This window comes from Euleptes europaea, chromosome 12 (genome assembly GCF_029931775.1).
Source record: "Euleptes europaea isolate rEulEur1 chromosome 12, rEulEur1.hap1, whole genome shotgun sequence".
Lineage (NCBI taxonomy): Eukaryota > Metazoa > Chordata > Lepidosauria > Squamata > Sphaerodactylidae > Euleptes > Euleptes europaea.
This window is the reverse complement of record NC_079323.1, coordinates 57440413-57728770: the sequence shown is the minus strand read 5'-3', so window position 1 is coordinate 57728770 and position 288358 is coordinate 57440413. Positions and strand designations below refer to the sequence as shown.

Below are 288358 nucleotides of genomic sequence, written 5' to 3'. Positions count from 1 at the left end.
CGGGTGCCACCTTCCCAAAGCCCTCATGTGTGTGCACATGAATACATAGTGTTTCAAACCAGCTCTTATACTTTAGGCCTAGCATTTCCATAAGAGCAATTATGCAGACTGAACACAAAAGCATATATTCAAATAATAATAATGATTACAGGCATTACAACTCCAATGCCAGAGATTTAAAGAACACCACCAATAAAAGACCAGCGTTAACGTGGGAACTGCATACTAACGGCTGCAGCCACTTCTAAGTGTGTCAAAGCTCCAGATTGCTTTGTGACAACTGGTTTTCTAATTTTTGCCGTTTACCCCATTCATCTTCACCTTGCTTACTCATGCAGCTGCTCAATATAACAAAAGTAGGGCTGTCAAAAAAAAAAAAAATTCGGTACAGTTCGGATTCGGCCGAATTTGGCCCTTGTGGGTTCGGTACGTGCCGAAGTCCGAACTCCCCCACTTCGGATCCGTTCAATTCGGCGGGAATTCAAAGTTCGGAAAAAAAATTCGGCCGAATAAAGCCATTAAAAACACAACCGCGCCTTTCCGTGGCTCGGGGGGGGGCATTTTTGGGCTTAGAGGTCCCAAACTTTCAGCAGAGCTTCAAAGGACGTATATTGAAAGATTCCCCGAGTTTTGTAAAGATTGGGTCAGGGGGGGCTGAGATATGGGCCCTGAAAGGGGTCCCCCCCACCCTTAATGTGTATCTCAGCAGAGCTTGCCGCCCAAGCACAAAGCTCCGGGGCCCCGACAAACAGCTGATGAGAGCAAGGGCGGGGCAGGTGCTAAGAACTTTGCAAAGCAACACAACTGAAAAGCAACACCTTTGCAAACATGCAAAGGGCGGGGTAGGTGTGAAGAATTTTGCAAAACAATACAACTGCAAAGCAACACAAGCACGCAATGCAACACCTTTGCAACAGTGCAAAGCAACACCTGACACCTGGGAGTTTGCAAACCATGGAAAGGGACAGAGGCAGCTAGCTATGCATAATGAGCAGGAGGGGGTGGAATTTCTCCTTTTGCATTGGACTTGGGACCAGGCAGATGCATTCTTTAAGTCACCATTTGAAAACCAGTTTTGAGCAAGCATCAAAATAACCTAACTGATCTTATGAATGAGGAAAAACCTGAAGAATAAAAATGAAGCCCCCCCTCAAACCAGGGAGAGAGAGACTGGAGGGGGAACACACACCCCAGGCAGAACCGGCAAAAGCCCCCTTTGGCTCCCCCCCCACCCACAGAAACTGCTCCCTCCCCCCACACACACACAGAGACTCTGCTTCCCCCCCACACACACACACAGAAAAGAAAAATTATAGAATAAAGCCCCCAAAGGGGTCTTACTGTGGCTGTCTTCTGTTCCAGCAGGAGGGGCTGGGAGGCTGGGTAATCCAATATGATTCCATTTGTATCCAATATAAGATCCATATGTATGCATCTCTGGAGGGTGATCCATTCATCCCAATAGGGAAAAGGGGAAAGCCCATATCTCGGGGGCCCCTGACCCAATGTTTACAAAACTTGGGTGGTCTCTTAAAAAGCCCTGACTGAAGCTCCGCTGAAAGTCTGGGGTCGGCACACCCAAAAATGCGCCCCCTGCAGCCACGGAAAGAGAAAAGGGGGGGGAGCCGATATTTCAGCCCCCACTGAACCCATCTTTACAAAACTTGGGTGGTCTCTTAAGAGGGATTCTCTGAAGCTATGATAAAATTTTGGGGGCTGAACCCCCAAAAAAGCGCCCCCTGCAGCCACGAAAATGGAAAAGGGGGGAGAGGAAAAAGGGGTGGAGCCCATATCTCGGAACCCCCTGACCCAATGTTTACAAAACTTGGGGGGTATCTTAAGAAGCCTTGTCTGATGCTCCGCTGAAAGTTTGGGGTCGGCACACCCAAAAATGCGCCCTCTGCAGCCATGGAAAAAAAAAGGGGGGAGCCCATATCTCGGGACCCCCTGACCCAATGTTTACAAAACTTGGGTGGTCTCTTAAGAAAACCTGTCTGAATATCCCCTGAAAGTTTGGGGTTGGTACCCCAAAAAATGCGCCCCCTGCAGCCACGGAAAGGAGCGAATGTGCACAAGCACCCCCTCACACACACATGAGGATTTCCCTCTCTCTCTCTCTCTTTCCCCGGCCGGCCGCACATCAGCTGATTCCTCCAGTACTCAATCCTGACTGATTGGCCAGAAGAAGACCCAGCTTGGCCACCGATTGGCCGGGGGAGGAGAATGCTGCTTACTGAAGGTTATGCTGCTTACTGACGGCCCCGAATTGGCCGAATTTATTCGCGAACTCCCGAACTCGCTGAATTCGCCCCCCCCGGTTGCCCGCCAGTTTTCAGTTCGGTTCCTCCCGAACTAAAAACCGCCGAATCAAGGGAAATTCGGCTGATTTTCAGTTCGGGCCGAACCGAATTGACAGCCCTAAACAAAAGTCTTTTTGAAGTTAAAAAATGTGTGTGTGTTTAATAACTTTTTCTCCTCCTTCCAACTTCTTTAGGAGCAGGGGACGCTGATCATTGTGGGCACTTACTAAACAGGTGCCTTTGCTTAAGAGGATTTTCTTCTCAGAATTCCACTGCAATCAAACGTTTTATAGAAGTATGGACATTAGAAGAAGAGTTTTGCTGGTTTTCAAGTTTAGCAATTTCCTGGTATTTTAACTAGTCAGGCTTGAAGATAATGCAGACACAAGGACTGCAAAAAGGTGGGTAGCATTACAAACTGCAGAGAAGATTACAATCTTCAGCTGAGGGTGCTGGAATTTGCATGGGCAAATTTAAAAAAAAACTTTTAGTGCATTGCCTTTTTGCTCACTATTATGGTCATCCCTCCCCCTTTCAAACCCAACCTTCAACCAACAGTGTTACCCTACAAAATCACTCTATAGCTGCAATTGTGGACATGATTTAAATGTGAGGCTAGCAGGGCAATGGGGAGCTTGTTTAAACTATGGTCCTTTATGCATAGGTACTTTGACTCATGTTCGCCCCCAGACTGCCTTGGTTGTTCCTTGGAGTTATGCATGAGTTTTCCTTCCCTCAGAGTTGACCTCGTGCCCACCCTGCACTTTTCTCTGGTTTCACAATGCTGTTTTGGCATGGATTTAAAGTCTCCTCTGAGATCAACTCGGTTCAAATTGTAACTATTTGGGTGCATAAGGCATTGGGAGTTTCCCCCTCCAGCTGAGGGCTGGTGGCGAGGGTTTGCGTAATCAGGAAACAACTTAGCTGCACTTGCATGGGCTTCATTGAAATACATTACAGCACAAAAACAGTTGCAAAGAAAATGCGGAACGGATTTTCCATTAAGGTTACTTGCCGCGCATTCCTGAGCCATGCTGGCGACCAGGACAAAAGTCTTTAGGAGGCTGGTGAAGGCCTCCGCCGGCGCAAGGGCCCACAGCGCCACTGTCTGGGCGGCGCACGTCGGCGTTTGTAGCCCCAGCGCTGGCGTTTGTGGCCCCAGCACCAGCGTGCTGGGCCGGCCGCCTTTGCAGACTACAGCCAATTGCAAACCAGCGTTTTCAAGGGGCAGTGACTCAGATGCTCTGGATTTGTCCTGGTGATTCTGCAGCACAAAAACTTACTCCTGAAACTCCAGGACTTTCTTCAGGGCAAACAACCACCATGCATAGGATTTTGAGACTTCAGATCAGAAAAGTGTGGGTCAAGGGACTGTCAAACCTAAGGTAAAATTCCCATGCATGAAAGACCTATGTTAGCCCTGTGCAAAGTAGCTATGCATGCTTAATTTGCTTTCAAGAGATCCACAATCTTTGGTGATATAGTCCAGACATGTATATGAAGTATGCCTAGCTGTTTTGTGTGATTGTAACTAGGAGATGCATGGGTCAGGGTTGTTGTTTTTTGGGGGGGTATCGTGCAGACACCATGACATTACTTCTGGCCTGACCCAGAAGTGACATCATCATGCTGGGGGGACATTCTAGCAATCACCCAGAATTCTATGATTTAACCATAGTATTTTGGGCACATTCTACAGTGTCACCTAATCCAATTAAATCACTTCCAGGTTGTGCCAAAGTGAAATGGGAGCAATGGCAGTCGCCCTCAATTCACCCTGGTGTTTCCCCTTCTGGATGAGTGGTAGTGGGCAGAGCCAGTGGGGGTTTGGAGGGTTCTCATGGAAGCTGGAGACCTGATGTCCCTAGCTGCAACACTGTAAATAAGTATTGTCGAAGGCTTTCACGGTCAGAGTTCATTGGTTCTTGTAGGTTATCCGGGCTGTGTAACCGTGGTCTTGGAATTTTCTTTCCTGACGTTTCGCCAGCAACTGTGGCAGGCATCTTCAGAGTAGTAACACTGAAGGACAGTGTCTCTCAGTGTCAAGGGTGTAGGAAGAGTAATATATAGTCAGAAAGGGGTTGGGTTTGAGCTGAGTATTGTCCTGCAAAAGTATTGTCCTGTAAGTATCAAGATAATGTGCTAATGAGGGTATGGTATGTTAATATGGAACCATTGTATCCTGAAGTGATCTGTTAATGTGTGTAATCCAAAACTAATCTGTATGGCTATTGTTGAATGTTGTCTTTGTCTGGAGGTTTTTCAGGGCAGGAAGCCAAGCCTTATTCATTCTTAAACTCTCCTCTTTTCTGTTAAAGTTGTGCTGATGTTTATGAATTTCAATGGCTTCTCTGTGCAATCTGACAAAATAGTTGGTAGAATTGTCCAGTCTTTCAGTGTCTTGGAATAAGACCCTATGTCCTGTTTGTGTCAGTCCATGTTCAGCCACTGCTGATTTCTCAGGTTGGCCAAGTCTGCAGTATCTTTCATGTTCTTTTATCCTTGTTTGTATGCTGCGTTTTGTGGTCCCGATGTAAACTTCTCCACAGCTGCAAGGTATACGATATACGATTAACAGATCACTTCAGGATACAATGGTTCCATATTAACATACCATACCCTCATTAGCACATTATCTTGATACTTACAGGACAATACTTTTGCAGGACAATACTCAGCTCAAACCCAACCCCTTTCTGACTATATATTACTCTTCCTACACCCTTGACACTGAGAGACACTGTCCTTCAGTGTTACTACTCTGAAGATGCCTGCCACAGTTGCTGGCGAAACGTCAGGAAAGAAAATTCCAAGACCACGGTTACACAGCCCGGATAACCTACAAGAACCAACTGTAAATAAGGTTTATCCTAAGCAACTTTGCATGGGAAAGATGGCCTGCCTTGTCAGCCTCACTAAATTAAGGCCTACATATACAACAGAAGGAGGCAGTATTAAGAATGGACTGTACATTTTTTCAAAGATCCCCATCAATAATTCCCTGAAAATATCAGTTTGCCATAGGGTTGCCAATCTCCAGGTACTAGCTGGAGATCTCCCGCTATTACAGTTGATCTCCAGCCGATGGAGATCCATTCATCTGGAGAAAATGGCCGCTTTGGCAATTGGACTCTATGGCGTCAGAGTCCCGTCCCCAAACCCCACCCTCCTCAGGCTCCGCCTCAAAAACCTCCCGCAGGTGGCGAAGAGGGACCTGGCAACCCTAGTTTGCCACAGCAGGGGAAATCCCTTTGTATTAATTGCTACCTAAATAAATTAGACCCTTTCTCCCTGATATAATTTTTTTAATTTGCTACGGGCTTTTTACATGGAGAAGGAGAGCAAATGTGACCACACACAGGCTGAAGTGGTAGAGCCCACTCTAACACCTCAGACTGCAGCATCCCACTCTCTAGTATGCGTAGACCAGGCCTCAGTGGCCCTTACTTCCAAGTAAATACCCTTTGAACCAGGCTGCAGCTGTTTAGCCACGGCTACACCATTCTTGTCTCGCCTGTGCGCTTGCTGCCTGTGCTGTGCTGTCTTACTGTAGCCATCTGCTGCTCTCCCAGCTCTGTACCGGGACCTCACACCCTATAACAAGTTTCTAATGTCCTTTTTAAATTGCTTGTAAATTCCTCGTTGCATTTTCTCAGAAGAGCACCCGTTTCCAGCTTACACGGCGTCCTAATTTGCTGCCAAGAACTATTTCTTAATTAACCACTAGCTTATCTTCAGTTATATCCAAGAGAGAGGCAACCCTGAATACAGGGTCTTAAAAACCCGCTGTTTTCTACGTTGGTAATGTGCTAAACCCAACGTGTGTAGCCAATACAGGCAGTCTCTTTCATAAAACACAAGCTGGGGCCCTATGAGGAATCAGTGGGAAGACATTATTTGACAACCCCTCCCCGGGATTCTCTGAACTCAGCTTCAGCAAACTGATATCTTCCCTTGACAGACACCTTTTTTTCCATGGCTTCTCTTAACATTGCATCCCTTCTGGTGCATCTTTAGATCTCATCAGCCCATTTTTGAGGGTTTTCCCCTCTTGCTTACTTAACAAAACAATTTTTTTCTGCATATCTGAGGAGTTTACGTAGTACACAGAAACTCCTAGTTTGGAGTGGCCCTGTGGTGCTGCTTTTGTGGTTGACATAGAAAGCCAGCCACTGCCAGTTTACTGTTGGAGTAAGCAATGTCTCGTGTAAGAAAGAAGAACCCTGCAGGGGGCAGCAAGAGGAAAGGCCAGTTAGATAAGATTCCTTCGTGGCAAGTGTCATTCCTTGTCTGTCTCCAGATTGCGCTTAGGGCAATCTCCTGCTTCTTCTGAAAAGTCCCACAGCTCTCTCTCCCTCATCTAGGAACCTGTCTCTATCTCTGCTCTTCACTATCGAGTATGTTCATTCCCAAATAAAGCTTTCTCTACACTTTAATCAGTTTATGGAGCTCTGTTGCATAATCACTCAGCCAACATTTACTATCGGATGAATGGATGGGTATGAAACACAATATCTTTTTAGATCCCTACTTTTATTTCCTAAGTATTTACTGCAGAGGACGACAAAAATTGCATAGAAATTAGCAACATAAAAGATTGCAAAAGCATGTACCTTTCTTTACTGCTTGGCTTTGACATCATAAAAAGGGAACCTGTAAGGCAGTGGTTCCCAAAGTGGGCAGTACCACCCCCTGGGGGGCGGTGGGATTACCTAGGGGGTAACTAAGAGGCAAGGGGGGAGCAGGGGGGCACTAGAGGTGGGCCCCTTCCACTGTGTTGTTCACTAATTTACAATAGATCAAGCTATGGCACCATGCTGGCAAATTTGGTGGAAACTATCAGAATTGTTTTCCAGACTTTGAAGAGCTGGTACCACTGGATCAAGTTCATCAATTTTGTTGAATCAATTTCAACTAAAAAGTTTTAATTTTATTTTGAATAAATGTGTAATTAATTGTTACTGCTTTGAAATTTTATTATCTTTTTTAGTGCGCTATGCAAACCCCTATTTTGAATAATGCTTTTTACAGGATGGGGTAGGGGCGCTGGGGTTGGGTTTGTAGAACCAAGCGGGTGGTGGCCTGAAAAGGTTGGGGACCACTGCTTTAAGGATTGATGGGGGAGGAGAAATCCTAAGCCCCTTCTGTATCTCCCCAGCTCCAGCTTTCCCATCCACTCTTTGCTTCCTCCACCCCCACCAACATAGGGGGTTACCGCACTTTGCATTCCCAGCAATGTATTAAGAGTTTGAAAATGTTATAAAAAACATCACTTTAAAAGGGTTTTTGGATACCACGGCTAAAAATGGTTGGAAGATGTCTTCACAGCTAAAGGGGCCAAACAAAGTGCAAACAGTATTTTTTATAACGTTTTCAAACTCTTAATACATCGCTGGGAATACAAGTGCGGTAACCCCCTTAGTCTTCTCCTACAGCTCCACTCACTTCTGCTTTCCTCCTGGCAGAAGCAGGTGGAGGGAAGCATGCTGGAGCTGGTTCTAACTTCCTCATCTAGCCTGATCCTTTTCAGGTAGCATTAGCAGCCCAATGTGCCACCCAAACACCTCCCCTCCCATGCATGGACCTTACTGGTATTTTTTTTGGGGGGGTGTTACCCCACTTTTTAAACAATTCACAGACTTGAGGGTTCTTGTGGGTTTGTAGAATCCTAAACAATAGGTGAGGCTGGCAACTGGCCCCATTTTGTGGATATTTTAAGGACTCTCTTGGCTGTTAGATTTAAGAATGATCAAGTAGGACTCAAAAACAAAGCGGTTTATTCAGGTAATTTCACCAAGTCCAGGACAACACTGACTGCAGGATTTCTATACCACCCCAAGTGGAAGCAGCTCCTTTAACCATGTGTTTCTTACAAACATCAGATGTCGGTATAGCAAGAGGAAAAGTGAAAGAGCTACCCATCTCATTGATTTTAAAACCTAAAATGTCCCACCCTGGCATAGGTATTGAAACGCCATGCCTCCAGGGTCCAATTAGAGCTGGGCAAGTTGTGAATGACATCATCCATCAGAGCTGAACAACTACACTGGCTAGGTAAGAAAGTGCATTGAGAATTCCAGGAAGGAAAAGCAGTCTAGACAGAGCTGCCCTCATGTGACAAACAGGATTAAGAAATTTCACACACATCCCTGCCAGTTGGAATTGACTGCTTTGGAATCTGTGTTAACTCCCCAAATGCAGGGTGGCAGTAGCCACGTCAAGCAGGCTCGGTCATCACATACTTCTTTGCCAGGTATCCCAACCAAAACAGCTATTTGCAGATGAAGGGGGAAGGAAAAAACCTTTGCTTATGCCTTAAACATATCCAAGCTTTACCCTAATGATAGGGATCAGTTTAAACATGTAATGGTGTCAGTTAGAGCTGGCATATGGGAAGGAGAGCCACACACAAGAGGCATTGTTCAGAAGCACATTGTTGTATGTGTGGCTACCCCCTGCCAGTTACTCACAAAGGTGAACAGAACATGTGTGGGGAAAGCCATATCTTAGAATTATTTACACTGCCATTCTAAGCAAGTATATCCAGAATCCAACTTAGGTTTATTTAAGAAGAAGAAAACGAAGAGTTGGTTTTTATATGCCAATTATCTCTACCTTTTAAGGACAATCAAACCAGCTTGCAATCTCTTTCCTTTCCCCTCCCCACAACAGACACCTTGTGAGGTAGGTGAGGCTGAGAGAACTTGAGAACTGTGACTAGCTCAAGGTCACCCAGCTGGCTTCATGTGTAGGAGTGGGGAAACCAACCCAGTTCACCAGATTAGAGTCCACTGCTCATGTGGAGGAGTGGGGAATCAAACCCGATTCTCCAGATTAGAGTCTACCACTCTTAACTACTACACTACGCTGTTAGCATATAGAATTTACATAAAAACTTTACTACTATTTTGTTATATACTTATCATTTATCATTTTTATCCCACCCTTATTCCTGGGAGCTCAGGACCACAAACATAGTCCCTCCTTAATTTTATCCTCTTAATAACCCTTTGTAGCTGAGATAGTAGTGATTGGTGCAAGGTTACCCAGTGAACCTCATGATGGTGGTAGTAGGAATTTGATCTTGAACCTCCCTATTGCTAGTCCAAAACTAACCACTACATTTACCTGGAAAGAAATTCCATCAAAATCCATGCAGATAACAGCTGCCTCTACATAACAAGCCATTTCAGCAGAACAGCTCCTAGCCCCAAGCTGCGGCACATAAACATTTCACCATTCCAAGAGCTGCCACATGGAACAACTGGGGTGAACAGTGGTACTGCTGGCCATCTATTGGATAAGCAAGAGGTGCCTTTTACCAGCTGTGGCTGGTGATCCAGCTATGGCCTTTCCTGGACAAAAAGATCTTGCAAATGCCCTGGTAACATCTTGATTAGACTACTGCAATGCACTCTATACGGGGCTGCCCTTGAATAATGTGTGGAAGCTACTGCTGATAAAGAATGGTGCAGCCAGGATGTTGACTGGAGTGGGTTGTAGGGACCGTAACATTCCAGTCTTGTTTCTCCTATGCTGGCTTCCAAACAGCTTCTGGGCTAATTCAAGGTGTTGGTATTGACCTTTAAAGCCCTATATGGCTCAGGACCAACATACCTTAAGGACTGCCTACTCCCTTATGAAACTACCTGACCACTGTGGTCATCTTTAGCGGCTCTCTTTTGGTGTCATCTGATGATAGCAGTCTAAAAAAGTCTTCTTGGTCATGCCACCAAAATTATGGAATTCCTTCCCAGGGACATTCATCTGTCCCCCTTGATTATTGTCTTCTGCTAGTGGATGAAGACTTATCTGTTTTGTTTGGCATTCCCTCACTGACCCTCCTTCCTGTTTATGTGTTTTAATTGTTTACAAGTGGGAAACCTTCAAGGACCTGCAGGAATCACTTCATTTCCCCCGTATCCCCTTCCCCACACCACTGCTTCTTTCTCTCCTCCTTCGAGCAGCCATATCTTCTTCCCTTTACCTGATTCCGTCTATCCTTCCCAGTCACCAACCAATTTTTCTTTTATCTGCCCCAGCAGTCTTCAGCTGTATTTATTAGTTATCTTACTTCACTTATACCCTACGTCACTTATACCCAATGGGGCCCTAGGCTGCTTATATCATTCTCCATCTTTTTCCCATACAACAACCCTGTGAGGTAGATTAGGCTGACAGAGAATGACTTGCTCAAGGTCAACCAGCTAGCTTGCATGCCAGAGTAAGGATTTGAACCTGGGTGTCCCAGATCCTAGCCTGACTCTCTCCTTCCTTTCCTTCTCCTGGCATGTTAGCCTTTCCCTGGGAAAAGTCTGGCAAAGTTGCAAAAGTCACATGGTAACAAGTCACTCAGGTGAACTGAGTAGTGACCCCTGCAGGCCAGGCCTAGTTGTGCAGGTTGTATGGAGGCTGCCACTGGGCCTACGTGAGTTGTGTGGCACTGTCATAGTCACAGCCAGGAAAACTGTGCAAATTGCATGGTAGCAAGCAGCCTGGTAGTTGCTGATAGGCATGACCCCAATGGTTCTCCTTTCTGGGCAGGAGGTGGAGGAATAGCGGTGGCCTTAGAGGCCAGAATAGCCCAGGAAATGGCCATGCCCCCATTTGCCTTTTATTGATACGCACCAAGGTTTGAAGGCTGGCGATATTGTTGTGGTTGCTGGGCAACCACAATGGCCTTTGAAATCTCAGAGGACATCAATTTCTTATAGAAACAGGTGCTGCTTCTATTATTTTCAAAGGTTAAATCCACCATGGACCTTTTAGATTTCAGATTTTTCTGCAATCCTGGGACTTTTCTCAGGTTTGCAGAAAGATCTGTCTTGTTTGTTTATGGCTCCACATACTGGATTTAAACATCCACAGATGGAGGTCGTGTTGACAATTATATACATTGATGTGTTTTAAAAGCTGAGACCAAGGTTGGATCCTTAGCATCTTCAGTTAAAATTAATCAGATAGTAGATGATGTGAAAGATTTGTGCCAGAGATCCTGGACAGCTGCTGCTGGTCACAATAGAAAACACTGACCTCAACAGACCAATGGTCCATTTTGGTGTAAGGCAGGCTCATTTGCTCAAGTATAGTTCTGCTCCTCCTCTCCCTGCTGTAGTTATGCCATGAGTTGCCTTGGGAGCTGCGTTTCCTAAACCGATTCTAGGTTTGGTTACACATTTTTTTGCATATAACGCTCAGGACTTCCTTTTCCCGGTGTACAAAAGTCTTTTACAGAACTGTGAAAGTAAACAAAACCTCTAAGAGTTCGCTACAATAATGTCCAGATCCAGAGAAGTTGCTCTTTTTCCTATCAGATGCCAACCCTGATGTTTCCTGCAAAGTGTCACTCTTTGCTTTAGCAGCTAAAAAAATCCGATCTAAAGCTGGTTTTTATAATAATTTTTTTATTTTTCTTAGTTCTATCACATACATTTCATTAACATTGTTAACAAAATTCTCTTTGTATCTACAGTATATCTATATTATATAGATCACCTAAATTCTATTTTCTTAATATTGTCCAAGGCTTTCACGGTCAGAGTTCATTGGTTCTTGTAGGTTATCCGGGCTGTGTAACCGTGGTCTTGGAATTTTCTTTCCTGATGTTTCGCCAGCAACTGTGGCAGGCATCTTCAGAGTAGTAACACTGAAGGACAGTGTCTCTCAGTGTCAAGTGTGTAGGAAGAGTAATATATAGTCAGAAAGGGGTTGGGTTTGAGCTGAGTACTGTCCTGCAAAAGTAATGTGCTAATCATTGTCCTATAAGTATCAAGATAATGTGCTAATGAGGGTATGGTATGTTAATATGGAACCATTGTATCCTGAAGTGATCTGTTAATGTGTGAAATCCAAAGCTAATCTGCATGGCTATTGTGGACTGTTGCCTTTGTTCCTTGTCTGTGGCAGCAAGTTCTCTGCGGGTAGTGTGAATTCTCTCTTGTAAGAGAGCCCGTTCTAGATGGTCATAAATGCGGTTAGCTCGTGAAGTTTTAAAGATTCTTTTACTTATGAGAAAAGATGGAATGGTTCCTGTGTCTCTGCATCGCAGTAGAAAAGTTAAAGAACAAAGTAGATGTGCTTTCTTGTTCCGAAGTGTTTCCAATCTCCGGGTCTGTTGAAATATTTCCTCCCCGTAGAGGCGTTCAAAATATTTTCTTACTTCCCCATCACCCTCCTGATCTAAAGCTGTTTTTAACCAGGGAACGTAACATTTTTAAATACTAATTTATTTACGGCCCTTAGCCAGCTAAAACAAGATAAAAACAGAAAACATGGGCTAATGAATTCTTATTTTTAAATACTAGTTTCTTGTGGGTCAGACTGTTTTAAAGTTATTAATGTTATTTTAATGTTTTGCATGGTGGGTTCTGGTGTCCTTTGGCCGCAATCAACTTTATCACTAATTACAATATTGGCTTCTTTAAAGTGAATAGACACCGAATCGAAAAGCAAAGCAAACTCCAAGAGGGTTCCTCCTTTGTTGGAGCCATGGCGCTGTGCAGCACGCCCCCCGCCCGAAAGGCCCGCCGCACACCCGTCCCATCGCTCACTAGCGGCTGTCCTCAGGTTACACATTAGGCGCTTACGGGTGGCGCCCACCTCTGGAGGAGGCGGCACAGCCCCGCCCCCTCCCCGCAACCAACCAATCCCTTCAGAGTTCACCTCGGCGCGCGTTAATTTAACCCCAGGTATTGGCTCTGATTGGTTGGCGCTCCACCGGATTGGCAGGCAACCGACAGCGTCACCCGGCCCTCACGCGGAGAGCGGACGCGGCTTTTGTTGCACGCAGCCCCTCGCTAGGAGGGCCTTGGAGGCCCCGACGCCTCAGCTGCCCCCCGTCGCCTCAGCTGGCCCCCAGCTGCCCCCCCCGTCGCCTCAGCTCGCCCCCCCCGTCGCCTCAGCTCGCCCCCCCCGTCGCCTCAGCTCGCCCCCCCACCCCGCCTCAGCTCGCCCCCCCGTCGCCTCAGCTCGCCCCCCCACCCCGCCTCAGCTCGCCCCCCCACCCCGCCTCAGCTCGCCCCCCCACCCCGCCTCAGCTCGCCCCCCCCGTCGCCTCAGCTCGCCCCCCCCACCCCGCCTCAGCTCGCCCCCCCCACCCCGCCTCAGCTCGCCCCCCCCACCCCGCCTCAGCTCGCCCCCCCCACCCCGCCTCAGCTCGCCCCCCCCACCCCGCCTCAGCTCGCCCCCCCCACCCCGCCTCAGCTCGCCCCCCCCACCCCGCCTCAGCTCGCCCCCCCCACCCCGCCTCAGCTCGCCCCCTCACCCTCCCGGCTTCCCGCGTGCCGGCTGCTATTGTCACGCCGCGTTCCAACTCCAAACGCCCCGCTGTTCGCCGCCGGCTCCGCTCATTGGGCCGTGCGGCCTTGATTGGCCGCGGGCGCAGCCAATGGCGTTGGGTTTCCAAGGAGCCCGGAGGCCCCGCCTTTCCCGGGGCTTGCGGTAACAATATGGCAGCAGCTGCTATTGGCGGAGTGCGGTCTTGAGAGCGGCGGCTCTGCGGCGGGGAAGGAGCCATCGTGGGTCTGCCCTTCTCGAGAGATCTGCAATGCCCTGGCAGGGGGGAAGGAGAAGCGTTCCCGGCAGATGGGCAGCAGCAGGTATGGATGGATGGATGTCCCTGCTGGTTATTTGAATGAATGAATGAATGAATGAATGAATGAATGAATGAATGAGTAGCCGATGCGGAGAGAGATGCGGAGCGGGCGCTTCTTGTCTTCCCTGGCTCCCCGTCTTTTCTCTCCTCGAGGCACTAGTGCGGGCAAGAGCGTGAGTGGCCCTACGCTGTGCGTTGCACATTCCTCTCCGCACCCCCCACCCCCGTCAGCAAGATGAATGAATGACTAGATGGTCATCAGGATGGAGGATGCCTGGGTGGGGAGGAGGGACGCTGGCCAGGAAAGGTACCAGGTGGCGAAGAGGGAAGGGGAAAAGGCTGGCTGGAGCCCGCAACCTTGTGCGTATGTGTCTGAGGCAGCTGCAGCAGCTGGAGGAAGCCAGTTTCTTCCAATCTCTGCCTGGAGGGGCGATCGCTCTGCTGCTACCATCGACTACTGGGGGAGGTGGGTTGACTTTTTTTTTTTCCTTTTTCTTTTTGAGCTTCAGCATAATCTTCTGTGTTTGGATGGATCCGATGTTATATCCTGGCAGGCCGGGGATTAGGAAGCAGGATAAAGCTTTGGGCTAACCTCTGGCTGCTGTGCAAAGGCACGATGCCGCTGGTGTGTGCAGCTGCGAGGAAAAAAAATATTTGCACAATTGCAAGGAGATCTGGTGGAGGGATCGGGTAAGAAAGAAGAGATCACGGTTCTCCAAGGAGGATAGAATGACACAGATGGAGCGGAGGGAGTCCTGGTATTTCTGCCCCCCCCCCCACAAATCCCTTCTTCATCCTTCTCATTTGCATCTCAAATGCTGTTGAGATCAAAGCTAGGTTTGTGGCTGATTCTCCGATTTGCCCGTGTGTTTTGCATTTGGATGCTCCTAGATGATTTCTCCATTGAAACGACCCTGCCACACAAGATTGCCGCCTACTGCTGCATGCGGCTTCCTGTCCCGCTTGAGAAGGGTAGGGGGCAGTGGTTTTGTTTATCCACCACATCCTCCATCACAATCGGCCGAATAGTGTTTGTATCTAGATGCCCTTAACTCAGACTGGCAGAAGTGGGGGTCAAGGAGCTTCTCACACACAGCTCTTTCTTCCTAGGAGATTATTAGAGGGCATGCACATAGGTGCCTGTAAAGGGCTTTGATGTGCACCAGTGAGTCTTGAGAATGCTGCCTGGGCTGCATCTTTGCTAAACGAGTCACATCGCATTTTCATAACAACAAATATCCCGTGCTGCTGGTTTAGAAAGATCCCCTTGAGCCTGCAGTTGTAAGTCCCAAAAAGATGGAGAAATTACTTCTGAGTAAGCTCGTGTGAGATCATGTTGCACATAATATAAGGCATTTGTTGGAGTCACTGAAATCTATCAACAGGACATCTATTAATTATATGGAGGCTCCCCCTCTTAAAACAATGTCACTGTGTCAAATTTCTGCTTATAAATTCAGTTACACCATATCAAGGAATCCAGCCTAATGAAAGCTCTCCGAAGAGCTGTAGATGAATGCCATGGTAAGTAATAGGATTTAAAAATTAACATAAGTTGTCTGTCTTGCTTGAAAGAATTTTCCTCTCTGGAAATGTTCAAAGCTGCTAAGGCATGCTTTTAGTAATGCCAAATTACTTCATAGATGTTGAACCAAGTCATGATCTTTAGTGTCTTGCACAGGGGGATGGGAAGGTATGTAACCAGAGAACATAGAGCAGTTTCTCTACTGTCTGCAGAACTACATCTTGTGATTCCTCTGGATACTGTGTTCTGCCTTGTATACTCCCCCCTCCCAGAATGCTTTGTTTAAGTGATACATTGGTGCTTTGTTTAAGTGATACATTGGTGCAATTTTATATGCATAGAGTGTGCATTTTAAAAAGACCATTAAAAATACCATCGTTATATAAAAACAAGTTTCAGGGAGGAAACTGAAATGTGTCTGTTGAGATGTTATTGCAAATTAAAATATACCAGCCTACTCAATTCATTGAGTTTCAAACAAACCAACCCTTCCCCACACCTTCATTATAATCTAGTCCTGCAAATTCATACTTCATACCCTCAGTAAGCTCACTCTGTTCTGGAATGAATATCCATCCTACTTTTTAGAGTTCTTGTTTATGTATATGAGAAGGGAATTCAATCATTACTTTAATGTGGTGCCTTCAGCTTATGACTACTGTATACAAATAAATGTATCCCTACTTCCCTTCCGTTGCAAAGAGACTCTTGGTTGGGGAAGGCTGTGTTATCTGCTGCCAGCAGGGAAGAGAGCTCCTGTTGGTCTGAATTCTATGGTGTGCCGTAGGAAGGGGAGCTGCTTGACTTCCTTTCTTCTAATGCAGTGGTTCCCAACCTTTTTTTGACCAGGGACCACTAGGACTTTTTTGTTCAGTGCAAGGACCCCAAGGTTCAAAATAAAAATTTCGGGAATTTGAAAATAAACTTTAATCATAACTGTTAGTTAAACATTAAACTTAGAATTATATTTGAATATATATATTTTATAATAGAGAACTTTTAATTGAAAATATTAATTTATTATGGGTTTATAACTTTGTTTCGCTTACCTTAATTTAATTCTCACGGACCCCTGGGGGTCCATGGACCCCTGGTTGGGAACCAGTGCTCTAATGACAGATTGGAAGTCCATGCTTTATTCTCTGATCCTGCAAGATGTCTGGTCCTTCCTCACAATGGGAAGGCGGTTTGCAGAGCTTCCAATATACATTACAGCTTCTGTTGAGCTTTACAGATATGTATGTGAAGTTTCCCTTTATCCAGCTTGTAAGCAGGCATTCTTGTATGCGCTGTCATCATTTGAGCCTTATCCAAGTCCTTTTTGCCAGTTACAGTGAAAGCTTGTACGATACTTGTATATTAGATTTTTCTATAAACATGCATTGAATAATTCTCATGTTACATTCACCACATATTTATCTAGGTAGTGGTCCCTGGTTTTATATGTAAAGTGAATTTAAATTGGCTCTTCCTTACAAACAGGAGTATGCATGTACATGCAAGGTGTATGCACATTCACTGTAACTTGTGAACAGGCCTCAGATGAACAGCATCAGACCATTGGTCTGTCAAGGCTAATATTGTCTACTTTGACCAGCAGTAGTTCTCCAGCATCTTGTGTTGAGGTCCTTTTACATCACCTACTACCTGGTCGTCTTAACTAGTCATGCTGGGGATTGAACCTGGAACCTTGTGCATGCCAAGCAGATACTTAACCCCTGAATGGAGAGAACTCATTTCTTCAAATGTGAGTCAATGAGGGTTCAGGCATCACATGATGTACCGGGTTGCGGGAATTAACACCAATTTATAAAATATTAGTTTGTCTTCCATAAAAATATTACTTTTTAGTGATTACAAAATATAGGGGGCTGTCTGTGATTATATAGTTAGTGGCAATTTCAGAAGCAAAGTCGACTTTACAGAATAATTGCAAATGAAACAATGTCTGAAAGAGCAATTAAACAAGTTTTGTGGCTTAGTCTGTAACCTTATGCGCACTTCCTTGGGATTATACCCCTCAGTGAACACAGTAGAAGTTGCTTCAGAATAGGCCTGTTCTGCAAGCCTGGTACATGGGTTCAATTCCTGCTCTTGGCCTGGCAGTTCAAGAAAAGACGTCTTGCTCCTGCTGGAACGGAATTCCTGCTTTCCCAGCAGCAGTGTGGGGAGGGCATGGAATCCGGGATCCAAATGCATTGCAGATTATTGTTTTTAACTCCCACTAGTTTAGCATTCTTGTTCTTTATACGTTTAAAGTGTGTGTGATGGTAGAGTTTTTCATTTGCATTAGAGTTACGCCTGTTAACATGTCTATGAATGAGATTGGAGATAAGTTCTAGAATTTTGAAGGAGACTATGTAATAGTACCCATGTGGTTAAAATGATGACACTGTGACATCAGACCTAGCTGACAAGTGGATGTTTAGCTTTATTTTCATGAATTATCAAGTTGAAGGCAGGTAGGTGTTTTGCCAGAAGGTTCATTTGCTGCTTTAAAGTTTGCCTATACTAGCCTCTGATTAGATCTCTTCTGTGTGCTGGGAACTGAACGCAGCCTTTTCAGTAACATTTCAGGAAAAGTACATGGAATCAGCTGTCATTTTACTGCAACAGCCCCTAGTTCAGGAGCAAAAGCAGCCTTTGTGGAGTTCATCCCCAGTGAAACTGCTGCATGATTCCTAGCAGGAACCAAGTTGCTTCTTGCTGACAACCCTGTGAGAAACTCACTTCTAACAGCTAGATTTGAGACCAGTAGCACCTTAGAGACCAACAGATTTTCAGGGTGTACGCTCTCTAGAGTCAAAGCTTTGACTCTTGAAAGCTTACACCCTGAAAATTCTGTTGGTCTCTAAGGTGCTGCTGGATTCGGATCTAACTGTTCTACTGAAGACCAACATGGCTGCCCTCTGAAACTCGCTGTTTACATCCATAGCAAATGGATAATCGTCAGGCATGATGGATCAAGATATTTGGGATGGGTTTGTGTTTATCCATATCTTCTTTTTCCCTGTTTTGCCTCATCTTATTGGTTTGTGACATGAGAGTAAAATTTAATTGTGATGGGTGGCTATATTATCAGGAGAAAATGTGAACAACACCGGGCACTTTTGTGGCCGTGGGTGGGTGGTGGTATAAAAGGAAGCAAGTGCCTTAATGCTTCCTCCCTCAAAGAGGATGTTCCTTTACTAGAGAGGAAGCTATTTTTCTTCACATGGACATATTTTATGCCAATATGTACTTTGGATTTTACATCCCTTTGACAGGTATCTGTGAGTATCTGGAGAGAGGAGGGATCAGGTGCTGCTCTGTTAACAGATTCTTGAGATGTGGGGAAATCTAGTATCAAAAAAGCAATGCTGTCTTAAGTTCTTTTACCAAATGGGAGTTAAATCCTGTTAAGGGTTAAACAGTTAATATGCGATGCTTAGTGCAGAGGGGCCCTAAACCAGGTGGCTGGAGGAGGGAGAGTATAAGGAATTTCTTTTGCACACTGACAACTTCATATGCAGGCTTGAAACAGTCTCTGTCTAATCTGGTGATGGCTGAGGAAACTCCCAAGGGCAGCAAACAGAAGGCAGGTTAGGATGTAAAGTGTGTGGTGTACGGGAACGGTGGGGTTTCTGCTAATAACCTTGCAGCACAACTCTTACTACATAACTATATAACACTTACTACAGATTTTGGAGGCTGTTAAATGCCATGTTCTGAACCCCTGGTCCAGTTTTCCCCCTCTGTACCAACCCAAAATAATGTTATGTAAACAAAAATATTACTGGTTTGTAAAGGAAAAAGAGGGTTTCAGGTTTTGGCTCAGGGTACTGCCAGATATGGCTGGCCATGTGTTTTGTTTTGTCGTAAACCGAAAAGTCTCTTAGGATTTTTTTGATTAATCATGCTTAGATGGGTTCCTGGAAACCATGTATGCAGATTGATCTTTTCTTTATCAAGATTTAGAGCTAGAATATGAAATGTAATGGAAAACAAAAGCATGAAATAATGTTGCAGTTCAGTAACGCAGTCCCAGCTATGCTTAGTTGCTGCCTAAGCAGTATGTGTGGGGTGAGAATCTAAGGCGAAAGAAAGGGAGGAAGAGAAGAGTCCAATGTAATGTGGTTCAGGGCAGGAAAAAGAAAAGCCGGTCTGATATAGGGGTTCTCAAGGTGGAAAAAAACAACTGCAGGGTTGGGGCTTCTGGGACAGACAAGACACAAGGAGTAGATTTCAGCAAGGATGGAGGGAGGTCTGGGTCAGAGCCAACTTCCAGGAAGGTAGTCCTGCTGCAATGCTGGAAGGGCTGAGTTTCCCTGTTTATAGGTTTTAAAGTAACCAGGTGTTAACGAGAAACTGTATCGTTGGCCCAGTCATGTGCACACTTTAGGATCTCCAGCATGATTGGCTCAGAGGTGCCTGGTCTTGTTTTCTATTGGAGTGTTTGAATGTTGGTTGAGTGCGGATACAAGAACATTAAGGGTGGAAGTCCAAATATGGCCAGGCTGAGTGGGATGACAGGGGATAGTGGAATATTTAGGTGAGGTGACTGGGTTACCTGAGCTTGATGACATCCCTTTGGCTTATGAGGGAATTACTAGAGAAGGCTGTATTGTGGCGAAGGTTCGGTGGTCTCAGGCTTTTGTCCAGCAAACTCGAGTCAATTACTCCTGACCATGGGTGTGAGAAGCTCTTTAGGCAAAAGGCAAAATCAACGTGCTCCTTGGGGCGTAGTTGCGCTATTCTCATGTGAGAGTGCCCAAAGGAATCCCTGCCGTTTTCATGGGCCTCTGCTTTGCTATCAAACTGGATATTTTATTCAGGTCTCTGGGAGCCAAGTTGGAGGATCTCCGGGGGTGGGCAAATGCAGAGGTCCTTGTGGGGGCAGCTTTATAAATAACAGTGGTTTGAGATTTGGAGGCATGCAAAAGAGGATGACTTCTTGATGCATCCCGTAGTTCTGAACCCCGAAGTAACTATTGATTTCCCCCCCTTCTTTTCCATGTTTTGTGATGGGAGTGTTACCCTGTAATTTTGCTGCATATGCTTAAAGAAGCTGGGCTTGTATGCTTGGGTGAAGATATTAGTATATATTGCTTCTAGTTCTACTAAGGATAAGAATTCAGATACTGCTAAACAGCTCCTTCAAGCAGTGCATGGTTTGGAGTCCCTCTCTTCAAGATGATACCAATGAGCATAAATAACAGACTAAACTTTAGTTGCAGGATTCAAAGTTATGGTACCATGGCAACTGTTCCTGAAGCCTCTGTGGACGTATGTTGCATTTCCCCTTTTTAAAAGGCTAGGCTTTTCATGCTTTATCGCATCAACTCCTCCTCCCTGCCCACAGCTTACTTTCATGCCTCCTACTCTCCTTGCAGCTCCTCTCTCCTCTCTCCTTTTCCTTTTTTTTAAGTCGCCTTCTCATCCCCCTCTTGGCTTCATGCCTTCTTTTGTGCTGTCACCTACTCCTGGAACAGCTGAAAGATGCAAGGACTAGAAAATCACTACTTAAGGCTTCAAGTGTCTGTTGTCCTCTGTGGTCTTTGTTTGTTGGGAACAGTTTGCCATGACATTGTACAAAATAGATATGACCTTAATCACAATTAGATAAAGGGTTTCTTTACTGCTGATGAAATGTGCTCTAGAGCGATTTCGATGCATCTTGTTCTTGGCTTTACTTAATGCATTAATGGCGGGTGACTGTGCTAAAAGAAGGTGGGATAACTCCATGTTTATGCAACTTACTATCACATATTCAAGGTTATTCTAGCAATCATGAGGGTTAGACACTTAGGTTTGTTTTAAAAGCTAAGATTCAGACATGAGCCTGTTCTGCACCACCACCACCCTAAACAGCTCCTCAAAGGACTGCAAGGACCCACACAGTAAAAAGGATGTAATTTTTCCTATGGCCAATAGCATTTTTTAGATGTGTTCATCAGTGATGTATTACTCAATTTAAATGTTCAGAAAGGGTATGTAGATCATCTGGGCCAGAACACGTCATTTTTTTCAAGGCAGTTTGAAGTTATAGGTCCATGGGATGTGCCTCCTGGACTTCTGAGTTTACCCTTTGGGCCCAGTTCCAAATCCTGCTTACTGTGAAAGCAAATTGGACTAAGTGTGTATATTTAGGTCCGCAAATTCAGATTGTACTTGGTCAAGGAAGATATGACAACCACGCAGTAGCATTTGGTCAGCACTTGGTTTTTATGTCATAGGTGCTAAGAGGGAACTACACTTCTTATTATCTGATGGGAAGGGATTGAGTCCAAACTGGGGAAAGCCTTGGTAGCCTATTCTTGATATGCTGAATCCCCAAAATTGCACCATGCAAAAACAACTTTAAAATAATTAAGCAAAGCAGGTATTTATGGCATAACTTCAAAACAACCAGAACAGCAATAGTTTATTTATAATATGCATTGTGTGTCTTTAAGACTCAAGAGAGATTAAAAAGATATCTGAAACCATTAGATAACAAAATATTAAAACTCATGCACAACAATAAAATATTAAAACTCATGCACAACAATAAAATATTAAAACTCATGCACAACAATAAAACATCTGTAAAACATTAAAAACAGCAACTTGATTTACAAAGTCCATCTTAAAAAGTTCTGCCTTGCATAGTACGCAGAAGTATGGAAGAGCCTTCCTGTCTTTCTCTGGCAAGCAGTTAGTAGTAGTGAAGGCACCCTCCCTTGCTTCCAAAAGCACCCTCCCTGGCTTCCAAAATATTGAAGGCAAATCCAAGAGTAAATGGAGTTGGAGGGGCTGCCACTTCAGATAGTCCTACAAACTGACATAGAATCATAGGGATGGAAGAGACCGTACAGGCCAGCTATTCCAACACCCTGCTCAATGCAGGATCATCCTAAAACATACCTGACAAGTGTTTGTCCAGCCACTGCTTGAAGACTACCAGTCAGGGGGAGCTCACCATCTCCCTAGGAAGCCTATTCCACTGCTGAATTACTCTTACCATAAAATGTTTTTCCTCAAGTTCTGCTGGTACTCTTCTCTTTGCAATTTATATCCGTTGTTACAAGTCTTCTCTTGTGCTGCCAACAGGAACCGTTCCCTGCCCTCCTTTAAGTGACAGCCTTTCAAATACTTAAAGAGAGCAGTCATGTCCCCCCTCAACCTCCTCTTCTCCAGACTGAACATTCCCAGGTCCCTCAGCCTTTCCTCATACGGCTTGGTCTCCAGGCCTCAGGATCATTCTCGTCACTGTCCTTTGCGCCCTCTCTATTCTGTCCACATCCTTTTTAAAGTGAGGCCTCCAGAACTACACACAATACTCCAGGTGTGGCCTGACCAATGCAGTGTACATTTAGTGTATGATAGCTGCTGCTGCAGTTCCTGGGTTGTGATGTAAACCACAATGTATGCATTGTAGACACACTGTCCATTGATAGGTGTCCTGGAGTGAATCTGCCTGGACACCCTTAGCCTGAGGTTGGTGATTTTGAGTAGAACTATCTCATCTGTAGCTCAAGGTACTCCATGGCAGTTTTTTTTTAGCATGGATGTATGGTATTCCAAGACAATATTTTAATTCGCTGTAAAGGAGCTGTCTTATTTCATTATCTGCATGATGCTTTACCAGAGATTCAAGGTTAGTGCAGTCAGTAGTGATTCCATAAAGCCTGCAGTGTGTATAGGGGGATTATAGGCAGAATTTCTTAAGAGTGTTAGATAGTCTTGTATTGCCAATTAGAGAACCTTGGGAATTTGGCTTTTTCTTGTTAATAATCTTTTAGCTCAATATGTTTTCCTTTTTATGCACATTATATGAGGGATCTCGTACTGGTTCTAGTCAGCTTTCCAAAATAAATAGGTACAAAAAATCCTCTGAACTTTACCAAATAAACAAAGATGGATTTGTTACTTCTTTTACTTTTCCCTTGATCCTGTAGAGATTAACCAGTTGTCTGCTTTAAGGTCCCAACATAGAAAGAGTCTCTGAAGAGTATTCTGTCCATTGAAGTCTTTACTTTATTAAGGTTTAATAACCCATAAACCGTGTACCAAAGAATTTAAGAATCAGAAGTAACAGCAAAACTAAATTTAGCCACGTCAGCTGTGCAGTTTTTGCTATAGCCACTTAAAAATAACCTTAGTTTGTGAATATCTGCGGTAGCTGGATATTTTAGTAGCCACTTTGCAAGAAATTTCTCCCTGGCTGTGGCATGTTTTGGGCAATAAAAAAGACACATAAGAATGAATCCACCACCAGTAAGGGACAGTCACATCTCACTATAAACTCTTATCAGAATACGTGCAAGTGGAAAGACCTTTACGAGTTATGCATGCCTCTGTTTTGATGCTCATTCATTTATGTTTTTGTCCGTTGAAGTCAAACACACGAATGAATGGGCATCAGAACAGAGGTGTGCATAACTCAGAAGGGTCTTTTGCTTGCACATATTCTGATAAGGGTTTATAGCAAGATGCCAGTTCCAGCTTGTGCCCAAATAGATCTAGGAGGGGTTGGAAGACCACTGTAGTCATTATTAAGCTGACGCATGTTTATTTCTTCCACTAAAATCATAGACCTAAGAAGTATTTAAACTTGACTGGAAATCAGAGTATAAAGCGTTGCTCACAGAAGGTTGTGAGCAGTATGACTACCTTCAATTTCTTTTGAGAGGGTTCTGGCCCACAATTCCCCCCCTTCCCTGTGCCTTGCTTAAGGACAGCTCTGTTGGCCACCAAATAATTTAAGTTTAGTTGACAGAGAAGCAGACAGTTCATGGGTAGTTTTTATTTATAATTGATTAGTCATGGAAAACACACAAGCTGTTACTGCTTTTGAACAAGTGATGTATAGAGGTCTTTCTTTGTTTTCTTTAAATTCAAATTGTAGTTTGTTGTACCTCAAATGTGAAAGTGGTCACTGAGATGTTTCAAATTGGTATCCCAACCTTCCTGGAGAGTGGCTCAAGCCAGAGCAAGCATGAAATGAAGGAGAGTAACTCAGCCCTTGGCTCAAACAGGAGGTGTAAGCACACAAATTGATGTAGAACCTGCCAATAGTAATAGTAACGGACAACATTGTTTGTGTTGCTACGTAAGTGGCAGAAGTTCCTGTTGAAAACTGTCAAAGGTAATTATTATGCTGTATTCTGATGCCTATATGCTTGAGAAGACAAAATCAGTTTAATTAGACCCTGTTTTATTTAAAAGACTGTCTTAAACATATTGGAGGTTTTAAGGAGCCTCGTACATTTAAGGGTAGTCTTAAATATCCTTCTGGCCCCAAACATGTACAGCAGTGTTCCAAGCTGCTCCGTAAAAACCTCTGTAGCCCTCTCGCCCCCCTCTTCCATCACTTCTGGACTGGGCCATTGCTGTGTAACAGCTAGCCTGTACACTCCAAGGAAGGTCTTCTGGGCCACCCCATGACATCCAGTAGTTTGTCCATACACAGCTCTGTCTGTGCTCTTTCTAGGGGTGTTCAGGGAGGTGAAGACAGTGAACAGGATCTTGGGGGGGGATATACACTTTATCTTATGCCAATAAAGGCTACTTGACTTGAGGATCTTGGGGATGGGGATCAGTCGGCTGCCAGATTCTGCTGTGGGAGGAGTGTACAGACTGTTGTGTACCTTGCAACATGGTGATGGCCTGTTCCTCGGGCAGCCTGACAAAGAGGAAGGCTACACTAGCACCTGTGGTCCAGCTCCACACTTTATTCTGAGTGTACAGCTACATGATTAATATAACAAATATTTTACGTTCATTAATTTTCATTTTCTTATGAATAACTTTAGGAAAATAAAATGCTGATCAAGTTAACTTAGCAATGATTTTAAAGTATGTCTCTTGTGGGCATTCCACTGAACAAAGGTCTGTTGAAATTTCTGTTTGGTATCCCACCCCCACAATAACATTAAGTTTTAACTATATTTGACAACCTCTTAACATTAACTTGATGGAAAATTAAGCCAAGTAACTTGATGACTCAATGGGTATTTGAATACAAGAATTATTAATGTTTTAGAAAAAAAACCCATCAGTCCAGAAATGTATTGCCTGTAAAGATTCACTCAAGTTTAATGATTAAGACCTGGCAGCCTGCATGTGCCAAGAAATATCCCCCTGTGTTTTATCCCCTTAAATGTTGCTGTTAGTTAGCCTGGAGTCAGTCGTTTTATAATACCCTTAGGGTTCCCCAGGAACATCATAAATCAGTGTGAAAAATCAAGGAACTGAATGCACATTTTAAAATTATAATAAGTATTTATTTCTTAAAATATCAATAACCCACCTTTCCCTTGTGACTCAAAGTGACTAGCAATTCGAAAAATTAAAAGCGTGCAAAATTTAGTAAAACCACATTAATCCCCCCCCCCGATAATGCATGCAGCTGCACAATAAAATGGTCTTACAGAACCTCCTAAAAACTTCACCTCCTCAGGGAGTCCATTACACAAGGTGGAAGCCACTATGCTGCTGGCTCTGGTAAATTCTAAGTGGACCATCTTAAGCAGGGGAGCAACTAGAAGGTGGTGTTAACATTTTAACGTGGAAACTGTCTTCATGTCTAACAAATCATATCCAGACATGCCAAAAAAAGTAGCCATGGGCCACCTGAAGCAAATTAACTGCTGTAACCAAGGGAGGGAAATGCAGAAAACCTGTGTATTCCCACTGAAAACCTGTCTTCAGGAGGAAGTCTTACTGAGCTCATGAGTAGAATTATGTCTGTAGGGTTTGCTTTGGGTTTGTATCTTCATATGTTAGGCTAGATACTTGAAGTCCTGTTCATGTGTTGACATGAAAATGTTACATTCTGTACGTGCCTACATCTGTTTGTAAGAAAGAGCCAATATGCGTTCATTTTGCAACTGAAGCTAGGGACCAGTACCTGGATAAATGTGGTGCTTGTATTACACCAGGGATCTCCAATGTGGTCCATGGCACCCACTACCACCTTCCCTGGCACTAGGGTTGCCAGCCTCCTGGTGGTGGCTGGAGATCTCCCACTATTGCAATGGATCTCCAGGCGACAGAGATCAGTTCACCAGGAGAAAATGGCCACTTTGGAAGGTGGACTCTACCCCAAAAAATCTTAAGGTAATTTCAACTCTGAGCTGGCAACCTTAAAGCTGTCTGGGCTTGTGGCCACCACTACATTCTCTGGCAGCACATTTTAATTCCACATTTTAATTACTTGCTGTGTAAAGAAGTATTTCCTTTTGTCTGTGCTAGGGATGCCAGCCTCCAAGTGGGGCCTAGGGATCCCCTGGAATTACAGCTCATCTCAAGACTACAGTGGTCAGTTCCCCTGGAGCAAACGGATGCCTTGGAGGGTGGACTCTATGATATTGTACCCCACGGAGGTCCCTGTCCTTCCCAGGCTCCATCCCCAAATCTCCAGGAGTTTCCCAACCTGGAGCTGGCAATCCTACGCCACCTCGTCCCCTGCTGGTGGCTGGGGGGGACCTGGCAACCTTAGTCTGTGCTGAAACAACCACCCATCAGCTTCATTGGCTGCTCTCGAGTTCTAGTGTTTGGGGAGAGGGAGAAAAAGTTCTGTTTGTCAACTTTCTCTCCCATGTGCATAATTTCATAAACCTCTATCATGTCCTCCCTTAGTCATTCCTTTTCTAACTGAAAAGTCCCAGACTCTTCAGCCTTTCTTTATAGGGAAGGTGCTCTAACCCCCCCCCCAATAATCTTGGTTGTCCTCTGTTTTTTCCAGCTCTGTGATGTCCTTTTTGAGATATGGGCCATTTTTGCATGGGAATTAGCAGCGTATTCCAGGCTATATTGCCCCGCATATTTTTTTAAATTTTTCACGCTGAACCATCATTCCGGAAGTGACTGCGAAGCCGGCGCATACCTGCTTCACATTACTAAAGGGCCCATTTAACACGACCTTTGGTGTTTGCCGCAAAGAATCCCCCTGAAAGAACCAAGCAAAATAACAGCGGCGGGTTAGCTATGCACATGCCATACCCCCAAAATCTCTCTTCTTCTCAGAGCCAGTGAGTTCAGACCCCATTAGCCTGTACTTTAAATTGGGATTTTTTGTTCCAATGGGCATCACCTTACATTTACCAACAATTACCTGGTCCCAATACTGATCCTTGTGGGATGCCACTGTTTGCTGCCCTCCATTGTGAGAATGGTCAATTTATTCCTACTCTTTGCTTCCTGTCATTTAACCAACTTTTAATCCATAAGACAACCTGACCTCTTATCCCATGGCTGCTAAGTTTACTCAGGAGTCTTTGGTGAGGTATCTTTTGATAGTAAGTATATAATGTCTCCTTATCTACATTTTTGTTCCCTTTTACTTTGTAGTGCAAAAGAGAAGTTGGCCGCATGGCCAACAGCTTTTCAAGTCTGCTTTGTTTCACCGTAGTTTATAGAGCATCTAACAGATAAGTTAGATTTGAGTCCAGTAGCACCTTCGAAACCAACAAAAGTTTCAGGGTAAAAGCTTTTGAGGGTCAAAGCTCCCTTCATCAGGCACAGTAGAGTAGAAGTGGAGATCTGCTGTGTCTGACGAAGGGAGCTCTGACTCTCGAAAGGTTACACCCTGAAACTCTTGGTCGCTTATGTGCTACTGGACTCAAATTTAGCTGTTCTACTGCAGACCAACATGGCTACCCTCTGAAATGAATAGATAAGCAATCACTACTTTAAAAAGTAAATTGGAACCCTCTATGTTTTTACTAGTTAGCAACATACTTCTTACTCAGGGAGGAATGATGTAGCAGGAAACATGATTAAATCACTCAATCCTTTTTTTTTTTTTTTTTTTTTTGCCATCAAGTCACAGTTGACTTATGGAGACCCAATAAGATTTTCAAGGCAAGAAATGTTTTATTTATTTTATTTTTATAATATAAAATATAAAACAAAACAAACATATAAAATAATAAAAAAATACAAAAGAGTATCAATTATTTAAACTACTTAATACAACCAAAATTCAAAAATACCCTTTCAACCTTCCATCCACCATAAAAAGTGAACCATCACCAGACTTCCGGAGAAGTGTCTGAACAGTTTAAAGATTACAATGTTGACATTAACATAAAAGTATAAACCTCGTTTCTATAACTCATTAACTAAAATAGTAAAATCCATTTTCGCCAGTTTATCCCAATATGTGATGGCCTTCGCCCATGTTTTTTTAAATTCTTCCATATCTTTTCCATGTAGGAATTCTGTTAGTTTGGCCATCCTCATATACATCCATAATTTCTCTCTCCAGTCATTAATTGAAGGTTTATTTACTTGCTTCCAAACGTTTGCTATTATAATTCTTGCAGCAGCAAAACTGTATTGACATATGACCCTATCATTTTTGTCCATTTTATCTTGTGGAATCCCCAATAAACAGAATGCGGGATTCCTTTTTAGTTTCTCTTATTACTTTTTTCCAAATTTTAAATTTTTTTTTACATATCCACCATGCATGCATAAATGTTCCTCTTTCCTTACCACATTTCCAGCATAAATCCATATCTCCTTTTTCATTTTACTTATCATCACCGGGGTTATATACCATCTATAAAACATTTTATATAAGTGTTCTCTAATTTCATTAGTGATTGTAAAATTAAATTCTTCCATAAATTTTCCCATATCTCCAAATCAATATTATATCCTAGCTCTTTCATCCATTTCACCATTACTGGTTTAATCCTTTCTTGCTCTGTTTACTTCAGTTAATAATCTATATATCCTCCCTATCAGTCCTTTGTTTCCCCTAATTAATATATTTTCTAATTTAGATTTTTTTATTAAATCCAACTAACTTATCTTTATTAAATATATCTTTTAGTTTATAATACATAAACCAGTCTTAATTTTAAGTTCTTTTCTATTTCTTAGAACCCATTCTCCTTCTTTAAAGTCCATAATTTCTCTATAAATATCCATATCTAAATTTAATTGTGTCCCTCTCTTCATAAAAGCTTCCACTGGATTAATCCATCCCAGTGCTTTATTTTCCAAAAAACTTTTATATTTTTTCCATATTTGAAATAGACCAAATCTTATAATATGTAAATTAAAATCTTTGTTTACCTTATCTTTTTCATACCACAAATATGCATGCCATCCAAAACGTAAGTTAAAACCTATTTCTAATATTTTGGAATTTTCTAACAAAATCCAGGTCTTTAACCACACAAAACAGGATGCTTCATAATACATTCTCAGATCTGGTAACTCCAGACCTCCTGTTTCTTTTAATTCAATTAGATTATTATATGCTATTCTGTGTCTTTCTTTACCCCATAGAAAATTTAAAATATATTTTTTCCAAGTTTTAAATATTTGAACCCCCTTTATAATTGGTAAATTTTGAAACAAGAAAAGCATCTTAGGCAATACCATCATTTTGATTACCGAAATTCTACCCCATAACAATAGGGGTATTTCCCCCCCAATTTTTTAAGTCTATAACAATTTGTTGCCATAGCTTAATATAATTGTTTTTAAATAAATTAAGATTGTTTGAGGTTACCCATATACCCAAATATTTTATTTTATGTTCAATAGAAAAGCCAGTCTTTTTTGATAAGTCTTTCTGCTGCAAAAGAGTCATATTTTTAACCAATAATTTATTTTTATTTTTATTTATCTTAAATCCTGCCAGTTTTCCATAAACCTCCACCGTTTTATTCCAGTTATAAATTTGATTAATAGGAGCAGTCAAAAATCATACTAAATCATCTGCGTAAGCTTTAATATGATTTCTCCCAAATTGAAATCCTATTATATCTGGAGTATATCTAATCTTTTTCAATAAAACTTCTAACACTAAAATAAACAACAACGGTGAGAGAGGGCAACCTTGTCTGGTGCCCTTTTGAATTTCAAATTGTGATGTTAAAATACCATTGATCAACAACCTAGCTGATTGATAAGGCAAGAAATGTTAAAGGTGGTTTTTCATTGCCTGCCTCCGTGTCATGACTCTGGTATTCCTTGGAGTTCTCCCATCCAAATACTAGCCAGGATCAGGGCAGAGAGTATGTGACTGGCCTAGGGTCACCTTCAAGCTTCCGTGGCGCCAGTGGGGATTTGAACCTGGGTTTCTCAGGTCCTAGTCTGACACCTTAACCACGACACCATGCTGGCCAGAATATTATGGTTTATATGGTGTCCATTTCTCTCCTATGTTGGTTGTGTTAAGAAATCATTTCCATTTCCCCTTGGAGATGTCTTTTTTCAGTAAAACATAGAATCATAGAGTTGGAAGGGACCACCAGTGTCATCTAGTCCAACCCCCTGCACAATGCAGGACATTCACAACTACCTCCCCCATACCCCCAGTGACCCTTACTCTATGCCCAGAAGATGCCCTTCCTCTCGTGATCTGCCTAAGGTCATAGAATCAGCATTGCTGACAGATGGCCATCTAGCCTCTGCTTAAAAACCTCCAGGGAAGGAAAGCTTACCACCTCCCGAGGAAGCCTGTTCCACTGAGGAACCACTCTAACTGTTAGAAAATTCTTCCTAATGTCTAAACGGAAACTCTTTTGATTTAATATCAACCTGTTGGTTATGGTCTGACCTTCTGGGGCAACAGAAAACAACTCGGCACCATCCTCTATGTGACTGCCCTTTAAGTACTTGAAGATGGTTATCATATCACCTCTCAGTCTTCTCTTCAGGCTAAACATACCCAGCTCCTTCAACATACCCAGCTCCTTCAACCTATGTTTAGCCTGAAGAGGAGAAGACTGAGACATGATATGATAACCATCTTCAAGGACTTCAAGTACATCTGCATGAATGTTCTCTTTCAAATTTATTTCTATATATTTTTTTGGTTTTGCTTTAACAGTTTTTGCACCTTCCTATGCAGGCACAAAGTTGTCCTGTAAGTTATTGCAAGTAAACTGTTTCCCTAGATTCTGACACCTGTCTAGCTTTACGCGACTAAAACTTCTAAGTCTTGAATCTTCTCATCTTAGCCTCTCCCCTGTATCTCGCATATGTTTCACCTAGGTGTATTATTTTTCTTCCATTCAAAATGCTGCTCTCCGGAACCTGGCCGTTTCACAGTTTAGTTGTAGCTTAGCCTAATTCTTTTGTGTGTGTGTCCTGTTGAGCTTTTGGCCCAGCTTCATGGCATCTAGGTTCTCTCTAGCATGTTTTTCCTTGTCCTGTATTGCTGTGAGTTTGAAGATTCAATTGCAGTCCAGTGAGAGAATTGTAAAAGAACAGTATAAATGTAACATCGTGTTAATGTTTCACAGTGTGTATGTGGTGAGCAGTTTCCTATGTGTCCCTCAATGCAGAAGCCATGTAGAAGGGTGCTTATTTGTGTGTCATGAACATAATGGCCTGGAACTGATATAGCAACACCAGTATGGGAATGTTGGTTGGGCTGCAGGCACTCGTGTTTATACCTTTGCAAATTTCCTCCTTTCTCTGCATTAATCATGGGGTAGTGTTTAAGGTAAAGGAGGATGATATATTACCCACACAGATACAGATTGCATATTGTTAGCTCATTACACTGAGTTATTAAGACAGTTTATAAAGATTCCAGCCAATTTAGATTCCAGCCATTCTAGCTGGTGAGTCTTCCAGAAGCTTCCTCCATCAGTCAAATTAATCAACAAGATTTATTTAGAACATTTTATTCTGCCTCTTCATGAAACTGCCCAAGGAGGCTTGCAAAATGAAAACAGTAAAAATAAAACATTAAAATATATTAAATAAAATCTGGAAGTATTAATGACTCTTGTGGTACTTTCAAAGATAATGAGTGCTAATTTTATTGGTCTGTTTATACTTTGTATGAGTAGGGGATCTGCCCTCTTAAGAAATTTTATCCTTGTTAAGCATGAAGTATTATCCAATTACATTCTGAAGAGTTAATCACAAATTCCCAAAACATTACATGCAAGAAGGAAATACGATGGAGAAAGACAACAATATTGATATCATGTCTATTAGCTGAAGCTCGCTATATTGATCTATCTATACACAAAAGAGTATTTTTAGTTCAACATTTTTAATGTAGTAAACAATAAAAGGTTTTATTTTTGGACAAATGTAGTTTAGGTAAGTGTTTTATTTTCCCTCATCTGTCTATATATTGTAATTTTGTCCATCAGCATGATGAACCAGCATTCCCTAAGTCAGCTTTCTATTGAAGTTACTGTCCAAAGGCAGCTTTTTACCTTTGAGGGTATCCTTGCAATTTCTGGAAGTCTAAGGAATTAGTTGGTTTTGTAATCATGGCCTTTATTTTTATCAGTTAATTGGAGTCTATCTGTTTGTTCCATCCGCACCTTATTATTTCAAGTAATCAGTTGCAACACCAGGCAAAAGCTCTCTGATCTTTGAGGGGAGAAAATTGATTGCCCCCCCCCCCAGTGGTCCCTATAGTCTTGATAAGGTCAAGGCATTTTTTAAGCTCTTGCAAGCAGACTGGGGTAATGTATGGTTAGATTTTAACCTGGGTTTGAAGCTTTGTAAATCCCTTCGTTCTGAGTTTGGCCAAATGTCTCTTGAAGTGAGGGCATGGTTGTTTGCCTTTAAGCTATAATTTAGGCTTTTTTTTAAGCACTGAGGGATATCTAGTTTTTTTGAAACATGGCTCATATAGGTCCTCATGACAAAACATTTTTAATGCGAAGTTGTCATTGATGGACATATTGTGGGATATGATCAGAAATCATGGGAAATCAGACTTTCTCTGAAATAAAAAGTGTATTAAAGCATATTAAAGAGAGCAAGTTAACACGTTGATTCGTGCTCATTGCATTTGCTCGTCTCAGTTCTTTGGAATTCCTCCCCCTTCTTGCTTGCCTGCTTATAGCTATTTCTTGACAACTTGTTTTTTAAGAGCTTTTTTTCTTGCTAAACTAAATGCTAACCCTTCTATGGTTATGCAAGGTAGATACATGAGCCTACCATATTCAGAAAGGACCTCCAGTTTTCTTCTAGTTCTATTGATTCTTTAGCGCACGTGCTCCTGCAATGTCATTTTTACGAGGATCTAAGATCAAGTTGTTCCTCTTCTAACAGACTGGACTAGTACCCCTGTGTCTGAGTTAATACCCTATTTATCAGCCGTGGCAAAATTAATCTTAGTCTTTATATCTCTTAAACAATAGAGTTAGAATTATGCTGCTTGAGATTTATGAATGGAAGAACTTTTAAGGGGGAAAGGAATATACTGACTTTGATGTACTTTGTGTTCCTGATTATAACTGTTGGTGGACATATCCTTAATTTTAGGGCAGTGGTTTTCAAACAGTGTTCCACAGAAATCTGGGGTTCTGCAGAAACTTACTAGTAGTTTTACAGTTAGAAAAATGTTTAATGGCAAAGTTATCTGAAAGAAGTAATCTGCTGCTGTACAGTAGGATGCGCAGTCATTTTGCCAAGGGCAACATTTCTAAGGGTAGGAAGTTTTAATTTCACTATTATAGCTGTGATATCTGATGTTGAAGCGGATAGCTCATGCCCATCACAAAAGGAGCAAAATCAGGCCCCTCGCAGACCAGGTAGTGATTATTTGTACATAAGTAGTCGGTTCCCCAAATATGCAGAAAAATAAGACTTTGTAAGTTAACCCCTCCCCCAATACAGGCTGGTGAAGACTTAACATGCTCAAGCAGATACAGAATACTAGGAGTTGTTGAAGAGCCTAGATTCGAGCCCAGTAGCACCTTAAAGACCTACAAGATTTTCAAGGTATACACCTTTAAGAGGCAAAGCTCCCTTTGCCAGAGCTTTGACTCTCAAAAGCTTATACCCTGAAAATTTTGTGAGGCTCTAGGGTGCTACTGGACTCAAATCTAGCTCTTCTACTGAAGATCAACATGACTATCCTCTGAGAGCAGTTAGGAAAAGAAACAGAAGGATGAGGAAACTGGCCTGCTCAAGTCCTTGAGTGGTTATAGAATCCTGGAGTGGAAGACTGGATGTGTGGAAGAAAAGGTTGCAAATTGTTGTTTTGTCCATGAAGAACCATGGCGAAGAAACAATAAAAGTGATTTTCTTATTATCTTACCTCACCATTCAACCTGAGCTGTTTCCTGCCTTTCTCACAGCCTTCCTTCCTTTTATTAACATAATATTTCTTACCCCCAACTCCTCAGCAATCTAGCTTTTCTTTTAAGAAGCATCCATTAACTTGGGAAAAATAACTGGCCCTGTTTATATATGGGAGAAGGAAGCAAGCAAGGACAAATTAAAATGCAAGAAGCCTCTACCCTCATTTCTGGAATCTTCTCCACTGAGGTCTTATTGCTGGACAAGAGCTGATGGCTGAACAGCATCATGAAGACTGTCTGTCCTAGGCCCTAACTACTATTACTGCTCCTCCTCCTCTCTTCAGACATGTCTGTGGGAAGTGCAGCTTCTCCAAATATTTTATTTATTTAATTCATTTGTGCCCTGCCTTTTCCCCCAATGGGGACCCAAAGCAGCTTACAGCATTCTCCTGCGCTCCATTTTATCAACACAATAACCCTGTGTGGTAGATCGGTCTGAGAGTGAATGGATTGTTCAAGATCATCCAGTGGGGGTTTAAACTTGGTTCTTCTCTGTCCTAGTCCACCACTCTCCATTATAAACAATAAAATTAGGTTCATTTCCATGGCATTGATAGGGTTCTCAAACTGGAGCAACATGTGACTAAAATACTAAAAGTGATAACGATTGTAGCAATACATACATATGAAGATGAGGAAGTTATAAATACATGTACAGCTTTAGGATTAAGACACTTGGAAATAATATGATTTGGTATATAATGAACAAACACTTTGTCCCACACTCTTACTGAGGAAGGAATAAGACAATGGCTGATACCAAAGGAATGTTTGAAGAGGGAGATGATAATCCTCTTGAAAAAATGTAGAAGACTTTTGTAAGGTTCTGATCATTGTGACTCTAGTAGTTAGGTTACAAAAGGCAACAAACTTGTTTTGAAGAGGATAGATGGAAAGAGTGAATTTATTTTATTAGAAGACAGGTGTCTCAGGAAATGTCAAATGATGCTGATACCAAATGGGTGTGTGTGATATTTTGGAACAGTTGAGTGGTATGTCTTGTGATCAAAGCAAAGATTGAATTGCAGTGTGTGTTTCATGAACTTCGGAGCAATATGACTGAAACCCAACTAGAGGCTGAATGTCAAGTATGGGTATGTTGCTGTTGGATACAGCATTTGTAAATAAAGTCTTTGATGGAATCTAATACTGTAGTTGATTCTTGCCTGAATCACCTATACCCATCAGAGACTGATCTCTCTAATTTTAATCAAAAGTAAAAGGTTGTGAGCCAGTGTTATGCTGTGGCTAGAGTGTCAGAGTGGAAGGACCCAAGTTTAATACCATTTGGCTCCGAAGCTCACTGGATGACCTAGGGCCAGTAGATGTTTCTCTACTTAATCTGCCTCATGGGGCAATTGTGAGGAATAATGAGAGAAATCATGTTCACTGTCTTGAGCTCCTTGGTTGGAAGGGCAGGATAAAAATGTGATAGCTAATTAATTACTTATTCAATTATGTCTGGAGAGAGGTGAGCTTTGAAAGAAATTAATTGATGAGAATAACCTGAACAGGGGTAGAGGAGAAAAGGTTATGCACAGTCTTTATCTCCAACTTCACATGATCGGTGAGACAGTTCATTAATATTTCCACTTTACAGATGGGGGATTCAGGTTGAAAGATGATGTTTCAAGGGAAGGTCTGTATTTAGTACTATGTACTTTGTATTAAACTGCCTGTCTCTTTGAGGCAAAAGAGCATTCAGAGATTATATATAATGATATGGCATTAAAGATGTGGTTTTAAATGGAAAACTGCTCACCGATACTTCTGTTAATTTGTGATTTTTTGGTAACGTTTGTTCTATATATTTTACTTATTTTAGTAAGTAAGTACACCTTGTCTGTTCATAATTCCTTACCTTTAGAAAACCCATTATCTTTGTGACATCACCCTTTATGTCTACCCCCACTAGTATGGGAATGACAAGACTGACCTTATCACAAATGGGAGCTGTTTTTTAAAAAGTGTAATTGACAGAGGCTAAATGAAGACTGAGGTTAGACACAAGCACTCTTTTATATAAATGTGTTTTTGAGATTTGCTAATGTGAGAATGTATCTGCAAGTAAAGTATGCAATTAGTATTAATTGACTTTGTTTAATTGGGATGAATGTGTTTTGAATTGATTTCCTGGAATAGCAAGTGGAAGTGTGTGCATTTTGTTATATCGAAATGAAGTACTCTTTTGAACGGCTAATGAAGTATCAATACCTAATGATCAAAAATGGTTTTCATTAAATGTGCTTTAGATCTGAAGATTTTCCAGAGATCCTTCTGGGGATCTTTTTATACTTTGATCGAACCATATTCCCTGATGTAAGATAAATGCAACTTTTAAGCCTCCATTTAATATGCATCCTTTGTAGGGTGGCTCTATATGGTGAGACCTGAATATATATTTTCTCTGTAAGCAGTGGTTAAGGTATGTTGTTGTCCTTTCTAGCTCTAAATAAAGCTGTGCTGATTCGTCATAAGAATAAAGGCTTTTGGCATTCCAGTGCTGAAGGCATTTCATGATCAATATAATTTAGGCCTCCATTTAATATGCATCCTTTGTAGGGTAACACTATACAATGAGACCTACACACACATACACATATATGCATGCAGTGGTTAAGGCTTGTTGTCCTTTCCAGCTCTGAATACAGCTGTGCTGATTTGTCATATGAATAAAGTCTTTTGGCATTCTAGTTCTGAAGGCATTTCATGATCAGATGCCAAATTGCTCATATGATTGGGCATTTTTACTTCAATATTATTCTGCTAAATGTCCAGAACAGCTATCAGTCTTGGAGAAATACAGTTAGTACTGGTTTTGCTTGTGCAAATTGTTACCTGTTTCCGTCTTTTATACTTTGCCATTTTGTATGTAAGGTTAATAATTCTTATTTTACATGGGAGAAACTGGAAAGGGATGGAGAGAGATATGTTGAAGGCCCTTCTGAGCCTCCTAGCTAAGCAGTGATTTGAGATCTTTTGAATGACACTTAATCTTAAATGTTAATAGTTATCTTTTTTGGATTACAAGTTATTGACCATTTTTCTTTACAAAAGGATATTGAATAAAAGCTTTAAAATGTTAAGAAAAACATTAATAAAATAAATGCAAAACAAATATGTTCTCTTTGAATTCATTAAAATAACTAGTCCTTTAGAGATTAGTGAAGAAAGAAAGAAGCAGGGGAGTGAGCCAAGGGTGTACAGAAGAAAAGTTATAAGGTGCTACACATAGATTAAGTATGCACTACAGCACTACAGCATTTGACAGGGGTATGCTCATTGACTGGCAGGTAATCCATATATGAAATAAAGAGGAATCCAGCCTCTGTGGGAACCTTGACACGGCAGAGACTGCTTTGTTTAATATTAATTAATCACAGTTGTATTTGGTTTTAGAAGGAAGAGTTCCTATGGTCCTTGGTGCTCTCCTTTCATTATTAATTTCTCATCTCTGAGGAACATGACAATAAGCAAACATTCTCCCTTTCTGAAGTTTTTTTTGGGGCTGGGGCTGGCTGATAAACATGATGCTCTACATTTTGAGGATGTGGTACATCATCACCTTTATTAGGCATTTGTCACACCATGTTATAAAACAAAATTGCAAAAACCAAACAGTCTATAAAAGCATTAAAACAACAGTGTCAGTAATGTTATCTAGGAACATGTATAAGCTGTTCACGTATTCTTGGTGCAGCTAGCAGATATCTGGCTACTTGTTGAGTGATAAAATAATGTCTATCTGATAAAAGATATGCCACCAACTGATGGTCTGAGAAGCTGTGGGCACTAGACAGAGGTCTGATAAAAGCATTCCTCAGCCCCAAGTAAAATTTACAATGAAATAACACATGAATTAAGCATTCATGTACCCCAACCATTCATGGACAACACCTGTTGCTGAGAGGAATTCTCTTATGTCTACCATATAAAATGGCTGGTGGAAGAATATTAAATTTGGCAAGCATAAATGCTCTGCGGATGTCAGGTGATTCCAAATGAAATAAGCAGCTACAGTGCCATAATCCAGAGCAACACCATGAAACATTGGAGAACAACGTCTGTTCACTGAAGAGAATAAAGTTTGCCTTTCTATATCTAGAAGGCATTGACACAGCAATCTAAAGGCCTCTTTCCTGAGAAGCAAAATAGAGTTGAAGGAAATACCAATATTTATTATTTTCCTATTAATTAGCTTCGACCACATGTAGTAGGCTGAGAGCAAGGCAGAGCTGTAACTTGGGTATTCAGTTAGAAAATGCAAGCACAACCAAAACTTTATAACATGAAACATTGGTTTCCAAGAATCCTTGCCTGGTTTCTAGGCATATCCAACACAATTACAATGGCTAGAACAATGCCAGGTTTAAATTCCTGTCAAAAATAATTACAAAATTGAGAGGGACTGATATGTTTTCCAAAACAAGGGCTATCACGTTTTTTTGGGTTTGTAGTTTTCATAGGCTACATTCTACTTTGCCAGATACAACTTTTCATGGTAATGGAAAGGAGCTGTAATTAAGAGTAAACTAGTTACTTTTCACAAGGTCCCAAAATCAGTTTATTATTTCCTTTTAAATGTAGTCATTTCACATTGTAAAGGATATATGGTTGCCATGACAGCAACATCTTTGTCTCTCCCCAGTAGCATCCAGTAAAAGAAGACATTGTACTGTGTTTCCTTGTGCTTCCACCATCCAAATACTGTGGCTTCCATGGAGCTGCTGTTGGGTGGAGAAAGTCTGAAAATTATGTCTAGCTATCTGACATTACTGGCGAGATGGTACTGTTGTCTCGTTCTGGGCTCTCCAGGCATCTTGCAACTGTGGGTTTTACCATCACGTGCCCAGGGAGGCAGGACTAAAAACTTCACTTTCTGTCTTCCTGGGCGGGAGCTCCACCCATATCCAGTTTCTGTCCTGCCTTGTACAGGGAAGCAGCTTTGCCAACAGGCTCCGCCATTGGAGTACCCTTTTTACCCGGGATTTCCTCTATCTTCTGATCCTTTACCTTCTGATCCCTGGGCTTCTTCACTTCCTCATTCCTCCTCGGTCATTAAAAAAAGAGAGAGAGAGAGAGAGAGACAGTCTCCCTCCTGCTTCTTTTACCGTTCCCCCCCCCTTTTCCCACTCCTCCGTCTTCGCTCCGGAGAGCAAGGATGGGCGAACGGGGCGACTCGGACGAGGAGCTCCTCTCCGAGGGGGAGAACGACCGAGCCCTCGTCGCCTTGACAGGGCGGAGTCGCAAGAGGGATTCCAACGGTTCCGCGGAATCTGGCGCAGAGAGCCTAGGCGCCTCAAAAAAGGCGCGCGCCGCAGATTCAGGCGCAGAGGCTTCTGGCGCCAAGCGTGCTCGGCCAAGCTGCTTGAAAATGGCGCCCACGGAGTCCCGCGTGGCGGCAAGTCGAGCGGCGGCAAGCCAGATGTGAGTACTCAGCCAGGGGAAGGCGTGTTTTTCAAAAGCGGGGGGGGGGGGGCACATGCACGTTTACCCCAGACTCTCCGCTTTCCCGCGGGGAAGCCTTTAATTTGTTTACGGGGGTTATGGAAAAGCAGGAGCAGATGCTGCAGGCTTTTAGCGATTCCCTCTCCCCTCTGTTCAGGTCTTCGGGGAAATTATCCCAGGATAGTGCTGTGAATTCAGATTCTGGGGACCCTCAAGGCACATCTGGCGAGGGCCCCTTAGAGGCTGAGAGGTCGGGCTGGAACACAAAGGCGGCAAGGAAATCTTCCCGCGCATTTCAGACTTGGGCCTCCCTGGAGGATGACTCATCCATTATGGGTGATTCTGAAGGGGAAAGCAGAGAAGAAGGGGAATTTGATTCTGACGAAGACAATCCATTGGTTTGGGAGGAACAACAGCCTCGCCTCTTTGGGGCAGAGGATTTTCAGAGCCTACTAACAAAGGCCCTAGTTTCCCTAGATCTAAACGAAGAGCCAGATCTGGCTACAGTTGCTACGATCACTAAGAAAAAAGGTGATAAGGAATTTTCCCCCAGATCCCAGCCCTGGCAACATACCTTTCCTTTCCCAGAATACTTTGAAAACCAGGTCAAAGCAGAATTAGACAAACCCCTGGCCAACAGTTTCCAGCCAGCATCAAGAGGCTTTATGCCATGACACCTCAGGCTATGGAGCTTTTACAAGTACCTATCATTGATGGCCTAGTCACGGCAGTCCACTCCCCGGACCTACCTGCTGAGGACGGCATGGGCAACATAAGAGACCCCATGGACAGAAAGGCCGAGAATCTGGCCAGGAAAATTCATGACTCCTCGGCACTAGCCATTCAAGCCTCGGCAGCCACTTCAATCATGGCCAGAGCATCCATAGTTTGGATTAGAAAGATAGCTCAGCTGTATTCAGGCGAGAACCGCAGGGTTGTAGAGGGCCTTAATCGCCTCTCCAAAGCGGCTGCTTTCATGGCAGATGCGTCCTTTGACTCAATGACCTTCGCAGCCCGCGGCCTATCCTCCACCATAGCAGTGAGAAGGTCCCTGTGGTTGAGGCCTTGACAGAATGAGTTCAAAACCAAGTCACTTACCCTTTCCTATCCCTTCACAGGAGGGAAGCTGTTTGGGGATAGGCTTGAAAAGATCCTGGTCGAGGACAAGGACAAGAGGAAGGTACTACCAAAGTCAGCCAGAAAGGATAGGAGATCCACCACTTCCTACCCTGCCTTCAGGTCCTTCCACGCACTACCGCGTTTCAGGCCAGACCAGCATAGAGATAGCTGGAACAGCTCCAGGGGCTCCTTTCGCAAGGGGAGTGGAAAGTTTTTTCGTCCCCAACAGGGCCAACAGCATTTCCGCCCCAAGGGAGACAAGTTCTCCAAGGGCAATAAGCCACGACGCCGAACACCTGGCAGTGGGGGGGAGATTGCAGCACTTCAGCCACAAGTGGGTCCCTCCCGCACAGACATTTGGGTATCCCGAGTGGTGTCCGAGGGATATCGAATAGAGTTTGTGAACACACCAAAAAGCAGATTCCTGAGGTCCCCCAGATCACAAAAAAGGGAAAAGCACCAAAGAACCCTGGCAGCCATAACTCATCTCAGGTCCATGCAGGCTGTTCCCTCCATGGAGATTGGCAGCGGGACTTATTCAATCTTCTTTACAGTCCCAAAATGCAACGGGGACTGGAGGGCCAACCTGAACCTGAAGCCCCTGAACAGGGCTGTAAGGTACAGAAGGTTCAGGATGGAGATGTTGAAGTCCATCATAGAGGCCCTGCAGCCAGGGGACTTCATGACGCCCTTGGATCTGAAAGAAGCCTACCTGCATATCCTTATTCACCCACTGCACAGGAGGTTTCTTCGCTTTTACTACGCGGGACAACATTACCAATTCAGGGCCCTCCCCTTTGGATTGGGCTCCGCCTCTCGAGTGTTCACCAAGGTACTTATAACCCTGGTGGCCACGCTCAGACTGGAGGGGATAAGAGTTTTTTCCTACTTGGACGATTTGCTGACCTGCTTCAGGTCGGTGCCAGAAGCAGAGGCCCACACACATAAGGTAGTGCACTCTGTCAGAGCATGGCCTCCTGATAAATCTGGAGAAAAGCCAGTTGACACCCACTCAGCGCCTACGCCATCTAGGGGTCATTTTGGATACCAGCAGGAATTTAGTCTCCCTGCCTCCAGACAAGATACAAAAAATCAGATCCGTCATCCTAACACTGCTAAGGGCAAAATCGGGGAAAGTAATGTTTCTAACCAAGTTGATGGGACTAATGGTGTCTTGCCTGAGTTGCGTTCCCTGGGCCAGGTTCCACTCAAGACCACTGCAGAGTCTTCTACAGCCTCACCTGCAGCTGATCACCAAGAAGTTAAACAAAAGCCTACTTCTGGACCAGAGCTTCTGGTCCAGCCTACTGTGGTGGCACAACCCAAGGAATCTCAGCAAGGGATTGGCCTTCCTGATGGAGGATCAGATCCAGATCCACCCGGACGCCAGCATGGAAGGATGGGGAGCGACATGCCTATCTCACATATCCCAAGGAACGTGGTCAAGGTCAGAAAAAGGTCTTCACATAAACCTCCTCGAGCTCAGAGCCATTTGCCTAGCCCTGATCCAGTTTCAAGACACGCTTCGCCATCGTCACGTCCTCGTGAGAACAGACAATGTGTCAGCCAAGGCACACATAAACAAGCAAGGGGGCTCCAGGTCGTCAAGACATCACAAGGAAGCAGTCCTCATATTCACCTGGGCAGAACAGAACCTCCGGTCCATCTCGGCGGAACACGTCAGAGGAGCCCTAAATCTCCATCCAACTGGCTGAGTCACCAGACATTCGACGAAGGGGAATGGACCCTCAACAGATCCATCTTTCTCCAAATCTCAGAGAGATTCGGACAGCCGACAGTGGACCTGTTTGCTTAGGGCAAGAATCATCTCCCACGCTTCTTCACGAGGTACTTCCATCCACAAGCAGAGAAAATGGATGCCCTGGTGTCTCCATGGCCATCAGAGCTCCTCTTCGCCTTTCCACCTCTTCCCATTCTCCCGAAGGTACTCAGAAAGATCAGGAAGGAGGAGGCAACAGTCATCCTGGTTGCCCATTCTGGACAAGAAGGCCATGGTTTCCCAGTCTCAAGGAGCTGGCGATACAGCGGCCCTGGGAGCTGCCCCCGATACCAGATCTGCTACTTCAGGGGCCCTTGCGCCATCCAGACCCTCAATGGCTGCGCTTGACCGCCTGGAAGTTGAGCGGAACCGGCTCCTAGAACAGGGATACAGCACAGAGATTGTCAATACCATGATCTAGGCTAGAAAGCCATCCATTAGGAGAATATACGGCCTGTCATGGAAGGCCTTCGTTCTGTGGTGCAGAAGAAAAGATGTCGATCCTCTATTTCCTAGAGTTCCCAAGGTCCTGGAATTCTTGCAAGACGGGGTGGAACAGGGACTGAAAGCAGCTATACTACGCAGGCAGATAGCAGCTCTATCTTCAGTCATTCCTTCCATTAACGCAATTGCACTCTCCAGGCACCCACACATTCAGACCTTCCTGAAGGGAGTGATCCAGACCAGCCCTCCAGCCATCCACCGCTTTCCTACGTGGCGTCTCAACGTGGTGCTGGCTGCACTCACCAGACCTCCCTTTGAACCCATCAGGGAGATCCCGCTAAAGATGCTAAGAATGAAAGCAATTTTCTTAACGGCAGTTACCTCGGCCAGGAGGGTCTTGGAATTAGAAGCATTGTCAGTTAGGAAGGGCTTGTGTGTTTTTCACAGGGACAAGGTTGTCCTGCGACCGGACCCTACATTTGTTCCAAAAGTTAATTTGGTGTTTCACCGGGAGCAAGAAATCCACCTGCCGTCTTTCTGCCCCAACCCTAGCCATCCAAAGGAAAAGGAGTGGCACAACTTGGATCTGCGGAGAACACTCAGGGTCTACATTAAGCGTACTTCTCACCTGAGAAGGTCAGACTCTCTGTTCATCTCCTTAAACAACCCCAGCAAGGGTCTTAAGATGTCTAGGACGGCTATAGGCTACGCCATAAGACAGTGCATCGCTACGGCGTACCAAGCCAGTAAGGTCCCGGTCCCGGAAGGGATCACGGCTCATTCAGTGCGGAGGGCTGCTGCCTCGGCAGCCTTTGATAGACAAGCCTTGGTGGAGGAGATTTGTAAGGCAGCCACCTGGACGTCAGTGTCCACCTTCACCAGGCACTATAAGATTAATACTATGGCCTCTGCCGACGCAGCCTTCGGCAGGAGAGTTCTGTAACACGTCTTGGAAGCTCCTCATCCCACCCAAACAGGATAGCTCTTGGAGATCCCACAGTTGCAAGTTGCCTGGAGAACCCAGAACGAGAACAGAGCCTTGTTTACTTACGTGAGGGCCCCTTCTGTTTTGGGATCGAAGGCATCTTGCCCGCCCAGAGCTCACTTCCAAGACATAGTAGTAATTTAATGAAATCAGTTTCAGGTTTTTCATGGGGCACCCTGTAGGGGACCATACCGTCTCCTTCGCCCATCAACTTGCTCTCAACAAGAGCGTGTGTATCCTTAAGTGCTCATGTGGATATGTTTCCTCTCATTTCCTTCTCACACTCTAATAATCCCGGTAGCGTTGTTGCTGTTTTTTGCACTTACCTGTCTCCTTTAGCTCGGCGAGTCCGAAAACTGGATATGGGTGGAGATCCCGCCCAGGAAGACAGGAAGTGAAGCTTTTAGTCCTGTCTCCCTGGGCACGTGATGGTAAAACCCACAGTTGCAAGATGCCTTCGATCCCAGAACAGAAGGAGCCCTCACGTAAGTAAACAAGGCTCCGTTCTGTGCAGCTTGCCCAGACTTTTCACAGGGAGAGTCTGCAGGGATGGGGAACGAGGAAAATCTTGAAGATGAGGGGGAATGGGGAATGGAAAGGTAAGTTGGCTGGTGAGTGGGCAGGAGAGAATAAGATAGGATAAGGAAAGAGACTGTGGGGGCTTTCAGGGAAGAGAAAGAGGGAAATGAAATGCTCCCAACAAGTCCATGCAGGTCCCCCACTTGCAGCTGTTAATTTTCAAACAAATATAAAAACCAACTTGTTTTATGAGCAATGTGTTGGCACGTGTGATTTAATTTTAATGCACTGGGTTTTTTCTTCTGTGCATTGGGGAACATTAGACTATATTTTACACAATGACATTTTCTGAAGTTCTCAAAATCTGCATTTTAACATTGCACACTTTTATTTTTGTGAATGCAGATGCTCATTTAATAAATGTTGGACTACCTGCTGTTGCTGATTCCATATTTTTCATGGTAAGACTTGTACCATATAACCTTGGTATCAGCCAGATAACCTTGGTATCAGCCCCAGACTGCTATGCTGGACGCCAGCTTCAAGGTAATGAAAAGCATGGTGTCTGTGGAAAGTTTTTGCACCCCATGGTTGTGCTCTGTCCAGGATAAATTAAAACGATCTTGGTATTGATCATGTGGGGATTCTGCATGAATTTGGCTAGATATTTTCATGTGCAACAGCCCTGCTGTCTGAATGCATGCATACTGCTGATATAGAACAGAGGATAGATGAAGATAGTATTTGTCTGCTCAAAGTTATTGGGTTGGAACCTATGAATCCATTTCTCTGGCACATGGTGCCTTTGTCCCATTTGTGTGGATTTCCTCTGGTAGAAGAAGCACGTTCTTCTGCTTCTACCAGAGGAAGGCTCTTTGCAGCAGTAGTGGTGTCTGTTGTTTAGCCAAACTGATTAATAGTAAGATTCAACCCTTTAATATTTTAATATATTTGAGGTCTGACTTGTATAGCAGTGCTTTGAACACAATTTTAAATAAATGTATACTGAATCTGGCCCTGTGAACTATTATGGCAAGCTCAGTGAGCCCTAACATTTGGGGTTTGAGCACTGCAAGCCTCCAAGAAAATTTTAAAATTTGACTGATTACAGGGACATTTTGAGGCCATGAAATGGGTATTAGAGCATATTCTAAAGTCAGTGTTAACTACTTCAACCCATTGGTTTATGATTCTATCACTAAAAAACTCCATCGATTTTGTTGAGAAATTCACTCATTAAAAAAAAGTTGCTTCAGGGGACCCCTCCAGGATTAGGCGTCATTAGTTTCACAGTAGATCCACTTCTGCCACTGATTGGTTATAACTTGCATTTTGTGTGTTTATTTGGAGAATAAAGTAATCACTATGACTTTAACTCTATTGTTATACAACAGATGAAACATATACAAACAGTTTTTCAAAATTTTCTTCTCTTCTTTCTTTATGCTTCCACCCCCCCTTATTTTTATTCAACACCCCCCAATTGCCCCTGAGGCTACTACTGCCCCCCTGGATCGTTTCACTGCTCCCCAGGGGGCAATATTGCCCACGTTGGGAAACACTGCTCTAGAAGAAGATAATAAATCTGATATCACTTATCCCTAATGCAGTTATATTTTGTTAAGAGTTACCTTGTGACTTTGGGTCAGGGTAGACATAATGCTTTACTATGGTTAAGGGTCTCCTGCAAACCATAATATAAAACCATGTTTCGAGAATCATTTTTTGAGCTAAACATGGTTAGTAAAACATGGTTAGTAAAATTACATCTTCACATGGTTAGTAAAATTACATCTTCACTGAGCATATATTGCTCAGCAAAATCAAGGGTCATCTAGAGATGAGACTAATCTGAGGCCTTGTCTATATTTGGGGGTGTCCAAGATGGCTTATTTCATGTATGCTGTGATCATATAAAGAAGCTGATTATTAAGGAAGTATTCTAAAATTGGCTTCCAAACATATCATAATTGTTTATGTTCTAGTCTACTGAAAAGGTTCCCAGATCTGAAACTGTATTTTCTTGATACACCGGGTTAGCATGAATAATAGCATTGGTAATGGGAAGAATAGAACTGTTCTAGTAATTGGTTCTGAAATGTGGAATTTCTTGTTCTAGTCAGTAAAGAACACAACACTGTAGCTCTACCTCACTAGAGATGATTGAAAGAATGGAGAATCTGTATCAAAACACTTTGGTGAAGAAACCAATAGCGACAGATCAGATCTCCTACATTGCCATCAAGAAGAGGGGTCTTAATAGTGTATGCATATTCCCATATAGCTATTTAACCCTTTTTTATTACATCTTCCTTCGGCACCATTCCCTTGTTCTTTCAAAGTATTTGGAGGTATAACTGATCTATATACATTTGTACAGTAACTTATATAATTATATTGCTATGTGATCATTTGCAAGACCTTATATTGCTATGTGATCATTTGCAAGACCTGAGCAAGGCTGTCAAAGATAGGACATTTTGGAGGACATTGATTCATAGGGTAGCCATGAGATCTTAGGCCTGGTTTCTTTGACAGCCTTGCTCAGGTCTTGCAAATGATCACAAATGATCACATAGCAATATAAGGTCTTGCAAATGATCACATAGCTACTTGACGACACTTTACACACACATGTGATCGTTATTTGTAACACGAGGCTGATATCTTCAGGTTGTTTGTATACTAAATGTTTGTTTTTTATTTGTGATGTATATACTAATACAAATTTAAATTACAAAATCATTAAAGGTGATTTTTGAGTTCCTGTTCATGTACAGTGCAACCAGTGAGCACCAAAGTAAAATCAGGAATCTTTGAATAACCTGTGTACCCAACAGTTATGAAGTAGTGGATTCTTGAAGTGCTATACCAGTGTATTATAAAATTATATCATTTTAAGTTGTGTTGAAGTCTGGAATCTGGTATTCCATCTATTTTGATTCCTATACAAGCACTTTTTTTGCAAGTGTCTAAATTCTTATCTTGGATCACCATTTTGTAAACTAGTCAGTGTAGAAGTGGAATCTTGCTATTTTACCTCCATAATAGCAGAAATCACACGGGACTGTAACATTCATGAAGTCTGCAGCATTTGAGCAATATCATAACAATAACTGTTTGTTCTCTGAATATTCCTTACTTCTGGGGTTATTGAAGAGTCACTTCAGATATAATGAACTCAAAACTCTCTTGTACTGGTATTAGAACTACTTGGATCCTCTACAGCAAGTTGTGTTCCTTCAGATCTTAGGCCTGGTTTCTGTTAATTATAACACTGTGTAAAGTTCTGGGCTCTTGAAAAGGTGTAATTTTTAAACACACTTTTAATTAAGTGCGTCCTACAGCTCTGTAAAAGTTTTATGATGCCATCCAGTTTAGGAAAGAGGGGAAATGTCTAAAATATCCTTTTTATGTAAAGGAAGTTCTGTGTGGGAGAAAAATATAACTGTTGGTTTGTGTGGTAGATGGGTTTCTTGGAAGTCATGTGTGTATTAATATAAATAAAAATATACTGAAATGACAGTTGTTGTATTTTGGTTTCCATTAGGCTTGCCAGGCCCCGCAGTTCCACCGGCGGGAGCTCCGCAGGGCCGTGGCGTTAGCGCTCAATGGCGCACCTGTGTGCGATTCACCTACGTAATTTCCAGTTTAACCCGGAAGTGACGGGGACGCTCTAGCAATCCTGGCCAAAACTCTATGGTTTCCATAGAGTTTTAGCCAAGGGTGCTAGAGCGTCCGCGTCACTTTTGGGTTTACCCAAAACAGACTCGTGCGCCGCATCTGCACATGTGTGCCCACAGTGCCCGCTGGCCCTCAGCTGGCTGGTGGGCAGCCCAGGCAATTGCCACTACCAGGCAATTGGCAACCCTAGTTTCCATCCATATATTAAATTATAATAGAGGCTGTCTGGTTTACAAAGCAGACACTATTGAAACCACACTACTGAGCGTCTAAAGACCTTAAGGTAGAGTAAGCTGCCACTTAGACTTTCACTCCTATTAAATGCTTTCATTCAGTCTATGAGCTTTACAGAGTGATAGTGTATTTTATTGTAAACATAAAAAATCCTTTATTCTGACATGACTGAAGAGACGTGATGGCTAGTCTGTTTTATCTACGGTATGTCTCTAACAACGAGGAAGAGGGCTGCTATTGAAGTCCAAGTTCAGTTGTGAACTAGTTTGCTTAATCACACTGTGTGAGCTGCTATAATGGTAGCCAAACCAACATGTGATCACATTTATTTAAGAAAAAACCATTGTAAATGGCCTTTATAAACTGCAATTAAGACCATTTCCTTTAACCATAACATAGACAGGGCTGTTTGGGGGATAGGATTCAGCGTCTTAATAATTTCTCAAACCTTTGAGAAATGTTGAGATTAGGCCTGAAAGTATTTGTTCAGTGTTTGGAGAACACTGAGAGGGCAGAGATTCAGGAGTTTTCACTCCAGTTTTCACTCCACCTTCTTCTAAATCTAATACAGCTTTCCTGCATATAGACTGAAGAAGTAGTGAGATTAAAAAATCCTTGTGTGTTATCTTTGCCAATTGGAAACCATTCTGTTTCTCCATATTCTATCCTAACAGAAGCCTCTTGTCCAGAATACAGATTTTGCATCACAACAATCAAATGCTGTGCCTCACCCAATTCCTCTAAAACCGGCCATAGCTTTTCATGGTCCACACAGTCAAAAGCTTTGCTGTAATCTATGAAAATCTGTGATTTTCTTCTGAAACTTTCTCGTAAGCTCCAGTAACCACTGTAAATTTGCAATATGATTTCTAGTGTCTCATTCCTTTCTTAATCTAGCTTGAACAGCTGGCATGTCTTGTTCCATATATGGTAACAGTCTTTCTTGTAAGATTTTGAGCATCAGTGTCCTTGCGTGAGAAATTAATACAATGGTCCAATAGTTGCTGCAGCCTTTGACGTCTCCTTTTTTTAGAAATGGAATGTAGATTGAGCATTTCTGGTCTGTGGGCCATTGCTTTGTTTCCCATATTAGTTGGCATATTCTTGTTAAGATTTTGATAGACTCCGTTTCTGTGGCTTGGAATAGCACTATTGATATCCCATCTACTCTGTAGATGGTATGTAAGGGAAGTGAAGAGGGAGATGTGTGAGAGGATGGAGTTACAATCTGTATGTATGCGTAAAAGAGATGCCACTGTTGTGTGGGCAGGAAACCTAGGAATATGGCTGCATCTCTCATTAACTTCCTGCCTGGTTAACGTTCCCATGTATTCTATTCTTTCTTGGTGTGTATGTAGCATTTTCATGTTACCTCTAAGTAACAATGATTAGCCACCCCAGATTATCATTTTTGTTAGTGTTTCATTTGGTGTAGCTAGCTTTATTTTGTTCCCTCATGGTGTGTAGCAGCAGGCATAGCCTTAGTAAAGGCAGGAGTAGCAGAACTACTTACACCATCAAAATGCTGCAGATCTTAAATTCTCATGGTTTTATTAAAGCCACCTCTGAAATTTTGGGAGGAATTGTTACATGAGTCAGGAGACCTGTCTATAAGAGGAGGTGTCTGGACCTGTTTGTTCTTTCAAGGGCAGATATCCTACCTATTCTTATCTGTTAAAGTTCTTTTGTTTGCAGAAAGCAGTAGGCTTTTCCTTTCCTCTATCGCACTGCAGAAATGGAGAAGCAATTATTTCTGAGCTCCTTGGCTGGTAAATATCTTTAGTTGCTGGAAATGTCTATCCACCCAGCTCTTGACAGGATGTGGTAAAGGATAATTTGGTTTTGATAATCCCAATTTGTGTGAAATTGGATGATCGCATAACTTCCATGGAAGTGATCTGCCTTTCTGACTTCTATGCTTTTGCTGTGTTGTCTGCTGAGTTGGGTTGAAGGTACCAACTTGTGCCAGAAAATATTTATGGTTGAAAAGTGGCTGCCTTCTGTGCAGCTGCATGATGTTCATGATTGATTGTCTTACGTAATGGTTGTTCTTTCTTTGTTCAACTAATTTTATTTGGCCTCATAGAAAACATTTTTTTTGGTCTTCATTATTGCTTTTCAGACTTTTCCCTTGCCAACCTTGACACTAGATTCATTTTTCAACAGGAAGCAGTGTGATTTTTTTTTTTACTCTGTTAAATACAGATGGAAAGTTATAAAGAGGGGGTGCATTTCATAGTCTGAATGAATACAGTCTTCCCTTTTTTGGAAAAAAGAAAAACCAACTTTACTGGCCTACTGATAATAAAATGAAAATGAATTAAGTTTCATTTTATTAGGGGACTTTTGTTTTTTCTGATATTTCTTGACTGTTTTAAGTTTTTGTTCTCCCATTCCCAGAGTCTAAGGGTGGGAAACACTTTTAACACAAAGTATAATAAAAATAGATTACTGAAAAAATAGGGAGAAATACAGCTGCTTAGATAAAGGCGCACTATGCCCTTTTAGCCTATGCTTGTCATGCATCTTTTCAGCAGGTGACCTTTTACATCACTGCATCTCCACTCTGGGAGAAGGTTCAGTTACTAAATTTCTAAATGGCATGCAGCTGGTTATGGCACAGGAACGTTGCCCAAATGGGACAACCTTGGCAATAGGATATTTTCAAGATATGGGAAATAAGGGAGTCTCACCAAAGGTATACATGGGAGAAAAGATGAAAACATCTTTTGTTTCTGAACTTTTAACTGAATCTTCACCCTCTTTTATAACATTCTGATAGGTGATATTCTAGTATTCCAACTGGAAACCCAGATTCTGTGGTTTAGAGTACTATTATCGGCCTACTCATTTCCAGCCCTTGCCTTGGCTTGATTGAAATGTGTTTTCCAGTATTACGGTAGGTCCAAGTTCAGAATAGGGAGTAAGATACGGTAGTTAGAATGATAAGCAATTTGCCAACAGCGAGAATCTGTTGTTGCCTCTGCAGAACAAATGCTCTTCATTATGCTAGCAAGCAGTTTATTTCTTTAATCCTAAATTCTGTACCCATCTGCACGATTGCTTCTAATAGTTTTCAAGTGGCAAAGATATTAGAAATGCACCCTGTGAGAACTCCATTTGCAGAAGTATCCTCTTGAAATATTTCCCACTTCCTCACAGGAAGATCAAAACTAGTTCACTTCACTGTCTTTGCTGCCTGATGGAGGATCTTGTTAGGCCAGCTGTGCCTTGAGTTAGTTGAGATGCTGTAATCACCTTTTGGCACCCTCTCAGGCTCCAAAAATCCTGGGACTGGATATGTATTGAGTTAGATTCTGCATCTTTCCCTCACAAAGAGGGCATACTCTATTCAAGTGGCAATGATCCCTCAAAATAAATAGCTTCCATATCCCCCCCATGTTGTACAAATAAAGAGAATTTACAGACATTCAGGTTGTCATAATTCATGGGGTGGGGGAGTCCTATTCATAGCTATAGTACACAGGATTTTGACCCAAGGCTCTTAAATCAGATGTGTTTTCAGATGGTTTATTTCCCCTTTTGCTTTTAATGTGATAACCTTGTCGCTGTTGGAGCCTGAAAGTCTAATGTGGTAGTTTAGCTTGTTGCCTCAGGAATATACCCCCTCCCCACTTAAATCTGAAAGGCAGATGAAAACTGAAGGTCATGAGGAGGGGGGAAATAGATGCCTTTAAGACAAAACAGATTCCTGGGTGTTCTCCTACTCTGCATGTATTTCTACTTACGTTGAATTCAGTTCAAGTTTGGCCACTGACTTGAACTGAATAGTGGTGTAGTGGTCAAGAGCGATGGACTATAATCTGGAGAACTGGATGGATATCTGTGTTAGTCTGTCAATAGCAGTAGAAAAGAGCAAGAGTCCAGTAGCACCTTAAAGACTAACAAATTTTCTGGCAGGGTATGAGCTTCTGTGAGCTACAGCTGACTTGAATCTGAAGTGAGTTGTGGCTCATGAAAGCTCATACCCTGCCAGAAATTTTGTTAGTCTTTAAGGTGCTACTAGACTCTTGCTCTTTTCTACTGGAGAACTGGGTTTGATTCCCCACTTCTCCACCTGAGCGGCAGACTCTAATTTGGTGAACCAGGTTTGTTTCCTCACTCCTACATGTAAGTGTCACTTGGTCGGGCCAGGCCTTGTGTACCATCAAATTTAATGCCAGGTACTGGAGATACAAGCTTTATAGAAGACACAGGCAAAGCCAATTAATGATATTATTTTTACTTTATTTTTTACTTAAAATACAAACATGATTAAAACAATAACACTCTTACAGTGTTTTCTTTCATTTAACAGTCTTTGATAATTGACACCTTGGGGCCGGGTGGTGGTGGTTGCCTTGGTTGGTGAGCCTGGAGCAGGCTTATCATCCCAAATTGGGACTCGGGGGCTGGCTTCCTCGGCTGGTGAGCCCACAATGGGCTTGCCAGCCCAGACTGCCTCAGCTGGCTTGTGGGCCGGATAAGAACTCTCAAGGGCTGGATCTGGTCGACGGGCCGTATGTTTGACACCCATGATATAGATAATACCAGTATTCACTATATTATGTTTGTAACTAACTCAGAGCGCACCTTTAAGGACACTCTCTTCTAAGTGCCATTTTTAGCAAGTGAAGTGAAAAATGCTCTAACACTGTTTTTTGAGGGTGGGGTTAAACAGATGAAGCTTTCAGCTTGACTGGAGTCGAAGAGTTATCTCTGAAAATTTCTTGTTGCCTGAGGATAAGAGGACAAGCCGATTATATAGCATAATATTACATTGGTTTATAAGCTAAATCACAGATTCCACATCAGACTAAGAATCTGACAGCACTAAGGGGCAGTCTGTAAAGAAGGGCAGAACTAGATTAATGTAAACTTGTTCTCCTCTTATTGGTCTCACATAGGTTTTAAAAAACAGGATTCCAGCTTGAGAAGTTAGAATTGGTGGTCCTGACAAAAATGTAGATGTTCAGTGAAGATGGAATACAGCAGCCAGCACTTATTTTCTAGAAATATGCCATGTATCCTTATGTGTAGTAAAACATTTACCATGACAACGTGAAGTGTAGAGCTCTTTTTACTTTTTGTGGGATGTAATTCATAAAATATTTTTCATCTTTTTCATCTGCTTCACAGCTGAGCAGCATGATTTTACATAGAAGTAAAACACTGCTTGCAATTTAATTTGTTTCTGTCTTCTTCCTTGCTTGCCAGTTTCCAGTATCACTTTTTTTGAAGCTCTGTAGCACTGGTTTCAGTGCGGAATACTTAATGATGATGATCAGTTCTTAACAGCCCATTCCACAACTGTGCCAGCGGCCCCCACCGGCGCAGGGGCCCACACCGCTGGTGCTTGGACGGCGCATGCCGGTGTGAGTGGCCCCAGCGCCAGCGCCAGCCCCAGCTCCGGTGTGCAGGCCCAGACGCTGGTCCCCGGCCGCCGCCGCAGTGCGGGGCCCAGCCACCGCTGCAGCCTCCCGCCGACCTCTGGCTGCCACCACAGGCTGTGGCTGCAAGCTGGGAGGTGTTCCAGCACCCCGGGAGGTGTTCCCGGGGTGTTCTGGCGCCGGCCGGGGGGCGGGGCCGACGTTAGTTGGCCTCCTGAGCCATTTTGGCTCAAGAATGCCCCTTTTTTATTTTGTAGAGATATGCCAGCTTTTTGCTGGTGTATCTCCCATGCAACCGTATGAGGGTTTCACGGTTTTTTTGCGCCGGGTAGAGGTTTCGGCACTTCTTAGGAGGCAACACCACTGGGTTGCCCCCTAAGCCCGGTGCAGGCATTCCTTTCAGGAATCCCCTGTTAGAGGTTTAGAGAGAAGATGGGCCAGAGAGCGGGGAATGTTTGCTGGTTCTTATTCCTGGGTCCTTTCACACAATTCATATTTATGTGTATGTGAAAGATTAACAGTTTATTACGCATGGTTGTACCCTTCTAAGTCCACTGAAGTCCTTTTTGTTTAGGACTGCACTAAAAGTGTGCATTGAACCATTTAAGGTGGGAATATGACAAATGTGTGTATTATCCTTTAGGGAACCAGGACTGGCTGTGGATCCCATCATACTTGCTAAATCTGGGGATGTCCTCACACTGGTGGGTGCCAACTGCCAGGGACTTTGTAATGGCTCTTGACCTGTTAGCCCTCACTCACTCCCCCTTTTCTGTTGTGCTTTTACCTTGCAGTTAGAGGTATTTAGGTCACTAAATGGGTTAAGCTGGCATAAGTCCTAAAGTGGTGGTAGCTAACATCTTAAATTGTATTTTGTTTGTTTCTTAAGAAATGTAGTGTTGCACATCATGATTTGTCAATTTTTTTATTCAGTTCATTTATACCACACCTTTCTCCCCACTGGGGACCCAAAGCAGCTTACATCATTCTCCTCTCCTCCAACTTATCCTCAAAACATCCCTGGGAGGTAGGTTAGGCTGAGAATGTGTGACTGGCCCAAGGTCACCCAGCAAACTTCCATGGCATTAGTGGGGATGAACCCAGGTCTCCCAGATACTGGTCTGACACTCTTAACCATTACACCACACTGGCTGTCTACAATTTGTTTTATTTGCTTACTGCTGGCAGAAAATACAAAACAGCTGAACAACTTAAATATTACAATCAAATGGAAAAAACCCCAACACAGACCCCAGATAGGTCCTGATTGAAGAGGCTGCCTGACACAGTCCTTGGGCTGAGAGCCAAGGGGCAAGAGCCCTCTGATTCATGCCCCAGGGATCATGCTTCTGGACCCTGCCCAGGCTTTAAGTACTTGCAAGTTGAACAAGACCAAGACCAATCTATCAGTTGCTGCTAGTTTGCTGCAGGCCATATTGCAAATACATTTTCCTAAACATACTCCATTGAAATACAGTTTCCTCTCAGGCTGAACTTTTTAGTGGATTATGAGCTTATTTTCAGTTTTTTCCCTTGAACCTCTTATTTGAGTTTACTTGACAGCTCAGTGGGTTTGAGCCAAAAGAGGCTTCTCTTTGGAAGAGCTCATCTTCTGTTCCCTCAGTTAGCCTTAATGGAAGCAGAAAGGGCGCTTTGTATTTTGCAGGGTACAACCTGGTTGGTGACCTGTACCTCATGCATCTGTATTTTTAGCAGCATAGAAATAAAGGTCACATGTATTGGCCTTTTCTTCATTGCCAGATTTCAACATAATTATGATTGTCTGGTTGGATTTTGGGAGCTCATGACTTCATGTTCCTTTCATTTGTACAAATTAGTGCAACAGACGACAAGCAATTGAAATACCATTAATTTCTCCAGAAAAATGACAAACAGTGGGAAACTACTTTTTAAAACAAAAGGGAGGACCTCTTTTAACAACAGAGCCTAGCATGATAGCTGTTGCTCATGCAGAAAAGGTGGAGGTGGTTGTGTGAGGAATGACAACATACCTTTGAGCACACTGGGTTGTCTTCAACAACCTTTTCTATTAAGTGTCTGCCAATTCTCCTTGTTACAGGCCCTATCCCATACCACTTTTTTACATGAAGCTGCCTTATACTGAATCAGACCCTTGGTCCATCAAAGTCAATATTGTCTACTCAGACCAGCAGCAGCTCTCCATGGTCTTAGGTAGAGGTCTTTCACATCACCTATTTGCTTAGTCCCTTTAACTGGAGATGCCGGGGATTGAACCTGGGACCTTCTGCATGCCAAGCAGTTGCTCTACAACTGAGCCACAGCCCCTTCCCAAATGGGAGCTCCATAGTCCCACCTACCCCTTTTCACCAGTGGAAAAGCTGGTTGGATCTATCCGCTGGATTTTCTGCACGTCCCTGCAATCTTGCAGAACCAAGGACCAAACTAGACGATACCGTGTCCCCGAGTCCACTGTGGGGGTGGTGCCATTTAGAGCTTGGTTTTTAACTACTCAAAATGCTGCAGGGGGCTGACCCTGCAGGGGGCCACAACTTGGGCAGGCGAAGGGCTCCTGTCACCCTCCCTTCATACTGTTGTGAAGAGCTGTTTTGAAAGGTTAACCAAAAAAGCTCTAAAGTCACTCTGAATCCCATGGTGGACTTGAGGATGTGGTATCATTTAGTTTGGCCCTTGCTAGACTACGGATGGATTGCATGTGGAGTTCTGCTTGTGCCGTCGCCTCTCCTGTGACTACCTCCACTTGTGGTGGCACCGTCAGTGTAAGCAACGACTACCTTGCTGAGAGGTGATGATGAAAATTGGCCTGAATGTCCCCTTTTTGTCTGTATTTTTTTTTTCCGTTAAAGAGTGAACAAGTGCAACTCTTTCAGCATTGTATGTGCTTATGGGTTCTAGTTAAAATTGGCTGAGGCATGTGTTACAGCCTTCACAACAGAGAAGTAGTGTAAATACCTCAGCCTTGGTGTTGAGCTGTGGCTTCCTTTTCCTGCCTCTAGTTCTGTTCTTGGCACCTCAAATGAATTATGCCTTGTGCTTACTATGAGGCCATCTGCTTTCCTTTGCTCACTCTGCATTCTGATAGGACTGGAAAGGTGTGTTTAAAGGCTTGTAATGCAGTCTGACAAGTCCCTGATGTTTAAAAGAAACTCTGTTCTTTTTGCTGTCCCATAGTATGCTTAGAAGACAATAGTCAAGCTGAAAGTATCTGCTAGAAAACACCTAAAATAGTAACAAAGACTTCCCTGTCGGTTGCTAAATTCTAGTGTCGTGTTTGTTTAAATTTCAGCCCATTCCATATCTTGTGTGTGTTCTGCAATAATGCCTCCTATCATCAGGTGAAGAGTATTCATTTGGATAAATGTTGATGAATTGCAGCTCATGCTCATCCAGCATCCTCTTGCTTCTGAATAAGCTAGTACAAGGATTGGCAAGAGTCAACTCCCCTCCCCGCCATGCTGCATATAATGCTAGAGTAGTTTTATCTGTGTCCCCAAAGTCCTGTCAGGTTATGGTAAGCATTAGTGATGTAAAATGTTTAACATTTAAATAGCTATTAGTCGAACCATTTATATAATATTGTAAGCGTTTAAACAACGTTGGTAGATCACACCCAGACAACTTCTTGCGCGTGCCATCTTTCCTGCTCTGGAAAGGCAGTTAACAAACATCACGATAGCCTGCATTAACAGAATATATCATGAATTCCATACATCCCATATGCTGGCATTGAGGTGGTGGTTTTAATCAGCTTTGCAGTTGTATAGGCTCCCCACAGCATGATGTTCTCGATGCATATAGGGATGGACTGCACAGATCTTGATCCACCTGCCATTTAAGTAAGCCATGACATGACTCAGGCGGATTGGCATTTGCATGAATTGTGATCAGCCTGAGTAATGATACAGTTTAGTTGCATAGAAGGCAGGTTGTGATCTGTTAGATCTGTCCTTTACACAGCTAGGAGGTCACTCTTTATCAGCAAGAGTGTATTAATACCACTGCTGTGATGCCCGTAAATTGAACTCTATGGAGTTTATGTCATATGTTGGTAACTCAGGTTATCATGTTTTCTAACTGCATTTCCCAGTGGGAAACATGGCATGCACTTAAAGGAATGATGTATAGATTGTTTCTCACACTACTAATTTCTTACACAAGTGTACTTTCATGTAGCAAATATCATTAAAAATCAGGTGGACATTGTTTAATGTGACGATTGCACACATGTGTTTGACTGCCATAGGCTGGGAATCTGTGAGTGGCTATTAGGGATGGGCACCTGGATATATCCGGTCTGAATATATATATACGAGAAGTACCTTATTGGTATTTTCCCGATATTTTCAGATATCATCAAATGGTATCTGGGATTTTCCAGGATACTGGGAAATGGGTCCCGAAAAATCCCAGAAATAATCGTGATTAGCTGTGAATATCAGGAGCTATTTTGAAGGCTCTCAGGACTGTTTTTTTCCTTTCTTTTTTTCCTTCTGTGTGTCTTCCCAGGCTTGGTATTGGCTTGCCGTGTCGGTTTTGCTTTGAGTCTGTCCTTTTAAGTTGGTTTTGTTAGTCCTGCAACATTGTATTCTGTTCACAAGTTGGTTTGTGTCAGGTCGGGTTTATAGTTAATTCTTGGTTTTGACATTGCCTTTGATTCTCAAGTTGTATGTGGGCACAGATTCTCCAATTTTACATGTGTTAGGCTTGCAATGGTATTCCTACTCACTTTGGTTTGGATGATTCTCTAGTTTGACATTGAGTTGGGATTCTGCATTGGTTCTTTGGGCTTGTTGGTTCTTTCTGCTTTGAGAGGCTTTTGGCTGGGGGTTGCTTTGTTTGCTCTTGTGTCTTTCACTATTCTTTACCTTGGAGAAAATATGGAAATTCCTCCCCTGATAGCTACCAATGGAGGATGGCTGGGGGCACCTTTTTCAGGGGCCTACAGAATCGAACCTCTTGGTCCAATTCACTTGAAATTTGGTAGTTATTTGAAGGAGAAGTTCCACTGCAAATTTGGTATAATTTAACAAAAAAGAAGCTGAATAATATTGGAATCCTAAAAAAAACCCTAAATAATATCGGAATACTTAAAAAAATCAGGATCCAAATACCAAACGGATATTTGGAACCTGGAAAACTGGGAATACCAGTATTTTTCAGCTCCCTGATATTTGGATCTGAATTTTTTGAGCTGCACATATTTAATGGCTATAGCTTCTCAGTGTGCATACTGTGACATGTATTCTAGCATGTACCCTCTTCATGCATGTTAGTCTCCTCATGGCTTCCTATTACCTGTATGAAAGAGCCTTCTGCATAGAAATACACAGCATAAGAAAAAAAATGAGTAATCCATATGATTATAAATGCAGACAGTTTGGAGTGAACCTTTCTGTCCTTTGGGTTGAAGTACCTTGGGTATTTTTACCAGTTTATTTCAGTCATAATCTTGGGAGAAGTGGCAATGTGGGTGTTCTCACTGAACTAAAAATAAATGATACATGACAATGAAGATAGAATTTGACTCCTAGTATCAAATGTCCTTATTTTTTTTTTAAAAACCACTACGTTCACAAGATTGTTTATATTTTTCTTTCTTTGGTTATATGGCAAGAGCTGAGAACAGCATAATATTCTGGAGAAAGTCTAGTATAATCTTTTAAACCTAATAATGACATCGTAGAAATGTAGAGAAACCAGCTGTGTACCCAGTGATGGATGCCTTAGAAAGAGCAGGGGCCATGGAAACCTGCTACAAATTCATTTCTGTCAGAACCAGCTGTCACATTTTGTGCTAGGTTATCTAATACATGCAAGTACTCATTAGTACTTCTCACCCAGAATACTAAATAAATCTCAGCATGAACATTGTGTGTTTGATTATTGTACATTGTGAACATTGAACCCCGTTTCCGTCATCCTAACACCTGTGATTATATCTGCTGTTTAATTTTGGATTGCTTTATTTCAATTACTTCTGTAGTAAGCAGTAGGAAAACTCTTTGAAGACAATTTACCAGGAACTTGTAGTTTTCATCTTGCCCTTCCTGCAGAAGGCTTCTGTTTTGGCTTAGTTTTTACATGCTCTACATTGGATATTTTATTTTCCTGCTGTTGCCTTCTCTTCTGATTGTCTTAGAACGCTTTCACATACGCTGAATAATGCACTTTCAAGCCACTTCCAATATACTTTGCAGCTGGCAAAATCCACTTGCAAAGGATTGTTAAAGTGCATTTAACATGAATTGAAATAACATTATTCAGCATGTGTGAAAGCGTCTTTAGAGAAAAACCAGAACATAGACTGGATGGGTAATAATAAGCGCTGAGTCATATTTCTAGTAAAAATACCTTGGTGTGGATCCAGTGGTAACCTGCTAAACAAGGAGTCTTTCTAGTCAAGGAAGGAGACCATTTGATCCTAACCCTGTGTCGATGGTTTGGAACCCACAAATATCACAAGTGTTTCTTTATAATGTGTGTTTCAAGGCTTTTGGTGCTAGTATAACGTGTACATTATAATTATGTATACATTATAATGGGTATTTTCCCCTGCTGAGAGGATAAATTAAATTCTATCAGTACAATAGGAACTGAGAAGCAGGATATTCCCTTTTGTCCTCTGCAGGCAGGTGAGGAAATAAAGGCATTCTTCTCAGGAGCCTCGCTTATTGGGCAGTTATTGTGGAGCCCTGTAATGCTGTGGCCTAATGCGTGGGATTGTGGAAGCCTGTAGCAAAATTGTATTATTCGCACTGATGATATTTAGCCATGGAGCAGAGGCTGGCAGCTGGCAGGCCATTGGCTGTCTGAGCTGATGACCTCAGCATGGTCTTCTGAGACCACGTGCTAAAGAGGAAGCAATGGTTAAACTAACGGGAAGAATCTTGATATTTCTGGCCCACTCTGGCTTTGCTTGGTTTAGATCAGTGGTTCCCAAACTTTTCGGGCCACTGCCCCCTTGGTTCTACAAACTCAACCCCAGTGCACCCTACCCTATTCTATAAAAAGCATTATTCAAAATAGGGGCTTGCATGACTCACTAAGGTAAAAAGATAAAGGTCCCCTGTGCAAGCACTGGGTCATTCCTGACCCATGGGGTGACGTCACATCCTGATGTTTACTAGGCAGGCTTTGTTTACAGGGTGGTTTGCCAGTGCCTTCCCCAGTCATCTTCCCTTTACCCCCAGCAAGCTGGGTCCTCATTTTACCGACCTCGGAAGGATGGAAGGCTGAATCAACCTTGAACCGGCGACCTGAAACCAACTTCCGTCGAGATCAAACTCAGGTCGTGAGCAGAGCTTTTGACTGCAGTACTGCAGCTTACCACTCTGCGCCGTGGGGCTCATGCATGACTCACTAAAGAAGATAATAACAATACAATTTCAAAACAGTAACAATTAATTGCACATCTAATCAAAATCAAATTAAAACTATTTAGTTAAATTTATTCAACAAAACTGATGAATTTGATCCACTGGAAGGAACTGGGAAAGGAAAGAAGGAAGAAAGAAAGGGGGGAGGGATGGAGAAAGAAAGAGGAAGGAAGGAACTGGGAAAGGAAAGAGAAGGAAGGAACTGGGGAAGAAAGGATGAAAGGGAGGAAGGATGGAAGGAAGAGTGGGGGAGGAACAGAAAGAAAGGAAGGAACTGGGAAAGGAAAGAAGGAAGGAACTGGGGAAGAAAGGATGAAAGGGAGGAAGGATGGAAGGAAGGAAGAGTGGGGGAGGGACAGAGAGAAAGAAAGGAAGGAAGGGGGAAAGGAAAGAGAAGGAAGGAACCGGGGAAGAAAGGATGAAAGGGAGGAAGGATGGAAGGAAGGAAGAGTGGGGGAGGGACAGAAAGAAAGGAAGGAACTGGGAAAGGAAAGAGAAGGAAGGAACTGGGGAAGAAAGGCAGCCTGGAGCTGGACTTTTGGGAGCCGCCTGGGGGGGACGACGAGGAGGAAGGCGGCGAGGAGGAGAGTTTACCCCTTCCAAGTGGGCCGGTGATTAAGGTGTGAAATCCGCCCCCCGCCCTGGAAGTTCTCCCACAAGATCCCGCCCGGCTCCAAACTCTCAGTCTGAGGCTTGGGGAGGGCGAAGCGAGCTCAGTCCTGGCCCAGGGGCCAGGTGGAGCCAACAGGAGGAGGTGGAGGTGGGGGGGGTGAGAGGTTGCCCAGCTCCGGTCGCCCCTAGAGACAGAGGGAAGGCGGTGGCGGCCGAAACGAGGATCGGACAGCCACTCCTCACGGTGGAGAGAAGGAAGGGAGGAGGGAGGGAGGAGCCCCCTCTCTGCCAAACCAAGGTGCGCAGCCGGGTGGCAAGAAAAGACAGGGGTGGCAGCTGAGGGGCTCTTGTCGTTCTGCGGCCGCCGCCGCAATGGTGGGAGGCAGGGACGGCGCTGGGGCGAGAAGGAGGAATGGCCACTCCTTCCTCTCTTGGAGACCCTCCCGCTGCTTCGGCCGGCCTAGGGCGCTGCTTCCGCACGTGGGAAGAGCCACACTCAGGGGCCTAAAGAGCCACTTGTGGCTCGGGAGCCGTGCTTTTGTGACCCCGGTATAGACAGTTCAGGTGGCATTATCCCAAGTAGCAGGGCTTTGGGAGTCAGTTCAGATTTTTGCTGAAACATGTTTTGTAACTCACTGTGGATTGTTTTCCAATATTGTTGCATCTTCGAACAGGTCCACCAAATGTGAAAATAAGAACCATCAGTTTCTTGGCACTTCCAACAGGCTCCCTGTTTTTCTTTAGTGTTGCTCATCTTCTGTATCATATTGGGAGTCAGATACCACCTATAGAACATATTATACCAGTTTTCTCTGACTTCTTGACTGGCGGTGAACTTCAAGTCCGTTGTGCATTGTTGCTCCCAAGTATCTATTGTGACCATTTCTCCAAGGATCTGCATCCATTTAATCATGTTCGTCTTTACCTGTCCCATTTCGGTGTCATATCTTAGCAACAACTTGTAAATTTTTCCAAACAAATGATCATCATCCTTAGTTATTATTGTCTCAAAGTCCATAAGTGTTCTCATCGTGCCAGTCTTCAAACAATCCTCTTTAAGTTTTGACTTTAGTTGGAGGTAAGTTAGCCAGTTCAAATTTGATTTCTTTTTTGAGCATTTGCAAACTCTTGACTTCACCATCTTCATTAATCATATCCCAATATGAAAGATAAGAACCACTCTTCCAGGCAAGATCATCATAATATGCTTCAATCGGTGGCATTATAGATGGCGAAGAAGGACTGATTCTCGTCTTGTAGCTATCCCATACTTTTAATACTGCTGGTATAATATCGCAGTCTTCTTGGATTTGTCTGGGAGTCTTCAGTGTTTTAGAATTCCACAAAACTTTGTGAAACCCGGACCCAAGATTGGCTTTTTCTAAAACAAGATTCCTATTTTTTGGAAATTTGATCCATTCTGAGATCCAACTCAAACAAGATGCGTGGTAATACAGCTTGAAGTTAGGCAGCTCTAGGCCACCTCTTTTCTTATAGTCTTGTAGTGTTTTAAGTCGGACTCTAGGTTTCTTTCCGTTCCAGATGAATTGGTTTACCTTTCTTTGCCAACCATCTATCACTTTTTCATTTAGGGCAATTGGCAGAAATTGAAACAGAAAGTTTAATCTCGGAAGCACATTCATTTTTACCGTCGATATTCTGCCCAACCAAGAAATGTTAAGTCTCGACCAACAATTCAGGTCTTTTTCTATTTCTTTCCATACCCTTAGATATTTGGTTTAAAGAGTGTATTATTCTGTAACAATATAAAGATGCCTAAATATTTCACCGGCTCTTTGGTTACTAGGCATCTGGTTATCTCTTTGATTTGCGTTTGCTCTTCTTCCGTAAGATTAAAAGTTAAAATTTTAGTTTTGGCCTTATTGAGCTTGTAACTTGAATACTGTGCAAATCTTTCTATGTGAGCTTGTATATTAGATGCCGCTTCCACTGGATCTTGGCAGATTAATACCACATCGTCAGCATAACTTTTAATTTTGGGTTCTTCATTCTTGTATCTCATTCCTTTAATCCTCGAGTCCATTCTGATATAGTTTGCAAAGACTTCCATTGTCAAGTCAAATAGCATCGGAGACAAGTTGCCTTGTACCCTTGGCGATACCAAATTCTTCAGATAAACTTCCATTAATCAAAAGGGGTGCTTTTTGGGTGGAATAAATCGCTTGAAATATGGTATTAAAAACTGCACAGTTCATTTTCTTTAATGTTTCCGAGATAAATTTCCAAGAAACGTTATCAAACACTTTCTCAGCATCCAAAAATATAAGTGCGGCCTTCAATGAATTGGATTTTATGTATTTGATAGCACTAAGAACCAGTCTAACGTTGTCTTTCATCTGCCTTTTGATGATAAATCCGGACTGGTCTGGGTGCACCAGTTTGGCAATACATCTCTGCAATCTTTTGGTAAAAATGGAAACAAATAATTTGTAGTCCACATTTAGAAGGGAGATTGGTCTATATCCTTTTGGTAAATATAAATCTGTGCCTTCTTTGGGTATTAAAGAGATATGCGCTTCTTGCCACGAATTAGGGATTTTCCCAGTTTCAATCACATCATTGAACGTCTTGAGCAAATTAGTTGTTGTTCAAAAAGTTTATAAAATTTTGGAGTAATCCCATCTGGACCCGGCGCCTTGTCTTTTTTCAAGTCTCCGATTCTGTCTACGATTTCCTGTGTTGTAATTTTTTGATTGAGGCTTTCTTGGTCCTCCATCATTAATTTCAGCAGACCAGCCTGAGAAAGGTATGACATTAAATTCCTGCAGATTATCTTTGGCATAGAGTTGTTTAAAAAAGTCTTCAAATATTCTTTCAATTTCTTCTTGTTGTATGTTCTCCCATTCTTTTTGGCTCCCAAAATTTTCCTTTTCATTGTTTCTTGTCGTAGCTGATTTGCCAAATATCTTTCTGGTTTGTTAGCTTTTTCAAAATATCTTTGCTTGGCATATTTGATTTTTCTTTGTAGTTCTTCCCCTTCAGTGGTTTCAATCATATGTTTAATCCGTTTTATTCGCTGCTTTGTTCTCTTGTCCAAACGGATGTGATGCCTCTTCTCCCTGTTCCATTTGCAGTTGATTTTTTCTTTATATTTTTTTTATTTTGGCATTAAAAGAAATCATTCTGCCTCTTATAAAAGCCTTGCTGGTGTCCCAAACCATGAAACTTGAGATATTTGGTGTGCCAATAATTTTAAAGAACTCTTCTAAATCTCGTTCATATTGCTCCACTACCTTTTTTCTACGCAAAATTTGTCCGTTCAATTTCCACCTTCTCATGCTGGACCGTACCTGTATCCAAGATACCTCTCGTGGATTGTGGTCAGAAAGAGTTCTGGAAATGATGTCAACTTTTCCCAGTTTTGTCAACAAAGACTTGGAAATCCAGCACATATCAATTCTGGAATATGAATTGTGACATAAAATGTAAATTGTGAGTAAAATGTATAGTCTCTTTGGGTTCTTGATTTTCCATGCATCCACCAGATTCAGTTCTTTCATATATTGAAAAACCTATCTTAGTAGTCTTCCTTGGGAACTGTTATGATATTTGTCTATAATTGGGTTTATCACTGCGTTGAAGTCCCCGAGAACCACAATATCACCTTGATGCCAGTCTATGAGTTTTTTAAAAAAATGTTCAAAAAAAGGCCTCTTTAGCTGCATTTGGTGCGTATACATTAGCCAATATAAACAATTCACTGTTCTTCTCCTGTAGAATAAGCACTTGATATCGACCATCTGGATATGGATGATGAGTTTTAACTGTGAGAGTCCTTTCATTAACATAAGTGACTAGTCTTTTCTTCTCTTTCGCTGAAGCTATAAATAGAGTTCCAAGGTACTTTACCTGCAGAATTTTTGTGTGTTCCTTTTTGACATGTGTTTCTTGTAAACAAACAATATCTTTGCCTGATTTCTTTATATTGTGAAAAATTTTCTTTCTTTTGGCTGGAGAGTTTAACCCATTAATATTTAAGGATAATAGTTTGGTTGGCTCCATCTTACGGACTATAAGTGAGTATCTAGTGAGGCTGCTTGCCCTAGTTTATCTTTCTCCGAGGTGTTATCTTCCTTTTGCAGTTTCTCTTGCTCGGTGGGTGAATGCTTGAGTCAGCTGAAGACCACTGTTATTTTGTTGTTGTTGAGATGGCTGGCGTTCTGTTGCTTCGATTTCTTCAATTAAAGCAGCAGCCTCTTGTTGGTAAATGAACTATTCTTTTCCCTTTGGGTAACGAAATTTCCAGTGAATATGGAACTAACCAGCAGAATCTTATTTCTCTTCTGGTTAATACCTGTCTCAGCTCATTAAATTGCTTCCTTTTTGCAAGGACACTTCCGGGAAGATCTGTGAGTATCTGTACTGTATTCACTTCCCAAATCTAAGGGCCATCTCTTTGTACCTTCAAAAGTAAATCTTTTGTCCTTTTGTGAACAAACCGAACAAGTAGGTCTCTAGGTGTATTATTATTTTTTGCATAGGCTGGTTTATTCTGTAACAATACTCAACTTCAGTATATTCTTCATCAAATTCATATTGTTCATGTAAAAGCAATTTGAGATCTGCTTCTAAGTAAGATTTTCCAAACCGTTCTGGAATTCCACGTAGTTTAATGTTCTTATCTCTTAACTTAATCTTATGAGAGTCGATTTTGACATTAACGTCTGAAAGAAGCTTGGAATGTTCTTGGAGTTCCTGGGTATGTTGGCCGATAGTTGAGTGAACAAGCTTTTGCTTGATTTCCATAATCTCTTTTGAATTAGCGTCTTAACTTTTCATTAATCTGAGTAATACGCTGAAGAACTCTTTGTTCACTTTGGTGGATAGAGTCTTGTATTGACTTCTTCATCTCATTAATCATTTCTTGTGTTTTCATAAAAAATTCTTGAGCTTCCTTGGCCATATCTGTCGTCCCAGATGATGCTTTGGTCTTCTTTTCTTTAAATTTCGCCATATCTATCTCCTGCTGTTCTTCTTCCTATGCTTCTACAAAATCTCCAGTAGGTGGGTTTTTAACATTGCTTTCCCTTGATCCTTTGAGACAGTCATTGAGTTAGATTGTAAGGTCTTCTCCTCATAATAGGCCCAGTTGATTTGAAAATTAAGGTTGGGAGTGTATTGTTTAATTTATGCGATGTTCAAATACACTTAGGTAGATATTAATTACCATTATCAATTATTTATATTTGCAATTTAAATATAAAAAATATGAAAATGATTCTTCTTGATTATCTATTGCCCAAATCTATACCAAATTTTCCTTATCACTCACTAAAGTCAATTAATTCAGATAAAAAAATTAGTCAGTAATTGCAAGTTGATAATATCTACTCAACGTTTTAAACTTAAAAGCTCCTGAGAGAATTAATTAAAAGGAGATAATAGAACTATCGATTATCTTGTTAAATTCATCAATGTCAATGTCAATGCAATACATATTTAATTGAATTTTGGCAATTAATTTTCATCCACTGGATGGCAGGGCTGAGTTGATATGACATTGTGCAGTCTCCACAGTGAAAAACGAAACTGCCAGAGAAAGTTTTGTTTAGTCTAGATCAAACGGAGTCAGCAAATTAATTTACTTCAAGAATCAGAGGGTTAATTCATAAATTCATTTTAGTAGAGTCAGTTATAATCCAGGGGCATATGATCCCAATTTGTAGTTACTTCTATGCAGCCACAATCCGATAAATCCACCCAAAAATAGATCTCCTGGTCAAATTAATTCACAGGATGTTTGTATTTCAAAATCAAATGGTCTCAGGAAAAAAATAGGGTTTGGCACAGTTCTTTGCAACGAACTGTAACAAGGGGCTTCTGTGCTTATTTATATAAGGGAGGGGTATGGAGCTAAATTCCCAAGTGGTGTTGCGGGGAGTGATTTATACTGCAGTAAACGTTGGGGGGGGGGATGACTGCCATCTGGAATATCAAGCCGCGGTGGGATCACCTTGCTCAGCCAGACGCCATTGCTCCTGGAGTTTCATTTTCCGTGTCTCCTGTTAATTATGGTCCACCCTGGATCTGATGGGCCGGCCGTTGGCGGTTGGTCCACCAGACCGGGGATCTGACCTTGCTCCGGTATCAGAGTCTCAGCTTTCCCTCCCGGCGAAATCTACTCTGCGTAACAGTCCCAGCTCGCCTCTTCTTCCCCCCCCCCTCATTTCTCTGTTTCTTCGCTCTACGCAGCTCCTCTCCCAGTCCTAGTCACTCTGCCCGGTAAGTTCTTATTAATTATGCTCCAGATCTTAGTTAAAGAGGGAGGGGGGAGGAAAGTTTTGACCGGAGCCTCTGCCATCTCAGGAACTCACCCCCACATTTCTTCTTCACCACTCACCGGAAGGCGCTCTTTGGCTGGCTTTCAGACCCCCGTTTACCTTGTGTGTGTGTGTGTGTGTGTGTGTGTGTGTGGCTTTATGGAACAACTTGCCCCTCTTTGGCCTGCTTCCCCAGTCCTGGGTGGCCTCCTCGAAAGTAGTGGGATCCCACAGAACAGGACACGTCTGGTGGAGTTTTTCGAATCAGGTTTGGTCTTGAATGTTGTGAAAGTGAGGTGGAAATAGTATAGAATTGGTGCGCCTGTCTGAAATGCAACCCCTTTCCCCATTCTCTATCAAATTCCAAAACCGATTAAAGATCCTGTCTGAAAATGGTCCCTGGGGGAAGAAGAACCATGGGACTGGCATTTTGGTTTGCCAAGGAACCACTGTAGGTAAGTCAAAAGAATGGGCAATATTTTTCCTCCCATGTAGGTGGGGAATACCTTACTTCAGAACGATGCAAATACATAGATAAGACTATGTATTTGAATTTAAACATCTGAATTCTAAACAATCTCTGTGCTGTAGGTTGAGGCTGTGACCTTTCCTCATTTTCATTGATGGTTGTTTCAATGTAGGTTGCTTTCCCAAAGATGGGGGGCTGGGGTGGAATTGAATTGAATTGAGTGTGGAAGTCATGCAAAGAGGTGAAACTCTGTTCTTCTCCCTCTCCTGGCAGAAGTTTGTAGACTATCAAAGGAAAGGGAGGTTTGGGGGGAGATTTTGGGGGTGAAGGTGGGTGAATCCGTATGTCATTAAACGATGCTCTGAAATCAGCAGAGTGTTGCAAAGCCAAGTGATACAGCTTCAGATCACAAGAGTTTTGGCTGCCTTTGTGGGGTGGGTGGGAATCGTGATTAAATTTTTGCAAGCAATAGAATTGTTTGTCTTGTTCTATTGACTCCCCCCCCCCCACAAGTGTGTATTCAGTCATGGCGAAAGCATCTTCTTTGCAGTTTCCATGGTAAATACTCCCCCATAATTGAGTCACAGATGTAGGAGATTATATAAAAGAAGCACCTTTCTGGGTCCTAGCTAGTAAAGCCGTCTCTGTCAGCAGCATATGTACTTTGAGTTTTTCGCCAATAAGCACCACTTGGCGCACCAAACTGACAAAGCTGTCTGACACAATGGAGGTACATCTTTTGATTATCAGAGATTATGGAAATTGTTCTTGCCCTCCACTTCTGATAAAGTGATTCTGTTAAGGAAGGATGACTTTGAAAAATAGCAGAAGTTGGAACTGAAGATCTGTGGGAGAGAAAATTTGATTTATTTGGGTTTAGATTGGAGGAGAAGAGCTGCTGTGGATGCATTCATTATTTTCTATCTCTTTCCCCATTGTATAGCAGAGATTTCTTTTCTGAGTTTCTTGGTGAAGAAGTCTAACAGACCATTCCTGAAAATACGGCATGCGGAGACGGTGGGGAAGAGGTGCAGCAGCGCCTCTTCCTAAGCTGTTTCGTGTTCGCCAGAAAATGAAAAAGCTGTCTCGCAACTTTTTTTTGTTTAAACGGGGCCTTTTGCCCCATTGAAAACAGAGAGGCTGCACCTGCTCAAAAGCAGACGCAGCAACGCTGTTCTCGCCGGCGGCGGCCAGGGACGAAACAAGATAGGGAGCCGCCTCCCCCCTGAACGCCTCCTGAACGTCCACCTGCGCCGGTGCAGCCTCTCCATGCCGTGGCTTGCGCCATGGAGAGGCCACACTGGTGGAGGGGCAAGGCGCGGTCCTGCAGCGCTTGGCCACCGGCGGGACTGGCCTCGCCGCCAGCATAAGTGCATGTAATCACGCACTCCAGAAGGCTTTCAGCCCAATTCTCAGGAATTGGCTGTAAGTAATTTGAAAACCAAAAGATGCCAGCAGAGCAGATATTAATACAAGGTATTGGCTTACCCTATCCTTACAGTTTGTTTCAGATGAGAAGCAGTGACTCTGGACAAGTAGCTGGCTAAGCCACTGCCTGTTACCCCCCTGTTACCACCTGCATCGTACCTAGACAACCCACTGTTGTGGCTTGTTAAGTAGTTTACAGTTTGCGTGTTTTTACAGTCTCAAGCAGACACAAAATCAGGAGTTTAAGCCCCTAATGGGCCCTTGTCCAGCAATGATAGGGCTGCCTCTGTCCTACAAATGATGTGGCTTGTCATACTGAACACATCTTGTCTGAATATGAAATTTATAATCAAAACTGATAACATCATAGTGTTGGGCTCAGTGGGAGAAACTGCCTTCTGCTGAGACCACCTGTTATAGGAGAGAAATGTAAAAACAGAGCAGTGGATTGTGGTCCATTGGTACTATTTGGGTAGTATCTATTTTGTCCCAACACCTTACTCCAGCCGTTTTTGCATAAGGTATGTTTGTGCTTAAAAGACGTGTTCCCTCTAGCTTTATACAAGGCAGTAAAAGCATGAGAATTGTTCACAAGTACCAGTGAGTCTTAATGCTGTACAATATTGGCTTATGAAAGGGAAAAGCAGGAAAGGTTATGCCACCAAGACGACAGATCATTGTTCAGCAAATAGTCTAAATCAGGGGTGTCGAACTCATTGGTTAGGAGGGCTGTATATAACATAAATGTCACTTGGTCGGGCCGGGCCATGTGTGCATAAATAAATAAATACCATATGTAATGCCAGATACTGGAGATACAAACTTTACAAAAGACACAGGCAAAGTCAATTAATGATATTGTTTTTTACTTAAAACACAAACAAGTTTACAACAGTAAAGAGGAGACCAGAGCCGGCGGGACTCCACCCGAGGGGGCGGGCTGCAGGCCAGAGTGTCACACCCTGAGGGGTCGAGGCGGGGTATTTGCTGCCAGGACTTGTGCGAAGCTGCCCTTGGGGGCGGGGAAGGGTAGATTCATTCCTTACCCCCCACTAAAGGCGGGATAAATCGTAAAGGAAAGGGGCGCCCCTGGCCCACGTTGGAGGGTCTCCCGGATCTTTACCTGCCCTGTGGTGTCACACAGCTCCAGCCTGAGCAGGGCTCCGTCCACTTCGACCACAGCTGGAAAAGGAGGAAGGATTCTGCCCAGCGCATGGGGCTGGATCCGGCCCCAGGAAGCCCAGAAAAGGTTAGGGGAGGGAGGAAAGGGGGACTAGCTGCCTCAGCTCCGCGGGCCGGAGAAAACCCCTCCGGGGGCTGGATCCTGACCGTGGGCCGCATGTTTGACACCCCTGGTCTAAATGGTCTTTCACTGGATATATCTGTTAAAAGGAGAGTACTGGTCTGAAACACCTTCTTGGATACTATTTGGGAACATCATCTTCCTTATTATTATCCATGCTTGTACTGTATATTGCTGAGGGGAGAACTGTTCAGTTGTTGTACTGTAGTACATTTTGGCTGTCCTTGGGAGTTAGCCAGAACTTATAATCGCAATGCTTGAAAAAAGACCCAACCTTCATTCTAAATAGAGTGAGAAGTAAGGCCTCCTGTAGCTGCAAGTTGCTGTTATGTGAAGATGCACTAAAATAAAAAAAGACTTACTTGGAATCTTTTGTGTGCATGTTCAGAGGTTTTTGCATGCCTTGCTGAACCTATAGCTGGGAAGGCATTTCCCTCAGGGAAGACTGACTAGCCATCCTGATTTTCTTGTCTGTGTTTTGCCTTCTCTGACAGCATGTGTTAGTTTGAGTCCTTGGGAGCTACTTGCTTAATGAATACACCACTGGTCTCTGCTTGTAGTTCTTTTTGGTCTGCATTGACAGAGAATGGGGATGACCAATGGGTGGGTATCCTGTCTCACAGGGAGCCTGAATATATGTCTTTTTGATCTCTCTGTTTGTAATTTGAAAGACTGAAAGCAACTGAGGTTGACATGTGTAGGTCAACACTTTGTCTCACGTGTTCAGTGGGGAATACAAATTAGACCAAACATGAACAACTCAGAGGCTGCATTCGATCAACTTGATTTTGTGTCTTTCTCAAGTTACAGAGAATATTTTGGAAGAATAAAACAACCAGATTGTTTGAGCAAGAATCTTATTGCCCCTTCCACTCCAGTTTTTACATTGTCTCCTTTTTAAAGGATAATGCTTGTACTCACCAGATACTGTTGAATTGATAGGGGAGCTTCTCTGCACTCCCATTTCTTTCTGTTTATGGGTTCCAGTCAATAGTTCCAGGCTCACCTGGAGCCAGATTTGCTGGAGCCAGGCGGGAGGGTGGCTAGGAGGGCGAGGGTTGATGCCGCCCAGCTGGGTCATTTTGTGCTGAGTGGGCGGCTCAGTGGGCTGCTGTCTGGCAGCCAGTCAGCTCTCTCCCCGAGCAAAAAGGGGTGCCAATGAGAGCTCTTGGCCATTGGGGCAGGTGGGCCCCCGAGATAGAACGGATCGGCGATTGTTCCCTTTCCGGTCTGTCTGTCTTACATTTAAAGAGAAGCCGGCTCGGGGGTGGGGGGTCTTCAGCCCGTTGCCGGCTTTCTTCCCACTCTCCCTCCCAAAGTTAGGTGTTGATGTTAATTAATAATATATGTGTGCTATGTATTGATTTATTGTCACAGCTTATGCGGGGTGCGCATCGGGCAGGATCTATTTTATGAGGAAAGTGGTCTGCGAACCCCTTTCCTCTGCTGTGGGGAATCCCAATAAGGTATTTAGGGAGAGACATGGTGGTAAGGCAAGCCAGTTCTGGGGCGGCCAGAGTGGTTTCTCCCTAGGGTGGCGGAGGATTTTATCGAGTGGCTCTCACCCAGGTACTCAGCTTGCTGGGGGTAAAGTGTAGATGACTGGGGAAGGCAATGGCAAACCACCCCGTAAACAAAGTCTGCCTAGTAAAAGTCGGCATGTGGCGTCACCCCATGGGTCAGGAATGACCCGGTGCATGCACAGGGGACTACCTTTACCTTTATCACGGCCAGGTATGTCCATTTACTGCCATCCCCAGCTGTTCCAGCGGGACCACTGGAGTAGGAACAACATCAGCCCGCATTGAGATCGGCAGATGTTTGGGATCCTGCCCCAGATGCTGTGCCAATCCTTACAGCCGTTTATAGAGTTAAATAAATAAGTTGTGGCCGGTTAACACCAACTCTACTTCTTTTAAATAAAATTGTAGCATTTTCTTTGACTTCTGCTTATGGTTATTTAATATTAGCCAACCATCACAGATAGCCCTGAACCAGCAATAATATCATGGCTGAGGAGTTGCCAAAAAGACATGCAGGGATTTCCCTGATAATTGCTGCTCTGTAGCCAGTTTATTCGTTGCAATTTCTGAAGTGTCTTGAGGCGTCATGTTTGCTGAATCAGCTCTACCTCTTTGTGTTCGTTGGTGGGGAAGATGAATTGGCCCCCCAAGTAGCTGGTGTCTGTACTGAATTATTTGTGTGATATTCCTATCTACCAGATTTATAAATGCGGCATGACGTTAGCACTCTTTCAGACAAGAAAGCCAAATTAAATTCGGGCTTGTTTTATTATATCAGTTACTGTTAGGAAAACAGATGAGCAAGACCAGTACCTCGCATGGACTCCAGAACAGTCTCTTTTCTCCCTTTGTAAGCATTATTTTTTAAAATTTAGCAGTAGATTGATGGCAGGTGGTCTTCTCCTGGGAATGCTTTTCAACCTGCCATGAGTGACTGGAGTTTTCAGGCCCTGCTGGCCAGGAAGTTGTTAGTAAAAGCTGCAAGTAACTCTGTATTGTAGCAATTAATCATCCATCCCTAACATTTTCCGCTTGCAGCTAAACAAATTACCCTTCCTAGAAAAGATGGTACTTCTCCTTCATGAGTGACTGCAGTATTGGTACGGTATCTTAGCTAGCTGTTAGCTGAACATTTTTCTGTCCTTGTGCTTGGTAGAATACACTTTTCTTTTCTAGAAATAATAGATGATTCCTTCAATAACAATACAGTTGCCTCATCAGTCTTTGGATATTTGCTGCTTCCTTCAGTGTTCCTTAAAATGGTCCATAAAGGACTCGTTTCTTTTCATTAATGATGCTTGTCTAGTCATACATGTATAGAAACCTATGTGCCGTTAGGCAAACTTTTCTGGTGGATTTTTATGAAATTTCCAATGAAATCTCATAGTACCCAACTCAGAAACCTTCACCACTGGTCTTCTGTGTGTGAGGCTTTGAGGGGCTCCATCAATCCAGTGGACACAAATTTGTGGAGGCTTCCTTTCCTTTGTAGCATTTGCATCCCCCCTGATACAGCTTTTCGAATACAGTCTGTACAAATGAGTTTGAGAAATCTGACTCTTTCTGTTATATAACTGACTGGATATTCATTTTTATGTGTTTTCCTTATCTGTGGAATCACAATAGTTTTTCAAGAGGATTACTCAAGAGAGTGTGCTTTCAGTCAAAGGGAGGGAGGGAATACCAAAGGAACTAGCTGAGCTAGACAAGAGTCTTTGATATTATAGTGTCGTATAGAACTTTTGAGCATTAATAGAAAAATTCTGGAAGACTTATAAAAAGGCAGTCTAATGTAATGGTTTGGTGGAAATAATTAAATTACAACAATTTTATTGTGGCAACCAAAATTGTAATTTGTGACCAGTATGCACTCCTCATAAAATCATTGAGGCCCTGTGATGAGGTATGCGTCACCAGCCTTATGTGGGATTTATCTTTGTGAATGTGGTGTCTTTATTGTACATGCTACTGTGGAACTGTCTTGCTCCCCCCCTCTGATATTTGTGTGTGTTGGTTTAGTCTCATGGGGTGGAGTCCCTGCTAGTTAGGTCTGTTAGTTTGTTAGAATTGTAGACTGCATAAGCTCTCTTGTCCTGAAACCAGTTGCTGCCAAACCTACTTGCTAATATATGGATGTTGTTAAGAATGCACCCGTCTTTATTGTGTGAACCAAAGAGCAGGAACCTGAGTGAGTATCCTATTCCAGATTTGCAGGCAAAAGGCCCCATCAGATTTATCCTTTGTGGGGAATTTAGGGGAGAACTGGAGATGATAGGAACAGAAATTTAAACTTACCTGGCAATCGCAAAGGCTGATGAAGAGTCTGAGAATTATAAAATTGCAGGCTTGCTTCGCTGCATAGGAGAAAGAGCCCTTAACATATATAATAATATGCAAGGCATGATTGCAGACTCTGACAATAAAACCTTAGCAAAAGTTTTAACCGCTTTCAAAGGTTACTGTCAACTAGAGTTTGCCAGTCTCTGGGTTGAGTCCTTGAGATCTCCTGGAATTACAACTGATCTCCAAACTACTGGAGAAAATGTTTACTTTGGAGGGTGGAAACCATGGTATTATACCCCTCCACCCCCAGGCTCCACCCCCAAATCTCCAGGAATAAAGTTGGCAATCTTATTGTGAACCTGGGAAAAATCCTGTGTTTGAGAGATACCAGTTCTGGAAATCTCCAGATGACCTCACACAGTGGTTTCATGTAGATGTTAAAGAGTATAGGGTACAAGATGGAACCTTGTGGGACCCCATAGGCCAAAGGCCAAGCAGCAAACAGCAGTCCCCCAGCTAGGGTTGCCAGGTCCCCCCTGGCAACTGGCAGGGGATGGAGGGGTGGGGGGGACATTACCATCTGTAGAGGGAGAACGGTGCCGATGTGACGACGTCACTTCCAGAAGTGAGATAATTCTGAAGGGTCATTTATGCATGGGAGTTTTACCTGAGGTTTGTTGCTCGCTGGACCCACACTTTCCTGTTGGGAATCTATGCACCAGCAGTCTCCAAGATCAAATCGAGTCCCACCCCTTTAAATGCTGCTTTGTACTTGGTTTACTTTTAGTGCTTACTGTGAGAGAAAGTTCCCCCCACCAACCCAATTGCCACATACATTTTTTTACGAACAACAACATAAAAAACGGAACAATCTGAAAGGGGGGGGGGAGAAATCCAAGCCTCGGTTTTAAAAATATTTTCTTCTGCTCAGAAAGAGATCTGAGGAAGCAGGAAGTATTTCAATCCCCGCCTCTGGCCATGCTGCTTTGTAATTGGCTGTGAGCGAAGCCAAGCTTGCGTGCCTCACACTTTGCCTTATGCGTGGGGATTTCACCCGGGCTTTGCTCAGGGAAGATGGAGAAGTTGAGTTAACAGAGGAATGGGAAGACCCGGACATTGCGAGGGCTGGCAGCGAGGTCATCTCTAATGGAGGGAGAACTCATGCATAACTCCAAGGAACAACCGAGACAGACCGAGGGCGAACATGAATGAAAGTACCCTTGCATAAATGACCAAGGTTAACCATTTAATAATGTTTTATGTGCTGTATTTTGACAAGATCCGGAGGGTTAGAGAAACATACCCTTAAAGGTTTTAATTTTGTATTAAAATGTAACTTTTATTCACGATTGTCATCTGGTCTCGTGGTGTTTTATTTATTTATTTATTTATTATTTATTGTAACAGCCATTGGCCATATGCAATAAAAACTGAACTTCCGGAAGTGACGTCGTCATGTCGTCGAAGTTGTGGGAGACACTCTGGTATTTGGGCAAAAACTCTATGGTAGAAGCCATTTTTACTCTAGAGTTTTGCCGAAATACCACAGCATCTCCCACAATGTCACTTCCAGAAGTGGCATCATCATGTTGATGGGGACCAGGCTGAGGCCTAAATTTACCACTGGTAAGTCCCCTGCTGAATGGTGCCGAGGGAGGGAGCCCAAAGTGGGTATCCCCCGCCCCTGGTAGGGGCCTGGCAACCCTACCCCCAGCACTACCTTGCGAAATGTACCTTCCAGGTAGGACCCAAACTATTGTAGAATGGTGGCTCTCAATCCCAGTCCAGATAGGTGGTTCAGAAGGATACCATGGTTGATGTTATTGTAAGCTGCTGAGAAGTCCAGGGTAGTTATTACAGTCACACCCCCTCTGTCCATCTCCTGGTTCAAGACATTTACCAGGGCAACCAAGGCTGTTTCAGTCCCATAACCAGGGCTGAACCCAGTCATAAACAATTTGCTTCATTCAGGAAAGCTTGGAGTTGTCCAGCCACTTGGGCCAGTCATTCTGTCAGTATTTAACCTACCTCCCAGGGATGTTGTAAGGATACCACGGGAAAGGTAGAGCCTCGTATACGGCTTTGAGCTTCTTGGAAGAAAGGTAGGATAAGAATGCACCAGATATTTTCTGGAAAGTATGAGCTGTTTCCTTTTGTATGGGTCTCCAAGAATGAGCTCATTTAGTGAATTTGTATGTCTGCTGTTTCTTTTGAACTGGGTGCTCTATTGAGGATTTAATTACTGTATGACCAAAACTAGCAAAATGTGCAGGTTAGCACATGCTATGCATTGATAGCTTTTTTGTAATTTTGTTTTCCAGAGTTAAAGCTGTGAAGTGATGATTCCTACATTTTCTATTTCCCAGGCTGGTAGGTATAACTGCTCCCTATATCCTTTGTTTACATAGATCAAGCTAAATGAAAAGCTCTTTTTAAAATGAAGGTGCTTGTTAAGACTGGGTGTCTTTGTTTGCTTCTTCCAAATGCATCCCACCAAATGATCTTGCAGTATGAGGTATGAGATACAAAACATGTTGGGAGACATGGTGAATACCTCAGCAGCATGCATATCTCTGGACAAATCATGAGCATTTTGAAAAGGATTAACTAGTTAAAGGGCAAAGCCTTACCAAGATAAAAAGGCTGGCATGGTGGTCCTGCTGGCTAATGGCATATTATGTTATGTGAAGGCTAATGGCATATTATTTTAATAGTGAATTTCAGCAGCCATTATAAATGTGCATAACGGGATAGGCTCTTAACTTCAGAAATTCTTAACTGGCTCTCAGTCTGGATTGAAAACAGTCTTGCATTGCGGCCCCTTGGCCAAAGTGGCCCTGTTGTGAAAGGAAGGTCAATGAATACACATACAACGATATGTTGGGATAACAAGACCACAGCTTTATTGATTACAACAGATGGAGCATTTGGCAAGGCATAGGAAAGTAGATCCAAAACATCAAATGACCACCCTGTCATCCAATAGATCGATAGACCGATAGATCAATAGACCAACCCCAACCCGCCTGTTGGGGTAGCAACCAGAGTGGCGTATAGGTGGCTCCACCAGGACATAAATCTTTCAGTGGAACCTACACCACCTGGGAGTGGAGCTATGACCAGCCCCTAAGCTGGGCAACGATGATGTACTCCATTCCAAGACCCCTTATGGGGGTCCCCAAATGGGGGAAGACAGGCACGTGCATGGGGGAAGACAGGAAGGTGCATCTTCCCCCAATTGGATCCGTCCCAATGCCAAAAATCGCCTAAGTTGTGACTAAAAGAAAAGCAAGAACAAACAATAAACAGAGGGAGGGTGGGCAGGATTCGCCGTCGCCAAGCAAGAACAGGCTGGCGGCTGGGACACGCTACCCTTATATGGACAGAAAAGGGGGGGGCGACGTAGGGAGTACCTGCGTCATCTTCCCCTGACGCTGAACTCCTGATCCGCTTGCCCCAAGAGCAGCGATAGGCTGCATGCTGGAGGGGCGGGCAGGAACGCCTGGCCATGCGGTTGGGGCGAGAGCAGCAGCACTCCCGTGGAGTTGCGCCAGCTGGCCGCAACATGCAGCCAAGATGAGTCTTGGGCTGCATTCATTATGTTGGAGGAAAGATCCTTAAGCAGGAATTTGCCAAAATCTAGCATCCTACTTAAGAATTTTTTAAAAATGAAACCTCACGTGGTTTTTTTCAGATCTAGCCTGATTCCACAGGAATAGTTTGAAAAACCATCAAGTTTGTGTAAAATATTATATTTGAATAAGTATTTAAACTCTGGCTTAGAGTGGAATGTCTCCTGCAGTCTGTCATGTACTTGTGAAGGAATCACTTGAATTAAGTGAATCGGGTTGCTTGAAGCACAAGGGGAGAAAGCTCTCACTACTCATGGCCCCCTTCCTGAGCATGACATACATTTTCTTGCAGAACAGGGCTGGTTATCAATCTGCTCTTGTTTCCAAGGAAGGGGAAAGCTGACTACAGCACAGGTGTGAGAACTTCATTCTCAAACCTCCCTCAGATCCCTGGGAGGGCTCCTGGATACTATACTCTTGGAACATCAGTATTTTCTCTGTATGGCTTCAACCTAGTGGCCTAGCAATGCTGGGGTCACCAAGGTCTTGATCCTTTTAACCACCCCTTTCTTATTGGCTGTGCAAAGTCTGGGAATGTTTGAAAGTTGCATTGACCACATGGTGGCTGGATTTCATGTATTTATTAAACCCAGGTAGCCATGGCATTGCATCTCCCATAGACAAGTGGCTCCTTGGCAACAGTGGACAAGTTTCGTTACATGCATATTTTAAAGTCACAAAAAAAACCAGAATAATGATTTCCATTATTATAATTGAATGGTTAATGGCTGGCCCCACAAGTCTAATAGTTATGCCTTATATCGAGAGAGAAGAATGTTTAAAAGTAATAAATGATATGCATAATATGATAGAATGAGGAAAGATAAAGTGGAATGTCAGAGTAAGGAGAAGGTGACTGAGACTGTCACCCACTGTACGTGAGTCCTCTCAGATTCATTTATTTCACCTGGCTAGTCTTCACCGGTTTCTTTTTTTTTCCTTATCAAGAGTCATCCACATATCATCTTTGGCAACCATGATAACATTGTCCAAAAAATAGGCTGGTGGCATTCCTTTAAGTATGGGCTAAAGGTCACTCATGGAAATATCTGGTGGGTTTTCTCCCTGGCAGTTGTTTCTTACTTCCCCTCTTTGTTTTTGTTCCCTTTTCAGATAACATGGGACAGTCTTTTTTGTTTAAAAAAAATAGTGCTAGTGCACATATATAAGGTTGCTTGGATTCCCACCAATTCCCCCCTCCCTCTGCAGATCCCCATTAGACTGTTTCTGACCATCTGTTCTCTCTTTCTTTGGCAGAGAGGGGCAGGCCAGGGCAAGAGGTTCAGGACATGGGAGAGCCCCCCCCCCCCAAAGGTGACGGTACTCCTTACTAGTGAGCACTGTCACACAAAAAGCCCTGACGTGGGATGTGTATTCAAAGACCTTGAGCTTTTTTGTACAATGTACAGAGAATTGTTTTCCAGTCAGCCCTAAATTTTGGAAACACCCTTTCACCCATGTTCTTGATATAAGGTTTAAAGGCTCTGTTTTTGAGTTGTTAAATTACTTCATTTTGATGCTAGAATTTGCCTACTAGAAGACTCCCATTGCCCAGTGAAATGTGGTTTCTCCTTGTCCTTCATAGGCTTGGGGAAAAGGAATGTTGAACTGTTGCTCCAGCACTGAAGATTTCAGTGATTTTGCAAATAGGACATTTTAGGAGCTTATTGAGAAGGCCACATGTACTGTCTTGGGGGTCAGGCGCTAGCAACTCTAGTTAACTTTATTACTTGTTTGTCTCTTCAGTATCTTTTGATACTTCTATGTTTTATGGACTAAAAAAACAACAACACCAGAAGAGTTGGTGTACTTAACACAGAAGTTGTCCAGATGTGTCAGATCAGTTCAAATGTAGACACAACGGATGACTGTAAAATTGTAAAATGTTAAGAGATAACTTGAGCTTCTTGCACCTGTTTGTCCATCTTTCATGTCCCAGAGACTTCTGTGGTGTTCTGGCTAGATTCTTTAATCAAAGTCAAAACCTGCTAAGTTTAACCAGACTCCTGTCATATAAAGTAACCAGGGAGAAATACAAAATGTTATATGATTCTTTCAACCCTAATAGCGTATCACATAATTAATTCTCTTCTACTCTAAGCCAGAAGGGAACAATTATTTTAATTAATGAATCTTTCCTGTGCCATGGAAGGCATTCATCCAGAAAGAATAGTTTGACAAATTTTAAAAAATTGATTCACATATTATCTTAATGTTCTGCCTTGCTTAGCTATAATGTTGACCTTGTGGAAGAAGATCTGAGGAACAAATAGAAGTTGGTTTGGCAGGTGGTGATGACTTTTCTAGCTAAAGGTATTAGTAGCATTAGAATCTCCACTGTGACCCAAATATGAAATGGTTGGGTTTATGTTTGTGTGTTTAATTGAAGAAACAAAGCACAGTTCATGTACAAAATATAAAGGAAAAGGTTCCTGCAGCTTAAAACACAGAGGTGCTAGAAGAATAATTTTTATTTTTATTTATTTATTTCTGGATTAAATCCTGCTGTATCCTGGCCAAAGCCGGGCTCAGAATGGCTCACATCACAAAGCAATACATTACAACACGATTCCCAATCACACCAAGTACAATAAATATAACAAAAACCCCATTTTTAAAAAAATTACCTAAAATCAGATGGTGCCCATTACGTCAGCACAAAGGTCAGCAGCCAGACTGAAGGAGAGGTAATCGGGAACACCCAAATCACTCAAAGTAACACATAAGGTAGGAGAGGAAGGTAAGATAATGATAAAAACCATGGCTGCCCTCAACCATAGGCTTGGCGGAACATCTCAATTTTACAGGCCCTGTGGAACTGCACCAAATCCCTCAGGGCCTGGGTCTCACTGGATAGAGAGTTCCACCAGTCCAGGGCCAGAGCCGAAAAGGAGGCTGATCCTGATCTGGTACTCCACCTGGAGCCAATGCTGCTGGCGGAGCACTGCTTGAATATGTGCTGTCAACGGGGTCCCCATAAGGACCCTCCCCGCCACATTCTGAACCTTCTGGAGCTGTCTCAAGGGCAGACCTGAGTAGAGCGAGTTATAGTAGTCTAGCCTGGAGGCGACTGTTGCATAGATCACCTCGACTAAGTCAGGGCAAGACAGGTACAGCACCAGCTGCCTAGCCTGGTGGAGGTGGAAAAAAGGCACCTTGGCTACAGCTGTGATCTGTGCCTTCATTGACAAGGAGGCATCCATATGTTCCAGAATGTGACAGTTCCAATTTTTTTTTTGAAAAGTACATTTTTCTGAACCTCTTGAAATATTGTCTAGATGCCAAAGGAAAGTATTAGATGCAGTTCTGTGCAAGGGAGGCAGTTTTAGTCGTCTTCATTGGACTTGCTGTGAAGCACACAAAAATCATAACTAGTAAACCAATATTGCATAATATGGGGCAAATATTGTTTACACTATACCATAATAATTTTATTGTTATAGCAGCTTGTAATTGGTCTAACTGCTTTATGTAAAGGGGAGTTAAGTCCTGATATAGTTAAGATATAGTTATTTTTCTTTTAATAAAAAATAAAAGATGCAGTGTGTGTTTTGGCAGGTAGAGGTTAATGTTCCAGGACCCTTAGTTGTTTAGAACAAGTTTTCCTTCTCCTTTTCTTTCACATTTTTCTTTCTGCAAAGTGAGAGTCACACAGCTTGGGAGAGCTTTGCTTATGAGACTGTGCAGGTGTGCCCTGAATAAGTGCCCCAAGAGAATATGTTCTGATGGAGGAGCATATTTTACACTGAAATGCAGATGTAGAGGGTTCACGTGTTTTGTAACCTTTTCATAAACTATTTCCTTTCCTCTTCTTTTCTTTAAAAACTTCAGCTTTTTGATCCAGCCGTTAAAGGCATAATCCAGTTAAATGATGAATCCTGAAAAGAAACATAGGAATGCTCGCTTTGTAGTTGTCTGTTTCTTCTTGGCCATGCCTAGGAAATTATTTAGTTTACCTGTGGGTGGATTTAAATCTCAGCTTGACTACAGGCTAAGTAAGTCACCTCTAAGTGAGTCAAAATTACCAGGAGTCTTAAAAACTGACAAAAATTATTCCAATATAAGCTTTCATGGAGAAGAGCCCACTTCTTCAGATTCAGTGAGTAGACCCTTACTTTGCAACCATTTTATGTAAAAGTATGGGGGGGGAGAGGGAGATCTCTCTGTATGTCTCCCTCATATGGGTCACAAAATGCAAGACAGTATGGGGTGAAATGTAATTATATACAGTTCAAATCTGATCAAGAAAATGCAGAGACCATGCACTATAACAAGTTGGAAGTCCCAAGATTTAAGACAGCTAGGACCTGAAATGATTGAAAAATCTCAAGTGTTTGTACCTGGAATTGCGGGGTGTGGGGAGAGGAGGAGGGGAGGAGGTAGTGTGAAAACTCTTAAGGAATTCATGCTGGCATCTCCCTTTGAAGTTCTTCTGATGCAGAATTGTAATTTTCAGGTCAGAAACAGAGTATCCAGGGATACTGAAATGTTCTCCCTCTGGTTTCCAAATATTGGGATGCTTTAAATGTCATATTTGAGTCCATTTAATTTTTTATGTAGGGACTCAGATATTTGTCAGACTCACAAAAGCTCATGCTCGAATAACTGTTCTTTGCTTTTAAGGTTCCACTGGACTCCAGTTTTCTTTAGAAAGCAGAAAGGTATTATTGTTTGCCCATGATGGCGTATATCACATTAGAAGATGAGCAAGTCTATGAGCTCAAGCTGATGTGATTAAGTCCTACAATACGGTAGTTTCCCAGTCATATTAAAATATTGGTTGTGATGGTCTGTCTATGGGTGTTGCAGATGAACGAGAAGGATTGTGAAAAATACGCTGCATACTAATGGGTTGATCCTTTCATGTTTACTAAGGAGAAAGTCTCTCTTAGCGAAATAAGACTTAATTCTGCAGTAATCATGCACAAGATTGCAGCCTAAGAAGCACAAGAAAAGTAAAAGTCCATTCTTAAATACTTGTGTAGCATCAAAAGTATATTATTATAGTACTTTTGTTCTCTTTCATTTTCGTCCTTTATTCTTATCTATTCACAAAGTTATAGTTAGTCAACTGACAGTACAATCCTAAATACAGTTATACTCTTCTAAGCTCATTGATGTCAATGGATTTAGGAGGCTGTTAACTATGTTTAGGATTGGTACTGTGAATAGCTATTCCCTACACTCAAATGAAGGTTTCTTGCCATCCAGGCCATGGCCTACTGTGATACAGTAACCTTGCCTGTGTTTGGTAGTGTAATTGTTGTGCTCTGCTTGTGAGATCTTCTTCTGGCAGTTCTGAGTGCAGCTGTATTTCAGTTTTCTACTGATTTGCCTCTTCATAATTATAGGAAAGGACAACATGTATATTTCTTCCCAACCTTAATTTTAAGCCTCCCCACCCCCAATTTCTTTTGCAAATCAGATTTCTGCTTTGTGGCTGGTGCATGTCATTACCAAATCTTTCCCTAGCAACCCGATATTGCTAATAATAGCCCCAAGCCCAGTACCAAAAATATTTTAAATGTGGCACAGTATCTCTGAATGAGGATGCAACGCTGTGGTCTCCCTAGTACATCTTAAATAGAGCCTTCAGTAATTGAATCTAATGGCGCTTATTGTAAGTAAAACTGACTGTGTGACTAGGGTAAAGCTGTGTGAGCCATGAGAGAAATTCCTTCTGATTCTTTCCTAGTAAGAAGAAAATGCTAGTTAAAGCCAGAATCTTTTCTGATGTGTATCTATGTATATGATTCAATTTTCAGCTTGCAAACTGAACAATTATCTGCTTGTGAGCGCCTGATCTTAAGAGACATGTATTACCTTGAAAAGCCGTGCTGTGTTTTGATGTGATCTACATAAATTGTTGCAGTTGGACTTTGTATTTGTGTTACCTCGAGTATGATACGTTAGGGTTGAAATAAACCAAGAGCATTTAATTGTTTTTTTCTCATGGGTATCATGAAATTTTTTTGACTTGTCAGTCTATTGCAGTTTATATGCATGATGTCTAGCACTAAACAGCCTCTTCATTACAAGAGACTTCAAATAATACTGGAAGAGATTCTAAACATAATTTAATCCAACCTCTGCCCCAAATCTGTTTGTGCCTGAAAGCATTGTAGAAAAGTCTAACTACTCTCTGAAGTCATAATCAATTTAAATTTTTGTGCTTCAGCCAGGTTTCTACTTTGTCTACCTGGTGCTGCTGATTTGTTCCTTTAAAACAGTGATTCCAAAGTGGGAAGTACTACCCCCTGGGGGGCGGTGGGATTACCTAGGGGGGCACTAAGAGGCAAGGGGGCAGCAGGGGGGGTGTTAAAGCTGGCCCCTTCAACTGTAGTGTTCACTAATTTACAATAGATCAAGCTTCTGGCAGTTCTGAGTGCAGCTGTATTTCAGTTTTCTACTGATTTGCCTCTTCATAATTATAGGAAAGGACAACATGTATATTTCTTCCCAACCTTCCCAACACCATGCTGCCAAATTTGATGGAAACTATCAGCATTTTTTTCTAGACTTTGAAGAGCTGATACCACTGGATCAAGTTCATCAGTTTTGTTGAATAAATTTCAACTAAAATGTTGTAATTTGATTTTGAATAGATGTGCAATTAATTGTTGCTGTTTTAAAATTTCATTGTTATTATCTTTTTTAGTGCGTCATGCAAATCCCTATTTTGAATAATGCTCTTTATAAAATAGGGTAGGGGGCGCTGGGGTTGAGTTTTTGGAACCAAGTGGGTGGTGGCCCGAAAAGTTTGGGAACCACTGCTTTAAAACCAACCAGTAAATAAATAAATCATCTTAGTTTATATATTAATCCATCTTCAGAAATCTCAATAATCTCATTGTTCACCACAAAACTTACCTCACAGCAGTGAACCCAAAGCCTATACATTCGCTACCTGTAGAAGACCTGGAAACGGAGGGGAAGGTTTATAGTTCAAAATGAGCCTAGATCCCAAAAATCTTAGGAGGCTGTGTGCATCCCCTCAGTAGAAGGAAAAAAGGCTTGTCACATACCCATTTCTTTTAAAACCAACCATCGTTTTTCATTATCCACACAGTGTTGAGGATGACATAAATGCCATGCACTGTGGCTTACCAGGAAAAATATATACTATCTATGCTTCCTCTTGTGCAAACATCTTTCCATCTTCCATTGTGGTGCAGACAGCCTAAAGACCCTTTTCATTGCATTATTGCCAAATGGAAGTCGAATTTATATGCTGATGGTCACGACTGCCTGCTATCTCAACTGGCTGTGATCCCCTAGACCTTTCTGCCAACTTCAAATAAAGTACTGAAGAAATCCCTTTGTAGGTTATGTGGTTCTATTCTGCACCACACATAAAGTTGTTTGTCCCTGTATGGACACCAGCAAAAGGCTTATGTACCACCATTCTTTAAGCAAATTCCTATTCTGCTGCAGATACATAGTACATGTGTTCCTTTTGGACATGCAGAAATTTTGGGTTGATATGTTTCAGGAGCATTGATTTAGATAGCCCAGGCTAGCCTGACCTCGTGAGATCTTGGAATTTAAGCAAGGTTGACCCTGGTCAATATTTTGATGGGAGACCACCAAGGAATAACTGGGTCACTATGCAATGGCAAACCATCTCTGAACATCTCTTGCCTTGAAAATCTGATGAGGTTGCCCTAAGTCAACCGCGACTTGACGGTAAAAAAGTTTTTTCAGGGAACTTCTCTGAGAAGGTATGTGCTGTGTGGAAAAGTGATAACTATGCTGGTGTACTTTGTACCTCTGAGGTTCAGATAGCTTCACTTTTTGGAAGATAGTCCACATTTCTAGATTTCCCTATTAACATTTTATGTTATTCTATATGTATAGTTTCAGCACAGCTATTTCCACTTAGCGACGATTCTGTGTAGTTCTTGTTGCTGCAGCAAATGTAGAGGCATCTGCAGTGGCAATGGAATGCCCACGGGCCAGTTTTCCCTGTGCTTTCCTTGCTTCAGCTCCCTCTGGCTGCCATTCCCCACCCAAGCCACTGGTGGGTTACTCTCAGGCTAATTGCTAGATTATCATAGTGTTATAATTACCGGTTGGCATGACCTGCTACCTTCTCTGGATACCCAGCTTAATTTTTTAGGAAAATTATTGTGTCTAGCCCTTTTGGGTGGACCAAAAAAGACTTGAGATTAAAAAAGAAAGAAAGCAGGGAATTCAGAAGAACTAGTTGGTCATATCAATAGGTCATTTAAAGAGAGCCGGCGTGGTGTAGTGGTTAAGAGCCGTGGATGCTAATCTGGTGAACCGGGTTGGTTTTCCCCACTCCTCCACAAGAAGCCAGCTGGGTGACCTTGGGCCAGTCACAGTTCTCTCCGCACTCTCTCAGCCCCATCTACCTCACAAGGTGTCTGTTGTGGGCCGAGGAAGGGATTGTGATTGTAAATCGATTGGATTATTCTTAAAAGGTAGAGAAAGTCTGCATATTAAAAACTAACTTTTCTTCTTCTAGTGTTATGGCACTTCAGCAATTATCATTTTTTTTAAAAAAAGCTTGAAAATAGCCCTGTGTTGGTGCTGCAGGGAAAATGGCAGCCGTGAAGGTCTGAGAGAAAGAAAATGGCACTGATATGAGTAGGACTTTGGATACTGTGGATGTTCCTATACAGACTTCTTGATAACATGCTTGGGCTGAGTTCTTCCCAAAAAGGTAGGAGAAAAGCAGGTTTGAGAGAGATTTTACTGAGCATGGGGAATGAACACTTTTAGACCACATGATAGTGTGGAGGACCTCCCCCCCTTCTCCAAGTGCTGCCATTTGCTAGTCAAAGCAGAGGCAACCCGTAATCACTGGCTCTTTTCTGTCAGCATTTTGTGTCTGTACTAGCAGTGTTGTTTTTCCATCTCACATGTTAAACAAATATGTTCTGTTGTCATGCTGTAATGTAATATCCAATACTACCAAGCACCCCCTTGATTCATTTTTACCTTTTTACAGAAAAGCAATTCGTTAAAATTAGAACATGAATTTTCATTGGTGATAAAATGATTTTGCATTTTTTCTGCTCATCCATTGCTTTTACTTGGTCCATGCTAGCCTTACCAGATGCCAGTAGACCCAGACTTGGGTTGTTGCCATCACCTTATCAGTTTGGGCACACAAGGTAGGTTACAGGTCTACAAAGCCTCTGCTGGCTCACTACTTACCGTCATTGCGATGTGCGTTTCACAGAAGTTGTTGCTGTTTTTCTTCATTCTTCATTGCTTCAAAGAATCTTTTTATTTTTTATTTAGTGGGTCTCAGAGATAGGAGCAGAAAGCCCATAACAATGGCCTGAATTCTGTGTATCCAAGCATCCTTTAAGTACATTCCTACTAAATCCTATCCCTCTGTCTGCATTAGAAGCTCAAGCTCTTCTTTCTTATTGCCCAAGCTTTGGGCATGGGTACATAGACACCTGAAGCTTCTCACTTTTGGCTCCGTTTGACTGGTCTTCCCAAGTGGGTGTCTGTTGTTTGCTTTTCTTCATTGAAATGCCTGTGGTGACTGGAATGTAGAAGTGGATGGAGATGAGTTGTTCAAGAAAAACCAAAAGGATCGGAGAGGAGGTGGAGTGGCACTGTATGTGAGGAGAGGATTTGCTTGTCAGGAAATAACTGGAGGAGGCAGGTAACAGCCCAGTGGAAAGTATCTGGGTGAGGATAAGGGAAGGAAGGACAGACAGTATTGTGGTTGGAGTCTGCTACAGACCACCTGACCAAGTTGAGGAGGTGAATGCTGCCCTCCTTGAGCAGCTTGACAGCAACATGACTTTGTAGTTATGGGTGATTTCAACTTCCCTGATGTGCGCTGCTCTGCTATGCATCTAGAGTCATGCAATTTCCTGACCTGCCTAGCCAACAACGTCCTTTTTCAAATGGTGGAGGAAGCTACAAGGGCCATACTTGACTTGCCATTATCTGTAGGCAAGAGTTGGTAGATGAGGTGAAGGTGGTGGGGACCTTAGGAGGAAGTGGACTAGATGGCCTGTATTGCCCCTTCCAGTTCTATGATTCTATGATACTAATTGATAATTAAAGACATATTTCTCAGCATTTTTGTACCATATGCTTTTAGTGTCTAAGGTTTAACTATATACAACATCTGTTAGCTGTAAATAATAGATAATTTATAACTCAATATTAATCTACTTTCTTCCCAGTGCTATGAAAAGATTCAGAAGCTAGCTGGCTGTTTCTACATGAGCACCATTAAGCATTCTACGCCATATGTTCTGATTGAAAGAGGATAGTAATGTTTGTACTCCAGTTAAGCCACACTCGTAATGTCACTTCAAGAAACAAAATGGACACACTTCCTTTGTGGAAGGTTTTTTTTTTTAAAAAAAATTCTCGACTATTCATTCCACTGTTTTGTCTTTAGGTATCCAGAACTCTAACAGATGCATCAAATGCAAAAGGGATGTGACTGTCTTATACAATGTTTTTTTTTTATAATAAACAAAGCAGTAAATAATTTCTCATGTTAACATAACAACTCATTGCATCTGAACAAATGTTATATAGCTTACTGTTAACAATGACAAATGAGAAATCAGTCAGCATTATTCACTTACCTGAAATATTTTGAGACCATTCCGATGTTTGGATCTAGATGTGGTAGAGCCACAAAGAGTGAATCCACTCTAGCACCACATAGCAAATATTCTGTTGCTTTGAATCCTGTTCCCACTTTGGGAAATTAGGCTGCAATTCTATGCGCACTTACTCGGCAGTGACCTCAATAAGATTTTCTTCAGTTATGCATAGGATTAATGTACAAGTCCTAGAATGGAGTGTCAGTTCTATGAAGAAACTGCTTGTTCATTGCTTTTAAAAGCTCCCAGTAAACCAAGAATTAAAACCTGAGGGCCCTATTGCTAAAAATAAATATTTCTGAATTTTTCCAAACTTGCCTTCTTAATAGTACTGAATACTATGATGTGATTCTGTGTCCTATTTGCTGCTCTCTTGCAGATGGAGTGAATTTCTAGCCATAGGGACAGATTCACTTATACTGTCTTTGCTGTGGGAAAGATGTATGCTGGCTTTTCATTGTTTTGGGGGTGGGGAAGGAATATCTTGTAATTAATACTCATAAGCCTGCTCTAGTCTGGCACAGTTACCAGAGATGCTCTATGCTTATTGGTTGCAATGTTTGTGCTTTCAGCATTTCAGACTTAAAAACAATAACAAGACAAGCCTCAACACTTTACTGTTTTTATATAGGAACCGCACCCAAACCCTGAGTAAATCTATACATCTAATTCTCACATGTGCCTGTGGATAGCTAAATCCTCAGGGGGCACACCTCCCCCCAACAGGTTTTTCTGCAGATTCAGGTGACCCTAGGTCTGCAGAAAGATCCTTAAAGTTTTTTTTAAACAGGGGGTTTAAATCCCCCCCCCCCAAATAAGGAAGGTGGGCTTGGCGGCGGCTCCCGCTGAGAAAGTGAAAGAAAGGTGGCTCCTGTCAAAGAGAAATTGATGGGGGGGGGGGGGGGAAGCAGCTCCGCTGTGGCAATGGTGCCCAAGAGCCATTGGGAAGGTGAGCAGGGGGAAGGGGAGATGGGATCCCCCTGCGAGTTTCACAGGCCCCCATTTGCAATACACTGAAGTCCCTATTGGACTCCCTGCTTATTGAGAATACTTCCTGTGCCTTCTACTGCCAAAACCCAATTCTCCAACTACCCCTTTTTTGGGTTGGCCATTTATTTATTTATTTATTGGGCATTAAGCTGCCCCAGTTTTTTTCACTCTTTCCAACATTCCATTCATTCTGATTGGTCCGAGCTGAATGGAAGGGAGGAAAGAAAGAGGGCATTACAGTGGGTATTTTAACATGCATCTAGAATGGGATACTTTCTGGAATGCTTCAAAGAGGCCATGTGATGCAGTGATTGAAGTTCAGGACCAGAGAGACTCATGTTCAAAGTCCTACCTGCCATGAAACGTGCTGGTTAACCTTGGACCAGTCACTCTTATTCAGCCTTACCTACCTCGTAGGATTTTGTGAGGAGAAAATGGAGAATGGGAAAACTGTTGTTGGAGGAAGGGCAGGATAAACATACACTGAACAAATACACTTTCAGAACTAGAAACTGGGCAGACGTTCAATGCAAATTCATCCCACCTTACTTATCTGCATCTCAAGTCTCTGTCAAAAATAGCTTGCTGGTGTACTCAGAGTGCCATGTAATGCGATAGAGCCAGATATATGTAGACAGCGTACCAATAAAGAATTCAAAATAGGGATGTAAATGAACTGGGAAAAGGGAGCAGAACATAATAACTTGCACATCATCCTGATTCCCAAAACTGCATAACTTATTCCTGACATGGGAAAAGTTGGCTTATTTATACATGATAGATCAGTGGTTCCCAAAGTGGGTAGTACCACCCCCTGGATGTGTGTGTGGGATCACCTAGGGGGACACTAAGAGGCAAGGGGACAGCAGGGGGGGGCTAAAGGTGGGCCCCTTCATCTGTGTTGTTCACTAATTTACAGTAGATCAAGCTATGGCACCAGGCTGGCAAATTTGGTGGAAACCATCAGAATTTTTTCCCCAGCCTTTGAAAAGCTGGTACCACTGGATCAAGTTCATCAGTTTTGTTGAATAAATTTCACCTAAAAGGTTTTAATTTGATTTGGAATAGTTGTGCAATTAATGGTTACTTTTTTGAACTTTCATTGTTCTTCTTTCGTGAGTCACGCAAACCCCTATTTTGAATAATGCTTTTTATAGGATAGGGTAGGGGGTGGTGGGGTTGAGTTTGTGGAACCAAGGGGGCGGTGGCCCGAAAAGTTTGGGAACCACTGTGGTAGATGAACAGGAGAAGAACTTGTTTGGGTTGGTGCCTCAACTCTAGAGAAATATCACCCTCCCTGCTGAGTCTACTATCACTTTGCCTTTCATTGCCAAGGGAAGCTGCTTTGTTCTGCTAGATTGTAAATGGGTTTTCAACTGTTGTTTTGTTTCTTGCTTGGTTTAGTTACGTTTCTGCTGTTTTAGTAGTATTGCTCCTTTAGATCCTTATTTTCATATAGGATGTTGGTAAGGTGTTTGTAGTTGTCATGCTTATCTGTTCTTCCATATTTTTCTCTGTTGCCTTCTTTGAGCTACCATGTTTTCTCACACTCTTTGGGAAAGGCAATAACACTGTTACTAACTTTGTGAGTGGATAGAACCCTATAAACTATTTGAGTTAGAGGTTTATACTGTAGAAGCAACGCCAAATTTATTCCACTTGTCTGACAGGATGCTGGAAAAAGAAGACAATTCTGTATCTAATTAAAATTTGTTCTGTGCGCAAAGCAGTTCTGCAAAGGAGAAATGTTTAAAAATAAATAAATAAAACTGTACTGGTTGTGTAAGTGAGTAGAGTTCTGAGAAATGCACACCACATATGTACACGAAGGCTAAAACCTAGTACAGGAATTAGCATCTTTGCTTCTTATTCTTTTTCTCAAGCTTCTGGTACTGAGATTTGTTAAAGGAAAGAACATTTCACAGTTTGTGAAATATCAGCCATCTTCTTTTGACTTGAATAGTTTCAAATTCAGAAATCATGACAGGCAAGACACTCAGAATTGCCATTTCTTACTGAATGCCCAGTTCTAGTTTTATCATAGGTAACAAAACCCTTCAAGCAGATTTTAAAAAATACACATGCACGGAAAATGCTTTTAAAAATTTGCAATTCAAATGCAAACATCACTTGAGATTTTAATCCACATTTTTGTTCATTTTCAGGAGTTGAAGAGGAGTAAAAGCATAATGAGCAAAAAAAATGTTTCTGTGAGCACTTTCCATAATTGGGGAGGGGGAGAACATGGTACACTTTCTAAAAAGTGAAATGAACATGCCGCATCTGCTTTGTGTGGGAGTATAGTCTCAGGATTGTATCTGACAGCTGCAGTATCCAGCTAAAAATCACTGTTCTTTCTCTCCTACATTCTAAATACTCTACCCATAATCTCTCTTCTTTGAGTTTAGTTGAAATGCCTCCCTCCAACACACCCACACCTTGGGATTACTGAACCAGTTCTCTGTACAGCAGCATTTTCAACCATGATCAGGGCAAGAACTATGTGCTCCTGCAAGTCAGTTTTCTGGAAAGTATGACTACAAGAAGATACTGTTTTAATGATCCCACAGCTGTTGTAGCTTCTTTTCTACATTTGACTTTGTAAATAAATGCCAAGGGACATCTCATTTTAAGTTGGAGATGTGGGGGAACTTAAGGCAGGTTGAAATTTTCTAGAAGTTGTAATATGGGTGAATGTCACAACAGTCCCTAGAGTCTTTTGATGCCGCTTTTGAAGGTCAGTCTTAAACCCTGTACCATGGTCTCAGCAAGGCAGGATTAGGTAATTCAACAAAGAGTACTCATATGAATAGAACCACACATATGTATGAGGTATTGAAGAGCAGCAAATGGCTTCCATAGTTGGGCTATCCTGTTCAGATTGAAAAGTAGCAGTACATCAATTAGACAGTTATCAATCCTCTTGATTCTTTTCACCAGATTTTGCCACAGAATAAAGCATTGTCTAAACATGCATGAACACACATGGAGCTGGTTTATACTGAATCAGGCCATCAAGGTCAGTACTGTCTACTGAGACTGATGGCAGCTCTCCAGGGTCTCAGGCAGAGTTCTTTCACATCACCTAGCATCTGGCCCCTTTAATTGGAGGTGCCAAGGATCAAACCTGGGACCTTCCGTACGCAAAGCAAAGGCTCTTCCACTGAGCCACAGCCCTTTCTGCCACCATGCAAGAAGATATTCATGTTGTGCTGGGCAAGTAGCTAAACCAGGGTTGTCCAGGATGAAGATGAGCATACAGCAGGAAAGGGTTATTTTGATTCAGTGAAAATGGTGATACTCAAGTGCCATTTTAGACACACTACAAAGAATGTTTTAGACAGATAAAAATAAGGCATCTTTTGAATTTTTAAGGTGTCAAGATGTTTAATAATTGATGGTAAAGTGGAGACAGCAAGTAATTTACCCAGAGGAATGAAAGGAAGGAAATAGGGTATGATGAGGTCAAGGAGTTACAGTTTCAGCATGAAGAAGAAAAGAGTGAAGCAAAGCAGTTAATCCCAGCCATACCTGATTTAATGGCGGCAACAGAGGAATGACTTAAATGTGTTTTTTTTTAAAGAAAAACACGCTGGCCTGCACGCTGGTCACCATTTTTTCAGAACAGGAAGAACATTTTATTTATTTATTTACATTATTTATAGTCTGCTCAAGATGGACTCAAACTGGATTACACAGAGTGAGTCAATACAATCTACAGGATGGGATATCCAATAAATAATAGGATTAGGGTTATCGAACTAATCAGAAATCTCAAAACAGAACTGAAGCAAAGCATAAGTGTTAACATGACACGTTAAATGGTGCAAAAATTACATAGTAGGACCCTAGTTTCAGCAAGCTAAATACAGTATATGACCACATGTGTACAGTATATGACCACACCACAGTGTGGTGTAGTGGTTAAGAGCGGTGGTTTGGAGCGGTGGAGTCTGATCTGGAGAACTAGGTTTGATTCCCCACTCCTCCACATGAGTGGCGGAGGCTAATCTGGTGAACCGGGTTGGTTTCCCCACTCCTACACACGAAACCAGCTGGGTGACCTTGAGCAAGTCACATTCTCTCAGCTTCACCTACCTCACAGGGTGTCTGTTGTGGGGGGGGGGGGAAAGGAAGGTGATTGTAAGCCGGTTTGAGTCTCCCTTAAGTGGTAGAGAAAGTCGGCATATAAAAACCAACTCTTCTTCTTCTTCAACAATTATGATTGCAAGCGCTTTCACAAATGCTGAATAATGCACTTCCAATCCACTTTCAATGCACTTTAATGATCGTTTGCAAGTGGATTTTGCCGTTTCACACAGTAAAATCCAGTTGCAAAGTGTATTATTCAGCATGTGTGAAAGCGACCAAAGTGTCTGCAAAGACTCAACAGGCTTGCACCATTTTGACTATGAAAGCATGTATGGGTCCAGAAAATGAGTGCTTTGGAAAATGGTTTGTGTCTTTGATGTTTTTTAGAAGATATATTTGATGCCAGTAGGAAGTTAGGCTACTTACAATGCAATGCTAAAGCTATACCCTGTTAAGCCCATGGATTTGGAAGGATGTATCTCTATTCAGGATGTCACTGTTAGTGGCAGTATATAATGTATGTCATAGCCCGATACCACAAGAACCGATATCAATATTTGTTTGTTTTGAATTGCAAGCAACACAAATTTGCATATAGAACATTTATTTTATTTATTTACAAAATGTATATCTTTCTGCCCTCAAGGGCCACCAAGGCAACTAGCAATGTAGAACATACATGATAAAATCACATCTTAAAACCATTAAAATCAGCCCCTCCCAAAACATGCATCATTAAAGTAAATTAAAAGCAAAGTTAAAATACGTACAATGACTAAAAAAAGCGAGTAAAACATAAAGCAATTGTTTCAGACAAACCAAATCTGCAGAGCTGTTGCTTTGGTTGGGTTCTTCGAGTTGAACACATGAAGCTGCCTTATACTGAATCAGACCCTTGGTCCATCAAAGTCAGTATTGTCTACTCTGACCGGCAGCAGCTCTCCAGGGTCTCAGGCAGAGGTCTTTCACATCACCTACTTGCCTAGTCCCTTTAACTGGAGATGCTGGGGACTGAACCTGGGACCTTCTGCATGCCAAACAGATGCTCTACCACTGAGCCACAGCCCCTCCCCTGAATACTCATGAAACTGCCTTATACTGAATAAAACTATCAGTCCATCAAGATCCTTATTGTCTACTCAGACTGACAGTGGCTCTCCAGGGTCTCAGGCAGAGGTCTTTCACATCACCTACTGCCTATTCCTTTTAAACTGGAGATGCTAGGAATTGAACCAGGGACCTTCTGCATGCAAGGCATTGTCCCTTCCATTGAGCCACAGCATAGATGAAACAAACTGAGGAGTTTTTTACTACTCACTTTAAGCTGTGAGCTGCTAGTAGCCTTGATTGTGCAAGATGAAGAAATGGGATAATTGGGTAAGTACAGGCAGACAGGTGCAGCATTCAGCCAGGGAAGAAATCAAAATGATGGCATTCAGTTGTTGGTCTGTGGTGTACCATTGGTGCATCCCTTGTAGAACACAAGGAAGTTTTAAACATTACAGCTCCTTTGTGAGTAGGAGCTTTAATGACAGAGCTTCTGTGTGGCAGCGTTACAAGTGGAAGTAGTTTATGCTGGTAAGCTCCATGCAGTTGAGAGCTAGTTACATGAAGTATTCCTATGTCAGCACCGTCAGTAAAGTGCTGGAGTGGTGATGTTTCATGTGCTGAACCTCAGCTGTGTTCCCACCAATCTGTGCTATCCTGAGCTTCTTGTAGAAAGAAAGGTAGAATATAAAAAGGAAGGAGTGGGTGAACATGATGATTAGAAAAATACTTTTAACAGTTTCCACAGATTGATCACGATGGGTAGCCATGTTAGTTTGTTTGCAGCAGTAGAAAAGAGCAAGAGTCCAGTAGCACCTTGAAGACTCATGAAATTTCTGGCAGGGTATGAGCTTTCGTGAGCTGTAGCTCACGAAAGCTCATACCCTGACAGAAATTTTGTTAGTCTTTAAGTTTCCATAGGAAATGCTATCATACAAAATTGTTTCTCAGTACTGTTCAATTTGAACTGGCCGATACACCCATTTTAAAAATCTTTAGTTTTTGCTCTTATTATAAATTATCAATAGAATGCTAATGAATCTAATAACACAAGGGCTTGCGACAAGTGGGTTGTATTCTAAAAGGTAAGGTGAAGGTCCCCTGTGCAAGCACCGGGTCATTCCTGACCCATGGGGTGACGTCACATCCCGACGTTTTCTAGGCAGACTTTGTTTACGGGGTGGTTTGCCAGTGCCTTCCCCAGTCATCTTCCCTTTACTCCCAGCAAGCTGGGTACTCATTTTACCGACCTCAGAAGGATGGAAGGCTGAGTCGACCTTGAGCCGGCTACCTGAAACCGACTTCCATCGGGATCGAACTCAGGTCGTGAGCAGAGCTTTTTGACTGCAGTACTGCAGCTTAGCACTCTGCGCCAAGGAGCTCTTCTGGTTGTATTCTACTGCTCTGCTTATGTTTCCTCTAGTGAAAAAAACCTCTTTTGTTGGAGAAGGAGTTTTTTTGTGTGTGTGCTAGATCTGTACTTATCTGAGTAGAGATGTTGGATATAACCTATTGTAGTCTTTTAAAAAATCAGGTTAGAAAGGTGTCCTGTTAAAACCCTAAATTATAGGTTATTATCCCAGTGCTTTAAAAGTGCTGTGAGAAAATGGATCCTAAGGCCCAACTGATTCATGAGCCAGTGTTGGGCCCCCTGTGGCCCTGCCAAATTTCAAGATACATTAAACATTTTACTCAGTTTCACATTTAGATAAAACATTATTTTCAAAACATTGGGTTTGTAAGAGAAGGAAGAGATTCCACAACTTGATATTATTTATAATGCATTATTGTCTTCTTGATTGTTTTATTTAGACCCTGACCATGTATGATGGGGTGGATTGTGCAAGAAAAAAAAAGCCCTTAAAGCCTTTGAGACCTATCTAGAGTCAGGAGAGGCCCCAAGAATGCTGAAGTTGGCACTCACTCAGTGAGTTCGTGTTAGATTCAGGTAGCTTATTTTACCTACAGAACTGAACGCTAAACTAAGATCCACCTGAATCTTTACTATGCTGCTAGTATGCTGGAAAGTGCCATCGAGTGGCAGCCAAGATAGGGTGACTTGCAGGTTTTTGAAGAAAGAGACATTCAGAGGTAGTTTGGCATTGCCTGCCCTTGCACAGCATCCCTGGATTTCTCTGGTGGTTTCCCATCCACGTACTAATCGGGGCTGACCTCGCTTAGCTTCTGAGATCTGCCGAGATTGGGCCATCCAGATCAGGGTGACTGTTAGTAAGCTGTAGCATTAAAGGTATGAGTTGTGAGTGTGTAGGCTCACCTGTTAAATTTTGCTAAGGACCTGTTATTCCAGATCAGGTGGCCCACGTTTTTTAAAACCTTTCCGTAGAAGAAGGTCACAGACCAGTCAGTGCCAGTGCGCAGAAGCAAGACTGATATACGTATGGTCTCTTCTGCTGTAGTACTGAGAATGTTGCTGAATGACATATAAATTCTGACTGCATGCTAGATAATATATATTTACACAAGTTGTTTCAAGGACAAGTATTTGCTTGGTCTCCATAGTATGAAGCAGCTGAACTAGGTTATGGGTTTGTCCCAAATATTCATTTAAACCAGGGGTGGGGAACCTTTTTTCCACCAAGGGCCATTTGGATATTTATAACATCATTCGTGGGCCATGCAAAATTATCAACTTAAAAATTAGCCGACCTAGCCCCAAGCAGGCAGCTGCCCCAGATGACCCCCCTCTGTGTGGGCAAGCAGGCAGGCATCCAACCAGTGGTGCACTTGCCCACCTGGTGGCACAGGATGGTCTGTTGCACCAGCTGGGCGTAGCCGTCCAGCCGCACACCGGAGTTGCTCCTGCTCTGCATGGTCGGGGCCGGATTCTACAGCCAGCTCCTGCTACCTCCACCTGCAGGGATGAATTGAGGACACACTGGCTAAGAACTCCTCCCCCCACGCGTGCGCATTCTGGCCTTGCCCCCTTTAACCCCTCCATTGTTGCCACTTCCGCTCCCAGCCCTCTTGTAGTACAGAGAAAATATGTTTCTCCATGGCCCAGGTGGGAAAGGGTTAACACAGTTTCTTGGGCGGTCCTAGCAGCTCCATAGCTAATGACTCTTCTGCAAGGAGGAAAAAAGGTTCCTTTTCTCGGCAAAATAAACTCACATCCGCCTTGAATAGAGGCTATTCCTGTCCGCGGTAGGGGGCGGATCACCAGTCTTAGACTCTTCTGAGCTAGAGATCTGCCAGGACCCACGAAGGGCCAGACCAAATGATTTCATGGGCCTTAAACGGCCCCCGGGCCTGACGTTCCCCTCCCCTGATTTAAACCTTTGTAAATATTGGTTATTTGTGTGAATCTATGAGATACAAAACTTGCAGGTGTGGCAATTCCTTTTAATTTTAAAATTGGCTGCTCGTTTAAATAGGGCATAGAGAATAGAGCACATAGGCACAAGCGAGAGTTTCAGTGTGGCTGATCCGGCACCAGATGGTTTGGCACTGAAGTGGAAAATGCACATCATATATGCAAGAACAAAAGGTCAGTCTTAAATGGAGAATTTTGAAAAGAGAAATGTTTGACAAAGATTGATAACGCTGTAGTAATCTGCCTAGGGGGTTTCATAGCCTGTGTCGGCAGACAGGTAAACTGCTGGCTGCCTGAACCCACAAAATCGGACTGACCACTGTTTTTGTTTGCTTCACAGTTGATTAGGGCTTGGCGTTCATTGTAGCAGAACTTCTGATCTAGCCAACCACTAATGTGTTTACTAAAGCACGTTTTCTCTTTTGTTTTAGCACTAGCAAAATTCATGAAGACAGGTGGTGTTTGTAGGGTTGCCAACTTCCAGGTGATAGCTGGAGATCTTCTGGGATTAGAACTGATCTCCAGGCAACAGATAACTGGAAATAATGGCTGCTTTGGAAGATGGACTCTATGGCATTATACCCCATTGAAGTCCCCCCCCCCCAAACCCTGACCTCAGGGTCCATCCCCAAAATCTCCAGGTATTTCCCATCTCAGAGCTAGCAACCCTAGGTGTGTGTTTATGTGTGGAGGGCTTGTGTATTGCAAGGCCCTCTGGGAAGCAGTTCAGCCTGTCATTAAACTCCCTACCTCCAGGGTCACTGTCAGTAATGACTCAGCCACCCATTGTCAACAGTGGAGCAGGACCGGTGCCAGTCAGTTTTGCGCCCTAGGCAAGGCTAACTAGTTGCACCCTCCCCGCCCCCGCCATTGCTAACCAATTTTGAAAAAAACAGATGTCTTGTAGAAAAAATAAAAGCACCAAACATTTTATAAGAGGTTATAATTAATTCTGTTCCATAGTACTGTTGTGGTACTTATCGTAAAATAAAAATATATATATAAATTATCAGTGGCATTTTTTTCAGGAAACTAATTTGTTTAAAAATGGTGCCCCTCTGGCCAGTTCTGCGCCCCTCTGAGGTCTGCGCCCTCCTAGACGACCGCCTAGTTTGCCTAATGGTAGCGCCGGCCCTGCAGCAGAGAGCAGGTTTCCACTCTGCAACAACGTTCCAAAGCACAGTGCTTCACTTTTCTAGGACTGAATGGCAGCTGTCCACTTACATAGGAGAAAGTAAAGGGGAACACCACAGAGATCAAGATTAAACTACGCCCACATGCCTGCAACTGTCAAGCCTGTTCCTTCTCATGTAACTCATCCTCTTCTCAGCATAGGCTCTACCCGGGAAATGCAAAGTGGAAGATTTCTTGCTCCCCAAATCTGTTCGTTTTACCTTTACTCGTAATATGTTTAGTTCTCATAAAAGGTCCTGGCCGAGCCAATGTGAGGCTGGGCTTTCCTGGTATAGCTTATTCCCTGGTGAGGAACCAATCTGCTTTCAGTCTCTAGAAGAAGAATCTGGCAGTGCTGAAGAGACAACAGATGGTGGCAGAATATTCCGATCTCACCTCTGTACATTTCTTGTTTGTTTTTGTGGCCCGGTGACAACTGTAGAGTTCCTAAGATTGTCTTGCTTTTATAAATGCAGTGAATTAAATTGCTTCTTGATGATGCTTTCCCATCCCCAGTATTCTAAATCCAATCAGTCAGCATGAAGATCATTTTGTGTACAGTTTTACTGAAGTACTGTTATTTTTTTGATAATGGAAGACCTGTTTTTTCCGTGCTATTGAATAAATATAAAAAAATACTATGTTAGGAATTGCCTAAAGACTTGAAGCATTTCTTGTTTACATTAGTGAGAAATGGTTGATCATGTTTACTGTGGAAAGACAGGGAAACATAGCCAGGTATTTAAATTAATAGATAACAGGTTGTAGTTCAAAAGTTGGTTAAATTGATGTAGTTCTAAAGACAAATAATTTACACTGACTTCTGGGATGTTTGCTTTCTGTAGTCCAGAATGTATTCCAAATGGAACACAGTATATTTATGTAGGTTTTCTGTAGAAAAATATGTTACCATTAGCAATTAAAAAAATATGTATTAACAATTTGGCCTTGGTTTAACACACAGGTGATAGAGGTGAATGGTTTTTGAAACAGCATGTACTACCACTGTTGTTGTTCCTTTATGTGAGGTCAAAAGGAATGTTACCCTTTCATGTCAGTTTTTTTCACCCACATGGAAATTTGACTTGGATTTTGTGTTTTTGTCAGGAGCCTTAATTATGCAACACTTATAAGATGCCTGTAAAAGAAAGACAAGAAAAAAACATTTAAAGCATTAAGCATTCCCTGTTTCCAAAATTATGGAATGTTCCAAAGGTAGCATAGGGGTTTAGTTTTCTTTGTATGAGAACATTGGAAACTTACTCTGTCCTTTGGAATATTTGTTTGATTTACAAGTCTACAAGCAGAGTTTAATGGAAGCGTATTTATTTAGCAGGCTGCATAATCACTAATCCTGCATCGGGGTAAAAAATGGTTATTTATTTTGATGGCAAAGCCAAAGGGGGTGGGGGACGGGACGACTGTCAGTGGAGTTTCTCACATTAGCCATGCTTTTTCTTCCTTGGAGAACGTCTGCCATCAATGGTTATTTATTTAAAGGTGTTGTACCTTTCCTTTACTGTGTTTAAAGGAAGCAAAGTAGAAATACAAAATCTCTTTGTTTGAAATGTTTACTATTTTGGCAAACTAATTGTGTTTGAATGTGGATATACTTTTGCTAAAAAAAAAAAGTAAACATGGTGGAATAAAATATATCTTTGAAGAGTTAACTGTGACCAGGTAATGTGAAATGAAGAGATTTCTCCTTATGCTCTTTGATCTACTTGTAATATACAACAGAAGACAGTAGTTTTAAATAAGAAAGCCAAATCTAACCGTTGCAAACCATAGCCAGAACCTGCTTGTTTATGTATTATTTATGTATTACATTTGTAAAACAGTAAGAAACAGGATCAAGCAAGGACCTTGTACTAGCCCAACAGAATTTGATGTTTACCCCTGTTATACAGTACAATCTTCCACATTCCACGTCACAAACTATTTCTGAAATTATCCTCATATTCTTGGGTGACAGGTTTAATGGGGGTAGATTGATATTTCAGAAGAATTTGTCTAAAGCCCCATAGAGTTCACCAAACCTATCCGCAATTCTTTGGATTCTGGCCCATGTTAATCCAGAATGCTGATGACAAAACTATGATGAACTATTATTCATCATACACATATTAGGAATTACTCATAAGACCTTTTCAGAATCATGTTTTCGGTCTCTGATTAGATGTGACAGTCTGTTGACAATAACGATCCTTTTATTACTTTAAACTTGATCTGAATTTGTTATGAAGAACAGAAGTAGAGTCTGCAGAGTCTGAACCCGTTCACATGCACTTCCACAGGATGGTAGCGCTATCTGGAGCTCCATTGACATAAATGGGCTAGCCCACGCATGTAGGGTTGCCAACCTCCATGTACTAGCTGGAGATCTCCTGCTATTGCAGCCAATAGAGATCAGTTCACCTTGAGAAAATGGCCGCTTTGGCAATTGGACTCTATGGCACTGAAGTCCTTCCCCTCCCCAAACCCTGCCCTCCTCAGGCTCCACACCAAAATCCTCCTGCTGGTGGCAAAGAGGGACCTGGCAACCCTACACATGTGCATCAGGTAACACACCAGACTTTGCATTTAGTTTCACATATGGACTCGCCTCTCAAACATTTCCTTTGCACTGTATAAATCCTCCAGTATGCCTCAGCAAATGAGCTGATTTTACTTTTTTTATTCAAAGTGAATATATGTACAGTGTTGTATGAAAGTAAGACACCGAGGTGAGATCGGCCAAGGGTTCTCCTGTGTTTTTATATAAAATGCGAAATATGAATAGTACATTCTGATGATAACCCTCAGATTAGTTCCTCTTCAAGTTGTTATCCGTGTTGGTCACTAAATAACTTCCAGCTGGCCTGTTTGTGGAAATTTTTATTGCTGATACTTAGCCTTTTTTAGAGCAAAAAGGGGAAAAATCTGTAGCTTTTATACAGATTTGCTATTTGCTTTACTACAGGACTGGGAATATGTAATTCAAAGCATAAAAGTACCTTTAATCATGAAGGCATGAATACGAATTAAATTATTTAGATCTATATCTACAGCAGTCAATCCATTATCTTGTATGTGGTAATCTCAGTGTACTGTGTGCCCTCTGCAGCTATACACCAAGCTTCGTATTACTAGGAACTGGAATGTGGTAATGCTTTGTGGTGAGACCCAAGGAAGACTTTGGTGAATTCTATTTCATACATTTTTAGGTGGCTTCTAGCAGGCTGCAAGATATTCAGGGGAGTGCAACAAATCTAATTATACCTTGCAATATGAGAGAAGAGAGAAACATCTGGAGGTACTGTTCATGTTAAAAGAAAACCAGAGTGGAGGACATGGCAGATGTCTTCAAATCTGTGAAAGAGTACCATAACAAGAGGGAAAATGTGTAGGTAGAACCAGACTCCCTGAGAAACGGTTGTGAAGCAAGGCGTTTGAGGCTGTTGCAAAGCCTGTGTAGGTTGGGCTATCTGTAAGCGCTTCCTAACAGCCTCCCAAGTTGAGCAATTGAGTTTTGGAATCTCTCTCTGGAGGCTTTTACAATGACAAGGAATTTAAAATTTAGGGAATCCTACTGTTGCTATATGATGTTGGACGAATCCTAACCAAAACATTAAGTCCCTTCATACTGTTCTGTGAATTTATGGTGTGGTTTTTTTTTTTTTTTTGGCAATCTCCTAGGCTATATTGTATTTTTAAGCTATATTGTATTTTTTTAAAAGCTTTGTAAATTACAGGATAATGCTGTTCATTTATTTTTATTAATATTAATGCCTTGATAAGTAAGGAACTGCAATTGAAGAGTAATCTTGGTGCTGGAAACCAGGTGCAAAGCTTCATTATCTGTGGCCACTGTTTCATAATTTATTTCCTCACCAATAACATGCAGCTGCCACGTTGGTCCAAAGAAATCCCCCAAAATCCATGTATTAAGACCAACCAAAATGACACAAAACTGTGCAAGCTTTGGTGTTTTTCAGAAGTCTTCACCAAATTGGATTTTTTTTAAAGGAGGGAGCAACAACTTTTTTCTTCCCCAGTTTTTTTGTGAGAGACGTTTGGTGAGCCATTTACATATTTGCAATACTTACAGTATCATGGTTCTCACAGTAGGCGAAAAGGGCAAGAGTCCAGTAGCACCTTAAAGACTAACAAAAATATTTTCTGGTAGGGTATAAGCTTTCCTGAGCCACAGCTCACTTCTTCAGATCAATGGTTCTCACAGTCTTCTTTCCACAGGGTCAAGGGTGCCTGAGATCAAATCTGCCTCTGCCCCTGAGATCAAATCTGCCTCTGCAGGAGCAGACTTAATGACCTCAACATTGTGGCCTGAGTCAACTTTGTTACCCTCCCCCCCATTGCAGTTGTTTTACCATCCACCCTGAAGAGTTCTGGACAATTCAAAAGCTTGCACACTATAGAATCATAGAATCATAAACGTGGAAGGGACCACCAGGGTCAGACATTGTTTGGTGTCATTTAGTTTAGTCTGAATAAAGGGTATTATATGGATCTGGAGGTTTTCCTTGGACCATAATGGCTACTTGGACTAGCTTGCCAGCGTGGTGTAGTGGTTAAGCGCAGTGGTTTGGAGCGGTGGAGTCTGATCTGGAGAAGCGGGTTTGGTTCCCCACTCCTCCACATGAGCGGCAGAGGCTAATCTGGTGAACTGGAGTTGTTTCCCCACTCCTACACACGAAGCCAGTGGGTGACCTTGAGCAAGTTACAGCTCTGTTAGAGCTCTCTCAGCCTCACCTTCCTCACAGGGTATCTGTTGTGGGGAGGGGAAAGGAAGGCGATTGTAAGCCGGTTTGATTCTGCCTTGTTGTAGAGAAAGTTGGCATATAAAAACCAGTTCTTCTTCTTCTTCTTTCTTCTTCCAATAGGCAGATTTTCCTCTTGCATTCAGCATAATAGTTGATTTACACAAGTAAAAAACTTGTTCCTTTTAAGATAACTTTTCTCCAGGAGGCATTGTGTGAGGGTATGACTGAATTGGCTCATGGTCTAAAAGCAATTTGTTCAGGTCACTAAGGGCAACATTCTTCACATTCCTGAATTTGTAGCTTTAGATTATTATTTTTGCCATGCAAGTGAGGAAGCCGATTCTAATCTAGCTCTCTTCGCTATTATAGCAGCAGCTACTCTGCAGCCACCTGCCAGATTATTTGCACTTCTTGGAGAAATTTCAAATACCAGTTTGTTGCTGTTTTCCACCTGCAGAAGGAACTGTGGGTAAAAATAAATAAAATCCATCCCAATCTAGTAAGAGATTCTTGCTTTTTTCGGGTTTAAAACAAAATCTAAGAGCTAGGATGAAGCACAGGTCTAGTAACTTTTTTAAATGGGAGTGCAACATTGGCCACGAACACAACACTTTGAAATAGTTAGATCAGTTATTGTAAGAATAGCCGGTGTGTGTGGTGGTTAGAGTATCGAACTGGGCTCTGGAAGACCCAGGTTTGCATTTGTGATCTGCCATGGAAGCTTGCTGGGTGATCTTGGGCCAGTCATGCACTCTCAGCCTCCCTTTCCTCAACGGTTGCCAACCTCCAGCTAGGGTCTGGCAATCTCCCACAGTTTCAACCCATCTCTAGTCTACAGAGATCAGTTCCCCTGCAGAAAATGGCTCCTTTGGAGGGTGGACTGTAAGGCATTATACCCCACTGAGGTGGCTCCCCTCCCTAGGCGCCACCCCTAAATCTTCAGGACTTTCCCAATGCCTACCTCACAGGGTTATTGTGAGAATAAAATGGAAGGCAGGAGAACAACGTAACTGTTTCGGGTCCCTATTGTTGAGAAAATGGGGGATAAATAAAGTAAATAAATAAGTGGACACGTAAGAAAACAAGCTTCTACTCGGAATGATATAGGTTGCCAAGGAGGTACACAGTAGCTCACCACAGAACCACCTAGTTTGTCCTCTGGTTTCTGGCATTCTTGCAAAGAACAATGGACTAATTGGGTCTTGATCTAGTCCAGCATGATGTGTTCTTGGACAAATATGTATTATAAGGATCACTGCATATAGGCCTTTTTCTTGGTCAAATCACATATTCAGAGTGTTTTGCAAAGTGACCTTATAGAATCATAGAGTTGGAAGGGACCACCAGGGTCATCTAGTCCAACCCCCTGCACAATGCAGGAAACTCACAACTACCTCCCCCACACACCCACACATCCCTTTCCATGAACTGCCCAGGTTTATAGAATCAGCATTGCTGACTGATGGCCATCTAGCCTCTGCTTAAAAAACCTCCAGGGAAGGAGAGCTTACCACCTCCCTAGGAAGCCTGTTCCACTGAGGAACTGCTCTAATTGTTAGCAAATTATTCCTAATGTCTAGATGGAAGTTCTTCTGATTTAATTTTAACCCACTGGTTCTGGTCTGACCTGGGGCAACAGAAAACAGCTCAGCACCATCCTCTATATGACAGTCCTTCAAGTACTTGAAGATGGTTATCATATCCCCTCTCAGTCTTCTCCTTTTCAGGCTAAACATATCGAGCTCCTTCAAACTTTCCTCATAGGACTTCATCTCCAGACCCCTCACCATCTTTGTTGCTCTCCTCTGGACATGCTCCAGCTTATCTACAGCTTTCTTAAATTGTGGTACCCAAAACTGAACACAATACTCTAGGTGAGGTCTAACCAGAGCAGAGTAAAGCGATACCATCACTTCTCATGATCTGGACACTATACTTCTGTTAATGGAGCCCAAGATCGCATTTGCCTTTTTAGCTACCGCATCACACTGCTGACTCATGTTCTGTGTTTGGTCTACTAAGACCCCAAGATCTTTTTTGCACACGCTACTGCCTCATACCAAATAGGAACAGCAAAGTCCCCACCCACACATGCTAGGATAAGTACTGTGGATAGCATAACAATATAGGTTTCTAGGATATATGGAACATATAATCAAACCACTGAAAAATAGTATACATTTCCCGTTCACAAACTCAACGATTTAGATTCATTACTTTTTATGACCCAGCTCCCCAAAAGTGAAAGTGGCCCCTTAGCTATTTCTAATAGTGCTCCAGTCCTGTTACAATTAAAGTCTTGTAAAATCTACCCAACTAGCTACAATGGAGAGAAAATATTTTCCTCTTGACAAATGTAGCTGTCATCTAAATCATTACATTTTATATTGCACAATTGTTAGAAATGAGGACTGTAGAAAGCACCTTTTGGTTACTCCTGTGGGGTATGCTAAAAGCATCTCGATGGTGATTCATCATTTCCTACATCACACATTGGAGTAATGCTTGAAAAATAGTCACTTTAGAAACTAAACAAACACTCTGAACTCTAGAATAACTCACTAACATACAATTTTGAGGGTTTATTTAGGGCAAGGTTGAAGGCTAATAAAAGTGCTTTCTGATCAAGCAGAATTTGTTCTCTTCTGCATCAGGTAAGTTTATTGGGAGTCCAGAGGAAAGAAATGTATATACCTAGCATTTTGCCTTAAAAATATAATAAAATCCCAGTTATTAAGGACAACAGTTATATTCTCCACTTAACTCAGCACCACACAGGGTATATATGCTCTCTTCAAAGGTGGCTTCCTGTTTATAACAATAGGTAAGTCTTCCTAGGCTGATACAAGACCAGCGAAGTCTTCTAGAACAGCCATTTATTCATATTGGAAATAGAGAAGGCTGTAAATATTAAAAGAGGGAAGGCCCTGAGCCCCGACAGTTATCTGGCAAAATGGGACAGATATCTTACCGAATCATTAGCATCATTATTCAACATAGTAGATGAATCAAAAGAAATTGGGTAAGCCTCCCCCCCCCACCACAAAGCTGTGACATCTGCTATCAGAAAAACATGGAAACTGTCAACTGACTTCCACGCAGAACAATTCTGCTGAAGAGCCCTGAAGTGAGAGCTGGTGACAAAACAATATAATTGTTATACAGAGCAGCCTATGGTATAGCCCAGGGGTCCCCAACCTTTACGAGCCTGCAGGTACCTTTAAAAAAAATTCTGACAGTGTGGTGGGTGCAGCCACAGAATAGCAGCCACAGGAGGCGAAGCCAGCCACAATCACACTGTGAAGGTCCTTGTGCTTTGGTGGTAAGTGCTGCCATACCAAAATGTTTAAAAATCTGTGCAGCCAGTTAAATCTCCAGTGGCTCATCAGAAGCTTTGCTGGGCAAAATCCCACCCCGGCTCCTCAAACTTTCTAAAAACACTTGGTGGGCACCAGGAAAGGTGTTGCCAGCCACCATGGTCCCCGTGGGCACCACTTTGGGGACCCCGCTATAGCCCTTCTAATAGAATAAACATTTAAAGCGTTTACAGCATGATCCAACAAATGCTTTCTGAGAAGTCCCACTGTTTTAATGGGATTTCTCCCTAGTAATTATGCCTAGAATTGCAGCCTTAATTCACAGCAAGAATATAATCTGTGATAGAAACATTGTGGCTATGCATCCAGCTATGACACTGTTTTGGCCCTGATGCCTTTGGTGGTGGTGCCACAACCCATAGTCCTTATTAAACACTATACTATATTTTCTTCCCCATGCTACAGTGGTTATTTACGGAAGCATCAAGAAGCAAGTTAACCCAGGATGGTCTGAGGCAAGCATGGACTGCAGAATAAGGCGTGTAATACAACTGAAACAGTGATTGTATGTAAACTCAACGTAGGGCTGCCCTTGAGACTGACCCAGCTGCTCCAGCTGGTTCAGAATGTGGCGGCAAGGCTCCTTACGGGAGCCTCGCCCAGGGACCACATACAGCCAGTGCTTTACCACTTGCACTGGCTCCAGCTGGAATATCGAATCAGGTTCAAGGTGCTGTTTTTTTTACCTTTAAAGCAGGGGTGGGGAACGTCAGGCCTGGGGGCCGTTTAAGGCCCGCGAAATCATTTGTCCTGGCCCTTCATGGGTTCTGGCAGATCTCTAGCTCAGAAGGATCTAAGACTGGTGATCTGCCCCCTCCCGTGGACAGGAATAGCCTCTATTCAAGGTAGATGTGAGTTTGTTTTGCTGAGAAAAGGAACCTTTTTTCCCCCTTGCAGAAGAGTCGTTCGCTATGGAGCTGCTAGGACCGCCCAAGAAACTGTGTTAACCCTTTCCCACCCGTGCCGTGGAGAAACGTATTGCCTCTGTACTAAAAGAGGGCTGGGGGCGGAAGTGGTTACAATGGAGGGGTTAAAGGGGGCAGGGCTAGAATGCCCGTGGGGGGGGGGTCAAGTTCTTAGCCAGCGTGTCCTCATTTCACCCCTGCAGGCAGAGGTTGCAGGAGCCAGCTGTCGAATCTGGCCCCGACCGTGCTGAGCAGGAGCAACTCCGGCGTGTGGATGGACGGCTACGCCGAGCTGGTGCAAGAGACAATCCTGTGCCACCAGGTGGGCGAGTACACCACCAGCTGGATGCCTGCCTGCTTGCCCTCGAGGGGGGGGTCATCTGGGGCAGCTGCCTGCTTGGGGCTTGGTCAGCTAATTTTTAAGTTGATAATTTTGTATGGCCCGCGAATGATGTTATAAATATCCAAATGGCCCTTGGTGGAAAAAAGGTTCCCCACCCCTGCTTTAAAGCCTTACACAGGACTGTCTCTCCTGGTGTACCCCCTGAAGGTCGCTAAGATGGGTGGATGAGAACTTGCTGGTGGTCCCTGGCCCTAAGAGCGTGTGGCTGTCCTCGACAGGAGCCAGGACTTTCTCAGCCCTGGCTCCAGCCTGGTGGAAGGCTCTGCCTGGTAGCATCAGGGCCTTGTGGAACCTGAAAGAGCTCCGCAGGGCCTGTAAGACAGAGCTTTCCCACCAGGCCTACCTGAGGACAGCAGCAGATGCTATTTTCACTGGCCTCCCCCCCTTCCTTCTTCTCCAAATATGGGTAAATTATGGATTGAAGGGGTGCCACTTGTAAAGCGCTCACAGTATAATTTGGTAATTGGTGTTGCCATCCTTGTTGTGGGGTTTTAGGTTTTACTGCTGATTTTATTAATGATTTTATGTGTAATTGATTGTTATGTTTTAAATGATGTTACCCACCCTGAGCTGGCTTGCAGGGGAGGGTGGGCTACAAATTTGAAAAATAAATAAAATAAATGTAAAAGTCTATAAAAAGCACAACTGTAGATCTTCGAATACAAAAATGTTTAGCTTGCATTGGCATTCAGGCAAAGGCTTCAGATTTAGAATTTCTCACAAGGATTAGTTCTGGAGGTGCAGCGCACCACAGATTGATTATTTAAAAATATCTAGCCAAGCCTAAAGATTCCCAGTGTGGTTCACAATAATTTAACACCCCCCCAAAGCACACTATATCTATTTCCAAAATGCTAGTGATGTCTTGAAGATTTTTTAACATTGATGAATATGCTTTTGATATTGTATCTATGTAATCCAGATGGTAAAAAATAATTACTATTAAACTTAATAATAAAAAGGGTTGGTGCAAAGGTGGATTTCTTCCATGCTTCCTGATATCTTGTACAGAGAACCTAGCAGACTCTCGCTGGGAAATTGAGGCGTACATTCAGAACAATGGTTCAAATAATAATCTTAGATTGTGCCATTGCAACTTCCCACAATACTTGCTGGTTAATGTATTATGTACAAAATGGCCTGATATGCTAATGCATATCTGGCATCTAGAGCTGCAACATTAAAACACATTCACACTTAAGTAAGTTTCTTGGAGATCTACGGAGCTTGCTGCCACACAAGTAGGATCAAAGTGCCAGCAAATTCTTTGGCAGATCAGAATATTTCCTTTGCATTCTTTGAAAAGGCTATTATTTTTAAGCAATTGAGTTAAGCTGTTCCACTACCAACACATGCACAGTATGTAGAGTGGAAAGTGTTAAGGAAAACTGTGGAACTCCCCCATCATCTCATGAGGAATGCTTATATCACTCTGAGAGCCCCCGTGCCTATTCTGAAGCCAACAGGAGGACAACTTGGTTCCATTTCTTATCTGTCATGGGGGGGGGGGGGGGCGGCGGTGGAGGTAGAATCCAGAATCATTGTGTCGAAAAGCATTCCAGGATCCTTTATTCCCAACTTATTTTGAGAGAATATTTCGTATTCATGGGAAGCTGTTTTTGAATGGCTGAACTGAGACTTCAGTTTAGAGACACCCATGACACCTTATAACAACCCTTTATATTAAGCTGCCTTGATCCCTCGTTTGGAGGAGGGTAGTAAAGTCTGTTTTTGAACAGAGCGACAGTGAGAAAACCAGGGGAGAGGGCCTTGTTCCAATAGCCAGTGGGAAATTATTTCCCCAAAGCTAACTCTTAGTAGCAGTTTGTACATAATATTCTGCTTCTGAAGTTAATTAGTTTTGGAGTTGAATATGTGCATTCATGAGCAGTAGCTCTAGGAATACAACCCAGGGTTAGGAGTTACTCTGTGCAGAAAAGGTCTTTATTTAGATGCCATTCTCCCCACTGCATTAACTCTACTGTGCCAACAAAAGAAGCAAGAATTCCTGGTAGAGGCATAAAACCAATTGCCCCCTGCCAGAGCTACATCACACATTTAAGCTCATGTAGAATGCGGATAGAAAGGCTTATATATTTATAGTTTCGGAGTCCTGATTGCAGTGCATAAATTGCATGCACAATAAAAGCAATAACAGTCATTTATATTGCCTTTAATAAAATCAGCATAGGTTGACAATTTAATTTACATGTTCATGGCTTAGTTTTGCAAACCTCCAGCACATGAGGCATTTAACTCCTGAGTCATCTCCAGGGAGCCAGACCTCTTCTATTAAAAACCTCAAGAAAGAGAGCCCCCTCACAGATTTTCATCCTATTGTTTTGCAGCAGAATCTCTTTCTTTTTGCCTTGCCTTTCAACCAGCTGCTGGAATAAAATGGGTAGTCAAGACTGTATTTAGAAAGGCCATCAATCTGTACTACTTTCATTCCCTTTTCTGCTAAGATTGTTGATAGAGCACTTGGCTGTGTGTGATTGGGAAGGAACAGTGACTTTCCCTGTTCTCTGAGCAACCCAAGGATGTCCCCAGTCAAAAATGTATCGGGAAGGGGCAGCAGTTGAGATCCACTTCCATTTCCCTTCCTTATTGTTAGGGAACAGTGGGATAGAATGGTTAGTGTGTTTTTAAAAGGAAGCTACGGTGGATGAAAAACTGACATATAGAACAGATGCAGGTTCCCCCCCCCCCAATTTTCTACATCAAAATACATCTGCAATATTTTGCAGAGGAATGCAATTACATACCACAATTATAGCCACCAGCTTTGGCCTAATTTCCTGCTAAACAGGTTTTATACATCCGTGCAGCTCTATAAATGATGTCGTCTGTAATAGTGCAAGTCAGTTGGCTTAGAAAGGTGAACTCTGTTTGGGATTGCACTCTGCGTGTACAAAAAATGGCAGAGCCTCTGCATGAGAGTCAATTTAGGAGTGACTCCCCTGGAATGAACAGCACTACTTGAGCTGGCCTACCCCACCCTCTTGCCCCCACAGCAATACACCAGGAAAGCACAAAGAGTACAAAATGCAAGCGAATCAAGTGGCAGCTTTTTGCCTGCCAGCTGGAGTTCCAGAAGAGCCTAGCAGAAGGGAACCTCTGAATGTCTCCAAATGCAAGCCCACATGCAAGATAACTAATTGTTCTGAACTCAGTGCTCTGGTTTACTAATGAAAAGCTAGCAGTATCTGGTATATTATTTAATCTGTTTTGTGTTTTTGGGGGTGGGGTAATGAAAGAAACAAGGCATGTTGAACTAAGTAATTTCTCTTCAACTAGTTGTAACAATTGCTTGAAATGGATGTGTTTGCCATCTACTTAATTTGTGGATTCCTACTGGAGCCCCGTGGCGTAGAGTGGTAAGCTGCAGTACTGCAGTCCAAGCTCTGCTCACAGCCTGAGTTCGATCCTGATGGAAGTTGGTTTCAGGTAGCCAGCTCAAGGTTGACTCATGCTTCCATCCTTCCGAGGTAGGTAAAATGAGTACCCAGCTTGCTGGGGGTAAAGGGAAGATGACTGGGGAAGGCAATGGCAAACCACCCTGTAAACATAGTCCGCCTAGTAAACGTCGGGATGTGACGTCACCTCATGTGTCAGGAATGACCTGGAGCTTGCACAGGGGACTACCTTTACCTTTTACCTGTGTGTGTTAAGTGCTGTCAAGTCTCTTCCGACTCATGGCGACCCTATGAATGAAAGTCCTCCAAAATGTCCTATCTTTGACAGCCTTGCTCAGATCTTGCAAATTGAGGGCGGTGGCTTCCTTTATTGAGTTAGTCCATCTCTTGTTGGGTCTTCCTCTTTTCCTTCTACCTTTTACCTATTGAGGGTTATAGCTTTTTGTGTGGTAATGCTTTGTACAGGGGTCATCAAGTCTTTTAGCCTCTTACTGAATATGCTGGCCTGACTTTGTGTAGGAAGCCATGAGAGCACTATATAAAAAAGTCATATTAGTCCTCTTGTGCTTTTATTGAAGGATATTTAAGTCCCTTTTATTCTAGTTTGCGGCTCTGCTTTTGTTGAGGCTTTTAATTGTTGCTCATAGTCCCATTGTGATAATTGATTTTACTGTTTGCTGTTGGCTTTTACTGTACAACATTAGGGCCAGTCTACAATTGCAGGGTTGTTTTTTAAAACTGAAATTAAAATATAGCAAATTATCACTGTTATGCTGGTCTATGATTGTAATAACGTAAAGTAAGTAAATATAGCAAAGTAGTGGCAGCTATTTGACAAACTGCAAAGAAGTGAAATAAAAAAAGGTCAGGGGCCACCTACACAGGGGCTTTCTTGGCTACATACTGAGGGGTTCCTAGCTTCTCTGAAGCATTACCCTTTTAAATCCTCATGGCAAAAAAACTTAGATGAGAAACTGGCATTATTGGGCTTCTCGCAGGATATGTTATCAGATCTTGGGAAAACTGAAGCTTTTGCCAAAATTAAAAAGCGCATTAAAGAGCTCGATTATAACAGCACTACTTTTCGTGTTCGTCGTGTCTGTTCATCCCAGTTCTTCGGAATACCCCCTCCACGTGGTCTGCCTGCCTATACATATTATCTAACAACTCCTCGTCTCTGTAGAGCTTTTTGTTTGGCTAGATTGAATGCTAACCCTTCTTTGGTAATGCAGGGCAGAATTCTGAATATACCATACTCAGACAGGATCTGCCCTTGCTCTTCTAACTCTATTGACTCATTAGCCCGTGCCCTTTTGGAATGCCGCTTTTACGAGGAACTTCGATCGCACTATATTTCCCCCCTTTTAATATACAAATCCAATGCCTCTGTGACTGACATAATGCCTTTTTTACTAAGTGATAGGGACCACAAGGCTACATTGTCAGTGGCAAGATTTGTTTCAGTCCTTATATCCCTCCAACACTAGATATATGCTGCTCAAGATCAATTGATCAAGGAGCTTCTAAGGGATAAAAGGAAAGGAAAGGAATTTGTCAATATTGTACTGGAGTCATATATTAGGCAGTCCATTGGCCAACTGTATTGGCTCTGCTTGGGGGCCTAAAATGTTGACATCTTTATACAAGAGTAGCATTATATCATGTGTTATTGTGTTGCTGCTGGACTCTGAATGCCCCATTTTTAGCTTTTATTTATTTGCCAGGCACATTTTTAAAATTAAGATGTTAATCTTTTATTTCTCCATCCACAAACTAGCCTGCAAAGGTGAAAGGAGAAAAAAAGAACAAGGTACACGGTAGAGCAGTTTATTAGATCCCAACGCTCTTCACTTTAAGCTTCACCAGGGGATCTTACACAGAAACTTCTTTGACAAATCGTCCAAGGTAGGAGCCAGAAAGGTTTCTGCATAAGATCCCCTGACAAAGCTCAAAGCGAAGAGCGTTGGGATCTAAAAGGTCTAATAAACTGCTCTACTTTGCACCTTGTTCGTTCTCCTTCCTACCAGGCTTATTTTCCTCCCTGATTGCAAAGGTGAAAACCATGTATACATCCAAAGGTGCTATGCAAAATTATTTTCTTTTCTAATTTTTTTTTTTAGACTTTCATCTGTGAATGTTGTATGATAATGATTAAAAGGCAAAGGCAGCTGTGTGTCAGTTGTGGCTTCTGCCATGAGTCCATTTACATGTTGCCATGGAACTGAATGTACACAACGCACCCTGGAGGTGGGGGGTTGGTGTTTGTTTTAAATTCCAGCTGCTTGATTCTTAGTAATAGCTTCCAATACGGCTTGCAAGCGTACCTTGCAAAAACATTCTTCTTGCATGCAAGAATGCGGCACATGCATCCTTGTGTACCATGGCAGAAATACACAACGAAGAATACTGTCCCACTATGGTCTCTTCTGTTTGTCTGGTAGTAGCCAGTAGCCCTGGCCTGGATGGTCCAGGCTAGCCTGATCTCACCAGATCTCGGAAGCTAAGCAGGGTCAGCCCTGATCACTTGTGTTTTAGGAACAGTTTCAGACAACAGAAATGTTTGGGGCTAAGTCTTTTCTTTTGGTATACATGGTGAAAGTCTGTGTGTTTTAATGAAGGGATAATATGTTAATACTCCCGCACCCCGGTGAAAACAATGCATTTTGAAGCACAGTGAAAATTGGGCAGTATCCAGTACCACCAATGTGGAAATTAAATGTGCTGAATAGAGTGACTCTAAGAGATGCTTACTCAGCAGATTAGTACCACTTCAGTTCAATGAGTTTAGTTCTTAAGTAAGTGTGTTTAGGGATGGCTGCATATCTATTATCTGTTCTGTAGAAAGTTAAATCACCATGTTACCATTTTAATTTATTTTATTTTATTTTATTACATTTTTACCCCGCCCTCCCCAGCCCAACATCCGGGCTATGAACTTGTTGAACAATTAAATAACTTGCCATTAACTTAAAGGTGTGAAGTCCAAACAACATTAATTTAGTGTGAAGTTCAAACAATGTGATTAAAATTTCCTGGCCCCATGTGGCTGCCTTGAAGATTGGGGAGGAGTTGCCAGGGGAGGAGTATTTATGCGTTTGCTCCCATGCCTGTTTTTTCCTCCTGGACTTGTTAAGAAGATAAGAGAGAGAAAAAATATAAGAACATAAGAAAAGCCGTGCTGGATCAGAACAAGGCCCATCAAGTCCAGCAGTCTGTTCACACACTGGCCAACCAGGTGCCTCTAGGAAGTCTACAAACAAGACAACTGCAGTGACATCCTGCCTGTGTTCCACAGCACGTAATATAGTCATGCTCCTTTGATACTGTAGAGAATACAAATGCATCATAACTAGTATTCATTTTGACTAGTAGCCATGGATAACCCTAACCTCCATTAATATGTCCACTCCCCTCTTAAAGCCTTGCAAGTTGGCAGCTTCAGAGGGACCATTTAATTTGTGGGAAAGACAAGGGTTAAACACTCCCTCTTCCAATGACTTGTGTCTCTTCCTCAAAATAACCATAAGGTCATTTTAAACCATATGAGAAGTTTTGATCATGGAACTTTCACATCATCTTTAGTAAGGCCCTTAGAATAGATTGGCCACATTCTTCTTTCTCCTTTCACTTTATTGTATAAGCCAACTTGGAAGGCTTTAAGAGGAAAGTGGACATGTTCATGGAGGATAGAGCTATCCATGGCTACTAGTCAAAATGAATACTAGTCATGATGCCTACCTATTCTCTGTAGTATCAGAGGAGCATGCCCATTATATTAGGTGCTGTGAAACACAAGCAGGATAATGCTGCTGCAGTCATCTTGTTTGTGGAATCCTTAGAGGCACCTGGTTGGCCACTGTGTGAACAGTCTGCTGGACTTGATGGGCCTTGGTCTGTCCCAGCGTGGCTTTTCTTATGTTCTTATATTTTTTCTCTCTCTTGTCAAATACGAACTTTTTTGGGTGCCTTTTTATCACTTGTGGAAAGATTCTCAACCAAATGGATATTGTTGTGCTATTGCAGTCATTCACTTTCTTGATTTTCCTGCATGGACAGAGGAATCGTTATGATAGTGCAGTATCGTATATGTGGATTCAGTCTATGAGACCATTGAGGAATAGGTAACAGGGTAAAAGAGTCCAGAATTCAATTGTCCATCTCAAAGTATGTGCTCTATATAATCTTCCCCTTACAGGTAGATCTTTTGTGATTAAAGAACCTTCCTCAGAAGTCTGCCTGTCTCTGAACATGGGCCAGGGCCTCTGGTGTAAGTGCATACCTGAAGCGCTGGCCTTTGATTAAACCTAGGGAACAGATGGAGTTCCTGCTCTCCAATCACTGTAGGATTCGACCTTTATTAAAAGAAAAAAGACTGAGTTTTGAATGTGGGGGCGCTAAGATAAGCAGTTATGCTTAGTGGGCCATTTTACATCTAAACCTTTGAAAGTAAAAAAGAAAAACCTCCTAAAAGAGATGCTGGTAACAAGGTCTCTCTGGTTTGGCAATCTTGCAGTTAGCAAACAGAACATTTCAGATAGGGAAAATTATCCAAAAGGAAAAGAAAGTTGGTTTAGTTAACACTGTTCATATCAGATCAGAAAATCATCCTTCCATCTGTGTTATTTAGACTACAATTCCTTTGTCTTCTTTAGAGTGAATGGAACATTCTCGCTCAGAGGGAGAAGGACATCTGTAGAATGGGTGTTTTCCGTTCCTCGTTCTCCGGGAGGCAGGACTCAAAACTCAACTTCTTGTCCCTTGAGGGAAACGCCCCTCCTTTCAGTTTTGTTTCCTGCCTCGTCGGGAGAGCAGCCTAGAGTCGCAGCTCTGCGCAGACCTACTAGAAAATAGAAAATAATCTGATTACTTCCCTTTCTTCTTCTTCTTCTTCCTATTCTACTACTATAATCACTTATCTACTACTAATTATCCCTAATTCTGTCCTAAATTTAACCTACATTAGGATACCTGCTTTCCCGCCATTCCAAGATGGCGGACAAGCAGCCCGATCCCTTCATAGTCCCGGGGGATCTGGACCCGGGTCTTTTGCAGCCCACTCAAACTTCGCAGGAGCAGCCATCCTGCAGCTATACCTTCGAGGCTAAGGGTAAGCAAAAAGGGGGCCCTGGAGCGGGAAAGAGGAAGCGGACCGGCAACTCTAAAACTGGCAAAGCTAAACGCCTGCCTAAAGCCGATCGCACCTCTCCTTCTTTCACCGCGCCTGCAAGCGGGAACAAAGGGAAAGACGCGGCGGCAGGCCGCCCCAAAAATACGAGCCGACCAGACGGGCGGGGGAGAAACAGCAGCACACGCCGCTTCGGGTTTTGTAGCACGCGCCGCCGATATTCAAATCGCTGCTAGCGATTACGGCGCGGCTATCGCCCCTCCCCTCTCCATGTTTGGAACCGGGGAGCATTCAGCGGCGTCTGCCGCTCCTCCCTCCTTCAGCGCACGGGGGATTACCCAGGCGGTCGGCGTCTTGCCAGTCCCTTCCACCGCCATGCTCCAGGGCGTCTCGCCTCTGCTCAATCCCAGCGCGCTCATGGGCGTCTCGCCCCCTCCCCTCCCAGGCGTCTCGCCTCAAAATATACCTGGCGTCTCGCCTCAAATCGCCTCTGGCAACATTCTACCAATGAATCCTACCTTCCCCCCACCCCCCTTGTTGGATACTAGCGGCCTCTCCTTTCTAAAAGCAGAGCTCTCTACCTTATTTAAGGAAGCCCTCACTGAAGGCATCAGAGCAGCACAAATAGCCTCCCCACCTCCATCCATCATAGCTGGGCACTCTGCACCCAGACCAGAGGAGAGATCCAGAGCTCAAACACTGGATCCTTACTCCAGTCAATTAATAGGGAAGGGACGTAGGACCACTGTTGCTACTCAGGACAATGTCTTGCAACAGACCACCTCCCCTTTTTCTTCTGAAGACGAAGGGAGTGACAAAGAGGAGGGCGAGTTCTCTTCAGAGGGCGAGGAGATTCCTGACCAACCAAAACAAAATAGAATCTTTAATACTGAGGAATTTCCCCTGTTAATAACAAAGACGCTTGCAGCGTTGGACCTCTCAGCAGAACCTGATAAGCAATCAGAGCAGCAAAAGAGAGGATCCAAGGAATTTTTTCATATGCATGAAGCCCCAGACAGGACAGTCCCTGTCCCAGACTATTTCCTGTCCTTACTAAAGGCAGAATGGGACAAACCGATGGCAACCAAACAGGTCCCCCTAGCCACTAGAAAGTTATACTCTATAGCCAATAGCACAGCTGATCTGCTACAGGTCCCTTTAGTGGAGTCACCAGTTACAGCTCTACACTCTTCAGATCTGGTCACTGAGGAGGGTTTAGTGATGATCAGAGATCCAGCTGATAGGAAGACGGAATTAGCATGTAAGAAGTCTCATCAGGCGTCTGCTCTAGCCATAAGCTCCTCCATAACATCGGCCCTGGTTTCCAGAGCGGCCATCATATGGACTCGCAAACTAGCTCAACTTATTCCGGCAGAGGAGAAAAATGCCCAGGAGGGAGTGTCAAGAATTCTGAGAGCTCTGTCCTTCCTGGCAGACTCTACTCTAGATACGATGACATTCGCTGCTAGAGCCATGGCTACCGCCTCTTCAGCTAGAAGGGCGCTTTGGCTTCGACCTTGGCAGACAGAGCACAGATCTAAATCAGTCCTCATGGGATATCCTTACCAAGGGAAGAGGCTTTTCGGAGATAAACTGGACTCCATCCTGGTGGAAACCAGAGACAGAAAGAAGATGCTTCCCAAGAGTCTACGCAAGGACCCCAAAGGTTTCTCATCTAACACATCCTTTTGACCCTACCATACCCTCCAGCGGTTCAGACCAGAACAGAGAAGAGGCAATTGGAGTTCCAACCGTGGCTCCTTTCGAAGAACAGGTCGATTCTCTAGATCCAACAGATTCTCCAACTTCCAAGGGGAAAAAGGAGACAAGACTGCTCGCCAAGGCAAACAGTGACGCCAACCCACCTCCGGTGGGGGGCAGACTCACTCTATTTTACCCTCAGTGGGAAGCCTCCCAGCCAGACCCTTGGGTGCTTCGGCTAATACGTCAAGGCTATCAAATCGAATTTTTCAGACCTCCGTCAGATCGGATGAGAGTTTCACCGACCTCCAAGAACAGGGACAAACAACACAGGACCTCCCAGGCCATCCTACACCTTCAACTTATCAAGGCCATAGAACCGGTCCCACCATTGGAACGCTCCTCGGGAATCTACTCAATCTTCTTTACCGTGCCCAAGAGAGACGGCGGATGGCGTGCCATACTAGACCTCAAACACCTAAACAGGCACGTTCTCAAAAAGCGCTTCAGGATGGAAACCCTGAAATCCATCGCGGAGGCCCTAAGACCGGGAGACTTCCTCACCTCCATAGATCTGACAGAAGCCTACCTTCATATCTTAATTCACCCTCAACACAGAAGATTTCTAAGGTTCCAGTATCAAGGTCATCACTACCAGTTCCGGGCGCTCCCTTTCGGTCTGTCTTCAGCCCCACGAGTCTTCTCCAAGGTGCTGGTGACAGTGGTGGCACTGCTACGAAAAGAAGGAATACGTCTACATCCATATCTGGACGACGTACTTATTTGCGCTTCATCCACCGAGCAAAGCTCACTGCACACGCAAAGGGTACTGGAATCCCTAGAAACTCACGGATTCATGATAAACTTCAAGAAGAGCCATCTAGATCCCACTCAAAGACTCCGTCACCTAGGGGTCTACATAGACACGACAATCAATGCTCTCATCTTACCAGAGGACAAGATTCTCAAAATACACTCCATGGCCAAATCTGCCTTCAAATCCCGAACCGTAAGCCTCATGACCCTGGCGAAATTGCAGGGCCACATGATTTCCTGCATACCAGCTGTGCAATGGGCTCGCCTCAAAGCAAGACCTCTCCAGCGGTTCCTCAGAGTCCATCAGAAGCATATCATCCAGAAAAGGGACAGGTACCTAATCCTATCAAAGGCGGCCAGGTCCAGTCTCATCTGGTGGACACAACCAAACAATCTTTCCAAGGGTCTTCAATACATCAGACCCACCCCTTTGCAGATGTTCACAGATGCCTCCCTCTTAGGATGGGGTGCAACTCTACTTGGACAACCGGCGCAGGGGTTGTGGAACCCCTCCGAGCAGAGGCTACATATCAACATACTGGAAACCAGAGCTATATTCAAAGCCTTGCAACATTTCCAAAAACAACTGGTGGGCAAGGACCTGATGATCAGAACAGACAATGTGAGCGCAAAAGCTTACTTGAACAAGCAAGGAGGCTCCAGGTCATCGGCTCTCCACCGGGAAGCCACAGCAGTGTTGCTATGGGCGGAAACTCATCTCTCATCACTATGTGCAGAACACATCAGGGGAACCACGAACATACAGGCGGACTGGCTCAGCAGGCAACACCTAGACGAAGCCGAGTGGTCCCTCAACCCAGAAGTCTTTCCCCTCATCACTCGCCGATTCGGCACTCCACTAGTAGACCTTTTCGCCTCCAAGACCAATCACCAGCTCCCGAGATACTTCTCCAGGTACCAACAACCAGGGGCGGAACAAATCGATGCCCTCCTCTCCCCTTGGCTACAGGGTCTTCTGTATGCCTTCCCCCCCCTCCCTCTCATCCCGAGAGTCTTAAGGAGAGTCCGGCTTCTCAAGGCCTCAGTCATCATGGTGACTCCTCATTGGCCCCGTCGTCCATGGTTCCCGTCTCTGATAGAACTGTCCAGACACAACCACTGGAGGCTCCCGGACAGACCAGACCTTCTGATACAGGGCCCGATTTGCCACCCGGACCCGAATTGGTTTCAATTAACCGCATGGCTATTGAACGGAGCAGACTGTTAGACAAGGGTTACAACCCCGAGATCGTGTCCACCATTCTTGCGGCCAGACGGCCATCTACCCAACGGATTTACAACACCACATGGAAAGCCTTCGCTCGCTGGTGTAGACGGAAACACCGAAACCCCCTGAAACCACACGCAGTCGGCATTCTAGCCTTTCTCCAGGACGGTCGCGTTCAGGGTCTGGCGCCATCCACTCTCCGCAGACAATTAGCAGCCATCGCAACTATAGTTCCAAAAGTTTCCGGATATTCTCTAAACAAACATCCCCACATTAAGTCCTTTGTGCGAGGGGTCAGCCTTGCCTCACCTCCAGTCAAACATAGATTCCCCTCATGGAGCCTCCATACCGTCCTCACGGCCCTCACTAAACCACCATTTGAACCACTCACTCAGATAGGTCTAAAGTGGCTACGCATGAAAACCCTATTCCTAACAGCGGTCACTTCGGCCCGCCGAGTATCAGAGCTGGGGGCCCTGTCAGTTAGACCAAACCTTTGCATTTTCCACAAGGACAAAGTAGTCCTTAGACCAGATCCTTCCTTTATCCCAAAACACAACAGTCAGTTTCACAGGGAGCAAGAGCTAGTCTTGCCTTCCTTCTGTCCTAAACCTAAGACCATAACGGAAAAGGCCTGGCACTCCCTAGACCTTAGAAGAGCCCTCCATATATACATAGAACGCACGAAAGCGATCAGAAACTCTGATTCACTATTCATTAATCTCACAGCCCCTAACAAGGGCAAACCTATGTCTAGGGCATCCATCAGCAGAACCATCACACATTGCATCTCACAGGCCTACAGAGAAAGCAACCTTCCCATTCCTTCAGGGGTCACAGCCCACTCAGTCAGGAGCGCGGCCACCTCCACCGCCTTCGATAGAGGAGCCCCACTGGAGGAAATATGCAAGGCCGCCACCTGGTCCTCCATTTCCACATTCGTGCGCCACTATAAGTTAAACGTATACGCCTCTGCGGACGCCGCCTTCGGCAGGCGCATCTTACAAAGTATACTCCAGGACGTCTAAACCCTACCCGGGCCGGGACAGCTCTTGTATGTCCCATTCTACAGATGTCCTTCTCCCTCGGAGCGAGAACGAGCCTTGGCTACTTACCGTGAAGGCTTCTTCTGCTCAGAGGGACGAAGGACATCTGGCCCACCCAGACGTCCTATCAACTCGATTGGCAGTTCGCAGACAGTTCCTTAACGCTCTACACTACAGGGTCTCCTCCTAAACCCTGTGATAGTTGCATGTTCTTAGATAGTTGCACGTTCTTAGTTTCTGTCGTTATTCAGGTGGTTATCCTCCATCTTTAATATTTATGTTTACCTATCCAACTTGAAATGTATTTACTCGGAAAGTCTTTAAACTGAAAGGAGGGGCGTTTCCCTCAAGGGACAGGAAGTTGAGTTTTGAGTCCTGCCTCCCGGAGAACGAGGAACGGAAAACACCCATTCTACAGATGTCCTTCGTCCCTCTGAGCAGAAGAAGCCTTCACGGTAAGTAGCCAAGGCTCGTTTTTATGACTTGAGTAAAAACTGGGAATTGACTAGTTCCGATTTCTCTTAGAATAGTGTACATAACTCTGCTTTATAATTCCTTCTTTTTTGCCACCTGGAATAGTTCACCAATAAAAGGTAAAAGAGTTATTTGATTGGCATGATTCTGGCTCATAGTTTTTAACTGGTTCCTTAAGTGTTTATTGTAGTAAATAGTGGACTGCGGCAGCTTTATTACTGGTTAAACTGCAAAAGCTGAAAGGGAGGGTACCAAGCTGTACCTGAGTTAACAGGACTAGCAGTAGGCAAAAGTTACTGGCATTTAATGAAAAATCTTACAAGCACAGACAATTATACAGTGACAAGTGGGAATGCGGAAGGACTTGCAGAAGGCATCTCATTTCCCCCTCCCCCATTATTTCTTAAGAACATAAGAAAGGCCCTGCTGGATCAGACCAAGGCCCATCAAGTCCAGCAGTTTGTTCACACAGTGGCCAACCAGGTGCCTCTAGGAAGCCCCCAAGCAAGACGACTGCAGCAGCACCATCCTGCCAGTGTTCCACAGCACCTAATATAATAGGCATGCTCCTCTGATACTAGAGAGAATAGGTATGCAGCATGACTAGTATCCATTCTAACTAATAGCCATGAATACCCCTTTCCTCCATGAATATGCCCTCCAAGCTGGCAGCCACCACCACATCCTGGGGCAGGGAGTTCCACAATTTAACTATGCGTTGTGTGAAAAAATACTTCCTTTTATCTGTTTTGAATCTCTCACCCTCCAGCTTCAGCGGATGACCCCGCGTTCTAGTATTATGGGAGAGGGAGAAAAACCTCTCCCTGTCCACTCTCTCCAAACCATGCATAATTTTATAGACCTCTATCATGTCTCCCCCTTCTTTCCCTTCCCTTTCTTCTTTCCCTTCCCTGAAAGCCCCCATAGCCTCTACCCTTTTCGTGTGTCCTTCTCTCCTTCTAGGGTTGCCAACCTTAATTAGGTAGTAATATTGTTGGTGGCCACAGATAAATGCTGACAATGATGATTACAGATAGCATATTATTTTTTAGACTGTATTCCTTTTCCTTGTAAGCACAGCATATTATTATGTATCATCATTTACTAATTATACTGGAAATTTGAATCACAGATATAAACTTCTGGAGGTTAACAGATGGACAGCCTACTCTTGTCCAAAGGCTTTATTGTGTTTCCAAAGAATATGTTATGCTAATATATCATATTATAGATGCTTTATAAATATTAAATGATGGTACTGAAGGTTATGCTTTTAATGCATAAATAACACACTCTACACAAAAAAAGGAGCAAGTTGTCTGTCCTGCTGACCTCTGAATGCTGGGGAACGATGGGAAAGACACCCTTGCTGTATGACTTGGTTGATCGCACTAGAGGTATGGTCTGGCTGACCGTCCTTATAGTTGAGGTCAAGCCGCAACTTGCCCATTCTGTACCTTCCTAAATCCTTGAGTGTGTAGTAGATTGGAAGATTATATGCAGAGTGGCTTAAAATATTTAATTCATTTCAAAGGCAGGTGGACCTTTTATGGTTCACTAGCAATAACATTTAGGAAGATTTTCTTTCTGTTATCAGGGAGCTCTGATGTTTGAGTCTTTTATTTTACATTATTTTTTAAAAAAGGTAATAATTCCACACTTCCTCAACTCAGTCAAGGAAGAAGATGGCATGCATTCAAATGCCCTGTAAATTATTCCCAGGCTTGCTTTTGCTCCACGTATTATGATTTAAGCAATGGGTTCAGTCATGATGCAGAAGTTAATTAGCAGGTGTTTCAGGGTGTGACAGTCCTCTGACATTTATTAGGGTTCATTGGTGTCTCTTCTGAGCATTCTGTTTAAACTTGCATCTGCCATGACTCCATAGTCGCTCCCTCACTCTGTGTGTCAAGGAGTAGGTAGTAACTTCTTTGCCATGGACTGGATTATGTTGATAAAGAGCAGATTCAAAGCCTAGGATGCCTGAGCATGTTTACTCTGGGAAAGAGAATATCCTGCAATCTAGCCTTGTGACATAATTACGGTAAGGAGCTCTGCTGGAGGTGGTATTTATAAGAATTTATCAAATTGTAAGAATTGTTTGCATTAATTTTGAAGGGTTTTTTCCTGAAGGAAGGTTATGAGGCACCAGAGCAGGTTAAAACGTTTTTGGGGAAGGGGAGCAAAAAATAACAGGCTGTAGGAATCAGTTGAATAACAGCACCCACCTCTTAGACCAGGCTCCACTAGTTGAAATTCATTCTGTACATTACAGAAGAAGGTGCCCAGTTAAAGCTGTCACATTATTCCTTCTGCTTGTGGTAAATGATTATTAGGAATACACAGCAGGTGATCTCTTTTTTAATCATCTGTCCTGAGGACGAAGCAAAGATTTCTAATTTATGAGCCATTCTGAGAAGCTGGATCACGGTGCTGTTTTGAACCAAGGACTTTGCGCACACGAAGCAGATCTGACGGGACTGACTAACAGAGGCTAACAGAATCGAGATGGCTTTACGGGCAGCGAGGTGAAAAATCTTCCAAGCATAGAGAATAGTATGAAAAGAGGAGTGGGGCAGGACTTGAAAATGGGGACAAAGTGAGTTGTGTTGCCTGTGCACCATGAAGAATGCAAGCAGGGGGAAGCATCATGGACATTTTAGAGTTAGGAGAGAAATTGTGAGATGGGGTATGTATGGGCCATGGCTCTTCCATGTACATTGCTTCCAGAGCATCACAGTCTCCCTTTGTCTACTAATGTACAGCCTTTCTTTTTAGATAACTGGAGACAGGCAAATGGTATGTGATCTCTCTCCTCTTTCCCAGTGCTGCAGGAATGAGAAAGGAAGGGGGTGGGGAGAGATAACATGCTGTGGCTGAACATACCAGCAAATCACTGGGATGGGGGAATTGCTTTATCCATTTCATTGAAAGTGGCCCACTGCAAAATAAATTGCCACCCAAAATTTAAGATTAGAAGGAAGCTGTTAAATACTTAATTTTTCCCTGAGGCTGTCATTTTAGCAATATGTTTAAGGCCTACTTTAGTCCCAGCGCTCTACTTGAGTGTTTTGAAAAATGTGAGCATATGGTGTCATGCCACAAGGTACAGCCTAGTCAAGCCTATGTCTTGACCAGGATTAGTCTGACGCAAAAAAATAAAACATTTTAATCTAACCTGTCCTATTATCATAAAATCCATATGGAGGCTTCTGTCTTACCGTTTTAAGTTAATAGTTTGATATAGAGACTGGAAAGGCCTGTTCTGAACATACAATGGGCATGAGCTGACAAGCCATTGTTTTGCCTTGAAGGGCTGTTGGCAAGGGTGTTGTCAGTCAAAGTCTGTGAATCTTCCCCAACTGGAATGTGTCACTCGTGATTTTAGAACATGCTCAGACTGTAATGTGTCTTCTGTATGAATCACCTCTCTTTGTTCAACTTCCCATGTAGGCCTGTCTGCTTAGCTTACAGCTGATTCTTACTGGAGGGGAAGGATAGCTACAGACAATGCTGAAATGCAAACTATGAAAGAAATGATTTTCTGTCCCAACCCTCCCTCCCTCCCTCCCTCCCTCCCTCTTTCTTTCTTTCTTTCTTTCTTTCTTTCTTTCTTTCTTTCTTTCTTTCTTTCTTTCTTTCTTTCTTTCTTTCTTTCTTTCTTTCTTTCTTTCTTTCTTTCTTTCCTCCCCTCCCTATTAAAAGCATAAGAGTTGCAGCGGTTTTTCTTTTCCACCTTTAATTTAAAATGAGCCAAAGGCCAAATATCGCATGACTCTCTTTGTTATCTGCATTTCTGAAATTTTTATGGAACAAAATAAAATCAGTGATGTTTTTATATAGGAACCTCAGGTACAACTAATTACTGTAGGAAATAGCAGGTCAGTTGAATTCAGCTGTGCAAATTGTTGTGACAGAATGCAAATGGAACAGTGTGTGTGTGTGTGTGTGTGTGTTAAGTGCCGCCAAGTCGCCTCCGACTCATGGCGACCTTGTGAGTGAAAGTCCTCCAAAATGTCCTCTTTGACAGCCTTGCTCACATCTTGCAAATTGAGGGCTGTGGCTTTCTTTATTGAGTCCGTCCATCTCTTGTTGGGTCTTCCTCTTTTCCTGCTGTCCTCAACTTTTCCTAGCATGACTGTCTTTTCCAGTGACTCTTGTCGTCTCATGATGTGGCCAAAATACGATAGCGTCAGTTTAGTCATTTTAGCTTCTAGGGTCAGTTCAGGCTTGATTTGACCTATAACCCACTGATTTGTTGTTTTTTTTGGCCGTCCACGGTATCTGTAACACTCTCCTCCAACACCACATTTCAAAGGAATCTATCTTCTTCCTATCAGCTTTCTTCAATGTCCAGCTTTCACACACATACATAGTAAAAATGGAACACTGCTGACAACAAAAAGGTGCATCTTGTTGAATCCTCTTAAATTTTAAAACTTTAAAATGGAGGTTCAGTAAGTGATTTTGTTTGGTTGCAGTTGGTTAATGTTTCTCTTTTAAGTCCAAACATAACATTATTCTGTGTTTGCCTATGTATGTGATTACCAGCTGGATACTGACTTTGTTTTTGAATAGGCAAACAAGGAAACCTGTTAAGACTAACAGGTGTGTGTGTGTGTCTTACCACACTACCTCGATTTCTCCCACCCTTGGCGCTGCTTCCTCCCATTTCCTCCAGCTCCCACTGTCTACCACTGTTTCATTTCTCTCTGCTACGTTTTCCACTCCTACCTCTTACCTACCTATTCCTATCCCTATTCTGCTTGCCCTCACTTGAACATCTCTCCCCCCTCACAATGTTGGGGCCATCCATGTCCCTTTAGATTAAACAATGACAAGGCCTATTCATTCTATAGCCTTAATGTAGTTTGTGATGATTTTGCTTGTGGTGCTCTATTCCTTTATTCCTACTGTTGCCTCTATGTTGACACCTATGTGGTAACTGAGATAACCCTGGATTCCTGAAACCTTGCCTATGCAGCTAGTGTGTGTCAAATGGGAAGGGGATGAATAGCAGTGCAAGAGACTGTCGAGTGTAGGCAGATGAGACATCGATGGGATAACGGGAAGGAAACTGTCATAGCTTTTGAGTGTGTCGATGTATTTAAGAAATGTGTGTATGCAATTAAGAAATACAAACTTTTTGGTCAATTACAGTTCCTAAAACATGTCTTCTGCACAACTATGATCTTATTGTAGGTCTTGCAATAAGGGTATAAATTGCAGGCAGAAAGGTACCGATTGGACATTAGGGGAAAAAATTAACAGTAAAAGTAGTTCGGCAGTGGAATTGGCTGCCCAGGGAGGTAGTAAGCTCTCCTTCACTGGTAGTCTTTAAGCAGTGACTGGATGAACAAATATCAGGGATGCCGTAGGCTGATCCTGCATTGAGTCAGGGGATTGGACTAGATGGCTTGCATGCCCCCTTCCAACTCTATGATTCTATTAAGCTCTGCTGCAGACCTAGGAAATTACCACAGAATATGATCAGTGGTGGATCAACTATGAAACTAATGAAGCTTAAGCTTCAGGGTCCCAAATCCTGGAGGGGCCCTGAAGCAACTTTTTTTTTTAAGAGTGGTTTTTTCAACAAAACCAGTGGAGTTTTTAAAAGTGTTTGTTATTAAAATAAGGCTATTTTAGTGATAGAATCATAAGCCAATATGTTGAAATTCTTAATATTGACCTTAGAATATGCTCTAATGCCCATTTCATATGGCCTCAAAATGTCCCTATAATTGGTCAAATTTCAAAATTTTCTCAGGGGCTTGCAGCGCCGAAACCCTAGCTGTACGGGCTTACTAAGCTCACCAGAATCTATTCATAGCCTACATTTTGGCAGCTGGATTCTCGAATCCTTCGTTGGTGCATGGCTTAATAGTTCTATAGCTCAGCCCTTAGGTTAGAGCCAATCGGAACCATAAAAAGACATCTGAATCCCCAATTCAGGCTGCACTCGTCTCACTTGTGCATTTTAACACCAAAAATCAGATTTTTACCTCTTTATCCTAACGAGCCCCCTCTGATGACCTTCTACCTCTCTATTAGGGAATGAACCAATACATCTGCCATAGAACAACCCCATTGAAGAAGATAACAGCGGTTACCCAGACCTCATTGCTGGTAGGAAGGGGCTCATTGGCCCATTTTCAAGGACTCCATCCCCGCACCCTGTTCTCTGCCATTTGGGCCTCAAGGTCCTTGCAAGGGCAGCAAGGCCCTTTGGACCTTGTTGGATGTTGCCCTATTGTTGCTGGTTGCAAAGGGGCCCTCATAACAGTTCAAGCTTTAGGGTCCCAAAAATGTAGGTCTGCCACTGAATATGACTTTAGATTTTCATTTCTGTTTCAGTAACGTGACTAATGCTGATATATTTTATATTTCATATTTGATTCTGTGCATTTTTTGGTAGTTAAAGTTTACACTGGATTTATTTTACTGGGAGATCTAAGTGAGGCTTTTGATTTAACGTGACTACTCAGCACTTTTTCTTTGCCCGTTTGTATTTTTCACTGCTCCATATTTATTTGTTTTTTATTGTTCTTTTCCTTAGTTATTGGTGCTCCCTGCTTTTCCTGCATTGTATTTCAAGGCAGCATTTCTGGACACTGATATATTGGAATGAAGTTTGGTACACATGTTGAGGATGCCATTCTGCATTTAGCAAAATCAAACTCCAGCTCAGCTGCCACATCCAGGAGGGCCAGGAAAGATATAGATATAACTTAAATGGCAACTCTTGCAGGGTGGCTGAGATACTGCAGTGAAAAGTGGTTTATATAGTTATAACAAAATTTTCTTTTGGGAGTCTGAATACCAGCATGGCCCAAGGGATGCAGGAAAATGGGTCAGCAAAACAGAGATCAGAGCAAAATATTTTTTTTTAAAAAAAGGCTTCAAAGTGAAATGTCCAAGAGATCCTTGAATTCTGTGTTTTGTCAGCACTGTCGTATTTACCAAGATTGCTTGTCATGACAGACAATTCTCATTCATTCATTTTGCATGCACCACGATGTGGGTAGTTTAAAAAACGGATCCAACCATTTACTTGCAGACTTGGTTTACAGAAAGTTGTGGATATGATAACTGGTCATATTAACAGCACATGCCTGCTTGATCTGAATGATCAATGCAATTTAAAGGTGGAAAAGAATGACATGCAATGAGAATAATTTTACAGAAGTAACAGACAAAATTCTGCATTCTGCCAAGTAGTTAGTATAAAGTAATTATTTAGTGATGGCAACAGGCTTTGCAGGGTGTAGAATACAGAAGTAATGGCATTCCTTCTTGGAGGGCTTTTAATTATAAGGGCAAATGCAGATAATAATTGTTAAATCCCAAAATAATATTTCTCAGCTTAACATTCCACTTAACTGGTTTTATTGCAGAGGAAGTTTGTGAGGGTGCTTTATGCTTGGATTTTAAAGAGCTGCCATAGTGCTATTCCTGCATTGCAGATAGGGTTGCCAACCTCCAGGTGGTGGCTGGAGATCTCCTGCTGTTTCAACTGGTCTCCAGGTGAGAGATCAGTTCCCCTGGAGAAAATGGCCACTTTAGCAATTGGACTCTATGGCATTGAAGTCCCTCCCCCCTCCAAACCCCACCCTCCTCAGGCTCCACCCCCCAAAATGTCCAGGTATTTCTCGACCCAGAGCTGGCAACCCTAATTGCAGACTGAATTTCCAAAGTAAGGGAAGACATTTGGAAGTAACTGCAAGTTATTCCTAGGTATCATTGCTCTGGTGATCACTACATCAGTCTTGTGCATCACAGTTGCACAACAAACTTCACCATACTTTGGGATGGTTTGTTAAAACAAGTACAGCCTGTAAATCAAGCTTCTCCCTCAATAGGAGACGGGATATGTGTGTGGTCAAAATTATCATAATGCTTTGACATAATGTGTAGTGCAGAGGAAACCAAATTAATGAGTTGTGTGTGTATGTGAAGATTCAAATGCTTCCATATAGATCTAGGACTGGTTTACAGATCATGTAGAAGCAAGAAAAGAGCAAGCACAAGTGTGTGCTGCTGCTGCTCCTTTCCCTGTTTCTGTTGTGACATAAGGAGCAAGACATCTTGCTTGCTGTGAGCTCTGTTGTGATAAAGGGCTCGGCTGTAGTTGATGTTGTGTGGTATGCTGCAGAAGCTGGAAGCTTGTAGATATGTGTAGCAGTGAGTGAGTTTATTGTATTTATAATGTGGGACTTATATGTCCATTGCATAAGTTACACTGTGGTGTCCAGAAAGTAAACATGCTGCGTGAACTGATTCAGGCTTGGGTTGATGACTAGGTAGAAGCTGTTGAAGGTATGATGTAATTTTTCAAGGGCCTCCTTCCTATGGGTCCAGATGTTATCATCAGATTGTCTCATCTTTGGAGACAGGAACTGAGTAAATGTTGCAGTAAAACAGCCTTGAATATGCTGGCGTAACACAGAACCATGCAGGTATCCATGTTAGTGCTTTTTGACCTGAAGATACAAGTTATCCCCAAATTTGAACTATTTGAGGATGAGGGCAAAGTTTGCTGGCCAGTTTGGACTATGGTGTTATCAGGGATAACATTCTTCATAGCTTGTAGCCTATTTTCACAGAGGATGTTGGTGTATTAAAGTTGTACAACATTGGTTGCTAGGAGGGTACTTCCTGGGAGAATTGGAATTTCCTCAGGAGATTGGCAGTCACTTCAATAACTAGAGGTGCCAGAAGTATAAGGCTTGAGGGCACAGAGGTTCCTACCATAGTGTTGCCAGGACCAATGAGAACTTTGGGAAGCAGATAGAAGGCTCCTGGTCAAGACTCCTGGAATATGTCTGTGCACATTTGCTATTGTTTATCCTCAGGAAATTCCTATGTCAGATTACACAGTTTTTAAAAAAAAATCCTCAAAGGGGACTGAATACAGTAGTCCATAAAATACAGTTTTTGAAAGTTACTTTGCAGACTCCTATATATAATCTGTCCATGAGGACATTGCCTTCTGCTAACGTCAGCCTCTGTGTATTAGTGTTGTGGTGGAAGTATTCCTTGCATGGGGGGGTGGGGGTGGAAAGAAGTTTCAGATCATTATAGTGATTATATCTATACATGTAGTAGTGCAGAAGAAGGCTAAGATAGAAACTTTTGTGATGTGAGGTGTGGAGGTTAAAATAAAAAATAAAAGTAGCTTGCATATATGGGCATGCTCTTGGGCTAGTTACTTGCTCTTAATCTGATCTACCTCACATGGTTGTTGACAGAATAAAAAGGAAGGAGGGGAGAATCATGTATCGCCCTGAGCTCCTTGGTGGGATGATGGAATAAAAATGTAGATAGACGTATGGATGCAATACCAATCAAATTTGGCAGTTTCAAAACTGGTGTGTACCGTGCAGAGGTATATAAAAACCTTGCACAATTTAACCATGTTAAGTATGCTTGGTTGATTTTTTAAAACCTAATCTGAGTTAATCAACTGCCGCCGACTGGAAAAAAAATTCTGAGATCATATAGCATATTACATGGCACATTTTAAAAAGTAAAATGAACATATTTAAGTTAGATCCTAATTAATATGCACCACAAAATTTCCCATAAACCCCACCTCCCTGTACAGCATATTAGATTAGAACTATGTATGGGAGAGAATAATTAAAATATATATTTCAGCTTAATATTTTACAATTTTATATTTCAGCTTAATACTTTACAATTTTACTGAGGAAAATTGAGTTGCCTCACAATATTTTCATTATAAGTATGCAAAATCTCACTTGCAGTGATTAGCAAAGATATAATGATTCTAAATCCAGTTGGGTAGTAGGGAACAGACCACCTTTTCTCCTTGTTAGATTTTCCCTCCTGATTCCTTGACCTCAGTATGTTGTCTCTGGAACTAGGGTTGCCAGTGGTACTCTCCTAGAATTACAACTAATCTCCAGACTACAGTGATCAGTTCCCCTGGAGAAAATGGATGCTTTGGTGGGAAGACTCTCTAGTAGTGCTATATTCTGCTGAGGTCTCTCCCCAATTCAGCCTCTCCATCTCTAGGCCCAACCCCAAATCTCCAGGAATTTCCTAACCAGGAGTTGGTAACTATATTTGGAACACACCTTTCAAACTAGCCAAGCTGCCGTTTCAAGTGCTTAACTAATCTCTGGCTGTCTGCTGTACCTTTAGTTACTAGCAAAGCTTGCATTTGCTTCAGATTCTTAATTCAAGAGACCTTGATGGGGTGTTCTCAGGTACTTAGAATTGCGGAAACTTAAAAGGCTGAGAAGGTTCCCAACTAGCTGCTTTCTTCTCTGTGTGAAAATGCAAACTAGAGAGAGGAGAAAGGGGAGGAGATGGGTGAGAGAGAACCTTTCAAACACACCCAAATGACCCATCTCTAGTTAGCAAGAAACCTCACAAGTTACACCCACTTACTGAGCCTGCAGCGGAATGAAAGACTCATGCTTCCTCATTTTTTGTTCTTGGATCTGAGTGCTTTGTGAAACCAGACCAGAGAACATGTCTGTGCCACTGAATAATGGTAAGTTGCTGTTTCTTTTTTTGGATTAAAAAATATTTAATTCTCCTACTGGATGTACATAATTGCTGTGTGTGTCTGTGTTGGTGCAGTGCTACAGTTTGTACAAGCCGCTGTGAGGTTGGCTAAGTGCCATTTATAACCTGCATGACTTTCTCGTCTGTGTTGGAAAAGGCAAAGCAGCTAGAGGCAGAAAGGTGTCATTTTCTCCCTATTTTATACAAGGTAAAACTTGCAGAAGGGTACATTTTCAGAGCATTAGATTACTTTGCTAAGCCCATCTTTGGAGGTCTTTAAGCAGAGGCTAGATGGCCATCTGTCAGGAGTGCTTTGATTGTGGGATCCTGCATGGCGGGGGGAGGGTTGGGGTCACTGGGGGTGTGGGGGGAAGTAGTTGTTAATTTCCTGCATTGTGCAGGGGGTTGGACTAGATGACCCTGGTGGTCCCTTCCAACACTGATTCTATGATTTGTCCACAGTTCTTAAATACTGGACTCCTAAGAAAAGTGGATTTGATTTACTGGGAGTGAAGCATTTTAATAGCTGGTGTTCCCAAAAGAGAGAGGTCCTGTGTTACTTACTAAAGATTCACGTTATTATGTCTGGCACTGAATGTATAGGTTAAAGCATACGTCCATATCTAATCTTGTGAAAGTTTCCAGTCTCTATCAAGATTTTGGTGTGAGCATTGAAAATTGGGATGGTAATTCTTAAGTGATTACACACACACACTTCGATATGCCATAGTTGGACTTTCAATATAGTGTGAAACACTGCTGAGTACTTTGAGCTATCATAAGGCAAAAATTGGACCCTAAACAGGTCTATTTGGAAGTAAGTTCCATTTTATTTAGTGGGGCTTACTCCCAGGAAAGTGTTTGAGAGATTGCAGCCTATGTCTCTCTCCCCCACCCCCCAATTATTTCCAAATGAGCTTGGCATGGTAGTTCGTATATTTTATTCAAGGTGAGTTTTTCTGTTTTTGAGGGATTTCAGCACACACAGTAAATCCTGACAACCTGAGTGATCCAAGTGATAGCAACATTGATCAAAGGAACTTACAGTTGTCTGACTCTGCAGCTATCTCTCTTTCAGTAAACTGGCCACTAGCTAACAATTGGTATTAAAATCCAGTTCAGTTGAGACAATGCAGAATCCTTTTCTTTCTGCTGTAGTTTAGGCAAACAGAGCCACGTGGTTCTAGAGCCATTTCCTCTGTTTAATGCTCCAATGTTAGAGAAATACATTGCCTGATATTACAACTGTAGATCAGCTGCATTCTGAACTACATCAGCTGGCGTGGCAATTTGTCACCCTAGGTAATTTCTTTGGAGCAGACAAACAAAATTTCTTTTGGTTTAATTAAGTCAGAGTGCTGCTGCTTTAGTGTTAGTTGTGTCATTTTATTAGATTATCTGAAAATCCAATTTTGGAAATGTTGTGTTCTGGGGTTGATTTAAATGGTCATGTGAGACTAACATTTATTTTTTTTTACTGCTGAAAGATTCTTAGGTGGGTATGTCATTCCATCTCAAGCTTAAAATTCATCATTGCATTTTAAGATGTCCAGAAATAGCTATGGTAACCATGTTCTTAAGTACCCATCTGCATTTTCCCTTGATTATTTCCCCTGAAGGATAGGGTTACCAGTTCTGGTTGGGAAAATATCTGGAATTTTTAAGGGTGGAGTCTGGAGAGGGCAGAGTTTGGATAGGGGAGGGAGCCCAGCAGGGTACAATGTGATAGAGCAGCCATTTCTTCCAGGGAAATGGATCTCTGTTGTGTGGAGATTGTCATAGCAGGAGATCTCCAGGCCCCACCTGGAGGTTGGCAACCTTACTGAAGGATAATTCCCCCCTGCATGCTCCAGGTTAGCTCCTGTGAATTCAGGTGGGACCTGTACAGGACTTTCCAGTCTTAGTGTGCTGGTCGGGTTGCTAACTCTAGCTTGGCAAACTCCTGGAGATTTGGAGGTGGTGGGAGGGAAGGGAGCTCAGCAGAAATGCAGTTCCATAGAGCTCACCCTCAAAAGGAGCCATTTCCTCCTGGAGAACTGATCTCTGTAATCTGGAGATTAGAGAGTTGTAATCGTTTGTGAATAGGCTTGTGTGTCTGCCACTGGGTTTGGGACTGGAGTCTTTGTTTATGCATTCTGTAGCATCAGCAATAAAATTCTGATGTCATTATCTGCTATATTATAATCATCTTCATGGTATAACGGTAGAGTGTCAGACTAGGATCTGGGAGACCCGGATTTGAACTCCCACACTGCTGTAGAAGCTTGCTGGGTTGCTTGGGCTCATTATACTCTTTTAGCCTAATTTACTTCTCAACATTTTTGTTGTGAATATAAGACAGAGGAGGGGAAAACAAACATGGAAGCAACTTTGGGTATAAATGTCTAAAACATGGTATAAATATCTGAAGAAAATTTGTGTTTCAGAGAAATAAATGGTGACCATTGGTGATTTTAAATATGCTAATACTTTTAAATATATTCAAAATTAAAAATAGTCCATGGCCTATTGAAGATTCTGAACAGGGGAAAATATCCATTTGAATAGCCCAAAGACACATACTGACCTGGTTTGCTTGTTCACAAAAGCAAAATTTGTAAGTCTTGTCATATAAGGCTGGTTATCCAGTATAACATCTGTATACAAGACAACAGAGAGTCTAGCTGTTTTATTCACCCCTTGTTGGCTATTTTGGATCATTCACAGATGTTTTCCCAAGCACCTGTGATCCTTGCAGGTATAAAGAAAGGCTCCTGCCCCAGTGTTGCCACGGATTGTAGATTTGTGGTTCCAGGCACCTATAATTTACCTGTAGCATGTGTGGGTTCTTTACTTCTCTGAGAAGATCTACCTCATGCTCTGTTGGATTTCAGTTTTGGTCAGGCCACTCCACATCTTATTCAACAAGAAAACAAAAAATCTTGTGGCACCCAGAAGACTAATAGATGTATTGGGGCAAGAATGTTCATGATTCTGATTTAGTGAGCTCTGGCTCGTGAAAGCTTAAGGGACAATTCATCTGTTAGTTTTTTAGGCATCCCAAGACTGTTTGCTGCAACAGACTAATAGACCATTCTTCTTGAGGTACGAATTAAGGTTTTAACTATTACTAAATCTTAACCCGGTTCTCCTTATTATGAAACCCAAGCATGGAAGAAAAGTAGTGATAAAGCTCTCTAGATGATATGCCATCTGATCAAAAGTTCAATTTTTACAATTCAGCTTCCTTTTTTTAAACAATCACCAATAAAACCAAAACCAACTATAAGAATGTTTAACTGAAAATTTGCAAATGGTATAACAGTAAAATAATTTGTGTCCTATTTAAAATGTTTCTCTGGGTATATATGTCGAGTGTGTATGAAAGAGAGAGAAACTGTAGCATATGTCAGTGAGTTTTATGGAATATAATCCACAGCCTGATGAGGGGGGTAAATTATTAATAGAACAGAGTGCTTTGGCATCCTAGCATGGGACTATGATGGAGATCACAATTCAGTGTGCTGAACACAGGACTAATGAAGCCTGGGCTGCAGAGGTTGCAGCAAGAACAGTGATGGAAATCCTATAAACATTTATACTTCTATTAAAAATAAGTAAAGGAGTTACACTCATGTTTTGCTGCATCTTAACTCAGAATTTTCGTCTCCTGCCTATAAATACTGGTTGTGGGTTATACCTACTCAAATTTTAATCAAATGTAAACAAATATAAAGATCTCCTTCCTTTAGCTCAGCTGGTGCGTGCTCTGTTGTTTAGTTGCTCTTTGTGGCTGTCTCAAAACGCTTTTAAGAAGTCAGAACACAAAATATTCTAACAGAATCCATACCTACAAAAGTCTCATGGAGAATTTTTTTCTTCCAAATGTGGGGAAATTATGATCGATTCATTTCTCTTGTCTCTAGTTTTCTTTCTGTGAGAGAATGCTTTCTTTGATAAGAAATTTTGAAAAGTTTAAGCACTCAAAGTTAAGTCCCATTGATCTTCAAGGAGCGTGAACCTTTTGCACAAATCCTTCCCTTTGAAATAGATAGGGCTTTAAGTGGCTGGGCCTTCACTCTCTTAATTGGCCTGTTCATATGCGCTCGACATCTGAGAGGTTCATGTACTAGACATCTGAGAGGCTTTGTATTTGCAACTGAAGTACAATTCTTTTTATTTTAAAATTATTATTAACATATATTGTATGGGTTCTTTATAAAGAATAGTGTCAGCAATCTACCTGGCAAACAACAACAAAAAGCCACATTTATCTCTTATCCTAAAAATACGAGCATAATAATCTATAATATGCATACTAACGCTGCAGTATTTGGCATTAGATCCCATTAGGGTTGCCAACTGCCAGGTAGTAGCAGGTAGGGTTACCAGGTCCCTCTTCGGCACTGGCGGGATATTTTTGGGCCGGAGTCTGAGGAGGGCGGGGTTTGGGGAGGGGAGGGACTTCAATGCCATAGAGTCAATGCCAAAGCGGCCATTTTTCTCCAGGTGATCTGATGTCTATCGGCTGGAGATCAGTTGTATTAGCAGGAGATCTGCTACTACCTGGCAGTTGGCAACCCTAGAAGCAAGAGATCTCCTACTAATACAACTTATCTCCAGCCGATAGAAATCAGTTTACCTGGAGAAAAATGGCCACTTTGGCAATTGGACTCTATGGCATTGAAGTCACTCCCCTCCCCAAACCCCGCCCTCATCAGGCTCCACCCCCAAAAATCTCCCACTGGTGGCGAAGAGGGACCTGGCAACCCTAGATCCTATTGAGCTCTGTGAGCCAAACTGCACATTAAATGCAGACGCTTGTGGCAGTAACCGAATTGCTCTTTTGCAGACAGGAGAGAAGGCAGTCTAGAGCAGAAAAGTGTCAGGGGGGAGTGGGTGTATTACTCTTCCCTTCCCTACCATTTTTCAGCTCCAAAACAGCCCCCCCCCCAAAGCTCCTTCTCCCCATGGGATTTCAAATGTGTGTTTGGAGGGTGGAGCTATCAGGGTTAGTCTTGTGGTAAGCCACACGCAACTCATCTCCTTATATGCAGAGGCAGACAAAATGACTGTTGTTGTGCCCATTAGCTGCCATCAGTGTAACCAGATACATTAGGGTTGCCAAGCTCCAGGTACTAGCTGGCGATCTCCTGCTATTACAACTGATCTCCAGCCGATGGCCACTTTGGCGTTGAAGTCCCTCCCCTCCCCAAACTCCGCCTTCTTCAGGCTCCGCCCCAAAAATCTCCCACCGGTGGCGAGGAGGGACCTAGCAACCCTAAGAAACATCTTTGTTAACAGTGGCAACACCTACAGAAAAAAATGAACGCAAGTGGAACTCCCTGCCCCAGGATGTGGTGATGGCTGCCAGCTTGGAGGGCTTTAAGAGGGGAGTGGACATGTTCATGGAGGAAAGGGGTATTCATGGCTGTTAGTTGGAATGGATGCTGGTCATGCTGCATACCTGTTCTCTCTAGTATCAGAGGAGCATGCCTATTATTTTGGGTGCGGTGGAACACGGGCAGGATGGTGCTGCTGCAGTCGTCTTGTTTGTGGCTTCTTAGAGGCACCTGGTTGGCCACTGTGTGAGCAGACTGTTGGACTTGATGGGCCTTGGTCCAGCAGGGCCTTTCTTATGTTCTTATGTTCTAAGTGAAGGCAGAAAATAAAATCAGTTATAAAATGAGCCCCCTCCCAGAATAGAGGGGGAAAGTGTCTCTCATGTCTTACTGAGCTTTGAAACAAGCAAGCAGAACTGTTTGTTTTACCACAACATGAGAACTCCCCACCCCTCCCCTAGCTCAAGAGAAGATGTGATGAATCCCTCGTATTAAATTAAAGGGGCTCCTGAGTCTGAGAAGAGGGTGGGGAATTTCTCACGGGGCCCTGAGTTTTGGGCCAGGCAGAACTTTGGAGCACGTATGCGCTTCTCTTGGCTGTTCCAATGCCCAGCATGCTATGGAGAGCCTCCTCTGAGTTACCTAGCACTTGCAGAGGACTTGGACCAGTAAGAACGACACATTATTGCTGGTGGTAAGCTTGATTATAACCTATGTTTTGCATCTTGCATGAAGTGGATGCACAGTGTTCTCGCTAGCTCTGGTTAAACGTGGGTGTACCACATGAGGAAATTTCCCATAGAAATGGGTTTGGGTTACCTCCAGGGAATAAACAGCAATAATGGATGGTGATATAACACTGGTTTGCAGCTGAATCAGCATGTCGCACTTATGTGAAATCTAAGGAATGTTTTTCTGTGGATACCTTATTACTGTGGGCTCAGTTCAGTAGATCTCGAGCAAGAAGCCTACGCTGAAGACGGTGGATTTCTTGTTTTGTTATCTTCACCCGGGTACTAAATAATCCCCATGCTTTGTGATAATCAAAGCAAAACTACTTTCAGTTTCCAACTTTGCAGGAAACGTATTAATCAAACTGACATCTGAGCCCTGCATTATTGTTCAGGAGATCCCACAATAATATCTGCTATAGCCATCAGATGCATGGGACAGATACCACTTTAATTCCTGGGAGGGAAAGTTGTCCTGACCATTAAGGAGTCCCAATAAGACAAGTTATCCGAATTCTCTTATATCTCTGTTTGTCCTGATTGCACTGGAAACAGTTTCTCAAGAAACCAATTAGTCAGTTTCTTGAATGTGTGCTTCTTCCACCTCCCTCTTCAGAGTGCTTCCTCAATACTTTTTCCTTTCTGGTCTTACTCATAATATCATGTGACAAGAAACAAATTCTCTTATAAACCACAGATTGAAACCATAGTATGGAATGGATTTGCAAACCATGGTTACAAGGCAACCTGAGTTGCATTAATCAGTACAACCAATGGTTACTACTGAGAGGGAAACTGCTTCAGAGACAGGAGTTGAACTGCACGGACACCAGTTATGATTATATTTTTCTGTTGCGTAAAGACCCGAGGTGTACTTCTACAGGAATAAATGCTCAGCCTAGTCTGTATAGTATTTAGTCTACTAGCAAGGAGTATTTCTTAGCCACTACTACTGTTATCCTAGGAAAGCTTTGGGCACCCAAAATAAATCTCATCCCATGGGGGAAAAACTGCTTTAAAGTCTGGGGCATACTTGATCACTCTGATAAAATTTTGATGTTCCCATTTCTGTCTTGAGAATTTAAGCCCTCCTTATGAACATAACCAAACAATCTAGGCTTGAAACATGAGTGTAGCCTGCTACCATTTAAACAAAACCTATTTCATAACATTATATGGTCAAGATGGGTAGCCGTGTTAGTCTGTCAGTAGCAGTAGAAAAGAGTAGGAGTCCAGTAGCACCTTAAAGAGTAACAAAATTTCTGGCAGGATAATTTATGGACCTAATAGGTATCTAAAGCCATTTGCACATAACAAAATATGTATTTATCAAAGTAATTGTTGAACTGAAATACAATTAAGAAGAAGTATATTAATAGTGAAATAATTATTAAGCTCTAACTTAAAATGATTTTTTATTCATAACATAAACCACGCTCTGCCAAAGTTATTATGACTGCCACAACTCGTTCAAGAACATGTTTCCAGTACTGCCGTTCATTATGTATCTGTTCTGCTAGTTGACAGTCAATTGTTGAGACATGTTTTCTTCTTGTAAGATATGCTACTGGAGCTGTTCTATGGTCTTCAGAGTTTTCATGCATTTGAACTAAATAGGTGTTGCGCCAATGAGAAAATCCATCTGATGATAATGGTGTGGAAGACTCATACCCTTAGTCTATGCTGCCTGATCATCAGTCTACAAGCACTCTTTAATATTAGTTAACAGGTACAACAGCTTGACCTACATTCAACTGCTGCACTGCAGTCTGCAGCTGCATGTTACATGTTGCCATGCAACTAGTCCATGCAGAATGTAGGCACCCTATATATAGAAATGAGCAAATCAGTGATATTTTAGGGAGCAGGCTAGCAGGCGGGGCCCATTACTTACATCATAGGAGCCTACACAACACAAAACACTGTTGCTGTATGTAGGTTTTATTTTATTTGTTTTTTGTCTTATATTTTGGAAATGTACATCCAGTTTTTTTTTCCTTTAAATTTTTTGAGGGCCCCCAAGAGAGTGGGGCCCTAAGCTAAAGCTTGTTTCGCTTATACGTAAATCCGGCACTGGCTACAGCTCACTTCTTCAGATACTTTTATAGTCAAGAGTAAAAAGCAAAACCCTCAACATAAAAAGGAAAGCAAATGTTTACTTAAACTGGTTCATTTCTTCTCTGCTCAGCTCAGATGGAATTACCAAATGGGTCTTAAAATGTACTTTTCCTGGAGTCCTTTCTTCAAGGAGCCTCGGTAGTTGGCTTCTAGGCCCCTCATCTCATGTATTGTCCCAGTCTCTAAGCCTGTAGGCATCAGGTAAAAACTAGCGTCACTGTTCCCACACTTACTTTCTTTTTGAAAATCCCAAAGCTCCCATTCTAGTAACCAGATCATGCCTGTAGTACTTAAAGGTCAATTAGATCTAGGCAAGTCATCAATGACATTGGGCACCAGAGCCTGGTAACTACACCTTCTCCAGGTAACACAGTCTTTAGCATTTAAATGGCAGATCCCAGGGGGCAAAAGACAGTCTAGACAGACTATGCAGACTCATTTCCTAAGAGGGCCGGGCCAGGCAAGAGAAAATGTGGGACAAAGTAAATTAAGCACACATGCATAGGCCATTTAGGACAGACTGCATTGCTGGCTCCATACCTTTATTTAATTAGTTTTATTTAAAAATGTATATCTTGCATCCTAGCTTCAAGGCTCTGGGGCAGCTCCCAACATTATAAAAATACAAATACAATAAATGTCATGGCTCCACCAGAATACAGAGCAGAAACAATCTATTATTTTGGATGGAGTGTATTACTCTTAAATGGCAGCTAGCAGGATATTAGCAACCACAGCCTATATTTATTTCTGAAGGAAGTTAGTGATGCCTTATTTCTTTGGATGGGCTTTACTAAATTTATCATGTACTTCTGATATTACCCAGGAATGCATGAAAGTTACCTGTGTAATCTCACATGTGCATAGCTTGTTCCAGAGAGGTGGCTGTGCTGGTGCCCAGTGGCCAAAATGACAAATAATCTTGTGGCACTTTAAAGATGCTCAAATTTATTGTGGCATAAACTTTGCATCTAATGAAGTGGGGTCTGGCTTATGAGCCTACGCTGCAATAAATGTCTTATTCCACTAGATTTGCGTCCAGTAGCACCTCAGAGATCAACACGATTTTTGGAGTATAAGCATTTGAGAGTCAAAGCTCCCTTTGTAAGATTGAATCTGATGAAGGGAGCTTTGACTCTTGAAAGCTCATACCCCCAAAATCTTGTTGGTCTCTAAGGTACTACTGTACTTGAATCTAGATGTTCTACTGCAGACCAACATGGCTGTGTGTGTGTGTAAAGCGCCTTCAGGTCGCAGCCGACTTATGGTGATGCCAGCAAGGGACTTTCAAGGCAAGTGTGAAGCAGAGGTGGTTTGCCATTGTCTTCCTCTGCTGAGCCTTCCTTGGTGGTCTCCCTTCCAAGTACTGACCCTGCTTAGTTTCCAAGATCTGATGAGATCAGGCTATATCGGGGTCCCCAACCTTTTTGAGCCTGATGGCACCTTTGGAATTCTGATGTTAGATGGAGCTTGCAACCAAAAAATGGCTGCTACAAGAGGTGGAGCCTACCACAGAATCTGAAGGAGTGAGGTCATGCGTAACTCTAATAGAAACTCTTCCAACATTTCAGACAGATGTTCTGCTTAACAGGATGACTTTTTAAATGAACATATTGCTTAAAAACATTTTCTTGCATACACGGTTTTATCTTCAGTTATACAGTAAGGATCCTTGTGCTGTGGTGGCAGCTGCTACCAAAACAACTTCTTCAAAATCTGCCCAGCCAGTATTCTGACACCAGTAGGTAATTCCAGATCAACAGAAGGAACATAAGTACAATGTGAACAAATATTTATTTTATAAAAACCCTTTATTTTAATGAGGGTGGGCGGGCAATCGTGCATGCGCAGGCCAGCGCGCCAGCCGGGAAGCCTCTCCTCTCCCTCCCCGGGGCGAGTGGGCCGCCCGGTGAAGGCCCGCGCACCAGCGGGAACCTCCCCTCACCCTCCCCGGGGCGAGCGGGCCGCCCGCTGCAGGCCCGTGTGCCAGCCAGGAAGCCTCTCTTCTCCCTCCCCGGGGCGATTGGGCCGCCCGCTGCAGCCCCACGCGTCAGCCGGGAAGCCTCTCCTCTCCCTCCCCGGGGTGAGCGGGCCGCCCACTGCAGGCACGTGTGCCACGTCGGCGCGCACAAACACACACACAACTGAACAGAAACCTCCCGCCGAAGGTGAGTGGGGACCTGGCAACCCTAATGTTCAATAGTCCCCAGTTCCCCTGAGTAACAGGGGCAGAGTCTCTCCACCCTAGAGACTTTCTTGAATTTTCCTTCTAGAATGGCAGAAGGTAAGGTTGCACATCTAGCCAGTGTATAAGCCCTTAGACCAGGGGTGGGGAACGTCAGGCCCGGAGGCCTCTTAAGGCCCGCGAAATCATTTGGTCAGGCCCTTCGTGGGTCCTGGCAGATCTCTAGCTCAGAAGGATCTAAGACTGGTGATCTGCCCCCTCCCGCAGACAGGAATAGCCTCTATTCAAGGCAAATATGAGTTTGTTTTGCCGAGAAAAGGAACCTTCCCCCCCCTTGCAGAAGAGTTGTTAGCTATGGAGCTGCTAGGATCGCCCAAGAAACTGTGTTCACCCTTCCCACCCGAGCCGTGGAGAAACGTATTTCCTCTGTACTACAAGAGGGCTGGGGGCGGAAGTGATCTGCCGACAGTGGACAGGTTAAAGGAGGCAGGGCCAGAATGCGCCCTGGGGGGGGGGGAGTTCTTAGCCAGTGTGTCCTCATTTCATCCCTGCAAGCGGAGGTAGCAAGAGCTGACTGTAGAATCCGGCCCTGACCATGCGAAGCAGGAGCAACTCTGGCATGTGGCTGGATGGCTACACCCGGCTACACCAGTGCAACAGACCATCCTGTGCCACCAGGTGGGCAAGTGTGCCACTGGTTGGATTCCTTCCTGCTTGCCCATGTGGGGGGGGGGGGTCATCTGGGGCAGCTGCCTGCTTGGGGCTTGGTCGGCTGATTTTTAAGTTGATAATTTTGTATGGCCCGTGAATGATGTTATAAATATCCAAATGGCCCTTGGTGGAAAAAAGGTTCCCCACCCCTGCCTTAGACAATTAACAGCCCCTTCCCCCATTGCACTGTATTGCTTGGAAAACAACCTCTTGCCATCTTTGTGTTTTCCAGTTCTACAGCAGTTTTGCAGACATGCACTGCCAGGTTGTTGCACTGGTTCTAAGAGTCACCCTGAGAAATCCTCCACAGTTATTGCTAGTTATTTCATCTGATTAAAGAACTGCATCATTGGTGCCTATGGACTGTATGATAGTGTCCCTTTATTCATAATTGCAGATTGTGTTTCTAATTGGCTATTTTGTAGAAGGCCATGAGCCTATTTTGTGACAAACCATACGTTTAAGTTCTTGGTAAACATACACCTCTGCACATTTAGTGTCGCCTGAAGGTTCCTCATAAATTACTCTGCAAATATTCTACTGTTTGTATCCCTTTGAATTCATCTCACAAGTTATGAGTAATGAACAGATTTATTTTGTTAGTTTGTTTTGGACTGTATTTATTGATGTCTGAATAATAAGTGTCTCTTATTTATTTTGTATGGGAATATATCTGAAAATGCAGCCTTGCAACTAAGTATTTAAATCAGTAGTTCCCAAAGTGGGCAGTACCACCCCCTGGGGGGCGGTGGAATTACCTGGGGGGCACTAAGAAGCAAGAGGGTAGCAGAGGGGCGCTAGAGGCGGGGCCCTTCAACTGTGTTGTTCACTAATTTACAATAGATCTAGCTATGGCACCATGCTGGCAAATTTGGTGGAAACTATCAGCATTTTTTTCCAGACTTTGAAGAGCTGGTACCACTGGATCAAGTTCATCAGTTTTGTTGAATAAATTTCAACTAAAAAGTTTTAATTTGATTTTGAATAGATGTGCAATTAATTGTTACTGTTTTGAAATTTTATTGTTATTATCTTCTTTAGTGAATCATGCAAGCCCCTATTTTGAATAATGCTTTTTATAGGATAGGGTAGGGGGCGCTGGGGTTGAGTTTGTGGAACCAAGGGGGCAGTGGCCTGAAAAGTTTGGGAACCACTGGTTTAAATAGATGACAGGCATGTGTTTGGGAACCTACTTGAATGTCTTCCAAACAGCTGAAAAGTGTTGGTAGAAGATTCCATTTGACGGGCGAGAAGGAGTGGGGTGCTCAATCCTTTTGCTGTCTACCCTTTTTCTTCTGTACCCATCCCCCAGCCACTGTCCTATAGTTTAGGCTCACAAGTAGGTGTTTGCTGCAAGCAGTGAGGGGAAGCAGCAGGAGGGAGAAGATGCAGGAAGGAAACTTGCAAATTAAATAATTTGAAAGCTTTCCACCCCACACTCTTCAGAGTCTGCCTAAGGTGGGAAACAGTGTAAAATGAAACAGGAACTCCTACAATTTAATTTAAACACACACACACACACACACAAAACAGGAGCCATCAGTTGGTAAGAATGCTTTCCACATAGAATTTCTCCTCTGCAAATCAGGTCCCCTGCCCCAATAGTTTTAGCTCTCTGTAAGCAACCCTGTGTATGTAGTCAAAGCAAGTTACTAGTCCACAAAGGCATTTAATTGTTTGGCACCCACCCATGCCTGTGTTTGTGATTTGTGGTCTAAAAAAATAAAATAAAGAACCAACTTTTGTAAATCTTCCCAGTTGGGTTATCTGAATGACATTTTCACTTGTAATAGGCATAGGGTTGCCAGCTCCATGTTGCGAAATACCTGGAGATTTTGGAGGTGAAGCCTGAGGAGAGTGGGGTTTGGAAAGGAGGGACTTTAGTGGGGTAATAATATCATAGAGTCCACCTTTCAAAGCTGCCATTTTCTCTAGGTGAAATGATCTCTGTCGCCTGGAGATCAGTTGTAATAGTGGGAGATCTCGAGCTACCACCTGGAGGATGGCATGCCTAAATAGGCATGATAGGCAAACTTGATAGATTTTCACTAACCTGTGTAGTCATGGAGGTACCAAGTCCTTGTAACCAGATCAGCAGATCCAAATATGAAAACTCATTTCTGTATGTGGATTGTTGTCTTTCAATGCTAATAGGTGGCTATAATCCACAAGATATTTATACTGCTGTGATCCTGTTGACTTTAATATGGCTACTGTGGAATAAATAAGAATACCATGATCAGAGATCACTATGAAGATGAGTTTTTCCCCAAACAACGTGTATCAGAAAAACATATTTCTCTTTGGAGTCACACGGTGAACACAATATTATGTGGCATAATGAAAACAAACAGGACCTGGATCAATTTTAAATTGACTTCCTAATTAGAAGTTACTTGGGTAGATTTATGTACAAACCCTGAATCCATTTGGCATATATGTTTCCATTTTCAGCACTTGCCGGCAGGTTAATATCTTTCTATTAATGCAACCATTTTATATTGACTGATGTTTTGTATAAAAATATTGTTTGCTTTATTTTTTGCTTTATTCTTAGGAATCATATTTAGCAGCGTAATGTTAGTTATGGTCCACAAGTTACCCTGGAAGAATGGCCTCTGCATGAGAGCATGCAGATAAAGTACCTGTAAATGTTTAGTTTCAAAAACATCAAAATAGGTGTAGGCATGTTGCAGCCTGTATGAAAGATGACTGTAAACTGCCTTGATCCGTTCCCACAGTCAAGTATAGATAAGACACACCAAGTTTATATATCAAGTTTCATGACCTACTGTCTCGTGTTTAGTTTTTTTCTTTTGAAACTGGTAAAGCATCTGTGTGGTAATGAAATGTTGCTATATTGGCAATATTCCAAGGGAGCATTTCGTTCATACAGTTTTCAGTGTCATTCTTCCATTTCAGGATGTGTAATCTTCAAACAACTCTGCCGGTACCAGCCCCTCTCATCTCTCGATTTATTAACCTATCCTTTAGTCTTAAGAGTAGGGCTGACTGAAATCAATAGTTACAGTTGCAGGGGCACTTGTATATTTTATATATTTATATGTTTTTCTGGTGTGATTAAAATGAGTGTTTTTTTTCCTTTCTCTTAAGAGAAAGGGCTTTTGGATGAGGAAATTTGATAGAGGAAAAGGGGCTGCTTAATACTTTCCCAGTTTATGTTGTTTTTCCTCTCAAAATTGTCCTTCCTGGAAGCCGCTCCTTGCAGAGTTCTAAATGCCGATGCTTTAACTCTGCAGTGTGGGGATATGGAGGTGCGCAATGAAGCTGATTTTTTTAAAATGGAAAAGGGATTTCATTAGGGCCGCCAAGCTCCTGCTGGGGGCAAGGCACCCCCTTGTTCTGGCTTCTGTTTCCCACTGTTGCTGCTGTGTCTTACTGTCTGGTGTTCTAAAAATCCCCATAGGGCGATAGCTGCGCCCCATATTGCCTGTTGCATGACAGGCTGTGCCTAGTTGTTGTTGTTGTTGTTGTTTTAAGATATTGAAGTTCCATAATACACTTTTGTGTACAGGGTACTATCGTCAATATCTCTAACAGACAACAGGCTGACCCATGTGGATGATGAAAGCCACAAAATGGGACAACCTTCAGATAAAGTAAGCATCTCTACCTATTTGGTAGACCCCTAAGATATATAGAAGAATTATTTTGTAAATTATCCAAAAGCACACCTCAAAAATGACCTGATAAGAACTGTGTTCTAGGAGAAACAGAATAATAAAATCAGTTGAGAGTAGGCCTGTTGACATGTTACAGTGAATACTCATACATCTGCGTGAATGTGCGTACATTTTAAAAAAAAGACAACATGCATTCAATTTACAAATGAAACTAGGGGCCAGTACCTGGTCAAATGTGTGGCTTCCATCACCCATTTAGTTGTACATGCAGTGAATATGGCATGGGGATTACTCAGTGTATTTATAAAGAAAAATCCAGTGTACAGTGTTCACAGATTATACACGTTTTGACTGCAACTTGGGAACAGGGTTAGTCAGTGAGAGGAAGGGGATGGGGAGGAACAAATTTGCCAGATCAAGTCGCAGAGACCTTAAGGAATCCTGGAAGGGGAGATCTGGGGTGAGATCTCCAAATATAATGCATCTTTCCTCCCATGATTACTTAAGGAGCCTCCTGCTTGTCATTGTATTTAATAATGATGATGTTAGCTGCCCTGAGCCTGGCCTTGGCCAGGGATAGAGGGCGGGATGTAAATCAATCAATCAATAAATAAATAAGTGGTTGTCGCCCTTATTTATTTATATATTTTATTACATAACTTATATGCCCTCTCTCCATAGATCTGCTTGATGCAGCTCACAACTAAAAACAATACCATAACATAATAACATAAATTATCGCTTTTAGAAAACAATCTTTTCACAACCAGGAATGGACATGATAAGATTGTAAAACTAACTTTGAATAGCCTGCAAATATCCATAAAGCATCCCTGAGGCTAGAAGCAGACCATAAAACAACTGAAAACGATACCCCCCAGTTAAAAGCCTGAGTAAAAAGAAATGTCATGCCAAAACATCTAATGACAGTAAGGTAGGCGCCAGGCGAGCCTCAAATGGGAGGGCATTCAATTAAATTAAAGCATCAAAACTGGGCCACCCATAGGCAAGGCAGGCATTTCTACATATTTAAGAGACTCCTCAGGTATAGTATGCATAAAAATTAACCAAAAGAGCACCTTAAAAATGGCCTGATGAACTGTGTAATTTAAAGTGTCTAAATTGTTAGCTGTTGAAGAAATTTGAGAGTGGCCAGATGGGAAATCATGAAATAAATATAGCTCTTTTTTATTCTTCTGTACATGGTGGCCTTTTACTTCAGGCAAATAAAAGTACTCTGCCATAGATCACAAAACTAAGTGGGTTTTTTGTTAACTTGAATGGGTAAAGCCAGACATTTGCCCTTTTTAGATGTTCTCCTGGTGCAGAATAATTACAAGGGGGGGATAGAATTGTGGTGGCAAGCACCACCCCCTTGTACATTTATTTGAATTACGAAGTCGTGTCTACTATATAAGGGGAGCTGGAATAGACGCAGAGTTTTTGAATTCATGGATAGAGTGGGTTGCACATATGCTTATTGGAGGAAAAATTATGTACACTTGTTCAAAGGAATGTGCAGTTAGTAGTGGTAGTTGCCAGTCCAGCCCTGCTCTTATCTCCCCCCGCCCCAATGCATTCATTCTATCCCTGGAGAACTTCTGAAAGGACTAATGATGTGATTGAGCAGTAGTCAAATGATATCTCGCTTAACTGATTAACTTTCCTGCTAACCAGGACTGATAGTATGACTACATTAACACTTTGTAGGTGTTAATTTGCTTCAGGCAGTATTCACAGGACAAAAAACAATCACAGGAAACTTTTAAGGCACTAGCTGGTTAAATTGTTCTGGAAGTGTTTCTACTGAAGAATCTTTCTTCTTACAAATGTATCCCTTGGGATGCATACTTGTGTGAACAAGTTCATTTATATAAAAGGATGTAATGATCTTCCTGTATCTTAATGCTCTGAAGTGGGATGTCAGAATTTCAGCAGAGTTCTTAAAAAGCCCCCCCCCTCAAAGTAACAGTAAGTGAATTTATAATTTGTTATTCTGGGCACTGTTCAAATGCCTGTAGTTGATTGCTGGTTTATAGATGTTACCTGCTGGAACTGTGGGATTCATTGGATATATTACACAGTTTTAAATGAAAGCTCTGTGAGTTTCACTGCAAAAGTATTTATGGAAATATTTTTCTCATTACTGGATGAGTCCTTGTTTGAACTAGTATTTAAGTAGGAAGAAAGCACCTCTCTGAACTTTCCCCTATTTTTACAGATTTATGGAAGGTATGGTATGCTTTACAACCCTCTATACCCCCCAAGGAGTTATACACACTTTCTGGAACAGAAATTTCCAGCCCCCATTGGTATTCACTGCTTTTTTAACATTTAGCTATCCCGTTACCAGATGAGTCTTAGCAGTGTCAGGCTTTATGGATTTTGGTCCTGTACAGTGCAATGCTAGGCAGAGTTGCACCCTTCAAAGTCTACTGAAGTCAATGGGTTTAGAAGGGTGTAATTCTTCATAGGATTGCACACTGGTAATCACTGACACCTACAGGGTGTTCTAGTTAGGGCTGTTGAAAAAAAATAGTTCGTTAAAATTCGGATTCGGCAAAATTTGGCCATTTTTGATTTGGTAAATGCCGAATTCCGAATTTCCCCTATAGGAATAGGGGAATTCCCCCTATAGGAATAGGGGAATTCGGCTTGAAATTCGGCATTCTCGAATAAATTCGGGCAAATTTTGCCATTTACAATACATTCACTGCTTTCCGCGGCTCGGGGGGGCATTTTGGGGGGTAAAGGTCCCAAACGTTTAGGGTAGCTTGGAGGGACCCTCCTTGCAAGAACCCCCAGGTTTGGTGCAGATTGGGTCAGGGGGTCCTGAGTTATGGGGTGTGGAAGGGGTCCCCCCATCCACCCATTATAATTAATTGTTTCTCGGCACGGGAGAATTTGCCTTGGATTTGCAGCTCTCTAGATTCACATTTTCCCCAGCCAAATTCTCAAAACTCTGCATGGGGGCTTATAGTTGAGTTTTGAGAATTCGGCTGTGGGAAATGTGCATCTAGAGAGCGGCAAATTCAAGGAAAAACCTCCCATGCATAAATAGCTAACGAGAAACAATGGGAGGTTTTGCCTTGGATTTGCCACTTTCTAGATACACATTTTCCCCAGCCAAATTCTCAAAACTCAACAATAAACCCCCATGCAGAGTTTTGAGAATTTGGCTGGGGGAAATGTGCATCTAGATAGTGTCAAATGCAAGGCAAAACCTCCCGTGCATAAAGGGCCTGGGAGCTCCGAGAAGGAGGGTGGGTGGCTCTTTAAACAGATCCCTGCTTCCAAGCCTGGCAGCGGGAATCTGTTTAAAGAGCCACCCGCCAGCGTTCCTGGGAGCCCTGAGAAGGCAGGTGGGTGGCTCTTTTAACCGATCCGCGCTTCCAACCCTGGCAGCTGGGATCTGTTTAAAGAGCCACCCCCCCCCACGTTCCTGGGAGCCCCAAGGAGGCCAGCGGGTAGGTCTTTGTTTCCCAGGAAGGCGGGGAAATGCCGAACCCGGAAATGCCGAATTTATTCGGCATCCCGCCGAAGCTGCGAAGTTTGGAGTCAGCATTTCCCAGCAGTTTTTGACTTCGGCTATTTCCGAACTGGAAACCACCGAAATCAACATTGATTTGGCTATTGTTGAAGGCTTTCACGGTCAGAGTTCATTGGTTCTTGTAGGTTATCCGGGCTGTGTGACCGTGGTCTTGGTATTTTCTTTCCTGACGTTTCGCCAGTAGCTGTGGCAGGCAACTTCAGAGGAGTAACACTTCAGTGTTACTCCTCTGAAGATGCCTGCCACAGCTGCTGGCGAAACGTCAGGAAAGAAAATACCAAGATCACGGTCACACAGCCCGGATAACCTACAAGAACTGTTGATTCGGCTGATTTCCAATTCGGAAATAGCCGAATCGACAGCCCTAGTTCTAACATTCAGATCTAATTGCAGACTTTATCCAGTTATGAAAAGTAATAGAACAGTATCCCTCTGCAGGCCGCTGCCTAATTTTGTTCATTTAAATGACAGTCAATGAAAAAAGGGTACAAAAGTAATTTTGGGGAATGTAATCCTTTTGGTTTGTGTGCTTTACATAAATTCTGGCACGTTGGTCCTATTCTAAATTGGGCTGCCTGATTTGCAAGTAATATATTAGGCACAGATGAATAATGCTCAGTTTGTAACTCCAGTTTGTATTTTGGGTGGAGGGTTAAGTAACACTTCATCTGAAATATTAGAAAGGTAGCTGTACTGGCTGTACTTCCTACAGCAGATGAACACTGCTGTACTATGCAGAGTTACTCCTGCCAAACCCACTAAAATCAACAAGATCTTTGTTCAGGATTGCTCTGCACATGTCCAGTGTCATCTTAAAGAGTATCAGGTTAATTGTGCCATAGGTTTTTAATTGACCAGAGCTAATGCCATAGATGCATCTTCATCACCTAAATATCAGTTTTCGGAAATGACATTTTCTTTTAAAACGTTAGTCCTCAGATACAATGTGAGATTTGGAAATAACTCGGTTACCATCCAAAATAATGCACAAAAATGGAAAAGTTATACTTTGAACACTTGAATAATTTGGCAGATGTAGAGTAGGACTGATGATTACCTTTTTGCCATTTATTACAGTAGTTCTATTCAGAACAGAAATGTTAAAAGATGAACTGACAAGAGAGTTCCTTGTTGACGTATTGGCTGTCATGTTGCAAGGAAAGAAACAAGGAGTGTTCAGCCAACTCGGCTGGGAGGGTATCTGTGAATTATAAAGAATTCTGAGTCAGTCAGTATTAAAGTTGCACAATCTCTTTCCCAGGGCCTTGTTGGAAATGCAACGTTTGATATTATTTGGGATGCAAGAAGTCAGTTAATAGCACAGAGCAATTCTGTATTTTCCGCTTTTTCTCTCAGTAAGTGGGGATCTCACTTTGGGTGAAAGCTCACTCTTATGGTTTGATTATTCTGTTTAGTATGTTCTGACTGAGGGTCACCGCCAGCGTGTACATTTTCCTCAGCAGAACATGCAAGCAGGAGAAAATATGGGCGTGCCATGTGAAAGAACACTTTGCCTTTTGTGCTTGCATAATTTGCGTTCATTTTTAGCACCAGTGAAGACATTCTTATTTATTATGATTGTATAATCCCTGTGACCTTTGCTCCTGATTTATGATTCTGCTTCTAATGTTCTGGCTTTGCCCTTTGAGCCACCTTTGACCTCATCCCTGGCTCTTTATTTTAGTTATTTTTTATTTACGAAACTTATATCTCTCCTTTCTTCTCTCACAAAGGCCACCAAGGTAGCTAACAAAGAACCCAAGGCAGCTAACAAATAATGAAATCACATTATAAAACCATTAAAACCAGCCTCCCCAGGCACACATCATTAAAACAATTTTTAAAAAGAGCTAAAATAATGCAAAGATATAAAAAACAACAATTAAAGCATTGGTTCTTCATTGTGGGCTCTGCATACCTGCCAAGCAAAATCTCAGCCCTGACATCCTTGTGCACTTGCTTGGCAATAGTGTTTACTACATTTATTATACATGATTATATTGAGTCTGTTTACCAGTTAAAGATTTTAGTTGATTCAATCTACTGATTTGTTTAACAAGTTGTAAAGTATTTTCTAAAAGGAATACTAAGAATGTTGTCATATATCAGGTTATCCTTCTTTTCAAATAAATTTAGGTAGGGTTGGGGTGCTAAGTTTTCATTGCAAATCAAAAGTTTGTGTGCAGTTGATTAGTATCAGTTGGGCCAATAGAAAGCACGATGTTGCATTGTTAACTGTTTTCAGACAACAGTGGAGAATCGAGGGGGGGGGGGCAGAATCACAGCAGTAAGTCACCCACAACCTACATTTATTCAGTCAAATCTTTGTGTAGAGTCTACATATATAAACTCTCTACAAATGTAAACTCTGTACATGTGATCAGAAATGATGCTTTTTCAGGATTCTTGAGTGCGTGGAGGGAAGCACTTTGCATATACTGTGGTATACATCTAGGAATGGGCCTGTTTATGGAAGGAATCTTGGCTGCCCTCCCTTTATTTATGGGGTCTGTGTGCTCCCTGAGAAGCTTTTATAAAACTGTGGTTCATGGTGTTTACGATGGAAAGGCAGAATCGGCTGAAATAATTTGTCCCAACCCAAGGTTGGTGACAACAATAAATACAACACAAAACCACATAACTAAAACAAATAAGCCAGAGCCCATATGTATAACCTTCAGGACACCGATTAAGCTCTTTTGAATAGTTCTGTTCATAGCCTCTGTGGATGGCTCCAACTAGAGGTGTCTGCCTCACAAGAGAAAAAGAACTGGGCCTGAACACTAACAGATTGCATCTTTTAGAGAGGGGACTGCTAGGAGACTCTTTTGTGAAGAGCACACTTGTAAAGAACAACCAGTTGTTTCTCAGAGAGGTTCCTAAAATGTGAACTTGCTGAGCAGCTTAAAAAGAGCTGCATAAAATACAGAATGGCATGCTGCTAAATGGCATGCTGGCAAGGAAAGGGCATGTGAATATCCTCCATGGTATTTTATAATAAATTCCCAATAGGAAGAGCAAGGAAAAAGAAAAATCCTTCAGGGTTTTTCTGTCCCTTCGTCTTTCCCTGACCTTAATATTAACAAATAAGCAAAATGATGACAAACTGTGTTGTGTGTTAATTCCAGTGAAGCAAATTAATGATGTGTTATGAGAAAGAGCAAGTGCCAGGGCTATCAATCAAGTTATTAATTTTGCCCTGGAGCCTGCTGTGATCTGCAGGGTTACTGGCACCTGGGTTGCCAGATATGGATTCCTGAGCCTGTTTTTCAGTTATCCCACTCTTCCTCTCGTCCTGTTGTTGGCTGTTCTCTAGTTTTAACTTTAAGGTCTTAGTCTTGTCTACATTTGTTCTCACATTAAAGTTAATGCTACACTGTGCTTTACCTAACATAACCATGCCTGTCCAGATGCAACACTTTTTTAACATTTAATGATAGAAATGTTGCTGTCTGAGACATAATATCTAGCCATTAATGATCTTCCACTGTATTTGAATGGATTCCAAGATGATAGAATAATATTGCATGTCACCCCACTACTACTTCCTGTGACTTGCCTGCTCCAGTTTTTGAATGGGGTGGGGGTGGGGAGGCTATTGAGACAGAAAAAAAGGAAACAAAGCCTCTTCTGACTTTTAGCACTACCAGTTAGCATGGGATCATTCTGCCAGGTCAGTTTGAAATGCATTCTGTGATGTGGAGCTAGAAAGAATTTCCCTCTGTACAGATATGTACAGAATGTACAGATATGTACATGTATAGAGTATATTCCCTTCACTATGAAGGAATTGCAACCTGTTCCCTTGCATTTAGAAATGAGGAGGAAGACTTCCTGCAGCATTCACATCCAGGCCTGGCCCTGGCATCTCTCTTCTGAAAGACAGATTATCCCTTGCCAATAGGGTTGCCAACCTCCAGGTACAACCTGGAGATCTCCTGCTATTACAACTGATCTCCAGCCGATAGAGATCAGTTCACCTGGAGAAAATGGCCGCATTGGCAATTGGACTCTATGGCATTGAAGTCCCTCCTCCCCAAACCCTGCACTTCCCAGGCTCCACCCCCAAAATCTCCCGCTGGTGGCGAAGAGGGACCTGGAAACCCTACTTGCCAGCTCAGTGCCTGTATCTGTGATAGCACTTAACAGGAACAAAACAAATTCTACAAATCATGGAGATACAATCATGCAGACTAATATGAGGGCTTATTGTTATGCATTTGTAAAAAATACGTTTTTGGGTCATCAAATCTGGTCTAGCCAGCAAAGGTTCAGTTGTCAGGGAGATCTTGAGACAGCAAAATCTCAAACAAATGAACATAAGCAAAGATCCATGACCATTTTGCTTGGAAAATACCTATGGTTAGGAGACTCATCAGTTTCACTTGAAAGATTTGCTTTAAAAAAAAAGGAGATGAGCTTGTAGAAATCCAACATTTGTATGTGTTTGGAATTGTTATTACTTCTGCCTTATGCTGGTAGTCCCGCAGTACTGCAAAGCCTTATTCCAACACTCCGTACTTAAGCATATATGTTCACTTTTATTTTATTTTATTGTAGTTCAGTTTAGCTTAGTTTAGTTTGGAATACATGAGTTCAGATTCAGTGCTAGATTTCGACTAGCAGAAGTCGAAACCTATCCCCCCTTATACCATAGTAACGCAATTGTTAGGTTGCCAACTCTAGGTGGTGGCTGAAGATCTCCCACTATTATAACTGATAGAAATCAGTTCCCCTGGAGAAAATGATCACTTTGGCAATTGGACTCCACGGGATTGAAGTCCCTCCCCTCTCCAAACCCCACCCTCCTCAGGCTCCACCCCCAAAATCACCAGGTATTTCCCAATCTGGAGCTGGCAACTCTACCAATTTGCCCCTCTTGCTCCCCTGACCCTAGAGTTGCCAGCTGCTAGGTGGTAGCTGAAGATCTCCCGCTGTTACTACTAATCTCCTGGCGACAGAGATCAGTTCACCTGGAGAAAATGGCCACTTTGAAAGATGGACTCTATGGCATTATACCCCATTGAAGTTCTCCCCTCCGCAAACCCCACCCTCCTCAGGCACCACTGCCAACACCTCCAGGTTTTTCCCAACCAGGAGCTGGCAACCCTACCTGACCCCCAGTAGCAGCATTTCAGGGACCACTTTAGGCTACAGTGGAACAGGGAATGTAAAAAGGTCCTGTTTTGCACTTTGAGAATTACTAGTCAAAGTTAAATTTACTATCATGTGTTTCTGCTTAATGTTTTGCCACCATAGACTTGTTTTGAGTCTTTTGAAAGGTCTTTATTTGGAGTTCCCATTTCCCTTTCTCTTCCTAGACTGTGGTATTTTTAAAAAAATAGTAACAAAGTCTTGCAGCACCTTAAAGACTAACACATTTGTTTTTCTTGAGTAAGCTTTTGTGAGCCAGCGTCCACTCAAATGAGATTAACATCCAGTTAAACGAGTAAACAATCCCATTGGAATTGGATGTGAATCTATCTTAATTGGTCATGTAGTAGCAAAGCAAGTTAAAGAATATGCATAAACTTCATAATGTGTATTATGGTAGATGATATGTAGGTGAACAATCCCTTGGTGATATGGTTGGTGGTATTGGGTACTGTAATAGTATCTTGAGTTGATATGGAGAAAGAGGTGGAACAAAGGACAGAGTTTGTATCACTACTAGGTGCTCCGTTGCTGCAGGTGAGTAGTTACTTTCCGTTGAGAAGCTCTCTATAAGCAAGGATAGGCCTTATTTGTTTGTTTGTTTAGCAGCTTTGGTCATGCAGTCCTTAACTGAAAAATATTGATGAGGTTGCTTACAAGAAAGAGAAAACAGTAATTAAAAGTACATTAACGCTAGCAACAAATTTTTAACAAAACAGCACTAAAATTGATTTGCAGTTAAAAAATGCTCTAGAGATGATTGGAGAAAAAAGAAATGTTTTCACCCATGTCTTCTCTAATTATGATTCACACACAGATAGGTTTCAGCAGTAGATCTGAACCAATGGCAGGTTGAGAATACACAAATATTAAGTATTCTGGTCCCAGACTGTTTAGGACTTTAAAGATAATAATCAGCAACTTGACCTGTACCCGAAAGCAAAACCGGTGGAGGTCTTTTAAAACTGGCAGGATGTCGGTTCTTGTAGGTTATCCGGGCTGTGTGACTGTGGTCTTGGTATTTTCTTTCCTGACGTTTCGCCAGCAGCTGAGGCAGGCATCTTCAGAGGAGTAACACTGAAGGACAGTGGCTCTCTGAAGTTACTCCTCTGAAGTTACTCCTCTGAAGAGCAGTGTTACTCCTCTGAAGATGCCTGCCACAGCTGCTGGCAAAACGTCAGGAAAGAAAATACCAAGACCACGGTCACACAGCCCGGATAACCTACAAGAACCGATGAATTCTGACCGTGAAAGTCTTCGACAATATTCTGGCAAGATGTGTTCTCTGCAAGTCATGTCCATTAGCAATCTCCTGCTACCTTTTGGGATAACTGAAGCTTTGGCATAGTCTTCAAGGGCAGTTCCACCTAGAGTGCATTGGAAAACTTGCCACCTCCACTCTAGACTTGAGAGAGGGAAGGATCATCTTCCAGGAGCAGTTGTAGATATGCTCTGCATAGTAATATACCTTATTTATTGGATTGCTTGATCTTGTAGCTTAGGGTTGTCAGGTCCCCCCAGGGCTCCAGTGGGGGGGTATTTTGCAATAACATGTTTCCAATATTACCCTCTGCCCTTCTGATTTGACTAATGTATCTCTAGATTATTGATGATAATATTTCATGCATCCTACAAAGAAGGCTCTAATTCACAAAAGCTTATGCCACAATATAATTATTTGTCTTTAAGGTGCTATACATTTTTTGTCACTTTAGCTATGACACACTCACATGGCTGGCCACTCATTTTTTTATTTTTATTTTTAAAGAGAGAAGAAGTGCTTTACCCAGAGGGGTTTTCCCTGAGGTGCCTGTCATTTTGCCTTCTTGATCAGCTCTTATTAAATCTTGTTTGTGGTTTTGCCAATTTTAATTGTTGTTTGGAGGATGTGACCTGTCAGTTACATAGAAATACAAGGTCTTTGGAGAGGGATAATTATCCTTCTATTTATAGATTTGTGTGGGCTTGATGTTCATGCTGGAAGAATAATTTATTTGACAGGTTTATCTGCAGTTTTCTTTGCAAAACATTCACAATGAGATAAATATGCCTGAGAAATACGACTGTATTTTCTAAATAATACTCTTCAACTTCTTTCCTTCCTTCCTTCCTTCCTTCCTTCCTTCCTTCCTTCCTTCCTTCCTTCCTTCCTTCCTTCCTTCCTTCCTTCCTTCCTTCCTTCCTTCCTTCCTTCCTTCCTTCCTTCCTTCCTTCCTTCCTGCTGTTTTAGTGAGGTTTGACCTCATTCAGTGACGTAACAGACAACTTTTTAAGGCTAACGTTTGTGAGGTTACTGTGTTAAAAATCCTGGGAAGAACCATGGAGAAAAGGAATGCAACTTAAGCAGTGATACATTTATCCTTTGGATTTGTCTGTTCAGAAACTTGCAAGATTAATATAAGCTATTGTTTGCAATAACAGCCCCGTGGCGCAGAGTGGTAAGCTGCAGTACTGCAGTCAAAAGCTCTGCTCACGACCTGAGTTCGATCCCAACAGAAGTTGGTTTCAGGTAGCCGGCTCAAGGTTGACTCAGCCTTCCATCCTTCCGCGGTCGGTAAAAGGAGTACCCAGCTTGCTGGGGGTAAAGGGAAGATGACTGGGGAAGGCACTGGCAAACCACCCCGCAAACAAAGTCTGCCTTGGAAACGTCGGGATGTGACATCACCCCATGGGTCAGGAATGACCTGGTGCTTGCACAGGGGACCTTTACCTTTTTTATTGTTTGCAGTGAGGGATTTAAAAAGTTATTAACTCAGCATCTTTGCTGTGCATACCTTATTATCCTGTGCATCCATTCACAAAGATAAAAGGTGGTTATATCATAGAGCTGTAAACCTCTACCATATGTTTCATCCACAAACAATGCTAATTCCCAGCAAAGTATTTTGTATGAATTTTGTAGGAGGCATACCCATACATCAGCATCTCAAACTCCACACAGCCAAAAAGTGGATTTTTTTTTCTAAGTTTTGATCCAGGACCCTTTCCATGTGATGGATTTGAAGGGTGCTTTTGAGGGTGAAGTCTTAGCTTAAAATTAACCGTGTACGGGTGTCTGTACAAAGAGCAGAAAAGCACATAGCGAAAAATTAAGGTGAAAAAGGAAAACAAAAACAAAGCAGCCACAAAGCTTCCCCAGATGGGATGTGATTACTTGCGTTTGCCAGCTTTTTGGGAAAATTAGAAGGCTAAGTGGGTACTTGTACTGGAGTGGTACAGCTGGGAGTGCTTAGCATATGAAAGGTAAAATAAAAGGTCAAATTTTATTTTAAAAGCATACGAAGGTTTCCCAAATGGTGTGGCCAGTAGGGAAGAGTTTGTTGCAAATCATTTGAGCTTCTGCATCAGACCTTTTTATGTTTTAATACCATCTTTAGTACTTTAGTGGTGTTTGGTTGTGATTGATTTGTGTCATGGATTGCTTGATATTAAGGTTTTACAGTTTTAATACCATTTCTTGTCTATGGTTATTTTAAATAATCTCATTAGAAATTTAACTATTTCTAGCCAATTTTAATTTGTTTTAATTTCATAATATATATTTGAAAGCCTCCTGAAAAGTAAAATTGACTGAATTTGACACATGTATCTTTTAATACATCTGTGAATATAAGCGATGCTGCATGAACCTATCAAAGATTACTTATGATGGTGTCACAACCATCAGGGAGTAGTACTTCCTCATTTGGCTGAGGGAATAAATCTTTCTCCCCTCTTTCAAATTTGGGTTTTCACAATTTAAAAAAGAAATCTTGATTTCTGAAAATGAGGCCATGGATCTCATTGTTTAGCTTCAAAGTCACCTCTGTGCATTCCTAGTGAGAGGGAAATCTTTCTTGCTTGTTATACCTCATTTGATATTAACATCCGAACGTCTAAAAATCTGTTGTGGTGTGAACTGGTGGCGCTGGGGAGGACACAGTGTGGCCAGGGATCTGTGCTTGCCTCTGAATGGTGCTCTCTTTGCTCTTGGGAGGGTTGGGGAATAGGAGCAGAACATCTGAGCCAAGCTGCCCTCCAGCTAAACAAAATTGTCAATTGTCTTATGAAAGGGATCCTCTCCTAGGAACTCAGCTGTTCAGTCTGGTGCCCTCCTCTCATGAGAGAGGTTTTCCCCTGTCTGCTGTTTGCTGCTGAGAACCAGAATCAGCTATTTGTACCATGTTGCCTGCCAGGAGTCTGTAGAACAAAATGCCTTTAAGCTTGGCATTTCCTAGAGTTCCTTTATTTACTGAGCGCCATGAAGCAAAAGTTTTGAATGTTATGATAGTGACAAAGGCATTTTGCTCATAGAAGTTTTGGATCTGAGTGTATGCTCTTTTTCAGGCAAATTGAGTGCTAGGAATCTCTCTTAAGAGGCATGCTGGGAGAGTCAAAGGTTCCTCTTTCCAAATTGGAAACATCTCTTCCTCTTTCAATTTAGTTTCTATTTGGCTTCAAACATTAGGATCCCAGAAGCTCGATCCTGCTCTGTAAGGTCAACTGGCTTCATCAGTGACTTAGGAAACGGGACCCTTACAGACGCGTAATGTGATGCGACAAAAATATTTAAAATGAAGGTCTCTTATTTGCTAAATGTTGTTTGGACGACCTGGTTGCACGAGCGTTATATTAATGGAAAGTGGTTTTCCACCAGTCTAAAATTTCTCTTTCAATGCACCATTTATGAAGCAATCTTTCCTGTTACCAAATATATTCAAAAGGTTTTTTTTAAAGGCTGAATGCAGGATGCAGGTGGAGGAAGGAAGGGAAGCATGCTTGTAAGACCTTTGTTTGCTATCATGAATCCAGCTTGGTAAATTGTTGGCAGCTGGCATGTTAATGAGCCTATTTCAATATAAATGAGTTTCATGTTATTAATTTCTGCCAGCTTCTGGGCATCTCGCGAACTCCTTTTCAGCACTCAACAGCAGTTTAAGGAAGGGGAAGGGAGAGATAAAGCAGAAGGAAGAAAACTTAAATTAAGCAAAATGTTGGTAACCCTTTCGCATTTGATGAATCCTACACATGAAAAGCAAAACTGAAAACAAAGAAAATTGCAAGCTCATTTTAAATGTATTATTTTTCAGTGATCTTTAAAACATTCTTCAAGACAGTTCTGCCACTCTTTTTCTGGGAGTGTGTGTGTGTGTGTGGAAAGGCACCACTGGGATTCTTTCTCTTGGTTATTTCTTATGAGGTTTGTTCCGGCGTATTTTTTTCCAGTCTCAGAAGTTTAATTATTCTAGGAACAGCTTTTCCAAACCCCAGTGACAAAGAAAATCCACGATGCATCCCTTTCCTTATATACCTTACCCACAATAAAATATAAAATAGTTTCCTTCATTCCCCCTTCATGGAGCCTAAGAACCTGTCTTAACAGAAGGCTGTCTTAATAGAAGGCACCCCAAGTGCCACAATACTGTGGTTTGTTTCCTCTTTGTTTCTTTACAGTATATAATTTAATAGGAACTGGATGCCCAATCTTGTGGTAAGCCTCCTGAAGGAGATATGATCAGTGTCTTGTGACCCCTTCCTATCACCCCCCCCCCCACACTTCGTGGCCAGATAGTAGAGAGCTAAACAAGGTGAGGTACTAACACCTACCTCACAAACAATTTTACTTTTGTCTATCTGGTCATTGCTACGTCCTCCACTATGTTGATGTTAATAGACAGACAGGATGTACGTTTTTAAATGCTGTGTCTTTCACTAGAAGGGCACAGTCATAATCCCTCCTCTATCTGCTTGCTCCCTGGCCCAGAACTAAAGCTAGCTTTGCCAGCACGTGTGTGCAGCTGCAGATCATGCCATTTATATTTGGTGGGCTTGATTAGTTGCTGTTTCCCTTCCTTTCTCTCTCCCTGTCTTATACTATTTTTTGATAAAGCTTGAGTATCTTAGTGCAGAGATGAAGAATAGGTTTTGCAAGTACCTAAAAATTCAATCATTAGCTACTTGAGAGTATGAATAGGTTCTAAGGTGATGAACAATGTTCATAAAACTGGAATATGTGAGAGCCTGGTTCGGAAACAAGTATCAAATTTGTTCAACTGTTGTCTTTAATGAGTCTGTGCAGAACCAGGCTGTATACAAATCTCGGTATACAAACAAGCATAGGGCAAATCTCTGATACAAGGAAGCATAGGGCTGTATACAAGGAAGCATAGGGCAGTTCTGCCTATTCTTGGTTAGTTATGCATTATATTGTGTAATTTCTTTTCACAGAAGCCAGTTAAACCAGTTTCTTCAGTTACTGCCTTTTTTAGTTCTGTTTGCATCCTGAACTTTTGTCAGTGTAGAAACATTTCAAGAATCCTTTCTTGCCTTTTTCTTTGCTTACTGAGATGGATACAGAGAACCTCTAAAAGAATCCGCGAAGATGGTATACAAGGGCCTTCCTTCCTTGGGGGGGGGGTGTCTCTTCTTTTCGTCTGCCTCTCTCTCCCTTTTTCCTCTTCCACTTGGCTCTCATTTAAGTAAAGGATACAAAGGCTGTTTAACGTTTTAGTTAGTACCATTATCGTATCTCATATCATGTAAGTTGCTTGTATTGCAAACATGTCCACTGGTATATTTTCCCTTGAAGAATACATTCTATAACATTTTAATCTCCCTTCCCACTCCAATAAATCCCTCCATTTTAGCAATGCAGAAGAATAATTGTTATACAACTAAGTGTAGATGTTGTCATGTCTGTGAAGTAAGTGATGAAATTGAAACGATGCATCCATTTTGGCTAATCCTTTTGTTTTTTTCCTCCCCCTCCCCTTCTTCTCAATCAGGTTTTTGGCATATATTCACAGGCCCCCACAAGGCAGTAATGGAGGCTTTGAGTGGCAAGTGGTGACAGATTCTGCAGTTCCGGCAACTGTTCATTTTGATAGCATTTGCAATTCTATACATCTCAATTTCCTACTTCTTGGAGAAAGTAGTGCTGGGTACCAGTACTGCCTTGTAAGGTATGTCTGTTGAATGTATTTTGTGCAGGACTGAGCTGCCTGGCATGCAGGTTCGAGGTGGAGAAAGTACTATATCTTGTATCATTATATATCATTATATAAAGCAAAAGAATACATCTACCAACTACTGATGGTAGTCGTGATTCCCTCCTTTACAGTACATTATCCTTAGAATTGCCTCTAGGGCATTTTAAGTATTCATTTTTCACTTTAATATGGCCAAAGTGGGTTACAAAATGAAATGTCTCACTACAGGCTTCTAACTTTTAAAACTGAAAAAAAGCTGTACTGTTTCGTGAAATGTCAAAGAATATAGCTTATTTTGAAACTTTAATTACAGAAAAAGCAAATCAGAACAGTGAAGTAGCTACAGTTTTTCACTTTGTCACACGATCATCATGCAGCAGACTCAGTTGCTGAAGCCCAGCTCTGTCCATGTCACACATAAAGTGGGTTTGGGGGCTAACAGAAAGGCTGCAAGACTTAGAGCGCATTCCTGAAATGTGCTGGCGGCCCGACCCAAAGGCCTTAGGAGGCCAATAAAGGCCTCCGCTGGTGCAGGGGCCCACACCACTGGTGCCCGGAAGGTGCACGCCGGCGTGAGTGGCCCCAGTGCCGGCGTGCAGGCCCGGACGCCGGACCCCCGCTGCCGCCTTGGCAGCTGTGGGCCTGAACGCTGCTGCAGCCTCCCACCAGCCTCTGGCCGCCGGCACAGGCTGTGGCGGCAAGCTGGGAGGCGTTCTGATGCCGGCTGGGGGGCGGGGCTGACATTAGTCGGCCTCCCGAGTCGTTTTGGCTCAGGAATGCCCCTTTTTGTTTTTGTCACAACATCAAGATACGCCAGCTTTTTGGCAAATCTCGTTTTTTTGCGTCGGGCGAAGGTTTCAGCCGAAACCTCCTTAGGAGGCAATGCCACTAGTTTGCCTTGTAAGCCCGCCGCAGGCATTCCTTTCAGGAATGTGCTGTTAATTCTGCCTACCTTCAGTATACCCCATCTGCAGCCACTCCCTTGATGCCGCTTGTTCCCCAGCCAGACTCCAGTATCAGAAGAAAGCCTGGCTGGGAGGAAGGTATCTAAGGGAAGAGGTGCAGGGGAGATGAGGACAGGTACAGGTTCTAATAAATGGGTCTATTGCTATCATGTGTCATTTGAGTCTGACAGAAAATCCATTTCAGTGGACAGCTTTTGCTTTTGGAAACAAAGGACATGCTGTTGGTTGGCTCTTGCCTCCAATTTTCAGTCTTGAAAGCTTAACTTCCAGCTGAAAATATAGATCTGATGATGATAACCTCCCACCAGAATCTAATTTTAAATTTGCAATCTGTTGTCTTGCAAGGTGCTTCATATTTAATGTTGAAGTTAACGAAGTTCATGCAGCCTAAAACGTTGATGTCTAAATTAGTTTTAATTTGTCACATAAAATACCTGCATATTTAGCTTGGGATTTGATAAGAAATAAAAAAAAAAAACCATTCCGAACAAGAGAAGGAATTCACAGTTGATGAGGGGAAGGGTTAGAAAAATTGGCATTTTTTGCCTATGGAAATCTTTGGTGTGTTGTTAATCTACAACAAGATGGGCGATCTAAATTACTGATAGTGTTGCAGCTAATAATATGAACAGTAAACCAGGAAGTCCTGGGTCCAGTTCTCAAGGCATTGGCCACCGCCCAACACAGAGTAAAAGCATGCTGAAACTCATCAGGATTAAGGGCAATTCACTCTCTGTTCTATTGTGGCCATTATGTTTCTTATTTAGTTGACTTTGAGTTGAATTTCAATGTAACAGGTATCCATCTCTTAATAAAAATATTGCTGCCTTAATCTTCAAGTCAACTTTTCCAGTGGTATGACAGTTTTTAAAATAGGGGAGATCCAGCAGCCCTTCGTAGGATATTGATATTTTTTATTTGATTGTAAGCAACATTCAATGGCAATTGTATATCTAGTATTTCCATTTTCAGTTAACTTTATATTGATTATTCCTATTATTAATATTCATATAATATTGTGTGTGTGTATAAAGTGCCGTCAAGTCGCAGCCGACTTATGGCAACCCCTTATAGGGTTTTCAAGACAAGACACTAACAGAGGTGGTTTGCCAGAGCCTTCCTCTGCATAGCAATCCTGGCATATCTTGATAGTCTCCCATCCAAATATTAACCAGGACTGACCCTGCTTAGCTTCCAAGATCTGTCATGATCAGGCTATGCCATATTGACTTCCCTCCCACATAGTATTGTAGGCAACTCATAATATTCTGGTGTATTCTAGAATATCCTAGAGTTCAGTTCTTCTGATATAGGTAATGGTAGTCCCCTGTGTAAACACCGGGTCATTACTAAACCATGAGGTGATGTTACATCACGAGGGCTGGGTGGGGAGGCTTTAAATAGATCCCGGCCGGGAGGCACAGATCTATTTAAAGGGCCCGCCGCGCGCCTCCAGGGAAGCTCCCTGGGGGCGCGCGGCGGGTCTTCAAATAGATCTGTGCCTCCCGGCCGGGAGGCACAAATCTATTTAAAGCCCCCCCCTAGCCCTGCCGGGACTCCCGGCAGGGCTGGAAGGGGGGTCTGGAAGGGTCTGGGGGGTCTGGGGGTGGATCTGGTCTTGCCAGCCCCCCGCCAGCCCTGCCGGGAGTCCCGGCAAGGCTGGAAGGGGGGGTCTGGAAGGGTCTGGGGGGTCTGGGGGGGTCTGGTCTTGCCAGCCTCCCGCCAGCCCTGCCAGGAGTCCCAGCAGGGCTGGGGGGGGGGAGGCTTTAAATAGATCTGTGCCCACATCTCTAAGTGGGATTAATTTTTTTCTTAGGTAATATATAGAGCCTGAAAGTGTAAGTAATGCCTTTCAGTTTTTTAATGGTGTGCTCATGTCAAGATAAAAACCCAAGTTTGCAACAGCTGGAATATATGAAGGATGGCCTCCTTATTATCAGAATACTACCTAGCAGTTGACTCCTATCCTTGCATCTCACTTCCCATTAAACATCTCTGTTTAGTGATAGTTAGTGTTAAGCAAAGCTGCCAAACTTTGTGGTAGGAAATGTATTCCTCCTTCAACAAAAGCATGGATTTTTTTTTTAGCTGTTTTCAGTGCTTTTGTTTTTTGCTTGAGATAGATTGCTCTTAGGTTAGTTTTGCAGAAGAGGGAAAGCTTTCTAAATTTTGTATGATCTTGTCCATTATTTATGTTTTTATAGGGTTCACTGCATTTACTGAACTGGCAAATTGCATCCAGTTGCTTTAAGTGTTGGGCAAGTAGCTGCATGTCCTGGGAATGACTTTCTTTATATCAAGTCATGCTAAAATTAGTAGCTTCTCAGTAGTTATGAATCTTTGTGCTCATTCTTTTCCAGCTGTCTCAAAACAGCAATCTTATCTTCTTGAAGATGACCCATCAGAACCAATGTGAAATGGAGATTCAGTTGCTTCAGTGGAAAACCTTTTGTTAGTTCCCTTATTTTATCACTGTAAAAGCCTCTGTACCTTTCCTAAACCAAGAGAGGAACAAACCAAGGCTCATGTAAGGTCTGAGTTCACCTGTTGAATCCCAATCACCAGACGTCCAGACAGAGTCATCTAAGAAGCAGTTTATTTGGGAAACCTAAGGTGTATCGCAGCAACTTACAGGAAAAGGTACGAGGACTCTAATGGGGGGGGGAAACGGGCAGGTTGGAACATATACATCACAAAGGCACAGTTGGATACCAGGCCGAGCCCGGTTCCCATGATAGATTACAGTTATCACGCAAACGGAGCGCAAGCAGTCATAACAAACTTCTGATCAACTTAACCTTGGAGCCAGCTGCACTCCCAAGCCTGGAGCTCACAGCTCAACTGTTGAGAGCACACAATCAAGATCACTTGCCACTGGTTAGTTCTCCTTAAACAATTCTAACTAACCTGTTGCAATTGAACTTGGGATGGTCAAAAAGTGGTAAAAGGATGGTTTTTCTTCTCCATTTCAGTGTTTATTTTCTGTATATTTAAAAATAAACTATAAAAGGGGTTGAGAATGTGAGAACTGTTCTGGAGCTCAACTGATATTTCTTTGTGAAAAATCATGTTGAGCCTAATTATATAGTTAGGGCACATTGGTAGTCCATTCTTGACATAGCCTTCTTACAATTGTAGATAATATTTGTGTGTCTTCAGAAAGAGGTCTCTCCCCGCTCCCTTTTGCTTTGTTTTTGCTGACTTTTCCCAGGTTCTGTGTAGTAAATTAATTTTGCACCGTGGAATTCCAAATGCCATCCCAAGAAAAGGTGAACTCTATAACTTTAGTAGATTGTGAGTTAAGCAAATTAGCATGAATTATTTGGTATAAATTAGTCTGTAGGCTTTTGCATGACCAGTTTTGTAATCTAGAGAGGAAGCTCCCTGATCTCTGAATGCATTGTCAACTCTCTGTCTCTCGCATGACAGCAGATCGCATGCAGGTGTGTCATTCTCTCCTTTTCCATTTATCTGCCCAGTGGTAGGGACATGTGCCCAGATATATTCAATCTAAATATATACCTGAGTATTTTGGTGTATCTGGATATCTGGAGCAGTATTCAAGATTCTTGGGAATACTGTTTTCTGCATCCCACATATTTATAGAAATATTTGGGAATATCTGGGACTGAAATTGTAAAGATTCTATCCTCCTTTAACAAGTTTCTTCAGCACTGGAAGGGAGGAGAAGGAGTCATCGCTCCTGGCCAGGACATATCTCACCTGGCCTGGGGAAGGCGGCCCCCAGCCCAGGTGAGCCAGATGCTGGGCCCTGCAAGCTGAGGGTCTGTCTGGCTCCTTCTCCCTCCTTCCTTCCTCCCTTCTTTGTGAGGGCAAGGCCTTTTCTAAGTCTTTTTTCTCCTCCCAGTCCACTCCTCTTATCCACAAGTAGGATGGCTGAGGGCATCTTGTTCAGGGGCCTGTAGAATTGGAGCCCTTGGTCCACTTTGCTTGAAACTTGAGGGTCTTTAGTGGACAGACAGCCCTAGGTCCCCTGCAATCTTAATGTCATTTGGTTCCAAAATAACCACTCTAGCATCCCCCCAAGCCCCCCATAGCAAATAATGGGACCTGAATAATTCCAAAATCCCAGAAAAACCTGAAACTAAATCCTGAAATGGTATTGGGGGCCCCACATATCATCAAAGACTGGTAATTATGCTCTTCCTGAAATCTGGATCAAAAATACCTTCTCCCTTCCCCTCCAGGTATACATCCCTACTCATGGTTACTGGGACCATTGTCTTCCACTTGGGAGACCATGTGCCCTGCTGCCAGGTGGCTGAGATGGAAGGAGGTTGGGCTGCTCCCAGCTGACTATAGAGTGCCTTGTTTCTCAGATGGGCAGATGAGTGAACAGGGAGGGAGCAAGAATGATGCATCAGTGCTCAATTTTGTTGTTATGCTAAGGAAAATGATGATATAAAGAGAAAAGTAGAACGACAGTGTATTCTCAGCACTGTAAATTCAATCTGTATTCTATCTTCAGCCTTGATCTGCTTCTTAGTTAGTAGGAGGTACTAGAGCTATGCAGCACACTGAAAATCTTACTTAGCAGTTTGTAGGTTTTCACCGGGCACTTTTAAAGATATCTTTAACACCATAAAGGCTAAGAAAGAAATAAAGTTGAGATTTTTAGGAAACTGAATTATGTGGCCAATCCCACATTTTGCTGGGTTCCTGAATTGTGCAGGATGTACACCGGCTTGCTTTTTCTTTTTGTTAGGTTTTTATTGGACTTTTTTAATTAGTCTATGCGTATTGTCCGTTTGTTGCTCTAGAGGCTCAATTGCTTTCTCCATTTACACCTAGAATTGTTATATGTATGCTTAAGTAACAATTTTTATTCTAAACTTTGCTTTAGGGGAGCACCAGTTTATTCTCATTGCTTTTTTCTGAGCAATAATACCCAATTAGTAGACCAGTATTCATAGAATGGGCCTTGAAAACAATTCACTGCTTGCTCAGGGGCCCAATGCAGCACAAGGAATCAAATTTCAAACTAACCTGTGTCTTCTTAGGTCCAAATAAAGATTTAATTTATAAGTTCCTGCTTATTTTGGGAGCCTCCTTTTAAGATTATGTCTTTTTGTTGTGTCTGCCAAGTCTGTGGCCCCTCGCCTTTAATTCTGTCTCCAAAAGTAAAATTAGCATCTTGGTTTTGCACCATATTATGTAGATTTTCTAAGCATAATTAAGGATATTCAAAATCAGGTGATCCTTACATACTATTTTCTTTATTTATTTTTTTGAGTTATTTGATTATTTTGGATGACTGGGTGGGCTATTTGTTAACTATTTATCTTGGTATACTCTGAATGAATTTTCTTTCCCAGTGAAGAGGACTGGAAAATAGAGACATTTTAACTAACTTGTGGAACAGAATATCAGGATTTTTTACTGCTATAATATGTTGTTATAGATGAATTTAAAAGGGGATCTCTTAATGGCTATTGGGAATTAAGACTAATTAGACAATCCTTAATAGTTAACTGGAAAAGACAGTCATGCTAGGAAAAGTTGAGGGCAGCAGGAAAAGAGGAAGACCCAACAAGAGATGGATTGACTCAATAAAAGAAGCCACAGCCTTCAATTTGCAAGATCTGAGCAAGGCTGTCAAAGACAGGACATTTTGGAGGACTTTCATTCATAGGGTCGCCATGAGTTGGAAGCGACTTGATGGCACTTAACACACACACAAATAGTTAAAATGCAAAAGGGTGTTACTCTGTTTAGGATTGCATCATAAATACTCTGAGATTGTATACCTCGTAATATGTGTTACTAGTGAGTGGTCAAATAGTAGGGGAGTGCTGCTACCCTGTCTGGAGCCTGAGCCCAACCCAGACTTGACCTACCCCTGACACCGCTGAGGTAGCCTCTGGGGCAGGGGGAGCCAGAGTGGGGAGCACACCAGGCCAGTGCTTACCTGGGGCTGGGGAAATTGCCTTTGCCACAGCTGCTGTCGGAGCCAGAGCTGGGAAAGAGGGAGCTGGCAGCAGCCCCAGCATGGACCCCCAATGAGGCTGACAATGTCATCAGCCAATAGCGGCCTAAGGACAGCAACGCCAGTGGAAGGCAGGCCCTGATGTTCCCTGCTGTGGTTTGGGAGCCGTGTGATGGGGCCAGAAGAGGAGGGTTTTTTTTTTTTTTTGGCATATATCTTGTATATCTATTTTTGGTCCTTCTTTTCTTAGAAAGAAACAAAAATTTATTTGGACAGGGTTATTTTAATTATTTACCTTAAGGACACAGTTTATCTCAGTGTTACACATACTGATTTAATCTCTTTTGATGATAAATGGGCTCTTCCGTGCAATCTGTATGGTTTTAACATTTATGGGTTTCAACTAACTTTGCTCTTGAATTATGCACAGTACCACAGTGGAGATGACATATGAATAATTGTGCATACGAACACTCAGAGATAACATTCCTTGTTAAACAATTTAATCCCTGAGTCTCTTGTTTGGCAAGTCATGACTTATATGTAGAAAAGCAGTCTGTAATACCTTGAACATACATAGGCCCCATTCAACTCTCGGTTTATATCTATTTTGGTTTTAATTCAGTTCCTGGTTTCTAGGTTTATATGTGAGAGAAAATGATGGCATGTTTGTTGCTTATAACATGGTACTATTGTTAAACAACAGCACTTTTTTGTCAGTGGCTTCAAGTATATAGATAGGAAGAATCTCAGAAGGACTAGAGTTCGTAGAAATTGTATTTCTAAAACAGGTTTTCTTGTCATTGCAGTCATTAAAGCCATGGGCAATGCAGAGAGTCAAAATGTAGAACATCAGTTCTATGGAGAGAAACATGCCAGCCTCGGACGAAAACATACATCACGCTCTCTTCGTCTTTCAAACAAAGCATCTCGACGGACCAGGCATGCTTCTTCAGGAAAAATTATTCACAGGAACTCAGAAGTAAGCACAAGATCTAGTAGTACTCCCAGTATCCCTCAGTCATTAGCTGAAAATGGCCTGGAGCCTTTTACCCAAGAAGGCAACTTGGAGGATTTTGGAAGCCCAATCTGGGTAGACCGGGTGGACATAGGTTTAAGGCCAGTTTCTTACCATACAGATTCTTCGGTCACTCACAGCATGGACGGCAGTACAGTTCACATGGCTGCATCCATACAGAGTATGCCTAATTCAGAAGAAGGCAGGCTTTATGCGGATGGATATTTGCCTGAAGGAGCTAGTAGGCAACATTCATACTCAACAAATGGGACCACTTTCTTGGAGCCTATGAGCTTCAAGAAAAAACGTTCAAAATCTGCAGATATCTGGCGGGAGGACAGCTTGGAATTTTCACTTTCTGATCTCAGTCAAGAACACTTAACAAGCAACGAAGAAATCTTATGTTCTGCTGAGGAAAAGGATGGTGAAGAAAATCGTGGAAAAGAGGCCAGCAATAATCATCAGCCGTTGGTCACCTGCCAGCGCGCCAATTCCATGAGTGATTTGTATTCTCCCCAAAACACAGCTGCTACAACAAATGGTGGCCCACGAAACACTCCAAGAGGGTACTGTCGGAATTTAGTATCTCATATCCCAGATATTGGGAACCACAATACATCACCTACCACAATGGAGAATGTTCCCTCCTATAGTAATTATAACACGCTCCCCTGCAGGAAATCTCACTGCCTGTCTGAAGGGATCACTCACCAAAAAATGAGCCATAGCAACAGTATGCGTGGCAGAAGAGCAAAAACTACCCAGGTAAAGAACTACATTCTATTTCAAACATCAAAAGCACTGCTGAATTTACTGATATGTTACAAATTAGTTGATCTTCTCAGAGCCCTTTTTTATTTTGGTGGCTTCAGATTAGCTTTTGTTTATTTTCAAATCCTTACATTCCAATAAAGTGACAATAGAAGCACAGGCAAAACTAAGACATTTCGGATCCTGTTAGTCCCAAAGCCAATGGGAATTACAGTGCATTCCTAAGGCGAATTACTCCAGGATAAGCCCATTGAAATGAATAGGCTTAGACTGGAGTAACTCTCCTTAGGAATGCACTGTTAGTTTCTCTGTTATCTTTTCCAAGAACAAATAGCAATGTTCTTATAACACCACTGTGATAATGGATGCTGTCTGAGTCACATTAACTATTAGGGAAAGAGGGAACCACTCAGGTTCATAAGAGGGTTTCTTGACAGGAAAAAAACCACAAACCTTCCCATAAAATAGACAGTAAAAATTAGCGCCATGATGTAATTATCTTAATTATCATGATTGGTAATGAGTCTTCCATGAGACTAACCTGCCAATGCAAAGAATACATTATGATCTATGAAGGAGAAAATAATAACAACTTTCTCCAGCTAGGGCTGTTGATTCGGTTCAGGCCAAACCGAAAAACAGCCGAATTTCCCCCGATTTGGCTGTTTTTCGGTTCGGACAAACCGAACTAAAAAAAGACGGGAAACGGGGGAGCCGAATTTGCCGACTTTGGGGGTTCAGCGAATAAATTCGGCAGATTCGGCCCCCCCCCGCGCGGGGAGGGGGCCCTTTAATCAGGTCTGCGCCTCCCAGTTGGGAGGCGCAGATCTGTTTAAAGGGCCCCTAGCACAGAGAGCACAGAGGGGTTTGACAGCCCCCCGCCAGCCTTCCTGGGAGTCCCAGCAAAGCTGGGGGGGTGTCTTTAGACCCCTCTGCAGTCTCTGCACAGAGGGCGTAGAGGGGTTTGACAACCCCCCGCCAGCCTTCCCGGGAGTCCCGGCAAAGCTGGGGGGGGGTCTTTAGACCCCTTTGCGTTCTCTGCACAGAGAGCGCAGAGGCTCTTGACAACCCCCCGCCAGCCTTCCTGGGAGTCCCGGCAAGGCGGGCGGGGGGGTCTTTAAACCCCTCTGCGCTGCCTGCGCAGACAGCGCAGAGGGGCTTGTTGGGGCGCCCTTTAAACAGATCTGCGCCTCCCAGCTGGGAGGCGCAGATCTGTTTAAAGGGCCCCCGCACGCCTTCAGGGAATCCCCCTGAAGGCGCGCGGGGGGGCAAATTTTCCTTCGAACTCCGGATCCCCCTGAATTTCGGGGATCCGAAGCGGGGGAGTTCGGACTTCGGCACGGCCCGATTAAAAACGGGCCGAATTTTGCCGAATCCAAATTCAACCTTTTTTTTTTTTCAACAGCCCTATCTCCAGCCAGAAAGAAAATTAGGCCATCAGAAATGGAGTACTTCGAAAAAGTGGTGTGGCCAACAATTCCTGCTGCCCTATTTCTATCCTCCATGCTTTCCTCTCTGCCTTGTTTTCTTCGTACTCCTTTGCCTTGTCAGTCCTTCCTGGCTACAGCTGCTGCAGTGATATGGGGTTCTGGTCCTAGATTTGTGTTTTCTTGGATGTAAGTCAGACACTGAAACCTTGCAGGATGGTGCTTCTTAGGTGTGTAAGGATGCTGCTTCTTGTGATCTGCTGTCAGTTTTAATTACGTAGAGAAAGGGTTAACACATATCTTGAAGTTGGAAATTGTATCTGATGTGCTATTTTCAGCCACAGTCACCATGCCCTACTCAACTGGGTAGGAAGTACTACACCTTTCCCTATTATAACTCAGATCAAAATTGGCATTAAAGTAAGAATGTGTTTCCATAATGCTGTCTATGTGAATACTGGCCCTTGACCTGCATTCTTCTGCTTGGAAAACAGTACAGTAAGATAAATAGTCTCAGAAATTCAAGGCAATTACAGACTTTTTAAAAAATGCAATAAATACAAAAACTGATGATACAATAACATTACATTTAAAAATCCTACAAACATAAAGGTAAAGGAAGTCCCCTGTGCAAGCACCGGGTCATTCCTGACCCATGGGGTGACGTCACATCCCGATGTTTACTAGGCAGACTATGTTTACTGGTGGTTTGCCATTGCCTTCCCCAGTCATCTTCCCTTTACCCCCAGCAAGCTTGGTACTCATTTTACCGACCTCGGAAGGATGGAAGGCTGAGTCAACCTTGAGCCGGCTACCTGAAACCAAGTTCCATCAGGATCGAATTCAGGTCATGAGCAGAGTTTTTGACTCCAGTTCTGCAGCTTACCACTCTGCTCCACGGGGCTCCTACAAACATAAAAGCTACACAAAATTCCTTTTGTAAAATTTTGTTTTACACATTCTGTTAAATGACAGATGTCTGGGAGCCTTCCTGACTTTGTCAGGCAGGCTGCTCCACCAGGTGGGAGCAAAAACCGAGAATGCGAGGGTAAGAGCAAGTTTGATCTAGCTTGCAAGGCAGCACCTTCAGAAGGTCTTACTAAGGCACTATTATAGTAGTAGATTGTATAATTTTTTGCTTAATGTATCTGAGTTGCTAGGCATGTCATGCTGTGCTGTGCTGCATTCCATACAATCATAAATGGGGAATGAGCTAGAACAAAAATTAAACTAATGCTATATTCATGAAATACTTAACACACAGCTGCTGCTGAACTATATATGCAATTAATAAAATCTTTGTAGCTTTTGTCTTGAAGGATTCATGCCGCGACTGCTCCATAAGGCAAGCTGTAATGTTCCTCGGCATTCTCTATTTGCCCTCTTTGAACATCTGATAAGAAATGTAGCCGGCAGAATGAAATTGAACAATCCAAGCAAAACTCTGAGCAAATAGGTCGAGGCTGGCCCTAGACAGCACGCTTCAGTGACCTCCCTGATTTTATTACATGTTCCGTTTTAGTACGTCTGTAGCAGAGGATTCAGGCTACATCTTATGACCCAGAAAAAGAAAAGCATTTTGTATGGGGATGGGATAGAGAGGGTGATCGACCAGCAGAATTGCACTGTGGATGTTGAACTTTTTGGCTGAGTGCTGCTCTTAAGCACAGTTAGGTTGGACGTTGTGAGCCTGTCAGCTTTACAGCATCTTGTACGTGTAGGTGGTGCTGGGATCTATTAGCATAATACATTAGTGAGAGGTGCTCACTGGATGGAGGGGAGAAGCCAAAATGAGCAGCATCAGTTGGTATTAACTTGTAGGAGGCAACTGGAGGCGGGATTCTGGATTAGCTGACTGCCTGATCCGTGAAGATGTGCCGCTGCTAAATATAAAAAATGACATTCTGAAACAGATGCTGCTGTTTTCCCACAGCCGAAGCGCCCTCTCTCTCTCTCTCTTTTTAAAATCAGTGTTGTGGGGTTTTTTTTTAGGACACTTATGTAGCATCGGTAGAATATTTCTTCACCATTCTGGCAAGCTTGTTTGAGAGAGGACTTCAAAAAATAAAACACCGAAAGCACAGTTTCTCTTGAGCTGTATTATTACACAGTATAAGCTGCAGTTTATACCCTTCTGTGTACTCCTTGGAGAGCAATATATTTGGTAAAACGTCAAGGCTGTTTTGCCTCTTGGTTTTTTTTTTTTACTACCCCTTTGTTTCTTAGCTTTCCATTAATATACCAAGAAGCCTTTCTGGGTATTACTGCAGTTTAAAAAAAAAAATCAACAGAGCTACATTGCCCTTAGTTCCAATCTAAAGAGGAAGTAACAAATAAAAAGATCACTTAAAATGCTGGTCTTTCTCCAGAGTCATGTTCTTTAGATCCACAATGCTTTACCTCCTTGCTGCTATGCATGACAGAAGGTAAGAAGATATGTCCAGAAGTGCTCTTTTCTCCAGGTGTGAAACAAAACTGTCCCAGCTAATGCACTGATTAGAAGCATCATTCTCCAGAACAAGAATTTGCCTCTGAAACAGATCCTGGAGGCATTCGGTTATGAACTCAAATTTAAACTGAACCCAGAACCTATTGTTCCATTATTTGAACTGTGTTCATAACCTTGGTACACAAATCTAGCCAAAACAAATGTTCCCTTTTCTCCTTGTGAAATATGTTTTGTGTAAATCTGAGTAGACTCTCTCTTTGGTTTTCCTTTAGTTTTTTGTGACCAAGTAGTATAACTTGTATGGTTCTTTGCATCCAGTATTTAAAATTGAAGCTTAAATCTGGGAGTTGCTTTTCATTAATTGGAAGTGCTTTGCAAATAATTAGTGTCAATATGTACTAGCGATTAGTATCTAGAAGTGGATATTGGGTAACCCACACAGCATTTTCATTTTTAATATTGAGTTCACTTTTAAGAGAGAGGAATATTGTTTGGCTTTTGAATTTGATTAGATGCAAGATAAGGAGTAGATCTACTGCAAAGTAAGTCTCATGTTATTCAGTGGGGCTTGTTCCCATGAAAATGTCCTTAGGATGCCATGCTAAATGCACTAAACAAGATCATCTTGGCTTCAGGTGGTCTGATTGATGAAGGAGTACGGGGCAGTGCTGCACCATGTTGCCTCAACCCCCCACTTATCTGTCTCCTTGTCCAGTGACTGGTTACTTATCTAGCTTCTTCTTAGTCTCATTCTTGTCTGCGTGGAACTCTGTAGCCTGTCTCTACAAAGAGTCATTTGTACAAGTTTTTTTCCTTAATGATACAGGAGGAGGAAAGGCTGTCCAACGGATTAAGTAACCTTCAAATGTGAAAAAAATAGTGGAATATGCCCAGGGCCATCTAAGGAAAGATTTATAGGCCTGGTCAATGGAGTCTTATGAAATCAATTGACCAGTCAGGGACTGGCAACCAGTGGGAGCGTGAGGGGGTGGGGATAGGTGATGTCATTATGCCTATGCCGTGACATCACTTCCAGTGAATACCCAGAAGTGATATCACCACGCTGACTGTGACACTCTAGGATTTCCCAAAACTCTTTTAATTGTTTTACCATAGACGGCCATGTTTGGCATGGTGACATCACTTTTGGGTATTTACTGGAAGCAATGGCAAATTTTCAGGTATTTTTGCCATGCTGAGTGGCAGTGGGCAGAGGAGTGGGAGGCCAGAAGATGCAGAGAAGAAAGTGAGGCAGAAGGTAAGGTCTTAGAAAGGGCGAAAAAGCCTTTGTACTGACCTATGAACTAGCATGCTGGTGCCAGAGCGGGTTCTGCCCTAAGGAAACTGGGTTGCTGGTGCTTTTGCTTTTATTTTCTGCATTAGCATCAGTTCCTGGGCATGAACCCTGCTGCTTTTCCTAATGGCCTGGTGTTCTCTTCACTCAATCTGGGTAGCAATTTAATACTGGTTAAGGTTGGAATTGGCAGCATAGGAACTCCGTATATAGAAGCAATATAGAATCTCTCTATCCTACTAGCCCCCGCAGACACTCATCAGAGCTGATTGTGCCATCCAATTTGGTGCTATCTGTTGCTTTTTTTCTGCCCACCAACTAAATAAATATTACCCTGAAGGATGAGATTGAGAGATTTACTAGATTGAGAGATAAAAATCTGAGCAGCTATCTGCTGGGCTTCTTTTTCAGATTCTTTCCCCTTGACAGCTACTGAGGTGTAATGGTTAAAGTGGCAGACTATAATTTGGGAGACCTGGGTTCAGGGCCCCACTTTTCCATAAAAATTGCTGGGTAACCTTAGGCCCCTCAGCCTAATCTCCCTCACAGAATTGTTGTGGAGATAAAATGAGGAAGGGAGAATCATGTATATCACCCTGGTCTCCTTGGATGGAAAGTGGAATAAAATGTACAGCACAGGTGCAAATAAAGCTATGGTAGAGGTTTTACAAGCTGTAAAGGGGCAAGGGTGCAGTTATTGTGAAAGTTGGTGATGGAGCCAAATATTACATTATCTGTTTTCTGGTAGGTGCACCTCATGTTTTTCTCAGCATTTGCTGTTTCTCTAAGCATAGTACAGATTTTGCTTGAAGAGAGGGACATACAGCATGGCCATACAATATATTTAAACTGGCTTAATAGTCATTCCCTCTAACTAGGGAGCACTGGGGACTTCTGGGACAATGCCAGAGACCTCTCACAGAAAGACGTCACCATATTTACTAAGTACAATTTTCATGATTCTTGGGCGAAGATGGGTTGGCCAACTATGACAGTTAAATGGATACAAAAACCAATGTAAATGTGCCTACAGAAGCTGAACCCTGATTAGCCTGTCCCAAAGTGGACCATGTTGATCAAAGGTTTCTGAAAATTCATCAAACACTACACCTGAATCTCCCAAAAAGCAGATTTTAATAAAGTACCTTTAATCTTTCCAGCGTTTTAAAATAACTTTTAGTGGATTTGGAGCTGAAATTATCATTCTGCAATTAGTAGCCAATTCCCCAATAATCCTCCTTGAAGTAATATCACAGAGGGTGATAGGAGCAGTTTCCTAGGTTGTTGTTTAGATTGCAAAATTAATGACTTGTCAGGCTCCATCAGCACTGGGACAACGTCCAGCACTGTAGCATCCTCCAGTGTGTCATTTTTGTAGGTTTCACTCCAGAGAGACCCTCAGAATATGGCAAGGAGGGGGGCGTTGCCTTCACCCTGATCACTCTCTGTCCTGCTAGTTGCCTCTCCCATGCCTTCATGGGATTGGACTGGACCTTCCTCCCTGGCCTTCCCTCGGCTGGCCTAAAGAAGGATTTCTGGGGGAAGAGCTGACCTTGGCTTCCCCCAATACCCTCTCTTTCGTGGGGAGGGCTGGTGATTGAGGGGAATCTGAGCCTCCTATTATTGCTGCTGCTGGGGCCTTTCCCTACAGCCTCTGGCTGCACTTCCTGCCTCAGTGGTGCCTGGGCGAGGTCGCCTCCTACTGGCATGTCTTCTGGAGCAGGTGGGACACGGCTACATTCCAAATAAAATTATAAACCTTTATCTGTGAAAGTAGGAGCACATATCCACAGTATTTGGATAACTGTGAGAGCTGTTTGCATTAATTACATACTGCTTAGGTTTCTGATTGAATATTTATTAATACAGCACAAGCCAGACAACAATATATATAAACTCTTATAAAATACAAAATTAAAAGACGCCTGGGAAATTCTGCCTTATGACAATATAAAATTCCATGCATGGCGAGAGGTTAAAAGATTAGTGTTCATTTAAGTTTCTGAGTCCCACTCTTAAGTGGCGAGTCTTACAAATAAATGCACAAAATCTAGCGACCATTCCCCTCCCAAAGTAAGTACTTGGTTTTTCCCTCTTCGGAGCTAGCAGTAGTTTTTTTGAGTAAGGGAGCTATGAACTTTAGTCTGTCTTCCTCCTTAAAGGGACACTTAAGGAAAGCATGTTCAACTGTTTCTATTTCTCCCGACTTGCAGGGGCAGAGTCTCTCTGATTTTGGTACCTTCTTATATCTACCTTCTTGAATTGCTGAAGGTAGGGCTGAACATTTTGCCAACGTTAAGGCCCTCCTATATTTATCCACCTCTCAGCCCTGGTTAGTATTTGGATGGGAGACCACCAAGGAATACCAGGGTTGCTGTGCAGAGGAAGGCACTGGCAAACCACCTCTGTTAGTCTCTTGCCATGAAAACCCCAAAAGGGGTCGCCATAAGTCGGCTGCGACTTGAAGGCACTTTACACACACACACACAACAGGGATAAATATTCAGCTGGTGCTAGAACAAATCTGGTCCTATCAGGTGCCATAAATGCTGGGGAGTTCGAGAGGTCTGTTTGACGTTCAGTGTCAAATAGCCTTTACTTGAATTCCTGCTTTGCCCGCTCCCCTGCTCAGCTCCAACAAATAGGTTTCCAAATGAGATATTCACGGCCTTTGTTTTCCAAGTCTGCTTCTGTCTGTGAAGGACAAGATGGAACTTTGTTTATCAAAAGGTGGATGTCAGTGTTAAGAAATCTGCTACTAAGACGGCAGACTTATAATGAATCCTGGACATGCAAAGTCTTGAAATGCTAATAACCTCTCCCAGTTGTACAGAAACACTGAAGGTTTTTTGGGAGCACTGTGTACCTCTAGTGACTAGCTTTCCTAAGAGGTTTTATAGTCTAATCCCCAGGGTTTACAGACATAGTAATTAAATTGTATTTAGTGGCAACAATTAGAGCTAAAATACTAGGGCAGAACACATTGGGGCTTGCACTGAGATCCTAACCATACATATTGTAACTAAGTTCCATCAAAATAACATTTATTTCCAAGTAAAGGTTGATAAATTGAAGACATGCAGTCCCAAGCCTGTTTGTTAAGAAGCAAGTACTACAGAATTGTTCCTGAGTAAATGTGCAGGGCTGGGATTCTTGGAAAGGGTAATTGTCATCTGCTGCATCTGCACATGGAAAATAGGGACAAATCAGAATAGTGAGTAGTGCTGAGCAAAATTGACTGAACTTGCCCTCTGCCCAGTGGCGGACTGGCCAGGGTGTCAGCTTGCCCGATGGCAAGTGGGCCCTGTGGGCCCCTGATGAAGTGGGCCCCCTGAAACATTAGACAATACGTTAAAAATGTTAATGACCTTTTAGTAGCTTGAAAAATACTATTACTGTATAAAATACAGTATAAAATACTATTACTGTATGCAACTAAAATTTTAATTGTACCTTTTTTCCACTTGTGTATTTTTTTTGAAAATGTTATTTATTTCTTATAAAAATTAAATGATAGCCTTTTAGTTGTGGGTGGGCCCCCTTTGTCTCCCTGCAACCAATATTTTTAGACCCAGTCCGCCACTGCCTCTGCCCATCCTGTTGAAGTGAGTAGAAATTATAGAACAACACAACCCAAACACATTGTACCATCCGTGAACATACTGTTGTAGCTCACGTGATTATTAGCTGTTAGCATCTCATGTGTGTGTGTAAAGTGCTGTCAAGTCGCAGCCGACTTATGGTGACCCCTTATGGGGTTTTCAAGGCAAGAGACTAACAGAGGTGGTTTGCCAGTGCCTTCCTCTGCATAGCAACCCTGGACTTCCTTGGTGGTCTCCCATCCAAATACTAACTTAGCTTCTGAGATCTGACCCTGCTTAGCTTCTGAGATCTGACAAGATCAGACTAGCCTGGGCCATCCAGGTCAGGGCGTTAGTATCTCATACCCAGTCTAATTTTAGCACATCCAGTGCTGTGCTTGTCTTGAACATTTTCCCACTTTCCATATTTTTCTGCACCCAACTGAAATGTAATGAAATACATGATTCAGAGGATTCCGTTAAATTTGAGAATCTTCAGATCTCAGTCTCCAGATAGAACTGTCAGGGTTTGGAAGGTACAAATGTGGCAAGCTCAGGGCACACGCATACCTAGGGATGGGAACCATCTACATGTAACCAGTATGTGCTGCAAAGCTGAGGGGGAAATGCTATGACTGAGTTGAAGGGGGAGGGGAAGGAAGCAAGAAAGGCCAATCCACCATCACCAATGATAGGAACAAATCAGACATTTTCAAGTAAAGTTGGCACTGTACATTCTTTTCCTCCCTCTCCATTTTATCCTTACGACCACTCTGTGATTTAGATTGGGCTGAGAGTGAGTGGCCTAAGGTCACCCAGCAAGCATCATGGTAGAGTGGGAATTAAGTACGTAGATACCATAGGGGATCAAGATAATGGATTTGAAATGAATGTGGCTTTCATTTGTATAAACATTAAACATTGCATAAATTACCACATCTGCTTTACATCTAATTAAGCACAACTGGCCCTTGTATATAGTCCAGTATAAACTGAAAAACTAGATACTAGCATGCTAAGACAAATAAAAATTGTATTGATTTTTTGCTTGCTCTACATTTATGTATGCTTCACAAATAGGGTTGGTAGCTACTGGCCGGCCCCTAGGGAGGCGCTCACATCAACAGCATGATGCCATTTCCGGGATGAACCCAGAAGTGATGTCTTGTTGCTCTAGGATTTAGCAGGAACTCTATTGAATCCTAGAACAACATGATGTCATTTCCAGATTTGCCCCAAGGAATGATGTGATGAAGTTGACATAATGGCAATTTTTGCTCTATTTATTCACCAGAAAGGCTACCAGGCAGCAGCGGGAGGCAGTGGCTGCTGGTGGGAGATCTCCTGCTGTAACAAAAGAAATGGCAACCCTATTCACAAGTAAATTGGAATTTCAATTATTTCTCATGATAATTTTTCTAATATTTCTCCCCCATTTAATATTGCAGTTAGCACAAACTAAATTACTTCCAGGTATTAAAATGATATATAGGAAACACTGATCCTCAGCTCAGTGGTGAAACAAATAATTTTCATGCAGAAAAGTATCAGGTTCAATCCTTGTAAACTGCTGCTAAAGGGTTCGGAAAGACCTCTCCCTGAGTTCTTGGAGAACTGCTACCAGTTTATTTATTTATTTACTTTGTTTATATTTCACCTTTTTTGTTGAGACACAAGGTGTATTACTGGATGTATAATAGAGCTATCAGAAAGCACAAAACAACCAATGAACAATGCAGAACAGTTAGGATTACGGAATTCGAGAACAATGTGAACAACAAACTATCTAAGACAAGGTATGCTATAAACAATACAGAAAATGTATTACCAGATATAGGACAACACAATAAAAGTAGGTGATTATTACAATAATCATTGCAGTGGATGACAATCCTATTTCATTATGAAGGTACCCTCGTGGGCACCATTCTTCTACAGTTCTAATCTCTTAAAAACGCCCTTCTGTTTTGCACATGCTGCAGAATGATGGAATGTGGGGGCTTTCCTGAATCATATGTTTCATACATTTATTCATACAATATAGAGCAATATACATCTGGTTTTTTTCTGCAGATGAGATATACTGTCTGATAGGGCAGAGAGACGGGGAGAACAGCACACATGACATCCATTTGGCAGTACTGCAACTCATGGAAATCTATTTCATTATATGCCAAATGAAGTAACTTCAGATATAGTTTTGATGATGCTTTGTGGAAAATAATGTCTATATTTCCTCACGTATCCACTGTATTTTCAAAACCCTTATCAACATTTCTGAGTACTCAGTGAGTAGTGGTAGCATCATTCTGTGGGAGGAACCCAGTAAATAATTTTCTTTATTTAATTACCCCTAAAGTTCTTTTATCCCATTCTGTTTACAAAGCACTCTAACAAATTTACTATAATGAAATTTATGAAATGGCATCAAATGAGGCTTGTGAGGTATCTGGTGGAGGCAGGGGATTTCCCCTGGCTCTTATTTCCTGCCACTACTCCTATGGCTGGCAGGAGAAAAATAATGAAGAGAAAATCCGCTGCCAGGCAATGACCACAATGTCACTTCGAGTAAAAACCTGGGAGTGATGTCAGTCTACTTTAGGAATCACTGGAAACTCTGTGTGATGTCACTTGCGGAAGTGACATCACACCATCGCTTGACAATGCCCCCTATGTTCCATCCCCTCTAGATATTTGCTGGTTTCCAAACAAAACCCTGCATCAAAAAAATAAAAAATAAATAAATGCTGGATATCAAATATTTAAGACCAAAGTAGCAACTGAAATATTAAATCCAGGCCGGTTCTATTTCTCGGCTGGATGATTTTCCTTTATTTGTCATTGGAGAGTGTTTTGCAATGAGGTCCTGTGACAGCTGCTGTGAATGTGACCCTATGATAGAGTCCAGCAGGCAAACCTAAGCTGTAACTACAAAAATAACATCCAACCCCCGAGGGAGAACCTACTTTGATAAAACAATTAATTTTGAATGTAATGAAAATTGCTACTATCTCGAAGCCATATACAATAGCATCATGTGTATTTTATATGTCTGAAATAACATATTAATAATACTGAAAAATAACATAAAATACAGTGTTAGCTACAGGAAGAGGGAAATCACTGATATATTATTTTGTACAACCAAGCTCTTCTGTGACTATATATATTTGATCCCATTTTTTGAAAAATGTAGGAGAGTGAGAACTAAAGTTCTCTGGATCAGTTAAAGAATGTCAAATTATTCTAATTACTGCTCAAACAGCTGTTCATTCTCCTAAAACCATCCTGCTGCATAATCCAAAGGCTGTACTTTGACTGTGTAGGGTAATATCATACATTAAAACCAAAAAGAAGTGCACATGCTTGTATAAAATGAGTAATTTGCAGTGCCATCCTAGGCAGAGCTATACCCTTCTAAGTCAGTGGGATATAATAGTTTCTTCACGCCCTTTCGCAACAGTGAACCCTTCCAGAGAAGTGTTTGTTTGAAATCTTCATTTCAAAATATTTCTTTGCAGTCTGCTGCGTTTTGTCTATCTCATATTTAGTGCACCCACGTCTTTGCAAAAATGTTTTGCCATGTTCACATTTTAGATTTTTTGATATATACTTACATTTTGGTGCACCTAAGACATTTAACATACAAAACGGGCCGTGGGTCTCTTAGTATTAACGAGACTGGCTGGACTTTGTCCAATGTGTAGAAAGATTAGCTGGCACATAGAGACCAGCATTAAAGGTAGACCATTGTTCATCACTGGGAGTTCTGGTTGTCTTACCTGGGCTATCAAAATAGGTCACAAAGTCAAGGTCACATTTGTGCCGTTTAGTTTCTCCAGCTAGATGAGGAATAGACAGCTGGAGAAGGAGGGGCAGGCAGGGGCAAGCTTCTGTGAAAGTTTATGGTAGGCTGCAGCAGCAGTAAAGAGCAAGCTGAGCTGAGTCCCTGTGGCACTGCAAGAGCTTCTTGGCTTGGACCTGGGCCCTGGCAACAGGAGTCGGCTGAGCCGCAGCTAGCCAGGGCTGAGTCAGGGCTGCCCCACTGGAGTTGCTCAGACTGTCTTGTTCCAGGGCTCTTATAATGTCCCGATCTGCCCCTGAGGCTGAGAGCAGATTCTGGGTGTGTACAGATGCCTGGAACAGAAAGGGAGTGGTGACAATGCATGTGTTTCTTTATTTAGTAAATGTATATTCTGTCTCTTCCGAGGCCTGGTCACAGAACAAAACAGTACAGTTAAAATCATATAAACCAGTGAGGCGTAGTCAGACTAGGATATGGGAGACCCAGATTGGAATCTCCACTCGGCTATGGAAGCTTGCCTGGTGACCCTGGGCCAGTCACACATGCCGCCTCACATGCCTCACAGGGTTGTTGTGAGTATAAAATGGAGAAAAGGAGAATGTTTAAGCTGCTTTGGGTCCCCACTGGGGGATCAGGCAAGCTCAGCTGGAAGGCGTTCCAGAGGTAAGGTGCTACAACTGAATTAAAATGGGAAAAGATCCATTCCATGAGTTGAGTTCTGCTCATGATTCTTTGGATCCAGCCTATTGGCTCCTAGATGCTGGGTGAGATGACTCATCTAGCTTTTGGTTTGCTTCTGAACTTGGTTGTGAATTTGGGTTGCTATACTGGGTGGTTATTTGCCTTCAATTGGGCTCTAACTAACAGTTTTGAGAACCCTGGGAAATATTTTAGAGGAATTCTATTTTAGAATTCTACATGTGCATACATACATATTTATATACACACACATATATGTGTGTGTGTGTTTACACAAATAAAGCATAAGAAAAATAATTTTCTATGGCATCTAGAGAGCACATATCCAGTTGGAAAAATGTTGCTTGCATGTGAGTGAAACTATTAATTAGTGATGACCTACTTTTAACAAAACATGTTTGGTATGCATCTGATACAGATATCCATGCATTTGTGGGCTGCCCAGACCCTTCTCCAGGGAAACAGGCAAAATCAGTCTTAACACTTTACACCAGACTTCGGAGCAGGAAAAGAGCAGCATGAGTCCCATTCATTGTTTGTTCCTTCCTCAATGCCTGGTGTGAAGGGAGTAGAGCATTTTATACCTGGCACAGTGGAAAAACCCTCCTTCAGTAAGAGTGGGGAGGGTTACTTTGTTCTGGCTGTCGAGAGCAGGGTGGTCACTGGATGGGGAAAGTAGACTCTAGTGTCATGACTTAAGACTTGAACTCCTTCATTTGTTGTTACCAGTGTCAGGACGCCTGATCCCCTCTCAGCATGAGAAAAAGCCTTGCTGTAGGACAGGTGTGGGGAACCTTTTTTCCACCAAGGGCCATTTGGATATTTATAACATCATTCGTGGGCCATACAAAATTATCAACTTAAAAATTAGCCGACCAAGCCCCAAGCAGGCAGCTGCCCCAGATGACCCCCCGCACGGGCAAGCAGGCAGGCATCCAACCGGTGGTACACTCGCCCACCTGGTGGCACAGGATGGTCTGTTGCACCAGCCGGGCGTAGCCGTCCAGCCGCACACTGGAGTTGCTCCTGCTCCGCATGGTCAGGGCCGGATTCTACAGCTGGCTCCTGCTACCTCCGCCTGCAGGAATGAAATGAGGACACACTAGCTAAGAACTCCCCCCCCATGTGTGCATTCTGGCCCTGCCCCCTTTAACCCCTTTATTGTTGCCACTTCCACCCCCAGCCCTCTTGTAGTACAGAGGGAATACATTTCTCCATGGCCTGGGTGGGAAAGAGTTAACACAGTTTCTTGGGTGGTCCTAGCAGCTCCATAGCTAACGACTCTTCTGCAAGGGGGGGGAAGGTTCCTTTTCTCGGCAAAACAAACATCTGCCTGGAATAGAGGCTATTCCTGTCCGCGGGAGGGGGCAGATCACCAGTCTTAGATCCTTCTGAGCTAGAGATCTGCCAGGACCACGAAGGGCCAGACCAAATGATTTCGCGGGCCTTAAATGGCCCCCGGGCCTGATGTTCCCCACCCCTGCTGTAGGAGTTCTTAGTATGTGCAGATAATTGAATAACAGTGATTTTTGGTGTCATAATAACTGTGGTTTGCAAGCCAGGATTGTCCTGAAACAATCACATGACTGCTTCTCTCTGCATCATACTGTGCAGATCCACTCAGACCACATTCTCAACTGAACACTAATTCAGAGAGAAAATAACATATTGTTTTGCTTGTTTTCCACTTCACATTGCTTATGGATTAGAATCCGTGTTTTGATAAGTTAGGTATTTTAACCTTTGGCAGCTCCTTAATTGTTCCTTCTACTAGACAAGAACTTGAGACAAGCTGAAGATTACCCTCAGGTGAACCTTCAGGAAGTGAAGCTGTTATGCAGCAGACATATGGTTGCTGTGGAGTTTCACACATAGGTGCTGGTAGAGATGAGGCATGCTGGTGGAGCGAAGGCTTTAACTTCATTTCTAGGAGTATTATAATTGGTAACATTTCAGAAGGCTTTGCACAAAGATTGCATTTACACCTTATGTGTTATCTTCCCTTAGGCACTTTTGTTGTTTACTTCCAGCACTCCAGAGTAACTTAAAAACAAACCTATCTGCTAAGCAAGGTCGTTGTTGGCAATCTATTTCTGTGGCAGGATCTTGTCCAGGGCTAAATCTTTGTCTTTGCTTGTGTGTGCCATGGCGATGAGTGAGCTCATGCAGGCTGGCAAGTTCTTAGTGCCCGTGTCACTAAATCTACAAATACACTGGATGACCAAAACAAGTTAGTGTCCTCCCTTTCTTCTGCGCTGAGGGCACTTACAAGGCTATTGTTAGGATTTATAGAGAGAATATATATATATATATTTTAAGGAGGAAAATGCTGTGCATGTTTAGGGCCTATTAATTTCATCCCAGTTTGACTTTTCCTGTATCCTATTCAGAATATCAGTTGTTATGTAGGAAACTCATTTAATCATACATCTGTAGAATGTAAAGAATTAGGATTGCCAACTCTAGGTTGAGAAATTCCTGGAGATTTGGGAGTGGAGTCTAGGGTGGGTGGAGTTTGGGGAACGGAGGGGGCTCAGCAAAGTATAATGCCATGGAGTCCACCCTCCACAGTAGCTATTTTCCCTGGCAGAACTGACCTTTGCAGTTTGGAAATTAATTGTAATTCCAGCAGATCTCCAGGCCCCGCCTGTAGATTGGCAACCTTCTAAAGAATTGTAATAAAACTGAATATGGGTGAAACTTTATTTTAATTGGCGACTTTTTAACAGAGACAGTCTAAGAAAATAGTTAAAATCAATAAACATGCTTGAGTCTTAAAACCTTTTTCTTGAATGAAATCCTTCAAACTTTCTTCTGGGGATGCTCGTGTATTAGCAGCCTTGATGTTGCCAGCAATGGCGGACGGGGTCTAAAAATATTGGTTGCCAGGAGAGAAAGGGGGCCCACTCACAACTATAAGGCTATCATTTAATTTTTATAAGAAATAAATAACATTTTCAAAAAATACTTAAGTGGAAAAAAGGTACAATTAAAATTTTAGTTGCATACAGTAATAGTATTGGAACTTCTATTATATTTTCAAGCTACTAAAAGGTCATTAACATTTTTAATGTATTGTCTAATGTTTAAGGGGGCTAGGGTTGCCAACTTCCAGGTACTAGCTGGAGATCTCCTGCTATTACAACTGATCTCCAGCTGATAGAGGTCAGTTCACCTGGAGAAAAATGGCCACTTTGGCAGTTGGACTCTATGGCATTGAAGTCCCTTCCCAAACCCAGCCCTCCTCAAGCTCCGCCCCAAAAACCTCCCGCCGGTGGGGAAGAGGGACCTGGCAACCCTAAAGGGGGCCCATTTCGTCAGGGGCCTACAGGGCCCACTTGCCATCAGGCAAGCTGACACCCTGGCCAGTCCGCCACTGGTTGCCAACACATGTCAATCACACAGGCCACGATGGTCGGTTATGCATGGTTGCTTTAGCCTTCTTCATTCCCTGTTTCAGCCAGGATCCAGTTTTTGAAAATGCACGTTACGTCATTCCTTTTTGGCTCAACCCCGTTTCAACCTTAAATGAACTCGGCTTTTCCCATTCCTCTTCTTGCCCGAGTCAAATGGTCTTTCCTAGCTCATACCAGATTCAGAGGGCGAACATAACACTTTCCTCCAGCTGAGCTTCCTCCCCCTGCTTTTCAAACCCCTCTTCTGTTCTGTTTGCTGATAGCCATACAGGGGAAGCAGCAAAGATTGGCTTCTCTCACAGCCAATCACGAAGAAGTGTGTAAAGAGACAGGGATTCAATTGCTTCCTGCTTCCTGGGAGCTCTTCCTGGGAGAAAGAAAGGCTTTTTTAAAACAAGGCTTGGATTTCGTGCCCCCCCCCTTTCAAATGGCTCAATTTTTTGTTTTTTGTTCTTAAAATGCTTTTTTATGCGGCAGTTGGGTCTGGGGGGAAGGAAATGTTCTCTCGCGAGGTGAGCCAATCACAGACCAGCAATTAAAGGGGTGGGACTTGATTTGAACTTGGGAGACTGCTTTCCTGTATTCAAGCCCCCGATTTGCACACAGTTTATTCCCTGATCATTCAAGCCCATGCATACAGTTTTCCCCAACCCAGGTTGCTTTGGTCCTGGCTGAAACGGGGAATAAAGAAGGGTAAAGTGAGCATGCATAATCGGCCATTGTGTCAATCTCTCAGAGTTGGTTCCTGTGATTTGTTCCACCTGTGCAAAGTGGCACTTCTGCATATGCAAAATTCCTACTGATTCCCTCTCCCATTGCAGACCCCCCCCTCCCCGCAGGCCCTGCACTGTTTTCAAGCATCCACTGACCCTCACCCCTCATGATTTCAGTGAGCGTAGCATTCTGTAGTGGGAAGGAGGGAACTTCCATTCCACAAGCACTGACTATGCTTATGACTGAGGGTCTAACCCTCAGTCTGCTCTTGCCTTCTGGTCACATGAGTTAACGACTGGCAAGGTCATGGGGTTAGCACAGCACTTCCCAAAATCAAAACACGTTAAGTACAGAGCAGTCCCGTGCTACACCATCCTTGCCTTATCCAATGGTTCATAAACGTGATTGTAGACAGAGGGAAACTCCCGTGCAAGTATATCCTATGAGCCCTTCGCTCATTGGACTCTTCCTTCATTGGAAGCCCTTTGTATAATGCAACCCATGTGTAGGCTTTCCATTATTTAGGGTGGGAAGTGACCCTAAATATACTCAGAATTGAAGCCTAAATTATTGAATTATGCTGACGTAGTAGTCATTGGGGAGCTATGGGAATCTGACATGCCTAACAACCAAGCTATAATTTCTGGTATGTGAATGCAGGAGTGCCTTGTAAATTGGAACATGCTGCCAAATGTCTTATGTGCCCTGAATGATTACTTAATTAAAGCCTGCATGTTTTTTAATGTCTGATTTGCTGGGCAACACATTTGTTGTGAAATATTGTTGTCAAGAGATAATATTCTTCTGTGACTTAGTTGTAATGTTTTAATTGCCAGTAGGAAAAGGCACTGTACTCATTTTTTCGTAGAGTGTAAATAGATTATTTGTTACAGTATATATTACTGTAGAAAACTGAGCCCCATTTAGCATTGCCTTCACTGCATTCAGTCCAAACATATATTTTCCTCTCCTGGACTGAGCTCACCAGTTCTATGAGTTTGTAACCAAAGCCAACTGTGAACAGCACAAATTGGCTGGTGCCTGTGTCACCAATAAACTTCTACATAGATCAGGTTTATAGTTTTAAAAGTCTATTTTTTTTTAGTTAATAGAGCAATGAATGGATGGACAAACAGAAAAACAAATCATGATGTGATTTAAAAATTTTTTTTAAAGGCAATAGTGAGTGGGAAAATCTCATGGCTGTGAACCAGCATTTGATTCATTGGTATGTGTAACTGTCATGCAGTTTGTGATTGTGGGAGGAATCCAGATGCACACCATAGTAAGCCCCACTGTAAGTTTTCCTTTTATATTGCACATGTTTCACTCTGAAGCTCTAAAATGTAAAAACGACATAGTGAATTCACAAAACCTCACTGGGATTCCTAGACTAGTTTGCTTATCACAGGTGTCTTTAAAATATTAACCACCCTAAATACTGCATTTGTTCAGGGAATGATTAGTAGGCTCAGTCCACTTATCCTGCCCGTACTTAAAGCATTGTGTTAAAAGCAGACCCAAATGGCCAACTGTTGGCTGTAGCTAGTAATGAATTAAGGTTCGAGTTTATACCATCTACCTCTTGAACTATGCAACATAAAAACAATGCCTTGCACTGATGTGGAATCTTGATAGGAATATAGTATAGTGGTATGAATTTTGTACTACTAAGGAAAAAGGGGTAAGAGCCGCGCTCCCTGACATAGTGGGAATTGTTTTCACATAACAAATCCTCTCTTTTTCAGGTAAAAAAAAATATTAAAATGACTTTTCTAGTGTTTCTGGTTTAATGTTTCAGTTTTGCAGCTCTTATTTAGACATGCATTTACATATTTTGTGCTTTTTAGACTGAGCCATACCACATGCAGATCCATGTACAGATAAGTCATGATCAGAAAAGTAGATCTCTAAAAAATATTTACCAAGCAATAGAAGGAATAAACAAAAATTAAGTATTTGAGAAATGTTTGCCTTAAACAAACAAGGCTTTTATGGCAAGGCCTCTTGGGTAGAAGGAAGGCTTCTTGTACCAGGGAACATGCCATTGCTAGCTGATCAGAGTGGAAGGATATAGGAAGCAACTATTTTATAATGATGGAATTAGAAATTAATTACTTACAAGTTTGACCCACTTTTTCTCAAGAAGCATTTAATCCTCCTCAGAGAGACCTTCTTATTTTTTATCAGTTTTGACAGCTTGGTCTAGATTAACCGCAGGGCTTACATCCTTGAAAAACTGGTGTTTGCACAGTGCTATGTTTTGGGGGCCAGTCACCCTAGCAATCTATCCAGTTGCTGTTGGAATTTCCCCTCACTCAATTTTCCTTGCTTTTAAAAGGCTTTCTTAGTTCACACGCAATTCCAATCTATAGCTTAGTGTTCTATGAGCGAGCCTCAGGTTTGCATGTTCCCTCCTCGTGCTTACTTTCCTTTGTAGTCTAGGATTTCTTACCTCCATTCCTGTTTGGAGACGAACTGTAATGTGGATGTAACAGCTAACTATGGCTAGCCTCCAAACCAGGAAGGGAAGGAATCTACCTCATGCGTGGGGAGAACTGGGGTACAATAGAACTGAGTACTTTTTGACATTGTATTGTGCCAGAAAATGGTTGGCAGTTGAGAAATTAGGACAATGCAGAACTCTGTATTTTCTCAAGTGGTCCCCAACTGAGCAAACTCATGGCTTTTATTGCACTAAATACACTAGAAGAATGAGAAGAGTTGGTTTTTATACCCTGCTTTTCTCAAAGCGGCTTACAATCGCCTTCCCTTCCCCTTCCCATAACAGACACCTTGTGATGTAAGTGGGGCTGAGACAGTTCAGAGAGAACTGTGACTAGGGTTCCCAGGTCCCTCTTCGCCACTGGCAAGAGGTTTTTTGGGTGGATCTGAGGAGGGTGGGGTTTGGGGAGGGGAGGGACTTAAATGCCATAGAGTCCAATTGCCAAAGTGGCCCTTTTATCCAGGTGAACTCTATCGGCTGGAGATCAGATGTAGTAGCAGGAGATCTCCAGCTAGTACCTGGAGGTTGGCAACTCTAACTGTGACTAGCCCAAGGTCACCCAGCAGGCTTCATGTGGAGTAGTGGGAAAACCAACCCAGTTCACCAGATTAGAGTCCACCCCTCATATGGAGGAGTGGGGAATCAAACCCAGTTCTCTAAATTAGATTCTGCCATTCTTCACCATGACACCACGCTGGCTCTCAAGCAGAATAGGGTGTGCCTCATTTCTACAGTCATATCACTGGACTGGAGGCTATGCTGGGAAAGGGTTTTCTCAACTGTTGGTTCATCCCACAGCCTTCCTGCTGCTGCTTGGCAGTATAGAGAGGCAGTATTACATGGGACAAGGTAATGCAGGAAGTTGCCTCTGGATATACGTTAACTCTTGGAGAACCCACCAAGATCTCATTTTATATATGTGAGAAAGATGCATGTAATATGTTTTCACATATATTTAAGCATGGAAGGGGAGAGTGGAGATTCTGTACCAAGTTCAGAAGTATCTCTCAGTAGGTTTTATCTTTGCTCAAGTGTGCTGAACAGGCTCAACATCAGCCAGTCAGCAATCACGGTTTTTCGGCATTCAGAAGCCTCTTGGCTCCGAAGTGGTGTTCTCGTTTCCTACCACTTCAAAGGGAGCTCTATCTAGGGATCAGCTGTACCACTTGATTCGCTTAGAACATCTTTTTCGGCGGCAATCCGATCTGCAGGCGGTACTCCTTGATCTACTAGCTGGGAATTGTTTTCCTTCCCTAGCCCAAAAAAGTTCTCTCTTAGTATCATGCTCTGGGGCTATTTTAATCTTTTTAATAATATATAATTCTACTTTCTGAAACTTATTCTCTAGCCTTAAGGAGATGGAAAATTTAGCTGCTTTTAACACATTTAGCAGCTTTCGGAAAAATCTAGTTAAGGGGCAATCTGACGGTACCAAAGATGTATTTTTATGTGTAAGAATACATCAGTATTCAGTATTTTCCCCTCAGTATTTTCAGAGGCAATTAGCATTCATGTGGGATCTGTCTTATCCCTTTTCATTCCCATCAACCTGCCACTTTTTGTGTTTTACTCATTGAATATTAATGATGTAGAAAACATTTTAAATGGTTAACAAAGGGGCTTATATGTTTAGAACAACAATTTCTTGGCGTCATAGGAGGCAAATGAAGCTCTAGTCTCATGCAATGAAAATGTAAAGATACTTAAGGAATGCTTTGGGCTCCTTGCCTCTCAGGATATGTTTGTTTGAGTGTTATGACAATATGGGCTGCTTTGAATATCAGAGTAACTATGTAGTTTATTTTTAACATTTAGGAATAATTTTAATGTCATAAGAATTCAAAGTAATTTTCAGCAAATTGATGCAATTTCAGATCATTAAAAATGTAGCACACCATCCAAAAAAAGTAAAGAACTTTCAGGTTTCATATATTTCAGTTTAAATTTTGTGATAACTTTTGTTATACTGGTCAAAGGGCTCAATATATATGTGTGTGTGTGCGTGCATGTGCGTGTGCCGTCAAGTCGCAGCTGACTTATGGCGACCCTTTTTTGGGGGGGGGGGTTCATGGCAAGAGACTAACAGAGGTGCCTTCCTCTGCACAGCAACCCTGGTATTCCTTGGTGGTCTCCCATCCAAATACTAACCAGGGCTGACCCTGCTTAGCTTCTGAGATCTGACGAGAACAGGCTAGCCTGGGCCTATCCAGGTCATGGCATGTGTATATGTCTGTCTGTCTGTCTGTCTGTCTGTCTGTCTGTCTGTCTGTCTGTCTGTCTGTCTGTCTGTCTGTCTATCTATCTATCTATCTATCTATCTATCTATCTATCTATCTATCTATCTATCTATCTGTGGTAGAGTTAGCATGTGCTTAAAGGAGGCTGCAATCTTATGCACACCCTCAGATTAAGGAGTGCAACTGTGATTTTTCATGGTTCCTTCAGTAAATGCTTCGATGTGGAGACAGAGCAAATACAAAAGGTCACGTTAAAGGGGCTCTTAAGAAATGTGAAGCAGGTATGCGCCGGCTTCGCAGTGACGGCTGGAATTACGGTTCAGCGTGAAGAAATTAAAAAAATATGCGGGGCACTTCAGCCTGGAACGCGCTGCTAATTACCAAGCACAAATGGCCATAGAGCTGTAGATAGACACATTTAATAAGTTGAGGATTTTCTGGTGAGCAAGGTTGGTGCTCCTGTTGCAGCCCTGGTCAATCCGTGGGATGTGGAAATGACCTGGGCCGTAGTCCAGGATTGGAGGAGATGGATTATCGAGATCCATTTCAATCCATTATCAAGCCTGGATTTGAGACAAGAATGGCCTTGGTCACTTGAGCGATAATCATCACTGGAAGAGGTATAGGGAGGGCATCCCTGTATATTCTCCTGGACTCCTTTGCAGCATTTGATAAAATCATCCATGCTGGGGTGGGGAACCTTTTTTCCGCCAAGGGCCGTTTCGATATTTATAACATCATTTGCGGGCCATACAAAATTATCAACTTAAAAATTAGCTGACCAAGCCCCAAGCAGGCAGCTGCCCCAGATGACCTCCCCCCCGGCACGGGCAAGCAGGCAGGCATCCAACCAGTGGCGGACTAACCCACCTGGTTAGCTCCATAGCTAATGACTCTTCTGCAAGGGGGAAAAAGGTTCCTTTTCTCGGCAAAACAAACTCACATCCACCTTGAATAGAGGCTATTCCTGTCCGCGGGAGGGGGTGGATCACCAGTCTTAGATTCTTCTGAGCTAGAGATCTGCCAGGACCCACGAAGGGCCAGAACAAATGATTTTGCGGGCCTTAAATGGCCCCCGGGCCTGACGTTCCCCACCCCTGATCCATGGTATTCTTCTGGAGAGGCTAGCTGGGGGGTGAGGGCATAATTGTGCTTTGATGGTTCCACTCTTACTTGATTAACTGAATCTAGAAGATGTTGCTGGGGCTCTTTGGCCCTGTGGCGTTTTGCTGGGTTCTGTCTTGTTTTGCATGAAGCCGCTGGGGAGAGATCATCAGGGGATTTGGAGTAAGGTGCCATCAATATGCAGATGATACTTAGCTCTGCTTTTCCTTAATAGCTGAGTCAAGTGCATCTGTGGAAGGCCTAAACAGATACACCCAGGTTAGTGTTGATCACCACTTTAGGGTCAGGAAGCAATTTTCCTCCAGACCAGATTGGTCAGTGATCCTGGAGGGGTTTTTTTGTTTGCCATCTTCTGGGTGTGGAGTAGGGGTCACTGGGGATGGGGGGTGGTGGTAGTTGTGAATTTTCTGCATTGTGCAGGAGGTTGGACTAGATGACCCTGGGGGTCCCTTCCAACTCTGTGATTCTATATCTGGAATGGCAATTGGATGGATAAGGGCCAGTAAACTGATGCTCAGTCCAAACAAGACAGACGTGTTGTTGGTCAAGGACAAAGTTGCTGGAGGATTGAGGAGTTGGCCTGTCCTGAAGGGGGCTGCTCACCCCCTGAAGGAACTCATTTGTAGCCTGGGGTATTGGTATATTCTGGCATACTGTTTGAAGGCCAGATATTCTGTGGGATATTGGAAGGCCAGATATCCTCTAGGATATGTAGTACTTTTTATCAACTTTGGCAGATCTGCCAGCTATGGCCATTTCTCAAAAAGCATGACCTCACCATGGTAGTCCATGTTCCGATTATATCCAGGTTACACTACTGTAATGCATTATGCCTTTGAAAATGGTCTGGAAACTTCAGCTCATCTAAAATTCAGCATTCAGACATGGATCGTATGAGGGATACCTGGATCGTATCACCTCAGCGCTAAAAGATCTGCACTGGCTGCCCATTCCTTTCTGGGCACTATTCAAAGTGCTAGTTCTAACCTTTGTAGCTGTAAAAGGCTTGAGGCCAGGGTTCTTGAAAGACCGCCTCCTCCTATATTATTCAGCTCACCAGTTAAGATTTGCCTCACAAGCCCTACTTTCTGTACCTCCACCTTCAGGGTAAGGCAGGGATAGGGATAGGGATTTTTCAGTAGTGGCACCTCGCTGATGTAATGCCCTTCCCCTTGCCGTTTGTCTGGCGCATGCACTGCTTTCTTTTAGGCACCAGACTAGAATGTTTCTTTTCACTCAGGCTTTTAATTAAAGGGTTGATTTTTTTCAACACTGCTTTATTCTGGAAATTGCTATTTTAAGCTGTCAGTTGTCTGCTTTTATGGCCAATGCTTTTATGCTGGGCATGGTTTTTAATGCCAAACTTTAATATCTTCTAATATTTTGTTATAATTTTTATTTTAGAAGCTGCCTCAGGCAGATTCCTGGAGAGGCGGCATACAGTTTTTCTAAACTAAACAAACAAGTTGTTGAAACAGATTTAAAATCAAAAGTGTGCTTAAATTTCTCAGTTAAAATCAGTGGGGTTTAAAAGTGCTTAACTTTGCCTAGATATTGTCTTGGATCCAAACTAGTATTCCTATAAATATAAGGGTTTCTGCCTACAGAGTATAATTGTCCTGCCTTCCCTCTCTATGGGAACCTAAAATGGCCACTCAAATCCTGTTCCTGTGCATCACTGTCCTTGCTCCCCCAAAAATGCTAGTCTCAATCCAAGCCATTGAATTACATTAAATTATTAAAATCTGAAAGAAACATTCAACCTTTCTTTTTTCCCTACCTAGCCTAAGAGACTTTCCAGAATACTAATCAGCAGGTCAACTAAATACAATACATTTGAGGTAGGACTAGGAATAGAGGATCCACTGTAGTTTTGCTGGTCAGTGACCATATTAATAAATTATTATTATTATTATTATTATTATTATTATTATTATTATTATTATTATTATTATACTGTCGTTGTAAAATAATACAAAAACTCATTTACTATTAACTATTGAATCAACCAATTTCTCCATAATGGTGTCTTTCTTTATTTCACAAGGATGTGAATACAGGTGAAGGGAGTGAATTTGCTGACAGCGGGATCGAGGGTGCAACTACTGACACGGATCTCCTTTCCAGACGTTCAAATGCTACAAACTCTAGTTATTCTCCAACAACCAGCCGGGCCTTTGCAGGCAGTGACAGCGGCAGCTCTTCTACAGGTGATGGGACCCGTCAGGGAGTCTATGAGAACTTCCGACGGGAGCTGGAGATGAGCAGTACCAATGATAACCTGGACGAAGCTGGTTCTGCCCTGAGTGATGAACAGAGCAGTGGGACCTTAAGTTCCCCAGGACAGTCAGACATTCTCCTTACTGCATGCCAGGGAACTGTACGGAAAGCTGGAGCGCTTGCAGTGAAAAATTTTCTTGTCCACAAAAAGAACAAGAAGGTGGAGTTAGCTGCACGAAGGAAATGGAAGCAGTACTGGGTTTCCTTAAAAGGTACAGTAAATACATTTTCAGTATCCATTTAGACATGAAAAGTCATGGCTATTTAATTGCAGTGGAGAATGTTACCCCTGATATCTTACGAGCTTGCTTGCGTGGTCTTGTGTGGCTCAGTGGTAGAGCATGTGCTTTGCATGCAGAAGTCCCAGGTTCAATCCCTGGCATCTCCAGTTAAAGGGACTAGGCAAGTAGGTGATGTGAAAGACCTCTGCCTGAGACCGTAGAGAGCTGCTGCTGGTCAGAGTAGACAATACTGACTTTGATGGACCAAGGGTCTAATTCAGTATAAGGCAGCTTCATGTGTTCATAAGGAGCCTATTATTAAGAGTCGATTGTGGTATTTTGAATGGGTAAAACAAAATATATTAAAATATTAGTTAAAAATTCCACTCTGAGCTCTTAGCAAAAATGGCAGGACAATAAAGTCCCATTTCTTTTTTTTTTTAAAAAGATTAAAATATGCCCTGATGCTTGCTTATTTATTTAGTGTATTTTATCCCACTTTTTTTTCCCAGAGGGGATTCGATGTGGTTTACAAAAATACAATACAATTTAAATAAATGTAAATGAAACGTTGAAGAGCCCGTGGTGCAGAGTGGTAAGCTGCAGTACTGCAGTCCAATCTCTGCTCACGACCTGAGTTCGATCCCAACGGAAGTTGGTTTCAGGTAGCCGGCTCAAGGTTGACTCATCCTTCCATCCTTCCGAGGTCGGTAAAATGAGTACCCAGCTTGCTGGGGGTAAAGGGAAGATGACTGGGGAAAGCACTGGCAAACCACCCCGTAAACAAAGTCTGCCTAGTAAACGTCGGGAATGTGACTTCACCCCATGGGTCAGGAATGACCCGGTGTTTGCACAGGGGACCTTTACCTTTTTAAATGAAACATAGTATAGAACCAAACAAACACTAAAAATCACATAAACATTCTGGGCTGGTATCTACCAGGATAGTCCATCAAGGCTGGTTTTAGACTGGTTTTCATGGTTTGTATCTGTCGTTTTTAATGTTTGTTTTATAAAACTGTTTTTACATTGTTGTTCCCCACTTTGGGTCCCAAGATGCTCAAGAAGAAAGGAGGGCATATAAATATTTTAAATAAATGAAATAAATAAAGACCATGGGCTGCAAGCATGCAAACAACTGTGAACAGATGATTGCAAATGCATGAATGTAGGTGAATGGACAAAAAAATTAGTTGAAAATGGCAGGAAATTTATTCCAGTGCTTCTAAGGACATGTTTATTTCTCATTTTTTCACTTTGCTATAGGCCCATTTCATAATCAGTAGGATGTTGCATCAATTTTCATTGGTAAAAATGGATGTTAGGAGCATATCTGTGATCACAGTCATTTAAAGTTAAAGGTTTTTCAGACAGGGCTATTATCTATACTACATAGAATCATAGAGAATATACATTCAGGCAAGATATTTTCCTTTCAATGTTTTGTGCTCTGAGGTTATATAAACTTGAAAAAATTGCTATGTTGGCTTGAATAGGAGTAGCAATATGGTATATATATAGCAAGCAATGAGTAGTTGAAAGTCACCAAGCCCTGCACCCTGGTCCTAAACATGATTAGTTCTGAAACAGTAGAATTAAAGTGGAGTTCATTTCCACGTAAGCTTGCCTAGGGTTGCTAGACTTGATATCTAATTCTGCCTTGGATCTCCATTATGATTAGGGCTTGGCCTGGCAAGCAGTGAAAAATTGGTGGGGAAGCAGGGACATGAGGGACAGACCCAGAAGTAATGTCATGCCTCTCTAGGAATCACTGGAAACTCTATGGTAAAACCATAGGGTTTTTGGTTATACCTAGAGAGGACTCACATCATTTCCAATAGGAAAACAGAAGTGATGTCAGTCCAATCTTGGAATTGTCAAAAATTGTCTATGGTTTTACCATAGAAGTTCTGGCGATTCCAAGAGAGGCGTGATATCCAGGGAAAAACCAGAAGTGACATCATGCCATAGCCCTGATGGCCATTTAAATTTTTATTTCTCCTGTTGCCACTCAGAAGAGTGGCAGAGAAATAGGAGCGGGGAGTAGGGGATCCTCTATGCTCACTGGGGAAATGACAATCCTAATTATGATCATGGTTCAGTTGCCTATAGTCTGATAGGTATCTGTATAGCGCTTCCAAAATGGTTAGTTCCTTAGGCACGTATACCATAAGTGGGATAGATCTGATGTTACTCGTGTGGAATGTATGGACTCTTTCTGAGTCTTTTCTTTAGAGCCTTTAAGAAGGTCATCCATTGTAACCAAAAACAGAGTTTATGACATGAAAAAAATTAGGTTTGGGAAAAATAGTGGGCTCCACACAATTCAGAAATGTCCAGGCCTATCAGACCAATGCCATATTCAGCATACTAAGAACATAAGAAAAGCCATGCTGGATCAGACCAAGGTCCATCAAGTCCAGCAGTCTGTTCACACAGTGGCCAACCAGGTGCCTTTAGGAAGCCCACAAACAAGACGACTGCAGCAGCACCATCCTGCCTGTGTTCCACAGCACCTAAGATAATAGGCATGCTCCTCTGATCCTGGAGAGAATAGGTATGCATCATGACTAGTATCCATTTTAACTAGTAACCATGAATACCTTTCTCCTCCATGAACATATCCACTCCCCTCTTAAAGCCTTCCAAGTTGGCAGTCATCACCACATCCTGGGGCAGGGAGTTCCACAATTTAATTATGCATTGTGTGAAGAAATACTTCCTTTTATTTGTTTTGAATCTCTCACCCTCCAGCTTCAGCAGATGACCCCGTGTTCTAGTATTATGAGAGAGGGAGAAAAAGCTTCTCCCTGTCCACTCTCTCCAAACCATGCATAATTTTATAGACCTCTATCATGTCTCCCCTTAACTGCCTTCTTTCCAAGCTAAACAGCCCTAAGCGTTTTAACTGGTCCTCATAGGGCAGTTGCTCTAGTCTCCTAGTCAGGATCATCTTTATACGAATAGTGGAACCAGCCAAATCTGAGGGTACTTCAATCCGGTGACTGGAGCTGTGAACAGACAAGAAAGATCTTTTTCAAATCTGAAAAGGCTTGCAGAAAAATGTGATATGTAAAAAAATATAGATTTGGAAGTTTAAAAAAAATCCAAAATAATAAACAGAGCAACTTGTAGCTTTAAGCAACGGATTCCCTCAGTGGCCATTGCTAGGCAATCACAGATTCCAGGCTTGGTTCTGTCAGTAAAATGCAGAGGTCAGGGGAAGGGAGGACTCATTGGGGTGAAGCCTGGCTAGGGTTGCCATCTCCAGGTTGGGAAATTCCTGGAGTTTTTGTGGTAGAGTCTGAGGAGGGCATAGAGTCCATCCTCCAAAGCAGCCCTTGTCTCCAGGGGACAGATCTCTGTCATCTGGAGTTTAGCTGTACGTCCGGGGAATCTCCAGGTCCCACTTGGAGATTGGCAAACCTAGGCCTGGAAGTAACCTCTGGGTGACTTGATACCACTTGCATGACTCAACCAGACCTGACTACTTGCTGCTGTTCAGCAGCAGCCACCCTATGAAAACAAGTGTGGTGTAACGGTTAGAGCTTCAGAGTAGGGTCTGGGAGACCCACATTCTAATGCCCATCTTGCTGTGGAAGCTCACGGGGATTTTAGGCCAGTCACATATTTTCATCCTAACCTACCTCACGGGGTTGTTGTGCATGTAAAAAGGAAAACAGGAGAATGTAAGGTGCTTTGGTCCCCAATGTGGGGAAAGATGGGGTAAAAATGAAGTATATAAATAATAAATATAGTCCTTGAGGGTTCCATGCCATGCTACTGGGCCTGGCCCAGTGGCTGGCATCACAAAACTTGGCCACAATTTTCCTAATTAGAAACTGCTGGAGTGGGGGGAGGGAAAGCTGGAGACAGAAAAGCAGATAAAGGTGGAAGGGGAAGGTGGAAGGGGATAGTGTTACCAAATACAGGTTAGAAAATTCCTGGAGATTGGGGAGGGGGAGCCTGGGGATAATGAGGTTTGAGGAGGGGAGGGACCTCAGAAGGGTATAATGCCACAGATTACATCCTCCAAAGCAGCCATTTTCTTATGCTTTGCTTCAGTTCTGTTTTTAGCTTTTGGTTGGTTCTACAACCCTAATTCCTATTGCATTGTTCATTGAATGTCCCATCCTGCCGATTGTATCGATTGTGTAATTCGCCTTTAGTAAAGTGAGAATGAACATGAATAAAAATAAATAAGATAGAAGCGCAAACACCTGCATATACACACTTTAACCATCAGTGGCTCTGATACATCTTGTTGATGCTTGCACATATAGTACATGTATTGCAGGAGAAGCTTTGATTACGGCAAGGTGAGGGGACAAAACAGCCCTTATTCCTACCCTTGCTACCAAATGGTAGTATAGTGGAATTGTAAAAAGATATTACTACCTACAGAGTGGCATTCTTGGCTTTATGGTCTATTTGCCTGTGGTGGAATAATAGACAGTTAGTGTTGGCAACCCTACTTATGAGTCATACAAAAGCACATTGAAGATTGCACATAAGCCACTTTTGGCGCAGTACCTTGGAGTGGAACTGGGATGGCCATAGGATGTGTTCAAAGCAGCTATAGCTGCAATAGTCCCAAATAATTAAAAAGTTACAATTATAGGCTGGATGTAATTTTAGCTTTATTACAGAGGAGATAATCCAGGCCATAGAGAGATGGTTTTGATAACACATTTAAACCAGTACTTAAAAATGGCTCTGCATTGCTTTGACTAACGTTTGAAACTTTTATGTGGCAAAGATATAGCTGATTATGATTTGTCTGCTAAAAATATCTTTTTTTGCTGCAAGTACTGCTCAGATGAGTTCTTCTAGTGCAATAAGAATAGAATTTGTTGCTTATCCCCTAATATCTTTCATTCACAAAGGGTGGCCTAGCAAACAGACTTGTAAACTGCCAGTCTTACTAAATATTCCTCTTTCTCGAGTTTAATATATGCTTAAGTGTCATTTCTCATTATTCTAGAGGCTAGCTTTGCATAATTCTCAGTCATGAAACTGCAATATGATCTTGCTCAGATGTGCAGTTTGCTAATACTTTGCTCTTTCTCTTAAGGATGTACGTTATTCTTCTACGAGAGTGATGGCAGGTCTATAATAGACCACAACAGCATCCCAAAACACGCAGTCTGGGTGGAAAATAGCATTGTGCAAGCAGTGCCTGAGCACCCAAAGAAAGACTATGTTTTCTGCCTCAGCAATTCCCTTGGAGATGCATTTCTGTTTCAGGTTTGTTCTGTCCTTGGTTTATTACACAAGCAATTTCCTTCTTCAGCACATCTTTCAGGCAAAGACCTGTTCTAGTAACTTAGTACCATTTGATATCTAGAAAAAAATGGATGATGGGTACTTTTATACTAATTATGGGGTTTACTTATTTATTAGACTTTGTTTATACAGTAGCCCATCTTTCTTGCTTTGACTCAAGGTGGATTACAACTTATTTATTTAATTTATTATTAGTATTACTTTAACACTTGGTGACTTTAGTAATGTAGTAGGATTCAAAAAATTCCATTGTCAAGAGAAAATCGAATGGGATTTGTACCTTTACTCTGTCTAGGGTTGTATTCTGAAGATTGGCTAAAATGTGTCCCCAGTTTCACAGCAGCACCTGGCTACAGTATGTAGATTGGTGATTGTTGGGTAGGATAAGGGAAACTATACTTTATGGTCAGTTAATTATTTGCTTACAGTTTATGTTATAGAACAGTATTCTGTTTAGCATAGGCTACACTCAAGATTTTGGGTATAGATCTGAGCCCTGCTACTAAATAGGTCTGGACATTTACATTTTTACTTTTGAGTAGACCAGCTGCCTCAGGAGGTCATGAAATATTATTCCTTAAAAGGTTTTAGGTAAAGAAAGGAATGCATCAATTGAGGGTGTTCTTCCTTAGGAAAGTAGATTGAGGTTGGTAATCTATCTTTCAAGAGAGTTTGTCTGCCACTGCTCTGCTCACCAAGGAACCCCCAATAGGCCCCAGAGGTACCATAAGTTGTCCCCAGAACACCGTATAAAGCAAATGGAGTAGGCTCTTCTCTGTGATTATATTATACATTTTTATTCTTGAAGTTTGTAAAATCTAAGTCAGAATAATGGCCTCGTTTTACCACAGCTGATAACAATCTCAACTTCCTCATGCCATGTAATTAATGATTTTGAATTATTCTGTGTGGCATTTCATTTTTCATCCCTCCAGTTTAAGACTACCTGCATTCTTAATGGGAATGCCCGCCTCACCCACAGTAATCATTTAAGGGGGTAGATTTAATCGGTGGGTGTGGGTGTAGGAACAATATATTTTAAGGCTTTTTTCTCGGGTTTTGCTGTATACTTTCCCCATCTGTGTTCTTTAAATTAAATTGTAGGCTTCTGCAAACCAGTTTTGTTGGAATCGAAAGGCATCCTCCATTCAAGCAATGCCAATGCCTTGGGTGGAAATGTTTTTATTTAACTGTGCTGAAGGTCTGCTCTATGTTGTTTATTTTCCTGCGTGTGTGGTAGGGCACATGGAAACCTTTCCTTTGTTAAGAATTCTTCTCTTCTGTTCTCCATCTGTACTTTTCTCTCATGAGTTAAGTGTGCTAGCCACCCTGGAAAGCTTCACTCAGGGGGTGGCGATGTTAGAATAAGTACAAGAACATGTGGAAGCAGCATTAACGTAATACACTGTGAAGACTCTCTCCACTCAGAATGACACATATCAATGCAAAGCTTTATATTTTGTTTATGAAAACCTTGGAAAACAAACGCCATAGAGACGAAATACTGAAAGGGTCACATGGAGTGCATGCCTTTTGTGGCAACATGGAGCCTCATTTATTACAAGCTCTGTGCTGTCACATCAGAGCTGGATTTTCATGTAACCTAATGTGGGAATGTGCACAAAGTGAACCTTTTAAAAGACAAATTAATGGCTTCTTTTCTTGAGAGTTCTGAAAGTATTTGTTTGCTACGTGCTTGAGCCTTCATAAATCTAAAACAGCACATTTGCAGAATTAAGCAGAGAGAGGGGAGCAGAGGAGGAAGAAAAATTGGTCATGATTATGGAAATAATCTGCATGTTATGATTGCCCCCAAGCTTGATTTGTTACACTGAGAATTGCTAGAGCAAGTTCCTTTCTTAGAACTACTAATACTATGCCTTTGCTATATACTTTGTGAAAAGGCACAGTAGTACGTAAGAATAAAAAGGTATGAAATGTTTCTTTTCAAGACATTGCTGCTGATTATGATTTTCAGTGAATAAATCCGTAATAATCTCATTTACCACTGTACATACTCTGGAAAATGCAGCTGCAATTAATAGTTATTCCATAGAGATCTTTTTTTTTGGAGGGGTGGCACATTTTGGGGGGGAGGGGCTCTACCTAGGGTTGCCAGGTCCCTCTTTGCAACCGGTGGGAGGTTTTTGGGGTGGAGCCTGAGGAGGGCCGGGTTTGGGGAGGGGAGGGGCTTCAATGCCATAGAGTCCAATTGCCAAAGTGGCCATGTTCTCCAGGTGAACTGATCTCTATTGGCTGGAGATCAGTTGTAATAGCAGGAGATCTACAGCTAGTACCTGGAAGTTGGCAACCCTAGCTCTACCAGGTCCTGAGGCAGTAATTGGTGGAAGACTGTGCAACCTTATATATAAGTACCAACACATTTTTTCAAACAAAGAAATAACTGAGTGCAGCCAAAGTATATATTTCATTGTAATTCTCTTCTAGCTGCCTTGCATCCAAAGATGGTGCAAACTTCCTACTAATTTCCTCTTCAGACGGGAGCTACCATCAGGCCTACACAAATCTATCAAAGTTGCAAGTCACATGGTATTGCCAGATGCCAACTATCCCTCTTAAAACTTCATGCTCATATTTCAGATACATGAGTTTCTTTGCAGGGTTTCACCTTTCCTTTGGAGGCAGAACAGCTGCCTTAGTCACAGATCACTAAATTAGACAGATTACCTAATCCCCCACTCTAAAAACAACTTAAAATAATAATAATGTTCCCTTTCTGTGACCATCCAGTCAAAACACTATTGTAGCTAAGAACTGGGTTCTTTGATGTGGAAAACCCATGATAATTTAGCCTTCACTCCCAGTTTTTTCTGTATACAGTATGAATCAGGATTGTTCTTATTTCTGCATCAAGGGTTTTTTAAATGTTATATCCTAAAATGTCAATTTGGTTTACATTTGGCTTGTTCTCTGATTGTGGCTAAATGTGTTTGCCAAAGAGGTGGGCAAAATGGGGTAACAGATTGTTTATTTCGGCATTTTTACAGCTTATAAACAATTTATAAAAATAGCAAAATACAATTTAAATAAAAAAAACCAGGGAAACAAATAACAAATAACATGATTTAGCATAGAGATATCTGGGCTAGGTTTTGAACTTAGAGGTCATGTGAGGATTAAGGGATCAGAAGTGTCTTGGACTTTGTGCTTTCTCCTGTCCACATATTATTTGTGCTTTCTTCGATTTCATCCAGTATCTTCTGCCCTTCTATTCCAATGATTATGTCTGCGCTGACAGTAACGATGAATAATGAAAACTAGGATTTGCTCTTAACCTAGGATTTGAAAATATGTTTTAAGCTGATTTCATAGCCTAGGATAAGAGTGCGTTGGACCACCTAATTATTTCCATTCCTTTATAAGAATGGTGCTAGGTTTTATAACCTAGCGTTATACAAGTGGAAAACATGGGCAAGAGATGTATGGAGATTAATTGGTTAATCTTGCAAAGGTTTCATCATTTTATGGAACAATCCTGTAATATGCTGTGGGAAGAGAACAGGCTATGTGGGCATTAGTGGATGGCCCTTGATACCCAGTTTTGCTCATTTAAAATCCTGTTTTATTCCCATGTCGTATTGCTCAGGGAAGCGTAAAGGACTTTTAGTTAATATGAGAATCAGGGACATGATTTTTTCTGTTTAGCAACCCACTATCTGAAGCCTCTGTTTCCCTTTTTAAAAAACCTACTTAGGCAAGCAGAGTATGCGGCTTTGTGGTTCAGACTCATGACATATCTAGTGTAATTTCTTCAAGTCACATTCCCTTTGATGTGGGCTATTCCATTCATTACCAACTTCATTCAGCTATAAAGCATTGGTAGCCTCTCAAAGGTGAAGATACAATAATAATTAATTGTTACAATCTTTCTCAGCAGGAAAATGCTATATATTTTACTACTGTTAGAACAGTAGTGGACACGGTGTTCATTAAGTATTTTATGAATCGTTAAACATTAATGGTTTCATGCTATTAAAATATACAGGCGTGCATTCTGGCTGTAGCATTGCATGATGATGGGCCATAGAGGTATAATTGCTCAAGAACATTATCAATGTGAAAGGGTTGATTCTGCAGCTGAAAACTGGGTGCCAAGTTAAACAGGAGAAATTAAACACAAAAGCAGAATAGAAGTTTGGAAGTCACCATCTATAAATGAGATTAAGAAAACCAGGGGCCCTTTCAAAAACAGCATTTGTGTTAATTGAGAGGACTCTTCTTTTCTTTCAGACCTCTAGCCAAACAGAACTTGAGAACTGGATCACAGCGGTTCATTCCGCTTGTGCAACAGCAGTAGCGCGACAGCACCACAAAGAGGATACTGTCAAACTGTTGAAAACAGAGATTAAAAAACTGGAGCAGAAGATTGACATGGACGAGAAGATGAAGAAAATGGGGGAAATGCATTTCCTCAGCTTATCCTCAGTCCGAGACTCCAAGAAGAAAAAAACCATTCTTGATCAGGTATTTTCTCACTTGTATAAAATGAGTTTAGATTGCCAAGAGTGTCTGCTGTAGGGGTGGTTATAACTAGCTAGAACAGAGAGATGTAGACTTTGGAGTTTTTGATATACCTTCTAAACTGCATTGCATATGCTAGCACAATTATTAATTTGTGCAGCACCACTGATATAAATAGTATTTTCCAGAGTTCTGTAAGCAAGGAACAGATAGGTCCTTTATTATCCTCAGTTGTTTATGTCTTGATGAGGACAACTTTCAGCCAGAGAACTCTCATGATAAGTGCCTGTCCTGGCTGTCCTACTATTACAATGGCAAATATATACGAGGAAAAATTAACACAGAGAGCCCTCTTTACTGAATTCCAACTCTTTTACCAGTATAGCTAGGATTCTAACTGAATACTGCATCATGGAGATGCTGAGTCCTTTGAAAGCCTTTCGTACTAGCAACATGCGCCAGACAGGTGGACAGACGGTGGTGCTCTACGGCTGGGAGATGTTATCTTATTCTCCAGTGCATTTTAACTTCTACAGTGAAAGGCTTCATTGGGTTTTGCTTCTCCTGGTCTAGAAGTTGCGTTGTTGTTTTTTGGCTTTGTGGTACCTTGTATCTCTGTTGTGTTTGCATAAAATACAGTCTCATAGGGTTCGTGAAAATGAGAGGAGAATACTGGGACAGAGAGGAAATCAAACCTAGGATTTTAATCTTGTTAGTATTGTATCTAAGTAACAGTTTTGGGATGCTCTTTCTTTTATTTTGATACAATTTAGAAAGAAGAATCCTTTCTCTACCCTAGAAATATAATCAATACAGACAATAGAAGATACAACTTGATGTAATCTTGTTTATCTGTGATCTTTAACGTGTATGTTTTTGAGCTTTTTTCCTCATTCCCCTCTCCAATCTCTACTGGTTTTCCTAGATCTTTGTTTGGGAACAAAACCTGGAACAGTTCCAGATGGACCTCTTTCGGTATCGATGTTACTTAGCTAGCCTTCAAGGAGGGGAACTGCCAAATCCAAAAACGTTGCTTGCATTTGCAAGTCGGCCAACGAAAGATGCCATGGGTCGTCTTGGAATCTTTTCAGTGTCTTCCTTTCATGCACTGGTGAGATTACACTGATGTCAAAGGTCATTGTTGCTGAAATCGATATTGCTTGATACTTTTATAAGATGAGGAAGAGAGTGCGGTTGCTATGCAACCTCTGTTTGTTTCAGTGGGGGCAAGAACAGTCTTGGCCTGTACTCCCATTAGTAAAATGCTGAACTCTTACTTCTGTGGCAGATTCTTTCTTCTGTCTTCAGACTTTTTTTGCCTCTTGAGGTACAAAGTTTAATCAGAATAACCTCTCAAAAAGGGGCTTTAAAAAAAAAAAAAAGCTGGAGTTCATTTAATTAGGTGTGTGTATTTGGATATGCTGAACCGAAAAAAAGAGGCACCATTTTAATGGAGCCAAAAAGGCAAAGTCGAAAAAAAGCTGATTTTTTTCTGGATTTTTTTTTTGGCTTTTCCAGGTCCATTATCTTTGTGGGCCCCTAGGGGAGCAGTTTTTTGAGGTAGAGCTACTCTCCTTACAAGAACCCCCAAGTTTGGTAAAGATTGGGTCGGGGGGTCTAATTTATGGGCCCCCAAAGAGGGTACCCCTGTTCCTCCTCCGTTGGAAGCAGTGGAAGAAAATTTGGGGACCCATAAAATTGGACCCCTGACCCAATCTTCACCAAACTTGTGGGTTCTTTTAAGGAGAGGCACCAGCGGCTATGCTGAAAATTTGGTGCCCCTACCTCAAAAACCAGCCTTCCCAGAGCCCTGCAAAGACTCCCCAGAGTGCAATGTTGCTGAAAAATGTTCATACCATTGCAAGAATGGTGGGAGAATTTGTCTCAGCTCAATTCTCTGGTCTAAAGTTGCTTGACTCCATTGACTGCCTCTGCATAGCGACCCCTGGACTTCCTGGGTGGTCTCCCATCCAAGTACTAACCAGGACCACCCCTGTTTAGCTTCTGAGATCTGATGTGATCAGGCTAGCCTGGGCCATCCAGGTCAGGGCATAACGAATATACTTGGGGGGAAAACAGTCCTAGGTTTCTTTGTTTATGTACAAGTTTTGTTTACTGAAATCGCTAAGATCAGAGGTAGCCAACCTGAAGGATGACTGAGATGAACATAATACTATACTTTATGGGAATGAAAACATGTTATTGCTTGCAAAACTCATCTTATCAATTGTGCAATGTAATTAATTGTGTAATGAATTGTAATCTCAATTGTGCAATGTAATTAATATTAAATAGAGTCTCCCCCCCAATTATACCAATACTCAATCTTGTACATGTTAGAATTTGGCTCCACATATTCCAAAAAAGGGTTGGCAATCTGGTGGCACATGTCTTATAGAAAAGAAAAAGATTGGAAAAATGAAACTACTTTATACCCTCTTAGGAATTGTGTGTGTTTGTAAAGTGCTGTCAAGTCACAGCCAACTTAAAGCAACCCTTTATGGGGTTTTCAAGGCAAGAGACTAACAGAGGTGTTTTGCCAGTGCCTGCCTCTGCATAGCAACCTAGTATTCCTTGGTGGTTTCCCATCCAAATACTAACCAGGGCTGACCATGCTTAGCTTCTGAGGTCTGATGAGATCGGGCTACACCATGCTGCCTTCCCTCCCTCTTAGGAATTAAGACATTCTTAAAATTAAAAAAAAAGGATAAATATAAAAAAGGATGCGGGGATGGGGGTTACAGTGATACTTCACAAATCTTATCTACTGTTCAATTATTTCAACAAAAGTACTCATGTCTGCCCTGGGTGTGGATATCCCTTATATCCCAATACATGTAATTAAGACGTTCTTATGTGATGGAGGGCCCTGACATGGATGGCCCAGGCTAGCCTGATCTCGTCAGACCTCAGAAGCTAAGCAGGGTCAGCCCTGGTTAGTATTTGGATGGGAGACCACCAAGGAAGTCCAGGGTTGCTGTGCAGAGGAAGGCACTGGCAAACCACCTCTGTTAGTCTCTTACCATGAAAACCCCAAAAAAGGGGTCGCCATAAGTCGGCTGCGACTTGAAGGCACTTTACACACACACATGTGATGGAGGAGGAAACATAAAATCCTACAACCAAAATGTCATCCTAAGCAGAATAATACCCTTCTAAGTTCATTGAAGTTAAGGGCCTAGAAGGGTGTAACTCTTCTTAGGATGGCACTGTCAGATAGTGATTCTTTAACCATAGTTCATGTCTGGCTAGCATTATGTTTGCACTGGTCTTCGGTTTACCGTGGAGTACAAATAACAGATACTTTTCAATTTTATGGAAGACGAACATTTATCACTTTTTAAATTAACAGCCCTCTTCATCCATGACAATTTGTTTCTAGCTGAAATGTAAATGAAGCCTCAAAGTTAATGCCTCTAGAATACACATTTATGCAAACACTTTAAAATATCAATACATTTTTATGGGTGTTCCTTAAAAATACCACAGGTGAAGCAGGTGTGCTAGATTTTGTGTGTGTAAAGATTTAGATTCAGAGGTTTTATGGCACTTGGCAGGTGGCAGCTCGCACGGGTGAATCTGGTGTCAGGCGGAGAACACAGGCTATGTCACGATCAGCAAGCAAACGAAGAAGCCGGTTTTCATCCCTCTGGGGCCTGGACACTACTTCAAAGAAAAAGCAAGGGAGGCCAAGCATTAATCAGGTAGTCATTGGAAAGTAGACAATTCTGAATTATGTTGGATGGTTAGTAGGCTGCTTTAGAAATATCTATAGAAATGTCTGGGCAAAAATACTACTTAATTATTGGGTCTTCAGTGCAGTCCCGCGTGGGAGTGCACAGGCCCATGCGTGCCTGCACAGAAGACACTCGATGAACCACAGTTACAGGTAAGTGCAACTTTATTTTATCTGAAGTAAAGACCATCTACTTTTGCAGAAAGTTTTTATTTACAGGTTTCATCTGAAATTAGGTTCAGAGCTTTAAATTTCTCAATTGTTTGAAGAATAGCTTTATTCATATGGAATATGATAGTAGTTACATGTAACTTCCTCTTCAAAACCACTTATTCCAGATTAGATAACAGAAGTATACACAGCACAAAATTTGATTTGGGGCAGGAGGAGTTTCTTAAAAGGAGATAATATTCAATACCACCATTGCCCCACAAAGATTTAACTACATTCTGTAAGCCTGAGAAGGATCCTTTCTTCAGCCATTGTTCTTATCAAAGAAGGGGGTATGTTCCTCAGATTTCTAAGTATATTGCTTCTAAGGAGTGGAGACCACACTGGTAGGGTTGTCAACCTCCAGATGGTGGCTGGAGATCTCTCACTATTACAACTGATCACCAGGCGATAGAGATCAGTTTCCCTGGAGAAAATGGCCACTTTGGCAATTGGACTCTATGGCATTGAAGTCCCTCCCCTCTCCAAACCCCTCCCGCCTCAGATTCCACCCCCAAAATCTCCAGGTATTTCCCAACCTGGAGCTGGCAACCCTACACATCGGTGATTCAGTAGTGGGAGGCTTCCATTGTTCCCTCCTATTTGTCTTCAGGGCAGTAATGGTCACTAATTTAAACTACATCTACCTAGGTTCTTCCATTCTTTTCCCTCCGCCACAACCTTTTAAACCAGCTAAATACAGGGTTAATCCTACTGTCGCTAAAAGAGTTTTGTGATAAGATGAAAAATGACAACATTCTCTTTGATCAACATGATCTGATGCTATTTAATACACTTAAAACATGAAACTCTAAAATTGTGTTGGTGCCCCTAAAGTTCATCCTCTGTTCTTCCACACCACACCTTCAGGAAAGAGGAAGGTGATTGGCTGGGGACTCCACTGCCTTGAGCTGCTCCTAACAAATTAAAGAAAAGCATTGTCTAGAGAATAAGGCCACTCCATTTTCCATAAAAACTTGAAAAGCTCAGTTCACCTTCGTGGCTTCTGTGCAGTCCCGCATGGGACTGCACTTGCGGGACTGCACAGGAGCCACGAAGATGAAAAACAGTGTTGCACTTACCTGTAACTGTTCTTTCGTCTTCGTAGCTTCTGTGCAGTCCTGGAAGCGCAGTCCCATGCGTGCCTGCACAGAAGACCACTCGATGAACAACAGTTACAGGTAAGTGCAACACTGTTTTTCATCTTCGTGGCTTCTGTGCAGTCCCGCAAGTGCAGTCCCATGCGTGCCTGCACAGAAGACCACTCGATGAACAACAGTTACAGTTAAGTGCAACACTATTTTTCCATGTACCACCACACAAAATAAGCACGGAAGACTGAGGAGAGAAAAGAATTAGGAGGTTGAGCTTTACACTAGCACTTAGAAACTTAAGAGTTCTAGTCCAAGTAAACTTTTCCATTCCATCTTGGACTTTTTATAATGGATCCACTCTGAAGCCTCAATAACTGGATTGGGGAATAATTTTTTGGTGGGGGAGGGACTATTTATTCAATTTGTGTGTCAGTCTTGGCTCTCATGTAATTTCTCCACAGATCTCGGACATCAAAATTTTTAAACAATATGAGAACTAAGTGTAATAGGTCTAGTTAAGTGGGTTAACATGATGTCTACATAGATTATGTGTGTGGGTGGAGGTTGTTACTAGTTTAGACATGCTTCTCTATAACTTATTAAAGGTGTGGTTAGAATTTGACTAGACCTCAGAAACTGCTTCTGAGAGGACTGATCTCCTACCTGACCTTCCTCCAGTTCTCATTTGCATTGTTCCTCCAAATTTCTCTTTATGCATCCCAGTAGGTCTTGGTTTATGTCAGGCATAAGTAACTTGTCTCCACAAATAACCAGTTGCATTTGGCTATGTTCCTAGCCAGGAAATAATTTTATTCAATTTTAATTGATATGGTAATTTCCCTCCGAATGCTGCATTATTTGTCCAAGGAACACAGGATATTTCCAAATTTAGAATACATTTGCATCATCCAATTGTATTAAAATATCACCTTTTATCTTCTGCAGGTGTTTGGTGAAGGAGCTGATTCTGTGAAGAAATCTTTGGAAGGAATATTTGATGATACTATACCAGAAAGCAAGGTAAAAAAAGGAAAGTAATTGATTTACACAAAGGATTCCAACTAGCTGTTTTTAGAATGAAGCCCATTCCTTTAGGACAAAGCAGAGAGAAGTAAAATCCTGTTAGGGACAAGTCATGGCAGAAAAGCTGTGCCAGTATCAGGTTCTTTGAAACAGAGCCAATCATGAGGTACGGGAACCTTTACACTGCTCACCTCCCTCTGTACTGCAGATAGACGTACATAAGTGCCATCAGTCACAGCCTACTTAGGGCAGTCCCATCAAGGGGCTTTCAAGATGAGTGAGAAACAGCTGTGATTTGTCATTGCCTTCCTCTGCAGTCTACCTTGGTGGGCTCTTTCCAATAGTGACCCTGCTTAGCTTCTGAAATCTGATGAGACTGGGCTATACCATGCCACCGTCCTTCCCCATACTGCAAATATGCAAACACTCAACTATTCATTGCCATCTGAATGACTAACAGCAGTGTTTCATGGTTAGTGGGCAGCATTCTGGCTGAGTTTGATACCACACTTCACTGATTTTCACAGGGCCAAAGCTTTATTTGTGACTACTGTTAGATCCATAACTTTTTATGGGAAAACCTTTGAAATGGCAACAACAGTCATATTGACTTGCTGGATTAGACCAGTTTTCTATCTAGTTAACATTGGGGCTTCAAATGTAGCCAAATACATGCCTTTGGAAATCTTTCCAACAGAGCATTTTTTATGAGCTTTTAAAAATCATCCTTGACTAAGTTGTTTGTTCATGCTGGCATCCTTTTGGATTTCTTTGTGCTTTCTTAACTTTTCATTATACTGGTTTTAAATAACTTTTCAGGTTCAACCCTAACAACAGTTACAAATATCTATGCTTGGTATTTGAATTTTAGCAGCATCGAGAAAAGAAGGGGTTGGAGCCCACAGTCTAAGGATGCAAGATCTTTCTCACATTCCCCTTCCCCAGCAGTCCTTTCTGTATCCAGGAAAACCTATTCCCAGGGTTTTAATAGTCACAGAGACTAATAAACTACTCCAAGATTGTGCAGAAGAGGATGCGGCATAAAAATGTAATAAATAAATAAATAATAGTCAAATGGGCCCCTTGGCCCTGGGAATAGACTAGTAGTCATGTGGGTTGGGTTGCTGCTGTGGGGAGGGAGAAGAGGACAAAATTGCTCCTTTCTTCCTCTTCTGTCAGTGAGGACTGAGGAGGATGAAGTGAGGGAGGGAAGGGAAATGGTTGTTCTGGACTGTGTGTTTACTGAATACAAAAACTGGAGAACAGCAGCAGCCTTAAAAACCAAGACCTTTTCATTAGAATGTATCAGTTAGAATGTATCAGCACTCCAATTAAGTCTTTTCAGCACCCTCTTATAACCTAAATCCTTCCTTTCCATCTTTTAATTGCCATGCATATAATCCTGATTGCCACATGTGAGTGTGTAAAGTGCTGTCAAGTCGCACCCGACTCATATCGACCACTTATGGGGCTTTCAAGGCAAGAGACTAACAGGTGGTTTGCCAGTGCCTTCTTCTGCATGTGGAGAATTGGAAAGAGTGTCTGTTTTGTAGGTACATATAGCCTTCCCTTTCCACATTAGCAAGGGCCTTGGCTCAGTGACAGATCATTTGCTTTGCATGCAGAAGGTGCCAGGTTTAATCCCCACCTGAAAGGATCAGGTAGGTAAACTGAAAGAGCTCAACCTGAGTCCCTAAAGAGCTGCTGCCAGTCAGAGCAGACAATACTGACCTTTATAGACCTGTGGCCTAACTCGGTATAAGGCAGCTTCCTGTGTATATGTTTCCACACTATGCTGCTTAAAAATTTGGCCATTGCTGCTGTCAATTTGTGTTCCATCTTGCTCTAAACATTTACTTCAAGCCCAAGGTCCCTCTTGAACTTCATTATGAGCCTGAAACCTTTCTGCAATACAACTTCCTTCATCCCTTAATTCTATTTCTTCAGCCCAAGTTAGCTTGACCTTTCTCTCAAAAGTAGTGCTAGATTTTTTAAATGGGAAGGTATTTTGTTATTATTTTTTCCTCAGCCTTTCATTAATATTTCTTGTACAGCAATGTTAGACTTTACCAAATACCACAGAAGATAGTGACATGTCGATATGATATATAATTGTGAACAGTAAGGAGAAACTTAGTATTTCAGAGAAACCACTACTAATTTGAGGTGATTAGGATATGAATGCATACTGCTTTATGTACTTGATCAGTGTGCACACCAGGTTCGAATCCCCACTCATGTTATGGAAGCTTCCTGGGTGACCTTGGGCCAGTCACACACTCTTAGCCCGTCCTACCTAACAGAGTTGTTGTGAGGATAAAACAGAGAAGGATGTAAGCCACTTTGGGTCCCCATCGGGGTGAAAGACGTGATATAAATGAAATAAATAAATGTTACTTCTATTTTGCCAGTTATGATTATATCCCACTAATGCCTCTAATTCCTGAAGGAAAACTTTTCTATGAAATACCCTGAAGTCAGTTCTAGGGGCCTTATTTCTAACTGAGCAAGTGGGGATTCACATATAATGGGAATTTCCTATATCTGTCACTTGCCAGAACCGTTATCCCCCAGGGTCCAACTTAAATCTACAAGAACAAAGAATATTTGAAATGAATATTGAGATTTACTGCCTGGTATTAGCAATCAGAACTCAGCCAAATCCATGGAGACTCATTCACCTTCATCTCTTTTTTTCACTGGTAGAAGAGCTTTTTAGCTTTAAATTGAGAATAGTGTTATCTTCTTTGATTTATGGATGATCATGGTCTTCTTTTGGCACATATTGTCCTTGATCTTAAGTTCTGTGGACAGTCCGATCGTGTTACTTTGCCTTGCAGGCAAAGCAGGCAAGCCTTGCAAGCACAGTGAGGGTGCTGCAAGTATAGATCTGCCATCTTGTCCTGGTAAATAGATGTCCGGGGGGAGGGCTTGGCCAGTGGAAGTCCAGCAGACAACTCTCGTGGCGTTGAATTCAATCTGAAGATAATCAGTTTGGCCACCCATAATGTAAACCTGTGGTTTAATTGCATGGGAAACAATGGCATATTTAGTATCTCTTTATGTGTAATTAACTACGAAATGGATGGGTGGTATATGATCAAAAGGGTTTTAATAATTGTGTCTTTGTATTCAGAGAGAGAAAGAAGTACCATTGACGGCTGTTCATCCGCATAATCCTGACTCAGACATCTGGGTTCATGAGTACTTCACGCCATCTTGGTACTGCCTCCCAAATAACCAATCAGCTTTAACTGTAATCTACCCAGGAGACACAACGAGGGATATCCTGGAAATGATTTGTAAGGTAAAAAAACACACACACCCAAAAAAGAAAAAAGAAGAAGCTTGAACAGGAAAGGTCTTTTTGAATGGTTATGATTATTTGAAATTGTAATGATACATATTTTGCTTCTGTTTCAAAGTATTTCAGTTGAAACCTCAGGGATTTAATTTTACCAAAAATGCACGAAAGGTCCAAATCTGGTGAATTTCCTACATTTGAATGCAGGCAAAATCTGTGAAAATAATATTGGGGTGGAGGGTTTTTTAGTTTTGTTTTATGAATTCCTTCCCACATCCTGTGATCAACTAAATGTTGAGGTTTTTCAGCATGTGCTTTTAGTTATAGGTGAATTGGACATGCTACTTGAAAAAAAAAGTATGTTTTTGAGCCCAATTCCAAGATTAGGATGGGGTTAGAAAGCTCATGGTGCTCTCACAGATTTCACTGGGACACCTAAAGGCCCCGTTCTGGGTACAGTTCAACTAAGTTTAACCATGCTTACTGCTGCAGCAGAACAAAGGGAAAACAATGATAGGCAGTGTCACACAATGCCAGGCTGACAGACTAAAGGAGTAAAGAATGGTCCACCTTTCTTCTTCTTCTTTGCTCTCTCTCTATCTATCTCTCCCTCCCTCCGCTCGTGGTGTTTTAGATGCATCCAGATGTCCAATATACCCTGGGTAATATAGTTCCCAGAATGCCCACCATCCTTGTCAAGTATCCATAGGACTATATTACCTAGAGAACTCCAGGCATTTTGGAAGCTGCCAAAACAGCATCTAAGGCCTTGGTAATGCAACAAGAGAAATAATGAATGGAGACTCTTCCCTCCTCTTGTCTGTTTACCAGTCAAAGCGGCTAAACTGGGCTGGATGGTAAGTGAAGGAAGAGTTCTTTTTTGGCTCAGATATACAATCTAACCCATTAAAGATGTGTAATGTTCAGATTGTAGGTGAACATTACAAGTATGTATGGTTTGTATTCTGAGCACAGGTTGGATGACTTTTAATGGCATTTCTGTTATTGTCGATTTAAAAGTTGTCTTCAACATTTATTTTGGCACTCTTTAAAAGGATTATACTTCATTAGTTGGCTATACCTGTTTCAATGCTGAATTTGTTAAAAATTAAGCATGATATGTTAAATACATGGAATCGATGTCTCCCCTTCCCCAGTAGTGGAATATAGGGATGTTCTGATTGCAGCTCTCTTCAAGTGTTCTGGTAGCATGCCTCTTTGCATATGCTAAACTGCCTTTCTTGTTTAAGTAAATAACTACGTTGGGACTCCTGCATGTCAAAGGAACAAGGGATCAGCCTGAAACAATCATTCTTTTGACTTTGAGGTGTTTTCAGTCATCATTCCTTCCCTACCCATTTTCTGAACATGCCCACCATCAATAACTGGGGGAAGCTCTGTTGAATGGATTTACACTGGGTCATGCTGGCCTAAACTACTATTTTTATTCCATCCATACTATTTTTATTCCATCCATACTATTTTTATTCCATCCATACTATTTTTATTCCATCCATTCAAAGCTATGCTCAGTAGTAAATGCCAAACAGGAGACTGACAGAAAATCTCAGGTGCGCTATGGGTTCTGGCATGTGTATGCTGATATATTGAATCAGCACACATATTTGTACATGTCAAAGCCAGTTTGGTATTTTTAGAGGTCTGAGGATTCAGACTGCATATTTACGTAAGGGAGTGGATATTGTACCTGCAAACATGTAATGTTTGAAATTTCCCCAACTATTGGATTCTCTCCTGAGAAACCAGCACTGGCCAAACCCTCTGAAAACAGCACGGCTTGCCAATCTACAACTGGAGGGGGTAAATCTGCAGAGATTAGCAACCTTCCCCATGCATAAGCAGAAGTGTCTTCCTCTCCTGCAAGAACCCCCTTGGATTCCAGACACTGGGACATTCATTCTTGATATTAACATTTTATTCTCTATTTTCATTTTTATATTAACCATGAAAGCTAATGACAGTGTCATGGTATTATATGTTCCCCGGCTGTTTACCAGTTGGGGATTGTAGGCAAAACACTCTGGAAAATGTGAGAGAACCTGCAACGTGAACAAAAGAACTATTTCAGACAAAGAGAACTGCTTGTTGACTTGGAACAAATTTAACTAATCATATGTTTTGCAAATTGCATTGGTGAATTTCTTAAGTGTGGGAGAGGGAATGTTAATTAAAAATGTGCGAATTTCATTTTATAAGGTAAAATAATAATAGTTGCATAATTATAAGTTAAAATTTAGGAACTGTCATCTTTGTTCTCAGCAATATCAACTAACCAACTAAACTGAAACAGTGAAAAGAATTTGCGTGCAACTTTGAAAATCTTTTATATTCAAATGATGCCTTTAGAAATAAAACTTTGTGGCTCTTAAAGAACAGCCAGTCATTGCCTAGAAGGTATAAAGAAATCATCTGTTTAGGGTAATTATAGATTGTATTCATTGGCAAGTGAATTTCCATAGACCACTGACACTCTTGAGAAAAGTCTCATTGTAACAAAGGAGAGATGACATTTTTAAAGAGATACACAATAGGCAAAAATTATGAAGCTCTTAGTAATAGCATTATTTTTAGGGCTTTTACAAAAGCAGCTGATAGACAATGCACTTTTCCTTTCACCTTAATGAAGAGAAATTCATAAATGCATTCTGCTTCCTTTTAGAAACTGGGCCATACATGAAATTGTGCGGAGTTGGACATTTAACTGCTTTAACTTCATGCACTTTGGCTTAGCTGACAGGCTGTGATTCTGTCTTTTCCTTTCCAAATTATCACCCTGAGAAAATACTGATGGTTACATTCTTTTCTGTAACAGTTAATGATCTCTTTCTTCTGTCTCTCTTGTATTCAGCTCATTCTTTTTCCTTTAACTCTCTGATCCACATCATTTCCCATCAGTTTGCCATCTGTCATCTGAGAACCAGTCCAGTTCTGGTATAGTAAACATTTCAAGCTCTACATTTCATGTAAACCTCTTCATGCATTAGATGTTGTTGTTTTTAAGACTACCCATGTGGTAAATCTGACTGTGACAGTGGTATTTTAAAACACTAGGTTCCTGAAGTGTCCTGCTGACTGTAATAATACCTTGAGGCTTTGATTATCCTCTAATACACTGTATGTTGGGCCATCTCTTGTGCAGTTGGGCTATCTCTAATGGGATCTTTGGTGGAGCACGTTTGGCCTACAGAAGGCCTCAGGCCCAATTTCTGGCGCTTCCATTTTAAAAGATCTGTGATAACAGATGTTGGAAAAAGATGTTTCTGTGCCTGAGATCCTGGAGACTAAAGGACCTGCTGTCAGAGTAAAGAATAATGGTCTATGTTGGTTTAATGTACATATATTTAGCAGGGGAAGGGGCAATGAACCAGTGGCAAAGCTTTGTGTGTAGAAGTTCCCATGTTTGATTGCTGGCACTTCCAGTTTATCGATTCTCAGGTACCAGCTGTTGCGAAAGACCCCTCTGTGTCTGAAACTCCAGAGAGCAACAGCCACTCAGAGAAGACAGTACTGATGTAGATGAACCGACAATCTGACTCAATAAAAAACAGTTTTGCATGTTCATGTCTTAATAATGAGTATACTGCTCTCAACGTTAAGGGGGAAAATCTGGAGATCACAGCTTTTTTATTTCCTGTCCCCATTCCTGTGGGCCTCAGGAAGGAGCTTGTTAAGAAATGATCTTTCAGAGGTCTCTTTTTTTCTAGGAAACCCTGACTTTTCTACCAGGATTAAGAACACATCCAAGATTTGCTGTTCATCAATGTGTAGGCAGGACTGTGTGTGTTAGCCTGATGCTGCCTGGACACCAGCCTCTGTGGGTTCTCTAATATGTCAGACTAAATCTTACTGACATGCCTTTCTGTCGTTTCTTCCTTCTGACAGCTCTGAAGTTAACTGAGCTGCGGAATGTGCATGGGGTATCTGCCGAATGTTGACTGACAGAAAGAGGTTGTTTGAAAGAGGGTAGTAGGTCATCTTTTCCATTCACATGGTTTTATTTCCTTGCTTTTGTTCTGGCTTGTCAAGTTTCATTTTTAAATGTTTTGCAAGCAGTGGCCGTCGAGTCTTTTCTTCACTGATATGCATTGCATCTAACTTGGCTCCAGATTTAATCAATGAAAGTAGTTTAGATTCAGATGTGGCCTATAATTTTTCTTTTTTAAATTAAAAATAAAAATAAAAATGTGCCAGTATTCATTTATTTAGATGTGAAAGGCCACATTGGGATTGATTTTAATTTAGTGTCATTTTAGCTGACTTAGTTGAGAGTGCAATTTGCCACAGGCCTGGGGCAAGTCATAATTGTCCTCAGAAGAATAGATGACTGGCAGCACTCAATTGCCTCCTCCTTCCCCTGATATTGCTATGCTTTTATTAGAGGCAGGTATGCGGCACGTCTACTGCTCCTTTAATTCTGACAGAATGCAAGCCCTCTAGTCTCATGATGCTGTCACCAACCCCAGGAAGAATGCTGCCCTTCTATCGTAGTTGCCTTTTCTGACCCTTTAAAGCCATAAGGTGGCTTCACACTGAAGCTTTCTACTGTGCTGTGTTTTATTCTCTTGTGGAGAAGGGCTGGGGATGGCTATAATGGGCCAGTAGTTCAAGGCTTTTTCTCTCTCCATTTGGGAAACAAGGTATTTGGGGTGGAGGGAGAATGGATGAGAGAATGGGAGCCAGCAAGAAGCCAGGCAGCTTGTTTTTTTTTTTTTTAAATATTTGTAGGGCTGGGAGTGGACTTATTTTTGCGTTGTATGTGTGTTGCTATTTATATTCTGTAATCCTGAGGAGATGTGTTTGTTTGACTTGGTTTTGAGATTATTTGGTTGCTTGAGGGCTTCTGAAGTAATTCTAGACTAGCTCTTTGGTGGTGATCACATCCCTCTTCTGTTCTGATTATCAAATTAGGCTAAAATATCTCTCTGGGCAAATATATTTCTTAAAGATGCAAACAGTTACATCATCTGTTACTATTTCCCAAGTGTGTTCTCTGTCTGCAGAAATCTAAATCCATGGATTGGGGCCACACTTACCCAAAACAGATTTTTCTACACACTTGGGGGACCACCTAGGTTTGCAGAAAAATCAAAAATCTTAAAAAAAAAAATACACAAGGGGGGGTTAATTCCCCCCAGAGTAAAATACTTTAACTTTGAGAGCCCCAATGGCTGCTCCTGAGGCTTCTTTGGTGGTAGAGCCTGGCGGCTGCTGCTGTAGTAATGGGGCCTGGCCACAGCAGAGCCCAGGAGCTACCACTGGGCCTGGCCACGGCTGCAGCAGATGCTGGAAGCCACTCTGGGCCAGGTGGCGGCGGACTCTGGAAGCTGCTCTGGGCCTGGTGGCAGCAGACACCAGAAGCCAGTCAAGTTTGGCCATGGCGGCGTCTGCTGCCAGGAGCCGCTCTGGGCCCAGGCATGGTGGCAGACTCCATGACCTGCTCTAGGCCCGGCCACTTAGGCAGAGGCCTGGGTTTCTGAGAGTAAAAAAGCCCAAGGGTTGCCAGCTCCAGGGTGGGAAATTCCTAAAGATTTTATGGTGGAATCTGAGGAGGGCAGGGTTAGGGAGGGGAGAGGCCTCAGCCGGATATAATGCCATAGAGTCCACCATCCAAAGCAGCCACTTTCTCCAGGGAACAGCTTTCTTGTCGTCTGGGGTTCAGTTGTAATTCTGTGAGTTCTCTAGGTCCCACCTGGAGGTTGGCAGCTCTGTGCCTGGAAGCAACCTCTGAGTGACTTGATACCCCCCAACTTGCATGACTCAGCTAAGCCCAGCTGCTTGCTAATGTTCAACAGCAGCTACTGTATGAAAACCAGTGTGGTGTAGTGGTTAGAGCTCCAGAATAGAGCCTGTGGGACCCAGGTTCGAATCCCCATCTGGCTGTGGAAGCTCACTGGGTGGTTTTGGGCCAGTCATATAGTTTCATCCTAACCTACCTCACAGGGTGGTTGTGAGGGGGGGAAAAGGAGAAGAAGGGAATAATGTGAGCTGCTTTGGTCCCCACTGTGGAGAAAGATGGATTTGTAAATTAAGTAAATATAGCTGAAGATGTGATGCAGATGAAAGGTGGGCTGGTGAATGGCTGAGAAGGAAAGAATAAAGCATTATACCTCAGAGGGGTATAGTGCCGTAGACTCCACTCTCCAAAGCAGCATTATAGTATGCTGTTCTTTCCCTTCCAAGGCTCCACCCCACCATTGTCTTCTTGCGACAACGGCTGCTTTGGAGGGCGGACTCTATAACATTATACTGTGCAGAGGTTCTTTCTCTCCCAAAACTTCGCCCTCTGAAGGCTCCACCCTGAAATATTTAGGAATTTCCCAACCTGGAGCTGGCAGCCCTAGGAGGTTGGGAGAATCCTCCAGGTTGCCAACCCTAGAAAGAAAGAAAAAAAAGCAGGAAAAGGGGAGAGACTACGGGAGCTTTCAGAAAAGGAAAAGAGGAAACAGTGGAGGAGCAGCACAATAAGATGTCTCCCGCAAGTCCTTGTGGGTTCTTGCTTGTATATTCTAATAGTTAAGTTGGCCAAATCTGAGGATACTTAAATCTGATGATTGGAGCTGAGAACAGGCATGACAGATCTTTCTACAAACCTGAAAAGTGCCCCAGGATTCAAAAAAATGTGAAATCTAAAAAGAAAAAAGAAAAAAAAAAACCCTGAGGGATTTAAAAAAAACCAAAATGATAAAAGGAGCTCCTGTAGCTTTAACAAATGGATTCTCTCAGTTGTCATTGCTAGGCAACAACAGCATTCCCAGTCTTCGTGTCTGTGAGTAAAAGGCAGAGGGAAGGGGCAGGGTCCTTTCCAGGGTTATTTTGGCCTTTGAGGGAAAACGTATTGGGACAAGGCTGACAACAATCATGGGATGACTTGCATGACTCGACTAGGCCTGGTTGCTTGCTACTATTCAACAGCAGCCACCCTATGAATCCCAGTGTGATGTAGCATTAGAGCTTCAGAGTAGGGTGTGAGAGACTCAGGTTGGAATCACCATCTTGCTGCGGAAGCTCACTGGATGTTTTGGGGCCATTCACATACGTTCAGCCTAACCTACCTCACAGGGTTGTTGTGAGGAGGAAAAAAAAGAGCAAAAGAGAGTAATTTAAGCTGTGGCCCTAATGTGGGGAAAGGTGGGGGTATAAGTGAAATAAATACATAATAAATATAGCTGAAAATGGGAGGCAGCTAAAACATAGGTTGGAGAAGGCAAGAATGAGGCTGGGAAAGGGGAGAGGATATGGTGGTTGACATGAGGAGGGAAAGAGGAAATAGTGTGGGGAGGGGGATACAAGGGAAAGTGAGGCTCCCCCCCCCCACAACAAGTCCTTCAAGGTTTCCTGCTATGCAAGCGGGCCTGGCCCAGTGGCCAGCCCCAGACAACTGGGGAATAGTTTCTATAGGCAGAGGCTGCTGGGGGTGGGAAGGAAATCTGAAGACAGAGGGGCAGATAATGTTGGTTGGCTGTGGGGTGGGAAGGGGAGAAAGAAGCAGGAAAAGGGGAGAAGCTATGGGGGCCTCCAGGAAAGGGAAAGAAGAAACAGTGGTGGAGGGGGAAATGAGATGCCTCCCACAAGTCCTTTTGGGGTCACGCTTGTTTGAGATATAATTTGGTGTGCACCTTATTTGGGATCATGTGTAATGTTTAGAATTTAAGAGGCAGGTGTTCATTTTTTCCATTCAAAATTTGCAAGTTGTTGGTATCTTGATGGTAAGCTGTGGCAAGATTCAGAAACAAACAAGTTTTGTACAGTATCTTGTTTAGAAAGATTGTCTTAACATATGGGTAGAAACTATTGACTTATCTGCGGTGTCTGTATGATTACCCTCCTGCTTAGTGCGCAAGATTTTGTCCTCAGCAGTAGTCTCATTCAGATCAGTGTTATGATCACGAAAGGGTTAACCAAGCATTTCTCCATTTGAGTGGGAAATAAACTTTTTTCAAGGGCTGCTTAGAATTTTTTTTTAAAGAATAGAAACCTTTCCATTTTACATGGGCATTATTAACTTAAAATATGGTTATGTATATTCAGACTTGCCTTAACTCCTCTCCTTTCTCCGTTTTGTTCCAGGCACATCAGCTGGATTACTCAGCTCACTGTCTGCGTCTAAAGTTCCTGACAGGAAACCAAATGCAATTCTATGTACCAAAGTCAGATGAGGATATCTATGAACTGGTAATCTTAACTTTTCAAAAGAAGTCTGTAATTTTTTTTAAAAGAATGCCATTGTATTAGTCATCTTCTTGGGCATTAACTGCAGCCTTTTGAAATTCATCAATATCAAGGACTTGAAAGCAGGAGCAAGGTCTTAAACCATTAGCAGAATATTTTTTTGTGTTTGTTTGCATGTAGTGGAACAAATACTTTAGGATTCTTTTTTTAGTTTGTCATCCATTTTTAATCCGGAAACTGATACATGTTGCTCATTATTAGTTCCTATTGAATGAGGAAAGGGGAGCACTTAAATAAAAAGAGAGAATGGTGTTTTCAGGCCAACAAAGTAGCATGGTACATATCTGGTTGGTTACTGATAGTATAGAAGGGCGAAAATTGATGGCACCTGTAATAGGAGACAAGAAATTGGGGTCCTGATTAATTTGAAACTATTGATTGAAGTATGGTCAGTAAAAGTTCAAACTTAAGAAAATGCTGCTAATTTACATTTGGAAAAATTCTCACTACTGTGAAACAAACACAGGTAGAGAAGAAATAATGTGACTAGAAAAGAGAGTGAATACTGGCCCCTAGGGGAGGCCCCAAGAACTACTAGACAAAGAAAGAATGATGAAATGGCCTGAAGTTAAATCTAAATAACTGAAGGCAAAGCTTAACATTTTGTATTGCATCTTTATTAATTTTGGACCAATATACCTGCCCAAGAGCTGCTTCTCATATTACAGTTTCATATATGAAGGTTTATGCTAGTGTATGAAAGCATATATATTTTGAACAATGTGAGGATGGTTACATAAGTGTGAGGTGTCCGTTTTGGGGTTTTTGTTTTTTAACCAATGTATGCATGTATTATTTGTGAATGTATCCAACCTTTCCATCCAGGATGGATACCTAAGATGACTAGAGCAACATTTAAAACAACAATTGGAAAAAAAAACAAGGCCTCATAAACGAAAAAACAAGCCCACAAATATAAAAACCTCCAAACCAGCAATGAGGAAGCAATATAGCATATGTTAAAACATATTATGCCAAAAAAGGTATTTGTATTGTATTGTAAATATAGCATATGTACTTCTAACCAGTTTTTTGTTGTTGATTTTTGTTTTGCAGTTATATAAAGAAATTGAAATCTGTGAAAAAGTTACACAACAAATTCATATTGAAAAATCTGACACATTGTCAGATAACTATGGTGAGTGTGTGTGTTTTCATGGGTTTTATATCAAATAATTCATCCTGTGCAATTGGCTCATCAGTATTCTATATATCCAATTTGCACGTGTGCCCCCTGCCTGCAGATACTTAAATCCACAGATGGGGGCACACTCACCCCAAGCAGATGTTTCTTCAAACTTGGGTTACTCCCCAAGTTTGCAGAAAAATCTGAAAATTAAAGAACAACCGGTGTGTGTGTGTGTGTGTGTTAAATTCCCCTGATTTTTTAAAAAAGTATCATCTGCACATGTGTGGACAACTCATGTATCATAGAGGTGAGGAGGACACCGGCAGCCACTCTGGGCCTGGGTGCTCTGGAGGAGGATGCCAGCAGCCGCTCCAGGCCGTGCCACGCTGGAGGGGATAGGTAGGGAGAGCATTGGGGGAGGGTAGTTGGAGAGAGCAGCAAGGTGGGGTGAGAGGAGTGCCAAGGGTAGGGGTAGGTGGGTGGTCAGCAAGGGTGGGGGTGAATAAAGTGCCAAGGGTGGGGGGGTAGGAAGGGATACACCCTCTCCGCAGGTTTCTTGTGGGCCTCCTCTTGTACCTTCTAATTTTCAGTCCTCCATTCTAATTTGTATCCAAAGGCTCTATTTTGCAGCCTTCCTCAAATGCAAGGAGACTTCCACCAGTAGGACATGCCTTGTCTGCCCTGGCAAGGTTCTTTGCATCAGAGAGGGGCTCCAGCCTTAGTGGCAGAGTGGGGATTCAAACCTCAATCTCCCAGATCCTAGACTGGCACTCTAACCACTACACTGCATTGGCTTTCATGTGGTGGCTGCTGTTGAACAGTTGTGAAAAGCTGGGCATGGGTGAGTCATAGAACTCACGTGGTATCAAGTCACGTGGTGATTACAGGCAGACCTTTTCCAGATGAGTACTCCCTCAAAGGCTAAAACAGCCCTGAAGAGTGCCCTGCCTTTTCCTAACAAAAATCAAGGCTTTAACGGAAAATTATGTTGTGGTTGCCTAGCAACAGCCACTGAGGGTTTATTTCTTAAAGTGACAGGTGCTGCTTCTGTTATTTGGGGAGGGGTTAACCCCCCTTTTTTAAAGATTCCAGATATTTCTGCAAACCTGGAGCTTATCTCAGGCTTGTAGAAAGATCTGTTTTTGTCTGTCCAGGCCCCCAGTCTCTGGACTTAAGTACCACAGATAGGGTCACATTGAGAATTAGATATATTGATGATAGCAGTAGCCAGTTCCCTGCATTTAATGATCCACAGCAGTAACCCATAGCCTCATTTCACTTCTAGCCACTTTTTCAGTGATAAATGAAAGTACCTTTCCATCCACAAAAATTACTTCAGAAGCAAGACTGGGAGGAGGTTTCTATCACATCTGCTTCCTTGTAACTGGTAGCCAGTTCAGTGTTAAACAGTTTCCCCCGAGGGCCATAAATTCTTTGCTTAATGAACGAAAAGGCAAATTGCTGCCTCCACACCCTGGGAAGCTGTAGAATTTCAAAACAGCAAATGTCCCATTTTAGAGAAGCCTGAGCAATGAATAAATAATGCAGGATAGTTAGCTTGTAGTTGCATCCTGCATACTCAGGAGCTGATGTTATAAACAAAATCCACCTTGAGACAAAGGCAAATGGAGATGTCAAGCACCACAGGCTTTTCATTCAAAGTTGGGTCAGTATTTTCCTCTACTGCTTGTAAGTGAATGTAAAACAAAGTGATTTGTGATTTGTCAGATAGTATTTTAAAGCAGGGAAACCTCAGAAAACAAGACTGAACATTTTACAGTCCTGCAATAACAGACCAAAAGGCTATTCTTAATGAAATAGGCAATGCAGTCCTAATAAGATTTAACACCTTTAGTAGAAGACCATTTACTTCACTGGACTTAAAGTGGGTAATTTTGCTGAGGACTGCACTGAGTGTAATGCATTTGAATAAATTAGCAATAGGGCATCTGCCTTATACTATCAATGTTGGCCTTCAGAAAACATTTTAGGATATAGTTTTTAAATTAGCAAAATTTCCATTTACTGTAATGCTCCAGTGTATCTCTTACTTTTAATCCTAGAAATGTATTTTTGTAGTCAAATCCAATGGAGCCTAAGTCAGTAAAGGTACTGTCATATACTGCTTGGTTTCTGGATGACTGTCAGATCATATTCTCACCAAAATTCTCACCAACAGGGAAGAACTGGTTGATGAGGTTAAATTAGTAGGCACTCTGGGTAGTAGTGACCATGTAATCTTGGAATTTACAATCTTGGGGAAAGGAAAAACTATACGTAGTCAGATATATAGGTTGGACTTTAGGAGAGCAAATTTTAACAAACTTAAACTTATGCTGAGTAGAATCCCATGGTCAGAAATACTTAAGGAGAAGGGAGTTCAAGAAGGGTGGGAGTTTCTTAAAAATTAAATACTGAAGGCGCAATCACAAACCATTCCTATGAGAAGGACAAATGGGAGGAGCCTAAAGAGGCCAGGGTGGCTCCATAAACAGCTTTTTAAAGAGTTGAGAAATAAAAAAGACTCATTTAGGAAGTGGAAGGAGGGCCTTATAACCAAAGAGGAATATAAACAAATAACTAGTGCTTATAGGGAGAGTGTTAGGAAAACTAAAGCTCAGTATGAGCGAGAGATGCTAAACACAACAAAAAAGGGTTGTTTTCCTATGTACAGAGTAAGAGTAAGAACAAGGACAAGATAAGCCCTTTGCGGGGACCAGAAAGTGAAATTATAACAAGATGAAGAGAGGACAGAACTCCTCAATTCCTACTTTTCCTCAGTCTTTTCTTGCGAGGGAAGCGATGCTCAATATGGCTTAAACAGAACACATGATGAGGGAAGGGATTTGCAGCCTAGGATTGGCATTGGGGGAGTGCACAAACACCTGGTTTCTTTAAATGAAACAAAGTCCTCTGGGCCAGATGAATTGCATCCAAGGGTACTCAAAGAACTTGCAGATGTAATTTCTGAGCCTCTATCCATTATTTTTGGAAAGTCTTGGAGAACAGGTGAGGTGCCAGAAGGTTGAAGGTGGGCAAATGTTGTCCCCATCTTCAAGAAGGGGAGAAAGGAGGACTACCGACCCATCAGCTTGACTTCTATACTGGGAAAAGTTTTCGAACAAATCATCAAACAGTCAGACCTTGATCATTTAGAAAGGATTGATCTGGTCACTAAAAGCCAGTATGGGTTTCTCAAGAACAAGTCATATCAAACTAATCTTATCTCCTTTTTTTAGAAAGTTACTACCTTGCTGGATCAGGGGAATGCTGTAGACATAGTTTATCCAGATTTTAGTAAGACTTTTGATAACATCTTTATAAATGATTTGGATGAAGGAATAGAGGGGACACTCACCAACAGGGAACTAGATGACCCTTGTGGTCCCTTCCAACTCTATGATTCTATATCTTTGCATATTAACCAGCTGAAGCTAGAATCTTGTCCTTGTTTGGCACAGCCAGCAAGGGCCAGTTTACACATTCTTTTCCACATATGCATGAGCCATGTGTGCCTCAGCAGCCCAACAGCACTGTAACATGTGCTGTGGTAATATGGCTTTTGCTGTGATCAAGTCCTAGTACGTGATTGTTATAGTACACAGATTGGTCTGCAGGTGAGATCTATGTGTTGCTTAACATATTTGAATGTGCAAAATTTTAAATGTCTCATACATACACAAGATCAGGAGGGAAGCGTAAAAAAAAACAAGGCTTTGGTGTGTTTTGGACAGAGTGTGTTTTAATTTGCGGAACTAATTGTGTGAATAATGTGCATCCATCTGTATAAAAATATTTTTTGTTTTGTTGTAGAATCTGGCCCAATATTCTAAATTCTTTTACTCGAACATTTTAAAAAGTCCATAATATCAGTTGACGGAATTGAATGTTGTTTGCGTAATTGAATTCAAGGGTGTTTAATTTTGATACCAATATTTTGACAGGTTTTTCTCTGTGTTCTCTGGAAGAAGAAGGGATTCGCCGGCTCTATGTGAACAGTGTCAAAGAGACTGGTCTGGCTTTCAAGAAGGGTATGATCTGGGAAAAACCATTGTCCTCTTTAAATCATTTACTGAATCCAAGCTTCTTCTTTCTTATATAAAGATATACTTTATCTCACCAAAATTAACTTAAAGAGTGGCTGCAAAATTGTTCCAGCCATAGTGCATTCCAGATGATTTTAGACTTCCTTTCTGTTAAATCAAGTTGTTATAGAACTATCATAACTCAAATGAACACGCAAAGTAATCCCAGAAGAATGATGGACTAGGGATTTTATTGCTGTCTTATTATAGCAGTCATTGCTAGCTAACGTATGGATGACTCAGGGAATAAATGTCATTAAAATGTCATTAAAAATAGGACAGCAATGTAAGGTATCTCACAGAAAGAAAATTAAATAGGGTAATTATACTGTAAAACATTTAAATGAGAGGAAGTTAATTGAATCTGTTGTTAGCACAATCCTGCAATTTTAAAACTTCATAAATGTCTTAGAATAATGAATACAGGTCTTAGTCTTAGATGTGAATTCAGAGTATCTTTGAACATGTTAGGTGTATCTGCGCAATTCTGACTCGTAGAATGGTTCAGTGGCCAAACAAGTCAAGCTTGTAAAGGCTGTACGAAGGGCACGATCCACAAGAGTGCTCTTTTGCATTCCCCCCCACAGCATATGTAAGTGATCTGAGAAGTTACAAAGCCCTCCCAGCCAGGAATAGCACACCACCGGTGGTATTTGCATGCCCAAAGTCCCATGTAGTCCCTAATGAGCAAATATGCCTAGATTTTGCTGGGACTGCTCTTCTGGGGTGAGTTGCACTAGTGCAGAGGAACACTATTGTGGACTGAGCCCTAAATGTGCTTTACTGTTGATTAATAATGGCAATACAAACATGAATGCAATAACCTGCTGTGTGAATCTAAATTTACTACATTCCTTTGCAGGCTTGAAAGCCGGTGATGAAATTGTTGAAATTAATAAAAAAGGTGCCGAAGACCTGAATTCAGCCATGCTAAGAGATCTTCTAGTTCAGCCTTCTCTATGCCTTACAGTGCGGACTTATCCTGAGTCAGACCAAAAGTTAACACAGCTACCACCACGCCGCACAGATGGTTCTTTTGACCTGACCGACAGTCCTTCAAGATCTGTCCATAGCCAAGGTAAAAAATAAAAATAAAATAAAAGCATGCCAGGCTTTCATCTAACTTCCCCTACACTTGTCCATATGTGCATGCGCTACATAAGAATTCGTTCATAGATCATAATTTTTCCCAGTTTTCTAAATTGAGGGTGGTAATTATAGCCATCACTTGACCATATGAATCTGCCAGCATTCTCAGTGAATCAGTAAAGATCTAAGATGAAAATCTGGTGGAGAAGATACTGAGGGGGAAAACGTCTATATTGGCTGTGTATCAGTGGTTTTCAGGAGATGATGAGGCCATATCACCTGACGTGTGGCAGGGTTTTACACAGCAGTATTCTATATATCGCTAGGTGAAGTTAGAGTCAAGCCCTTCGAACAAGAAGCTTAGTTCAACGGTGTGGGGGGTGTAACAAGAAGGTGTGCAGATAAGATAATGGCAGATGATAATTAACACTGCCCGGTACAATGACTCTTCTAGATTCTGGTTGATTATTTCCTTTTTGCTGTCACTGCCCAGACTTTGGTATCATATTTTTTCGTTGTATAGACTTCTGACTTGGATGGCCAACTTCAAGATTATTAGCCCAGAACAGGTGGGATTTCGTAAGGGGTATAGCACACTTGATCACTGTCATGTGTTATCCCACTTGATCAATAAGTATGCCATCTCAAGGAAGGGCTGTCTATATGCAGCTTTTATAGATCTTTCCTATGCATTTGACTCCATATCTAGAGCCCAAGTGTGGGCTAAACTGAAGTCCACCACAATTGATGGGAGATTGCTGTGGTTAATTAAAAACCTTTATACCGATTCTACAGCCCAGGTGTGGTGTAATAGGGAGGGTCATTTAACTGCACCTTTTCCCGTTGTCCGGGGCGGGGGGGGGGTAGACAGGGGTGCCTTTTGGCGCCATCCTTTTTAATTTGTATCTGTCTGATTTGCCAGGGAGCAAGTGCAGCAGTGCAGTCTTGTGCAGAGTTACTGCAGTCTATTTTGCATAAGATTGCACTGTAAATTCCTAACATGAGGTATAGGCAGACAGCCTACTGGGATGGAGAAACACCCGGAGCAGCATGTGTGCTGCAGTTCCATAGGAAAATAGAAAAGCCGCAGAAAGCCGTGTTAAGGCTTTTGAATATCTCATCTTTTTAAAGGCCTTTCCTATTCATTACTATTGCAAGGATATGCTTGGTAGTGTTTGAGCAAAACCGCAAAACCTACTGAAAAGCTTAGAAACCAGAGGAATGCATATTTGGGTAGCTTAATACGATTTCTAGTGATGGGAGCAGGACTACATTGTTCTGAACTGTTCCCTGTCTGTTTCCCTGTCTAACAAAGGCAGGAATGTGATTTTCTCACCTCTCTCCTTCAGCTTTAGCCAGAAATGCCTTTCCCCACCCCCAAAGGCAACATTGCACTATGGTTGGGATCTAGCACCACATTTCCTTGGGAGGAAAAATTTCTGTCCACAGAGTGTGATTTTTCTCACCTCCCCCTTCCAGCTGTAGCCTGAAATGCCCCCCAGGCTACAGCTGGAGGTAAAAAACTAGCACTCTGTGGGCAGAAATCCTTCCTCCCCCAGAAAGGCAGCACTAGAATCCAGACACCATGTTTAACAGCACCATGTTTATAAGAAACACCCCCATTCCAAGGAGCTTTCAGTCTATACTTTCACAGAGAAACAGAGTGGCTGAGTGGGCAACTCACGGCAGCCCTGTCAAGGACAATTGCTAGTTATGTTGAATTTGTTCATGTGCAGTGGATGCGCACTACCACTGAGAACGCTCTTGGGCCATTCTGCCCTGTAATAGAGCAGGATTCAAGGCCAGTCAGCACCTTAAAGGTCAACAAGTTTTCTAGGGTATAAGTTTTCGAGAATCATCGTTCCCTTCATTGATGAAGGCACATAGCCTGGAAATCTTGTTGGTCTTTTAAGGTGCAACTGGTCTCAAATCTTGATCTTCGACTGCAGACCACAGCAGCTATTGAGGAGGGGCTGTGGCTCAGTGGCAGAGCGTTTGCTTGGCATGCAGAAGGTCCCAGCTTCAATCCCCAGCATCTCCAGTTAAAGGGACTAGGCAGGTAGGTGATGTGAAAGACCTCTGCCTGAGACCCTGGAGAGCCGCTGCCGGTCTGAGTAGACAGTACTGACTTTGATGGACCAAGGGTTTGATTCAGTATAAGGCAGCTTATTTATCTTCCCAGGAATGCAAATGTGTGCAAACACAAAATAAATCCTAAAAATAACTAGAGTTTTGTGTGACGAGAGACAGAATATTGAGGTAAAAACCAACTTCTCTATTTCTCCATTATAAAATGTAACTCTTATTAGGCAACTGGCCAAAAAAGCAAAAACTAACCAGTGGAAATCCAGCTAGTTAGCTGGTCCAGAGATAACAGAATATAGAAGAGACAAGGGGAACATAAATGTGAAGGAGTGTAATTATTTGTGCAGACTTTATGACAGTGCTAGAAAGCAGCTAAAGAAGACTATCGATAAGCCATAAATACTTTTAGAATAGAAAGCACAAACAAAGCTAGGAGAGATCTCTCCTGGAGTCACCTCCTAGCACCAGTAGGGGAGCAAAGAACATTCCTGCTTTCAAAAACTGAGCTATAAAAGAGAACTTCCACTTTTTCATTTTATGCTTGTCATACCTTAGTCCTTTGCAGCTGCCCCAAAGGTTTTGTGTTTTATTTAAACCTCTCTTCTGGTGCATCACAGACTATTGCTAGACAAACTTGAGAAAAACATTTACAAAGAAACCATAGTTTGGCTTTTGAGGTTTGGCAATTTGTTGTTGTTCTTCAAGGAATTTGGAGAATTCTAGTTGGCCACAAGGTGTCAGCATTATGCTATATGAAACCAGCTCATTATCAGTATAATTTGTCTTGTGACTACATAAAATAAAAAGAGATCCCAACTGTTAAGCATAATCAATCAAAACTAACACCCCCCTCCCACACAGTAAAATCCAGGAGGATGGGTAGCTGAAGTGGCCTTCTGGCCAGTTTTCTACTGGTAGGGCTAATGGTTCCCTCCTTTTCCTGTTGCTAGATAAGAGTTTTTCATATAATGGAGGGAAAGGAGAGGTGGATAACTCTCCCTATCTGTCTCTTCATCCTTTTCGTTTCTGTGCCTCTTTCCTCATCAAGTCTGACCCCAGAGAAGAGTTCAAGGAAGGGAGGAGCAGGAATTCCTTTCAACAAGGAAAATATCTCAACTCCTGCACCGTTTGAGTGAATATTAAAGCCCACTCTTTTCCTTTTACCGGGCAATATGCTTTATCACTGGTTGACAGTATACACATCTGTACAACATTAGAAATACTTTATAAGACTTCTGTGTGAGCCAATTCAAATGGTAAATATCCATGATATACAACAATAAGTGACAACGGGCCACACAATTTATAAAGTAATTTCTTTATAGCACACCTTTTACATTTATTTCTGGATGTGCCACTGTAATAATTGTAATTGTATATATGACCACTGAAGAAGACCATACAGGCCGAAATGCATCTGGTTATTTATTGGTCATTTATATTGGTTTTTATCATCAACAATGTTGGAAAGTTAGTAATTATTTATATATATATTGTCGAAGGCTTTCACGGTCAGAGTTCATTGGTTCTTGTAGGTTATCCGGGCTGTGTGACCGTGGTCTTGGTATTTTATATATACTCTTTTAATTGATCAGCCTGTATATAAGGCCCAGTGTTTTTATTTCTGTGTACACCATATAATAAATATTATTATTTTGTTATAACTTTCAGCTCAATTTTTAGGTTCTTTGTTTAGTTCAGGTTGAGGAGTTTTTTTCCTTCCCTTTTCGTTGGTGCTAGACAGAGAGATGCCATGGCTCAGTGGAAGAGCCTGCAATGCCTGCAGACGGTCCCAGAGTCAATGAATAGCAGCTCCAGTTACAGGATCTCAAGTGTCAGGTGTAAGGAAAGACCTTTCTTTGCCTTAGAGATCCACTTTCAGTCTGAGTGGACAATTCTGAGCTAGATGAGATAATGGTAATTTATGCACTGTTAGCCATTTTGGGTGTGTTCTGGATAACCTTTAGTGACAAGAATATTTTCCTTAAAGAATTAAACAATCTTCTGCCCAGGCCATAATTTTGATCCCCTCATGGAATTCTGAAACTTCTTGTTAGAAATCTATATCGTATCAAACCTCTGTAGATTTGTGGTCACAATAAGAGGCACCAGCATTTATCGATCACCTACCTTTTAAGATTCTGAAAAAGATAGCATTCTCTAAGTAACTAACTGAGTTTATAATCACATTTCTTGTGAATTAAAGTTGTCACTGTATCAGTCCGGTCATCTTCAGTGGGATTTTTGTACAAGCTTCTGAACTATCAAATTCCCTTCACTGATTTCTTTAAGAAGTATAACCCTAGAAATCACAGCCAAATTCTAGCTGGAAATTGCATCTGCTTCCCTATATAATTTCTGTGGGATATTTTGTGATTCAGTTTTGTTTGTAACCTTAATTTGTTGTTTGAGGGTTTTTTCTTTCATTCCTATTGTATCATATAATTGCCAAGTTGCATCTTAAATATTTCTCTGTCTTTGAGGAAAGTGATTTCTAATATTGATATGGTTCCTCAATCATAAATCTTATTCATCTAATTTAGCACCATTTCTGTAAAAGTGATGCAGCACCTGCAGTGCAGTCCCAAACAGAGTTAAGCCCATCAAAGTCTGTTTAGGGTTGCACTGCTAGCATACCAAGAAGAATCTTGTGTCTTCTTTGTTCCCTCTAGTGGAGAGAAACCCTTGAAAATACAGAGCAAAGTATAGATGCTTTAGAGCAGGGGTGGGGAACCTTTTTTCCGCCAAGGGCCATTTGGGTATTTATAACATCATTCGTGGGCCATACAAAATTATCAACTTAAAAATTAGCCGACCAAGCCCCAAGCAGGCAGCTGCCCGAGATGACCCCTCCGGCATGGGCAAGCAGGCAGGCATCCAACCGTTGGCGCACTCGCTCAACTGGTGGCACAGGATGGTCTGTTGCACCAGCCGGGCGTAGCTGTCCAGCCGCACACCAGAGTTGCTCCTGCTCTGCATGGTCGGGGCCGGATTCTACAGTTGGCTCCTGCTACCTCCACTTTCAGGGATGAAATGGGGACACACTGGCTAAGAACTCCCCCCCACACACACATTCTGGCCCTGCCCCCTTTAACCCCTCCATTGTCTCCACTTCCACCCCCAGCCCTCTTGTAGTACAGAGGGAATATGTTTCTCCATGGCCCAGGTGGGAAAGGGTTAACACAGTTTCTTGGGCGGTCCTAGCATCTCCATAGCTAACGACTCTTCTGCAAGGGGGGAAAAGGTTCCTTTTCTTGGCAAAACAAACTCATATTCACCTTGAATAGAGGCCATTCCTGTCCGCAGGAGGGTGCGGATCGCTAGTGTTAGATCCTTCTGAGCTAGAGATCTGCCAGGACCCACAAAGGGCCAGACCAAATGATTTTGCGGGCCTGACGTTCCCCACCCCTGCTTTAGAGCCTCTGTTTAATTTTTCTGGGTTTTTTTCCACCTTCTTTTGTACTAAGTTTTATTATTCTTTGTTAGTTCCTGATCCAAGGTGAATATATATAACAATATTTTAATGAAAGGAGGAGAAACTTCTGAGACCCATATATCTAAATGTTTGCCATCTGATTTGCCCGGACATTAACCAAATCACAATTTTTCTGCTTTAATATTCTTGTCCCATAATGGGATATAAAAATAGTTTATTACTGTTGTGTCCAAGTTCATAGTCTGAAATTCCATTGCAATTCCATTGCAATTGCATTTATCATTATGGTGGTTAGACTTACTTCAAAAATAAAAGCAAACAATTACCATTTGTAGAGAACTATGCTTAGATAGATTAAGATATACCATAAACAATATAATAAATGTGACATAAGTGAGGCAGATGCTATACTACATTTTAGTGTTTTCAGAGTATATAGCACTATCAAAATGATAGAATTTTTTTTGGGGGGGGGTTGAGGAAGCTGTGAGATACAATTTGAATAAAGCATTTGGCATGCTTCATCACCCAAGGCACATAAAATATTGGCCCAAGTGTACAATTCTTTTCTGTCCGCAATTGGTGTCTACATTGCAGGAAGTAGATTATAGCATATTTTTCTTATAACAGGAAGGAGTGGCCAGATAGCTATAAAAAGTAGTAGGTTTGTTAGCATAGCGAGAGTTGAGGATGTATTTTCATGTGGCTTTGAAGAGACTGTCTGTCATAGGAGACAAACTGAAACTACCCAAGTCAGGTAGGATGGTTGATATCATTTGAGGTGTTGTGAAAACCTTGGCTGTTAGATATGTATAAAAGTCAACAGACCATGGCATACAAAAGAGATGTCTTAAAAAAAAAAGTTTAAAGTATGTATAATTATTTAATTAATCAAATATCTGAAAATCTAATAATAATACTATTCAAATGGTAATATACTTTCAGGGCTATGTTGTTGATTTTTTTGATCACTTAAATAACACTTGTCAAACATTCATTCAGTCATTAGAAGGCCAGGTAAAAAGCTTGGATCCAAGATACTTTCTTAGCAGCTGAGGAAAGGGTATTCCAGATTTTAAACACATTCTTAATTCGTGGTTTATTTGCCAGTTTATATATCAAAGAGTTGAATACTGCATAATTTGGGTGACATGCAATAAAAATGCAAATATTCTACTGTTCTTTGGGAGGGGTTGGTCTCTTTAACTAACTAGAGTGGCACTGATTTATTGTGTTTTCTTTGTTGATGTAACTTCCTCTTTTCTCTGTTATTGATGCTTTGAGAGCTGACAAATATTTTGAAAAAAGCTTTAGCAATACAGAGGTTTGGATCCCATGGTTTAGGTGAACCTAAATGTGTTATAGGAAAACTGTTTTTGAGTCCAGTTCTGATTCTCTTTCAAAATTATAGCATCTAATTGTCCAGATTATGTGGTAATTTCATGCAAAGTACTCGTTTTTACTGTATTGATCTGTATGCCATTGTAGGTCGGTAACAGGTTCTTTTAGCATCTGATTCTCTCTCTGTGAGAATCCTATGGTTATGGGCTCAGACAGAGAGATGCTTTGGTCATTTGCTTCTGGTGTAAATGTATTTGCTGTGTTGCACCCTTGAAGTGCTTACTTCCCTCCTTTCATGTGTGTTTTTCATTCCGGCAGGACACTTTCTTTGCAGCGAACAAGACAACTGTGCTGAGACAACTCCAGAAGAGGCAGAAGTGCACATCTTGGAATCCTCTGATGAGGCTGATAAAACAGGCAAGGTGTGAAACTTTTCCTTTTCACATGGGATAAATAGCTGTGGCATGGAAGGCTGGAAGCCGGTGTGCCAACTTCATGGCTGTGTGAGATTAGAGCTTCTTTTCCAGGAGAATGTTGATCTTGTCTTTGAAGCGTTTACAAATGATGTGGAATGAAACAAATTACTGTATTTTCTGGCGTATAAGACTACTTTTTAACCCAGGAAAATCTTCTCAAAAGTCGGGGGTCGTCTTATACGCCGGGTGTCGTCTTATACGCCGGATGCTGAATTCCGAGCCGGACTGGAGAATCTGCCTGGGGAGCCGCCTCCGCTCTGTCCATGTCCCCGGGGGGTGAGCCGCCCCAGGAGGACCGGTGGTGGCCGCGGGGTTGGGGCGCAGTCCTGAGGGCTGGCCCCAGGCCGCGGACTCGGGTTGGGCCACTCCAGGAGGTCTGGGGGCGGCCACGGGGTTGGGGCGCAGTCCTGAGGGCTGACCCTAGGCCGCGGACTCGGGACAATCCCAAACTCTAAATTTTAACTGTAAAAATGGGGGGTCGTCTTATACGCCCAGTCGTCTTGTACGCCGGAAAATACGGTAGAGCTTTGATTACTGCTGAACCTAAATGCTTCCCCCTCTGCCTATCGTGAACACGTGGCAGTAATATTAAAGACTACACTTTCTGGTGTTCCTTTTTGTCATGTTAGCTTGTTCAAATACCGCATAATACAAGCCATCCTTCCCTCATTTCCTTTCAGTTCTTCATAAAGTAAATACGAAATGGTGTGTGTGTATGTATATATATGTGTGTGTATATATGTGTGTGTGTATGTGTGTGTATATATATATGTGTGTGTGTGTGTGTGTGTATATATATATATATATATATGTATGTATATGTATATATATATATGTATGTGTGTGTGTGTGTGTGTGTGTGTGTGTATTTTACACTGATACCACAGTTTCCATGGTGGCATCCTAAATACAATAGCAATACCAGGCAATCTACATTTGATTGGAGCAGAACTCTCCATATTAAACGGGTTGAGCAAATGGCTTTCTAAAAGCTGCCCTTTAACAGAGGTAAATTTGCCAAGTTTTTTTTTGGTTTTGCATGTGTATATGATAGCTCTGTCTCCTTCACCTTACACACCTCCCTGTGCACTGAGGTATTGGAGGAGCAAACCCTCCTTGCCTTCTCACTCCTCAGACTTCTTTAAAAATAGTGCCACAAACTCATTTCAAATAAAGTATAAACGAATTCTGAATGCCTTTGAGGTATACTTTTGTTTTGGTGGTAACTGGTGTAGAGCAGTGGTCCCAACCTTTTTAAGCTGGAGGGTGCCTTTGGAATTCTGACACCCAGGGTCGTGGGCACAACCATAAAATGGCTACCGTGGGAGGCAGAGTCAGAGACATACAGAGGAAGCCCAGATGCAGGGGGAAAGAGGAATAATTTTTGATAAATACACTGGGAAAGAGGAGTGAAAGGGAGAATTCAACCAGCGCTGTGGTGGCAGCTACTGCTGAAACAATGTCATTTAAATCTGCATAGCCAATCACATCTTCAGTGGCCAATAAAAAGCACTGTTGGGCAAGAGCCCCATCTAAATACACTTGGTGGGCACCAGGAAAGGTGTCAATGAGCAGCGTAGTGCCCTTGGTCATTATGTTGTGCACTCATGGTGTAGCAAGTTTGTAATCCAGAATACTCAGAAGCGGCCTGGTAATCAGTAAAAGGTCTGAGCTCCCTCAACGATTCTGTGGTCTACATTTTTTGTTGGTCTGTTTCACCATCTTTTTTGCCACTTAAAACTTTTGCTTGATAGCAGCTACACAAGTGTCAATTCCGTGTAGGAAATGCCATGCGCCAGACATGTACTTGTGTGACAAGCACACAAACATCTATTATGGTGACATAGGAAGCTGTATTTGGTGTTATACCACAAAGTGTATACATGGCAAAATAAATGTGTGTGCACTTGTCACATCTGACTATGTAAACTTACGGGGTTCATGACAGTTCTATCCATGTAAGAAATTCAGCCTGTGTAAAGTGGCCCTGGGTAGCGAAGGAGGCATGGTATGGCCCGATCTCGTCAGAACTCAGAAGCTAATCAGGGTCAGTACTTGGAAGGGAGATCTCCAAGGAAGGCTCGATGGAGGAAGGCAATGGCAAACCACCTCTACTTTTTAACTGCCTTGAAAGCTCCTTGCCGGGGTCTCCGTAAGTCCGCTGTGACTTGACGGCACTTTACACACACAATGTGGCCCTAAGTTGTAAATATTATCTTGTTAGGGTATCACAGGGGAGAGGAAGGAAAAAGCTCTTGGCCTCTTTATTTCCTGACCCTTTGTCACAAAAGTCTGGAGCCCATCCTTGATAGCTCGGCAGTGGAAGGCTGCTTGTGCAAGACATTCCCAAGCTTGAAACAGCCACAAGACTTGTATCTGCTTCTAAAGCTTCATGCAGAAGGCTGCTGAAGTCTGTACTCTGGTTTCCTGCAGAAAGAAATATAGTAAGTAAAGCTGAGGGGGGGTTTTTTTCTTTAAAGAGGAGGAGGGAAATACTTATGACTCTTGATGTGCATAGTTTTTTAAAGCTTTTGGTATGGTCAGTATGAGACTAGCATGAAGTCAGAAAGGTGTTATCCCATTTTAAAATGTCTTCCGGAAGATGCTGGATTATTAATTTAAATGTATTTTTGAATACCGTTTTGTGCTTATATTCTAACTAGACTGCTAAATTTTGCAGAGGTAGCTGTGATCTATGACCCCGCTGTAATTGGTTCCTCTCTTTTTCAGTTGCTTTTCTCTTATGTATGATTTGCTGTTGTTTTTAAAAAATGTCATTAAATTTCAAATTAAAAGGGGGGTTTCAATAGTTTAATGATTATCATCTGAAGTGTATGAAGCAAAAATCACCTCCTTTATGACCAACTGTCTGAATCGTTAATAGTCACTCGGCTTGTTTGCAGTAACTCTTTCTCATGTTTATAATGCAATAAGACAGGTGCAATAGAAACTGTGAATTTAATTCAGTATTTCAATAATATAGGCCAATTAATTTGAGGAACTGAAAAAAATCTTGTGTGTTATCAGCATGCTTAGAAAAAACTGGGGAAATGTTTTTGTGGATAGAATTATGAATTCATTGTGGATTCTTGTTAAACCTAAACTGAATGTGTGTGTTACATCAAAGAATTTTACCTGAATGGCAACAGCATACTTGAATTGTTCGCATATAGTGGTGTATTATATAAAATTATAGCATTCATTATTGCTGCATAGGGAAATTTTTCTGTGTTCTTGTATTCTTGTGCAATTTAAGGCGATTTGGTGGAGTGGCCATTTCACTACATCTTAGTTCCCTTTTTTAAAACATTATATTTCTGTTGGCATATATCACAACACTATCACCTTACTTTTATATCAGCATACATGTGTGGGGTTGATTCTAACATAAAAGTGCTCTTTGCAAACTGTATCAGTATTGCAAATTAACTACCAAATTTACTAGCCCACAAAAAGTGTTCATTAGACTATTTTCCTTTCATATGCAAGTGTTAGTCATTTTTGGCATTAAAAAGAACCAGTTTGAAATGTCCTTTCCTAGTCACTTGAGGGGGATTTTCACTCAGCACAAGACAATCAAGCAAGTGGCTATGTACAAACTTGCAACAGGGTTATTTTTAAAAAATCAGACTCTGGATCTCTTTTAATAAATTATTTTTATTCCAAAAGGCCATCTTAGACAATGTTTTGGGGTGAAGGTTAACTCTACAGTGACATTCATCGTATGTTAAGCTTGTATATGGAAGAAATGATCTGGAAAAATCTTAAAACTCCGATCTTGCTCATCAATTTTTCTCCTGTAACAAGAAAAATATTTTTATTTCCATACATGCCCAGTAATTTATGAAACCAGCATGTTCCTGATTGTCTGCAAGAGGCTGTAAAGTGTTTTTTTAAAAAACAACAACAAACATCCCCCCTCTTGTGAAAGACCTTATGATGAAATTTGTTAAGAACATAAGAGCAGCTGTGCCAGATCAGACCAATGGACCATCCAAACCACATCCTGTTTCATGCAGGGGCCAATCAGGTGCCCTCAAAAGGCCTCCCAGCAGAGCATGGAGGCAGGGCCAGCTCGTGCCATTTAGTTGACCCAAGTCTTCCATGCTCTCTCATCTGACATGCAGGGCAGCAGTGGTAGCACAGACAGCGGGCACCTCTTCCCCACTTGGGTCCAGAGTGGGCTCCAGAGGCATGTAGGGGTGACAAGGATGTGCGGGGAACCATCTCCCATCCATGGCACTGCTGTTTGGATCTGGGATGGACTTCTGAGGCAGCAGTGATAGAAAAAAGCCTCACCCCCGCCAAATACCCTCTGTAAGAGGGCCCTGGATCTGACTATCGAGAATAGGAGGAGGATCCCATTCCACCCTCCTCCAAGTCCATGCGGCTGAACAGATTTAGGCAAGCTTGAAAGGAAGGTTTTTCCTTTTAAAAGCCTCTATCTCTCACCTCAGCCTTCTTTGCCTTTCCTTTTTCACTGGCACAGCCCTGCCCCAACAATCAGTATGGGATGGAGCTTTCTGAACATAGCTTAGTCATTCTCTGATTAGAGCTGAGTGGGGGAGGAGCAGTTTCTGGAAGCAGCCGGGCTGAGGCCTTAAAAATGCAGCTAGTTGATCCTAGAGGTGGTCTTAGTTATTCAGAGTGGGTAGCCGTGTTAGTCTGTTTGCAGTAGTCAAAAAGGGCAAGAGTCCAGTAGCACCTTAAAGACTAACAAAAATATTTTCTGGTAGGGTATGAGCTTTCGTGAGCCACAGCTCACTTCTTCAGATACAGCTAGAATGTGAATCCATCGGTCTTTAAGTAGAGGAACAGTATGTAAATGTGAATAGCAGGCTTGATTGGATTAGGTGTGATATGCAAAAGAGTCTGTGATGTCCAGGGGAGAGATGGGTGTGGAGAAATCAGCATTGGTAATGGGCCATGAATGCAAGGTCTTTATTCAGCCCAGGTAAATGCATTGACTTTAGTTTGAATATCAACTGTAATTCAGCAGTTTCTCTTTCCAATCTCCCTTTAGTTATTCAGGGTAGTGTTACCAACCTCCAGGTGGTAGCTGGAGATCTCCCACTATTATAACTGATCTCCAGGTGACAGAGATCAGTTCATCTGGATAAAATGAGCGCTTTGGAAGGTGGACTCAATGGCACTATACCCCTCCCCAACCTTTCCTTCCTGGGCTGCACCTCAAAAATATCCAGGTATTTCCTAGCCTGGAGCTGGAAACCCTAATTCAGGGTCACTTGGCAAAGCAAAAGTCAAGGATGGTATTCTGCCCAATCCCACCCCATTTATTGCCGAACAAGAATAAAATGTCCAATTTTCACATTGGCTAGACTGATGATGACCCTGACCTGGATGGCCCAAGCTAGCCTGATCTCATTAGATCTCAGAAGCTAAGCAGGGTCAGCCCTTTTTAGTACTTGGATGGGAGGCCACCAAATAATGCTAGGGTTGTTGTGCAGAGACAGGCAATGGCAAACTTTTGCCTTGAAAACCCTATGGGATTGCCATAAATTGGCTGCAACTTGACGACACTTTAAACACACAGACAGACTGATGATGTGTGTGCATTATTTCTTTTTTAAAAAACAACAACAAATAGTGCTAGCTACATTGAACCGTGTGTGGGTGTCAATTTTAAAAACTATGAGTAGAACATCTAATTTGCGAAAGACTAGTAGACCTCTGAAACTAGCTGTGGTTGGAATTTTTTGCTGTCACAGAAAATTGAAATAGATTAAAACGCTGCCATTTTTTTCTTTCAATATACTAGGTGATATAATGGATGGATTCTTCCATGGGTCATATACCTGACATCTCCAACACTTTTGAGTCTGTGTGCACAGGCATTTTGAGAGAGAGTTATGGGCACAAAATAGCTGCAAGAGGGCCCACCTTCTCCGCTGCCCCCCGATCAGAATTGTCAATGAATAAATTAATCATAGAATCGGTTGGATAAAGATATGATTAGTGAGCAGAAATCCTACAAGTGGTAATAACCAGTTAAGCCAGAATAAGTCATCAGGACTTTACCAAAATGAGAGCTCGGTAGGGCTTAGCCCTAGAACCAGTTTTCAGTGCTGGAGCTAGAAACAAAAGCTGGTTTCTGAGTGTGTGCAGAGAGAGTGACCCTTATCTCCCCTACCATGCAGACATGTAGGCAGGCTGGAGTTGCTCTGTGTTTAGAAATTATGGCTTTTAGACTTACTGGCAGGGACACAGTTGGAAGGATGTGTTTAAGCTGCTGCTATGGAGGAAAGGCCCCCTGACCTGACTCCAGTACAAGCAACCTCTGCTGGAACAGGGGATATGGACACGGGCAGCCCGTTCCTGAGGGGGGGATATTTCTGCAGCGGCCGGGAGTGGTGAACCCACACTTCCTCCTTAGAGGCTTCCTGGCCGCCATGGAGGTAAAAAAGATATTTAAAAACAAAAAAAGGAAAAAGGAAAAGTCGCCCCATTGAGAACAGCGAGGCTGCAACACCCAAAAAGGTGCTGTAGCAACACCGCTGTGCAAGGGGGCGTTCCAGGGGCGAAAGGGGTTAGGAGGATGACTAGCATCAGCTCCACCCCTGGGAACGCCTCCATCACGCCAGTGTGAGCGTTCTCTTCTGGGATTTAGTTCCCGGAGTGGCTGCTCTGGAGGCGCATGCTGGTGTAGGTGCCACTGTATTCCGGGATAAAATGGCACCTATGCTGGCGCATTCTCCCGCCAAAGGCCTCTCCCCACCTTTGCCTACAGGGCCAGTGGGAGAATGGAAATGCATTTGTGTGCAGAGCACAGAAAGATCCATTATTCTACTAAGGTGTGCATATATAGAATGGCTCTCCTTTCACATGAGCTGAATTTTCATCTGAAAAAAGGGGCAGGATGGAAGAGGGATTTCAGTGGGTATGAAATATTTCAGGAAATATATTGCTTTTTTTTTTTTTGCTTATACTATTTGCCTTCTGTTTGTTTCACCATCTCTTGTCCATCTCCTGCTTTGGTGTCTTTTTTTGGGGGGGGGGGAATTGGAGGATTCTTTCCTGTGGCCATCTTTGTCAGTCTGTGTTCATTTTATGCAATTCTACAGGACATTGTCACCAAATTGCCAAAAAAATTTCTTTCTTTCTTTCTTTCTTTCTTTCTTTCTTTCTTTCTTTCTTTCTTTCTTTCTTTCTTTCTTTCTTTCTTTCTCTTTCTTTCTTTCTTTCTTTCTTTCTTTCTTTCTTTCTTTCTTTCTTTCTTTCTTTCTTTCTTTCTTTCTTTCTTTCTTCTCTCTCTCTCTCTCTCTCTCTCTCTCTCTCTCTCTCTCTCTTTCTCTCTTTCCTTCCTTCCTTCCTTCCTTCCTTCCTTCCTCGTTTCCTCCTTTCCTCCTTTCCTTCAAAATGTGCCTCCCCCTCCTTGGTGTTAGTGGTGTTATATTAAGCAGATAAGAAGAATTTTGGTAACAGATGTCCCTTTTTAAAAAAAACTGCTGAGCGGAAGTGCTACTGGACATCCGTTTCCTTCCCTCTAAATTAGGGCAGCTGTCTCATGAAATTACAGCTAATTATCTTATGGCGTGTTTGATGCCGCACACAATAATGATTTTTGCACACATGTTTCAATTATTAAAGTATTTTATGCCTGCGTTTTTTCTTTATTTTTAGTGGTAGTCAAAATGCATCAAGTTATATATGCCCTCACATTCTCTTTCCACTTATAAGTGTGATATTTTTGTAAAAAAAGGAAGATAACTTTCATGATTCCCCCCCCCCCCAAAGCTGTTGGCTTTCAAAGATTTTCTAATTGGCAAGCTGCTTCATTTCTTGACATTTTAATATTCTCAAACAGTCCAGGTTGCAGCCAATCAGCTTTCCCCCAGCCACAAGCAAGAGACATTTATTTTCCACTGGGGATTTTGCTTCTTCCTTTCAAGTTTAAGCTGCCCTTGCTTGAGTTCTTTTGCAAAAGCGCCTTGAAAGAATTAAGAACTGATTCTGCAGCTTACATCTGAGAATTCCATTCTTCTTGATTCTATTGAGTGTGTGTGTGGTCTGAAGAGGACTACGAGAGATATTTGGTAGCTATGTTTTCTTATTAACATGCATGAAAATATCCAGCAGCATGAAATACTTGGACCTGTGCTGAGAAAGGATTTTTCTGTGGTTAAATGGGTCGAGGAATCTAGATTTTAGTGTGTGGGTTCCCCCCCCCCCCATGACAATGGCAAATAACGGAATTATTAGCACAACATTTTTGATGATGTCAGTTCTTTGGAACAGCTAAACATTACTCCAGTAATACAGGCACTGAGAGAGCTTCTGATTCTGTTTGCCATATGCTTCATTTCATGAGATCGACTGTATAGCACAAATAATAAAAAATTGCATTTCCCTTTGCAGCAACAGAGTGATGGAATGATTTTCAGTTTTTGAATGTGCAGTGACCCCAGGTATTACTCAGAGACTGAGATTTGCATGAAGTTTGTTTATCCAGCACATTTAAGAACATTAAATAAATAGTGAGGTTTTACGTTCAGTGATCTTTCAATCAAATAAAATATAGTCTTTTTGGACCGCAAAATTTTGTTTCGCTGTTGAAAAGGAAAGAGGTCTTTCTGTTCCTGGATACAGCTCTGTAAGCTATTACTGTGGTCCCCATTGTTAGAAGATATGGATAGTACTATCCCAAGCACTTATTATTTATCTTTCAGTTAACATATGCTTGTCCGTAAGATAAGCAGTTTTCCAAGCGAAAATGGATACAAATGTGAGCAGATGAGTTCTTTTGCTGTCTTTTAATTAAGTGATATGATTAACTAGGTGTCAGATAAACATTTAGTCTATTAAAGTTTGTACCTTGAAGATTTTTTTAAAAATCCCATAGTCTTGGAATTTACATTTTGGAAACCTTAAATGTGTGAAAGGTATATGTGGTGTTCTCTGTTAAGTTTAAAGAACCCATCTAAAGAAGAGATACTTCTGAAGGCAGAGAAGGTTGCACAGAGGAAGTGGAGTAGTTTTTTTTTCCAGGTGAAAAGTCAAGTGGTTATAGATTTTTTAAAAGAATAATGTGTGCTCTTTGTGGGCTTCTCTCCATCCGTGAGGCCTATATAAGTCTTCTCTTGTTCTTCGCTTTCGGGGGCCACCACTGTTGCACAGATGACTGTAGCCATGTGTTCTGGCCCCTCTGTAGTTAGAGGGGGAGGGCTGCTAAACACCTATACCAGGATCAACTTGTTTGCCACACCATCTGAAACTATTGCAGTGCAGTAGTGCGTATTGCAAGTGGCTTGTTCCTGCTTTTTTTGGAGGGGGCAGACTGCAATATATAGGGTTGCCAGGTCCCTCTTTGCCACCGGCGGGAGATTTTTGGGGTGGAGTCTGAGGAGGGCGGGGTTTGGGGAGGGACTTCAATGCCATAGAGTTCAATTGCCAAAGCGACCATTTTTCTCCAGGTGATCTGATCTCTATCGGCTGGAGATCAGTTAAATCAGCAGGAGATCTCCTGCTACAACCTGGCAATTGAATTACAAAAACAGCATGTAGACTCAATTTCTATGCAGGGAATTGTCAGCCTCTCAATTTGAGAGTTTTGTATACATCCTTGTTCCCTTGTATTTTTGTATTGTTTGTGTATTTGTCTATAGGACATAAGTTTCTGTATTTTTGTATTAGAACTAGTGTTTTGTATTTAGGTCTCTTTGATATTGTGTATAGTAAATTCACTGCATAGAAATTGAGTCTACATGCTGTTTTTGTAATTCAACACAGTTTGTTCAGCATAGGTTATATTTTATTTAGTGTATTGAACAACCTGGCAGTTGGCAACCCTAGCAATCTAGGAGATAATTTTATCACCAGTTATTTAACAGGTTGATTTAACAGACTGGGCAGCCTCTGGGATAGCATATTATAAATACATGCTTCTCATTTTATATACCTAGGGTTGCCAACCTCCAGGTACTAGCTGGATATCTCTTGCTATTACAACTGATCTCCAGCCAATAGAGATCAGTTCACCTGGAGAAAAGGGCTGCTTTGGCAATAGGAGTCTAGGGCATTGAAGTCCCTCCCCTCCCCAAACCCTGCCCTCCTCAGGCTCCGCCCCCAAAACCTCTCACCGGTAGTGAAGAGGGACCTGGCAACCCTGTTGTATTTAAATGCATTGATTTCTGTGTAAATTGCACAACATGCATTAGTTCAAGTTCTGAAAGTTAGATAATAAAGCACTTTTGTTTCATGGCTTAGCAAACAAGCTTCACAATCAAACACACACACAGTTTCTTTTATGTATGCATCACATCGTTTATTTTTAACTTTTAGACCCTGGATATGCATACAAAATCAATATAGAGGGGCCATGTACACATGGGGAGCTGTTTCTGTAAATCTAAAACTGAAAAGTTAAAAACTAGAAGGGAAAGTTAATCCCCCAAAAGGCAGGTGATGTATTGCTCAGAGAGTTCAACAAGGAACAGAGTTCCTTGCTTCACAAGAAGAGAAGTGGAGAGGAGGACCATTGTAGATAGAAGGCGGAGATAGAGTTACCAAGGGGAAAGTAGGGGCCACCAGGGGATGGGAAGGGGTTGGGGAACCCCACCTCAACTGGCCAGTAGTGTGGCTTTGGGCTGCAAGTATTCAATTTCACCTGCAAGCCCTGCGTCACCTGGGCCATTTCCACACTAGTTATCCGCCCCAGGCTCAGTGCTTTTGGGGAGTGGATTTTTATCCTGTTTCCCCACAGCACCATGGTGCACTCGTGCACCTCTGAGGGGGGGTTCCCCAACTTTTCTCTAATCTTTCTCAAACCTGATTGCTCTGTAGTTTTGGGAAAGTTTGCAGTAAAGCCTGGATAGCTGCATTGGTGGAAGAATACGGATTTTCCGGCCCATGTAGCAGCCGTTTCCTCCCCATGCCACCAGGGGGCTTTTATTTTTAAAAAAATGGCACTAGAATATAGTTATATCAATATACCATTGTAGCAACAGGTGTAGCAGGTTCTTTGAACTCTCCACTTTTATTTTTTAAAATAATTCTCTAGCTTCTTTCCTTGTGAAGATAACAAGGAAAAAGGCAAATCTTTGCAAGGGAAAGAGCTAGAAGCTTACTTAAAAAATGAAAAATGGAAACTCAGAGAACCTGCTACATCTATATTTACAATGATAAATTGATATAACAATGTTGTAGTGCCATTTTAAAAAAATATATATGTAAAAACCCTGGTGGCCTTATACTGTAGGGTTGCCCGGTCCCCACTTACCTTTGGCGGGAGGTTTCTGTGGTATGTGCGCGATGCAGCACTTCCGGTTGTAAACTGGAAGTGCCGCCTGGCGCGCGGGGCTGCAGCAGGTGGCCCGCTTGCCCCAGGGAGGGCAAGGGAAGTTTCCCGGCTGGCATGCGGGCGTGCAACAGATGGCCCGCTCACCCCAGGGAGGGAGAGGAGAGGTTTCCCGGCTGTTGCGGGGCGTGATTGCCCGCTGACCCTCAGCTGGTCGGCGAGCAGAGGGGCACTTTATTGGGGGTTTGCCTGCCACCAGCGGGCACCTGGCAACCCTACTATACTGGCAGGCAATTGCCTGCCAATTAACCAGACCAAACACAAAAGTCCTTCAGTCCAGCAATCCCGTGCGCGTGGCTGTGTATGGTGCAATGACGTCACTTTCAGGTTTACCCCAGAAGCGTCACATCACGATGGGGAGCTCTAGCACCCCCCCAAAAAACTCTATAGTTTCCATAGAGTTTTGGGGGTGAGAGTGCTAGAGCATCCCGTGTGATGCGGTGCATCCAGGGTAAACCCGAAAATGACATAAATGCCCAATGCACTGCATGCACATGGGACTCACTGCCCCCAGCCCCGCCCCGAAAAGCTCCTGCCAGTGCCAAAGGGGTACCTGACAACCCTAGGCCCAGGGGAGGGGGCCACTTCTGGGTGATTGGACAAGGAAACATGCCATGTGGAAGCCCCATTGCTGCTGCACATTACCTGCAGCTACATCAGCAGCGGGGAAACCACAAAATCCCATCCCAGTGTGGAATCCACTCTGGTCTCCTCTGTTCCTGTCCTAAATTCCAGACATTAACAGTTTTTAAACTGTCTCACTGTATCTTGAATGCATGACTGCAAAATTCCTACATGTTCATATCAACACAGTGAAGATCTGTAGAAGTTATTTGCCATGGGGAAGGAGGAGTACTTCAGGCTTTTTTGTGGATCGTGGGAGCATGTTTTGGCCCAATGTTTATTTTTCGACACGTGCAGAGTTTCATTTAAGCCCTGAATCAAGGTTGTACAAACAATAGCTGTCTTATCTTTCATATCTACTATATATGACCTGGGAGTTCTGTATTTTAAGCTCCTAGTGATTTTTAAAATTTTCAGGTTTGTGAAGCCATAATTCAGAGTGGGATTCCAATGTGTGGAGAGAAGAGTTTTAAGTCTCCCTCCTGTGCTAGTTTCCTATCCTGAAATGCCTCTGGAACAATTGGGAAAATGGCCCAGGGAAGACATAATTCCCCTCTCCACATTCTGCGGTTCTGACCTAAATTAGGACTCTACACACATGAAAAAGTTTAAAACGCCTTTGGGAGTTTGTAATACAGAACCCTGATTGCATGTCTAGTAATGCCCAAAGTATTAGTAAGTAATAGTCATATATTCAGTATTAATAATTAGATATAAGAATAAAGAATAGGGACTGAATTTGCAACTTTTGAAAATGTGTCTTAAATGTTTAGCTTTATAGTATAGTATATTTTACAAAGTGTATTTCCAGGATTCAGATCTACAAATTCAAGCGAAATGGAATAAATATAATCTGAGCCCAGAGAATTTTTTTGTGTGTTCCATTTTTATCTCTGGTCAGACAGGAGTTGAAACATCTTTGGTGAAAGCAAGTTTGTTAGTACAGTTTTTCTTAATTAGCAATTAAAGTAATGGGGTCAGAAACGGAGATAAAAAGAGTGTAACTGCCAGTACCAAGGGAAGAAGCAATTGGTGATCACCTAGGAATTGCTCAGACACATTCCTCAACAACTTCTATATTATGGTGTGTAATGACAGTGGCCGGTGCTCATAATCTCTTGCCCTACTTCCTCTGAGGTGGCAAAATGGCAAATATTAGCAAAACCTGGGTTTTTTAAAATGAAGGGCATATCCTGAGCATTTTGTATTTGCTCCCTGGTAGGAATCTTATCTGTTTTGCATTCACACAATATTTCTGGTGTATACCTCAATCACTGACTACTTAAGACTAGCCATTTGAGCTGGCCTGTCTGCCTGTGACACCAAATGACGTTCTTACGCTGCTGACCCATCGTTATATGAAGTTACGCTGATGCAGCAGTCAGTAAACCTCACACTAAACAACCATTTATTGACATAGCAGGTTTCAGTACTGGACTTTTAATGGAATTCACTTATTCTGTTATTATATTGCATATTTCTTTAGAAATCAATTGTTCATTGAATTCTTAACTAGTTATTTTCATCTTGTGTTGATGTGCATTTAGATTTGAAGTTCTGTGATTATAGCTCAGTTTACAGATTTTGCTGATAATAATAAGTTGTGTGTGTTTTCTTAATTTTAAAAGAGTACAGAACAAGTTGCTGCTTTTTGTCGTAGTCTTCATGAGATGAATCCATCCGACTTGAGTGTCAACCCTCAGGAATTTATTGGCCCTCAGCAAGCCACAAGACAGCTAACTGATGCTGATAAATTGCGCAAGGTTATTTGTGAGCTCCTTGAAACAGAACGCACCTATGTCAAGGTGAGCTGCTTTTTGGGAAAACTAATAGTATCTAATTCTCACCGTGGCCACTCGCACGGGGTTGCTGGACTTTTGTGTTTGGCCCGGTTAATTGGTGGGCAATTGCCTGCCAGAATAGGGCCACCAGGATTTTTACAATGGCACTAGAGAACATTGTTATATCAATATATCAATATAGGTGTAGCAGGTTTTCTGAGTTTCCCCATCTCACTCCTGCTGCATCTTTGTTTGTCCCTATTCTTTTTCCATCACCATCACTCTGTTCCCCTCCAGTCCTTCAAACATTGCCATGTCTTCTTCTTTCCCCATCACTCTTACCACCACTTTCTCTGCTCTCTTCAGATAATCCTTTTGTTTGTTTTTTAAATGCCTCATGGTAAAGCTGACCGTGATCTTACAAGATCTCGGTTGGTTTTTTTGGAGTCTGGTTTAGGTGGAAGAGTTTCTTTTTAAAACATCAGATTATTCTGAAAACCTAGGGGTTCTCCTGGGTTTGTATAAATATTCCCCTCTGTACGTGGCCCTGTTATGAGGACTTTTTGATCTGCGTTCTGGGTCTGTGTTCATAATTAGATATAAAGGTAAGAGCCATAGTGATATTAGTTTCAATTTAATATTGTTTATATTTGTATAAGATTTGCATCTTTTGGGGGAAAGGAGGAGACTGAGATTTTTTCATTCTATTTATTTTTAATTTTGTTTGTAAGCACCCTTGAGCCAAAAGGAAAGGTGGGATATAATTGTTTAAACAAACAAACAAACGAACGAATGAATAAAACTGAGCTCTTGGCTTACTTGTCCAAACTTTATCCCATGTTAAAACATTGTATGTACGTTTGCAATAATAAATTAAGAACTTTTAGTCCATGTTCATGATACTTGAAGCAAGATCAAAGCTGTATATAATATGACAGACACATGTACACTGGGTCCATGGAAATGCATTCCCATGGACCCAGTGTACATGTGTCTGTCATGTTATATACAGCTTTGATCTTGCTTCAAGTATCATTGCTCTGAAAACTGGGTGCAGTAGGGGAAATGAAGATACAAACTGCTTAATGAAATGATCTTTTAAATGGTGCACTGCTGGAAGTAAGTTGCTGTTGTTTTAGTGAAGATAAATGTAAGGAAAGCTCCCATACTGGGTAAGATCTAGCTCAAAGTTCTGTTGACAAATAATGGCCAGCTGATCCCTCCGGGAAGTCCAAACATATCACATTGGCAATATCTCGATAATACCTCATGTCTAATAATCAGAAATACTTTGAAGAAACTTGTAATGTATAGTTTCTAGAAACCTGGTCGCAAATGCTGCTAAAATAATTTTTCATTTCCAGGATTTAAATTGTTTAATGGAGAGATACCTGAAACCTCTACAAAAGGAAACTTTCCTCACTCAGGAAGAGGTATGGTTTCTGCCTTAACCTTTGTGAGATATTGCTCAGGATCATTTGTTGATGCTGTTTCCAAGCTGATACCTGCTAAGAGCTTCTAAGTATTTATAGACTGATTGTCAAGATTTAAAAAAATTAGAATAGAATAAAATATTGTTGACAATTGTGAGTCCAAATACTTATGGATAATGTTTTGTTACTGTGTTACAGAATGTGGGAGGAATGATGTCAATTTTCAAATGTTTCTTTCTTACCAGCTTGATGTTCTTTTTGGAAATCTGACTGAAATGGTAGCATTTCAAGTAGAATTCCTGAAAACCCTTGAAGATGGGGTGAGGTTGATCCCTGACCTCGAAAAACTTGAAAAGGTTGACCAGTTTAAAGTAAGCTTTTGTGATCTTGCCGAATATCTGTAATCAATTTACTAACTTTAAATAGTACTAAACCGGAGTAATTTGCCAGAGCAGCTTCTTTAAAACCTGTTGAAAAACCATCATTTCTATTTGTTTTTACAAATTATTTACTCAGCAGGATTCTTGATGATGTTTCAATTAGAGAAAATCACACACTTAATTGCTGCTAGATTGACTGACAATTTGATCCATAGATAATTCCAATATTGGCAAAGTCATATGAAGTTAGATGTAATTATTATACATCAAATTTCACACTTGTAGTTTTGTCAAGAAACTGCTAGCAACAGAAATATAATTGCATAAGACCTCACTTCAGGCAAGCATAAAGTACATGATTTCCTGGAAAATCAGGAGGGGGGGAAATAATTTGGAACAGTAAAATGTACTTGCTAAAAAAAAATCATGCAGAAAAGTTGCTTTTTTGTTACATTTCTCTGTTTTTTGTTTGTCTTGAAGTATTATATATAATTTAAAAGAAATGTTTGTAAATAGTAGTAAAAATAGTAAAGAACCATTATCGGTATCGCTGAAAAATGGATTAAATATTTCATAATGTAATCGTGTTACCATATGATGGTATATGTATGTCCTATAAATCATTCTGCTTACAGTTCACATACAAATTACTCTTCTTAGTGTTTTTTTTTTTTTTTACTTTTGCCTGACTTCAGCAAGAAGAGAAGATTGTGTGATAAATGATCCACAAGATATGGGTTTCTTCTAGGGCAGTGAGTTAAATAAATAATAAATTCAATCTGAACTAGTCTTTCTTCAAACAACTCTCCGCATAGGGCAGGTGATGGTCTGTGGCTGTTCCTACCAACCTTTTTCTCCTTGGGAGTAAAAGATAATTCTACCCTGGAGTTAATCCCTCCCGCAGAAATAGAAAGGCCTGCTTGTCCCCAGAAAGAAGAAAAAAAGATCAAGATACTTCCATAAAACATGGGAAGGGTCCATTTTGAGATAGCAAAATTTTTTGCGGGGGGACGTGGATAAGTGTATGTGAATTCATGGTTAAACTGCTCTTTGTAAACAAGTGAAATCTTTTCTTTTTAATGATCCTTTTATTCATACTATTTAGGATGAGACGTGCTAAGTAGAGCTAATCAGTATTAAGTGATCTCTTACACACACTTAATACTAGAGCTTGTGATTTCCTAATGGATTTGATTGACAGTCAAGACAATATATTCTGAATTACAACATTTCCCTTACTCCTGTATTTATAATCTCAAAAGGGAGAAGAGAAAGGACATTTACTTTATGCTTTTTATTGTGTTAAATTGCCTTAATTCATCCAGTCTCTCAAAGGATAAACTAATACTCCATTTACATTCTCTTGATCCTAGAAAGTGTTGTTTTCCTTGGGTGGGTCTTTTCTCTACTACGCTGACCGTTTCAAGCTGTACAGTGCCTTCTGCGCCAGTCACACGAAGGTCCCAAAAGTCCTTGTGAAAGGTAAGAGCTGGCTGAACTCCCTGTGCTCTTTACATACAACTTTTCTCAAGAGTCAGACTTCCTTATCGCAGCCTGAAGGTTCTAGGTGATGCCGAGATTACAGACAATAATTTCTGATGACACGTCGGGAGGGCTGATGAATACTCCTAAAAGGAGTAACATTGGTACTTTAGTGGAAGACAACTCTGTATGGAATATCACCAATATAAAATGTAAACGACACTGTTTTATGATAGCAAGAAATGAGGATTGGAATATTTTATCCCATACAATTTCCCATATCCCTACAACATTAGGTAGCTGAGCTTGGAACTGTACCGCTGTGGTCACCTTGTGTACTAAAACCCCAGTAGCCACCTCTTCTCTGCTATGCAGTGGCACGAGGGAACAAATTGCAGTAAAAAGTCAACAAGTGGGTGGGGGAGAGGTGCTTTTCTCCTGCATCTTTGCTCTGGCTTCAAGTAGGCTGTACTGATTCTTTCCACCTTGTGCGATTATTACTTTGCTTGTCTTCAATCAAACCTTTCAGGTATGTAGAAGATATTAATGCCGAAGATATTAATTCATTTTGACGCTGAGCTGAGACCTGATTCATACACAGTTCAGAACACCTCCACGGAGCTGCATTTTTAAATAGCTGTGAACTGTACATCAAATTAGACCTGTGATTAGGATGTCTGTGATTTTTTAAAAGCTAATTAGCAGCCCTGGTAACTGCTTCAAAGATCAGAGAAGGGTAGTGGGGGAAAGGGTGTTAAAGGCTGTTACCGCACTAGGTATTCCCAGCGATGTATTAAGAGTTTGAAAATGTTATAAAAAATACTGTTCGCACTTTCTATGTATTCCCACCGATGTATTAAGAATTTGAAACTGTTATAAAAAATACTGTTCACACTTTGTTTGGCCCCTTTAGCTGTGAAGACGTTTTCCAACCATTTTTTAGCCGTGGCATCCAAAAACCCTTTTAAAGCAATGTTTTTTATAACATTTCCAAACTCTTGATACATCGCTGGGAATACCTAGTGCGGTAACAGCCAAACTCTTTCCTGCCTTGCCCCTTCCATTATTTAAATAGCTTTTCCAAAGCTGCATGCAGTAGGGGTGGGGGAGAAAGGCTTCAGAGAGGGTATTTTGTGGAAGAGAGAACTGTGACGATCTTAACCACAGAACTTTCCTGTCATGGCTAGTTCAACACCTGGATACTCACTGCTTTGGTTGTATGAGGTTCAAGTGGAGGAACATAATCTTCTCTAAAGGGGATATACCTTTTGTTCTAGATAGTTTATTTGGCAGTGTCTATGTTCATGGAAACAGACACTCAGGACTTCTCCCTCAGGATTACTCAGCATGACATATCTTTGGGTAAATGCTGCTATTCTCTACATCTGATTCATATGGCAAGCGTACCGCCCATTCCTGAGAATTGGCGTACGGGAACAGCGGGGAGAAGGCGCAGGTGAGCCGTCTCCTAACGCCGTTCGCCATACACCGTTAAACAAAAAAAAGCTTTTTGTTGTTTAACGGGGCCTTTCGCCCCATTGAAAACAGCGAGGCTGTTCCTGCTAAAAAGCAGTCACAGCAACTCTGTTCCCAGCACCGGCGTAAAGGGGAGAATGGGGACAGGAAGCCGCCCCAGGAATGCCCCCCCCCATGCCAGTGCTGCAATTCTACGCCATGGTCTGTGCCACGGAGAGGCCGCGCTGGCGGAAGGGCGAGGCGCGGCTCCGCAGCGCTCCAGCGCCAGCGGAACTGCCCTCGCCACCAGTGTAAGTGCGTCCTAATGTGTGATTAGATGCACTTATGCTGGCGCCGAGGTCATGCCGCCTCCCATGAGGACTCCCCCCCCCCAAGAATGCGCGGTAAATCTAAATATAGGAACAGAAAGAAAGTTTTTTAGCTGGAGAGCCAGTGTGATGTAGTGGTTAAGAGCAGCGGACTCTAATCTGGAGAACCAGGTTTGATTCCTTGCTCCTCTGCATGGTGGCAGACTCTAATCTAGAAAACCAGATCTGATTCCCTACTCCACATGAAGCTTGCTGGGTGACCTTGGGCTAGTCACAGTTCTCTCAGAACTCTCTCAGCCCCACCTACCTCACAAGGTGCCTATTGTGGGATGGGGAAGGGAAGGTGATTGTAAACTGCTTTGAGACTCCTTATGATAAAGACAAAGCGGAGTATAAAAACCAATTCTTCTAGTTCAAGCCTCTGAAAGTCAGAACAGTACAATCCTTATTTTGATTACCACTAACTTGTACAGGGTGCCATTTGCCCAGTTGTGTGGGATACTTTCATCTCGTACAATCTGAGAATATGGACAAGATTTTGGAAGTTTGAGACCTACCACCTGTTTGTACGACCCTTGTCCCTCCTTTATTGCAAGAACACCTGGGAGGTGAAGGATTTCAAGCCATACACTGAGGAATCCCTTAGATAATCAAATATGTAGCATAGCATTTTATACCTGATGAGAAACAGCAGGGAGGCACACTGAAGAAGGGACCAACTTGGTGTCAATTTATCTGTGTTATTATCCAAAATTGCCCATGAGGCTGTACACTGACAAAACTTCCACATGAAAGACTTTGAAATGCAGCCCATGTGCTTTTTTCACTCTTCCTTCCTCCCTAGACAAGCCAGTCCATGATAGATAGCTTTATTATAAACCCATGATCAAACATTCTTGTATCCATTTTTACCATGTCACATCTTGATTTCCAGGTATTTTCCTTCTCCCACGTGCACACTCACCTTTTCATATTTTCTGGTTGATGCACTTTGTAAAGAAGCTTCCATTGCCTCATAAATCATTTGTGTCCTGGCTAGAGGTTTAAGTTCATTGAGCATTTGGTTTGGTTGCCAGTTGATATGACGTACATTGCCTTGAGTGACTATAAAATTCAATACAAGCATAAATAATCTATTCTATAAAATATAACAGTTGAGCTTTTTATCATGTCTTGAGAATTTTTTTTTAATTTTAAAATCATGTAGCCAAGATGGACACTGCATTTAAGGCATTCTTGGATGCTCAGAATCCTAGACGACAACACTCATCGACATTAGAGTCTTACCTCATTAAACCCATCCAGAGGATATTGAAGTATCCTCTTCTACTGAAAGAACTCTTTACCCTCACTGACGCAGAGAGTGAAGAACATTATCATCTCGATGGTAAGCTATGAAATAATAAAATATAATTTTTGGCTTTGTGTGGGGGGCAACTCTTTCTCTAGGACTTCATGTTATGATAAAAAAAATGGATCCCTGCATTTCCATTGCAGGTCAATCACAGTCTGTAATATCTGGGGAGAATTAATTTATGTGAAACTATGTGACAAATATTGCCTATGGAGTTCTAGTCAGTCCTTCCTGGGATGGTATGAAATTATGGTTGCTACAAGTTTTCAGATATGCGGTTGTCCTTCAAACAACACAGAAAAGATGCAGTCAGTTCACAAAAGACAGATCCATCTTTGCTGTAACTTCTTTGTGACTTCCACCCATTTTTGTTTCCACCGCCTATCCTTTTATATACTTTCAGCCAGATTTACCAAAAACGTTCTCTTTCTGTGTAGAAATCTTAGTTTGAGAAGTTTTGTGTTACTTCTCTAAAATGGGATCTCTGAGACATGCAAAGAGCGTAAGCTTTGGGCCTCCCCAGTCTTGTAGGAATGTAGGGGGTTACTTACCCTCCTCATTCTTTCTCTCTCACCAGAAAAGGACACAGTATATCCTCTGGTTTTTGTATGCAGCTTTCCTGCCATGCTTGCCTCCTTTGCCTAGCTCACGAGTTGGGTTGTACTCATGAACTCATGGGTTGTATGATGTATCATTGTGAGGAGGCCTCAGTCTGAGTCAAGGGTACCATCCAGTGGAAGGAACCAACTGTCTGCTTCACCCCACTTCCCACATTGTGTTCTGTCTGCTTCCTGGCTTCTGTATCTTGAGGCTGTGACAAAGTAAGGATTAGGGATGCCACAAATTTCTCAACAAGACTGTTCAGCAGCCAGATTTCCTTATTTTACACTCACAATGAGATCTGTGAGCAGATCAGGGATATGTTCCCATTTCATTGAGCAACTCAAAAAGCTGTCCAACCAGTCTATAGCTGCCTGTTGGTCAGAAGCTGCCTCACAGATGAGTTTATCCACTCTTCCCACTCAGCAAAATAGCTATACAGTGAAGTTGCAAAAAGGTGGTGGTGCAGAAACAATGCTTTTAATGTCCTGCATGTTTTCCGGGATAGGAGATCAGAAAAACTCGATCAGCAGTGAGTAAACTCCAGATTCCCCAGCACCACCAAATAAACTTTGCTGGTTGGGAGACCAACAGGAGAGCAGGAGCCAAATCGCAGCTGATCCCTCATCAGCTGGAAGTCAGCTTCTGATGCCTGCAAATAGCCTATTCCTGCAGATGCACACAAACAGGTTGTGAACAATCAAAAAAGGCCATTGGTTAATTGGCTGCCTGATCAACCCTGGCAAATGGGAAGTGAGCCAAACTGGGAGGTAGGGATGCCCTCTCAGCCTCTAGGTTTTAGAAATTGGTCCTCCAATTTTGAATTCTCTCTTTTCTCATAGTGGCCATTAAAACAATGAACAAAGTTGCCAGCCATATCAATGAAATGCAGAAAATCCATGAAGAATACGGGGCTGTGTTTGACCAACTTATTGCAGAACAAACAGGAGACAAAAAAGAGGTAGGGGGCTTGTTTTGAAAGTTTGCAAGTTACATATTGATAAATACGTAATTATCTTTGTGATTTATATGTAACTGTGTATTTCCAGTACTATCTTAGTCCTGACATAATATAAGCAGTAACTATATAAAATATTCATTTAGATGTTTGTGGCCAATACATAGAAACATTCTGAACTTTGTAAAATAAATAGTGGTTGCAGATATTCAAAATTAAAGGGACCTTTGTAATACACTTCACATGCAATCTCTAGGAAACAGTCTCATACAAACCACTGTTTATTTATACTTGAAGGGAAAGATCTGTTGTAGCCAAATCATAAGGCTGAAATTGCTGAAAAAATAGTTTTTTTACAGCTGCTCTAGAAACTTAAGTAGGGAGGTTGCTTTCTTCTGCAGGGAGTAAATTCCAAAAAGATGCCCTCATGGTCCAAATTTGATGGCAAGACTGAACCATCAAGAAATGTTGTTAATAAGATTTAAAGAGCATGGTGGGCTCATTGGGAAAGAGGCAGTCTTTCACATATGTGAGTCCCAGGCCATGAAAGGCTTGAGCCTGGTAGCAACTCAGAAGCGTGTGCAATTGCTATAACACAGTCTGAATACAGTTTTAAGGCCCAGTCCCTGTTAATTAATACGCAGTCATGTTCTGCACTAGCTGAAGCTTCTGAGTTGTCTTCAAGGGCATCCCCATTACATTAGTACATTGAAGTACTCAGGCCTGGAGGTAGCGGATTGATTTGGCAAGATCAGCTCTGTCTACAAAATGTAGAAGATGGAGATGGGGTGGGGGGAAGCATTTTATACATATCAGCATCCTGTTTATGAAAGTGTAATCTAACAAGACCATGGTACTCTTTATCTTCTTGGATAAGAAACCTGGACACATTCAGCTTTAAAGCTCTTAATGCCCTGCGTAATAGCTGACTTTCCTACCAGCATCCATCCTGATTTAGCTGGTGTAAGAGTCCTTTGTTTAGAGTGGCAAAGTATAGTGGTATATTTTGTCTTAAATCCCAAACAAAGTACTCACTGCTTCAATTCAATTTCAAACATTTATTAAACCAATGTTTTATTTAGCATTGCTCTTTCTGTGTATTGCCACTGGCAGGTTGCAGATCTTTCTATGGGAGATTTACTTTTGCATACCACGGTAATCTGGCTTAACCCTCCTGCGTCTCTTGGGAAGTGGAAGAAGGAACCTGAATTGGCAGCATTTGGTACGTGCTATTTTCCCAGAAAGAAAGCAGATGATATTGTTTCACCTAGAATTTAAATAATGAATGTAAGAATTGCTTCCAGGACAAGCTTGCAGGGACGTTTCCTTCCTTTCCAGTTTAGTGTTTACTGAATGCAGAAAAAACCCCTGTATGAAATAGGATTTCCCTGAACCAGGGGCTCTTGCTGCTCTGTGGAATGAATTACTCACAATATCACTTTTGTGAGTAATTCATTGTAAGCAGCATTCAGTAAATTGCTTATTTGGGAGTAATCCCATTCAAGTGAATAGAATTATTCCAGCTGTTAGGGTCCCAATATTTGCTAACTTCATTGTTTACTTCCTTTTAGCAATATCTATAATTAGAATATCATGATGTATCATAAGTGACAGACATTTCCAGGAACGGGTATAGCCATTTGGTTCTTCGGGAATGCACCTGTCTCTATGTATCCAATTTTCTCTGGGCCCCATGGTTGCTCTCAGCATTTCTGACCTACCCATAATGACCTTAGTCCTCATATGGAAACAAATCACTTGCTGTTGGCATGGGTAGGCTACTAATTGGCTGTCTCTGTGTGCACCTCCTTCTTCTGAGGAGCTTAGAACAGTGAACATAGGTTCCACCCATATTTTGTTCTCAGAGCTATTCTGTGAAATAGATTAGACTCAGAAATAGCGGCTATCCCAAAGCCACACTTGCTGTTTTCTCCTCATCAGTAAAGCAACTGCTGAATTTATCATTCCCCCACCCATGAAATCACCGGCCCCACAGTTCTGTCCCTCCATTTCCCGCTCTTGGGAACTCAGAAGAGTTCACATTCTGTTTCCTACTACACTACATTCCCTCTACTGTTCATATGTGGAAAGCTGAGAAAAATTATTGACTTTCAATATGTTTTGGCATTTTCTAGTATTCAAAACTGCTGTGGTTCTTGTATATAAAGATGGCTCCAAACAGAAGAAAAAACTGGTAAGTTTGTAATGGATGAAACCAATGAATTTGGAGTTAGTCTGCTCTGAGTAATCAGGAAGACATATGCAAGGGGAGGGTTGATTAATATATCCAGCCATTTGTGGCAGCTTACAAAACAACTAAATTAAAAAGGCTAACAACAATAAAGTTCTAACAATAAAACTAACACAATTCCAATTATTTGTGGTTGCAATTCACTTCCCTTCCTGTTTCTAAACTTGTAATAGATACAGTGGATGTGCTATGGGTGGTAGGAGTGTTCTTTGTTTTTTTTGTCTTGAACAGCTTCAGAAAGCACCCTTAAAAATCATAACATTAAAAAAAATTGGAGATTTGTTGAGGACTTTGAGGGAACCCAGGGCACCCCAGCTCTAAGGGGATCCAAGGAGCCAGCCTCAGCTTCCACTCACCAAGCCACTCACGGTGCTTTTAGGGTGATGCCATCTGGTTCGCAGGGACTGGCCCTTTGACAGCCCCCACCAGACAATCTGCTGGGAACCAGCCTTGAACCTTGGGTGGAGAAACAAGGGGATAAGCTGCAGCTGAGATGCAGGCAGCAGCTTCCCACAGGAACTGCTCAGATCTCATGAGAGTTCCAGAGGGGCAGGGCCACCCAAGGGGCTGGCCTTCATAAGGCAAAGGGAAATTGACCGAGGAGGACATGATGCCAGCTCTTTCTTCTCAGATCTCAGCACAAGAACATGAAGTAACAGAGCCATCTGATTATCTGCAAAGAGTCTTTTGTAGCCACTGAATAGTCATCATAACCATATTGCACTAAAAAGCTCTGCAATAAATTACACGGCAAAAGCCGGTGTGGGCAGCTGCAGTTACTTTTGCAGATACGTGGGTGAAAAGACAACTGTTGTAGAATTCAGTACTTGCCCAACAATGAGAAACATTTAATACACTCCGAGTCACCGTCTATTCCCAATTCTTGATGTTGGCAACACTTTTCACAAAACAAAGCAGAAAGAGCTTCTGGCAAGCTGTGGGGCCTTTTGCATGAAGAGGTGCCTCAGCTATAATGTATAGTGGAGAAGGGAGCTAGTGATGCTTAGTAATATTATTCCTTGTGAAGTTGGCAGGGATATCCCACCATTACAGCAGGGAGAGTTCTATCAGTTTTTCTGGTTCCAATACATTACTTCAGTGTTTTCTAGTGCAAATTCTCTTGTAGGTATTTCCCGATCTTCCCCAAGCCTCCAGCATGAAATGAATAGTCAGCATTACAAGCACTGTTCAATTTTTCCCCACTGTTATCTAGGGCGGATCTCATAGGGCTTCAATCTATGAAGATTCAGACCCATTTCGTTTCCGTCATATGATACCTCTAGAAGCTCTGCAGGTTCGAGCACTGGCAAGCGCAGGTAGTGTTGGGAAATTGTTCATTTCTCTTTGAGTCTGTTGTCAACGTTGCTTACTGTCTAATATATGTCTTTTGGTTTGACAGAAGACCTTGGAATACCAGTCCTACGTTATCTGTGTTGGTTATTTTGTTACTAGGCACATTTCAAGCTTAAGATCTCTGTAGGATCTGGGCCTTCAAACCTGAAAGAGGCCTTGTGCATCTAGATCCTCAGGGGCTTTTGGGAGGGGGGAGTGTCCTTGTCATCTGAGTTGCAGTGGGTGGCTATAAGTATTAGAATCTTGTCACGTGTACTGCTGTGATGGAGTTCCCTTCACAAGGCGGTTCACCCGGCTTCCTTTCAGTTGGCATTTAGAAGCTAGTAGAAGATTATTTTTATATTGGATGGCCTTCATATGAATTTTAGTTAATACTTTTAATCAAGAGAAACACTGGTTCAAATTCACATGTAGCTGCCTTTTAAATGTTGGATTTATTGTGACTGATGATCTTATTACCTATTGAGCAGTTGCGTAAGTAGTAATAATCTAATCTAATTTTAAAATCCCAGCAACCTGCCATAATCCTAATCTTCACTACCCACGCTGAAGTAATGACTCACAAAAGAGAAACAGTGTACAAAACCGAAAACACAGATGGTGAAAAACCCTGCTGCAAAAATTTATCTAAACCAGATTTATTGATATTGTCAACTTTGTAAGACTAATATAAAATATATTGTAGACAGGTATTGTATCAGGACTCTAGTAATCTCTCTGTTGAGAAGAACCCTTTTCTTCAGGCTGTTTTTGTAATGGTGACAGGAGTACTTTTACATATTTGCATATTAAATGACAACCAATTTCATCAGTATGTCCTACTTATAAGTAGGAAACATCTCACACCCCAAATGCATCAACACTGCTCAGTAGGCTTGCCAGGTGTCCACTTATGGCAGGCAGTCTCCTGGCAATTTTGGCTGCTGCTCAGTGACACTCAGCTGTGTAATGGGTGGAAACAGGTCAGCTAAACAGGGAGCAGCAACTGTTGTCATTGCACAGTGACATCACTTCTGGCACGACCCGGAAGCATCGGCTTGCCCTGGGGCGACACCGTAGCACTCGCCCAAAAAACAGAGTTTTGGGGTGAGTGCTAGAGTGTCACCCTGATGCAATGCTAGCGCTTTCAGGTTGCGCATGCAGTGACATCATCACGCAACAACAACAATTGCTGCCCTCCCACAGTAAGTATCCACCTGCCCCCATCTCCCACCAGATGCCAGGCCATACTGCATCTAGACTTGCATTGTTCTGAATCTCAAGTCTCAGCAAATTCTGTTGTCCTACCTAAGGTTCACAAATTGCTATCTTTCCTTTTATCCCTTAGAAGCTCCTTGATCAATTGATCTTGAGCAGCATATATCTAGTGTTGGAGGGATGTAAGGACTGAAACAAATCTTGCCACTGACAATGTAGCCTTGGGGTCCCTGTCGCTTAGTAAAAAAGGCATTATGTCAGTCACAGAGGCATTGGATTTGTATATTAAAAGGGGGGAAATATAGTGCGATCGAAGTTCCTCGTAAAAGCGGCATTCCAAGAGGGCATGGGCTAATGAGTCAATAGAGCCAGAAGAACAAGGGCAGATCCTGTCTGAGTACGGTATATTCAGAATTCTGCCCTGCATTACCATAGAAGGGTTAGCATTCAATCTAGCCAAGCAAAAAGCTCTACAGAGACGAGGAGTTGTCAGATAATATGTATAGGCAGGCAGACCATGTGGAGGGGGTATTCCGAAGAACGGATGAACAGACGCGACGAGCACGAAAAGTAGTGCTGTTATAATCGAGCTCTTTAATGCGCTTTTTAATTTTGGTAAAAGCTTCAGTTTTCCCAAGATCTAATAACATGTCCTGCGAGAAGCCCAGCAACGCCAGTTTCTCATCTAAGATTTTTTGCCATGAGGATTTGAAAGGGTCATGCTTCAGAGAAGCTAGGAACCCCTCAGTGCTAAAGCACAGTTTAAGGTGGAGTTTAAAGGCGGCCAACCACGCCCTAGCTTCAAGTGACATTTGGCCAAACTCGGAACGAAGAGTAACGCCAGCAACACATCGAGGGGCATTTAGGAGTTTTCGTAAGAACTGAATAAGTGGATGATCTATAGATTCATTGATGACTTTAATCCAGATGGCAACACCAAAGAGGATAATTGGGGTAATTTTCAGGTTAAAAACCTGAATAGCCCCTGGAATATATTTGCCACCTTTGGTGTGAAAAAAATTGACAATAGCACCAACCCCAGGTTTAATTTTGTTGGACACTGCTTTTTGATGGGCATTCCAATTTAGGTTATGGGAAAACAGAATGCCAAGGTAAACAAACTCCTTGACTTGGTCAACCTCAAAGCCATCTAATACCCAGCGAAAAAGAGGCATTTTTCTCCTCTTAGTGAAGATCATGATCTTAGATTTATGATGGTTTATTTTAAGACCTTCCCTAGAGCAGTACTCAGAAAAAGTTTGCAAAGATCTTTTCAAACCAATTCTTGTGCGGGACAGGAGAACTGCATCGTCAGCATAGAGTAGAATCGGGGTGGAATGGCTTGCAAGCTTTGGGGGGTGGCAAAACTCTGAGAAATTGGTTGCCATATCATTCAGGTATAGATTAAACAAGAGAGGAGCAAGGAGGCAACCTTGTCTAACTCCCTTGGCCAGTTCAAAAGGCTCGGTTAGTTCTCCTTGGTTGCCACAGCGAACCTGAGCTGTGAGGTCAGTATGAAATTGCTGAATAAGCCATAGTAACCTCCTATCCATAGTAGAATGTGATAGTTTCAACCATAGCCTCTCCCTCGGGATGGTATCAAAAGCTCCCTTAAGATCCATAAAACCCGCATAAAGGGTGCCATTTAGGGATCCTGCTATCCTGAAAAATAAAGAGAATGGTTCAGAGGCACTTAGGAAAGTGTATGAAACACATTTTCCTAATACGAACTTCTAGTGTGAGCTGCATGGGGCCTAGCTGTAAGGGCCCTCTCACTGCTGTGAGAGCTGAATCTTATTGAGCAGTTGAAAATCCAGCATCAAGCAGAGAAGCAGAATGAACCTATAAATCAACTAGCAAAGGTGGTTCTAGGGCTAGGGAGGCTACCGTATTTTCCCCTATGCAATAGAAAAAGGACTCAACACAACTTTCTACTAGAAAGTGGTAAAAAGATCATCCCTGGGTCATTTCTTGCAGGTTTCCTTTGAGTAAGCTTTCATTTATATGTTACAGATGCAAACATACTTTTGAGTTTGCAGAAAGAATTCTTATCCTCCTGTGCCCACAGTCTATCAAGCATTAGTGCTAACCATTCTGACTTGAATTAGGGCGCTATACCCAGTCAACCTGGAAGCAGCATTGTGGCAGTGCTTAGTCAATTACACCATTGGCTGTGGTTGTTGTTAGCACTGTAGAAGTACAAAGTCATCTATACCAGGATGCCAGCCTCCAGGTGGGACCTGGGGATTCCCCAGAATTACAGCTCATCTCCAGACTATAGAGATCAGTTCCCTGGAGAAAATGGATGCTTTGGAGGGTGGACTCTATGGCACTGCACCCCGCTGAAGTCCCAAGCTCCATCCCCAAATCTCCAGGAGTTTCCCAACCTGGATCTGGCAACCCATCCCCCCATCCCTGCTGGTGGCCAGGGGGGACCTGGCAACCCTAATCTACACTAAGAATGTCTGTGTATTTGAATTGCTTGCCATGTGAAATAGCCCCACTGCGTGGAAAGTCTTTGTACCAAGAATGCACAGCATGGTATGGCAGAGCTCCTCATGATGAGACTGATTTACATCACAAGATATTTTCACATATTTCACACCCAATAGAGACAGCGCCATATAGCTGTGTTTTCAGCATAGCTTTGCTGTCCTATACCATCATCATCATCATCATTCCTTTATTGACATACAAACACAATTCAAAAGGTAACAAAGGGAATGGAAATGTTACAAGGTGCCCTTTATAATATGGTTAAAAAGCAGTTACATTGAGAAATAGAGGGGGTTACCGCACTTTGTATTCCCAGCGATGTATTAAGAGTTTGAAAATGTTATAAAAAACATCGCTTTAAAAGGGGTTTTAGATACCACGGCTTATAAATGGTTGGAAGACGTCTTCACAGCTAAAGGGGCCAAAGTGCGAACAGTATTTTGTATGACGTTTTCAAACTCTTAATACATCGGTGGGAATACATAGAAAGTGCAAACAGTATTTTTTATAACATTTTCAAACTGTTGATACATTGCTGGGAATACAAGTGCGGTAACAGTCACAGTTTGTTGATACTGCCATCTAATTAGCTGTTTGGCGGGCTTTTAAAGCAAACTTTAGAAACCGTGCCACCGTCTCCAATATTTGGGGTGAACAATTGTTCAATCAATAGAGAATATTAAAATAATCTGAGGCATTCAGTCTATTTACCAACAGGGGGCTTAGTAGTTCATTATGAGTTTCTGTGTAGAGACTGCAATAAAATAAAACATGAGCCACTGTTCCTATACAATTATTGTCACAAGGGCACAGCCTGTCAGACAGGAATTTTCTGAAATCTGCCTTCAAGTAGCGCAGATGGCAAGACATTGCTGTCCTATAATGTATGAATCTGCCCCTACTGCCATGATTAAAATAATGGTCACAATGCCTGATTTCTTCTGAAACCTTTTTATTCGCTACACTAATGCACTCTAGTACATTCTGGTATGCTTGAAATCACATTTATTAAAAACATTTTTTCTCTGTGTTTCTAGATGCAGAGACCAATTCTGTCTGCGAGATAGTTCATGTGAAATCAGAGTCTGAAGGCAGGCCGGAGAGGTCATTCCACCTTTGTTGCAGGTAAGAGAGTGCTGCTTTTTAATAATTATTTCTTCAAAAGGCACTTATAAGAACATAAGAAAAGTCCTGCTGGATCAGACCAAGGCCCATCAAGTCCAGCAGTCTGTTCACACAGTGGCCAAACAGGTGCCTCTAGGAAGCCCCCAAGCAAGACGACTGCAGCAGCACCATCCTGCCTGTGTTCCACAGCACCCAAGATAATAGGCATGCTCCTCTGATCCTGGAGAGAATAGGTGTTCATCATGACTAGTATCCATTTTAACTAGTAGCCATGAATACCCCTTTCCTCCATGAACATGTCCACTCCCCTCTTAAAGCCTTCCATGTTGGCAGCCATCACCACATTTTGGGGCAGGGAGTTCCACAATTTAACTATGCGTTGTGTGAAAAAATACTTCCTTTTATCTGTTTTGAATCTCTCACCCTGCAGCTTCAGCAGATGACCCCGCGTTCTAGTATTATGGGAGAGGGAGAAAAACTTCTCCCTGTCCACTCTCTCCAAACCATGCATAATTTTATAGACCTCTATCATGTCTCCTCAGCTGCCTTGATGGTTAATATGAATAAAGAGGAGGGCATGGATCTGGGTCCATATCACATCCCTGCCATGGAGTCACTTGTTCCCAGTGTGATAAATCAGAATACCGGCACAGTTTTGTTCTGAAGTGGGATGCAGTAATCGCTGTAAGCTACAATTGGAACTAAAGAAAATAAAATATGAACACGAGCACTGTTGTTTTTCCCCCCTTTACAGTTCTCCAGAACATAGAAAGGATTTTCTGAAGACGGTACATTCAATTCTACGTGACAAACACAGACGGCAACTCCTTAAAACTGAAAGCTTGCCTTCTTCCCAGCAGTATGTTCCTTTTGGAGGAAAAAGATTGAGTGCTTTAAAAGGTGCAAGGCCAGCTATGAACAGGGCAGGTACTGTAGGGGTTACACATTTTCAAGATCCTGGTAAACCACCGCTATCATAAGACACTCCTGAATTTCTTCTTCATACAAATTTAGGGCTAGTGTTTCATGTTCCCCATGAATATACCCCTCACTCTTCTAACACACATTGATAGGATTCCTTGCAACTGGAACAAACATCCTTCAAGCTTGAGATAACCAGGTGGGACTCTCTTTAATGTCTATGGGATGCTTTATCAAGAAGCAAACATTTAAATTTGGTAAAACAACAAACTCCCATTCAGGTGACTTCTTTTAATACAGAAATGCATACATAATAGGAGATTCTGAGTCAAGAGAAGAATTCCAGGATTGTTGATATGTCAGCTTCAGTAGACAGTAATTTCCTTTTCATATGTTGTCTGTTCAAGACAAACAAAACTGTTCCAGTGACCTGCATTGATTGATCTTGGATTTCCCCCCTACAGTGTGAGGGAGATAAAGTGTATGGCTTCAGGGAGATGGTTACAATTTCAATTGACCTTCAGCAAAGAAAATTGGAAATCATAGGAATTCAAAACCACAAGGCAATAAAAAGTCTTTGAAAAGAAGAACATAATGCTTTACTGGATTTTTGTACTGCCTCTATCTGAGGAGAAAATTAACCTTGTCTCCTGGATGTTTGTAACAGACCAATAACATTCACAGCTTGATTTCTTCTGCAAGACTGCACCTCAGAGGTATAGTTAATGAGGAGCTCCAAGTAAAGACAAAATGGGCTGCAGGGCCTCACTCGTTTCCTGCTGGCTTCTAATTTCCTAAATATCAGTATCTTTGCCTCAAGTGATTTTGAACTGTATACACTCTCACTCTCCCCTTTCTAAAGCCTGAATTGCTAGTTGATGTGGCTTCAGTTTGGGGATATTTGTGATAGGCCTTCAGAATTATTAATTCATTTTCAATTAACCCGATCAGAACTGTGTTTATATTGTATATCCTTCTTTTATGCCTATTCGGTCAACCCCCTGGAATCCCTGTGCCGTGCTGAAACTGGAAGTAGGTTTTAGACTTTTATGCCTTGTCCTGTACTCTTCTTCTCCCCATCCCTCACCATTTGTAGGCCATAACATGTGAAACATGAGCCATCATTTAAAAACATTTGAAGCTCCCAATCCTGTGATCCAAAATCTACTGGATCAGAGATAGCATGTGTTGGAATAAGCACAGGCGCTCCAAATTCTGGTACTTCATGTTGTGAGGAGTTATAGAAGAATTTGTGAGCCCAAGAGCAATTCCTGATCACACCATTTATATCCATTGCTAAGGATATCATCTTACTGTAGTCCAGTCTTCCCATAGCTCCTTAATGTAACTGGAGATGGTGGAAAATTGCTTCTTTCCACTTTTTAAAAATCAAAACCTCAGAAAGGATGGTAAGTAGACTGTACTGAATAAGCTGTACACATGAACACAAAGCTGCCTTATACTGAATCAGACCCTTGGTCCATCAAAGTCAGTATTGTCTACTCAGACTGGCAGTGGCTCTCCAGGGTCTCAAGCAGAGGTCTTTCACATTACCTACTTGCCTAATCCCTTTAACTGGAGATGCCAGGGACTGAACCTGGGACCTTCTGCATGCCAAGCAGATGCTCTACCACTGATCTGCATTTTAAACATGGTACATCTTAGGCCAGTGCATGTTTTGTATCAGATGCAATTAGCATTACTAACTGCCTGCCATATGTAGACCACTGTTATGTTTGAAATTGTGATGTAAACGCTTCACCCCACCCCAAGTTGCCTCAGAAATGAGGTTTTTACAAGCTGTCTCAGAGAATTCTTTTTAAAAAGAAGATCAAGTAATTCTGAGCTTCTCCTGAGAATTCCTGGAAATCCCAAGATTGCCCATAGCCTCTTTGCCAGCCCCCACAGCAAATAAATGTAACTTTGAGAAGGGGTGGAGAAACCAGCAGAAAGTGGGTTAAACATCTGATAACAATAACAGCTGTTAAAACTACTCACAGCCTCCAGCAGAGAGACTGTAAACCTAATAATAACTATATGCCTTTAAGAAAAGTCTTACATTCTCCTCCCCCCAATAATAATGACAGATGCTGGTTTCCAAAATTTCACAGAGTAGTTACTACAACTGAAAATAGCACCCCACAGAATTATTGTGCATGGAAAGTTAGAGGGAAGTCTGTAGTTATGGCCCATTATTCTAGTTTGAGAAGCAGCACACTGGGTTTTTCTTTCCACTGGCAAAAAATCTATATAGAAAATGTTGGTGTAAATATTGTTAGCTCTTGGCAGTTGATCCCTAACTAATTTAAAATGAAACTGTGTTAGAATATAAGTTCTGACAACACAGACTTGAAAATAATAGCTTGTAAAAGCATATGTGCTTTTATTTTTGTACGTTCACAGTCTCTGCTCCAAGTAAGTCTCTTGGGAGAAGGCGGCGGCGGCTGGCTCGGAACAGATTTACCATTGATTCAGATGCCGTTTTCGCCAGCAGCCCGGAGAAAGAGTCCCAGCAGGTGTCTAACAGCAAAGACACTGACCGCTGGGTAGAAGAACAGTTTGACCTCGGTCAGTACGAGGAGCATGAGGACATAAAGGAAACAGACATTCTCAGTGATGACGATGAATATTGTGAGCCTCTGAGGGGTGCAATAGTTGAAAAAGAACTTCAGGAGCAGTTGCAGGCAGCCTCTATTACGAGCAACCAGTTGTGCCGAGGAGACAAAGGGCGCTGTGCCGGGGGCTCTCATGCTCTGAGAATGGCTCAGTTAAAGAAACAAGCTGCTCTGTCTGGAATTAATGGTGGTTTGGAAGGCAGCGAAGAGGTCATTTGGGTTCGTCGTGAAGATTTTGTGCCACCCAGAAAACTGAACACCGAGCTTTAGACCTGTTTTTCCTGTTAGATGGTAGGCATAGATGTGCCCTTAACCCACCCCTTACACATTGTGGAGAATGCTCCTTTAGAATGCACACTTGCACATACAGTTATGGCAGCTAAGCTGGTTAAAACCACACAGCCTCTGTTTTCCCCTTTAAGGTAATGTATAACAAGGGAAAAGGCAAACAAAATTTTGAAATGGAATGAGCTTGAGTCCTTCTCTGTGCATTACAAAGGGCTTTATTTATTCTAAACTAATCAGGGGTAGCATATTGAAATGGGATGCATAGATATTACTAGAAAACATCTTGCTGTGGGTTTTTAAAAAAAATATGTGCAGCAAGTTAGCTTAAATGATAGCACAAGCAGCAAATGATTTTTATATGTGACATGTCAATCATGGGTTCATCTCCTTAAACAAGGAAGCTGCCTTTTCAGACTCCATAGCTGCAGGATTCTTAATAATTTTTCTCTGAAGGTTCAGAGATTCTCACCCCGATGCAGCAAAGGTGATTCATGCACAGAAAGAGGCTTCCATGCATGGACCATCCTTCTTGATGGGGCCCCACAAGTGGAACTGGTGGAAATCCATTGCATCCAACTTCCAGGGGTATGCATGGGGGTGGTCCTGCAGTGTACATGCATTGCTGAACAGATGTGTGATGCTGTCAGCTCCGGCTGCGATCCAGTCCCTTGTGAGGGAGGGCCTTGAACCAGGCTCCCCTTCTCTTTTCCCTCAACAAATATTCAAAACTGAAAGCACTACACATCTGTCTGGCAGAGGAGGTCTCTTGCATGCAGTAGCAGTCATGAAGATACTGACGCAAGAGAGGATCTCCGGATCCAGCGACATTATGTATATTTTAGGAATGTGTGAGGAAAAGTTTGGAATTTTATGTTATGTTGATTTTTTTGGGTCTGTGGCTAGTCTACTTAATGTCAATGTTGGAAGTTCTAGTTTTACATAAATTATAACAATGCCAAACTCTTTTTTATTTTAAAAAAGAGATCCAAATTTAACACTTGAAGATATTTTTCTGTATTTTACCTGAATTGCGAGGGTACAAAGGGATGGGAATTTTACAGTGTTAGTTTTGTTCCAAGTCTAGGATGTAAGGCTGCCCTTTGAGAACGGATTGATTATGTTGATTTTATAGTAAAAATCTGAATTGGAAACTGTTAGAGATAATCTGCTTTTAAAAAAATTCTGAACAGTTGTATATGTTTGAGACTGGAATTCATTTAGCAATGTCAGTGTATAGCTGAGAAACCAAGTAGATTAAGTAAATCTCTGCTGTAATTCTGTTGGAATTAACAGGGTTACATCAAGGATGAGTTTGATCCTGTGTTGGAAGTTAGAGCTCAGGAAAAATGGATTATTTTATGGCCAAAAAACTGACCTCATCCTACTTTCTTCTCCCATATGAAATTAGTATCCTTTTACTTTCTTACTAGATTTTTTTCCACTGCAATAGGCTATGAACAGTGTTCTAAACAGACAAACCTCTTTATAATTTTAAACCTTTTATTGAAACATCTACAACAGGGTAAAATGTGACTAAACTCTGATGTTCAGTAGGTTTCCAAATAATTTTGAAAAAGCACTTTTTTCTTTGAAACTATATAGTTTTCCCATTTTGATTTTGAACTACACAAAAGGGGGGATTTTTTTTTAAGGGGATCGCTTTTTGTATCTATTGATGTTTGACACATTAGTAGGTACGTTGAAAACCTAAAATTTTATAATAGCTTTAGGGATTATATTTTATACAATCAGCTGTGACTATATTTTGAGACATGAGCAGAAAATATTACTCAGCAACATCAGCTGTCTGATGGCCCAGCCAACATTGGACTCCCTACCTGTCTGGTTCTCTGTGCGCTACTCCAGTGTTTTGAAAGTTTTATTCTCTTAACTTTTGCTATAAAAACTTTTGTTTTCTTAAAAAGCTTTAGTGAGATTTCTACACCCTATGTATCTTATTATATTTAAACTCGAGTCAGTTGTGTACCAGCTTATTAGACATAACAATGTTTTAGCTGTCCCCAGTGGAATACAGTAAGCCTGTGAAATGCTGGACGTCCCGTGCTTGGAGGGTGCCATTGTTCTTGTACATAATGTCATGACCTGTCAATGTCAAAGGTTCTTATATATTTCTTTTATAAGCTAAAAGAAGGTCTATTTTTATGTTTTTAGGTATATGAATGGAACGTTGTAAATGCCTGTCAAATAAAATAATACCAAAAAGCGTCGGGTTGTTTTGTATGTGGCTATTTTGATTTGCTATATACGAGGCTGTATTTGATTTGCAGTATACGAGGAGAGCCAGTGTGGTGTAGTGGTTAAGAGTGGTGGTTTGGAGCGGTGGACTCTGGAGAACCGGGTTTGATTCCCCACTCCTCCAAATGAGCAGCGGAGGCTAATCTGGTGAACTGGATTTGTTTCTCCACTCCTACACATGAAGCCAGCTAGATGACCTTGGGCTAGCCACACTCTTTCAGCCCCACCTACCTCACAGGGTGTCTGTTGTGGGGAGGGAAAGGGAAGGTGATTATAAGCCAGTTTGATTCTTTAACAGCCCATTCCTGACCTGTAAGGGTGAAAGCCCTTAGGAGGCCAAGAATGGGCTGCACAGGCGACCGGGCCTCCCACGCCGGCGACCGGCCCACTTACGCCGTTGCTGCCGTGGCCATGCTGCCTTGGACCTTCCATTGGTGTCTTGCCAGCGTAGAGGCCCACGCCGGATCTTGGGAGGCGTCCCGGGGGTTTTATGGAGGGCGGAGCTGCCATTAGGCAGCTCCCTATGCCCTTTCGGCCTTGGATGCCAGCTGCTGGGATGGTGTTACTGCGCCTGCTTTTTAGCAGGCACAGCCTCGCTGTTTTCAATGGGGTTTTTTTCGTACTGGCAGAGTGCGAGGAATGGGTTAGGAGGCGGCGCGGTTTGTTTCCTCTCTGCCGCCGCCACACACCAGCAGCTCAGGAATGGGCTGTAAATGGTAGAGAATGTCGGCATATAAAAACCAACTCCTACTCCTCCTCTTCTCCTTTTTTATTGGCTTCGTAGCAGAGCAACGGGCAGAACACCATTACATTGAAGTACTTAACAGTGCAATCCTAAGAACACTTTCTTGGGAGTAAGCTCCATGGACTAGACTTGAGTAGAGTTCTGAGTAGGGTTGTTTTCGTAGTCACTTAAATTTAGGTTGGTATTTCAGTAAGTTTATGTTTGCTTGAAATCGATGGGACTTAAAGTGGCTGGATTGTAGGGGGGAAATGGAAATTAATCCAGTCCCTTATGTGGGGCAATATCCCATCACTCAAATTGTGTAAATCAGCAGAGTTAAAAACAGCCAAAAGCTATGTGGGGTAATATTAACAGCATACGTATTTAGGATAAAGAAAACTGTATTTAATAAAAGATGATAAGGTTCTGTAAATAAACAACATTTTCTCCTTAAGAGGTTGTACTACTTTTCTTATATTAACTGAAACATTGTTACTTCTTCATAGTGTGTGAGGCAGAGAGCGAACACAGAGTTACTTAGAGAGACTTCTGACTGAAACTTCCTGAGACTGACTGCTAAGTGAATCTGAGTGAGTGACAGTTGGGAGAGTCGGTTAGAACTAACTGTCACCTGAAGGGAGGGACCGACTCCACAGGAGCACAGAGCCCCCTGCCAATCAAACTAGGCCCCAGCGTTAAATCCAACATGGATAGAGTCCATGTTTTCTATTGGCTGTCAACCAGCACCTGTTCTGCAATTATTGTGTATATGTATCTATCTTGTACTTCATTATGTCTTCTAATACAGACATTACTTTCTTGCTGTTCCAGCGTTGATGCTGAAATTAAAGTATTGCCACCAAAGGGGGTGCTTGAATGTGCACTTCTTGAAATTCATCTTGTGTGATTTATTGGAAAACGAAGTAATGCAAAACAATATCCATGCCCCAAAAGGTTCAGTACAGTGTAGAGTGCAGCACACCACTGTCATTCATCTCTCCCAGCAATGAACTGGACTGGCCGTCTGCCCTTGTGAAAAGGCGGAATATACATAGGTGGGTTGATATTGCTCATTAGCTTGTCTTGATCTTAGACCTCCTTTCCCCATTCCTGTCCCTACGAGTCCTGCCAGAATGCTCTATATTCACAGAACCACCTCAGGACTCACTTAAGAGGCATACATTGGACATCATTATTGTAGCAGGCAGCCTTTTCTGTATTGTCCAGTTCGACACCCCATGGTTAGCATCTATAAACTGGAAGCATGTGGACCTTGGACAACAGACAATTGTTATTTCCCACATCAGCATCGTCCCACTTCTGGAAGCTGGGAGTGCCATATGGTTCCAGTTTACACAAACTAAAGGTAAAACATGGGGCTGGTTTGTATGAAGCGGCTTCATTTTGTAATATGAATTCAGTAGTTATTTGTTGCCACTCATCTGCATCTGGACAGTTCTCTGCACAAGTGAAATAGACAACCTTGGGCGCTATCTGGACCAAAGCCTAGATATTTCTCATTGTTGCAGGAGTTTCTCTTCTCTCATGTCATTAGGAACTACCTATCTGGGCTGCAGACAACTCATCTATGCCTATTCTCCAACTCACTCCCATTTTTCCCTTTCACTAAAGCTGAAGCAAAGACCTTCATAAATAATAATCTTCCCCAAGTGATTGTCTAATCAAGATCATGTTCTCTCCCCTTATAACTGTTGACCACATAGTTACTGAGGCATGCACAGAAACCCACAAAATAAACTATTTTAAATAAATTTGCAGATTTATCCTCCCCAAAAAACTTTCCTTAAAGAACTTTTCAATGTTAAATGAAACTTAGATAGGTTTACTATCTGCTCCTTTCAACTCCAGCCCAAAGTAAATTGACGATATTAGCCAGGGCTGCAATGGAAGTTTAGGGGAGAAATGAAAGAGATGATTTGCTGGGGATGGGAATAAACAACTGAGAACCACCATCACCCCAGCAATGAGGTGACTGATAAGGGAGATAGTAGAATGGACTAAACCAATTTGACCTGTAGGTAGACTCCAGCTATGGACATTCAATCGCATTAAACAAAATTGAATGCAAATAGAACGCTGGCACAGCAGAGAGGTTTTATCTTTCTGTTTAATTCTGGCATTCAATGTGGAGGGAGTTTTTAACATAGGGAAGAAGTCTGAAGTGGGGTAGTCCATTCTACCATTTTATTTCTGTCTCCTGCATGTGTGAACTAGGCCACAGTCCTCCTCAGTCTTATGCAACTGATTTTTATTCTTTTGATCCCAGACATTGCTTGTATCCATGAAGCAGAATCTGAAGGTTCCAAGTTCTATTTCTAGGCGGCATCTATTTAATTAAGAAACAATTCTGATCAGCACTGCTATGTTCGCCGCTATCTATTGGAGCTGGGAGGAGGGGAGTTTAAAATGAAATAGGGGCCTAAATAAAACATTATGCCAAATTTGATCATGAAAGTAAGTTTGAAGTTGAGGGCAATTTTAACAAAGAAAGAGCAAGAATTTAATCTGAATGTTGAAAGGCTTGAAACTACATTTTAAGGATGCTCAAAGGTGTAAAGCAAGGGATGGATGGACTTACTGGGTTCACTTCCAATCAGGTTTTGAAGACTGCTCCCCCCCCCTTCAGTTTGTCAAATATATTAAAGCGGATTGTTGAATCTTCATTTGATTTCACAATTCATACTGGAAAGTGAGCACATCAAGAAGATGGTGGCATCATGGATTCTCTACTATGTTTGAGGCCAGGACACAATCATTTACATTCTAGAAAGATCTGGAGATATTAATGAGACTGACCTGAAGGTAACTTAACTAAGCTTGGATCATGCCCCCCAGCTGATTTATTGTGATAGGAGTTTTCATAGGAAATTGTTTGCTTCATCAGTTGCATAAAGTGAAGACGATAATCAAAGATACATATGGGCCAAGAGGGTGTGCTAGAATTAATATGCTGTTAATGAGTTGAGAATTAAGATATACTTTTGATTGCTAGAAAATGAAAATGATACATTTACTTAGAGTGAAGTATTAACAATCAATACAATCCATAACAAAATTTGATGTAAAATATACTTGTGGTTGTAACTTTATGGTGTGGCTTTTTACTGACTGGACATATTTATTGCTCTGAAATAACTTCAGAATATAGCAACTCAGTGACACTTGTTTGTGGAACTAGTTGGGAACCACTCTTTCCAGTGGCCAGAAGGTGGCGCTCCTTTCTCAGACATATGAGTGCAAACCAACTTTTTGGGTTGTATAAGCAGTCAGAGCAGTTGTATTTGACTTTTCATCTAATTAAACTGCAGACCCCCCCCTTTTTTTGTTATTTGGAAGCTGAATTTGCTAGAAGAATGTAATATACATAGATGTAGAAGAGCTATCTCTTCTAGGTAGAATTTTAGCTTTACGTCATTCAATCAGGAAAAAGCAATTTCAAGGGATGAGTTTAGATTTACTTTCCATTTGGGAGAGATTAAAACTCTTAATTAACTCTGTAATACCTCCTTTAGAAATTGAACATCTCCCTAGCTTTTCAGCCACTAATCACAAAGTGATCTAATTGTGTTTGATGTAATCATGGTGGTGTCTTAAAGCAGTGGACACGTTCAGATAAGTGTAGAATCCAAGCCTGATATTGATATTTTTATGGTATATAATCTGAGCAATAGAAGGAAGTGGAAAAGGAGGTTTTGTATAGAAGAATTTAGTCCTTAAGGATAAGAGAACAACTCATATGTGATAGATTTCAAAATGGTTTCTAGATTAAGATTGATAGTCGAAATTGACAAATGTATCTACACATGAAGCCTACTGGGTGACCTTGGGGCCAAGTCCAGTTCTCAGAACTTCTCTCACCCCACACAGAGACAGGCAATGGCAAACCACCTCTGAACGTCTCTTGCCTTGAAAACCCTATGAGGTTGCCATAAGTCAGCTGTGACTTGACAGCACATACACCCCTAAAATATGTATTTAATATTTTCCCCAAAGTGATGACGGTTCCTTCTTTAATGTATTTTAATTATTGTTATATGACTTTATCTAAAAGCCTATGCGCTATATAGACTTCCTTGAATAAATGAAATGAATATTCTCGGGAAGACTTACAATAGTTTTCTGCATCTCCTAAGATTTCCTGAGCTGCTACGTTATTGATGATTAAACCATGACTGAGAAAAGGATTCCTTTCCTTCCTGAGTCTCAGGGAGGAGTTTTCCTCCTGCTTGAGTCTCAGGATAACATGCTGGTAGTGAACACGGGAGGACTCACAGTTGTTCTTACCTGACTGCAAGCCACTCAACAGCTTGAATCAAGAGATTGGCTAATCTTACTTATTATTCACCCAGGCGGACTGGCCAGAGTGTCAGTTTGCCCGATGGCAAGTGGGCCCTGTGGGCCCCTGACGAAGTGGGGGGCCCTTAACATTAGACATCAAAAGTTCCAATATTATCGCTGTATGCAACTAAAATTTACGTTTTATTACAATTTTAATATTTTTAATAAAATCATTTTTCAAGGATACTTTATATTTAAGAATATAATAAATAATTCTGGAAAAATAATTCTGATTTGGGTTATGTGAGGCCGACGCATACGTTATATAGGCACAGATCTTTACTATTGCGACTGTGCAATGAAGCTTAGCTGGGAATTTTAATTGTACCTTTTTTCCACTTAAGTATTTTTTGAAAATTTTATTTATTTCTTATAAAAATTAAATGATTGTCTTACAGTCCGCCACTGTTCAGTGCAGTTGCTTGAAGGATGTGTTGATGGGTAAAGGAGATGGTGATTGGAGAAGAGTTATTTTTCCATCTGAAGTTTCTGCCTGCCTTCTGAGATCAATGTGCATGGTACAGATGTACGTCTTGCAAGGTGGTGGTAGATACTCTCTCTTCTCAGAGGCTCTGAGGTGGCTCCAAGTAGACCATAAGGGCAGGCTTTTTGTGTAGCCTCTTCCCACTAGTAGAAATTACCTGGGGAACCAGGAAGACAGACAAATTTGTGATTGCCATCTAGTTGCAATGAGCATTCCTCAGGGCATGAGTATGCCAGAACTTCAGTATAAGCAAGATGATGGTTCTACATTATTTTATACATAATTGGGCTGGTAATGAGCTGCTCCCATATATCTAATCTCACAAATCATGAAGTACAAATTCCTGATCTGTTTCTGAAATGACAAAAAGTTGATCCTAGCATAGCTATGAACCTGCAGCCTCTTCCTGCACCATGGTTACAGTAGAATGTAAGAAATATCCTCATTGATATTCTTCGAAGTCTTCAAATGCTCCACTACATGAATTACAATGATGTAACATCGCTTGATTTTTTTTTAATGAAAAAATTGGTTGGCATTAAATAATATTCGGTCACAATAATACATATCTTACCAAAGCCAGTTTGTTCTAATATTTATAAACTATAAACTCTGTTTTGGTGAAAACAATATTTAGTTGGGTTGGGCTGCAGTGTGTCTGCAGTTCCTGACTACATTTTAAAACAAATGCAGCTTTTAAAAAGTTCTCATATTTTTGTGAGAGAAAATTCTCGGTATGTATGCAATGCTCTGTAAATGTAATCTTCTTATTCTAGCTTTTTATTCTAGCCTTGGATTTTCTGCATACTGTTTTCTTAGAAGCTGTAGCTGATACATAGAAACAAGGTGTTGTTCAGCAGTCATTCCAACAATACCAATTAATTTAGGCTGTTAATGTTGGTTGCTCCTCAAAGGAGGGAAAACACAGAAATATGAATTGGTATTTGTTTTGTAAAAGCACCCTTCAAAGAAGAGTAGACTATTTTGTATGTGTTTTGCTAACACTTTCCCTAGTTTTCCACAGGCTAAATGCCTTTATGGCCCTGACCTGGATGACCTAGGCTAACCTGATCTCGTCAGATCTCAGAAGCTAAGCAGGGTCAGCCCTGGTTAGTATTTGGATGGGAGACCACCAAGGAATCCCATGGTTGCTGTGCAGAGGAAGCCACTGGCAAACCACCTCTGTTAGTCTCTTGCCATGAAAACCCCAAAAAGGGGTCGCCATAAGTCCGCTGCGACTTGACGGCACTTTACACACACACACACACACAAATTCCTTTGTGTACTTTCTTTTGGTAGAGCCACCAGCTACATAAGAGGCTTATAAGTGTAAAAAGATTTGTTTGTTGCTCAGCACTTCATATCTCAATGCTAATTTTAGTACTCAGGCACACACTCCCAAATAAAACCACCTCATTGCAGAATTAGATACATTATTTTAAAATCCTCAGAAGTGGTAGCCCAATCATTTTCTCAGCTACCACTTCAGGTTCTTAAACTGATCATGCCCATGATCAGTTGTCTTGTCTTGCTGGAATCATTTGGCTGCTTTGTTTTAGGTATTTCATTTCCCAACAATCCTTGACATTGTAGTGCCCTTGAAAACTGAGCCATTTAACTTGTGCACATACAGGCACAACCAGTTCCTCCACTCACCACAGGAGGAAAATGCTGGTGCCTATACTGTTGGGTTTAAGTATACCTGCCCCATTTATTTATTTGAGTTCCTAGCTCTCCTTCTCTTACTTTCAAGGGTAATAACAGTATTGGTCATTATAAGCAATACTGACCTGAAAATAAAATTAACTATATTGTAACCCGAAATGCTCCTTAAATGGGGAAATTAGCTGGGCAATCGGTAACTACAATGTTTATAAAGCGGGATGCAACCAACTATAGCAGAGCCCGTATTCTGTGACCTTAGAATAACGACAGAGGCAAAGGGAGTCCAAATTAAGAGAGTTTATGTTTTCAGGTGTTCAGTGATGCAACACAAACACACACAGAGATTCTAAGAGTTCAAAGAGAGCAGTACAGAGACGTTCGCCAATTTGGCAGGAGTTCGATGATGGGTTATACAATACCTTTCCTGTAGAGGAGGTGTCCTGAGTTCCAGTAGACTAGGATACAGAGAAATAGAGAGGGGTGAGGGATAGGGGTTCCCGTGGGCTTGACCAGTGAGGCAGGAGGGATCATGGCCAGGCTGCGCAAAACCTAAACCAACAGAGTGACGGCAAATATGCCAGGGAAAGACCTACGGTAACATTATGGGTTTGGGCGACCCCAGTTATACTGTTTCTCTGGGGGCGGTGTGATTGGATTACCCCTCCGTGGTTCCCAGGTGACAAAAGATGACAAAAGGATTAATGGTCTGCTGCCGGGGTGGGGTTGTAGAGAATTTGGAAATCTATTCTAATTCCAGTGACTTGTGCAACTCGGGAGGAACCGGGAGAATCTTGATGATGAGCTTAATGGTTTAAAACAATAGGCGCGATCTCGCTGCGTCCGGGGATCGTTACTTCGCATAGCTGGAGGAACGAACCATCGTTATCTCAATGTCTGTTGATGGCTGATTAAGCGCTGCCAATGATGCAAGGGGAGGGGGGTGTAGATGAAGGCTACGTGCCTTGGCGCTGTCTCTGACATGGCTTCTGCTGGAACGGAGATGCACAGGAAATAGAGTCTTTCTGGTTCACTGGAGAGGTTGACCTGGCCTCGGTTTCTCAGCTGCCGGCAGCTTGGGATACACTAAAGCGGTTGTGTCAGTTTCACTGGCGCGCGAGAGAGCCTTCCCCGTAGCATTTTGGGGCAAGGTGCGTGGCTTGGAACAGCATGCACACGTATGCCTGGGGTTGCCATGACCAGTCCGGGAGCTTGGGGTGCTCCGTTAGGCTACAATATGGACTGATAGCAATGTTATCACAATGTTATCATTGTTATATGGACTGATAACAATGTTATCACATTGTTATCAGAGCACATTCTGATATGTTGATAGGGGCTAGAATATATACGGCTACATTTCCAACATATTTTGTTACAAGGACATTGTTAACTACAATAAGAGCATAATAATAATACATTTATTAATACAGTCAAATCAGACCAGTACAATTTTTTTTTCCAGCAATACACCTCAATATGGAACATACATGATTGTAACCTGAGGATTCTCACCGCTTAACAATTTCCTAACTCTATGCACTGAATCCCAGGCAGGATATTTTGCCAGCAACGAGGAGGTCATTTCATCATGAACATTTTCATAAAGAGAGCAAAATAATAGAATGTGTTCCATAGTATCGACTTGCCCACGGCCACACAAGCAAAGCCTTTGAGATATGGTTTTTTTTTTGTAACGACCCTCTAAAAAGGCTGAGGGCAATGCTGAGCATCTGACCAGTAAAAACGCTTTCCTATGTCACTACAATAAGAGCAAATTTCAGACAAACAAATGCATAGAACTACCATCAGCCCAATTAAAAAACTAAAATATCTATGTGGTCTGTGTCTAAAGTAAATACATTTTATTTATAATACTTACGGAAAATGTAACATACTACAATAATGCAGCAGTCTAATCTGATGGCCAAAGTAGACGAGATGGAGAAAACACAAGGGAAGCTCCAGAATGTCATTTCCAAACTTGGGTGAATGGGCAAGGAATAGCAGATGAAATTCAGTGTAAGTAAATGCAAAGCCAGGCATGTAGGGAGAACAACAATTTTTGGAAAGGTAAATTCCATGCTAGGGATCATTAGAAAAGGGACTGAGAATAATGTCCTTGCACAAGTCGTTGGTGTGGTCACATTTGAAATGCTTTGTACAGTTTTGGTCATCACATCTCAAAAAGGGTATTGAAAAAAGATGGGTATTGGAAAGGGTATTGGAAAGATGAAGAAAAGGGCAACCAAAATGATCACAGGATTTGAGGAGTTGCCCTGGGAAGCAAGGTTAAAGCATCTGGGGCTTTTACTAAGCTAACAGGGTTCTCCAGGAATGTCAGCTTTAGTTCCCTCAACCCATCCATTAGATATGGACTGCACATTGCTACTTTCTGGATAATCCACAAGGGCTAAAATGCATTAGAATTACACCTGAAACTGATGTTGGATGAGATCTGGTTAGATAGCATGCTACTCTTATTGAGTTCCAAAAGCAATTACATGTTATCCAGATATGTCCTTAATTTGGTCCATTCAGAGCTAGGCCAGCCACTTGTGATTCCTCTGCTGTTAAAAGGTTGTCTTGCAAATTGCTTCCTGGAAGCGAAGCAACCTGCCCTTGGCCTCACGATTTTGGATTTGAACAGCCTAATATCAATGCTACAATACTGCAAAAGACATTTGTGCCATTAAACACAAAAGGTTATCATCTCCTAACGCCAGCTATTCATCTTGATATATCAATTGTAAAATAGCACAGCACAAAATGGCTGTGACACTACAAAGAAAACACAGCATTTAGTATCAAAGCAAACTGCTGATAAAATGGTAAGATTTGTGTTAACTAGAATCATTCATTGTGTAAGGTGCTGAGAATTTTGACTAACCACCCTGATGCTTTAATTGTACTTTCTAATCTTACAGCTCTCACATGATTACACGTTGATGCTTTGGTACTTACTGGAGCACCATCTATGGTAGAAAAACAGCTGTCATTTTACAAGAAGCTTAAAAAATAGTTTTAAAAAAGGTGATTAGAATGAATTTCAGAATTCAGAGACTGAATTTTGCACTAGAGAAAGTGGAAGGAGAGAATTGTTTCAGACTAAGGAAAGCGGCTGGATATAGAGAAGAGAAAAAGCAGCCAAGCTAATCTGATAAGCAATGTTGATAAGCAATTGTTTAGAAATCAAAGGCAGAATATAGAATATTTTCTACACTACATAAATGTTGCATTTTAGGAAGCATAGACTAAGAAAAATACCCTCTAAAAACATGACAAGCCTTGCTAGATAACATACATATCTGGTTTCCTATAGTGGCCAACCAGATGTTCCCAGAAATCCTACAAGTGGGGCACGGTGCCTCCCCCCTCTTGTTGCATTCTACCAACTAACATGCAGAGCCAAAATAGTCACAATAGTCTTGATAGACCTGACTGCTGAGAATTTGTTAGATCTCTTCTCAAAGCCATCTAAGCGAGTGGCCATCACTACTTCTTATGCCAATGAAGTTCATAAGTTAATTTGCTTTGTGTAAAGTAATACTTCCTTTGTCCTAAATCTATTGGTGTTTAACTAAACTAGGCACACTCTTTAAGTTATAGCAGGAGGAGGAAGGCAAAACGTTCAATTTTTTTTAACTATGCAGAATTTTATATCTCTATCATGCACCCCCACCCTGATCTTTTCTTTAAACAAAGAAGTCCCAAACACATCAGCATGTCCTTATAAGAAAGGTGTTCCAATCCCTTTGTTATTTTGGTTGCTCATTTCAGTATCATTTCCAGATAATCAGAGTCTTGTTCATGAATTTTCCAGAGTTAATGACAAAGACAATAACAATGCAGTCCTCAACAGAGTTCTAAGTTTCTTGAAGTAAGGGTGCTTAGAAGGGTGCAACTCTGTTTAGGATTGCCCTGAATCGCCTCTTTTAAATTAACTGGATATGCCGTCATAGGTTCTAATAGCGTCAATGCTGTGACTGGCAATGTGTATCTGGACGTGTGACAATCTTATACCACCACTGCTATAACTACTGCAAACATGATTCTGTATAATGCCCTAATGCTGAAAATGTGTTGTTGTTAAAGAATAGCAGCTGTAGCACAGCAATTAATATAATTCACAAGATGCTTAATTACTGACATGAACTGAGTTCTCCAACAGTGTATCAAATATGAATTTTACTCTATGGTAGAATGAAGATCCCAGAACTTTTTCAATTGAAATTATCTGCTGTGATGAAAAACTGCTGTGCCGGTCCAGGAAACGACAACAATAGCAGAAGGTTATAGCCAGCTGCTGTACTCAGCATGTGATAACATTCTCCTGTGGTTGTAGTTTCATGCTGCCCAGAGCAAATTATCAAATGGAATTATACATGTGGTTCTGCTTGCATTACCTTTCACTGGATACACTCTGGTTTTACCTACATAGCCTGTTGCATGAAACCTGTTTCTGAATGTAGATTGCTTTTCCAGTGTACATACATCAACTTTAAATGGTTATGCATCTGCTAGCTGGGTACCGGAGGTTGGGTGAGAGGAAGATTTATATAAGTCTAAGTAGAAATATTACAAATATAATTTATTAGAAGCGCTATGCAAAATTTAAAATTCTTTAAAAGCATTAAAATAGCACAATGGCAAAACTTAGGTTAATATCTATAACCACAAACCCCAAAGCGTTTCGGCCTCTAGGGCCTTCATCAGTGGTTAGTTAAAACCTTTTCTTAAGTATGCACACATATATAGAAATACAATGATGTAAACAAATGCAAATACTAACAGTTTAAAACCCAACCAGGTAAGTGAATATGTTGTAAAGTTTATTCTCAATTATTCAAACAACTGGTATATTGGGTTGTTGTAGTACTGGTTAGTACAAGTCTCTCGTATATTTTGTGTGCAGATATCAACCTGGTGAAGCAGTGATGGGGTTTCATTCCCCTTTTTTTTCTTCCACCATATGTATCTGCTAGGACATATGCCGATAGTTACAACATAAGATTCAAAAGTTAACTCCAAAAGACTG

At 42.1% G+C, this 288358-nt stretch overlaps 1 protein-coding gene across 2 annotated transcripts; it reads left to right on the top strand.

Annotated features, from left to right (window-relative positions):
• The first annotated feature begins 99157 nt into the window (after nt 1-99157).
• Nucleotides 99158-274367, top strand: TIAM1 (TIAM Rac1 associated GEF 1). 2 transcript variants are annotated; one of them, XM_056858306.1, is made up of 27 exons: nt 99158-99227; nt 164195-164371; nt 172120-173093; nt 198400-198844; nt 203928-204100; nt 208391-208624; nt 209547-209732; nt 212179-212325; nt 214607-214681; nt 217821-217991; nt 226077-226181; nt 227295-227376; nt 231312-231398; nt 232315-232530; nt 239722-239825; nt 253446-253622; nt 254963-255031; nt 255277-255402; nt 256785-256893; nt 259885-260064; nt 261474-261592; nt 262703-262811; nt 263725-263783; nt 265054-265156; nt 269924-270011; nt 270766-270938; nt 273336-274367. In XM_056858306.1, the coding sequence occupies exons 3-27, from the start codon at nt 172131-172133 to the stop codon at nt 273815-273817; spliced, it is 4782 nt and encodes a 1593-aa protein (XP_056714284.1). In that variant the 5' UTR covers nt 99158-99227; nt 164195-164371; nt 172120-172130; the 3' UTR covers nt 273818-274367. The 2 variants fall into 2 exon arrangements, with proteins under 2 accessions (XP_056714284.1, XP_056714283.1); XM_056858305.1 differs by lacking the exon at nt 99158-99227 and adding an exon at nt 133984-134002.
• The last annotated feature ends 13991 nt before the right edge of the window (nt 274368-288358 follow it).

What these genes read in the sequence shown, in the direction of transcription:
- TIAM1 (XM_056858306.1), top strand. Translation starts at nt 172,131, where the DNA reads ATGGGCAATGCAGAGAGTCAAAATGTAGAACATCAGTTCTATGGAGAG. An exon ending in TGTCTTCCTTTCATGCACTG is followed by an intron (nt 209,733 to 212,178) that starts GTGAGATTACAC and finishes GGCACTTGGCAG; the next exon opens with GTGGCAGCTCGCACGGGTGA. An exon ending in ACCTGAATTGGCAGCATTTG is followed by an intron (nt 262,812 to 263,724) that starts GTACGTGCTATT and finishes GGCATTTTCTAG; the next exon opens with TATTCAAAACTGCTGTGGTT.